The sequence below is a fragment of the Peromyscus leucopus genome, chromosome 10 (assembly GCF_004664715.2).
Source record: "Peromyscus leucopus breed LL Stock chromosome 10, UCI_PerLeu_2.1, whole genome shotgun sequence".
Taxonomy (NCBI): Eukaryota; Metazoa; Chordata; class Mammalia; order Rodentia; family Cricetidae; genus Peromyscus; species Peromyscus leucopus.
Genome location: NC_051071.1, coordinates 22,118,371 through 22,372,646, shown reverse-complemented (window position 1 = coordinate 22,372,646; position 254,276 = coordinate 22,118,371). Strand labels below are relative to the sequence as shown.

The 254,276-nt window shown below is 42.8% G+C and overlaps 1 protein-coding gene, 2 long non-coding RNA genes and 2 pseudogenes across 8 annotated transcripts in view; 3 read left to right on the top strand and 2 right to left on the bottom strand.

Moving 5' to 3' along the window:
• Positions 1-16,986: 16,986 nt before the first annotated feature.
• Grb10 (growth factor receptor bound protein 10) lies at positions 16,987-121,029 on the bottom strand. 4 transcript variants are annotated; one of them, XM_028882958.2, is made up of 17 exons: positions 120,830-121,029; positions 70,769-70,847; positions 57,670-57,910; positions 54,049-54,132; positions 53,078-53,252; positions 35,736-35,892; positions 30,983-31,098; positions 30,505-30,573; positions 30,037-30,174; positions 29,751-29,861; positions 28,749-28,847; positions 23,031-23,108; positions 22,337-22,453; positions 21,536-21,602; positions 21,270-21,357; positions 20,457-20,550; positions 16,987-20,201 (listed from the first exon to the last, which is right to left on the bottom strand). In XM_028882958.2, exons 3-17 carry the CDS (start codon positions 57,882-57,884, stop codon positions 20,055-20,057), a joined length of 1,755 nt encoding a protein of 584 aa, XP_028738791.1. In that variant the 5' UTR covers positions 57,885-57,910; positions 70,769-70,847; positions 120,830-121,029; the 3' UTR covers positions 16,987-20,054. The 4 variants fall into 4 exon arrangements, with proteins under 4 accessions (XP_028738791.1, XP_028738789.2, XP_028738790.2 ...); XM_028882956.2 differs by lacking the exon at positions 120,830-121,029 and adding an exon at positions 109,711-109,951; XM_028882957.2 differs by lacking the exon at positions 120,830-121,029 and adding an exon at positions 109,711-109,951 and having other exon boundaries at positions 54,049-54,111.
• Positions 121,030-123,822: 2,793 nt separating this feature from the next.
• Positions 123,823-166,847, top strand: LOC119088637. 3 transcript variants are annotated; one of them, XR_005092318.1, is made up of 14 exons: positions 123,823-123,935; positions 126,291-126,421; positions 128,109-128,160; positions 128,622-128,751; positions 129,060-129,253; positions 130,512-130,639; positions 137,281-137,379; positions 139,376-139,563; positions 140,102-140,282; positions 142,064-142,214; positions 148,606-148,728; positions 149,337-149,398; positions 160,741-160,866; positions 166,001-166,847. It is a non-coding gene; the product is annotated as an uncharacterized LOC119088637 (long non-coding RNA). The 3 variants fall into 3 exon arrangements; XR_005092317.1 differs by having other exon boundaries at positions 137,281-139,563; XR_005092319.1 differs by lacking the exons at positions 148,606-148,728; positions 149,337-149,398; positions 160,741-160,866; positions 166,001-166,847 and adding an exon at positions 143,732-144,587 and having other exon boundaries at positions 137,281-139,563.
• LOC114702521 lies at positions 135,710-135,864 on the bottom strand (annotated as a pseudogene).
• Positions 166,848-198,875: 32,028 nt separating the features above from the next.
• On the top strand, positions 198,876-199,325 carry LOC119088607 (annotated as a pseudogene).
• A 49,071-nt stretch (positions 199,326-248,396) lies between these two features.
• The window catches only part of LOC119088636, a 6,896-nt gene continuing 1,016 nt past the window's right edge, over positions 248,397-254,276 (top strand). The window contains exons 1-2 of the long non-coding RNA XR_005092316.1: positions 248,397-249,686; positions 249,777-249,897. This is a non-coding gene — a long non-coding RNA (uncharacterized LOC119088636). The remainder of the gene's footprint in view (positions 249,687-249,776; positions 249,898-254,276) is intronic.

The following is a 254,276-nucleotide window of genomic DNA, read 5'->3' as shown; positions in this document are numbered from 1 at the left end:
ACACAACTTAGTTTCCCCTCAAAATAATAATCTCAGCACCCGCGTAAGCTGGGTGCTGGCACATCCCTGTATGACCTCAGTTCTGAGGGTGCTGGAAACAGGAGATCATGGGGGCAGTCTGAGGGTGGAGGTTCCAGAATCAGGAGCTCCGACGTCAAGCTAAAGCAGAGAGAGAAACGTTGCCCTCTTTTCTCACTTCCTGCCATCAATATTGTGGGTTATGTGGCACCTTGGTGAGGATGGACGCTCCTTTTATTAATACATTGTGTTTATTTCACAATTTCACATATGTACCCTATGCATGTGGTTTCCTCTCCCAGTTAACTTCAACTTCCCTCCTACCCTCACAAGCCTCCCTCTTTCCTACAAATTTCTTTGCCCCATTTAGATATTTCCGTTTAGTGTAGTGTTCCATGGGTTTAATTGGGAGCCATTTATGTGATCCGGAGTTTGGAGCTAACCATCACAGCCTGGCCTCCCCAGTGGTATACAACTAGATACGATGTCTCCCTCTCTTAGAATCTTGCCAATAGATAGGCAGGATCTGTGGCAGGGCCCCAGGAGTTTTTCCCTCTCCATACTGACTGCTAGAGAGCCCAACTTCTGTGGACCCATTTCTAATTATACACAGCTGCTGTGAGGTCATGGCTGTTAGGGCTGTGTCATGCTTAGAAGGTGGTATTTTGCAGCCTCTCTCCGCTTCCTCTGGGCTCTTACAGTCTTTCTGTCTCTTTTCCTGCACTGTTCCCGAAACCTTAAAGGAGTGGTGTAAATGTCACATCTATGGCTGAGCCCTCAACTACCCTTTATTCTCAGTGTCTTGTACAGCCATGGGTCTTTGCATTTACCTCTGTTCTCTGCAAAGAAAGGCTTCTCCATTTAAGGCTGAGAGAATCAATCATGTCTCTGTGTGTATAAACAGATACTATGCCAATTAAGCTAAGCAGCCATCTTCGGTTACCATCCCACAAGGTCTAAGACCTCTTTAGTCACGGGTTTTGGACCAGGTTTACAGCATTAGGCATGGATTCTCTCATCTATAGCAAACCTCCGATCCACTCAGGGAATGGTGGTTGTTACATCCATAACAGTCATGCCACAATTGAAATGATGGGCATATCTTGCCTGGAAGGTTGGTATTATAATTTGTTGAGTTCTCAGCTGGCTTCAACTGTTGGTGCTTTTACTGGCACGGTAGTAGCCTTGCGTAGCACCATCTGGAGCCATGAGAGCCAACCAGAATCGAGGATTCTTCTAGCCCAGTTCCAACTTGATTTCTCTACACCTTGCATCTGACGTGTATGCTGTCTCTAGTAGGAAGGTCTCATAAAATAGTTCTGGTGGCAAAGTAAGTATGAATTGCAAAAGCCTCTATTGTTTTGAGGGCTTTTGGGGCAACTCTCTGACCGGTAACTCCTCTGGAGGTGTCTCACACTTGGCCTCAGGGCTTTTGTTTAATGGCCCATTTCTTCTAGCACCTGTGTTGTCTAGTCCTGCTGGGTATCTGTCTTCATACTCGCTCTTGTGTTTTCAGACTGGCTTATCACATAGTAAGTTACTGGGTGGTTTTCTTGCACTCCCATTATCCTGTTTGACCCCTTTCTGTTCTCTTATTTCTTTCATCCCTCACTACTCTATGTGTTTGAACCTTCCTATCCCCAATATATTCCCTCTCTGTCCTTATTTGGTACTGTCTCTCCTTCCAACCCTTTTCTGCTTTCTTGGATTTTCAAGGTGAAAAGTCTATGTAGTCAAATGTCAATTCCTTCTAGACATGCCCTCACAGATACACTCCAGACATAATGCTGTACCAGTTATCTGAACATTGCTTTTCCCATCATACTGACAAACAAAAATACCATGTCAGCACCATTGACAGGATGGAGAGTATGGAGGGAGCTGTCTTGGCATTGTAGGGTATTCAGTCACATCTGGACTTTGTTCACTGGGTACCACTCACCCTCATTGTGACAACCATAAGTGTCTCCATGCATTGCTCATGTTTTCTGGTGGCAACATGATGATGGCTGAGAACTGTTGATGTAATGTGACCTTGCGGTGACCCAGGGAAGCAGAAGATAGCACAAGCTGCTGTGGTGAATGCTATTCCTGAGATGGGGTGACTGGGCTTCATGCCATCAGTGATAGCACTGGGTGTGTGGCAGGGGCAAGGCTGTGAGTACAGACTTTACTGGGAGAGATGGTTTCAGGGTGAAAAGATGGGCCGCCCTTAGTACCAACACTGGCTGAGTACACAGAGGAGGAACGCCCAGGGAATCACCATTTCCTAGAAAAGCAACCCTAATGAGGACCTGATAGGAATACGAACTTAGTTGTTCCTGCCAAGAAAATTAAACATTGTAATGTATTTATTCTACCTCTGCATATGTGGTGAGTGCAGGTGTGCATGGACCACGGCAATTGTGTGGTCAGAAGACAACCTTGGATGTCAGTCCTTGCCCTCCATCTTCAGACAAGCTGATATGCATGCCATGCTCTCTGGCCTCTGAGCTTCCAGCAGGGATTCTCCTGTCTCTACCTCCCATCTTACAGTTGAATACAGGGGTTACAGATGCCAATTACAGTGCCTGGCAAATGCTGCCTCGCTGAACTATCTCCCCAGTCCTTGCAGAGAAAAGTTGAATTTTAATGAAGTCTATCTTACCTTTTTTTTTTTTTTCCTTCTCCCTTGGATTTGCTTTTGGATTTTCTTCTAGGAGTTTTACAATTTTGTATTTGGAATTTACGTCTGTGATGCATTTGGAATTAATTTTGAAAAGAGTGTGAGGTCTCAGATCTATGTCCCCGCTACTTGGTTGATTGCATGTGGCTGCGCATTTGTCCTAGCCCTGCTTACTGAAAAGGCTGCTGCTCCCCTCGCTACATTATCTTGGCTCCTTTGTCCAGGACCAGCTGGCTATGTTTGTATGGGTACATTTCTGGGCTGCACATTCTATTTCATTCAGTGTTTTACAAATTGCTGGCCTTATCATTAATTGTGAAGGTCTGAAGATCAGCCTTTTTTTTTTTTGTTTGTTTGTTTTTGTTTTAAAGAACAGAATTGAATAGAAAAGAAGGAATATTGCACCCAATAGTGAGAATATTATTTTCTGAAACTTAGTTTCTGAAACATATATGTATGTACATCCTATGTCACAATATATACCATCTTTCCAACGGTAATGAAAACACCCCTCTAAGGAGGTGACACCACCCCCTCTTACTCTCTGTCTCATGCAGTCTAGGCCGGCCTGAACTAACTGTAGACCTACAGTACTTCTGTTCTTCCTATCTCTGCTTCTGAGGTGCTAGGATTCCAGGTGTGAGTCTCCACGCACAGCTACGAAGTGGTGATCTCCTTCTATTGAAGTAGAGGAGACCACGTTTTGTCCAATATGAAAATTAGGATTAAACAGTAACTACCGAACACGAGAGAAGGCAATTTCCATAGGCAGCCAGTTACTTTTATGATTATCATTTTTTTTTTTGTTTGTTTTTTTCGAGACAGGGTTTCTCTGTGTAGCTTTGAGCCTTTCCTGGAGCTCACTTGGTAGCCCAGGCTGGTCTCGAACTCACAGAGATCCGCCTGCCTCTGCCTCCCGAGTGCTGGGATTAAAGGCGTGTGCCACCACCGCCTGGCTGATTATCATTTTTTTTTACATTTATGAAAATTTCATATGCGAGTCACACTGTATTTACATCATTTCTATCCCTCCTCCTACCAATTCCAAGTCCTTCCCTTCTGCCCTCACCACTCCTTGTCAAATTCATGACCTTGCCTATAATTATCATTGAAATAGATAGACAGACAGATAGACCAACGTGTTACCCATATGTACGTGTGTTTGGGGTTGGTTGCGAAGGCCTGAGAAACCTACCAGGGGTTCGTTCCTAGAGAGAACTAGTCATCCTCTCCTCAGGAGCAGCCACTGATGACCTGCAGCCCTTCATCTATGGGTGGGGCGTTGTGAAAATCCCCCTGTACATGCTGGCATGTTGACCTGTGTGCTCTTGTGCAGATCTTGTGCCGGTGACCGCATTGTTGAGAGGTCACTCACTCTCTTTCAGTAGTCATTCAGTCCCCTGGCTCCTACCATCTTTCCTCCCTCTGTCTCATGAATCTGAGGTATAGGGTAGATGTCCCAGTTGGGGCTAATTCCCCCCAGGTCACTTATTCTCTGCATTTTGACCAGTGGTAGATCTCTACAAAAGCCTCTGTCTTCTGCAAAAAGAAGCTGCTTTGATGAAGGATGAGAGTTGTACTTAGATATGGACGTAAGTGTACGTGTTTAGAAAGCAATTGTAACTATAATAATTTAGCAAAATGGTAGGGTCTATGACCACACCAGCTGTGGATTCTTGGTTAGGTTTAGGGTACCAGGCATGTGTACACTCCTATTGAGCAGGTGGAAGAATTCGTAGCCACTCCCCCAGCTACATGATCCCACATGTGCTGTTCAGTAGCCAGGCAAGATGCTTAGTCATCCTAGGACCTTACGTCCTACATAATCTGTGTGCTGTGTGATATGTAATCTGCAAGCAGTGTGGTCACATAATCTATGTGCATAAGTGGCGAAGCTGTGTAAGCCCATATGAATGTGCATGGATTGAGGGTGACTGGGTGGAATGAGGGGGTAGGGGACCTATCTGCCTATTCCTCCCCCCTCTTCCTGCACGGTCATTCCATAGGCCTATACACACCCCTTCTGTTCCCTTCCTTTAATAAACTCTTATAGTGGGTGTTGTTGTACCTCGTGGCTTTCCTCGGTAAACAGCACCAATTAAAGAATAACGTTGCGCCGCTTAATAAGTAGCAGCAGGCCTTTGGTTCAGTTAGATGTCATTGGTAAAGGTGAATGTGTACGTACCACTCGCACACTGTTGGAACCATCTTGCCAGCCTGGTCATTGTTGCTGGGTTGCCCTGTTGGCAACTCTTGCTGCCAGCACTTATCTTCTGACATGAGGAGTGCCAGTCTAGTCCCTAGGGAAGGGGCTTCCAGGTTGATACTAGCTTGATTTTCTTTCAAGTCCTGTTTCGCATCTTCAGTAATAGAGACTTACCTTTAAGTTTTGGGAGACAACTGTGTTGATTTGTTAACTTGACACAAACTAAAGTCATCTGAGAAGAAAAAAAAAATCTCAGTTGAGAAAATGCCTTCATAAGATTGGCCTGTAGGCAAGCCTGTAGGCAAGCACTTTTCTCTTTTGGATTGGCAGTTGAGGTGGGAGGGCCCAGCCCACTATGGGTGGTTCCACACTGGGTTAAGTAGGAGTAAGCCCTTCTACACGGCCTCTGTTTCATTTCCTGCCTTGAGGTTTCTACCTGAGTTCCCTTCCATGATGGGACTATAAACTGTGAGCTGAGATAAATAACCCTTTCCTCCCCAAACACCTGTGATCATAGTGTTTATCACAGCACTAGGAAGCGCACTGAGTAGTGACCAAGTGCATTAGCCATAGCCTATATTGTTTAGGAGGGTCTCTTGGACTCCCACATCATACCACTCCAAGGGAGGTGTCCCTTACCTTGTCCTGGGGTTTTTGTTACATAGTCTATGGTTCCTGGGGAAAGCACTACTCCTCAGTTCGGGATGATTTCATTTATGCACAGACTTATATATGTATTTATCATATATTAATTTTTAGGTGAGTTTATAAAATAATAGATTTTTCTATGGCTTTTTCAAATTTCCTTAGTCTGCCTCCCTCTGTCATACACACACACACACACACACACACACACACACACACACACAGCTAATTAAGTAAGTCCTTGTTACCCCACTGCTCCTTGTCACAGCACCCTTGACCTACTCCTCTGCTCTCTAGAGTGCCTGCCTCCCCCCATGGCTCACTTCTGAATTCGAGGGGCTCAGTAAAGAAACTGAAACAGCAGCTCTGTGCGTGGAAAAGGGAAAAGTTTATTCCACACTTCCAAGGCTGTCTACCAGAGAGAACGGAGAGGGGGATAATCTCCAGGGTCACAAGGGAATGGGTACCTGGTGGAGAAAGGAGTCTCTGAGCTGGAGTGGGGTCTTTGAAGTATATAACAAGTACTTGTGAGTACTTTGAAGGACATAGCAAGCCCACCAAGAGAGCTTGGGAGCTGGCACACACCTTGATTTGTTGAGAGGCGCCACAGGCATATGTTAATGGAGAGCCACACTTCCCCTTAGCTATCGATAAGGAGAATGACTCCTTTTGGCAAGTGAGAACTAGTTTCACAAGTACCTGAGGCATGCTGGCTTTTGTCTACCCACCAGAATTTAGGGAAAATGGAGTTTCCTTCAGACCTGACAATTTCTGCTCTCCCGGTTTCTGCAGCAACTGCAAGTTTCCAAAGTCAAGCCCAAAGCTTTAGAGCGGGGAGCCACAGAGAAGAAATAACATGTGGCATTTGACTTTCTGGGCTTGGGTTACCTCACTTAATATGTTTTCCAGTTCCATCCATTTATTTCCAGATTTCATGGTTTCAGTTTTCATTCGAGCTGAATTCCATTGTGTGGATGTACTACATTTTCCTTATCCATTCATCATCTGAGGACATCTAAGCTGCTTCTGTTTACGAGCGATGGTGAACAGAGTGGCGACGAGCGTGGATGAGAAAGTATCACTGCAGTAGGATTTTGAGTCCTTGAGGCATATGGCAAGGAGTTACATAGATGGATCAGATGGTGCATCTATGTTTGGCATTTTGAGACTACTTCCCAGTGCTTTCCATAGTGGCCACACTAGTTTGTAATCCCATCAATAGTGAAATAGAGTTCCCCTCCCCCACTTCCTCAATGGCATTTATTGTCCGTTCCTCCCTCCTCCCCCTCCCTTCCTTTTTTTTTTTTTTTTTTTTTTCCTAGGGTTTCTCTGTGTAGCCCTGGCTGATCAATTGCTTTCATAATCTTGGTCATTCTGACTGGGGGAAGATGAAATAGCAGTCATTTTCATTTGCATCTCCCTGATTGCTAATGACGTTGAACACTGTTTAAGATATTTCTTAGCTATTTTTATTTTCCCATTTGAAAACTATTCTATCTGTGGTCCATTTTTTTTTTTAATTGGCTCATTTTTTAATTCTTTGCTTTTTTTTTCTTTCTTTTTTTAATGTGTGTGTTCTGGATATTAATTTTCCATTGGTTGTGTAACTAGTAGATTCCCTCCCACTCTGTGGGATTCCTCTTCACTTGATTTGACTGTTTTATTTGCTGTACAGAACTTTTCTTTTTGTGAGGCCCCACCTGTCAACTGGTGTGGTTAATTCTGAAGCGAATGGAGTCCTATCCAGAAGTCCTTTTCTGTGTCTCTATCCTATAGGGTACTCACTATGTTTTTTTTTTTTCTTTCTTTTTTTTTTCCAGCCGTTTCATAGTTTTAGATTTTTACACTAAGACCTTTGACCTATTTGAAGGTGATTTTTTGGTACAGGGTGAGAGCTAAGGGTCTAAGTTTGTTCTTCTGCATGTGGACATTGAGTTTTCTGAGTACCATATGTTGAAGACTCTGTCTTTCTTCCAGTGTATATATTTGGTATCTTTGTTCAATATTGGGGCTGTAATTGTGTTTGGGTCATCCCTTCTGTCCCATTGATTTACATGTCTGTTTTTGTGCCAACGCCATGCTGTTTTTATTGTTACGGCTCTGTAACATAACTTGAAATCTGGTATAGTAATCCCTCTTTGTGCTCAGGATTGTTTTGGCTACACAGGGTCTTTTGTGACTCCGTATGAACTTCAGGATTTGTTTTTTTCCTCTCCTTGAAGAATATAATGGAATTTTTATTAGAATTGCATTGACTCTATAAATTGCTTCTGGTAAAATGATCATTTTCACAATGTTAGTTCTACTAATCCACAAACATGAGAGGTTTTTCAATTTCTATTTCTTTATTCAAAGACTTTAAGTTTTCATTGAAAAAGCCTTTCACTTCTTAGGTTTATTCCTAGATATTTATTTTTAAAAGATTTATTTTAATTTTAATCATGGAGTGGGGAGCATGTGTGTGGGTGTATGTATGTGAGTACAGGTGCCCATGGAGACTGGAGTCATCGGATCCCTTGGGGATGGAGTTATGGGCACTCATGAGCCGCCTGACATGGGTCCTGGGAATCAAGGTTGGATCCTCTGTAAGAAGAAAACCTCTTAACTGCCGAGCCATCTCTTTAATCCCTGGTGTTTTTCTCCTCTTCCTCTTTTCCTTCTCTTTTTGGAGGCTATTGGGAATGGGAGTGTTTCCATGACCTCTTTCTCGGAGAGTTTGCTGTTCACTTACAGAAAGGCTACTGATTTTTATAAGTTGATTTTGTATCCTGCCACTTTTCTGAAACTTTTAGATATTTGCTGGTGTAATCTTTGAGATCTCTTATGTATCCTATCAGATCATCTGCAAATAGAGATGATTTGGCTTTTTTTCCCCCCTGATTTTATCTGTAAGAAAAATGAGGCAGAGAAGCAAATAAACTCAATCTCAACAGACCAAGGCTGCTTTATCAGAACAGTAAGAGGCTGCAACTATTCTGTGGAATGAAGGTTGAGTGCATTTAGAAGGGCTGAGAGGACGTGTATGCATAACTACCAGGAAGATGTGGCTAATGTTCTGTGGTTTGGCTGGGAGCAGGGTGAGTTGTTTTTGTATCTCTCAAACTAGAAAGAGTCTGGTGAGGTAAATTGGCCTATCTTCCTTAACTAACAAACTGAAACACCACTATGCTCTCTCTGCCCAAATAACTTTTGAGTCATGTAGAATGAAATTTGCTTTAACTTAATTAATTAATTATCGATGAATGTCATTCTTCCTTTGAGCCATACCCTGGATAATGATCCCTATTTCAAATGCAGTCGCCAAGGCAAGGCAAAGCCATCTTTTGAGAAGTTCTGCCAAGCAACGTTCTTCTCTCACTCCTGCAGTTGTATCCACTGGCTTTGTACAGGCCAGTGCGTTCTATATTGAGACAATCCAGTCTGCAGAGAGACCCCATTGATGGCAATGCAGGGGGGCGTGGTGCCTTCTTTTAGAAATATAAAATTTACATTTTGATTTCTGGCTCCCACTTGCTTCTTGACAGGTTGACATTTAGTTAAGAAGCATGTGTTGTTTTGTTTTGTTTTGTTTTGTTTTGCTCCTCAGAGGCCACTGGGTAGGAGATCAGGCTCCAATGGTTGAATTTTACATGCAACATACACCTATGTGAATTGTTGACATTCAGTTATTAGCAGAGAGTAAAAAGACCCACCTGAACACAGACAGTAGGCTGTACATTATAATGTAAATTAATCTGACCGGCGGCCGTGCACCTTCCCTGTAGGATGTGATCAGTTAGTGAAGAGTCCTTACCCTCAAATCTAGAGTCAAGTTTTGCTGAAACAGACTAACGACCGAACAGGGCATGGTGGGGACAGATTCTCAAATGGACTACTGGTCACTTTAACCCATCATCACCACTTCTGTTCTTCAGTCTCTCACACTCGTGCCTTTTACTTGACCCTTTTATGGTGATAAATATACTCTCTCTGTAATCTCTGCAAGAGCCACTATCTACTTATTGCTACTCAGAACTTAAAATATAGCTGGGGGATCCCTGAGGCTAACACTTTCCTCTTACATATTTCAGTTATTTTTGGACAGGGCACAGAGTATTTCTTGGCCTTGATCTCATAATCTTTTGTCTTAGAGCCATGAATGAGCACAGGGGTGTACTACTATGATGGCTTTAATAATTAATTATGTGTGTGTATTATGGTGTGCATGGATGTATGGATCTATAGTGTGTGTGTGTGTGTGTGTGTGTGTGTGTGTGTGTGTGTGTGTGTGTGTGGATATCCATGGCGCATGAGTAGACATCAGAGGAAAACTGGCAGGGGTTGGGTTTCACCTCCCAGCTTGTTTTGAGGCAGAGTCTCTCCTGTTTTTCTTGTCTTCTGCCTTGTTCGGAGGCCTCGGTTTCCCTCTGGTTCTCACCTTGCCCTTGTTTTTGGAGCAGAGTGTCTCTTGTTCCAGCCTTCCAACTTATTTTCAGGCAGTCTTTCTCATTGTTCTTACCTTCTGCCTCGTTTTGGAGGCAGAGTGTCATTTGTTCTGGATTTACACCTTGTTTTCAAACAGCCTTTCCCATTGTCTTCACCTGGTTTCCAGGCTAGCTGGCTCACAGGCTTCAAGTGCTACTTCGGTCTCCACCTTCCAGCTCACCATAGAAGTGTTGAGACTGTAGATGGGTACTGGGTACTGGGTACTCCCACATACATTTTTTTTAAACAGTGGTTCTAAAGAACAGAACTGAACTCATCAGACTTGTGCAGCAAGTGCTTTGATTCATGGTGCCATCTCTATGGTCCCCTTTTATTGTCTCATTAATGGAAGTGAATTTAAAGTTCTATGGACTAGTGGTGTCATTGGACAGAACACACAAGGTCTAAGACCACCTGTGGTCACCTTCATCTTCACAGTTTTATCACACACCTTCCAGATGAATCTCCCCTCTGACCTAGTGCTTACCTTTGAACTTCCCCTAACATTCTAGGCTGCACCCCTCACAGTATATATGTGAGAAAGCACACAGTACTGTTCCTGTTTGTTTATGGGGGATAGACTACAATATGTTCTATAGACTAAAAAAAAAAAATCTGTACGTACCCAAATCTGCAAATTCTCAGGCCCTATATAGCAAATGTTACCATATCTGCATATAACCTAAATATATCCTCTTTTAAACTTTGTATTGTCGATTGAATACTTACACAATAGAAAGTACCTAATACAATATGAAGATTGTGTAATAATGATTGTACATGCTGTTTAGGGAATAAGGGAAAGGGAGGCTGCAAATATTCAATATCTATGTAACCTCGTGAACCTAACTAGAGAGTGCACATTGGCAACAATGCAACAATTTCAGTCCAGGCTTAGTTAAATCTACAGAGACCAGTGGATTCAAAGGTCTGGCTGTAACTCCAACAAAGATTTTGTTACTAAGAGAATTGGCCATAACTTTCATTTCAAACAACAAGCCTCCCAAATGACATCTGATTAATTTGCAATGGAAAATCCAAGTAAAAAATGTTTTTGGGTTGTAAAATTTATTGGACAGCATTTCAGGAGAGCCATCTGGAAGGTGTGTGTCCCCATGTGGGAGGGGGGAATTAATGAGGTGATCAGTTATGATGGCCTGTGTGCCTGGCCCTTGAACTTTCCACACAGCCCTTTGTCTCAGGGCTTGCTGATTTATTTTGTGTATCAGTATCAAGAAGCAGTTGGGAGGGCAGCGAAGAGCTGAATGGGCATGAGTGCCAAAGGGCTTGGGAAAGGCAGATGCTGTAAGCAGAAGGTAAAAGTGATCCAACATATGAACAATTGTGCTCTTCACAACCAAACTAAGGGGCTGGGGATATAGTTCATTTGCAGGGTGCTTGGCTAGCACTCAGGAAGTCCTAAGTTCAATCCCTAGTACCACTTAAAAAAATAAAAATAAAACCAAACTAAAAAGAACAGTTATATATGAACTAGCCCAAGGGATCAAACCTATAGTTTGAAGGTGTACATGATATTCTAGAAAAAAAAATATGACTCCAATCTATCAGAAAAGGGCACCTGTATCTACTGTCTTTTCTGCAGATGGTCCTTCATGGCTCCTCAAAGCATGTCATTTATCTTGAAGATGCTTTCTGGGGCTGGGTTGAGATGGGTGGCATGGCTGTCACTCTTACAGCTCCTGGACCTCCAGGGCCCTGATAACAGCCTCACCTCTGTGGTGGGGGTGGGGGTGGGGAATGACACATAAAACCTGGGTTGGTTAAGTTGTTTTTTTTTTTTTTTTTTTTTCCACCAGCTACAGAGAAGGAACCTCAGTGGAGAAAATACCTCCTTTAGATTGACTTGGAGACAAGCCTGTGGGGCTTTTCTGGACTGATGATCGATGTGGCACTGTGGGTGGTGCCATCGTAGGCTATGTGGTTATTTAAGAAAGCAAACAAAGTAAGCCAAGATGAGCAAGCTAATAATCAGTGTTCCTCCATGGTCTCTGCTTCAGTTCCTGTCCAGACTTCGCTTCGTGATGGACTGTAAACTATAAACTGATATAATCCCTTTTCTTCCCACATTGCTTTTGATCATGCAAGGTGTTTTTTATTTATTTATTTATTTATTTATTTGTTTGTTTGTTTGTTTTGTTTTGTTTTGAGACAGGGTTTCTCTTTGCAACAGCCCTAGATGTCCTGGCACTTGCTTTGTAGACCAGGCTAGTCTTGAAGTCCAGAGACCTGCCTGCCTTGCCACCTGAGTGCTGGGATTAAAGGAGTGCACTACTGTGCCCAGCAGTGCACGGTGTTTCATCACACTGACAGACACCAGGATCGTGGACTACTGCTGTGACAGAACTGACCATGTTTTTCTTTTGTTTTGTTTTGTTTTGTTTGGTGGGGCGGGGTGTGTGTGTGTGTGTGTATTGTGGAAATGTTCCGAACTTTGGCCTGGAAAAGCCATTGAGTTCTCTGAGCTTACTGTGTTGTGGAAGCTTAGAAGACGATGCTCTCTACAAGGTCAGTGGAGGGAAGCCTGACTTGTGAAGCTTCTGAAGGAAGTGTGAGAGATGCTCGCAGGGCAGTTCATGCCATAGATCTAACGTGAGAACCTGTGGTTTCTGGTCAGCAGGAGCTGAAAAGTCACCACGATCGACAGGAGACCAGCCCCGCTGAAGCTCAACCTTCGCTTTACTGCCGTGGTTTGGGGTTCTCAACCTTCCTAATGCTGCAACCCTTAATACAGTTCCTCATATCGTGGTGACCCCCCAACCATAAAATGATTTGGGTTGCTATTTCATAACTGTCATTTTGCTGTTATGAATTGGAATGTAAACATCTGATATGCAAGATACCTGATAGGTGACCCCTGTGAAAGGGTCATTTGTCCCCAAAGGGGTCACAACCCACAGCTTGAGAACCACTGCTTTGCTGGGACTATTGGTGCTGGTCAGCTGGAGCTGAGAAACCAGCTGTGGTTAAGAGGAGACCGGCGTCATTGAAGTGAAATCTCCTGGGCTTATTTCCTCAGGGTTCACACACAGACGCTGTGGTCCAGGAGTACCCAGGCTGCGTCTCATGTTGGCAGCCGAACTTGGCCATGTGTAGGAGTCACTCAGGTGCTACCGATTTTGAAGGCATGACGGGCCACGGAGAACAGCTGAGGCTCGGCACTGTGAGAGGCCAGGAGAGGTCAATGGGAAGGTGTGTCCCAGATGCGGGGACTTTGCGCTACGGGATTTAATTTACATTGTTGAATTTTGGTTTTGCTTTGATTGTGACTGTGGTCTGGTTCTTTCTTTTTGGAATAAGAGTGTGTAACTTATTTTTTATTTTACAGGAACCCACAGTTGAGAATTGGGACTTTTTAAAGAGACTTTTTAAAAAAGAGAACTTTGACTTTTAAAATGTTGAAATCTTTATAAAGTTATGCTTTGTTTTCTGTTGTGATATATTTTCATGGACTCCTGGGGACAAAGAAGAAGGGAAAGTTTATGGTGTCATAGTAATGTGGAGTGTGCCAAGGTGACAAGGAGTCAATTGTGTTAATATTTTGTGACACCAAGTCATCTGAGAAGAGGGAACCTTAACTGAGAAAAATGCATCCATCAGACTGGCCTGTAGGAAAGTTGGTGGGGCATTTTCTTGACTGATGTGGGGATACCATCCATGGGTAAGGGGTTCTGGAGTGTGTAAGAAAGCAAACTGAGTAAGCTAGGTGGAGCAAGACAGTAAGCAGGCTCCTCTGTGGCTCTTGATTCGGTTCCTGCCTTGGTTTCCCTTTATAGTAGACTACAGCTGCAAAATGAAAGAATCCCTTTCCTCCCCAAGTTGCTTTGGCTTATAGTATTTTATCACAGTGATAGAAAGCAAACCAAGACAAAGTCCAATGTGGTGATATATTGTGTACCCTAATAAACTTGCCTGGGGATCAGAGGGCAGAGCTAGCCACTAGATTAGACATATAGGTCAGGCAGTAGTGGCACACACCCTTAATCCTATTACTAGGGAGGCAGAAATCTGTCTGGGTCTCTGTGAGTTCAAGGCCACATTGGAAACAGAGCCAGGCAGTGGTGGCACACACCTTGAATCCCAGTACTGGGAGGCACACATGCCTTTAACCCCAGGAAGTGAAGTCTGGGTAGAGAAAGGTATATAAGGCATGAGGAAACAGGAACTCACTCTCTTTAGGCTGAAGATTTCATGGAGGTAAGAACTAATGGCTGGCTGTTTTGCTTCTCTGATCTTTCAGTTTTCACCCTGATTATCTGGCTCTGTGTTTTTTTTTTTTTTTGTTTTTTTGTTTTTAATTAAAAGACTATCTAAGATTCGAACAACAGTCCAGTGCTGTCAATGATGCATTTTCCATTGTTGTTCCCAATCTTTATTAAGAGTGAAGTCTAAGCACCAAGGTGCAAAGTGGTCCAAACGAGTTTTCTACTTTAAAAAGCAAATATTGTTTTACATTTAACAAGCATTCCTTTGTCATTAAATATATGTATCTGTCTTAGTGTTGTTGTTTTTTTGATTTTTGGTTTTTCAAGACAGGGTTTCTCTGTGTAGCCCTGACTGCCCTGGAACTCACTCTGTAGACCAGACTGGCCTCAAACTCAGAGATCTGCTTGCCTCTGCCTCCCAAGTGTGGGGATTAAAGGCCTGGGTCACCACCGCCCAGCTCCTTAGTGTTTTGGTTTTTTAAAAATATTTATTTATTAAATGTATGTCTGCATGAGTGTGTCAGATCCTCTGGAAGTAGAATTACAGACAGTTGTTTGTTAACTGCCATGTGGGTGCTGGGAATTGAACCTGGGTCCTCTGGAAGAGCAGTCAGTGCTCGTAACCTCTGTGCCATCTCTCCAGCCCCCAGCTCCTTAGTGTTTTAATGGTCATTGAAAACATATTTTTTGGCCAGGAAGTGGTGGTATACTTGGGAGGCAGAGGCAGGAGGGTCTCAGTGAGTTTTGAGGTCAGCCGGGTCTACAAAACGAGTTCCATACAGGACAGCCAGGGCTGCTACACAGAGAAAAACAGTCTCATATAGTCCAAGCTGGCCTCTGGCCTCTACATCACTGTTGTTAGGCTAGCCTTGACACTTCTGATCTTCCTGCCTCTGCCTCTCAATTGTTGGTATTATAGGTATGTGTACCTGTGTCTGGCACAGATGTGTTTTAAGCACTTATAAAGTAGTGAAATCAAGGTTCAGGTTGTGCTCTGAGCATTTTTTTTTTCTTCCCATGTGTGCTTTGTTTGGCTTTTGTCATCCTATTTGGAGTGACCAAAGTACATTTGAAACGCTGGCCTGGTGGTCCTCACCCACCTTGGCTCTCATTATTGGAGACCTGTGAAGGGCCACAGGGCTGTATCATGAGGAGGAGAGGCGTGTTGCCTGTTTTTTTTTTTTTTTTTGTGAGGGACGCTGTCGCAACCACAGATTCACGTGTATGGTGTGCACGTCAAGGGCCCGAAGCAGACATTGGTTGTCTTGCTTGATCGCTCCCTTCTGAATTTACCGACACAGTGTCTCCCACAGAACCCAGGGCCCCCCAATTCTGGCTAGTCTGGCTAGCCAGCTTGTCCAAGTGATTCTGTGGCTGCCTTCCGAATGAGATTACAGAGCTGCCACACCTTCCGAATGGAGCTGCCACACCGGCCTGGCTTCAAGGTGGGCTCTGGATGGTTCCTCCAAGTGCTTTGCACCAGGTCATCCGCATAGCCCCAGGGACTTGTGTTCTCAAAGCAGATGACAAGGGTTACCAACGCTGCAGGTGACGACATGCCCTGGTAAGCGGGTGACTGGGGTAGGTGTTGGAGGAGATGAAGACAGCACATGAAACTCTAGCGCACGTGGACGGGCACCCTCAGAGCCCTCACACGAGGACCTAGGGCAGCAGAGGCAGAGTGCACCACTCTCTTCATGGGTCAGTGTCTTTTAAAAAAATACTCTTTTTTATGTGTGTGAATGTTCTGCCCGCATGTGTGTCTGCGCATCATGTGCACGCCTGGTGCTTGAGGTCAGAAAAGGGCACCAGCTTCCCTGGAAGTAGAGTTAACAGGCAGTGGCGAGCTGTCGTGTGAATGTTGGGAACCAGACTGGAAGAGCAGTCAGTGCGCTCAATTGCTGGGCAATCTTTACAGCCCTCTCAATGTCTGACTTGCCAACCTGGGTCCTTGATGTTTTAACGACTTTGTCCAAGTGTTAGAAAAAATAAATGTCTTTATTTGGAGGTGTTTGTTAAACCTTTGTGGGTAACTGACTCTCTGAAACCTTCGAAGGTCTGTGATTCCTTGTGTGTATGTTCATAGTCCTGGGTATATAGGTGTCCAGGAACTTTTGTGCTCCTTTGAATACGGAAGCCAGAGTTTAACTTTGGGTGTTATTCTTCCGGTGCCATCTGCTTTATTTTTATTTTTTAATTTTTTTTTTTTTTTGAGACAGGGTTTCTCTGTGTAGTTTTGGTGCCTGTCCTGGGTTTCACTCTGTAGACCAGGCTGGCCTTGAACTCAGAGATCCGCCTGGCTCTGCCTCCCAAGTGCTGGGATTAAAGGCGTGCGCCACTGCCGCCTGTCTCCATCTACTTTATGAGACAAATTCTTTGATTTGATCCAGAACTCACCAATTAGGGTACGCTGACTGGCCAGCAAGCCCCAGGGATCTGGCTTTACCTCCCCAGCACTGGGATGACAAGTGTGTGCCACTACTGGCTTTTCTGTGGGTTCTCAGGATGGAACCTCTATATCTTGTGTGGCAGGCCCTTCACAAGCCTGTGATTTTTTTTTTCTTGTGGGAGGAGGGACAGGAAGAGGCTAGCAGGGATGTCCTGGCAGAGGCGAGCTGGCCCCGAATCTCGCCTGACTGTTACGCAGGTACCGGGTTCTAAAATCTGGTTCTCTTGCGTTCACAGCAAGCACTCTCACCCAGTGATCTACCCGACCCCAACCCCCACCCCGGTTTTTAGATACGGCGTAAATAAACACACAGGAGGAAATGAAGAACACTTTATTAATGTTTATTTCTAATAACAAGAAACAGAACATCAGTCCCTTATGTGTACAAAAATACCTGAAAGTTTACAAGTAGGTTCACGAGCCAAAGAGCTATGTAGCGCCGAGTGAAGCAAAGCACGCGGGAAAAGGGTTTTGTCTATGAATGAACACCCTCCGCATCCCCTGAAAACGGTTACATGTCAGGTCAATTTTTCCGTCCGCAGTTTGCACTATGACATCACAAATCTACGATGAGCTAGCTGCGCTCCCGGAGGCGCAGTGATCGGACAGACTGTCAGGTATTTAAGTGCAGAAGGGAGGAGACAAAACACCTAAGCTGAGGCACATATTTCTTCAAAGTTTAAGCAAACAAAAACACGTCCAGAAACTCTTAACACCTATTGATATAACAGAGCCTACCTATTAAAAAAAAAAAACGCTAAAAACCCAAAGCATTTGGCATTTTCCTTCTCAATTTAGTCCAGGTGGTGGGTGGCTACACGGAGTTTTCATTTGGAAAAGAAAATCACAGGCAGAGATTGCAAAGTCAAACAGGCTCCAAAACAACCCTGAGCTGTCCCCTTTACATTCATGTCAATTAAATAGAAAAATAAAAGTCAAATGTCCTTCTGTCGCTGGCTAGGGGGAGCTGGGTACCCACTAGCCCAGGGATTAGCTGTTGTTCAGGTGGAATTCCCAGCTGCCTGTGCAAAGGCTGGTGAGCTCGGGGCAACTGAAGTCTGCGATACTCAAGGCGGGTTGCAGCCTTCAACAATTCACTTCGGCTAGGGATGTACAAAATACTACGTCAAACCAGCTACGTACAAAATTGTGAACCAGAGTCAAGCCTATACTTCCTTTTAAATAAAATGCGTACTTATAAATATGAGATGCATGCCCTAGCTGTCTACTGTAGAGCCAAAAGAGAAAACGGTTATGCACTGTGGGGACTGGTCTGTGTAAACTGGAGAAAGAAACCTTAGAGTTGTCTGCTGTCTGTTTCATAAAGTTCTGACCTTAAGTCAGAAAAGCGAAATGAGTATGGTAAAACTGAAATGTCCGTTATCTGTCCCTAAGGGGAAGACCAGTGGAAGCCTGCTGCCAGGCATGAACTTGAGGATTATCTCATTGTCAACTGAATGATTAACTAGCTGCGAAAGAAAAGAGAAATGCAATTGAGCACTTAACGCTTACGAAAAAAATGTTTTACTAAAAAATAAAGAAAAAAAAAGATAAAAAGATAAAAAGGTAAAATGATAAAATGATAAAATGATAAAATGATAAAAAGGAAAAAAAAATTCTTCATTTGTTGTAATCAACATCTCGTGGAAACACGGTTGCGTGGTCTGTGAACTACAGTGTTTCTATACTGTGGACCAGCTCGCAGCTGACCTGTTTACAAAGCGCTGTTACATCATCTATCTTCCACTGCGCGCATCCGCAACGCAGGGCAATCAAACGTGCTCCCTGGGGAGCACCTCAATAAATCAGGACTGGCAATCCGGTGGCTAGCTCAGGTTCAAAGGGCCAGTCAGGTGTGGTGTCAGGAAAAGAAACCTGTTCACCACGGTTGTCTGTGTGTTTCTCAAGCGAGTCCCGTCTGCTAAATCATTAAGGGGACAACAGAGGGTCCCTCCATGGGGCTCAGGGGACTCAACAACAACTCCAGCCACCTTTTGACTCCTCTCTTGGAGGAGGAAGCAAGCAAGCATCATGCTGCTCAAAACTGTCCAATGTTCACAACCACTGTGAGGTACTTCTCACCCTAAGCTAGCAAAGGCATCGCCTCTGCACACCCTGCATCTGCTGGCTTAGGGGGTTATCAGTAGGGTGCAGAGGTCATCAAGCAAAGACTCAAAGCCAGCCTATGCTGCGGCCTCTGCAGTGTTATCTTTATCACCAAAAAGCTCAGAGTGACAGAGCACAAGGCCAACAAGCTGACATTTTCTCTTGAGATCATCTAACCCCACCACCCCACCCCACCACCCCTGTGGGAGAACTGAAATGACCAAGGCTACTGCAGAGGGCAAAGGCAGCAATTACTCTACAACAGTGGGTGGCTGTGAAAATGTGAGGCACGGGGCACCCCAGATGGACTATGTGGCATCCACAATGAATACCAATGTGTTCCAAGAAGGCTTGCTGACATCAGTCGAAAGCTGAGGTCATGCAGCTGTGCTGTGCTGGGGACCAGTGAGTTTTCCAAAGTGATGAGGTCTCCTGCACGGTGGGGGACGACACTGCACACTGATAATAATAGATGACCAGACGTCTCAAGGTCTGCACACTGATAATAGATGACCAGACGTCAGCACAACAACAACAACAATGACCAGACTTGTGGTAGCGGGACTGAGCCACAAAACATGCTTGGTGTCAACCACAACTGACACCTTGTATTTTGTTAGTTTATTTTTTAAAAACCAAAAGCTTTTCAAGTATAATGGGAAAGACTGGGGTCTCTAAATGTAGGAGGAGCCAAATCTACACTGTGGCAACCTGCGGCAAGCAGGATGCCCTCAAGAAAACTTTGGGGAACCATTTTTTTTCAGGCTGAAGTCTGCTAATTCAAAAACTCTCTGTCTCATCTGGGTTGCAAAGCCACATCCTCTCTCTCTCCTACCATAGGCTGAGTACAACATTAACAACGAAGAAGGAGTGCAAAAGAGTGATCAATACAAAAAAGTAAACATTGCGGTTTGAAATGTCAAGATTATTCCAGGGCAAGAGTTCATTTCCAATCACTTCTCTGCGGTTTTTCACCCTCACATGGCCTAATCAAAATTGTCATTCCAGTTTCTTCCCACACTTGCACTGGATCTCTTCCCTCCCCCTCCCCCCCATTTAAATGGCTGACGCAAGGGGGAGGTGGTCCTGCTTGATCCGCAGCGGTAAATCTTGGTGAAGTCCAATAACTAATTGATGTTGGTCGGTTGGTACCGATCAAAAAAGCTTTGTGTTTTCTGAGTCCGTGGGTGGGAGTAGGTGTGTGTTTTCACCCTCATGCAGGCCTCTCTTCTCCGTTCCAGTGTTGCTGCCTCCAGCCTCTGTGATAGGGCAAGGAGGTCATAAGGCCACGCGGATGCAGTGGTGCTTCAGCTTGCAGGGCAGAACACCTTTGTTGAGCTGGTAGAAGTCGACCAGCTGGATCAGGTCGGAGAACTTGGTGTTCCCATCATCCAGAGTGAAGAAGGTCTGCCCATCATCCTCGCACTGCAGAGACACAGAAAACACCTGCCATGTTAGGGGATGTGACCTTGGGGGACAGACAACCTGTGGTCAGGAGCAAATCTGTCTGCTCATGGTTCTGTTCCTGAGAGCCACACACAAAGTTGGCAAGGTAGGTCAGAAAACACGGTGGGTAGGGAGCCAGTATCAGAATTACAGAGGAACTCACTGGGTGCTCTGACTTTACTGTAGGATACTGGGAAAGGGACAAAGGAAGGTACTGAAGGTATTGGTACTTACGGGCAGGATCTGGAAGTTCTTAATCTTCTGGTGGTGGCACAGAGTCAGCACAAATGCCTTCGGATTGCTCTGGCTGTCACGCAGGAGGAACAGCCTGTGGAGTGGGAAACCAGCAATTTATTATTGACTCTTTTTAAAATCCAAAATGAACTTCCCATGTATGAGCACACACGTATGCATATACACACCAGCTTGACCTGCCTGATCAAAATGGGCTTATAGCCATGACACGGGGACAAGAGCAGCCGTGAGATGGCGTGCACCCTGAGGTCCAGACTCTTGCTGGCCCTGCTGACCCTGTGACAGGTACGATGTGAATGCTTGTAGGTCAACCTGCTATGAACACGTTACTTCCAGTCACTCTGGCCAATGGCTGCCATCATCCACTCTACACATGAGTGAAGCCATCCGTCCTCTGTTGTCCTGCCCCACTTAGTGAGACAATCTACTTGAGAAGTCCTGACTGTGAGAAACAAGCCTCGTGTGGGCTAAGTCAATGACAACCTGGTCTTTGTAAAAGGCAGTTTTCTAAAGTGTGTAAGTAAAAAGGTATTGGTGATTGCTTTTTTTTTTTCCCTGTTCATTCACTACCTCATCTTTTCTATTTAAATTTCATTTAAGGGGTAAAGGGCACATCTGGATACATCCAGGACAGGACGGTTCAGAATCATCTCTGTCCTTAACGTGGCCTGGCCAGCATATTTTGCCTCTGAGCTGGTTTCTGCAGGGAATGGTGAGTAGTGGGGCAGAGATGTGTGCTTATCACAGTGTGCGCTCGACAGATCATAGCTTCCAAGAGTAGAGTTTCCTTACCCATCCACAAGTCCTTGTTGCTTGATGATACGGTGAGACTCCTCGCGGGAGATACGTCCATGAAACCAATGCTGAGTCCTGTGAATCACTGTGGGAAAGATGGAGGAAAAGAGAGGGTAAGACCTGGCTCCTCTGCAGAGAGACCGCCAAGAGTCCATGACAAACTTGGACCTCAGTTCTAGTAGCACCTCACACAGCTCAGAGAGGTTCAGAGTGGGGATCCTCTTTGCCTTTACATACAATACAGAGCCATTAGCTGCGCTCACCTGAATTCAGAGTAGAAGTATGAAGAGGGCTTTGGCTGCTCAGAACGTTTATCCTAGTGCTTCGCTTCTGCAAAAGAAATACCCACATTAGCAAAGATGAGAGACCAAGGTACCAAGTCACCTACTGTCTAGGGTAGGGTGGCTCAGTAGTGTCCCCAATCCCTTAGACTCTGATGACACCACCTGACTATGAAGAATAAAGAGTTTCTTGGCCAAAATGGTAAAGAAAATAAAGCAAATGCATTTTGGTTCTTTCTAGTCAAACTAGCACTGAGGCAGTAGCATGTTTCTTGTCCAGACTACCTATGATGTAAATTCTGGAGACTCTCAGCAAAGCAGCACAGGCTACCTCTTTAAATTCTGGCAGTTCTCAGAACATTTTTCTCCAGAGTCCCTGTGCTGAAGACTTTTGCCCTTTTCCCACACTATGGCTACAGGACTGGGAATGTCTTCTAAGCAGAGCCCTGGGCAGGTGTTCTGCACATGGTCTTTAAATTTCAGGGAAACCTGAGCTGGGAGATAATCTTCCCATCTGCAGATTCAGCACTTGAGCTTAGTGAGAGAACTGTTCCCCGTGGAGTCCTCATGCGGATGTCTGGCCCTGTGCCCTCTACAAACAGCCACTAGTAATTTATCAGCAGGAACAGCTCAGGACAGAGTGGTGTGGAAGGCCGACAGCATGGAGGGCCCCGGGGTCCGACTGCTTCCTACAGTTACTCCCAAACCCCCTCTCACCAACACCAGGAGAGTTTGGGTGTTTGTGTATAACCAGTTCCAACCAGTCTGGGGCTAGTGACTTACGCGCCAAGCATGGCCCTCTTCCAGGGCAGCACTCTGGGCCTCAGCCGGATTATCGATCACTCTTCCAATTTGTCCAGAAAAATCCATTGCCACCAGAGAACTCTCAGAGACACTGCGCTGTAAAGCAAAAGGCCACAGAGTCTAAGATGTAGAGAAAGCAGCCAGGGTAGCATGCTGGAGACCACCCCACGAAACAATCATAAAGACTTCTGCGAAGGGGCTACAGAGCTCCCTGTTGCAGGGTTTTCAATGGAACCACACTAAAAATGGCAAACATGGCTTTGGACTTGGTTTAAAAAGAAAGCAAGGAGGGAAGGAAGGGAGACTGGGTGATCCGTCCCCAACTCCTCACCACAGACCATGCTTTGGGGCATCAGTTCAGGGAAGCAAACACTACACTCTTCTATGACTTGGCTTGCTTGTTCTCTCCCAGGAACAGGGATCTTTAAGATCACACTGGTAATATAGCGCATTTCTGTGCTTTTAGGGAGCAGGCTATATATATATTCTCGATATCCTCACCAGGGAGTGACTTCCGCATCCACGGGGCCCATGACTTAAAGGAACAAGAGCCAAAGATAACAAAAATGGCTCCTGGAGAGCTCCAAGTGGTGGCTGATATTTTTTTGGAATAGGTAAGGCAGGCTGCAATGAGGTTCCCACAGTACTTAACTGTTGAGGGTCCTCTACTTACCATAGGTGTGTTGAAAGGAGAGAGCAAAGCCTTCCTCTGCTGAGGGATGCGGTAGTTTTGGTACAGGAGCATTCCATACTGAAGAGGAAAGACTAGGGTCAGTACCTGCACCCGAGAGCGCATAAACATGTACAACATGACAAAACTATTCTCCACGAGTGTAAGCGCACAGGCCAGGACAAGTGTCTGAAGTAAAAAAGCACCAAGAATTCCCCCACACTGTTGAGAAGACACCAAACTAAGGAGTCAAGAATGCATAGATCAGACACATCATGAGGAAACTGCGAACTAAAAACAAAACAAAACCAGAGACAAAGAGAAAACCTCAAAACAAGACCAGATAGTCAACATTTTTACATAAATGAAGAAATTCAAAGGACAGACAGTGGAATGGCGAGGAGGCAGTAGTAACTGCTGCTAGTGGACTGTTCCTTCAAGAACGTAGGCAAGACTAAGAGTTTCTTGGGTCCACACTGCAAGGATTGTTAAGAGCTGAGTTCTTCTAGTCCCCCAGAGAGGAATGCATGTTTGGGAAAAATTATAGTGCAAGTAAGTGGACGATTGAAATAAAATTTGAGTCTATGAAGCACAGCATCCGTGCACTTGAGGGGGTTTTAGTATACAGAGAGTGATTATTCCCAACAAGAACATTTCAGATAGGTGGCGAGGGCAATGAAGAAAGCTCTTTGTCAGCCTGACTGTGGTGAAAGGACTAAATTACATGGCTTTTTAATAAGTTAAAAAGATGCACGCTGTGGTGCTGTGGTAGCCCCTGGAAGACAGAAAGTCAGTGTCTGAGAAGCAGACACCCAGGGAAGATGTAAAGGAAAACACACAGCAAGCACTTTACCTACTGGGCCTTCCCCCCAGTTCTCACACAGAACTTTATTAAAAGAGCATTTCTCATCTGTTTTGCTTGGTTCTGAGAATGTGGAGTCTGTGGTTAGGCAAGGCTGGCTGCATACATCCAAGTATATGCGTGTGTGTGGTCTCTCTGTGTGTACGTCCATGTGTGGGGAAGTCAGAAGTCAGTGCTGGGTGGTGTCTTCCTCAGTCATGTTTTGAGATAGGGTTTCCCACTGACTAACCGGGAGCCCCAGGGGCCTTCCCTTTTCTCCTCGCAGCACTGGGGTTACAGAAATGTACTGCCACACCTGGCTGTTCCGGGTGACGGGGATTTGAATTCAGGTCCTTATGTTTTCATGGCAAGGACTTTACAACTAAGCCATCTTGCCAGTCAAGCAAATATGGTTGCTGGGTGTAGAGATAAATGGAGAGATGGAAATGAGGGGTTATGCTTGCCTCAGCTTCTGAGAGATGACCTCTGAGTTATTAAAATGGCCTGCCTGATATAAGTGTTTAGCTGGAGGCCTTGGGCCAGACCACAGAGCCTATGTTAAGCATGTGATTCATGCTGGGCCTAGGGCCATGCTAGGGACTAAGGCCAGCCACATAAGTGATAGGTCCATATGGCCAACAATGCATGGAAACTGGGGTCCACACTAAGGCTTGGGTGAGCTTCCCCAGCCAGTAATGCTCTGGGTGTGTTACCATATTTTTTTTTTTTTTTTTTTTTTTTTTTTGTTAGCAGATTCAACTACCCTGTACCTGACTCCATTCTTCGGGATTCCTTTCAGGCCTCACTCACACCTATCCCTTTCACTATAACATTTGCTGAGTCTGTGGCCCTAGTTCATTAATGAGGAAGAGGGAGATATAGAGTGTCTCCCAAGCTTGCCTGCACATCTCTCCCCATAACACATAGCGACAATCTAAACTCTACAGTGTCCTAAACCAAGTCTTTTGAGCAATGATATAGGCGTTCAAGTAGAAAAATCCAACATTTGATTTTGTGTGGTAGGTCACAGTTAAAACCCAGGCAAGTGTATAAACTTATTTCAGGCCATGTGTAAAATATATGTATGAGACAAACATATTTCGTGTTTAGACACAAGTCCTATCTGCATGACATCTCCTTATGTTTATGCAAATATTCCTTGTCATAAAATGCCCAAATCCACAGTACTTCTGAGAAGGGTCACTCAATCTGGAATGGCACAAATTTGGGAGTATATTGCCCTTATATATGTTTGTCCCTTTCAGTACTTTTGCTCTTTATCTGGCTTAACTTGCTTGCCTTTTTAGAATGCCTTCAAGAAGACCACTGACTTTAAGCTTTACTTCAAAAAAAAAAAAAAGTATTTAACATTAAAGATTTGCCTCTGAAGTTCTGCTGGAATGGTAACGTACGATACTTTTATAATTACTCAACTGATATATCTTGATTTTCTTTTGCATTCTATCCTTGATCTATAAATTAATTTAAATAGATCTCTTTAAGTAGGCATCATGTAGAAAATTAGACTTCATTTGCATATTTTTAAATAGGATTTAAAAAAAATCTCAGTTACTAAGGAAGTAGACTGTTTTCATATTTATTGTTTGTAGTTTAAAGATTACAAATTCACACTGTTTCGACTTAAAAATATGAAGGCCTACATGGTGGTTCTTGTATTCCCACAAAGTCTTGAAATTGCTAAGCCATTAGCCATTCAAGTACCAGCTGCCTGCAGAGGTACTTTCTTTCCTTTTCCCTTTTATTTTAGTTGACTGGGCTTTACAGATACATGTATAGACCAATTCATGTTATTTCCTTTGTAATTCCTTCTATTGCTTCAGGAAAAGAAAGTATGACCTAACAATGTTGCCTGCTTCACTGCAGTGTACTCTGGCTTCCTATTCACATCAAATTAAATGTGACTCTCCTAAACAGTAAAGGATTAAGGTAGCAGTGGACTGTTTTGTTTCTTTGTGTAAAGAGACAACAGCCACGTCTCCACATTCAGAGCTTGCCATGAAAAAAAATGTCCTTCTGGGCTAGCGAGATGCCTCAGTGAGTGAAGGTGCTTGTCACTAAGCTGGAATTTGGTCCCCAGAACCCACATGGTGGAAGGAGAGAACTGACTCCCCCAAGTTGTCCTCTGACCTCCACACACATGCCCACACACATTCCCCTAAGGAAACTAATTAATAAATTAACATAATAAAGAACCATAAGCACATCAATAAAGTTCACAGGAGTTTAACATCACAAATGGGTTTGAGTTGGGGATCTAATGAAAGGAAGCCATTTGCTTTGTGAACCCATTGTGCGCGGACAGAGTCCCTTTATTACCTAGTTTTCATTCTGGCCATTAACCCTGGAAGACCCAACACGTTGAATAAAAGGACAGATCTTTCTCTAGTAACTGAGTGGGACGTGGAAGTTCTTAAGTGAGGTGGTAGCAAGTTTACTGTTTCATGCAAAGGGAACAAAAAGGTTTCGAGTCCGGGCCGAAGAATGCTTCAAAGACTGCAGCTCAGCTCTGGGCATGCAAGACAAACTTACAGAGGTGCCTGTTAATGGGGGGTGGGCTGGAATCGCATTGGGAGCGCACCCTATTTAGCACAGATGTTAATGGAAAGGAATCTATTAAGTTCAACTAGGCTCAGCCTTCCAGCAGCCCTGTGATTTGATGGCCCATGTCCCTGGTTCAGAGGTGACAAAGGCCAGTACAGGCTGGAGCTTCTAACTGGGGAGTGACAATACCCTCCCGAGGCCATGGGAACCCAGGCTGAGGCTACTCTTGGCTGTTACAAGCTACTGAGACTGGGGGATGCCTGTTAATCCATAATACTCTAATCTACCGCATTTAAAAGAAAAAAAAAAAACTCAGGCCTTTTTTTCTGTCTATCATATTGGGGAGTTACAGATTTCCAGTGAAATGGGAAGAATTCTGCTTGAAAATCTTTGAGAACCACTTGATGAGTTCTTTAGGGAAAGAATGCAAGGAGTCTAAATCCACAATGCTTACATTTTAGACATGACAAAGAAACAAATTTGGGGGAGAGAAAAAAAAAAGCTCCGAGTGCTTAAGGTTTATCAACTGATTTATCAAATTAGATAATCAACAACCTATACACAAAAATTTAACCAAAGCTTTCACTTGGTCTCAATAATATTTTTTGAAACAAAGGATATTCTAACGTCATTCGGTAAGGTGGTCATAATCTCAGACTGAAGGATTACAAATGGATGCACTCTCACTATGAACCACAGCCCGCTGCAGGTCAAACGTGTCCCACTGGTCTTATGTGCTTCATTTTCGCCATGAGCGGGAAATGCCTCCTCCCCCCAGTAACTGAGGACTAGCTGTGTGGAACTGTAGGTCTAAGTCTTGGCATCTAAAGTAGAACCTGGAGGGAGTATTTGCACATAGGGACGTCGGTAGAGGGAAGGCTGAGGACAGGGGGCCACCCAAGCCCTTCTGTGATTCCTAGCCTGTCGCCCTTCCTGGCATGCCTAGGCTCCAGGGGCGAGGCTTCTCTGACCTCATTCCATGGAGTGCGGTCTTTTGTTTTGTATATACCCTTCTCACTGCTGAGAAGGCTTTGATGCCCGCATTTAGCTGCCTCACAGCACTGCAGTGAATTTCTTCTTTGTTTCCAATATGCTGGTCCTACTGTCGGAGAGCGTTTGCAGAGGAGGCTCCCCGTGCCTCTTGGTGGTCTGCTGTCTTGCTGAACATGAACCTAATTGCCTTTTCAGGGCGGGGTAATTTAAAACCAAAGCAACCACAATGACAGGCTCTTGTGCTGACACAGCAAGACATTTTGTGGAGGGGATTTTTACATCAGTTTAAGAAACTTTTAGAAGAGGAGGGAGAATAGGAGAAGTAGGTAACCGTTACAACTTTCTACCACGTTGGCACAGTCCTGTGGCCAAGAAATGACTCAATGATGTACTAGGAAAGGATGAAGAACGCAATCTGACCCTACGTCCTGCACTGGCCACTAAGAAATCTGTAACGCTGAGCACAGCAATGCCTCTTTTTCCCCCTTTTTTTTTAATATATATTTATGCAAGCACTTAAAGATGTAAGATGGTCCTTGGTTAATTTTAAATAACAAAGTTATCCTTCCCCGAAGCTCCAGGATCACAACGTGATATAAATTACTGTTTCAACACTGCTGGCGCCAAGTCCATGTCCACTAATCAAAAATGGTAATGAGGCAGGGTTAGGGATGGTGGGAGAGGACTTGACACGATGATTTAGGAGTCTATGTTCACAAATGTAATAAAGCAAGGAAACCTCCGTGTTGAATTCACTTTTTCCAGATTTTTAAAAAAAACCAGCCCCTTTCTAGCAGGCCAGAGTGTCTGAAAGGATCAAGTTCAAGGACCCGACCTGCACCCTGATCCTGAGGAAACACAACCTGACAGCTTGTTATCTGGGCTGCTGTGAGCCCATTCAGTGCCTTTTCCCAGCAGCCCGAGGGAGACTTGGGCATTACCATGACACACAGGAGGGGGCAGGGCTTCAGGAAACAAGAGAGAGTGCACACGGGTGGAAGGCAGGAGGACCAGTCAAGTCCTGCCTGAGTTACAGAGAGAGTTGAAGGCCAGCCTGGGCCATCTACTGCAACTCTGCCTAAAGATGTATAAAAAGAGGCCTGGGGATAGACAGATTGAAGGAATGAACAGACAGGCAAACCCACACACAGAGCCAGAAACACAAGTGTAATCCTGAGACCTTTGGCATGTGTGGATCACTGGATCAACTGATAACTGCAGAGTAGCTGGGACACTAGAACTCAATGCAGAATCAACTCTTCTCCAAATACTAGGAAGGCTGAGGCAGGAAGATTTTGAGTCTGAGGCCAGCTTGAGGCACATACCTTGAGCAGTCTGAAGGCAGTCATCCAGCAAGAACGAATCTGATCATCCTCGGCACAGAGCAGACGCAGCTCCTTCATCTCAACTTTCGCTTTGTTTGGCTAGAGGAGAAATGAAAACCCCACCAGTGCAACGGTGAGCAAGTGGATGCCCAGGGTTAGAGAAGGCTGCCCCAAACCAGAGGCAGTCTGCTGGATGGCACCTGAGCAGAGAGCAGCAGAGCAAGGGCCACACATGCCCCTGGTCCAGTTTAGCCACCACCTGCTTGACAAAGCCCTTATTAAGGACTACTAGTCACAGACTAGCCCTGAGCTAGCTGCGGCTACAAGTCAGCCCCTCAGCTGAAGCAGAGTCCCCCTCTTGACTAGCAATTTTGGGAGTTGTACAGCAAAACTAACCCCCCACGAGGCTGTGAACACAGCAAGCGCAATGGGACAAGGAGGAGAAGGTGTAGTGTGTGGAGGGACACTGGTGTTCGTAACTGCCTGCTGAGTTATGGAGAAGGACCTTCAAAAGGTGAAGGTTCGTCCCTTCACCTTTTGAAGTGTCCAGAGGTCTTGAGGATAATTACCAGCGGAAATCCAGGTGAATATCAGTGATACCACTGAGCAGGGGTGCTGAGGTGGAGCTAAGAGCCCAAGGGAGGTAGGGGTATGCCTCCATCCCTATAGTCACCAAGGACAGACAGGGCCATGTGGCAAAGTGATGATGATCATCGGGTGTCAGGTCAGGAGTCCCCTCCTCTTAACCAGCTTCTACCTCTTCTTACTGTGACCAGGTAAAAGCTGTACCCAGTGCAGGAGGCCAACAGCTACCTGGCCTTAAGTCACTGAGGCCACTGAGTACTTCAGAGGGCATGTGTTTACTTTCTTCAAGCACCTGGACTGTTCAAAAATCACCCGATCCTAAGCACACAGTAGAGCCAGTGTAAGAACTATTTCTGTGCAAAGGAAGAGGCTCTGCAGCCAAACACTGGGTGGGCGGCATCCTGCGGGGTGGAGTACCTTGATGCACATCCCATGGTCGTTGGGAGCGTTGTACTGCTTCTTCCCAGCAATCACGTAAAAGATGCTGGTCTCCTCCAGATCAGCCAGCAGCTGCAGGTGTCTCGGTTCCTGCAAAACAGCAGCCAGGCAGAGCGTGGGGTCACATCGCGTATAGCCATTATAAAAGCTGCTCATTAATAAGTTCACACTAGCATAAGAGAGGTTTGGGTGCATTTAAAAATTAAGCCCACGTTCACAGCAAGCACACCTAGCATACGGAGGAGTAAAATGTTTTCAAATGTACCTTTGAAGTCCCCTTGGTGGAGTAATAAAGGCCAGATCTGCGCAGGCACACATACAGCTTCTTCCAAGACTTTTTCCCAACTTCCTTCACCTGCAGGAACCCTTGGATCTCAGGGCAGCTGCTGGTGTTCAGAAAATTCTACGGAGGGACAAATTTTTAAAATTAGGCAATATGCATATAAAAAATGAAAGCAGTTATGTGATGACATATAGCTGATATTTCCTGAATTATTAAAAATACTTAGGGGTGGGTGTTGAGCAAAATTTTCTTCCTTCAAACTCCTTAAAACCCCAGCAAAACGGATATTGCATCGAACACAGTGAGTATTGAAACGGAGAGAAGCAAATGGCTGCCACAGGAGGGTGGGCATGATGCTGTGAGTTTCCTGAGAAGCAGTTGGGGCGTCTGCTCTGTATTTCAGACCCTCAGCAGGCCTATCTCAGTAGGGACTCAGGTCTCTCTCCTTACCTGCAGAAACTGAGCATGACTGCCATTGGGCTGCTGGCACCAATTGACCATCTGATCCGGGAAGAAGTTCTGAGACAGAGAGGGAAAGAAGAAACAAGCGCATTACAGACCGTACAGCCTGTCAGCATTAAACACTCTCCGGGTATGATCGTGGTCATCTGTATTTTAAACAACAGCATTCTCATCTTTCATCAAAACCTATACCACCCCAGTACCAAAAGAAAACCACAACCACAGAATAAATAACAACAAGGTGACCGCAGTTGGAGACGGTCTCTGTCACCAGTGTCAACGACATCGAGTTATGATGGCGTCGTGTGTGAGGTCTGCGTCATTAAATGGCGACACAGCTTCTTAAGCCCATGTACCCACACGTCCACAAGTCTCAGCTCGTCATCTGATAATCAGGTTCTATTCAACCCCAGTACAAACGCCAAGATTTTAAGAGTCCCAACGTGAACCCCAAAAGGAGACTTACCACTGGGTTCTTAAAGAACTCATACTTGGCATAATTCTTTCTGAACAGAAATTTACTCTCATTTGGCATGGTGCTCTCCACCTGGACCACAATCTCATGGTCCTCCAGGCACCTCTCTGTAGGGAGAAACATCACATGTGAGATGAGGCAGAAACTTCAGCACAACCTTCCAAGGTCAAAACCTGTTTTTTAAGCCCCGAGAATGAAGAGTATGTCAGGAATGACACTAAATTTAAGTCTTGTCTTTAACAAGCTGATGGATATCTAAAAGAGGTCTTAAAATTTAATAAAATGCAAAATTCAAGTCAGTACTGACAAGCACTTGGAGTCAACACTACATTAATGAGAGGGGAACAAATGATTTTGCCCTTATACTATAAAATTTCAGTTCTTGCATCGAATAAACCATCACATCTGGAAAACACTCCAGAGCAAAGGCAAGACAGAGACCCCAGGCAAGGAGGAATTGTAAGAGGCAGGATGGAAAAGCAGAGGGCGAATAGGCGCTAAGACCAGGGGAGCTGTGGGCAAGATACCATAAGCAATGGGATGTACAAAGCATTCACCCTTCACACCTAGCTAGTTAACACTGGCCATGTCATGGAATGTATGCATCGGCTGCATTATGTGTGAAGGCAAAGAAAAGAACATGCTCCACACAGAGTATTCACTGTGCAGGGTGTACAGGTAGGCACATGCATGTGCGTGCGTACACCTTATGTAAGGATTTGGAAACGCTGGCTAGCTCCCTCTCTGAACCTCTCCTTCTTGTGGAGCACAGAGAACTCGGCCTGCTCCTCGCTGATAGATACAACACGCTCAGAGGAGCTGTGCTTTTCTGCTGTGGAATGGAGAGCATAGCTCCTCCCACAGAGCTCCTGAAAAGCCATGATGGAGGTGGTAGTGACAGAGAACTAACCACATCAGACAAAGGAATAAACTGTCTGAGTCGGTCCACCCCAGGCTCAGTGTGTGACCTGACGCCAGGCAGGCATACACAGATTAAGTGGACACAGGGACGGTATCCTAAATCCCTATCGTGTCTCATGCTGTCAGAGCTGAGTCTCATCTGGGAAGGAAGGGAGATGCTGAGCAAAAGCCACTTTAAGTTAAAAGGGTCTCAGAATTGGGAGAAAGAATTTCTGTCCACAGAGGAGAACTGTGACCACGGCCACTTCTCTATGAGAACCACCTCTGTTATCAAGAAGAGCACATTCTGGGCTGACACATCCTTGGCCTTAATTTTGATGCTGTAGGAAGGGGACATCTTGGTAGAAACATATTTAAAACCAAAATTTGTCCCCATGGCAAATGCAAAGCTCACAGAACATGAAAAGCCATGCTTGACGCAAACCTAGAATAGTTTCCATTTACCTCTATCTGGGAGAATTCTCCCTTTAACACATGAGCGCTTATGTTTACACAAGGGTTATATTTCCTCAAGACATAGGTGAACAACCACATACAACTTAAGCATTGACTAAAACTGTGATGCATGGTTTGAAAAAACAGCCAGGCTTAAGTTCATTCATTTTAAACAGACTTTCTCGTCTAAAAACAGATCAGTGAATTCCATTAGGAGTTTTACTCAGAGAAAATATTCTAAACAAACTTGAAAACAGAACTCAACCACCCCATAATCTGTGGGTGGTTGTTTTACAGAATAAATTACTTTTCCATTTAAAATACAGAGTAGGAAAGGGAGGTAGCTGTTGCCTAAGTAAGGATGCAGTGGTGAGCTCTAAATCAAAAAGTGTTCTGCTTTCCCAAGAGCTCCGAGGAGCACAAAGGACCCTGTGGAGAGCTTCCCAGCTAAGACCAGTGCTACGGTCTATACAGCTCTGGCCTGCAATAGTGGCTGTCTGGGAGGGTTGCACACAGACTGCACGTACACACGGGGGGTGGGGGTGGGATGGAGCCTGGGGAAGGAGCAGGGGAAACAGGGCCCCACTGTGGTTTCAGGTAACCAGTGACTACCAAGCTGGCCTGCACAGCTCTAAAGGATCGTGCTTTCCCCCGCTGCCAGTCTGGTGACCCCAGAGGAGCCTCGCTGTGGCTCTTCATGCAAACCAGCTGTAGCGTCAACTCCCGTTTCCTTCCTCAGTGAGCTGGTGAACAGTGGAGAAACCCTGCTAAACCCTTCCTCGGGCCGCTATGGGATGCCGAGACACGGCCGTGGCCTACAACTTGGTACCCTCAAGTATCTGCCTGTGAACTAACTTCCTGCTGTTCGAGGGCTAAAACTGGACCAAGGCTGCGTGTGCTTTAGGATGTTCCTAAGCTACTCTGTGTTCATGTGGAAGACGTGGAGACTCCTCAAAGGCCAGTTGTTATTTTTCAACTATTTGAAACTATATTCAGCATCTGTATCAACATCTCACTCTGTAACAGAAGGGCTTGAGCATCGGACCAGTCAAAGAGGAGACCGTACTTCTTTGCTTTTAAAGTACATAGCTACTCAGAGCCTCAGCAGAAACTTGTCCAGCCCAGGTGGCATGGAGATCATCATGCAGGACAGAGCACAGAACAAGGCTCAGTGCAGCCTTTCAGTTGGCTCAACCCCCTGGTAGAAGGTCTCAGGCCTCCAGGTTGACTGCTGGGAATCGTGGCACCAGGCAAGGAAGCGTGTCTAAGACACCTTGATGCCAAGCCAGCCAGCCTGCCAGCCAGCTTTCTTTCTATCCGCATATTTTAATGAGGAAAATACACCACTTGGCATTTTCAAATTAACAGTCAGGGAGCTATGGACGGAACACCAGCTCGTGGTAGGCTCCTTTTGGGCACGGAGGACTGAAGGAGACTCTGTAGTGTCCACGGCACTATGGCGTCTGACTGGAACACAGAGCTGTAAACAGCCCCCAGAAAGGCACTGCTCTTTCCTGGGGTGCCTGTCTAATTCACATAAGCCACAGTGCTCACTCCTCAGTCGCTGAACCAGGCAGGATCTGTGGGGCCCTGTCCTCGTATGCCTGCTGCCCTCGCTCCCCAGCCCTGGACTCTTCCTGGTTGATGCCTGTAAAGTGTCAAGGCCTGGATGTGAGAGCCCTGGTACCAAGTGACCCTGTGCTGCCATCCCACTTTCAAGGGCCGGGGAGGGAGCACCAAAATGCTGTTTTGTCAAGTGTATTTTGCAAAATTTCTTTAAAAAGTCATCTGTTTGTCTGCCATGCCTGCGGGCTGACTATGTTCCGTCGCTGTGTGTGTGGGGAACTTTCCCGATGGAAGGGGAGATTCTGGAGGTTTGCAGCCCACACACTTGCACAGATGGGACTTCCCCATTCACCCTATGCTAGCACACTAGCTGGACTTAATCACTGACTATCCCCACACACCAAGGCTGAAGGATTCCCAGTAGGGAGGCCTTAGAGCAAATGCTCATCAGGAAGTGTCCAGTATTTCAGCGGCTAAGACCAGCACAGTATAAACTGAAAATATCAGAATGCTCTCCTTAGGGCCCCAACTGTAACAGTTCTGCGTTAGTCTGTTTTAGAATCTGACCCAAAGACTTGCATATACAGTCTCCCCTTTGTGTGTCCTCTTCCCTAATAAGAAGACTCAGTATAGAATTGCCTAAGAGAGCTGTTTCCATGGAGACAGCGATACCTAGGAATGTTGGGCAGGGTGGTTCCCCACCAAGCATAGGTGAGGCCCCACTCTTTAGGCCGGGACCCAAAAAACACACCCTAGAGCAACATCCATTACAAAGAGCCTCCCACAAGTCTGTGGTTCACTCATCCACAGCAGGGCAGCTTAATGCTAAGATGTGAACAGGGCTTTCTGAGAGGAACCACACAGCACTACATCTTTTCACCAGTGGGACCCCGACAAGAGACTGCTGTGGAGCTGCGGCAGAAACAGGATTTCCTTTTAAAGAGCTACATAGCCGTGTTCTTTCTTTCTTTCTCTTTCTTTCGATGAAATGGTAGGTTTGAATAAAACAAAACACACACACCCTCGGAGATAAGTGAGAGAACTAGAAGGCAGAAATGGAGCTTGTGCTGGGGTTGCTCACTTAAAGATGGTGAATCTTAAAAACTTTAAGAACTCACACAATCCTCTCTAAAACCTAGCCCAGTTGGAAAACGTGTTTCACTTTTCCTAAAAAGGGAGGGACTGGTGTGGAAAAGACACCTTTAATAAAAGTCTGACAGGCTTCTTTACCTGAGATGAACCAATTGAGGAAAAAAAAAAAAATAACAAATGCACCCCAGCAAGTTTGGGAGCTAGTTTCAAATATTCTATGGTATAAAATATGCTCTTGTCCCACAAGCAACATGACTGTTTACACACGCACACGCAGTGTAGACATCACCTCAGAAAGAAGCCATGCAGGCACTTAATTCCTATGAGAGTCCTTTGGAATGTATCCTGACTCCCTGTCCCTACCGCAAGGGAACTATGGCTCTCTTCTTCCTATGAATAGGCTGAGCTGCTTTGAGATGGGTAGCTGTGGGCCGCTGGGCTCCAAGCCCTGCGAGGCTCTGGAAGAAGAAGCAAGTCCTAGAGACCCTACCACCTAGGCTGAGCCTTTGGGAAGTTACTGCTTCTCAGAGTATCAGAGGGAGAGGACTGGGGAGGAAGAAGAGCAATGTTTAGGAGAAAGCAAGGGCCAGAGGGAGTGCTGACCACCTATTAACTGCCTGCCCGGCTGGCGGGAGATGGTGACATGTTTACATTTGGCTGTGGCATACCCATGTCATCACACACTGAGGTCCCCAGGTGCTGCGTGCAAGCCAGGTGACCAGTCCCCTACCTAATCCAAGTTGGGGGTGGTGCTCCACCAGAGTCCAGCTGTTGTCATCCACACAGTGACTTCTGTAAACCAGCAGCTGGCACAGGTCCCTGGCAGTCATGTCAGTCAGAATCTCCACCACCCTGCTTGTCCCGTCTTCACTAAAGACTTTGACATCCTGCAACACACAAAGGGACAAGTACAGATGAAACAACTTGGCATTTACAAGAAAAACAGATGAGATAAAACACAAGTAAAAACATTAGTGTCTCCACACATAGACAAGTGGTTCCTCGGGCTCCACAGAGGCAGGTCCAGGGCTATGGGACTCCCTTTCCTCTCTTTGGAGGGACCAGGGAGCCTCACAGGCACAGATGGCACACAGGCAAGCCACCAGCCTGGCTTAGGGAGTCACAGCACCTACTCAAACACTATAGCCGTTCCAGGTTGGACCGTTTACGCTTGTACAAGTGCAGCGCATGTCTGGGCTGATCCTCCTCCCCTAAACTGTAGCACCCCCTTTTTCTCCATTCCCAGAGTCCACAGGACCCGCAGCTCCTGTTCCCTCTATATCCTTCAAGTTCCTGAGGCACAGGAGGAAGTTGAGATAAACATCTAGACCGATGGAAAGGGGTACAGGAGAATACAGTCATGAAGTTCTTTGGCCCTTCTCCTAGAGCTATCCAAATCTACGGAAACCAAATAGTTCCTCGGGAAAAAGCATAGTAGACATTTCAGAGATTAAAAATGCTACCCGCTCCAGTGGATGGGGATGCAGTCTTTGTGGAACAGTGAGATTTAAACAAACAAAAAACAACAGCTACAACGAAAACCCTCAATAACAAAATTCTACTGAGAATCTTACCTCAACAGCATGGGAACAGCAGTTAGAAGGACATGGTGGCATTTTAAATTGTGATTGCCTACTGCCTGGTACTTTCTTCTGGTGCTTCCCTACCTTCCCTGGGAGGCCGGGCTCACTGTCCAGCAAGGGCTGCAGTCCTGGGCAGCTTTGCCCTCATCAAGGCTGCTTTTGTTCGCTGCCTGCCATCTTACTGGTCCCCAAGGTAGGAATGCAACCACTCCAGCAACCCAACTGTGCCCTTCGGAGAACGGATGTAGCCTCCCCAGGGGCTTTTAAGGCTGATGACAATGGTTGACAACATCAACAACACACAACATGATCTGCTGCAAAAATCCCGGGGCAATGAAACAAACACCAACAGATCACTTAGGCTGGAGCACGTGTGTGCGTCCTCTGGGTTTAGACCAACCTCCCGCTAATCTTCGTCTCCAACTGCTGCCATCAGCCTCAACTGACCGTTAGCTTGTTCTGAAAGACTATCTCCAGTGGCCCAGTTCTCTGCCCTTTCTCCAGTTCATGTGCTTAGAAGGACGGCTCTATGGAGGGAGTCGATGCTAGCACTTGGGAGGGTCCTGTGGCCCTGGGGGCAGGAGCTATATCCACCTCTTCTTTGAGAGAAGGCTCCCTGAGGCTGGGGAGAGAGAGCTCATATTCCTCTGGCTTTGAACTCCCAGATGGGAGTGGGGATGCTTCGGGGGTATCAGGAAAGCTGGGGGAACCCAAAGGGCCTCTCTACCCCTGCCACTCCCTGACTCAAAAATATCAGGGTTTGCTTTCAAACCCACTTTCACTCTTAAAGAAAAATAGCCCTCCCTCTTCTGGAATTTATGCCTCACTCAGGGAAAGTTTGCCTCTATCAGCAAAGCACATGCCTACACACGGCTCACATGACCGACTCAGTCTAGGAACTAACACTTAATTCAAATCAAGAAAATATGTCTGTGGTCTCTGGGCAAGAACATTCTTTCTAAAACGCTTTAACATAAAAGCAACAGAAATTTGGAAAGTATAAATGCATTTGATATTCTGGTTTGCAGTACGCAGGGCCTCCTGAGTCTGTGAAGCTTTCCACTCCCCAGATCAGTCTCCTAATGCTCTTCCTTTCCTAAGCTTCGAAGCATTTATGTGGTTACGGCAAACACTGTCTCCTCCAGGAAAGTTATGTGGCGGTGAAGTATGCGTTTCATGTCTCCCCAAGTCCATTCGCCACTCTTCCTGCCCAGATCAGCCGTGGCTCCACGTTTCAAAGTCTGCTTTCAGCCCACTGCATTTTTCTTTAAACGCTCTCTTTTTCCCTCAGATGCTCCACAGCCCTCCTGCCCCCCCCATCTATATATAGTCTGGGCAGTACAAGCTAACACGTACTCTGTCACAGGTTTATCTTCACTTCTTTGAGATTCTCACAAAAAAAAAAAAAAATAAAATAAAATAAAAAAAAAATGCCAGGTTGGCAGGACAGGGCAGTACGTGATGGCTGAGGCCTTCCCCCCTCCCCCTGGACCCCAAAGCCTGTGAGAGAGAACAGACAGAAAAGTACACACCTCCCGTTATAGACTCTAACTGACACACCATTCTTTGGCTATTTCCCCAAACTCCACAGGGCCTGCTGCCCGCAAGCCAAACAACCTCCAAGACAGAACTCTGGAAAAACCATTACACATACCAGCAGTGTTGATCTGGGTAAATGTTGGAAAGTACAGAAGGGACATTTTGTAGCAAATATATAAGGCACAAAGCGAATGCTGTGTGCAGCTCCAACGTCCTTCCACAGAATCTTTCAAAGGAGGGTTCTAGATGGAGCATTTGGTGCCACACTGCCATCCGCCCCCCCCCCCCCCAGCAGACCTCTGAGCTGCGCTGGCACTCATTAAGGAATCAAGTAAGGGTTGTATATTTCATAGGTCTGTGCAAGAACCCGGGCCAAGAGCGCCTGGGAGCAGCCAGGGCCTCTGAGGCACACTGAATGCTCTCATTTCTTAACCAGGGTGGACAAAGAAGGTTCTCTCAGGCAGATCAAGGTTCTGGGCCCCCAGCAACTCACATTTCAGCAGGGTAAGAGCCATAACACTGGCAGTTATTTTCCATGGGCTAACTGTCCAGGGCACATAGGAATCTGTGCAATACTGGAAAGGGGTAGGGAAGCAGGAGACCCACGGTTCCATCCTGACACAGTAAGGTTCATTTTCCTCATCTGAACTGTAGGACACTGTTTTGTCAATGAGTGGAATACACAAAGACCGATGCTCCATGGATGCCACTTTGGCACTGGCTTGAAGTTTTGGTATGGCAGTTAGGGCTGGTTCTAAGTGGCAACTCTGGAGTCAGAGGGAGCCACAACTCCCTTCCTGATTTACCTAACTTTTCTGAGCCTCAGTTTCTCCATATGTGAAGTGGGAACCCATGAGTGACACTGGCCTCTCAGTGTTAAGATGGCTCTTGGAAAAGCTTACAGCCGTCTTTGTCCACAGACCCGGGATAGGTTGGGGTGGGCTAGCTGAAAGCCTGGAGGCGACTTAGCAGGCAGAAGGGGAGGGTTCTAAGGCCTGTGCGCCGGCACTCCCAGTTCTTAGAAAGCAGACCTCAACTGGTTAAGATGCAATGCGGAAAGCATCACCAACCAACCAACCAAACAGTTAATTGCTTTAAAAATAAAACAGTAATATGAAAGAGAACAGGCACAATTACGTCAACATGAAACTCTCTGTCAGAGGGGTGGGGGAGGGGGTGCTTTTTTTGCTGGACTGGCCCACTACACACTCTGCTGTAAGGGCCCCGAGGAGGCAATAAAACGTCCCATTGTTCCCAGACTTTCTGTTGTCATTTCCTATACATTCACCATATAGAGGGAGGAACAAAAGCCCCTTTCTTTGCAGAAGAAGAGGGAAGGTGTTTGAGAACGAGCAGGGCTGAGCACATCTGCTCTGTGGCCCCAAGCTACAATCTGGGACGCCTGGCTTTTTGTCCTCATGGTCCCAGGCAGGTGGACAGTACGGGGTCTTTGGGCCTCCCTGCTCCCAGCTTTGGCACACAATCTCACCGCAGCTTCCTGTAGCAGTCAGACCTTGCTGCTGCTGGCTGGGGCCTAAGGAATCTTGTTACTGAATTCAAAAGATCTTCTGACTTTGGCAGTGAAACTGTGCCAGAGGCTCACCTTATAAAAATAGAAAACAGGACACTCGAAGCTCTGTGCCTCCCTGGCCCCCCTCACCAGCTGTCTGCAGGCAAAGATTTCCCCATGTCGACGGCCTGGTCCCCGGGGTGCGCAGGCTGATGGCCCAGCATCACTAAGGGCTGCTCTTCCCAGACACCGCATAGAAACTGCGACAGTGGTGGACATCTGAAAGCATCCCTGGGACCCTGAGTTGTCCTCATTCTTCATCTCTGGCTAAACAACTCCTTAAATCAAAGGATCTTGTAGGGTGAAGGCTAGAGTTTTTGCCATTCTAGAGGCCTTACTTCAGGAGAGGCTGGCTGCAATCAGAGGGCGAGAGTCGGCATGCTCTCAGAAAAGGAATGCACGGGATACTGAGGGAATCCTACACTGAGTGTCTCGGCAGGGACTGTTTTATTCTGAAGCAGGTATCAAATCAGCCTCATCAGAATGATGTCTGGAGGCAGTAGGGATTTCCCAGTGACAAGAACAGTCAGTCCTGGGGCGAGGGTTTGAACCCAGGGCTCTCTGACCTAACTGGCCTTTTTTTCCTCTACCAACCAGCTGCCCCTCAGCACCTTGTATCTAGCCTTCCTGCCACAGAGGAATATTTTTGAGTTGAGATGTCCTTAACACCCACAAATAGAGAAATGGAGAGGTGCGTGATGCCTAGGAGTTTGGGTGAATAAGATGGGCTAAATTAATTTTTGTAAAAAAGAATGAAATTTCCCCGAGTCTTCCTGAGGTTTGTCCTGAGTTATGGCACTGCTTTGTCTCTGAGGATCGACACTGAAGCACAGGACTCAACTCTGTGAGCGTGGCTTTCCAGCCACAGGAACGCACAACCCTGCTCTCAACCGCTACCTTCTACCTACTCTGAAAAAAACAAAACAAAACAAAAAAAAACTCTATGCAATTCATACAACCTCATCAACTTCACATTTCAGTAGATTTATAAATACTTGGAGTCCTTGAAAACTCCTTACAAATAAGACAGTTCTATTACTAAAAATAGTTCTCAAAACTTGAACGGGGCTTTTGGAGTCACGGCTAAGACTTCTCTACAGTGAAAGGGTCTCACCAGCCAAGACTGCCCCAAACCAGTTCTATTTCAAAAGAAAGGCTCATCTGATGAGTGGATTTTTGTTCTACTTATCTGTGTATGAATGCTCAGCTCATCTGAGATGCATCAAGTCTACTATTTTGACAAAACTGATTTTTATAAATTGGCACCCCATTATATCAAATAAAATTTGAAAGCTTCTCAAGAAAAATCTGTTAGTGAATCAAAGAGGAGTTACAAAAACAAAGCCTCCTTACTCTCAGTGGGGATTTGTTCAAGGGCCCCAGAGCTGCCTGGAACAAAGGACAGTACTATAAGCTACAAGTGTGTTTCTAGACTTGTGTACTTATGATGATGAAGTTTTGCTACAGACACTGCCGAAATTTCCAGCTCGTAATAACAAACAATAGCAGGTCATAAACGGAGAAAAACAATTCCGGGGATGTACTGTGGTAAAAGTTATTCAAATCAGGCATTGCTTTCAAAATACTTGATTTCCTCTTACCTTTTCAGTTAAAGAAAAGTTTTACAGCTTCTCTTCATCATTTCCAAGTGGCCATCATCACTATTATTGGGCTTTAGAGCTGTTATTAAGTATCAAGCGTTGCTTGAAGTCAAGCATCGTGATACCACAATACACAATCACATGTATGAACATGTACATAGTAACATACCTATGCAGTACCAATATGTACACATATATCCAAATACATACATATGTATGAAGATGAGATATTAAGACACATACGTTAGCTTTATATAGATGACGTGATTCTCTATCAAACTGGAAAAATACAGTAATGAACAAAGGGGAAATAAACTGCTAATCACTGACAGTTCACAGACTCACTGTGACGGCATTCTTCTGCACAGATATTTATAAATAGAAACCCTGACAGAATTGTAATCATACTGCACACACACTTTTAAGCTGGGCTGTGCAGCTTCACATTACATCATAAACACCTCGCCATGTCATCAGGCCTCTTCGTTGCTTTAGAGCTTACAAGGCCTCAAAGATGAAGAATTCTCCCACGCTGCCCAACGTGCGCTCCCCACCCCCTCACTTTTCTTCATTCTTATTATAGAATTATTTAAGATTATCTTCAAATATGTCTTAGTGTATATGTTTATTTTCTTAAGATGAATTGCTAGATATCATGCCTTGTTAAAATATCTCTCTACTAGGTTTTAAACATTTCCCAAGTCTGCCAGACATTTTGGGTGAAACACTCAAGTTGTCGAGGAACAAGTAAAATGGTGGACAAATCCATCTGCCATCTCCAGATTTTCAGTTTCCCCAATTTTCTGGGTAGATACCTCCCCAGTGCCTACTCCTTACACCCACAACGCTAGACAGAAATTGTGGTATAGCATACCACAATTGTGATGTGAGGCCAGTGGTAGGGATCTAAAACCAGACTGCAACAAATCACAGAGCCAGGCTAGGGGCCAGTCCCACCAAACCACATGCCTTCAAATTTCATTCCAAGGGACAGACTGTATATGACACTATTTATAAAATGACTTTATATATATATATATATATGTATATATATGTATGTATGTATACTCATAAAACCATAAATCGTTCAGCCCAGCCATGACACTGTTAGGAATCTATCCACCCCATCTGTTAAGTGACCAAAGACGTATGTAAAAGAAGTCACTTCAGTTTTGTTTATTACAGTAATAAGGATGGAATTACAAACAGTGAAAATGTTAATCAGCAGGGCATTTAGTTAAAAATGAATCCTGAAACCTCTGTGTGACAGAACACATGAAAATGTGTATTAGTCTATGTGGGTCCGCTCCACACTGCTCACCTCTGGAAATGACTACACTTAGGAATTTACTGAGAGAATAATCTCATTTTTAACAATTGCGATAAAATACCTAGGAAAGCAACTTAAGGGAGTAAGGGCTTATGTTAGCTCACAGTTCCAGATTACAAGCAGGAGCGTGAGGGAGTTGGTCACACTACATCCATTATCAGGAACAGGGAGCAATGATGAATGGAACTAGTGCTTAGCTCTCACATACCCGTTACTTCACACAGCACAGCATTCCTTGCCCAGTGGATGGGTTTTTCTACCTCAATTAACAGTCAAGATAAGATAATCCCCCAGAGGCCCATCTCCTAGGTGATTCTAGACATTGTCAAGCTGACAAATAACACTAGCCATTATAACCATAACCATACACTTCCCCCTTCCTTTTAAGAAAAGGTCTCATGTAGCCCAGGCTGACCTTAAACTCACTATGTAGCCAAGGATGACTGTGAACTTTCTGATTCTCCCATTTCTACCTCCTGAGTGTTGAATTACCACACACATGGGTTTTATGTAATGCCAGAGATCAAACCCGGGGGGGGGGGGGGGCTTCAAGCATGCTAGGCAAGCATTCTGCCAATTGAGCTCAGGCCCAGCCCCATGTACTTTCTGGTTGTGTTTATAAAATGTCTGCTGTATTGTTGCTGCCTTTTTTTTTTTTGGTCTTCTGGCTGGACACAGATGGAAGCTCTGTAAAAAGACTAGACTCTAGCGGATTCCTTTTATCTGAGATTCTTTCCCCGGGAGTAGGTGGCTCTTAAAAGACCCATAGATCATTCCTAAGTGTCATGTACAAAGCCTTATCACGCCGGGGCTGCCGTGGGTTCCATTCCCACCCTTCCAGGGCAGAGAGGGGAGGGGTGCTTTGGCAGAAGCAGTGCCTGGCTCTTTCACTGGGCCTGACCAATGTCAGCAGCACAGACATCTCTACAGAGGTGACAGGGAGGGGCATGGGGTGAATCTGTCCATGAATGGAAGACAGCTCTTTGCAATGAATAGTACAATTCTAGTACAGCTGCCTTTATTAAGAATCTCAGCAAAACAGAATGAGTAAGAAATCATTTAACAACTTTCAACTGCGAGACTGAAACTTTGCTTGAACTTGGGGCAGCCATGATACTTTTATAACTTAGGAATCTCATGAAAGGAACCAGCAATACACAACTATGAGCAGGATTCATAATTTTTTGTTTTAAAAAAGGGGGTATTTTTTATTGTAGATATCAGACTTACTACGAAACAAACCTAAAATGTAATTTATAATTTTATAAAAAGTTTGACTTGAGTTGGGCTGGGTGAAACTTTCCAAGTTATTTCAGGTTCATTTGAACGGGATGAGGTGAGAAGTACACTCTAAAAGCTATCCCCTCCGCTGAAACTCCCCAAGGACCTATTTAGTGCTGGGCATGGAGGTTCTAGGGATCTAGCCCCTCAAACAAATGTGTTTGGAGTTATGGAGCTCCTTCCTGAAGTTGGGGGAGAGAGACAACTAGCACAGAGGCAAAAGTCAGAGGCGTCAGATACTGGAAGCTGAAAGAGATGAATTCAGGATGGGGCGGGTGAAGGAAGCGTTCACCCTAAAATGTGAAATCACTATGGAAAAGGTGTCACTTGAGTCCTGGGTGGGGACCTGTGTTGCGAGGGCAGCAGAAGGCAGAAACCAGCTGAGCCTGAGGTTTTGATACTGCCCCAGGCAAGGAAAACAACTTAGTCCTGAGTCCTGGAAGAAAATACAGAGACTATCTAGTTCTTGTGTGGAACACCAAAAATTCAAAGATGTGGTCCTTGTAGATAGGGAGAACTTTGGTGGCCTGCTCTGGTGACTTCTGTCCCTCGGTCACCTTGTGTGTACAGAGGGCGGGCGTGCTTTTGGTTTTAAACAGAGGGCTTTTTGTTGTTCTTGGTCTAGCATGTTATTTTGTAATAATTTCACACTTGCACAAACTTCTTAAGTAGTGCAGATTTTCTGTATGTTCCTCATCAGGGCTCCCCAAATAGCAACGTCTGGCCCCATTTGCTTGCTCATATTTCCACTCTCTTCTCCGTCTGCTTGGGTTTGCTAGACAGACTGTGTGACTTTTTTTCTAACAACTGAGAATGTTCTTACATAACTGTAGTTCAATGACCAGAAGCAGGAAATTAACAGTGGTCCACGCCACCATCTCATTAAAGACCCTACTCGGACTGAGGCCCCCCCCTCCCCCTGCCCCCCAGGGCTTCACTCCCTAAAGGGTGGATTATATTCTCTGAAGAGCTCTGGCTGTTCAGTAGAACATGTCCTCCAGGCCCTAGTTCAGGGGAGGAGGACCACCAAGGAGAAGCCAAAACCCTTTTTGGGTCACCGGGTTGGAAGAGCCAATATGCTGTTTCTGTTTCCCACTTCTGGAGATATCTACTGGGACCACTTGCTCAAGGCTTCCTGCCCCTCACTCCAGTTACCATTTGTTCTCTGCTCTTCACGCTGTGCCCAGGCCCTTGTCACCTTTACTCTGTAGTCCTTTTATTGTGGGGCATGTTTAGAAAGCTGAGAGAGGAAGGACTGACTGTCTTACTGTTCACAGTTGGCTTCTCTGTGCCTCGGGTGCTACCTCCTGAGGTGAAGACTTTGCTCTGCTACACACTTCTGCCATGATCTACCCCTCCTGCCAGCAGCACCTCCACCCCAAGGGGGCCACTTGATCTTGGGCTGGAACCTCTATAACTCTCAGTCAAAATAATCTTTTTCTCTTTACAGGTTGGCGCCTCAGGTATATTTTGCTGTAATGATGGCAAGCTAACACATTTATTGTTGCTACACTACTGTTTTGCGATCACCCAATGGTCAGGACTCAGATCCCAGTCATATTTATATTCCAAAGTTAAATGAAGAAGGAAATAATGTTGCGTCCCTTTTCTTCTTCAAGTATTTATGATATTCCTGCCACTGATCTGGTTCCTTTCCAGGGCTCCGTGGAGAAACTGGGGACGGTGTGAACAGAAACACTTCCAGGGAACAAAAGCTGAGGAATGCACTACTCATATAAATGAATCCAAGATGCCAGGACACCATAAAATCGTTAGGACCTGCCGCTTTGATTCAGCACAGAATGTCTGCTGATGAAATTACAAGAAGGAAACTACTTTGAGGTAAGGTGAAAGATAAACAACCAGTCATTTGCATGTAGTTCTCTAGAGAACCAGAAGACATGTAATTATTAACCTTTCTAAACGAGGTCAACATCTGTGTTCTCTTTCCTAGAAATGTGGAGACTTGGCACCCATGGCCACGGGAGGATGTTTACCACATTCCCCCTGCTGAAGGCACTCAAAACACCCTTGCTTGCTTCCCTCCAGGGATTCTCTAACGTTTTTACATTTGTTATGACTCCACTCAGGCTGGTTAAGAGACTGAGGTGAAAGTCTGGGGGATGAGTACAAAGGAGAGGAGGAGGAGGTAGGTGCTATGCGGGACACATGCAGTCTGCTGGGCAGCTGCATCTAGGCGTGACCAAAAAAAAAAAAAAAAAAAAAGGCTCACAGGATAGGCACATAGATGAAGAAGGAAGACTCTCAGCCCAGCAATGCAGTTTTATATGTAGATTAGTGTCCCCCACAAGAGTGAAAAGGCTGAGATTTAAGCTTGGTAATGGTGGTGAACACTTCCTCATGTGTCTCAGCTAAGACAAAGAGCTCTGAGACGTTTCTCCTTTGTAATTTCATGAGACACCTTTGTTCTAAACCAGGAGGGGCCACCAGAGGTGCAGACTCTCGGTTGCTCATAGACCAAGTGTGGCCCACCTGAAAGGTTTGGGATTTCGAGTTACTTCAGTTGGGGGGGATATTTACATATACACGATGAGGTCACCTGGGGAGGAGACCCAAGTCTAAATGTAAAATTTAGGTTTCATGAGTGGACTAGTCCTTAGACTGGAGGTTACTTTATATAATAAAACAGTAATTTTAATATTAATAGTAGCATAGATGAAATCTGCCACTTGTGGCATCATGCTGCAATCTGGAGCATTTCAGATTTCACTGCTGGATGAGAGACACTTTGCCTGCATCTCTGAAGAGCAGACATTCACATGTTGTGGGAGTAAGAAGCTGCTCCTCCACAGGGGGAATTGTGGGTTCTAATACGAACACATGGAAGACGGCAAGCCACGCCATCATAGGAGGTATGCTAGCTTGTTTTCAGATGCTGTGATAAAACACTGACCAAAAGCAACTTGGTGGGGAAAGTGCTATTGGATTTATAACTTCCAGATCCCAGTCTATCACCGGGTGTGTGTGGGGGGGTGTGTTACGGCAAGAGCTCAATATAGGAACAATGCAGCTCGCTTTCCTTATACAGCTCAGACTCATTTGCCTAGGGACAGAGCTGCCCAGCAATGGGCTGGGCCCTTCTACATCAATCATCAGTCAGGACAATCTCTCACAGACATGGCCACAGGCCAATCTGATCTGGGCAGTCTCTGAATTGAAACCTCCCTTCACATGACTCTGGGCTGTGTCAAGTTGACAGCTGAAGCTAACTAGGACAGAAGCTAATCAGGTAAGAAGTTCACTAGCTGGCGGCTTTCCCATTTGCTAATGAAATTTAAAGTCGAAACATCAAGTAAGAATTCGCAAATCAATTTTCCCAGGAACATGATTTCTGGCTCCTAGCAGACCAAGAGGCTCTTTTTGGAATCACCAATGTTCTTTCCTCTTGCTGGACCCTGATTCTGCAAAAGGATCTTATCATGTTGGTCCACATGCAGGCAAGGCACAGACTCACTCCCGAGGCTAAAGTATGGAGGTTCTTTCCACAAAAAAAGATAAAATTTAAAGGCTTATGTTTGCAGTACTCTTTCAAGATAAGAGAGATCTGAGGCTGTGGTAATCAGCCAGGCTTCTCAAATTTATAGAATTTATATAAGATATTTATAGTGTAGAGAAACACTAGGCTGGGATTTCACATGAGATTCCTGGGATGATTTCCTGTCTCATTTTTAGCCAAGCACATAGTCTGCTCCAGGTCACGACTCCCTGCTGTGATTGCATCATTTGTTCAGAGGCGAACAGAGACATGAAGGTACCGTCACGTCGTCCAAGCAGTAGGGATTATTCTCTGGCTCCAGGGGCTATAATGCTCAGGGCTCCAAGGACTTAGCAACACCACCAATCAACTGTGACAGTCGGGGCAGCCCTCACCATTTTATCTTGGGCATTTCAGCACCATATCCAGAATAAGCTCAGTGGGAACTGTTTTTATGTAAGTATTTTTAAAATATAGAATATTTAATAAATATTTAAAATACGTAGAATTTTTTTTTTTTTTTTTAAACATCAAAAAAGCTCTCGATTAACTTGAATTTTCCCTGCTAACTTTTTCAGGTCCTTTAAAACCAGGCAGGAAATGTGAATTCACAAGAATGTGGGAGAAAATACACAATTTCCCTAACTACGGAGCTACATGTTTTCCAACCCAGAGCCCCGCACTTATTAGACAAATGCTGTGTACCACAAAGCTAAATCCCCAGCCTAAGATGGCGGTTGTTGCTTGGCTGCTTTTGGTAAGCTCACACAGATACTCCTAGCCAAACGCTATGCGAACGTTCAGTTTGCTCAGAGGTGTTTTTGCTGTGTGGGACTCGCGGTGGCACCTTGCTTGCACCAAGGCTTACATGTGAACGGTCTTAGATATGAACTCTATTCTTTGACATTTTAGTTCCTGACCACGCCTTGCCCTTTCTGGACCTCAGCTGACATTTGAGCACGTCTCTGGTGGTCTGTTCTAGTCCACGAGGGGAGACGAGGATGAAGTAAGCAACCAAAGTGGCAGCTGTGGCATTAGGCGTTTATTAAATATAGGAAGCAGCAGCTGCACTGTGCCTACATTTTCCTATGTGCTGAATTAATGTCACAACTGGTCTGAGAGCCTAGGGTCAATGACATCGGATCCCTTGGACAGTCAGGGAACTGAGGCTGCTGCTCAGAGGGGGCCACCAGCCCTGTCCTAATGCCTGGGCTAGGGCTCACCCTCCACACACTGGGCCTGCCTCTTAGTACAGAGAAGACAGGCCACCAGGCAGGCAGGGCCTCCCTGGAGAGATGTGAGGGAGCAGTAGGTCAAAGGAAAAAGGGATGGGTGTGCCAAACGGAGGATTTTATCTTTTAACATGGGGCGAGCTGATGTATGTCTTATGCTAGGCTGTCATGAGATGCTGGCATTGTCTCTGTCTCACTGGGGATGGGCATCCCTGTCTCTGTTCCAAACCAGCTACAGCCCAGGGACTGACTTCTTTAAAACAGTCACAATCTGCCTCAGGCAGGGGTTCCGAACTAAATAAAGTTAAACTTCAGCGAAATCTAGGTCCTGATAACTTCTGATCTCAGAAGGTACCAGAGAAGATGACAGGACAAACCTTGGGGTGTAAGAGCAGGAGGACTAGTGAACGTGTGGTTGGGGCCCACTCTTCACATGGTGGCCAGGGTTAGACTGTCCCACTATACAGGGTTCTCCTATAGCAGCTCATTCACTGAAGGGCAGTTAAAGCCTCGGAAGACCCCACTCTGGTCATTAGTAAATGCAGGAGTGGAATCCTATGTAAGGCCATTAATTTAGTTCCAGAAAATTAATTTTTAAACTTAAGCAAAGAGAAAAGAACTGATTGGAGTTGAGACAATATTTATGCCCCATTAATGATGAGGCACAATATGAGACTAATTGTGTTTAAACAGCAAATGGAAAAACATGCTCTAATGAGTCATTGTGTGGCCACAGGAAATTCTATTGGCTGAAAGAAAGAGAAGCCTGCCATTGCTGAGCTTGTTATGAATTCAAAAAAGGCCCTGTCTACAGCACTACCTAGCATGAATCAGACCCCCTCTTCTGAGCTCCCTGGGTCCCCCACTGCCGTCTTTCTCAGAAGCCGTGCACTTGAATGGTACAAGCCAGCTTCAACTCTATTCATCATGTCCTGTTCTCCGGGGCACCCCATAGAGTACCTCAGTTTCCCCTTTCACCATTACAGGTGTCCAAGCACCTGGCTCACTGCCTGTGGTGGAAAGGTTGCTGCTGAATGACAGTCCCAACTTTGGTCACTCCAGCTCCAGCTGCGGAGACTGAGTGTAAGTCCCACAACGCGGAACAAGGCCAGGGCAGCCTCGGCTTTCTGCCCCAGATATCCTAGCCCATGAAAGTTAAGTGTCCTCATGAAGGAAGCCAGCCAGGTTTGGTTCTCTGCAGCTAAATATATCCCGCCAGTGGCTGAGACAGCTTGGAAATCCACAAATCCAGCACCCGGGTTACCACCACTGTTGTCTGTGACTACGGCAGTGCTCAGTGATACGGGGTCTCTCTCATGCCCCTCCCAACCAGGAGCTGGCTCACAAGGCTGCTGAGCCCACAGCACCCTAGACAAGCTGGACTCAGGACAGTGGTTGTCTGGGGATGGCCATGAGTTGGGTTTAGACCACCCTACCCTATCATCATAGCTCCCATGCAGGATGAGGAACAGAGCCTGGGAACCCTGAAGCTGTCAAGCCCTAGTTGGTGAAGGAACAAGTACCCTTGGCAGGTTTGGGTTTCAACATGGTAATCTCCAATTGGAAGCTTCCACTCTTGGACATTTTCAATGTCCCCAAGTCAAAGGATTAGGGGTACTTATGGGAAGTTCAGTTATAGCTGCCAGCCATGAGGATGACCTCGGTGAACTGAGGGCTACTATGGCATAGCGTCTGCCAGGAAGCCAGCCACAGCACAGCCACCAACCTGGTGGCTGATGTGCCCTCTGGGGTCCCCCAAAAGTGTGCAGAGTAGCTACGGAAGACTTCCCCATCCTTCCAGGTGGAGTGAAGACTTCTCTCTGCACACCACCATGTTCTTCTATCAGCTGCTGTTCCTTTGTGCCTTTGCCTTGGGTAGCGTCTGGCTCTTAGCGCCGACACTCTAAGCTCAGCAGCCAGCTTCTAGCTGCAGGGTCTGCCAAGGAGCTGGCACAGGCTAAGGGCTTGGGATGATAGCCTCATCAGACAGGTTGGAGGTAGATGGCACCAAAACTGCTGCTGGCATTACTGGGGCTGGGGCTCTTTCCTGTCCCCTGCAGAGTCCCTCTCCTGCGCTTCCCTGAGTCTTGAGGCCTCTAGCCAGCACCTGCAGGTTACTGAGTTACATGTGCCCATCCTGCACTCTACAGTGCTCAAGGTCTTTGGTGTTTAGCACGTGGTCACTGTGCCTGACTCAAGGGATTGTCTCATGGTAGGGGTTGGTGGGTGGTGGTGGTCCACCCACACCCTCATCTTCCTAAGAATGGGCGCTTAGGGAGCTTGCTATCTGTGATAAGCAACAAGTCTAAGCCCAGCAGTCTTTCTCCAGAGTTGGGGGTCCAGACATCTAGGCCACTCTTGCCCCATTAAACAGCCACTGAAAAAACCCGTGGAGAGGAAACTGAAGGAAGTGGAGGAAGGCCTCCAACTCCCAACGCAGGACTGAAGCAGAAGGAAAGCATGCTGCTTTCTTCAGTGGCGTAGCCACTGGTAAGCTGTCCGTGCTCAGTGCCAGCCTTGACGCTTACTAGAACTCAATGGGTGGAATACAAACAAGAAGGCTGGAGAGACGGCTCCACAGGATCTGTGGGACAGGGCTCGAACCACGGAATCTACACAAGAGAATCAAGGCCTTCACGTTGCCCTCTGATGCCCACACTCGCTGTGTGTAGTACATGTGTCCCCCCACCCCACTAACTCCATAAATGTATTTTAAAAATTAAAAGCAGTGTAAGTAGGATGGGGCTTTGGGGGAAGGAGAGTGGGGAGGGATCAATGGGGGATAACGATCAAAACACACAATTTACACGCACGAGATTATCAAAGAATAAATACAAAATAAAAACAGCCACGAAGAGCAACAGCCCTCCACAAGTGAGAAACCCCCTCCCTGCTCTCCCTGGTCCCAGTCGGCTTGAGGAATCTGACGGCAAACACGCCAGTGCGCTGTTCTCATGAGGAGCCAACTCTGATCCCAAGAAAAACACAAGCAGGCAAAATTCCCGGGTTTCCTTATTCTTACAAATTTGGACAATCGGTGGGGAGGAGGCTCATTCTCTTGCCAGCCAAGGCGAGGGCCAGACAGTACTTTTGTGGTCTACTTCAGGACAGGAAACTTGTAAACAACCTCGGGGACAAACCATACACGCTCATCAGGATCCTTACTCAAGGCAGAAGGTCACCAGGGAGGTAGACAGCCCAGATGCACTTCAGCATGTGACCGTGTGCGGAAGCCAGGACAGTGCTGGCTCCCGGACAAGGAACACTGACCTCACCTTCTAAGTCTGACAGTGCTGTAATGTGGGCGGCTCGAGAGGCGCTCGGGGGAGCAGTGTTCCAAAGCCAGCGAGTCCTAGACAAGGGCCTGGGGCTGCATGCCCCCCGACTGCGGAGAGGGCGGCTTGCTGGCTCCCAGGGTCAGAGAACAGCGGAGGTGTGTGAGCGGGAAAGCACAGACTCCTCTCAGCTGCGTGTGTTTGAAAGCAGGTCAGGCACAGCTCTACGCTGACCATGGCCTCGCTCTCCTCCCTCGTAGGAGACGGGTGGCACTTGAACCGAATTCGCAGGGCCGACCTGAGCAGTAAGTGAGCAGAGCAGTACATGTGCCGCTCAGAACGGAGCCTCTCGGTGTGGGCTGCGTCTGTTATATTCAATCCCGAGCCATACTTCAGTAAGATGGGGTGCCCTGCTCCCTATCCACTGCTCAGGGCGTCTGACGTGTCAAGACTCCCCTGCCAGGGTCTCTGATGAGCCGAGTGGCTGTCCCTGGGCAGTTTCTCACATGGGGGCAGTGACTAGAGCTCTCCTTCACAGTACCACTTCAAAAGAGAAACTTAAGTTTTAAAAGGGCGGTCATTATCTCGGGGGTCAAGTGGCCATTCTTTGGCCGTGAGCAGGCCCCATTCAAAGTGAAGACCTCCAGAAGGAAACTCTGACTGTATCCCGTACTGAAGAGTAGGTGCTCAGGACGGCCCAGGGGTGCTGTAGCAGGGCTGGCAGACCAGGATGACCTGGCAGCACCATTTCTTTAAAAGAGCTAAAATTCATCTGCAAGTATCAAAGCATTAATTAAAAAGCAAACCAAAACACACAGGTAGGACTCTTTAAAACACAGCGATGCATTCCTCAGCCTGGTGAGAGGCTAAAGACACTTGGATACCAAGCCCGAGGACCTGAGGTTGATCTTCCAGGACCCACACAGTGGCAGGATCGAACTGTGACCTCACACACGTACCACAGCACACATGCTGCCCCCATAAATAAATGAAATTTTATAAACTACGCCCACACATTCCTAACTTATTAAGTTGAATTTAGACCAATCAATTTAAAGGACTCATGAGACAGAAGTCCAGAATCCACCCCAAGGAGTGATCTAAGAACCTCCCACCTTTTTCCACAAGGAAATGCATCGCTGTGCTGCAGCTACGGACCACTCACCTGCTTGGTGGGTGGCTTGCTCGGAGGCGGCGGCACGTTGCTCGGAGGAGCAGCGGCCGCGGCAGCAGCACCGGCCACGGCAGGGCTTCCAGGGCCACCAGAGAGCTCCGGGAACGGATTGGGGATGGCCGGCAGAGAAGAAGTTCTCAGCTGCTGGTCTTCCTCCTGAGCGCGCCTGCAGGAGGCAAAAACCGGTTAACGTGGGCCATCCTACCGCATCACAGCACAGCTGCGGTGGCATCTATGCCGCGGAGAACAGAACGCGGGATTTCTGGAGATGCTCGCACACCTGTGTTCATGACAGCATTATTCACGGTGGACAAAACTGGGGAGTAACCCACCTGTCCAACTGTGAATGGATAGGATAGCGGAATGTGGTGTGTCCTTGTGATGGAATATCATGCAGCCTTAAAAAGAGAATTATCTAAAAAACGAAGGAAGGATATTCTGACATATACTATAAAATGAGTGAGCCTTAAGGAAATTATGCTGAGAGAAATAATCCAGTAACAGGATACATACTGGAAGATTCCACTTGTGTAGGGCATACAAGTTAGTAGAATTCAGAAAATAGAATGGGTAGTTGCCAGGGGTAGAGGAGACAGGGGGAGCTGCTTGTTAGTGAGTACAGTTTCTGTTCTATAAGATGAGAATATGACAGAGAGCGGCCATCAATTCTGAGCGTTCAGACACTTTAAAAGTGGCCACTACACTACCTATCTTTTGCTGCCCGGCACACGATGTTCTGTTGGCCATCTGTTCACCGTGTACCCCCCCCCCCCCGTATGTAAAAAGGTTCTGTGAAAAAGGCAGCTTCATTCAAGTCTCTGAAATGCACACATATCTAATCCTAGAGGGGGTTTCACATTTCCCCACCTGAATGGCGGGAATGCTCAGGTTGTACAGAAGGGTGGTTAGTACTACACTGGGAGTCACAGGTTCAGGGAGCTGTCTTCTCGGAGTGTCCTTACCGATTCATTATCTCCTCCGAGCTCCTGGGCACTTCCGCAGCTTCACCTCTCCTTCCTTTCCTCCTTTGAAAAATCCAAAGCTCACTTGTCACACCATTAGGCAATGGATGATGAATTGGATATAATCATGAAAATAGCATAAGAACCAAGTTCAAAGTCAAAGCTACAAACGATGCAAAATGCCCAGTGCTTTTCTTTGCACGGTCCTGCTAGTGACCTCCTGACCACATTTCCTAGAGTTTCCTGGAGACATTTCATTCCACCCACCCGCCCACATAACCCTACCCACTCATGCACCCACATACCCACCCACCAGCAAGGGGCCATGACCAGTGTGTAGAGCCTTCCTTTTAGGAGAAGCAGTCTGGTCTACTCATGGTCTGCTCAACTTTCATTTTCAGCATACCTTGGGACTACCTTTTGTATATTATCTTCAAATAATTGTTTGAATATCTTTACAATCTGGTAAGTTCATTTATCTATGAGCCTTCCTGGGAGAATTGCTACTTGAAAATTCACTATGTGACCACTGGCCTTACCGACCAACCTCTAACCTCAAAGGAAGATCTGTCTTGCCACTTTGTGTGGACTGGGAAATGATGCACTGACTTTTAAGATAACAGATCTTCCAAGGCAGGAAGGACATCTGTGTTGTGAAACATGGGAAAGTCGTTCCTGTACCAGCTTGATGATGTGGCCGAAAGCTTATTTTTATTGTTAACAAATCCTTCTCTTGTAACAGCTTCAGCCTCAGCATCTTTGATCTACAGAACCAGAGAGGACTGTTTCTGATGTCCCACCAGCTTTTTTATTAGGGCGTTTTGAAAATTTATAATTTCAATTTTTAACATCATTAATTTTTTTTTTAAGCTATAACATTTCACAGATACTGCGCAGAAGCATAATTAAGGGGCACTACGCAAAGATGACAGCAATTCCTGTTACAGAGGCCCACATTAAAAGATTGTCCCTGAGGCTACAAAACTAAAGTGTCTGTGGAGAGGGACTGAGATCCAGGGATATCAAGGTGGCCAGGACCTGGGAGGTGGAGGTGGCCATGCTTCCAAAACCTTGCCTGGCTCATCTGCCTGAGAAGTCTCCCTCGCCTGAGCCCTCCTCCTGCTCCATTAGCCTGTGGGAACCACTGGGAACCCACCCATAGTATGTACCCAGCACCTATCATGAAACTCTATGGCAGCAATTTTCAACGTATCAGACATCCTTACATCAGTTATTTACATTACGATTCATAACAGTAGCAAAACTACAGTTATGAAGTAGCAACAAGGTAATTTTATGGTTGGGGTCACCACACCATGAGGAACTGTATTAAAGGGTCACAGCATTAGGAAGGTCGAGAACCACTACTCTAGGGCTTTCTTATGTAGGCTGGAGAGCAACCTCTTGAGCCTAGGCTTTTCGAGTGATCCAAAGCAACAACCACATAGGACTTGGGTGAGAATGACTCCAGATAATAAATGAGAAAATTTTATGGAGCCTGTTGCTCATTGCTCAACAGGTGTGTCACTTTGTAGAGCATGTCAATTCTGTTCTAACCATTTAAAACAAGTCTCACTTGACGGTAAGAGACAAGAGACCCTTACGCACCCAAGAGAAGAGCCAATGGCAGGCAAGGATGCCTGTCACCTTGCAATAGCCAGTGCTGTTGTCCTACTGATCAGAGGCACCAATGATATCACACAAATGACAAGTTCAGCTAGCATCTGAAGCTGAAATGTCCTGGGCAACACATGAACTCTCATCAGAAGCCAGGTTCTCTGGTGTTACCCTCCTCCTGACACCCTTGGGCCCTTTCTCCTCTGGGTTTTAGGAAGGCTCCTTCATGCTGGGGTACCCTCAAGGCAGCTTTGGATGGGCAGCTAGTAGACCCTTGAACCTTGGAAAAACTCATAAAGAAATGAGTTTCTCTTCCAGACACAACAGAAGCCAGAAATGGGTGAGAGGGTCAATTCACCCCATGACTATAACAAAAAACAGAAAGCCTGAAAGGCAGCTAACCAAGAGTCCAACACCCTTCACCACCTCCTAGGAAAGAGGACACACTTAGGGGAAGCTAGTCACTGAGGCTAAAGAAGACTTAAAATGTCAGACCAGAAAGAACCCTTTTAGAAGTTTCTGGAAGCATGGGGGAGTAGAACATTCCAGAATAGGCAGTGCGGAGAAAGTACAGCCACTACAACTCCAGCTGGACAGAGGCTGGGCAATAATCCCAAGCACAGTCCACTACACACACATCTGTGAATTCCCAGAGGGGCAGGAGCAGGCTTGTATTAAGAGCTCATCATCCTTGCTCGGTCATGCATGCCTGAAACTCATGGGGGACCTGAGACTGGGTCAGGCAAAGGCAGTGTGCTCCTCAAGAGCTGCCTTCCTCAACTTGGTTGGTTTCATAAACCAGAGATGACTGCGGGCCTCTCTATCGTCTGAACACTCTAATTACCTTCCTTGCGTTGGCTCAACACAAAGCCAGCCACTCTCCCACGCCTGCCTGTTTTCTAAGTCCATCCACAAGTCCCATGCACCCTGCTCAGCAGTACCCTCAACTGCACCCTTCTCCATATGGTGACCCCATCACCTACAGGCCTCTGGCCTCCTCTGACAGCTTTCACATCAGTGCATTCTCTACAGCCATGGTGACCTCTTCCTCCTGCCCCACAACCCTTAAGGCCATAACTACACTGCCTAAACCAAAACATATCCTCTCTTCCATGTTCTAAGCCTTCCTCTGCCCAGTCAGTTGCTGGGAAAGCTCCAGTAGCCCTTGAGAGCCTGTGCTTTGCATCCACTTCCCAGCCTTCCATTTTCTTATTAGCTCGGATTCAGCTCGGAGACCTGCCACCTCCCAGGAAGTTCCCTCAAGGTCCCAGTGCTCTCTTCTCACCAGGACAGATATGCTTTCCTGTGCAGTCCCCTAGGGCTAAGGCCAGAACAGAACCACGGCTGAAGTGTGGAACTGTACATTTTTGACTAGGCCCCGGAGGACACTGCAGCTGGTCTACGGATCCTACTCTGGAGAACAAAAACCTGGAGCATGGTCGTGGTTTCAGCTGTGAAGCTGGAGCTGCGGAGAATGTACAGGCAGCGAGTTCACACCAAACACTGCAGTGTTGCTTAGTATACCCAGGGCCACTGAGAGCCGCACTTTCAGTTGAGGTCAGCTGGCACAGGCGTGATTTGAAAATCCTGATGGCAATCCCACAGACTGTCGAAAGGAGCCTGGCACAGTGTGACACCAGTCTGCTCCACTTGCTTCCTTCTACCTTATCACACTGTGTCGTCTCACTGTCACGAGGGGAGGACCCACTCATGTGACTTCCATTATTGTTACAATCGTTCTGTTTTGCTATTAATTATTGTTGTGCATCTTATGGTGTCTAATTTCCAAGCCAGAGTTCACCACTGGTAGGTATGTGTAGGGAAAACTACCATAAACAGGGGGCTCAGGACTGTGCTTTGGCTTTAGGGCTGAGCTCAGTTTCCCCAAGGTTATAGGATGACAACTGTACTTGCTATTGAGAGAAACCCATTTAACTTGATTCTATAGTCATTTCCCACCCCCATTTGAACCCCAAAGAATAAAAAAAACGGGCTATACAGTACCTTCGCTGGGCCCACCTGATGGGGAGAATATGAACAGGCTGGGACCGCTGCACTTTTTGCTTGGGCGATGCCTGAGCCTGCTGGCCTCGAGAGCCCGAGGCGGCCGGCTGGTTGCCGGCGTGCTGGCCGTTCTGAAGGAGCGGCGCGGTGTCAGTGTCAGACTGCATGTTGCAAGCTGAGTTAAGGCTTTCCACGGATGAGTTAATATCACTCATTAGCAGTTGAAGGCCAAAACTATGTTCTGTGTAGAAAAAAAAAAAAAAAAAAAAAAGCAAGAGAAGAAAGAAACGTCAGTGAGAGAGGGTAGAGTTGCACCAAGATGCTCATCGCTGGGTGGTTGGGCCCTCAAACCAAATACTATTTCAAAATACTATGAAGTCGTATCATTACTTATTAATTACATAAATACATATAAACCCATGCTGTATACATATACAATATATACTATCGGGACTGACAGTGCTCCTTGCAAGAGCTAGAGACTATGTAACAAAAACCCCAGCACCAGGAAGGAGAGACCCTCTTTTGAGTTGTTGGTCAGGGGAGTTCAGGATACCCTCAAAACAATACAGGCTATTGCAGTTGCTCTTGGTTGCATTCTGGAGGTTGAAGGTAAGTCCCTATTGCTAAAGATACCATGTAGTTTAGACATAAGACCTGGAGTCGCCAAGCTGGATCTGACTTGAAAATCTCCTCCCTGAGGATTAATTAGCTTTTGTCATACCAAGAGGTGCTATAAAAGCTACTGTGGAAGAAGTAACCGTCAGTCCTACCCAGCTGTAACACTTAGGAATGTAACAGCAACGGCCAGCATGGCAAGATATAACAGTGCAATAGTGGCACCCATATATGGGTGGCAACCAACGATTTCTCTGTTTTCACTTAAGGCCTGCTCAACAGGATCAAATCATGCCTAATACTAGGAATCTACCCAATTTCCCAGAGCTAGTGAGGTCACGGATCTTAGAGGAGAACTTTTTATCACTTTACTAAAAAAGCATAATTTCTTTCTTTCTTTTTCTTTTCTTTTCTTTTGGTTTTTCGAGACAGGGTTTCTCTGTGTAGCTTTGTGCCTCTTCTGGAACTCACTCTATAGTCCAGACTGGCCTCGAACTCACAGAGATCTGCCTGCCTCTGCCTCCCGAATGCTGGGATTAAAGGCGTGCACCACACCGCCTGGCTAAAACAGCATAATTTCTAATTGCATTCTACTAGTCCTTGTATCCACAGATAAACTGTAGCTCTCACATCTTTGCAAGAGATGGAGACAATTACAAAAAGTCTACCTAGTAAAAATACAGAGAACTGATCAGGTGGTACCCAGATTCTATGGGTATATCTATACTATAACTCCTGTTCTTAAGGGAACATAGAGGAAGAAGGGGTGGAGAGATGCTAAGAGCCAGAATATTAGGAAATCTCCCATGAAACAGTGTTTTCTAAAGTTGTCAATTTTTAACAACAGGGGAAACAGTGACCTAGGATGACGGCATTATAGCACTTTATAAGCCATAAGATATGGTCTGGAGTTACCCCCAACCCCACATATGGGCTCCAAGTCACAAACTGTAAGATGCTCACCTCACAGGTCATGACTCCTAAGCATTAGAAGGAACAGAGAAAGCATTTGTGAGCCTGTTTATTATGTTCCACTTATTCTTACACTCTCCAGGCCCAGGACAACAGACTGGAGTCTTCTGTTCTTAGCCTCTTCAAGTCTAACACAGAGTTAGCAATATAGCCATCCCCTTGGGGGTGTGAGAATAAAGTCAGGTATAATGTGTTTTATAATAGAGTCTGATATAGAAGAAGCAGCTCCATTTCATTTGTTTTTTTTTTTTTTTTTTTTTTTTTCCATAAAAATAACACAAAGTGGGCAACTGGTCTACTAGTTGAGGAAACAGGTTTGAGGAATGAAGTCACTTGTTTTTTTTCTAGATCACATAAGTAGCAGAAAGCATTTCAGATTTTAAAATAATTTTAGATTGTTTGACCAGGAATATGAACAATACATGGCTTAAAGGTCTTTCTAGAATACCAGGTCGTCCCTACCCCTCTAATCCTCACACTCATATGGCAGGCTAGACAAGTAGTTCTGTGGTAGAGTGCTTCTCTAGAACACATGTGCACCAGGATTTTGTTCTTCAGCACTACAATGTCTTAGATGGCCTTTCTTGGGTACCCCTTGTTTCTCAAGACTAAAGGATGTGACCACAAAAGATAGTAAAGGTTACCAGAGGATACGTGGCATGATGTAGGGAATGGGAAGAAACTGTGCATTATAGGAATTAGTACCTTTCTGGGGGCGGTGAGGAGACAGGACACAATTATGGGAATATATGGGCAGAAGCAGAACCTTGAATCCCCCTGGCTCGAAGCTGCAAGACAGACCCTGATGGGAACTGGATAGCGTAAATGACATATGGTGTATCTAGGTAGTTCATATTCCAAGGCCATCAGGAGACACAAGACAGCAGGCTGCTGAAAATAGTGGTAATGAGCCCTTGCTGTCTGACTGGTATAGTCACTACTGGAATAAGAACAGAGGTCCTGTGTAAGAGATGCTGACAAGGAGGGGACAGTGGGCTGTGGACACGAGAGAAGCACTGAGGTGGATACAAGGACTCAGATTGTCAGTGAAATCTAGGAACTATACACAGGGAGAAGGGGAGGAGGATGCTGATATAGCACAGGTTTTGGATGGTTAGACAGTAACCCTATTGCTAGAGAGTAAATGGATAAAAAGTGCTGAACTGGTAATAACAACTGTAAAACTAAGATATCACAAAGGAGATTTCACTTGCCTAGCTAGGGTTTGACTGGCTAACAAAGACTTCAGTGGGAGTAAAAGTCACACTAGGGTTCACAAGTCTAGGACTTCAGGAGAGTTCTAAAATACATGCTTCCTGAGACATCTATACTCAGGTTTAGTTGACATACTAACAGTGAGTTAACCTAAGCTCTCCAAACAATTAGGTATTCATGTTTCCACCCACAACTGAGCATTTCTGCCTTGATGGATCTTTAAGAATTAACACTGGGTGAAACAAAGTTTACTATACTAATAGGGATGTGGCGGGGGCAGGCTAGCTCAAATTCACTGAAGGAATTCCTACGTGAACCGAATCTTGCTATACACAGAGCTATTTCCTAAGTGTTTTGATAGAGGAGCGCTTGTAAGACACTGAGCCTCATTTCTACTGCTCTGGTCCTACTGAAACGCAACGACAACATGATTCCTGATCCAACAGGGCCCCCAGCCTCTGAGAAAATGAAATGGCTTGGATCGTGCTGGCAGATTTTCATTTGTAGCTATTTTTCCCCCAGCTTGCCGTAGCCTTTGGCTGTGCCGACCCCTGGTGGCAGGCCCTGGTGTCTCCTGGTTTTTTTCTTTCTTTTCTTTCTTTCTTTTTTTTTTTTTGTCAACAGGTAAATTCCTGGCTTGGTTTTCTACACTAAAGCCAAGGCCAAAGCAATTCTGATATCACACAAATATTATTCATATAAAGCACGTAGATGCTAGGAGAGACAATACATGTCCAGATTACTATCTTTTCCTCTAAAGTAGCAACTTCTTTAACTGAATACACTTTATTGGGTGGTCTCTGAAAGAATACCAGGCTAATCAGATAGCATCTAGTTACCAGGTTACAATCTTCACCAATCAAATACAGCTATTATATCCTGATTTTTCAAACCTACTGGCTTTCCACAGCCACAAAATGAAAATAAAACTTGAAAGCTCAAAAATGGTTTACTCTACAACCAACTTTAATACGTCCTATGAGAACAATGACTAACTTATTTATATGTTTAGATTTAAAAAAAAATACTGTGAAAGGACTTTATTTGAACTTCCTTAAATTCTAATGTAGACTAAAAATTGAATCTTCTAAACCATTTTTTAAGTAGCTGAGTCTTCAGGGTCTACGCCAGTCTTATTTTTTAAGTAATAGAATAAGATATACTGAAATCATGTTAGTTCTTTGTCTTTCCCCACTGACCTGTCTCACATTCAGTTCTTGCAAATATTATATAAGCTTATCATTTTCTCAGTGAGGACCTGTGTGTCTTTTCTGTCCACATGGCCACTTGTTAAACTGTTTTGTAGTCCTGTGAACCTGAGTGAATCTCCAATAAACTGTCTGTGAACAGAAGTGGGAGAATGAGGCAAACTGATGTTTCTAGAAATGAATGTTCAGATTGTCTATTCAAAGCTAGCCTGATGAAACACAATTTTCCACAAGGGTATTCCTTCAGAAAGAATAGTAGGAAAGAAAAGAAATGACTTTATATATACAATTTCACCTCAGATGAATTTGTAAGAAGGTGTTGTCCTGAACAAACATGGCTGCCAATCAAACCCTTCGTAGTAGCTGTCTCCCTTCCCTAAGAGCCTAGTCTCAACTGGGCATGGACTTTGCCCCAAATATTTGAGGTCATCTGATCTCAAATTCACATCTCTTCTTGCTTCACTGTTATTAGCAAACTCAACGCTAGTTTTGTTTGGAAATACATATAAATTCAGTTAAATAAATTCTCATTTGGTTCCTAAGCCATGACTGGCAAATGTCTCTCACAAGCCAGGTAAGGTGTGCTGATCCGGGAAGGGCAAGGAGAGGGGAGCAGTGTTAGCCGAGCAGGGTTTCACTCCCGGGCGCACCTTAGCACCTTACCACACTTCTTGGTTCACAGCACCATCTAGTGTCTTTTTTACGCGAACTGGAGATTAACGGTGGTTCCCGATTTTCTTCACTAAATTACTCTCTCTCTTTAAAGGCATTTGCAGTACGCATATACAATGTATCTGTTATGGTGGTCCCTTCTTCAGAGACCCCCTCCAGTGAGTGAAAACACTCAGGGTCTGCCTTGCTTGCTCTTGATTTTACATGGAAAGTACATCTGTTAGGAAACGGAGAGTTGTAGGCAAGCTTGTGTGTCTGAATGAGAATGACTGAGTGTCTGGGAAGAAAAAATTAAACAGTATTCTATCTAAGAAGTTCTGACTCTTCATTTTGGACCATGTCATTGTTGCCATTTCCCCAGGCTTGAGATATTTATTGGAAAAGTCATTTAAGTCCCCTCAGGCCGGGTCAGAGACACAGCATATATTTGGTCTGTACTTGGTTAACTACACATACTACTCCATGTCATCCCAATTAAAGGATCATGTTTTTCTAAGCACCTTCTGTTTCTAGTAAAGTTTTTTTTTTTTTTAAATTCAGTCAAAAATCAGTACATATGCTACTTTATTTGTGTTTTCTGATTTGTTACTTTACGGCAATTGCTTAAAAAGCTTGAAGACAGAAATGAATAAACACTCTTTCAAAATACACTTGAATCTAAAAAAAAATGACCTAAGGAACATGATTTCATTGTAAAAAAAATAGTTTATGGCATTAAGCAACTATCACAGTTCATCCTCCAGTCTGAGGTGGCAGAAATCAAGCAATTAAATACGGTACAGATGTTACAACAGAAAGCTGGAAGTTCACTAATATTTTAGTAAGTATCTTCAGTAACTAGACGAAAGATGTTAAAATCCACTCTAGCTTTCCTATGTTTCATTTTTTAAAAAGTAGATGAAGGTACTGTTAGCCTTCTCTAAGGTTTCATATATCCATGGATTCAAAAAAACATACCGCAAAATTATTTACGGTAACAAAATCTATGCATCTACATTGAATATGTACAGATGATTTTTGCATTCCTTTAAAACAACACAGTACATAGCCTATATTATTTATGTAGAATTAGGTGTTGTAAACAATCAAGTAGTAATATACATGGGGAAATGTTCCCATTTTATATGCAAACCCAACACCATTTTGCACACGGAACTCAAACATCTGTGGCTTTTAGTTTCTTTGGGATCTTGAAGTCTATTTGCACAAATGGGAAGACCCTCACATGTCAAAAAAGTGAAGGGAGGGTTGAAGAGCACATTACTATAAGAAACTCAGATACTCCTCGGTGGATGGATGGATAAAGAAACTGTAGGCTATCTACACAAAAGAGTACTATTCATCCTCAAAGGAAGGGAATTGTACACCATGAAAACAGTTACACACATAAAAAAAAGAGTTAATGATTGTACTCCATGAGGGACCTAGAGTAGACACAGCCATAGAGAGTGCGGTGAGGTGGCAAGTAAATCGTGAGGATGTGCAGGGTGCCCAAGACTGGCTTTGTGGGGACCTCGCCGGGTTGTACTGAGAGCACAGGGAAACACTGTCTATTTCTTAGGTGAGTTGCAGTAAACATGGGGCTCCTCTACTTAAGAACATGAATTGTCAGTACAAATTTCATGTGTATTCACTACTCAAGATGGTGGCAGGAAGCAGCTGTTCAACGTGGTCACATATTTCAATGGTGTGTGCAAAGCTCTCCTGCCAATGGAGCCTCAATAAACAGAACTAAGATAAACAGAAAGTGTGTCTACTCTTATAGACAGTTGAAGTCCACAATAACCCAGGGGCAACTAGTGCCATAGGCTAAAGTCTAGGGCAAATCACAAAGTTGACAGCAGATAACTTGATGGTTGGGCAAGGACACACCATCTCCACCCTCTAAAAACAACAACAAACATCAGTAAGAAAATGATTAATTGCTTTTTTACTTTGATTCTAGTGAGATTTATTTTTAAAACTATGTTGCAGGGAACTGTACAGTAAGTAATTCCATTTAAAAAAATAAGGAAAGCCACTCATTTTACTCAATGATTCCATTCATTAAAACTAAAGAGCTGGCACCCAGTGTTCAATGACCGACCCATAGCAAAGTGTGTAGTGTCCTTCCTCAGATTTTACAGTATCCTCCCACTATGTGCAAGGAAGCACCTGGGCATTACTAAGTCTCTTCCCAGTTCTTTAAAATGACTTGGATTCTACACCAAAGATTCATACAACACAGAAAAGGAATTTTCCACTACCAAAATGTTTCAGCCTGCCAAATGAGAACCAAAGACCTGAGCTGCAAATTACATTCTAAAAGCACAGATTCAGCCATGCAATTTCTATTTTTATTTTTAGAAGATACCTTGTATATGTGCATGGTCTACAAAGTAACACTCAAAAAGGACACAAGATAAATTATGTCTTTCTTAAATCTTCCTTAGCAATCTGATCTGTTTCTTTTCAACCTTCTAATTTCAATTCCTACTTTTTTTCTATTACATCATAAATCAGGCAGAAGCCTGGGTACAAGAAACTATATAAATAACTTGTCACTTTAGAAGGTTCCCATTTTCCATCAACCCTAAAAATATTAGTCTAGGAACACTGGACTCGAAAAAGGAAAATCAAGGTGATGGTCCAAAAGTCTGTCACTCATGGGTAGTGAGCTCTCAAAGAGTCAATGTTTTAAAACTAAATGAGACATTGGGGAATCTTTATCATCATATTAAACAGAAACACCATACATTCATGAACTTAACTCTATGAATTCAAAATCTATTCACCTATTCAACACTGTCTCTTTCAACATATATCTGAATACAAACTACCTATCCAACATTATTTAAGGTACTAGAATACAGATGTTGATAAAATAGACTTCCACACTATTCATAAAGCACCCCATATTTTTAAAATGTTTACTGCAAAGGGTAATTATTTGAGAAGGATATGTTTACCCTTACTTGAAATTATATAATGTATATATGTACTAAAGCACCACATGGCGCCTATAAATGTGTAATACTTATGTCAGTAAAAAATATTCGTGCCACCAAATATAATGAAGACTTATGCAACAAGCTTTGGAAAAGGGTCATGATGCTAAATATAAAGTAGTAGGGAAGGATATGAAACTTTCTTTTACAACTTCTGGAAAAGTAATTCCTTCTATGAAGTTAAACCTGCTCCAGTTTAAGTGGCACCGAACCGGGAGTAGTATGTCCTGTAGGAATGTGAGTGTGGGCTCCCAACTGAGAGGGGTCATCTCAAGAAGGGATGGTTTTTGGCTCCAGCTTAGGGGGAAGTGGGAAGGTACAGCAGGCTTGTGTCCTCAGATGAAGGGATTCTTGGCAGAGTGAAGTTCCTGGTCTATAAACACACTCCAGAGGCCAGCGCTCCTCCCAGCATGGGTCTGCTCAGTGCTTAAGAGAGAGCAGTTGACGCCACCTCTGTTTACAGACAAGGCAGTCGTAGAAAGGGCACTCGGCTCTCAGAAGAACCTCAGCCTTAAGGCATCAGAGGCAGAAAGCCATCCCAGAAGAACCCAGAGTCAAAAATCCCAGGAGACAGAAGCTAGCTTCTAGGACAGAGACGAGGCTGCAGCTTCACCAGGACAGCACACTCAGACCAAGGCTGGATGAGTAGACCATCTAGAGTCATCTCCTACTGTGCCCACAATGCAGGACTCCTCGGGGTTCTGTGGTGAATATATGTTCTTGGAGTGCACCTGGAGGTATGAATCCCGGTCTCTAGGGCTGGATTCAGGGAATAGTAGAAATGAGTTCCTAAATATTTGAATGTCTTGAAACTCCAGGTGCTGGAACCAACTTCCATGTTGTTGGTGGATGGTACCTCTGGTGCGTGATTAGATCAGAAGGGCTATGTGCTGAGAATGGGTTAGGCTCATTTGTCTCTCCTACCAGCAGCAAACACAGTCAGAAGGTAGCAAGGAGGAAGACACTGCGCCTTGTAGAACTATGATATCAAAGATGTCCAGAGTCAAACAAACCCAAACTGAATCTGCAGTCAAACAGGCACAAGTGACCAGTCATGCCCATTCTAAGTGGTAGAGCAGAAAGTGAGGCAATTGGATGCTGGGCTCCCACCCCTACTGATTGGTGGGATCTGCAAACAGTTTCTAACGCTACTGAAACATCTTCTCTGTGGAGGTTCACTGCAGCCCAGCATACATCAGTGTCTTAGAGAAAGGGTTCACAGTGCAACAAATATTAGCCATGCCAACAGAAGTGACTTTGGAGCCCCCCCTAAAGTGTTTCTGAACGGCAGGGGGCTCTTTACATTTGGAAAACCTCTAAGTCCTGACTTTCAGATAGAATGTTTATAGGAAAAACAACCTATCCCCAAATCATTCTCTTTACCTGAACAAGGAGAGAGAGTTTTAATACTGGTTAATTGTAGTAGTTTTGTTTTTTTTTTCTTCTTCTGTCTCTCTCACTTTTGTTAAGATCTGAGAACAATGTAATGGAAAATAATACTGGATTTTCAGAGAGCACATGCTCTTATATTCTACCTAGGAGAAATTTGAAGATTTTCTTTCACCACTGATCATAATTAAGTGAAAGAATTATTTATTTTTAAATTGTTCCCTGCTCAATTTGAAAGGGACTTTATTGGACAAAACGACCCACACTGCATGACTGATAAGTTAGACCAGTGTGAAGCCTACTGCTGCACCCCCTGGGAGCAGCCCCCGCCCGGTGTTTCCCATGGTCTTGGTAAGCAATAGACGCTTGTATGATGCAGGAAGGGATGAATGAATTAAGCCACAGGAGAACTACCCAGCAAGCAAGCAGAATGAAAGCAAACCTGCCACAGCAACAGGAAGATTGCTGGGCTAAAGCCCTTTACTGAACCTCGAGTATCCTGACAGCGAGAGGAGACATGAAACATTAATGGAGCCCAATTATCTGCTCAAAGGGACCAGACAAAAGAGTGGCGTGAACTGGCAGAGCATCAGCAAAGCAAGGCCCAGAATAGCTGAAACTTGAAAGATGGCAAAGGATGACAATGGCTTTTTCAATTTTGCTCCAAGTAAGGACCAGGAGGAAGAGGTCGGCTGCTTGCTTGACACTAGCCAAAGACAGAGAATGCAAGCTCCTCAATGCCTTTTTGTTCCCATCTTCCTTATGAAGATAAATGATCTTCAAAGTGGGAAGGAGGGAAGAAACACAATTAATGGGAAGCCAGTGTTCACTGTGCAGAGGAGACAGGAGGGATAGATCTTCTCAGCTGCTCCCAAACCCATGGTCACAATCTCAGTGTGAGCCACAGAAAAACCCAAGAATGAAAAATGAAGGAAAATGGCGGATAAGGACCAAGTTCCAACATGCAGGCCATAAAGAACAGAGGGACAAAAGGCTCAACAGATGGAATCCACCAGCCTGGGTTCAAGTCTAGCCCCGGCCCTCAAAAGGGTGGGGTCTAGACATTGCTCCTACCTCAGGCCTCTCTGTCCTTCCTATAAATATGGCCCTGGTAACAATTTCTATCACGTAGGCTAGTGAGATGGATTTGATGAACTAAAATATGAATCCAAAGTTCTCACTATTTCTAGAACCTATTTTTAGAACACAGAAGTCACATAAACACATAAGTAGAAGACCGAGCCAAGGAATCATGTCAAATTTAACAGTTTATAACTCCTCATGCTATCTGATACCATGGAACAACCATCGTGACTTATAAGTATCATTATCTAGTATGGCAAGAGCTGTTTCATTTTCCATAGTGCAGAAGGAATGCAGACATTAGAGATTTTGTGGGGAAAGAACTAGAGATGGTTCTCCTACTTTTTAACATCCCAACTCTAACAAGGGTGCTTAGGCATTTGGATGGAAGTAAGGGAAATTCTGGCAATTCCACCCCTAAGTATAAACCCACGAGACTTGAAGTCTAGAGATTTGGACACTTGCATGTTAATGGCAACAAGAGCCCTACAAATGGTGACAAGGTAGAGGCAAATCAAAGAAATGTCCATCCAGAGACAAATGGAAGTCAACATAGCAAGAGTATTATTTAGTAATACAAGATATGGGGCAATAATACAAGCTAACATGGACAAACCTTGAAATTCAGAAAGACAGCACGTAGACTAGCGATTATAAGAGGTAGGAGGATTTATTGTTTAATTGGCTCAGAGTTTCTGTGGAGTGCTAAGTAAATTTTGGAAATAGATAATGACGATGGTTGTACAACACTTTGAATAAAATCGAATTATACACTTCTGATGGTTAGAACAATAAATTTATTTTACATGTTTTTCCACAATGAAGAAGTGTTTCTTAGAAATTGTTGAGTGTACTTTTAAGTATTAGAAAATGAGCCATTTTCAAAGGAAAGTGTGGCCCTTCCTGTTGGTACTGCTGAGAAATACATGGAGTGCTTTTAGCAACTGCCACATAAAAAATAAGCAGCTTATGTTAGGAATGAGATAATCAAACAGGAACGACAAATCCTCTTTGCCAGAGAGAAGTAAGAGGTCAAGGAAAGGCACAGCTAATCTTCTATTCTATACATTAGGTCCTCTGTAAGGAATTGGCAGCTCTGGGTCCCACATATGTGCAATCCTAAAATGTGTATCAGAAATTAGGAAGCAAGAAGGATCAGCATAGTATCTTGGTCCTATTCAGCCAAATTGTCCAAGAGGGCTTCTTAAAATTAACCTCACACATTGAACTTGGTTCTGGGCATAGGATGGGAGGAGAAGAGGGTGGTTTGGGGGAAAGCGCTGGGAAGGCCTCCTGCATGCTCCTGTGGGGCTCCATGCTTGCCTGGAGACAAGCTGATCCACTCTCTCCCAGGAAGGGAACGGCCTTTGTACTGCACTGCCGGAGAGCTGCACACCCCAGGCCTGCTCACCACAGACTCCCAAGTGCTGTGTGTGTGCCAAGAGGGAAGATGAACATTGCACTTGGACACACTTGAAAGAGGGACTGTGCCCTTGTGTTCCCCGAAACCTCCCTTAGAGCATCGGCTTCCTTGATTTCCACTCAGTTGGTTTCCTTAGTTTTCATGTGAAATGAGTGTCCACAATCAGAAGGAAGACAGCATGCTTTATGTTTCTGCAAATTGCCTGTCCAGGCTCGATGCTACCTTTGCTATTTGACATTGTCTTTTTTATGACAATGATATCTCAACTTCAGTGAGATCATTTGTCAGTGGTATGGTGTATTGAGTTATAATTGTCCTATACTTCAAACTAGTCCTAACAAACAAGCACTTTCACTTATATTATCTCACTGGAAAATTTTCTAAAGTGTGAACCTGAGTTTGTTTGTTATAGACAATCCTGGCTCGTTTATGAGCTGCCTAATGCTTGAGAAAATACTTATTTGATTACATGGTACACTTCAGTGTTTATTTTTTGTTAAATGTCATCCTCATTTTCATTAGACAATTTAGAAAAAAAAATCTGATTACTCGAATTACCAGCTCAAAAACATATGATTTCTTGGACTTACACTTAACTTACCAGCAGCCCAACAATGGGCTATGTGCATCCTGGTTCCATGTCAGGATCAGAGTCTTCAGTCTTGATCAATTTCCATTTCTTAGATCTAACTTACCATATTACTTTCATATACATTTAGAGACCTTTCCCTCTTCCCCACAGTGACACTCTCAGAAATTTAACAATATAGAAAGAATAAGAAAAGGGACAAGAAGAAGAGAAAAGAAAAGGGAAGAGAGATGCCAAGAGGACATACATGCAAAACTAGCATACATAAAAATACAAACATGCCCAAATATAAAGGATTCTGCCGTGGAGTTACACAACACAAAATTCAGCAGTTCCCAGGGTGGAAGGACCCTTAAAAGGTCAAAGAGAAGATCTACCCCCTGTGGAGGTACCTCAACAGGCAATGGCCAGTTGCCTTCATGTAGAATTCAAAGCCCTAGCAAGGTAAGAGGTGAATCCCAGATAATTCACACAAAATCGAATTTAACTTTTGACTCACTAAAGTTTGCCCATTGAAAGGAAATATATAATGATGTATGTGTTAGATCTTACTGGCCTTAAGAGAAAATGAAGATGCTAGAATCTTATTTTATTGATGGCAAGAACATTCTAGAATATGTAGTTGGATTTCCATACCCCCAGGGTTCACATTTATGGGTTGAACCAAGCACAGATCAAAATTACTGGGAAATACTGTATTAAACAGATGCCTATGTTTCCCCTGTGTCATTGTGCCCTTAAACAACACAGTGTGACAAGTGTTTCAACAGTGTCATACCACATCACTGTGCATGAGGGGATGAGCACAGGTTCCAGGTTTAGGACATTTTATACTAATGACTCAGTCACCTTCACATTATCCTCAGGGGATCGTAGAACCTCATGGATACCAAGGACCACTATGAAGTTCTCATGTAGTTATACAGTTATAGTCGGTTCTTACCTGGCTGCCTTCTTGATTGAGAAGTATAGCCAGTCCTGGCCGGGTTTTGTGGTTTAGAAGATGACTGCCCCACTTTGTCCTAGAAAAGAAGACAACGGAGTGAAAGGAGGCACCGCAACCCACCACCACTTCCTCTCTCGCTCAGTTCCTTCTTTCCATTCTATTTATTTATTCCCTTTTTTATAGTTTTAAATGACAGTTGAAACTGTGCTGTGGAAGGGAAACCAATCATGGCAAATGGTAATCCGTTGTCAAGGGAGTTAGAAGGTGCTCCTCCTGTTTTTGATTTCCCCCGAATAGTAATTTAAAAAGGACAACTGCTGACTGCTCATCTCGGGCAGTGAATGTCAATAATCAACACTCTATGGAACACATGGCACTTTCGAGAATTGCGAGGTAAGCAGTCTTGGACTTCCTGGGTCGGAAAATCCCAGAGAGGGGCCATAAAGAGCTCTTTGCAAACAAAGGACGAGGAGCTCAGTGGCACGTCGATGGAGATCCAAAATTCTAGAAAAAAAAAACCTTCATAGAAGCACCTCAAGCCAATGAAAGAAACATTAAAATATGGGTAGAAATATGCCACCTTTATATCCATATGCTTACAAAAAAGAGCAGTGATTAATTCTTGGTAGTAAGATGTTAACAACTTCTTATAAATCTGTAAAATCTGTGAACATTTTTGAAAACACATACAGCACTTCTGTAATTAGAAAGGTTTTGAACTGTGCCAGAAGTACAGTGTGTTCATTTAAGTCTATTCATTAATATCTAGTCACAAGCAGAGCGCAGATTCCCTTTTACAGTGGGATCAGACCCCAATAAATTCATCATAAACGCGCAATATCCGAGGTAAAAAGTGCACTGAACACATTCGAACGGCTCCACTTTGTACTCGGGACACGGCGCACTATGGAGTATTTCTTGGTTCTCTTATGACCTCGAGGCTCAACCTAGCAGGAACTGTGACTCACAGTCACTACCCTGCATAGCAAGACAGCATCATACTACACAACACTAGTCCAGGAAAAGACCCAAGTTTAAAATTCAAAATGCCTGTGCTGAATACATATTGCTTTTACACAATCATAATGTCAACTGGACTTTTGGAGTTGTTTGAGAAGATGGTTTTTCCCAAGCCTCAAACTAAGCAGATTCATGCACTCAACAAACCATATTCCCTGAGAAGTCTCAGAAATCACAAGTAAACTGGGCTATACAGACATACCTTCTTAAAAGACAAGTAGCTTACGAAAAGAACCAAGGCAAATAGTCTAAAGTAGAACTAGAAGTTCACGTGTTTGTAAAATCCCCAGATGAAAAAAAAAAGAAAAGAAAGTCACCTTTTAAAATCAAACAGGTTAGAAGTTCAGGTAAGAATTCTGTTTCTGTGAGAAGACGTAGACTTGAATGAAGAAGAGTGGCCCTTAGCTGAAATGCCTGGGACCAACAGTTTTTCATTTCTCCTTTTTGGAGAATGTGTGCATGGATATCTCGATAGCTAGATCTTAGGGATGAAATTCAGGTCTAAACATGAATTTAGCTATGTTCCATACACACCTTTTTCTCACAGTAACCTTATGCAGTTCTTTTATTAATTGTATGCAGGGTCAGGAAGCAGATTTTCCTATTGAAGTCTTTTTTTTTTTTTTTTTTTTTTTTTTTGAGACAGGGTTTCTCTGTAGTTTTTGTTGCCTGTCTTGGATCTCGCTCTGTAGACCAGGCTGGCCTCGAGCTCACAGAGATCTGCCTAGTTCTGCCTCCCGAGTGCTGGGATTAAAGGCGTGCACCACCCGGCATTTTTTTTTTTTTTTTTTTTTTTTTTTGCCTAAAGTTTTTAATTTTAGAGTAGTTCAGATTTCAGGACTTTCAATTAGAAACAGTTAACCTGTGTACTAAAAATTAAGACAGCAGAGTAAAGTCACCTACTGACTGGGGCATTGACACCCAGAAGGTCAAGAGCAAACGTCTGCCCGCCATTCTGAGGCAAACAATGTCATGCTGCCAGGAGCAAGGGAATGAAGGGCAAGGCCAGACTAAAGGTTTCCTCTTCAGGTTAGTTTCTGTTTATCTGTGTGTCTGCTTCCTAGCTTCCTGGCCTCCACGAAGATAGAACTGGGCAGGGGAGAGAGAGAGGGTGGCCTTGTGGTCACAGCCTCCCTCATAAGCAGGAGGCCCAGGGCTTGAGAGGAAAGCTGGGTTTCTTCTTTGAAGGACAGGCTAACAGCAAATACTTTTTAGACGATGGTTCTTAATTACTATGCTGTCTGCCTCCAGAAAAAGGTGGGATGGGAGGGTTGGGAATGTGTTCCAAAAGTTCTTTACCTGAAGCCATACAGGGCTCTTTCTTAGTTAATGCTGGACCTTCTCAGATCCGTGTGGTTTTTGGAAGTACTTGCTGAAGTCCAAGCCTGACCTGCCAAGCAGATCGGAGTAGAAACATGCCTTTGTGAAAATGGGACAGGAAAAGCCCACCCTCTCTTGGGTGGCCCAACTTGGGCCACTGCACTAAATGGTAGAATGGGACTCACCCAAACCCTGAAATCGGTGAAAAGGGACAGTGAAGATGGCCAGCTACTTTTTGTCTCTGCATTAAGACAGCAAGGCTACCTGGTCTACACTATCAGATCCCTGGACCTTTCACTTCAAGAAATGGCGGCCAATGGAGCAAGGTAAGCCAGGGAGGGACAAGGGCTGGGTGGGGCTCAGTTGTCTTGATTGACTCTAGGATTCATAAGCCATGTATCCGTTATGACTATGTAAAGGCAAAGGGAGAGCAAAGACTTGAGTCAATCAAGCATAAAGCCCAGGCCAGAACAGTTTCCAGGAGCCCAAAGGAGAAAAGAAGAGCTCAGCATGCCAGCTGTCTCTATCAAGGAGCAAGACTTTTCATCTGTAGTGGTGTCAATTACACTTTTTGCTTATGATTCTATTTATATAAGCTGCTGAGTCTAACATGAAAATGTTTGGGCAGTTTCTGGCCAGACTTCAAAAAACTTGTCTCATATGTGCGTATGTATATGTGTGTATGATAGAAAGGTGGGCATGTACACGCACGCACGCATGCGCGCTCAAATTTTCACTTAAATCTTACTACTAACCTAAATACTATAACTTCTTAAAAGGCACAGAAAAGCCCTAGTATTCCACATTCGGCATTTCTAGAACATAACTACCTCCAAAGCAAGCTATTTTTGACATCAGCAAAAGCAACTTTGAATTGCTTAACTTTAACACCCCTTCTGCTATGTTATACATACACACACACAGACTGAGTTATTCATGGTAGTTTGTCAATGTTTCATATTTTAAAACACCTACACTGAGATGTTGCATAGCATACACTTCCTCTGTTGGATGTGTAAATCCAGTGAGTGCTGGTATCAAGACAGAGCGTACAACCCTCACCATGTTCTAATTATAGAATATTTCCATCACCCTCCAAAGAAATCTCGTGTCCGGGGCCTGTCAATCTTGACAAATGGTTTTCCCAAAATAAAATGCCTTTGCCAAGTCAGTTTTATTCCCGGTTTTAGATCCGGCATTCCCATATCAAGGAGGCAGCTTGGCCTTAAGGCGAAGGACACTGGCTCTAGAATTTCTGCAGATGAGCAGCTACGTGACCTTGGGGAAGACTCCACAACCTTAAGGGCTGTTGTGTGATCTTGCCCATAAAACTCCTCAAAGTAGATCTCAGCTGATGCTTCCACTACAACCACTGTTGGACCGCTTCTCCTACCTCTTGCTTCTCCACCACCGCCTCTCCTATGAAACCTCTATCACCATTTCAGTCCACTTCTTCCTCCATCTTCTCTATGGCCACCACCTTCACCATCACCTCCCCTATGTGACCTCCCAAGTTTATTACCAGATCACCCTTTCCTTTTCCATTATCTCCTCCACTTCTATCATGCTTCTACCTCCTTCCTGTCATCTACTAGCACAACTACAGTCTACCTCCTCAGCTTCCAGCCTGCCTTCCAATGAACTCTAGGACCACCTCTCCTCTACTAGTTTAATCCCCTTCAACCCAAGATTGCTATGATTTTTCTCTCTACCCAACACCACCTCTTACATCCTCAACTTTAACAAACCCCTTTCCTTATGAAAAGACAACTGAAGGCTACTTTGTAAGAACTGTCACCAGGGAGAACCTTAATCTACTGTGAGCGCTACACTAACTTCAGGCAGCACCTAGAAGCTCTACCTGGAAAATCCCTACCCACATCCCATAAATATCCAATCAGTGAGACTAACAACTCCAGCCTTTAAAGTATATAAGACTATCAGTCAAGGCACAAATTGGGGGCATCAATATAATTGAAGAACAAACCATTTCTAAACTGAATAAAAAATATTTTGATTCTGATCTCAAGAAATTCTGGCCCCATGACTTAAAAGTTTTGGAAAAGGGGGAAATTCCAGGTTTTCCTCTCTGAATATTTTCCCCTATCACTTTCCTCTCCTCTGTCATAGAAAATTATTACATATAATGAGTTCCAGGGATCCTCAAAGAACCAGGATAAAAGGTCACAAAGAAGTTCATCCCTTTGGAACTCAAGAATCACCCAGCAACATACACACTCACCAACCTCCAAATAAAAAGGAGCATGCGCTAGTTAATAAGGCAATGTGGCATGCTAGCAAGTAAGAGTTCAAACTTGGAAAGGCAACACTGGACATTCTGGTCTGCTAGTTTTAGGGACAATCCCTAAGCATCTCAGAGCTTCAGCTGCCTTGTCTAAAAATAGGAGTCACTACAAAGGCACTGCCATCAAAATGAACCTAGATTCTTCAGTTCCATGCTTTGTATGTTCTCTCTTGGTTCCATTAACTCCTGTAACATCACACATTAAGAATAATTAACTGGATGGAGTTGCCTTCAGAGTAGAGTACCAAGCCCACAGCAGGCATACAATATGCCTATACTCTGTCCCTAGTTTAGCAGAAGGAAGGCATGCACTCCTTCCTTGAACTTGCTCAACAATAATCTCAGAACTTGGAAAGGGCCCTCACTGTCCTGGCTGACCGGGAAAAGGCCTCAGGGTTGAGTGTGATGTAATCCTTGGTAGTGGTTCTTCCTCATCTCTAAGTCCCTGTAGAGGGCAGAGGGCCAAGGGTAAATGGCAGCTCATGGCCAAGAACCCAGAGGCAGAATGAGATTGGCCCAGAGCTCCTAGATCCCCACAGCATATCTAGACTAGGTATGAATGCTCTTCAGGACAGGTGTGAGATGGGTGATGGTTCAAGGTGATACTTCCTTAAGATCTGTTGTGATTTGAATATGAACCATCTCATCCTATCCCTAGACTCATGGCTCTCTTTAGGAAGGTTATGGAGCCTTTAGGAAAATGGAGCCTTGATGGAGGAATGTGTCACTTGATGGAGGAAGTTATGGAGGCAGGCTTTGAGGTTCAAAAGCCAGTAGCACTTCCTATTTTTTTTTCCTCTCTCTGCTTCCTGACTGCCTGGTAGACTGGTGCCCCTGCTGCCATGCCTTCCTGCTCTGAAGGACTGTGCCCCTTTGAACTGTAAACCAAACCTTGCTCTCATAAACTCTTTTGTCAGGGGATTTTATCAAAGCAACAGAAAGGAACTGATATAAACTCTCTTTTGTCTTTGAATAGAGCATGAGGCTAATATAAAAAGGAACATATGGGCCAAATCGGGATACAACAAACTTAGCCCTGCATAGGAGGAAGGATGGTTGGGACACAAGACATTCATCTCCATCCTTATCATGACAGGAATCAAGTATTTATGAACTACCAGTGTGGCAAACTAAATAATATAAGTTAACACTTCACTGTATGGGCCATTTCCTCTTCCTGGAAAACAGGACCAGCAAATTCCCTAATAGAATCAGTAAATTCCTTTCAGGTCTAAGACCAGACTTGACCATTTTATAAAAATATTTGAGACTCTATTCCTAGAACCATGGTAAAAAATAGTATTATGAGATGGGTACCATAGTGCATGCCTATAATTCCAATAATTAAGAGGCTCAGGCAGGATCTCTAGAGTTCAAAGCCGGCCTGGGACATATAGATGGATCCTGTCTCTAACAGAGTCCTAGGAAGGTGAAAACAATGACCTGAACCCTACCAGTTACCATTGCATTGTCTGTAGAGATTTTTTCAAGCTGCAGTGGCCCATTAGAGGAAAGTTTGTGGAAATCAGTCCCAAGCAAAAGTCCCACCCTGCCCTCTTGCTATCTGGTATGATTTGAAAGAAGCTAAGTGTTGCCTTTATTGTCTTCTTCAGCACCTTGAAGAGTGGGACTATCAAACCACACCAACCCAGATTGAGTAAGAAGTTGACATCTTCATGTTTCCAACTACTTGTCCTGGCTCAGTGAGTCCTGAAAAGTCTACAAAACTTAGTTTTATTTGTTGACACAAATTCAGACAGTAACACTAATAATTGTGCCTATTCCAAAGGGTTTGTTGGGAAGGCAGTGAGGTGACAGAAAAACAGTTCAGTCACAAAATACAGGCCAGTTTTTCTGGCCATCCTGGAGGAGATGGCCTCCAACTTTATCATAGCCTACTATGAGCTGGGAAAGAGGTGGTAGTGGGCGAGGGGCCAAAGGGAAAAACATGGAGGCCTTTACTGTTCTTTTTAATAAGCCGTGTACATACTCTTCCATGCCTGAATAGTGGTTATAAATGGCAACAGCCTGGCTATTCATAGGGCCACTCCAGCTTCAACAGACAGCAAGGAGGAAGAGCCAGCTGGCCTCCATCACAGAAGCCCAGCTGCTACGCTGTGCACTTCTAATACTGTCAACAAATGGAATGATACTTGCAAGAGAAGATGGAGGACTGTGAGGGTGAGTGTATGTACACATAGATATGGTGTGTGTGTGTGTGTGTGTTGCACATAAACTAATCACAGATACAAGTTATCTCTAGCTATTATAAGTCCTTGCCTTTTCCACTATTACAAAGATGCAATCTCATTGTAAATCAAAAGTATCTGTACTTTCTGTCAGTCTTCAGCGAGACTCATGCATGCAGCAAGTATTTACCAAGCGCCTGTCCTACATTCAGCATAGCAGTGATGAAAGGAGAGACTTACCTTCATGAAGCTTCTCTTTTAGCTGGAGACAATAAATAACAACAAACATACTATGCAATTTGCTCATTTAGATTTTAAGAAAGTGATACTACAGAATAAGACAGGTCAGTGTAGCATAGAAACATGGTGGAGGTTTAGAAGAGAGACCTGGGGAGCCAAGACAGCCTTCAGGAAACAGAAGGAGGGCAGTGGTGCTCACAATGACCATCTAGGAAGAGGCCACAGTCATGGCAAGTGGCCTAACGTGGTACCCACAGACATTAAAAAATAACGTCAATATTCATTCATTGCAGAGTAACTTCAAAATGTTGTTTCTTCCTTGTTAACAAAATACAAAGGAAGAAACACGGGTGTGGAGGGAAGGATGGAGGGGAAAGCACTAGCTACTTCTTCAGGATCAGCACACAAATGTTTAACGTGTTCTAGGGAAACTGTCAATGTGTATACTGACAAACATATGGCTATAAAGCACAAGCGGACCCTTTGATAGAGTGTAGGGCTCATCACTAGAGGCAAAAGCTGTGTAGAGGCCTTGCTGAAGCCATATGCCACACCCTAGACAGGAAGCCCAGCAAGAGCACTACTTGTTCAGGGAGAAAAAAAAAATACAGTAAGCATAAAGAGATCCACACATGCAGTTAAAAAGCTTCATGTGACTGTGGTAGAGGAACATACAAATGGAACTGAAGCAGTTACTAACTTAAAAGCCAAGCACTTAAATAGGAAATTAAATAAATTGTTTAAATTATTCTTCTGCTTTAGTAAAAGGAGTAATTTATGGTCCCTCTTAAAATGTATCATTTTAAAATAATCAGTTGCCAACTGCCTAATTTTTTGTCAATCGATATATAATTATTGCTTATTTAAAACATATCATTTTTCTTTGTCTAGTTATCCAAAACACTGAGAGTAATTATCCAGGCATTTCCCCCATTTCTGCATCTGAGTGAGTGAGGATGTTTTATGGCACCAGAACCCAGGCAGTGAGATTGTCAAAATAAACCAAAATAAACACATGCTTCATCCAGGTGCCAGAGAAAGGATGCCCCAATTCACCGAAGTGTCACAAAATGTTAACACAGATGCCATGTGTATTGCTTGCCACACTTGAAGAATTACAGCACAGTAAAGGTACCCAACCAGCAATCTATTTTAAACTTTCTCGGAATACAAAAATCACTGCAGGCCTCTGTGTACAGCCTGCTCCGCCCATTGCCAAGAGCCAGCCAGGACCCACCTTCCTGAGCGGGGAACAGGCCCAGGCTAGGGCCCCCACAGTGCAAAGCCCAGGCTGGTTGCAAGCAGGGCTCAGGGTGTACGTGCAGGAGGAGGAACTGGCCAGTACTCCTGTCCACGTCCTCAATAGGTTATTTTTAATTCCTCTTTACCCATCTGAGGTAAAGACAGATCCCAGAGGATTAAGTTGTTTCTCTAGATTCTCTGACATTCACCATGACACAGGCTAAAAGGCTACGTTCCGACTCTGTGAAGGCGGAAAAATATACGTATCCCTCAGATATCAAGAGCCTGACCCAAAGACTAATGGAAAGATGATTGGTATGCTGGCAGTAAAGAACATTCATACAAGATTTACTTTTCTTCCAGCAAAGTTCTAAAGAGATAAGATAAATGATAACCTATAAGCACACTGAACTAGAAAAATACCAAACCAACTTCTTTTCTCTGATAAGAGTAAAGTCGTGGTGAACCAACAGCGTCTTTGTTAACAATGGCCCCAAACTTCATTTCTCTACCCAAAGGCAACTTGGGTCTTTCCTTCTCATCACACCCTGGGGAGGACATTGAACACTGTGTGTCACCTCACTCATCAGGGCTTTTAGAAGTAAGTTTCTCTTGCTCTGTAATACCTATACTTTCTTGAGCCTTAAGCTATGTTGCATGCATACTGATATTTTCAGAATGGGCAATCACTATGAAAACTTTTTAATCAATCTCTCACTGCCCAAAGAACACCAAAAACAAATGTTCCAGCCAGGGCTGGGGGCGCACGCCTTTAATCCCAGCACTTGGGAAGCAGAGGCAGGAGAATCTCTGGGTTAAAGGCCAGCCTGATCTACAAAGGTAATTCCAGGCCAGCCAGAGTTACATAGTGAGGCTCTGTCTTAAAAAAAAAAATGCAGAAAGCTGAGAAGAAGGGAAGGGGGAAGAATGTTTTCACATAGTTTGGAAAACCTTCAAACTAAAGTGGGTTTAAGATGAGGTCTGGAAATGCAGTAGTGCTTCCTTGTCCACAAATCCCCAGTCAACAATGAACAGAAAATATTACATAAAAACTTTCAGAGTGATGAAACCTAGCATGTCCCTTTGTCCAGTGGGGCCTCACAATCATTAGACACTTGATAGCCTTCTGCATTGTCAAATCAATCATCATGGCTTTACAGTGTTTGTGTCATGATCCCCCACTTTCTGAATCAAATAATGGCTCCAAAGCATGAGGATCCCACACCCAGGAGGACTAAGAAAGGATGGGGCTGGGATTCACTGGAATTAGAAGCAGTGTCAGCCTGGCTGCTGGGTAAGGCCACTTCCTAAAGACCACATGGCCACCATGACATGCACAAACACTTGTTGGGAAGTGTCAGGACTTAAACACTGCAACAGGAGAGAGTGCTGCAGAAAGACATCCTGAGCTAAAGTGATGGGAGCCTAGACAGACAGATAGCCACCTCCAGCTGTGGTCAGAGAACAAGGAAGTTCCAGAAAAAACATAACAAAGGAAGGAGGTGTCAAGAAGCTACAGGACCTGGTAAAGTAATAGATGTGACTTCAAATTTACTCTTGTGTTACTAAAAGGGCCAGAGTGGACCATGAATGAGTGTACGGCAAGCCCATTTTTTACTAACCACAAATGGACAGGCTATCTCTACAAGTCATCAAATGATGACCCTATGCAAAGAAACAGTTGGCAGAAGACCTCATGTTTCATCAAGGTAAATATGATGCCTCTCTAACTCTTAAGTACCTGTGGGAGAGCAGCTGTGTAAGGAGCTACATTTGCACAAGAAGTCACACCTGCTTCCCTCTGCCCACCCAGCTAACTCCTACTGGCCTGCCTGCTATCCACCTGCCTGCCTGCCTCCTCATATACTGCCCACCTGCCTGCAGTCACATGGGGCAGGGAGGACCTTGCACCAGTAGATGGTTTGGTTTCTATAGGGACCTGTAGAACTGAAGAAGCAACCATGTGGTTTCAAGAAGGGGTTGTGGGGGCGGTTGACAAGACTTGGTGAATATACAATGGTCCCTACAACTCAATTACTACCTCTACCACTCAAGCAAAAAGCAGGGTCATTGGATGCATGCAACAAGTCTGGAGCTTCTGTATGTATAAAAAATTCACCTATCAGTGATTCATTGACTGAATTATATATCTGATCCAAGCCACAGCTATTAGTGAACACAGCTAGAATTAGAAAATTATTTGTATATTGAAGATTTTAAGAAGATTTTTTTCTCTATAAAACCCTGGAGATTTATCTAATTGCTGTAATTGCAGATTGCTCAAGACTGGAACCCACTGTAAATCATCCTGTTTTCTGAGAAATTCTGGAACTGTCATCTAATTTTCCAGGAACACTGAATACATACTGCCAAGTCTTGCTGCTGGATTTTTATAGGAGTAGACAGTGCCTTCAAAAGCCACTGAACAGCATTGAGCATGTCCTTAAAGTATGACAGAGGAGAGCAGAGAATAGCCAGCAGTGGTGCGTTCCTGGTGTCCTGGCTCCTGGGGAAGCAGCCTTGGGCACAGCAGCATCAAGGACAAACACCCAGCAAGTCTACAAAGTAAGGCATTGATTGGAGTCTGTGCTGCTGCCATTTCTGTATGTACCAGCAGGAAATGGAAAACGCCAGGGGGAGGTGATTGAAAAGTAAGAGAGTCTTTGTGTCCTTACCCTTCCTTCCCTGGGCCATTATTTGGCCCTCAACATCTATCCTGTACCCAGCTGACATTGACACTAGTAAAATAACTGGGAGAGCTTCTCCCTTGGGATGCCATCCTCTGAGCTCCCTGCTCTGTTCTCTCGGGATGAGACGTTGAAGGGCCACACAGCATGCAGAGGGAAGGGCTACAGTATGAGCCTAAACGAGTCAAAGCTAACTGGCCACATGACAATCAGGCCTGTGACCCATGGATGTAGCACAGAACTTCAATCAGCCACAGCCTCTTTAAGAACAAGGAGACCAGTATGTATGAGGTGGAGGGAACTGGATTTCTGCATAAGAGCTCACCGCTCAATAGATGCGTAGGTTGCCGCCAACCTTCACAGTTGGCTACAGTTTTCATCTCTTTTCCTGGCATGTAACTGATTTTGGCTTGACATCAGATTCAATGATTAGAATGAATGGTATTCCTAATCTTCAACTTTCTCTATAGATTTGCTCCACTTGGAGAGCAAAAAAAAAGAATGAAAAAGATTTTACTCTGTAGCCACGGCACTGTAGGCAAATTCTTATCACTGTAACTACAAAGAGACTTCACAGACTAAGGGAGAAGAAACACATTCAAATAAGTATAGAAATCTGTTCAAGGCCAGTACATATGAAAGAATTTCAAAACCAAGGACTCCAGCAGGTAGAAGGATGAAGGCCCAAGAGAGCTGGTGCAAGTACTTCAAGTGATGTGAGTCCTAAGAAGCATGAACAAGAGTCACTGCTCAAGTCTAAAGAGCTAAGGACCAACCCTCAAGACTCTATCCCCCCACGAAGTAAAGCAAAAGTTGAAACTGAAATCTGTTTCAGAAGCTGAAGGATACTGGAAGCTCAGGGAGAGACCTCAAGAAATGGAAGGAACAGAGATGAACTTTTCTCCTAAAACTCTACCTTAGGCCTCTTATTTATTTATTTATTAATTAATTCTTTATTTTTATGCTGCATTATATCCTTCCCAAATTCACAAGCCCTAATCTGTACTACCTTAGAATGTGACTTTACACGAAGAAAGGTTTTTTTTTAAACAAAAACTAAGAAGAAATGAGGTCACTCAACACACATGCAGACACATACAAACACACACACACACACACACACACACACAATCAAAAGCATCCAACCTGAAAAGTATGAACTAAATTTTGTTCTATTCAGAGATGAAATTCTTTTTTTTGAAACTGTCTCGTATGTTGGAAAAACTAAAGACTACATATCCAAAACAAAACAGCAGACATGGCAGTGCATGTCTTTATCAAAGGTTTAAGATGAATAAAAAAATATTCAATTGTATTTGTAACTTAGAACAGGTGATTAAAAATAATTAAAAAATATTCAATTTACAGAATAAGAAAATACTCAGGAATAAATTTAACCAAGGAGGTAAATGACCTGGGGTAACTGAAAACTATAAAATGTTATAAAAGAATATAAATTAGACATATGTAATCAAAGATATACCATGTTCATGGATTGAAAGACTTAATATTGTTACTATAAAATACTATCAAAATCAATCTACAAGATCAATACAGTCTACTAGCAAAATCCTACTGGTAGTCCTTTTTTTTCTGAAAATAATTCTAAAATATAGGAGTTCTCAAGGGACTATGAATAGCCAAAACAATTTTGAAAAAGAACAACAAAGTCTGAGTGTTCTCACTTTCTGTATTTAAAACCTACTACAAAGCTATAGTAACTAAAACTGTAGTACTAGAAAAGGTCATAGACCAGAGGAACAAAATAGTTCAGGAAAAAAAATCTCTTGAGGGTATAGTCAATTTTCAAGAGTGCCCAACAGTTCCTTTGGGACTAGACAGTTTTTCTAATAAATAGTTCTGGGAACATGTTAACATGTTAACATGTTAAAGAAATAGATCCTACAGTATACCATGTACAAAATAATGTGGATGAAAGACCTAACACAGGGCTAAAGCTAACTCACAGAATTCATAGATGAAACAAGAGAAAATCTTCATAACTTTCTATTTGACAGTGATTTCTATGCTATAAAAATTAGTGAATTTTATAAAAATCAATGGAACAAATAACAAAAGAGAAAAAAAACATCACAAAGCTTGTATGTGCAAATACACGAACAGAATGAAAGAACCCAGAGATTGGGCAAAATAACCGCAAGTTCTTTATGTGGGAGGCATTACGAGCCAAAACACATGAAGGACTCCTACATGGCAGCAAGGAAAAGTACAGACTCATACTTTGCTTAAGAAGACATGCATGAAAGTATGTTCAATATAACTAGTCATTAGGGAACTAGAAATCAGAACTATACTGAGATACTAAAGCACATACATATGCGTATGAGAGAGAAAGAGAAGAGAGAGACAGATAGATAGACACACACACACACACAGAATAACAAGTGAGGATGTGGACAAATTGGAGCCCTTCTGCACTGTGGCTATAAATGTAAAATATTGTGGTTGCTGTTGACTGTAACCCCATAAAAAATCAAAACACTGAATTAATATATATCATACCATGCTCATAAACACTGAGGAAATGTTTTCTAAGCCAGCAGGTTCACAGCAAATTAGTTTCTTTAATGACATTAGGCTCTCTCGTTAATAGCTGTAGAATGACTATAGAAGTGTGCCAATAACTGAGGCCCACTTGTCTTCCTTGATTTGAGGGCCTATTGACCAATTTGTCTTGCTGTCTTGATTTCATGTGTCCACTTAATGTTAAACCCTTCTTTGCAGACTGTCATTATAAATAATGTATGTATGACAGTCTGTTGATCTATGCTGAGTGGTGACCTTATAAGTACTTAAATAATCATCATTATAAAGTTTATTCTTCTTTATTAAAACTATAGCTCTGAAGTACAGTCAAGACAAAGTCAAGAGTTGGATGATACTAAAGTCAATATTTTTTCTTTGAAAAGTCAACATTTATACTTCTGGATCCCACAAATGAACTTGAATATGCCTTTGTTCTTCTGGTATTATGCTTTGTTTTACTTTTCTCTTTTAAGGGTCATTCATACCAATTAAATTATTTTCATAAGCTTTAACAATGTTGTACCCAGGAACACTTTATATGAAAAGTATGTTGGGCATTCCTCACTGACCTCTGGACACTGGCACAATGCAGGTAACATTTAAGCCCTATCTATCACAGCTAACTGAAAATCCTGTTCATGATGGACGTGAACCATAGAGTGTACATACTCCCACCCTACCGTTGGTCAAGCTGACAAACCAAATGCAAAACAAACAAGCAGATGATTAAATATCACTCTGTGATGAAGCCAGATTTACCTCAGTTGTCTTTCAAAATAGGTATTGTATGACCTCGTGGCAGTATGCTCAGTGCATGGTAAAAATCGGTGTGATCAAGGCTCAAGTTTTCTATTTTAGAAGCTTTTCATGACCTACTATCTTAATTTGACAGTATGGTTGAGGGGTCTAGCCCATAACCTGTAAATAGGGTCCTGGTGGAGTTTGACTTTGTGATAGTGATACTTGTCCCTCCCTTCCACATCCACCAAGCCAAAGACTGGCCCCTGAACACCCAGGCTGTATCTAGCACCCAAGGATGGCAGATCTACTGTCCTTGCTATCCTTTCTCCTCTCTTGGTTGGCTTGGGCCCCCAGCCTGCTCCATGCCAACACAGTGGTCATCATGACTCCTCTTCCTCTGACCTCCTCTTTTAGAAAATGTGACACATCTGCTTAAGCACAACTAGCAAGGGAGTCATAAAAAAATACACAGTTTGGATATATCACAATGGTATTTAACACACTGTGTTCTAACTTAAAAAGTTCTTTAAAATGTAAATAAAAAAACAGCTGCTTACATGAGAAAAAGAAGAAAGTGATCATATGTGCATGGAGGCAGGATCAGAAGAGACCTGTTATGACCTTCTTCTTCATGCCCTCAATGTCACATAGTAATGGGGTCTCAAGATAATTTGCTAACTAATAGCTGTGGTTTGTTTGCGTCTTTTGGTTGTTGCTTTCTTTTAAGATGGTTTCTAGTAGCCTGTGATGGAGCCACTGATGATCAGAATCAACTTTTGATTCTCCTGCCTACACTCCCAAAGTGCTAGGATTACAGGCTTATGCCAGTATACCCAGCTTTAAATAGCTGAATAATTGTTGAAGCTTAAGCAATACAATTTAACTTAAAAATTAAAATTGAAAAGTTTAAGTCTTAAATTATTACCACAAAAAGATTGTACCTTCCATAAAAGCTAGGAAATTCTATTCTTTATGAAGAGAATTGAGCAATGTTCATGATCTATTAAGATAATCACATTCAGAACAAACAACAGAACATTTGCATTCTCAATCTTAATGAAAGGATAAAACGAAATGAATACTTTACACATCAAAGGGAAAACAGAGAACAGACAAATGAAGAAACATTTAAAGCAGAGACAATTTATGATAGAAGATAGATGGCTTGTGGCAATGAATGTCAACTGCCCAATTATCTCGTATTCAAGACATTATTCACAAATATTCTAACATTGAAAAAAATATTTGAGGCAAACTGAAACAGAAAAGTTTTAAAGAGACAGAACAGATACTTACAAAAACCAAGTGGGAATGTAGAATAATTTAGTAAGAAATAGGGAAAGGCCAAGAAAAACTAATTCAAATTTTAAAATGATAAACCAATAATGGCTAATACCTTAACTTATAAGGAAAGATAAATTAGGCCTTTATCCTTACAAAGTTCAAAACTCAGTACTGGAGAGATGGCTTAGAGGTTAAGAACACTGGCTACTCTCACAGGCGACGGTATTAGTTTTTAGCACGCACCTGGAAGCTTCTAACCATTTGTAACTTCAGTCCCAGGGCATTCCAGCTTCCTCTTCTGGCTTCTGTGGGCATTGAATGCATACAGTGCACATACATACATGTAGACAAACCATTCATAATAAAATAAAAAATAAATAAATCTTTAAGTTTTAAGAATGAGGTTGTGGCATGTGCCTTTATTCCCAGCACTCAGAAGGTAGAAACAGGAGGATCTCTGTGAGTTTGAGGCCAGCCTGCTCTACATAGCAAGTTATAGGCCAGCTCAGACTACTTACAGAGATTATATGTGGTTGGGAACTTAATCATCTTGTAGGGGAGTGGAAGTGCAAGAACCAGTAAATATTAGTTTCTTTAGCCTGAACTTTTGTTTATGACAATGAATTCAAATCTTTTTATCTTCCCACCTTGCAAATTCTCTACGCAAGTGTTTTAACCCCGACCATCATGCAGTAAAACCTTTGCGTACACAAGTGTCTTGCTGTATTCTCAGAAGTTAAGTGGCCAACCCCTTCATTTTCCTTCCACTGATTCTTTCAAAATCTGTGAAGGACTGTGAGGTCAGATACCACCCAATGAGGAAAAGACACAGTTACAATCTGCTGTAAAATAAAACTTAAGTGCACGTCCCATCCTGGTGTGCTTACTCTTCCACTTCTGAGGAGCTCACCCTTTTGAGTGATTTTGTCACAACCCCAAACTTATTTCTAACAGAAGGAATAAATCCGAGTTGAGGTTAAAAGAATTCATGATTGTATGCTAAGAAGGAGTTGCTGGATACTTATGAAAAACAGGCATTTATGAATATTGACAAACGTGAGATGATTTAAAAAGACTAAGTCACAAAGAACAGCAATGCATTTTACAAAAAAAAAAAAAAAAAAAAAAAAAGCAAAGATCTTTGAAGCTGAAGAATGTGGTCCTGGGAAGAACCTCTTCCAAGTTCTAGAAGCTCAACCTGCATTCCATGGGGCCCAAATACTGACATTGGGACTTGTAGGCAATGTGGCCAGAGGCTCCACACCACAGCCAAATACAACAGATCCAGAAATGAATAATAAAACTCAGAAAACTTTAAAATTAAAAACAAGCTCTGGCCTAAATAACTGGTCCAAGGGGGAAATTAAGATACAATAATAGTCCCTAGACAATTAGAACAATACAGACCATCATGTGTCAAGACAAATATATGAGGCAAGAGAAACAAGCAAGGAAAACTAGTACGATGACACTTGGATCTTTTATAGAAGTCAAATAACAATGTCGCTCCCCAAACACAGCAGAAGGAAGGAAATAGTCACAAACAAACCAGAGAGGAAAACAATTTACCAAACCCAAGGACAGTAATCAAATACAACTCTCTTCAAAACATAACCTAAGAAACAATAAAAGATGGCCAAAAGAAAGATAATGGTTTCTAATAAGAGAAACTGTATGAATGCTGGGAAATATATTTGAAAGTTTCAACATTTTTTTTTCTTAAAAACATATACTAAAAGTAAGAAAAATCTAAAACTCATAAACTAGAAAATAGTGAAGATGATATTGAGTATAACCTATCTCTATTCCCATTATATAAAAAGTCATGGGATTGGATAATTTTCCTAATTAACTATTGTAAATTTTCAAGAAAGTATTATGCCCAAGTGGTGTATATGCATGTGTGTGTTCAATTACTTGTGGATTTCTGTTCTCTGAGCACAACCTCTATCACCATCTTAAATGGAGAAGCTATGATTACCTGAGAGAGAGCCTCAAGATCAAGCCTGTTTCTTTTCCTTTGTGATACTAGCCCAAACCAGGGCATATTTTTTTCCTGATATTGTAGACTTTCTCACTCATTCTCTAAAGTTTTCTCTACCACCTTAACCCCCACACAGCTATCTGTCTATCATGTGGCTGCTTGCTACCCCCACCGCAGAACATGGCGGCCTAACTCAAATGCTATTTCTTTCTTCCTTCTTTCCAATTCTCACTTCCTGGCTACTTCCGAGATGCACAGCTTGTCTGTCTTTGAGCTTCCTTTCAAGACCACTTCCAAATTCCTTTATTAACACGACTAAGAACTCAAAAGAGGGAAGCCCAGTTTTACTGGTTACACCAATGCAAAGTATGAAGTTTCATTTATCTCTTGGAAAATCACATCTTCATTACCATTTTACAATCACTTTTCTTCCCAAACTACACTTTTCCAGTCTTATGTCTTACTTTTGTTCCTGATTTTCAATGTAAACCTGGCTAAAAGCAGAGAGCAATAACCACGCCACAGCCCGAATGTTGGACTACCTTGAAATTTCCTCTGCTAGATTAGTCTATCACCTTTATTAATGTCACCTCTCACAAAGTTTCAGGGTATGGACAAATTTAACCATGTTCTTTGCCAGAAAATAACATCAATGGCCTCTAGTCCAGTTCCTAGGAGTCCATGTTTCCACATGAAATCCACCCACATGAACACAGTAGTTACTGTCTATATCACTATTAGTATTCTAATCTCCCACTGGAATTGCCCATTAAACTTTGCTTACAACATTCCTGGGCTTATCTAACCACATTCCCAATCATTTCTACCTCTCTCAAGTCATTTCTGAAAGCAAAGATCCCACTTCTCTAGTCCAAGTTTTCTATATTAAGACTTTTTTTGTTGCTGTGACCAAGCAACTGAGAAAAATCACTTCAGGGAAGATGTCCTTGAGCTAGTGGTTTCAGATGTGCCAGGTCATCATGTCAGGAGGAGTGTTATAGTACATTACCTTATATCATGGTGGCCAAGAGGCAGACAAGAAGAATGCCACCATTACTGGCTTTCTTTTTTCCCTTTTATTCCACTCAAGTCAATGGGATGATGCTACCCACATTCATTTTTGTATTACCCATGGTTGTTCTCATGCTACAGCGACAATTACATAGTCACCTACACTATGGCCTGCAAAACCAAAAGATTTTTTCTACACAGCTCTTAGCAGAACACATGTACTGGCTCTGCTCCAGTCATTCACTCTATATGTTATATCTCCAGCTCTGAGACAATGTAAGGACTCATTCTTTCTTGCTCTGAACTTCTCCACGTCTGATCATTCCTCACCACTTTCTCTACCCTTGGATCTTGAATAATTTTGTACATTTCCCCTATCAGGAAGGCTATGTGAAGTCTTTGTGTCTTTCCAGTGACACAACTCATTGTAATGCATGAGGCTCAGCACCCTACATCAACAGAGTCTCTTCAAGACTGTAACACCTGCAGTGGAGTTCTTTCCCAACTTCTTCATAACTTGCATGGCAACTCTCTTTTCACACTCTCTGTAGTGTTTCCACCTACCACTGCCTGGCAGACAAGCTCCTAGGTTCATACCTACAAATTTTAAATGTGGTCTTCTTCAAGGTTTCATGTGTGGGATTCTACACTGGAAAGATTAGAACTGTGATAAACAGAGACTTTGTTTTAAAATAGTTACAATGTGTACAGTAAGTCAGGGAGAGATTCCAAAGCATTTAGAGATTTTAGTGGTCTTGTCTCTCTAGGTCACTGGTGGTGGGTGAGGTTGGGGAAAGGTGAGGAATCCTCTTCAAGCCAGAAATAGCAGGTACAGAATTTAAACCCCAAAGTTGGCTGGGGTACATGCTCTTGGTGAAGAAAAAAGCAGAGCTCAGCAGAAGTCTGGAGAAAGTTCCCACATTCTTTCCAAATCCACAAAACAGACAAGGCTTTATAGTAAAATAAGTTTGGGTTTTATACAAAGCCAAATGCTTGGCTTTCCGCTAATATGTCTTCAAGCCTTTAATCTAGTAAGGCAGTTCTCTAAAGCAAGGTGAAAGGAAGCACTTTTTCCATGATTTAACTGACTTCCCTCCCATGCTTTTTGCTTTCTTTCCCTCCTTCTCTCAACCCTGGCCCTCCACCCTCTCTCTCTCTTCATACCTGTCCCCATACAGAAAGAAGAGCTAGCTGGGTTAGGGTGGTGGAGAACCTATTGTAAGGACTCTGCCCATCCAGACTCACCACAAATATGTGAGCTGGGAAATCAGTGGGGTAAGACAAGGTGGATACCTGCTAAGGCAACCTACAGGAATGAATGAGGTGTAACTGACTTAAGAGATGCTACTGTGGTACACCCAGCAGAGCTGGATGGTGGAGCTACCTAGCCCTCTGGATGATTCTGTCAAGATCCAGATGCTAGCTCTGAAGCTGCCGAGGTCTTTGCCTTATTGGTCTTGCTTTGCTCTGATCTCTGCTTGCTATCCCCCATTCCTTCCTATTAAATTAGAAATGTTTACTTTGTACCATTGTATAGTGGAAGTATGTGATTTGTTTTATTTATTTTTTTTTTGGGGGGGGAGACACTCAAGACCCTGCATCGAGTAGATTCTTCAAGGTAGTTTGCTTCTGAAAGTCACCATGAGCATCATGGCTGTGAAACCTGTTGTTACAGGTTTGTATGCATGAAACACAGAGTTGGGATTGTGGGAGTTTTTGTCTGTATTTTTTTTGACAACTGAGAAATACAGAAGCTTGTCTTATATATGTTTCTGCTTAAAGATACTTTATCTGACAACAACCAGGCCATAGTACAAACATTGGTTTCCAGTATAGAATCCTTGTCTGACCTCCACCAGAATACATGTTTCTTATTCCTGCATGTGTATCTGTGACTGACCACAAAGGTCTCCAAAATAATAGATCTGGGAGCTTCAACAAGTAGTCAAATTTACAAACATGGAAACCTCAAATATTAAGTATCAAGAGTGTCTAGCTTCTGAATGTCTTGGTGCTGCTACCTCTCTGCTGTGGTGAAGGATACTTATTGACATGTGTCAATGCATGGGTGATCAAACAGACCAGTACCTTGCACATACAAAGTACAGCACACTTGAACTGGTGTGCTGTTGCTAAGCTTATTAACCTTATCTGGTCTCTGTACCCATAACAACTGCTACTCTCCTCTTTGTCTGACACGTACTTCATGTTGTTATCTACTTCCCAACACACCACTCCCAACATCTGTACATGTTCCAAGGACCAGACCACACTGTATGACATCAGAAGCTACAGAGATTGTGCCTGAACTGAGACTGCTAGATTTTGATCTCTGTAAATTATCTTAAATGCCACATTAACTGCTTCTTGACTTGCACTATACTCTGTCCTACTGCAATATTGGCCTCATCACTGCTTAAAAACATTAAGAGTAAGCCTTATCTCTAATGACCCAACACTCTACAGTGCCAGAAATGTATCAATAACCACTAATACTTCAATATGATTTCGTTCTCAAGAAATTCTTGGTTTACAGACCCACTGGCACTGACCACAATTAAAGCACCACGATTTCATGATTAGCAATCAGATCTTTCTTTAGTTCTGAGAGGTGTAATAATAGTGTTTCTGAAACCCCCCAAAAAGAGATGGGTCAGCAACTCAAGAAGAAACAGAAGATGGATAAGCCATCAGACTTTCAAAGATCACTGAGCTATGGTCTTTCCAATTCAGGAAAGTGCTGTGGTTTTTTTAGACTTGACTTCTAGAAGGTACTGTGAGAATTCTGACAATTATTTTCAATTTCTGACTGAACCTCCTAAGGGCCAAATGACAACTCCCTAAACATCGACCTAAAATGCACCAGCCATGTGGGGATGAAAATGTTTAAGTAGGAAACTAAAAACCAAAGTAGGACTGGTTATAGCGGTGGTGCGTGCCTGAAATTCCAGCAGTAGGGAGGCGAAGTAGGAAGGCCATGAGTTTGAGGCCAATCTGGGCAGCACAGCAAAACCCATCGGAAAAAACGGGAAAAAGCCAAAGTAGAAGTCTCTAGTTCTGCCAAGATGGTGCACTGCCATTCCCCTCAGGCTTTCCTACTCTTACTACCAAGAGAATCAGGGCTTTTTAACAGCACCCTCTAGCCAAGCACTAACGGAAAAAGATAGTCCTACCGCTAATTTTAGGGAGACATCAGGAGCTAGCGTCCCACTCCCTCCCAGACTCTGAAGTGGCTCAAGCAGCAGCACACCAACCCCCAGGATTGTGTATGCTGACAAGTGGGAACTAAGACACTTCTCATTTGGCGATAGGAGATTCTCCCATAGCGGGCAAAGCCAATAAGGGCTAATGGGAGCCAACTCCCTCTACCCCATTATCAGTGAGGGGAACAGGGGAAGATCTGGGGCTAGATGTATCTATTTCTCCTCGTGGGGAAAGCAGTGACAGATCTATGGGACCCACAGGCAGCTCTACTACTCTGCAATGGTGAGACAATGCACGTGGCCTCTTTCCTTCCTCACTGCTTGGGTACATAGCATCCACTGCACTCTACAGCTCAGTAGCGAAACTGCTCCCTAAGAGGAACTTTAATCAGGATTCAGAGACACAGGATACAATGCCTAAACTACAATGCGAGAACACCTGGTCAGATGAAGAATGAGGAAAATGGCAGCTTAATTAAGGAAAGACAACAGATACCGACATCAAGACTACACTTGGGAGATTTAAAAGAAGCTACTGTAGAAATGTTTCTATAAGAATTGCAAACACTCTTGAAACAAAATGTTGGCGCTGTGATTGTGCAAAGTGTCTGTGCTGTGATTCACAAGTAGAGTGACAAATTATCTTGTTGGCTGATGAGGGATGGCAAGGCAAAGGACAAGTGATCCGGTGTGATCTGAGAGACAAGGTACAACACAGAAAACCACCAAGTCAGGACGAGCTGAGTGAAAATGGTGAGGCAAAATGAAGTAGCAAGGGAATTCCACAGGAGAATACAAGTCTCCCTCAAAAAGTAAGAATGTTGCTTTTGGCTTGTGCTATCAGTTCATGTTTTACTGCCTCTATTCTACTGGACCTCGGAGAACATCATGGTAGCAAGAGCATGTGGCAGAGGAGGCTTGCTTCCCAGTGTCTGGGGCATCCTTTCAGTGACCTGTTTCATCTAAGGCAAACCCCACTTGTTTTGAGTATCATGAACTCATCAAGGGAATCATCCATCAATTCAGTTAGAGCCCTCAGAATGCAATCACTTCCCCAAAGCCTGTCACCTGACAGCCAAGTCTCCAACACATGAGCCTTCAGAGGACATCTCAGTTCAAACCACAAGCTTTGCCCACACCAGACCTGGATGCCCTGGTCTGACACCGCAAAGCCATTCCTGGCTGACAACAATCTGCCACTGCCACAAACCCTGATTCTATTTTGTATCATCCTCCTGAAATGCCAAGGGACTGGGCTTCAATCAAAGCATAACTTCTGAGCAGAATCTTTCCATTCAAAGTATTCCCTAAATAAGAGTGCCCTGTACCAAGTGTGTGCCCACTACAAACATGTGGAATGAATAAAAAAAAGTTATCAAAGTGAGAACAAATCCACTAACAGTTTCAAATGCACTCAAGGCTTACCTAATCCAATCAGTTTAGTTTAAGGTCAGATTACCCCTTAACAAATGGTCCCAGGGATATTGAGGAACCCTGTTGGTATCCCTGGTGGGCTGGCACTGTCTTAGATATATATTCTGGAGCAGAGAGTCCAGACTACACTACCATCTTCTACTATAGCCATTTCCCCATCACATGGTCTTAGGAACTGTCTGGTCAAGATTTAAGATGAAACGTAGAACCAGGAAGCAAAGGTGTACCACCATTAACTGGCTTTCCTGAAGTCTATGCCTGTCTTTGCCTATGGAGTAAGTTCAGGACCAGTGTGGGCTCAACAGATGGTCAAAACTAAACAACTCCCCCTATTCCCCCCCCAAATCCTTACAACTAAAAAAGCCTGGAGATCACTTCCTTGGAGCAATGTTTGGTGGGCCACACCCTATTCACTACCCACTGACACCTGTGAGGACTCAAAGCTGTCAACCAGAGCAATAAGGTTTAGGGAGTGTCACTGGTAAAATGCTTGCTTAGTATATGTGAGGTCCACGGTTCAATCCCCAACACCAGAAAAACCAACTAAAATAAACACAGCAATGGATATCTGCAGACCCAGCTCTTGGAGTCCAGATGAAAGGTGGGGCCTGCCACCGCACCAGGCCTTTCCTGCCAGGAGGCCCTATTACTTAAGCTGCTATTGATAACCACATTTCAAGCCAGAAAGGCCAACTGTGAAATGAGTCTTCATTTCCATGCCTGTCCACATCAAGCAGTCCTGATCAGGCTATTGGAATGCAGAGGCTTTGAGGAAGAGCTCCATTTGAATGATGTAACCAGAAAAGAAAAACACAGGAGATGCAGCTTGGTCAGATGATCCCAGTGGGGCCAGGAGTGGTTAGAGATGGCCTTCTGCCTATTTCAGATGTGTCTCTTCAACCCCGCAGAGGCATGCCAGAAACAAAAATAGACCTACACCTCAAGGAACCTCAGTGTTGCTCACAATAAATTCTTGTTGTGGAGAAAGACTCTCTGGTAATACTAAGGGACAGAGAGATCCAAGGGGGCTTTTACTGGTGGATGTCAGAGCACTGGTTTTGGCCCACCAACTTGGGGTCATCCTCCCTAGGTGTACACCAGCTTGGAACTGTAGGCACTACAAGCACCATCTATAATGAGCAATGGAGAGCTAAGACATTCACTTTGTAACTGTTCCCTGGGGGGTCTCAGACAACAAAGCAGTAACACCCATACTCATCTGTGCCATGAGGAAGAGAGTAAGGGTCTCGTCAGAACACTCTATCAAGGGCTGTGGACATCAGTAAAGACAAGTGATGGGAGTCCAGTTCCCTAGCCCCACATGAGCCCCTTAATCTGGCTTCTATCTGTAATGGGCCAACCTGTGCTCCTAGAACATTCATATGTTGAAGTCTTAACCCCAATACTTAAAAGTGTAACTGTATTTGGAGATGGGTCATGAAGGGGTAACTAAGTTAAACTGAGGTCATGAGGGTGGCCCTGGTCCAATATGACTCATGTCACGCCTTTAGAAGAGGAGGTTAAAACAGACATACACAGAAGAATAAGCATGTGAAGACAGAGAGAAGACTACACTGGCAAGCCAAGGGGAGGAAGAAGCCAACCTACCAACTCCTTCACCATAGATTTCCAGGATTGTGATACAAAAAAAAAAAAATCTGTTCTTGGGTTTCACCATCTGTGGTTCATTTCAGCAGCTGGAGTGAACACTCTGACAGCCATCTTCCCTCAAAATAGAGGCTCCTGCCTTAGCCCTCTTCTACCTTCTCTGCCTGCATCTCCTGCTTATACCTCAGATTGGCTAAAAGCCTTGCAAGAATCTATCCCAAGGGCCAACCAGCATCAAGAAGAGGTCCTCGAGGCTTTAGAAGAGCTAATACAAGAGCAGTTAAACACTCAGCATATTGAAGAATCAACCAGCCCTTGGAATTCTCCTGTATTAGTTATTAAAAAGAAATCTGGTAAATGAAGAATGGTAACATATCTAAGAGCAACTGACAAAGTAATTCAGCCAATGGGCTCTCTACAGTCTGGAATTCCTTTGTCTACTCTGTTACCTAAAGGATGGCCTCTTATAGTTATCAATTTAAAAGACTGTTTCTTTTTAATATCCTTACAAGAAAAGAACAGAGAAAGATTTGCCTCCACGGTGCCTACTTATAATAATTCTCAACCAGTTAAGAGATATCAATAGAGGGTTCTTCCACAGGGAATGTTGAATAGCCCAACCCTGTGTCAATATTTTGTACAACAACCATTGGAAGTGATATGAAAAAATTTCCTAAATCTATAATTTATCATTATATGGACGATACTTTATTAGCTTATTCAAATGCAGATACTTTAGAAAGAATGTTTGAAGAAGTAAAGAAAATTTTGTCTTGTTGGGGATTACAAATTGCTCCTGAAAAGATACAAAGAGGAGATTCTATTAATTATTCAGGATATAAAATAGGTCTACAAAAAATTAGACCCAAAAGGTGCAAATTAGGAGAGATTGATTATGAACTCTTAATGATTTTCAAAGATTATCTGGAGACATTTCCTATCTACGAACTGTTGTTGGAGTAAAAAATGATGAACTGAGTAATTTGTTCAAAACCTTAGAAGGTGACAAGGACTTAAATAGTCCAAGAGAATTATCACCTGAAGCTGAGAAGGAATTGGCCTTGGTGGAAAAGAAAAGTATAGAAGAAATTCAGCTATACTTGGTTATAGTTCTTGGGAACTCTTGGCTCAGAGGACATTCTGAGTGGTAGATGAGCTTTCTTAGAGGAGGGATACAGAGCAGGAAGGCCTGTAGTCTGATTTCTAGACCTCATGATTTGCTCTGATTTACATTCAAGTCTTGTGTGCCAAATAGCCCAAGGTCTTGTTCTGAGCATGGGAAGGTAAGGACAAACCCTTGCCCTGCAGGAGATGGACAATCCATCCCTCTCCTGGACCATGAGTCCTCTGCATGGTACTGGGTTGATACAAGCCCATTTCACTGTGCATCTATATCAACTGTGCTAGGATGCCACTGGATTTCAATATTTCTACATGATACAAACAATAATGAACTTGGTAGAGTGGTTGGCATGGAGCACGGGTTTAAACAGATACTCACTCATGGCTGCTGCATTTCCACTGGTCTATCTATGATGTGGGGGTAAACTCAATGAAGGATACATCAACAGACTTTTCCTAATTGTTAAGGGTGAAAATAAGACCCTTGTTACCTGTTACCTGCCAGTTGGTCCTGGCATGTGGTTGAGAATCCAGGCATAGACTCACAGAGCCCTGGTTTGTCTCCTGATATTACCCTGACTCAGCAGGCTACATCTGGGCAATTATTTGCCTCACTGAGCTCCAGTGTCCCTAGTTACAAAACAAATATAAAGTAATGTAAAAATCTCCCTTATAGGATTTTTGTGAGGATTAATGTACATAAAGACTGAGGACAAGCTCTAACCATACAGTAAACATTAAATAAATACCGGCTGTCACCATCTGTGACATAGCAAATGGTCCCATTATCAGATGAAAAATCGTTAGCTTTGAAGTGGTCCTGGAAAACAGATTTAAAGCTGCCAGAAAGACAGCTAATGGAGCCTATCTAATTCCCATATTTAGAGATTTCCACCTCTATTGGATATAATCTTTTCCTGGATTCCCGCAGAATGCCTCTGCCACACATGTGTCTTCAGATTTAGAGACTTGCTTTAAAAATGTGTGAGGGTACAATAAGTCAATCTCTAAGGTGAAATTTAAAAATTTAGAGAAGCTCAACACATCAACCATTTTTGTCTAGTTTCAAGAAAATAGATGTTAAACTTTGTAGTTGGAAAAATAAACAAAACACCTTTTAAGTCTTACAAAATGAACTGAGTAATATACAACCCACCACAATGACCTCAGGGTTGATCCATAGCCACAGAGCCTGTACAAACACCTCTCCTGGACATTGCTTACCATGACCCCACACAGCACCTACAGCAGCAGGCTCTGGTAATGTTCCAAAGCAGACCAACATGTCATGGTCATAGGATGACCTTGACCATCCTGTGGGAGACAGGCACCTACTGAGTCCAGATGAAACTCCTTTGTCTGTCTTCCTTTTAATCAAGAAAATATGTCTCATGCAGCTGTATAGTTAGACACGGAAAAAAACTTAAGATCTTATTAAAGGAGATATAACCTGGAGAAAACAGATGTCTTTGCTTCTTACTCCAAGATTTTCAAGAAACAAGGTACCTCTTGATTCTTGTTTGGTATCTTTGGTATCTTCCAAAAATTCCTGAGCTAACATAAAGTGTTCCTTCTGTCTAGCTTTCACACACTAAATATTTAGAGTAATAACAGTGACTATTTAGACACGCAACAAATTCCAACTTTTCACAACAAAGATATTCAACCTAGTTGGCCACCGGGAAGCCTAGGCCTTCTTGAAAGGGGGCAGAATAAATTTTAAAAAGCAAATTCTATATTGGAAAGATACCAGAGACTACTGTGTTTTCACAAAGTAAGATGCTTAATGGGATAAATTAAGAAATATATGAGTAAATAGGAATGGAAGAAAAGGTAAATTTCTAAAAAGCAATCATAAAATTTCAAAATGCTATGGGTAGAATATATGGGCAGCTTCAAAGTGAATCAAAAAATTAAATACAGGAGATGCAGTATAGCTCAGTGGCAGTGCAGTTATCCAGCCTGTATGGGGCTCTGGATTTGAAAACTAGCATCTTGAAAATTGAAAATAAAGAGAGAAGTGGTCTGAGCAGAAAACTCCATTGGTAAAATCCCTGCTGTGCAAGCATAAGGATCTGGTTTGGGTCCCTGGAACCCATGTAAAGGGTCAGGCATGGGAGCCACAAATTCGGTGAGAGATTCTGCCTCAAAAAATACAAAGGTGAAGTACATGTATGTATGTGTGTGGTAATATGAACAAGTATGTGTCCATGTGTGTCCGTGTGTGTCTGTGTGTGTATACATATGTGCATATAAAAAACAGAGGTCAGTGTCAGACGTCTTTATCAATTGCTCTCTATCTTACTTTTGGAGGCAGGGTCTCTTAGTGTGGTGGTATAAATAAAAATTGTCCCCCATAGGCTCATGTACATTTGGTGCTTAACTGATATTCCTGTTTCAGAGGTTATGGAGCTTTTAGGATGCAAAGCTTTGATGGAGGAAGAATGCCATGGAGGAAAGGGGGCTTAAGAGCTTATAGCCTTGTTCCACTTCACTCTCCTGGCTTCCTATGTGAGAAAGTATGCTCAGCTAGCTTCCTGCTTCGGCCATCTGCTTCAATGTCTTCCTTACCACCATTATGGACACTCCCTCTGGAACCATATGCCAAAATAAACTCTTCCTTTTGTTTTTGGCTATGATATTTTATCACATAATGGAAAAGTAACTGATAAACACTCACTGAACCTGGAACTCACCAGCTCATCTAGTCTGGTTGGCCAGCAAGCATCGGGGATAATCCTGTCTCTGTCTCCCTAACACTGGAATTACACATGTGTATGGCCATGCTTGCTTTTTCACATGAATAAGGTCCTACCCATTCTTGCAGAGCAAGCATTTGACTGACTGAGTCATATCCACAGCCTTATTATTATTATTAAAAAATATGGTTAAAAGAGAAAGCCTAAAATCCAAAGCACAGTTGGCAAGAGGAAAAATAATCTCCTGTTTGCTTAAGGATTTGTGATAAAGTATGAAACAATAAACACCCTTAACCTTATACATGGTATATGCTAGAAACTTCTAGCAGACAAGTAGTACACACACAGAATGTGTACACACAAAAAAAGGGATGGGGGAGGAACAAAACAAGGCCATTTCTATTACATCAAAGGTAAAATGCCCACATATAATGAAACCTAACTATCCCAGGGGCCAAAGACCAAATGGGGAAATAATAAAGAGTAATGCAAAGGGAATACTGAATAGGAAAACGGATTTTGAAAAAAATCATTGTTATTTACAGATGAAATGAAGGACAATTAATTGGAACCAAGGTGAACACTCAATAAGGTTGCGATCTGGGAGCAGGTTGCAACCATTCTCTATCTCTCATCATCAACAGGGTAATTAGAAAATCTGATGGTAAAAAATTATTTCATTCATAAAAGCACTAAAATAATACACTTCAGACAGAAATGGACAGGAGATTCTTTGAAGAGAATGGAAGACCTTTATGGAGAAACCTGAAAGAGCAAATGTAGAAACACACTCCCTTCACTGGAGGGAAATACTTCTATTACCATTCTTATGGGACAGGGCAACACAGATCAATTTACACCCAGTCTTCAGGGAGTTCCCTTGTTGAGCTGACCCTTGCTGAAGAGACATTCATGTCCATAGAACTCACAGAAAACTTTGGACAACTGAAACTGACCTGCTGAAATCCTCACTTCCCTTAATTCTGTTCACCTATTGGGCACACACCAAAGCTTGTCAAGAGCCCTCCTCCATTCTCACATGCCTTTCACCTAATCCACCAGCCTAAAAAACTTGGGCTATAAAAGCACTGAGAGCTACCCACTTCTTCCTCTACTGCTACCAGCAGCTACCCTCTTTTCTTCAGACATAGAAACTTGTTTCATCCCTCAGCATCCTCATTACCCACCCATCCCCCAACACTGCAGATCCCATGAGCTAAGCATCAGCCACATGCCATCCTTACCCATCTTCTGCTGAGATATCAAAATATCTGAGCCTAGATAATTTATAAATAGAAGTTTATTTGCTCATGGTTCTAAATACTGCCAAGTCCAAGTGCATGGCCCTGGCATCTGCTTAGCATCTGGCAAGGGCCTTCTTGGTTCATCAGAACATGGTGGAAGCACCACATGGTGAAACTCAACAAATAGGCTAGCCTGTATCTAACCTCTTCTGTTCTTTAGGCTCTTCGGTCATTTTTAAGGATCAATGGGTCTCGGGATCTACAACTTATAAAAAAAATATTCCACACACAATGTCCTTTGCCTCCATGGCCCCTAAACCTCAAGTAGCTCCCCTGGTAACCAAGACCTCACCTATCACCCAGGAATTCAATGCACACCCTAGGGCAGTCTGAAGGAAGTCAAGACACCACCCTTGAACTCAACCCTCCAAGTCAGCACTGACAGAAGAGTTGCTGGAATAAGACCACTTTCAAGATAGCTTCTTCAAGCACACCAGGCTTCATAAATTTTCACTTGAGACCCAGCCATAAATATGAATGTCCCTGGCCAGGACAGTTCCTTCCATTCTGCTCTCTGTCAGGGGATCCCCTGAGGTCAGCACCTTGAAAAGTGGCTCAGCTATGCTCCCTGAACCCCAGCTGTCATGCTGATTCTGGCGGGATGTACAGCCCCATCATGGAGAACGTTCTCTAACTGCCTTCTTGACAAGTCACACACACTGGGAGAGACAGAAGGAAAATGTCACACTTCCAGTCTTTCCAGTTTCCAAGAAAAATTCTAGCCCTGCCTCCAGGTGAAATGCAGCCCAGATGACAGACAGCCTCTTTGGGGGTGGCTAACACCCAGAAGTAGCCAGAGCTCGTCCATCTTCCCTTTGTCTATGTGAACTCAGAGGCAGAACCCCAAATCAGATCTTCCTAGCTACAGAGGAGCAACACTGCCCAGCTTATACTGAGAGACACTATCTGTGTCTATCTGCTCCAAATGGGTGACGTTAAGAGGCCAGAATTGGCTGCCTAGGAGGAATGAACTGTGAGGCTCCAGTGAACAGCTGTGCACCCTGGGCCTCCCAACGGGTAGGAACATCCAACCACGTTCCGTCTGTGGTCAGGTCACCACATCCAGGACTGAGCAAAGCTCTTCAAGGATCTATTTCTGACCTGGGAACATGAGGCACTTTCCAAATGGGGCAAGGGCCTTATCACACCTCTTACTTCACCTGAGGGCTTGGTATAGTACAGTGTAGAATAGTCTCCCCTGAAAAGCCAAAGTTGGCCCTGGGAGAGTGTTACAAACTCAGTCTACCTTCAATGTCGTATGGGTATACTGATCTGACAGTCAACTGAGAGTGGTCAAGAGACTTGATGGTGGTGTGCATCTTCAGACAGTCTTACTCGCTACCCTCACTAGCTCTATGGCCTCAGAAACGAAAGCATGAATAGAGTAAGGAATGTTGCAAACCATGGCACATGTGTTCCAAATGGCCAGTGAACACCCAACAAAACACCTTACAGGGAACCATAGGACTATCAACCAATATGGATTCTTCCTCGAAAACTATCCCAGGGGGAAGGGAATTGAATATCTTCTACCTAATATTGTTTTAGTACTGTGAAAAGCCCATGAGTGATGTAACACTCAATAGTGGAGTAGTGAAAGCATGTCCCCCAAGACAGAGAACAAGACATGCCTTCCCCTTTGCTACTTTTATGTAGCACAGTTTAGTTTGAAAGTCCTAGTCAGGACAAGCAAGAGAAAAAGCAGTGACAATAACAATAAAAGGCACCTAACTGGAAAAACATCCCCATGATGGGATTTGATAATGGGTCCCTCAGATAGGCCGCCAGAAGCAGAGCTAGTGAAAGGTTAAACCAAGTTTAACTTCATTAAGAAAGAGGGACTTGGGAATAGAGTTCAGTGGTAGAGCTCTTGCCTGGCATGCGTGAGGCTCTAAGAACACAGTCACAACAGGGTGAAACTGGAAAAAGGTGGACTCTCCTATAATGCTTTGGCCCCTGGGGAAAGTTTGGCAATTCTTCAAAATGCTAAACACAAATCTACTAAATGGCCAAACACTTCCAAGCCTGGATATAGACATCACAATCTAGTGGCTGGAAAAAATCTAACGTGAAAGCAACCAGTACTTCTGCTGTCCGTACTGCTCCTGGCTTCCAAGATGGCACCTCAGTGCTCTGCCGTCCACAGGGACAAGCATCTCTCCACGCACTAAGAGCAGAAGAGAGTAGATCTGCTCACTCAATCCTTTTTCTTAAACTCCTAATCCCATTCAGAAGGTCTTTGACTTCATGACTTACCTGTCTCCTAAGGGCTACAGCTTTTAATGCTATTGTACTAATAAGTAAGATGTAACACAAGAATTTGGGGGCATACATTCAGACCACAGTAGTGCACTTGTCTACAGATATACTAACTGGAATTAAGTTGAAGACTTTAAATGGGTAAATTTCATGGTGTGTAAATTATGCCTCAGTCAGCCTGACTGTGTCAATGAGAAGGGACGAGAACACTACAAAAGGCTACTGTCAGGAAGTAATAGGCAAAACGGGGAGTTCTGTGTCCCCTACCTTGAAGCCACTGAAATCACTCCTCCCCTCAGAGTGTCACAGTACATTGAAGCACAGTGACTTTTCTGGAAAGCACTGCCACCAAGAGCCTGCATTAGCCCACTGTTTCTAAGCTTCCTGGGCCATGAACCTTCAGGAAAGCACTAAGTTGCCCAATATCTCAACATGACCAGGATGATTCTTGATAAAAAGGTGACAAGGAATGGGGCCCAAAGTCCAATGGGCTCTATTAATACATTCATTGAGCAACTAGAATAGGCATGAATACAAGAATTTAGTAGTGCTTTTATTATCCAGGGAGGTGTTCTGGTGTAAGAATTTTTTTTTTAAGGTAGCACTCAAAAGTGGTGGAGTGGATTAATAAATACAGAATGTAGGGTCACATGTACAAGTAAGATTAAAGTTAATGTTATGTCATCTCCGCTAACAGGGTTAATAATGAGACAGTTTAGACCTACCTACCTTTCAGGACACAGCAAACTTCAAGCTGACAGAAGACAGGGCAAGAGTGCAGTCAGCAGCCTCACTAGGACATCTTTGTTGTCTCAGATGACACTGAGAAAGGCCCTTCCTAGTCCTTACCTGATCGTAGGAGGTGAAGGTACGGGCCCCTGGAGAAGCAAGGTGTTAAATATACAAGTGCAAAGCGAGCCACGCAGTGGTAGAGTGCTTGGGTACCATGCCCAAGGCTTGTGTTCAATCCCTAGCACGGCGAGGAAGGCAGAGAAACCCACCAGCTGCACGTCGAAGAAGACAGGGAAACCACCAGCTCAGAGAAAGGCAAGTAGTTTCCTAAGCCATTCAAGATTCAAAAGGTTTATGACTTTTCCAAGAGTTGTGCTGTTCTAAATGAAGGCAGAGCTACTACATAAAACTTACAGTAATTCAAATGTCCAACAGGACATTCCTAATATTTATAACCGAAAAACTGACTTATAATCGAGCACATTTAAGAGTATTACTTATGGCGATACAGAGCTAATCACAGCAAAATTTTTGGCAAATATTCCCGGGCTAATAGCACTATTAGTGATAGTTCTCAAAGAATGAAGTATCTATAACAAAAAATTTCTAGAGGGGAAAAAAAAAGCATTGGAGGGAACCACACTAAGGCCTTACTGCACAAAGCCTGGTCACTTTGGAAGTGCATGAACATCAAGCAATGCTGGTCAGAAAAATCAGACCTGGGCCCCACACCACACCTACTGTGGCAGATTTTAACAGGGCTCTGAGAGGCTTATGCATGCTAACCTTAAGGAGTACTACTTTCAGACTGTGAAACAGTGTTAAATATTAACAGTTAACAGTATTAACATTTAACTTGTCAGAACTGAAACTTGCTAGCTCCCTTTAAAACAATAAATAAATATTAATAGCAAGCCTCTCTCCTTTCCTATAGCCTTAATTTCTGTGGTTCCAGTTACCTGTGGTCAACCAACATCTGACATCAAATGGAAAAATTCCAGAAATAAGTAAACTGTGCCTAATTTATAAATAAAAGCCTATTATAGATATGAATAGTACTGCCATAGTTTAGGTCTAAATGTCTTTCAAAGAACCACATGTTAAAAGAGTTGGTCTCTACCTTAGAGCTACAGAAGATGGCTGCCACCTTTAAGACGTGGGGCCTATGGGGAGATTTTAGCCTTTGAAGGGGCCTCCAAAATGTCTGCCATAGGTCCAAAAGAATGGAGACAAGACGACTATGGAAGGAGATCTCTGAACCCATACGCTAAATAAAATAAGGCTTGACTCTCTTTAACTGACTGACTCAGCTACCATCTGCAATCCTCCGGGGGTCTTGGGGTGCACTCCTGTGGATGAGAGGGGCTCCTGGACTCCCGTGTTCTGTTGAGTTATCCTGACTACCCCTGCACTATCCCGTTTCATCATTTCATTTATTTTTCCCTACCCCATCAGTTACATTTCTCTTACATTGGTTACAGTTGCTGTGACAAAATGTCCGCCAGAGCAACTCAGCAGAGGAAGGACTCATTCTTGGCCTGCAGCTTGAGAGGAAGACCGGCTCCACGCTGCAAGAGCGTGAGGCGGCTGGGGACATTACATCAAGAAGCAGAGAAAGCTCCAGTGGGAACAGTCCTACACACTGACCTATAAGGCCTACAGGCTACCACTAACCTATTTCCTGAAGGTTCCACAATCTCCCAACGCAATGGCACCAGCCGGGGACCAGGTGCTCAAACACATGAGCCAATCTGTAGCCATTAGTTTCAACCTAGGTTGGGGAGAAGAGACCAAGCAAGGAGACTGATGCCTCAAACATCTGTTGAATGTGAAGAGAAGACCTGTCAAAAGCCATCAAGGCTCTCCTTGCAATTCTCACCCCCACTTAAGTGCTAAGCAACTGCTTGGGCTTGTATTAGCCATCATGGCTATGGCTAGCAAAGGCAAATAGCTCCTGGACCAGCACCAAAGTGGAGAGAAATCATGTGTAGGTGACTTAAAGTCCCATTTATACCCTCAGGATTTTCTTTCCTCCCTGATATCAGGTTTCAGCCTGAAGCATCCTGAGCTCACCCCAGTGCTTCCTGATGCCTGTAAGCAGCTCTTCACAGACTAGGAATGTTCCTAAAGAAGTCCCTTGCCTAAAGAAGCAGGAAGGCAGATCCCCCCCAAAAGTCAGTTAGCCACCTCCCAACTCAAACTCATCCTTTTCTTACGATTTAACTCCCACCAGTCTCAAGGGGAACAAAGCCCATTTACTTGGAAACAAGGAAGGAGAATACTCTATTGAAAAAAAATTCAAACCTCCATAGGAAGGGTTCATGCACTGATGGCTTCAGGAAGAAGGCAAGCCATTGTGTCATTTCCACCTGCACACAATATTCCTGACTTAGAACGGCTTGTAAGTTTAAAATATGAGCAGCATAGAACACACCCACTCTACAGAGCATCACTGCAATTCAGTACACTGTAGAATGCTAGCCTTAGGACTAGGAGCCATGCTTGTTGTCTTAGCCCAGAAACAGAGGAGAACATTATAGCACATCACAAACCCAGAAAACAATCAAAATTCAAAGTAGGGCTTCTACTGAATGTATACTGTTTAAATATCATCATAAAGCTGAAAATATACCTGAGGGTATAAATGGGATTTTAAGTCTGGGTTAGGATTGATAAATACAGTACTCACTTATAAAACTCTCAAAAAATTTAAATTAAAAAAATTGAGCCAAACTACCATGCCATGTATCCTCTGTAATGCATTCTATGGATTACAAGCAAATGCAGGTTATCAGAACAAATTTGGAGGTGAGGCGTGGCTGCAGCAACTGTTGGATTTGCCTTTCAGTGTCCTGCACTGGTTGAAGCTGGGTCCTGGGGCCTCGGCCAACTCCTTTTTTTAAATATGATGAAATAGAGAACAAGATGGCTCACACAAAGGCCTCTTATGACACACTCACCCAGACCTCCCAGAGTCCAAAGGGCTCAGACTGCTTCCACACCATCCCTCATTCTGCTGTTGTCCCTCTGGTTACGCAGTAACTCCACCAGATGAAGGCTGCCAACCCCAAAGCCCATGTGTTTAACAAGGCTCAGACATGGCATCTCTTCTCCAGCTTCACGGCCTTTAAGAACCCACCATGGGGGCTGGTGAGATGATTCATCAAATAAAGGCACTTGCCACCAAACACAGCAACCTGGGTTCAATCCCCAGGTCCCACACAGTCAAAGAAGAGGACTTACATTGCCCTGTGACCACCACACATGGTCTGTGCTTGAGTGCCCCACCCTCATAAATAAAATTGAAATTTAAAATCAGTTTTAAAAGATTCTGCAATGGGTCTCACAGTGATGGTGGACTCCATTTCTCAGATCCAGCAAGACCCAAGTGGCGTCTAAAAAATATGCACTGAGCAGTGTGTGCTCCAACGTCAGACCCTGCCCTCCCCCCCAGATTCTGTCATCTTGAATATCATTAGACCTCAGTCTCTCAAGTCTAAGATGGAGTGGGCAACTGTGCTGGTCTAAGAAAGCTTCCTAAGACATTCCTCCTAAGTCACAAAACTGTCTGGTTTTTGTGGGGCCACAAGGGTTGAAAGTCAGTGAATTCAGACTGTCACCTAAATGTCACCTAATTCTAAAAGTCAAAAGATGCACTGTTCTCTGAAATTGTAGAAGCCCAGTTCTGGGTGGTAATTACATGACTGTGAGAAGAGTGACTGGTGATGGAAATCCTTAAGAGTGGGTTTAGGAACAAAAATAACCCACATTTTAATTCTACCAATCTGGCACTTCTCCCACCCCTTCAAACTGTAGTGAGATTGCCATTATCTCCATCTGCTGCCTTCTAACCGTTAGTGCACAATTCTCAATCCTGCCAGGAAAGGATCCATAATCCCTGCTTTCTAGTCCAGACACAGGGAGGGGCAAGAAGCACAACAGGAATTCAGCCTTAGGTCTACACAGGGACCTCACACCTACCCCACAATTAAGTACATAGTTGTGTGGAACCCTAAATGGGAAGTGTCACTTACCATCTTCTTCTCAGGAATGATGGAAAGGAAAATCCCAATAATCTCATCCCCCAGCCTACCATCACCCCCCCCCCATCCTCACCCCATTTGCTAAATACAAAGAGCCTGGGCTAAAAGGGAATGTATAGGGCCATTACCAAAACCAACCAACCAAACAAACAAGACCCAGCCCAGCCAACACTGCTAGAAGCAAAAACAGGAACATGCAGGAAATAAAGGCCCAGCCTGAGGGCTCTGGCTACCAACAGGTCAAAATCCCTGCAGTCATTCACTGCGTTCCAGATTCAGACAGAACAAAAATGAAAAACACTCACTTTTTACCCACTGGTCCAGGAATGAAAGTATTTGCTAATACAGACAGCAATGTCCCCAGCCAGTAGCTGCCCGGATGAATGCTCGGTCCAGGCCTCTTATCAATACACTGGCAGTGGCTCCCGCCATCAACAGAAAGATGGCAGCTGATGAGAAAGGCAGTCAAAATGTAAACAGGTGATCTGACTGTTTCTCTGAAGATCTACGTCAAGAGGCAACAAATAGCTGCCACGGTCATGTGGACAATTTGTTGAACTCAATCAAAAAACATAAAACCGATGACAAAAATCTCTATCACTCAATTTTAATTAATTGCTATTTTCTTTCAGAAAAATAAGAGATTTTTATGGATAAAGATACACAGTGAGAATGTGTATTTATCCCAGGCTCCTATACTAGATTACTCTCCATCTAGGTTTAAAAGAGGACCAGGCTGACCTTAGATCCTATTTTTAACAGAAAAAAAAAGGTCCAGTTACCCCAGATGCCCGTGTCTGCTCACAGACCAAGCTGGTACGTACAACCACTGCCCACCACTTGGCTGAGAGCAGATGCTACGTCTCCACGTTCCAGTTACAGGTTTACGTGGGTACAGTTACTACTTGTTACATAATATTTAAAAAAACCGAGATTAAAAATGGTTACATAAGACTATCCTACAGCTACGGTCCACCCAAGCTCGCGCGATCCCGGACCGTAGGCGAGCCGGCAAGCGAGCCGGCAAGCGAGCCAGCAGCTAGCAGCGCAACAGCGCGCCGAGCCCGCGGCCATTCGTGCTCGCGAGCTCGCCGGTGCTGCTCACCACTTGGATCTTTGCAGATCTCGGGAGGCGAACCCTTTCCAAACGACCACCGTGACTTCAGCACGTCTCCTCTTTCCCCCAGACCCCTGGAACGTCGCGGATGACGGAGCCCACCTGCGTACCTGGAGAGCCGGCTACCACAGACTTCACCGCACGGGGTCGCTGCGTGCGCGCTACCGGCTGGCGGACAGCTCCCGAACCCGGCAGTGCCCAGCGCGCGAACAGCGCTCCGCATGGACAGCGCTCGGCCGCGCGGCTCGCTCGGGTTCGCCACGGCTCCGCCCCAGCTAAGGGCCTACAGCGTGGGAGGAGGACTCTGGGGCCTGAGAAGCGCAGAGGCCAGCCAGGCACGCGCTGACACGCGGCAACGCGGCAACACGCGCCGATACACGGAAACACGCAACACGCGCTGACACACGAGCTACATGCGCCAACATAAACCAACACAGCCGACAAGCGCCTATGCGAACCGACAGGGCCGGCAAGCTCAGAAACGAATGAACGCGACCGGCACGCGCCAACATGCGCCGGCACGCGCCAACCCAAGTCGGCACGCGCCAACATGCGCCGGCACGCGCCACACAGGCCGGCACGCGCCAACATGCGCCGGCACGCGCCAACACAAGCCGGCACGCGCCAACTGCGCCGGCACGCGCCAACCCAAGTCGGCACGCGCCAGCACGCGCCGGCACGCGCCGGCACGCGCCAATACGGCTGCCACGCGCCCACACGCACAGACACACACAGACACGCGCCGACACGGGCCAACACGCTAAGCGAAGCTACGTAGCCTCCCAGGAGGCCATCCCGGCAAGGGTGCCGTACCTCCCCGCCCCCGGAACATGCCCACCTGGACCCACCCCCATCTGTGCACAGGTGCTGGGAGGCCTGTTTAAGCTGCGCCGATCCCTGGAACTCCACCGCTCTCCTCGGCTTCCAGGGGACTGACTGGGCACCCCTGACGACCAGGAGGACGAGGGACGCGGCTGGTCCTTGCGCACTACGGGAACCCCAGGACCAAACCCATGTGACGCAGCCACGCCCCGAGGCCCAGCGGGGGCCCTCTGCTGCCCAATCCCTGGATCCCTGGTTCTCATGGCAACCCTGAAGAACCTCTTGCTCCCAGCTTCTCGTCCTCCCCTCCCCCACACCCACTTCGCTCTGATGGGCAAGAACAGGAACAGCGCCTGCAGATCTCATGACGCCAAAAGGCCACCATGTCCACCGATTAAACCACATACAGAGCTCAGAAATGGGTGGTGAGCCCACCAAAAGTCAGGAATGCCACCGGCAACACCATTATCTTGACCTGCGAGAGGAGGGGAGTTCTAAGTGACTATGGCCAGCCAACCTCGGTACCCAGAATCATTTTCATCTCAAATCCTTCCTCAAAATGTCAAAGCAAAAACACGAGAAAGGGAGAGGCTCCGTTTTGAAACAACAAACACACCATTATTATATCTTGGTGAGAAAGTGTGGTTCCATATATAGAGTTAGTTAAGAAAATAATAATAACAAGTATCTGTTATGCACTAGTCTCTCCCTCTCCCTCCCTCCCTCTCTCTCTCTCTCTCTCTCTCTCTCTCTCTCTCACACACACACACACACACACACACAGCTACAACAAAGGAAGCAATGGTAAGATTAGGAAATACTTAGCGTTTCACACATGCACACACACACAGCTTTTTAGTATCCCCAGGAGAATGGTTCTAGAACCCTACAGGTATCAAAATCCACAGATGCTCAATATCCCCTCTATATAGCCTATGAACACCCTCCCCCATGCACTTTAAATCACCCCTAGATTTATAATGTCTGATACAATATAAATGCCTATAGTTGCTATAGTAATATTATTTATACCTAATGACAGGAAAAAATTCTGAGCATGTTCAACAGAGAAGCATTTTTTCTGAGTATTTTTGACTCTGTTGACTCAATTTGTGGATGCAGAACCCAAATACAGAGCAACACACACACACACACACTCCACAGGCTCACAATAAAGCAAAAGAGAAGGTTGAGAGAGATTATGACTCTTATCAAGGTACAGAGCTAGGAAGCAGTAAATTCTCTAAGAGAGAACATGGATAGAAGGAAACTGCAGAAGGCAACAAAAACAGCGGCATTCAACAGATTTGGAAACTGAGGTATACTATATAGTCTTGACATCTGCAAAAGGAGTAGGAAGCTCTGAACACCCCCCCCCCCAATCTAGGCACTTTCTGAGGCAAAACAGAACAGTTGCACCAAGGCAAAGCAGCCTTGCAGGTCAGCTCAGGTCCCTAAGTATACACAAAGAGTGTGGGGAAACGGAAGATGCTCCCTAGGAGGCAGAGACTTCAAGGTAATCATGCTACAGAATTCTTTGACTGTCAAGTCAACCAAACAAAAGCAGGTTTGAGGCAGTTCTGCGTGTGGCCACCAGCAGTGCTAAGCCCAAATCAAAGACAACAAGTCCTTTAGCCCGGCCCGCTCTAGAAAGTGTGCTATTTCACACGGGCTGTGGCCTGAAAACTTAACTTGGACTAGGTGGTACTTTACAGGGATGCTGAGCAAAGCAACCACCAGAGGCACAGAATGCCAGAGGCCAACCTTGACATTGCAGACGCCAAGCTCAAGTGCAGGGAGATCAAAGAAAACACTTAAGCTCATGTCTAAGCTTAGAGCACAGTCCAGGGAGAGAAAAATCTGGGTTCCAGGATTATGTTCAGTCTGGACCGTTAACTCACATAGGTGGCTTAGGTGTCTCTGGGCCTCTCTGCTTGGATGCTCGAAGCCAGGGTGGTGGGCGGGTGGGGTAGGGGGACACTCCTTTGCCTGAACATGATACCTCCTGCCTAGAAGGGCAGGTCACATAGGACGAAGAGCTCAACCCCATTCTTCTCTATTAAGTAGAAAAAAGATTAAAAAAGAAAAAAAAAAAGAAAAAAAAAGATAAAGGGGAAATGGTCTAATAATGAGTGAGGAGGAATCCAGGGGAGCTAGGTCTGTGCCTTCTAACCTCCTGGACACCTGTTTTTGCTCAGTTATGACATCAAAACCAGTGGACTGGAGGTAACTGACTTATCAAATGCTTAAATCTGAAGCTTAGAGGTGAAATCTAACTGGAAAACAGCAGTGAAATTTGATGTACTCAGTGAAAGTCCACAAAGTCTCAGAGGTTAGCACCATTACTTCAGCAAACAGAGAAAAGGCAGATTCCAAAGCAAGACACACTAACAGTCTTAAGGAAGTTAGATTCAAGAGCTCTCACCCCCTCCTCAACAGACTACCAGAGCAGCAGGGCAAGCCATTGGACAAGAGTCAGCAGGCTTAGGGAAGCCTTTGGTTGCAGACTAGAAACAATGGATCTAGTGAAAGTCCCAAAGCGCCATTCCCTACAGAGCTATGGAGAACTCTGGAGATATGGGCATCATGGGTGCCCCACATTCTGGGACAGAGGCTCAGTAAAGCCATCATTCACACTGGGGTCCACGGGCTTCTCAGCCAACATGCTTCTTCTCAAGTGGGAGAACAGAAAGGGCCTCAGAAGTCCATACAATGCCTCTATGATGGGAAAGGGGACCCTTCAGCAGGGGCATAAGCCACTCCAGCTTTCCAGGGGTGAGCTACGAGCCTCAGCCTCCCTGGGACCTTGTCCACCATTTTGCCCAACCATTACTACTGCTCCAGAACTTCTTCCTTCAGGCCCTGCAGCATGCATGGGGACCACTGCCCTGTCTACTCAGTCCCTATAGGCATCAATGGAGCACTAGCCAGCCAACAGCAAAAGGTACCCATGAGAGAGACAACCTTGGACCAGCTTTCCCAGCTCCACATTCAGTCCAAGTCAGTGGGACACTGCTGCTGCCCTCAGCTCCACTCAGGTGAATGGTGGCTCATTAGGCCCTCTATCTCTCCAGGTTCATACTACTTCCCATGAAAAGTCAGACACAAAGAAGCCAAAAATAAATAAATAAATAAATAAATAAATAAATAAATAAATAAATAAATAAATAAAATTTAAATTAGAAGAAACTATGCAGAAAAGGTCTTAAAAATATTAATTCTAGGGCTGGAGAGATGGTTCAGAGGTTAAGAGCATCGACTGCTCTTCCAGAGGTCCTGAGTTCAATTCCCAGCAACCACATGGTGGCTCACAACCATCTGTAATGAGATCTGGTGCCCTCTTCTGTATACATAATAAATAAATCTTTAAAAAAATATTATTTCTAAATGAGATAAGATATTGGGGCTGGAGAGATGGCTCAGAGATTAAGAGCACTGACTGCTCTTCCAGAGGTCCTGAGTTCAATTCCCAGCAACCACATGGTGGCTCACAACCATCTGTAATGAGATCTGGCACCCTCCTCTGTATACATAATAAATAAAAAAAAATTTAAAAAAAAGAGATAAGATATTGCATGATGACACTAGAATGCTATGCTTTTTTAAAAGAACACTTGCTGGCTCTGGGTATCATGGTGCCAACACAGGTGAACCAGCTAAAACAAATCTATCACTCTGCTGTGGGATGTGGCACCATAGCAGATGCTGGGGAGAGGGGCCAGCATGACAGATCACGTAGAGCCACGTCTACTGCCTTCAAGTATACTTGAACGTAAGACTGTTGTTATAAACAGTACTGTAAAACACAACTGGAGAGGGCTGGGGGTATGGCTATTGTCCAGAATGTACTAAGTCCTGAATTCAATTCCCAACACAACAACAAATACAGAGGCCCTTCAAAGTTTTAAAAATGAAAATACAACAAAAGCTAATAGAAAAGTTAAAGGTAAAATTAAGGGTTTCATCCCAAACCTAAAGCCATACAATAGATAGTTGGAAATCAAAACTTTAATAAGAGAGTACTTACCTCTCATGAGTGAAGCCCTGGGTTCAGTCACCAGAGAGCAAGTCCAGAAGGCTAAAAAAAACCAAGTAAATGCCACTCTTGGAAATTAAGGGAAAGAAATTGAATTGATTCAGTTGTCCAAGACTTGGAAAAAAAAATGTTGCTTCCAGCTTCAAAGAGTCCTCAACTTACCCCACCAGACATATGCAGATTTTACCAGGTTAAATCTCCAAAGAAATTCAGCAAACACAAAGAGAATCCCTAAAAGTTTCCAGACACAACAAGCACAAAGCCAAACCACCACCATCCCCCAAAACAAACACTTTGGTATTCTTTCATCCAAAAAAAGAAAAAAAAAAAAAAAAAAAAAAGAATCAAATGAGCTTCATTCTCAGCTTCTGGCTGCCCTAAAACAGTAGCAGGGTTCAACTCTTGGAGGGAAAACTAACTAACATTGAGAAATTTGTTCAACAGTCGGGGCAAGACTAAGGACATTTCATGCATAAAAGGTACCTTGTTTGAGAAAAGCTGATATAGACTTTATATATTTTATTTATTAAATAAATTTATTAGATTTAATAAACCAAGAAATTTAAAAAAAAAAAAAACTTGTGAGATCCAGGAGAAAAACAAAGGCCATGTTAAGGATGCTGCAGAAGGAAGATACAGAACTGGCAATGTGCAGTATGCAGGGAATCTCCAGTGGCAGTAGGCATGGGCAAGCATCACCTACAAGATTGCTTATAAAAGAGAACTGAGAGCTTACCTCCTGCAACTGAAGCCAAGGATTTGTAACATTTGGGGGACATTGAGGTGATAAAGATATAAAAACACCTAGGCAAAAAAAAAACTGCAGCAAAAAAGTAAAATGCCTATGAGTTTATAAGAAAGTTTCCACTGTAGACTACACTGGCAGATATGTGAGTGGCACTTAAGGGGCTATTCCCACTCTGCCTACTCTTTATCTGGTCAAAAGAAACAATGAGGAAACCAGAGTACTCAGGACAGTACAAGGCAAAATCCTCACCTTTCTACAGCAAAGGAAACTGGGAAAACTTGAGCTCCAGGAGGGAGACAGAAGATGGGGGGGGTTGGCTGCAAGGGATTTCTATGTATTATTTATTTAGCCTCTGTTTATGAAGGTAAATGTGAGAGACTGCAGCTAGACTTAGTTATTATTAATTAATTTTAATTATAATTAAATTATATAATTATTAAAATTAATTATAATTAATAAATATTAAATTATTTCTGAATAATAATTTACTGCTTTCCTTAAACTACTATTAGCTTCTCTAGCATTCTGATTTAAAAAAAAAAAAACCACACACATACACAGAAAGACACCCTCAATGATCTGATAACTAAGGAATGGAGCCTGTGTCCCTCCACCCAGTAATCTAGGGCGCCAGGGACACTAACCCAGCCTGAGTCCACTTGTAGCCCCCAGGCTACAAAGTGTAGAGAAGGGACAGGCACAACCTGATATCTAAGGATGATCCAGCAGGGAAGGGAGGGGCTCCTTTGACCACCTTCACCCCCCTCCTGTGCTAAATCACCACAATAAGGAGGTGCATAGCACAGAGCACAGTGTTCCCATCTCTCTAGGAACATCCTGGAGTGGTTTCTGTAAGACCCACACAATTTTCATCGAAAGAGAGCAAGCAGCTCCCTAGAACTGGCAACCAATAGGCTCTCAGGGAAAAGCGCACCACAGCCTGTGCTGGCTCCTTAGATGCCAGGGTGGAAAGATGGGCACTGCAGGCTTTGGGTGAAGCCAGCCCACAGAGACACTTAGAAGGCTCCAGACTCACCTGGCTCCACCTCCTACCCAACACCCTTATACAAAGACCTCCTTGGTAGCAGTACTTCTAAGCAGGCCCTAGATTTGGTGCAGGGCACTGTCCTCAGTCAAGAGGCTACTGTGCAGGTATCTAAATTTAAAAGTTGCTCAACTCATAGCAGCCTTTGGTTATTATAAGTTTCCTGGAGCAGGAGATCCTAAAACTACTGCTACAGATTTTAAATTTGGTAGGCAGGGGATTATTTATTTGTTTATTTGGCTTTAGATTTTAGTATATTTATACACAGATTAGCTGTGAGATATCTTAGGGATGAGACACAAGCCTACACATGAAATGAATTTGCTTATTATATACTGCATACACATGGCCTGAAGATAATTTTATACAACACTTTTGCTAATGCCATGCCTAAAATAAATTTCATATGGTAGGAATGAATGTCCATTTGTTACAGTATTAAGTTGCCACTCAAAAACTTTCAGATTTGTGATTTCTGATTTTTAGATTATTGATGATCAACCAACATTACATTAAAAAAAACTTATATTGAAGAACATCTTAGCTGGAAACTTGCTTATGAACTCACAGGGGTGCTAATTTAAAAATATTAAAGTAAGGAAAAAATAATTAAAGCACTTGCTTAACACATACAAGGTTCTGAGTTTGAGCCCCAGCACTTGGAGGGGAACAAAAAAAACAAGCCAGCCAAAGTCCCTACAAATCACCAAAGTGAAGGCAGTTTGAGGCAAGTTGCCTTTCCCGGTCAAGTTTCCAATGTGGCTATGGGACAGCGGGGAGGGGGGGGGGGAGGGCAGGAAGGGCCTGCAGGTATCCAGCATGCTTTTCCCATTGTCTGTCAGAGGCTTAGGCAGAGCCACCCGGAGAGCTTACCTGATTGAACTGGACCAGCCAGAGAGCCGTTTACTCTGCAGCTCTACCTGCTCTGGAAGAGCAAGTGAGAATCCCAGGCCTCCAACTGAGCATTAGCTGCGGTGGTGACAATGATGGTGGGGTGATAAGGACCAACAGAGCTCTTTCTGTGCCATGTGCTTTAGGAGCGCCTTGTTAATGGCAGTTACCCAGGCCTAATTACTTGGCTCAAAACCCTGCAAGGAAGTCAGTGAGGGGTGGGGCTGCCCACCAGCACAGCCCTGGAATGGGGCAGCAGCCACTCCCCAGGGGACGTGGTCAGCATGTCCAGGATAAGCGTACGTGCTCATTTCAGACCCGGCTGGGATAAAAGCCTCTATGGAGTCCAGACGCAAATCTTTAGAGTCTGGAGGCAAATGTCGCAGGCTTCCTGTGCCTGCCAACCAGAGACTCCTTTTTACACCAACTTTCAGCCCGTCTGAGCTCGTACCTCGTGAGTTTAAGCGATTCCACAAACTTCCATTCTACAAATGGTGTTAACTTGTTCAGACTCACAAAGGTAGCAAATTGTAGCCCCAGGAGACACAAAGGAATTGCCGGTCAAGCAAATCATAAAGGGCTACAGTGAGAAAGGCAAATTCCTCTCAGTACATATTCCTATTGCCCCCGTAGATGTGACCAACAAGAAGTCCTATTTTGCAGAGCTCAGATCAAATAACAAGCACCTCTAATTTAGGATCTGAACAATCAAGGAAAAGTCTTTCCAACATCTACTGAGAAGTAAATGGCTAAAAATACAGAATATTCTAGCACAGGGGAGGGGGAAAAAAAAGGAAACCTCCTAATTGTCCACCTCCAGAGCAGAAAACAGAGGCACCCGTTTCTAGCTCTGAGAGATGCTTTCTGATAACTCTAGAAAATGGTTTTTGTGGTTGATATCTCAAAGGGCAATCATGCCATTTTCAGTCCATTTTTATAAATGAGCTATCAATCTGCCTTTTCATTAGTGTACAAACCCTGAAGAATACATCCCAAATCCCAAAGCACCTCTTTGCCAAGCCCTACCAGGTAACTTGACTGCCTCAATTTCCCCTCATAATCTCCCATCTTTCTGAAGTGGATTTAAAAAAAAAATAATGACTACAATATCAAACTTTGTGGGATGCAGCCAAAACAGTGCTTACAGGGAAACGCCTAGCTTTAAGTTTTTGTATTAAAAAAATGAGGTCTAAAATCTGTGCTCTAGGATTTTTATATAGCAAAAACTTTTTTAAAAAATGAAGAATTTCTACAGCTTTAGGAAGAAACTGAAGGCACAACAGATGTCTTTGTTGAAGCGGAGTTCAGTTTCTGAACACTGTAACGTCTGTGACTTCGATGGAACATCGAAATCCAAAAGCCAAAAAAAGAGGAGAAAAATAAACTTCTCCAGGCAAGTGAAAAATAAAACTATGGGTAAACCACCCCCATCAAGAAAAAAAGAAGAAAAAAGAAAAAAGAAAAAAAAAGAAAAAGAAAAAAAAAGACCCCCCCCCAAAAAAAAATCAAGAGCAGTTTCACTAACGGAAAAGATTTGTTTAAATTTGAACATGTGACCAACTATCTAAATGAAAAGCAAGTCAGATTTTTCTCCTCCCCAACAGCTCCATATTGATGTAGGTTTTTGTGAGGGGAATTTCTGCAGGGAGGAGGATTTGGTGCTCGAGTTAAAGCCAAGGCCTCCATGATGGCTCTCCACTGAGCTGCTTCGCCTGCCTGTCCTCCATGTTGTTTTAACGGACTGAGAAACAGACACTGGATTATGTACAAGCTTCCCTCCCATGAAGGAGCCAGGACTGAAATCTCCGGCAGTTAGGGCTAAGTCTTCATAGATGGACAATCTCACCCCGCGTGCTCATAGTTGAGAAAACACACTACTATCCTGTAGTTTCTCACAATTACATGCTGAACAAATTTTAAGCAAATAGGTTCTCTAAATTATGCCATATATAAAATATTAGTTTTTTTAAGAAAGATATACCAATCAAGAATTTGTACAGCTCTTAAATGAGCTAAAGGCACATGGCGTCTTGGTTCAAGCAAAGTTTGCCTTCCAAACACTGCCAAGTCTGACCCAGCGGGTTCAGTAATGTCCCAAGTTTTGAGCTGGATCTTTGGTTCTGACTTTGTTCTTGTTGCCTAGTGGGGGCCAACTGGACAGGGACAGCTGCTCTGGCTTCCAACCATAGCAGTAACCGCCATACAAAGTCCTAGACAATTAGCCACCAAAAATCTGCCCTGCTTTCTGGTTTCCTGGTCCACCAACAAAATCCACTTTGACCAACCCAATACAGTCTCAAAAGCAATACAGGCCATAAGCAATGTGCAATAAGTGAGTTAGGTGGTACACAACTTTTTTTAAAAAAAAATTTTAATTATAATGAACAGTTACCATATCAAACTCATCATTTCATGAACATTGAAGTTTCTTCTCAAAATAAATGAGTATGCAAATGTAAAAAATAAAGAGTGATAATTGCTTGGTCTACGTGGCATTAATCTTGGAAGGCTTGAAACAACTGGACTAAGAAACTAGGCCCCAGCCTCCATTTGCTGAGCTGTGTGGCGGGCGGGCGCGCGCGGGCGCGCAGGCGGGCGCGCGTGCGTGCGTCCCTCCTCCACACCATTTCTTCCAGAGTGGACGTGCTTTTGCAGACGTGTAAAGCTCAGGAGGTCTCCCAGAGCTTTGTCCTTTGTTAGCTGGCATGGCCTCAGGCATACCAGTTAACCTCCTGAGCCTTGGTTTCCAGACCTGTAAAATGGGGACCGTGGGGGCTACGAAGTGGATAAAAAGCAACAGGGCTTTTCAAAGTGCCTTGTAAACTGCGAAATGCTACCTAAGTATCAGTGGCTACACTTCTCAGTTACTGCAATGCCTGCTGGGCTGTAACTCTGTCTGTCCTCAAATTCCCTCTTTGTAATGTGGGGACTAGCCTGGGCAGCACGTTTTCAAAAGTTCCTAGTAAACCTCAAAAAAAAGTATGTTCAGTAATCCTAAAGTTTTGATTTTTTTTAAACACAAAAAATTTGGTAGTTAAGAGTCATTCCTGGGAGCACATTTGATAGAAGCGCTCCTGGTGGGAGAGGGAAAAAAAAACCCTCAGGACTCTTTATCCATCGCCTTACACAATTCCCTCTGCTGCAGAAATCCAGAACTTGAGGTCCACTTCTGTAAAAAAAAAAAAGAACCTCACTAAAGTGTAGTCCTAGTCTGTGCCACTGGGGAGCTAGCGACTGGAGTTCTGGTAAGGCAGAGCGGAACATTAAACTGAGCACCATTTCTAAAACTCAGGGGCTCCAAATGGCTGAATCAGCATTTTCTGAAACAAAGTCTTTTGGGCCTGGCCTTTTAAACGGCCGCAAAGAGAAAGTTGTGCAATAACACATATTTACTCACGAATGCTACTTGTTTTGGACTTTTTCTTTGCATCTCTTGAATGAAACAGTTACAAGAAAAGAGTTTTTCAAAAACATCCTAAAGAAAGAGGGCCTTGTAAAAATCACCTGTGGCTCTCCAGTTTCGGTCAAAGAACACGAAAAAGAAGTTCGCGGGTGTTCTTCCAATTTCCAGAAAAGACAAATACAACTTAAAAAGTAAAGAATACCCTAATTTCCATAACGCACATGCTGCAGGCCGTCGCCAGGCAGGCGTTTGGAGAGGCAATCAGCAAAGGCGGAGAGTTGCATCAGAAATTTCCTTCTGCAAACGGTACCGCTCTTATCACGTTTCCACCGCTGGCGGGCTGCTAGTTCGCGAGCCCTCAAACTTGGTGTTAGGCCCCAGCGACGGGTAGCGGGGCCACTAACAGAACCAAAGAAAGAAAGGTGGGGGGGGGGGGGAGGGAAAGATCCTCGGTCCGCGGCGCGGCCGCGCTCGCTTGGGACTTGGGAGTGTCTGGCACCGCTGCCCGGCCCGCCTGGCGCGCGCGGCGAGGCCCGAGGCGCAGCAGGAGCACCCGCAGCTCCAGCGGCGCCTGGGCGCCCACCCTCCAGGGCGGTGGCCCCCGGGAGCGGGCGGCCCTCGAAGCGCGGCCTTGACCGCAGCCCCCGCCCCAGCCCCCCGAGTCACCGCCGTCTGACAAGACGGTTCAAGAATGCGCTACTGGGGCCCCGCACCTCCCCCTAGGGTCTGGAGCGCAGGGGAGCGCCCCGTGGGGCGCCCCAACCATGCACCCGCCGTCCCGTCCCGTCCCGCCATCCCACGCCGCCTCGCCGCGGGCCTGGGGCGCCGCAGCCCCCAGCCCCGAGGCGACGCCCTTCCGCCCGCCCGCACGGCCGCCCGCGCCTCGCGGGGCCCCCCGCGTCCCGGCCGCGGCCGGCCCGAGCGCAGACAATGACGGCGCGCGCGGGGACCCGCCCGGCCGCCGGGCCCCGCGAGGCGCGGACCACAAAGTAACTTGCGGCCGCTCCCCGCCCAACTCCTACCTGCTGAGTTGAGCCTCGTTGCCTCCGCGTGGCCGCCGGCCACACTCAGCACGATCCTCTACAGGTACCCGAGGGCAAAGACGGACACTGGACGGTCCCGGTCGCTGTGCGCGTGAGGGTGCGAGGAAACTTCGTGCTCCCGTGGGTGTCGGAACGCGAATCCCCCCCGCCACTAGACGCAGCTCCCTTCCCTTCCTGCCGCCTACCGGCCTCCCCACCCCCTCGATGGGCTTTAAACTCTTCGGGCCCCGCCCGCCCTCCCCGCCTCCGCCGCCGCCTCCGCCTCCGCCTCCTCCCCCGGCCGCTTTTCCTGCTCCTCCTCCCGCCGCCGCCCGGACCGCTCGGCGGCCGCCAGCGCGGGAGGAGCCGCGGCCTGGGCGCAGGGCGTGGCGCGGGGGGCGCGGGCCCAGCGACCGCGAGGCTGGCGTGGCACGATGCTCCCGCCCTGGCCAGCGCGCGCCCACCATGCTCCCGGGCCGCGGGACCCCCCGGCGCCACGCCACCGCCCCGGTGCGCGGCCGCGCCGGCGGAAGACCAACCGGACCTGTCCCGAAGGGCCATTCGTAAGCGAATTGTTCGAAACTCAGAAAGTACTCCCCAACCGCACAGTTCCAATTCTTCCTGGGCTGCGGCCGCCCGACACCGTCGTGGGCAGTCCCGGTCCCGGACAAGGAAACTCGGGCTTGCTCACGGCGGGTCGGGTCCGAGCCTCACCTTTCTCAGCCTCAGTTTCGCCAGCTGCGTGTGAGTAGTCGAAGGAGGGAAGCCTGAGAGGCCCTTCATTGTTTTCTTGAGGCCGCCGAGCCAGCCTCGTGTCCTTTACCTCTAAAGTGGGGGCCCGCCTGAAAGTAATGCCTAGACGGCCATACCCGGTTTCTAAAGTGACCGCTGAAAAGGCATCGGGGTTAATGTGAATCAGCCCCTTCGAAATAATTCTTAATGTGTGTGTTATGTCGCTTTTTTAGTACAGATAGGGTACCAATAATTACACCTTTTTCTTGGGTCTTGGCGTTGTAAAAGCAGCTCCAACCGTAAATCACCGTCGTTGAGAAGACACGTGGTGTGAAACATTCATGAGTTCTCCTACTTCTCTCCCTCACTCCGGCCTCTGAGGTTGTTCCTGAAACAACTGTAGAGAATAAAGAGACTAAATCTCTAAGAAGTTAACTTCCAGAAAGAAAGTTGAGGCGTTGGGAGTGAGCACGGGGCAAGGATTTGAAAGTTGTGTGCATTGTCCCAAGCTCTTTTTGAGCACCGTGTTCGGTGTTTGTACCTCCGGCTTCTAACAGTGGTTTTTCCGACCTCAGACTGATGTAATCAATGAAAAGTTTTTCCTTTCCTATAACTGAACACTCAGTCTTGTTTCTGGCCCTTGGTCCAAACTCAAAAACCCACAACATCCAGAGAAAACAATGTGAATAAATCTTAGATTCCTGGGGAAAGGAACACAAGAACTCTTTTGTAGACAAAGGATTCAAAAGCAAACCGAAGCAGAGGAAACCGGGCTAACTTCTCCCGAGTTGATTTGCCTCAAACTTTGCAGTTTTCCTGCGGGCTCTCATAAGTGATCCATACTGCACCAGACACAAAGCCTGCGGTCATAGAACTTTTACAGATGTTTGAAAGTTTCTACATGCTTTCGCAATACTTTTTTTTTTTTCCTGAATCGATTTGTTGGAAAGTTCCAAACACCATGAACCCTTCAGCCCTCTGTACATTGATGTAGCCTTCCCAAGAATCGAGATTTTTGTCTTATATAACCACCATACTTTTCTGAAATTCAGAGATTTATATTGATAAGAAACATGTAGCTAATCTAGGCTCATATTCTAGTTTTGTCCGTTTTTCTGGTAACTTAGAGCATTCTTTTTTCCTTACAAGACCAGTGCAATGATCTAGGCAAAAAGTTGAATTTCTTTGTCCCTAAACATGTGTGTTTTCAGGCATTACCACTCACTAGAACGGTATGTCGATAAATATCAAGCATTTTCTTGTTGGTGTCGGAGCCTGGACAGGCCCTCATTCCCACATTTCCTGGCTCCCCGTAGACCTCAGCAGGCAGGACACACAAAGCACCTTTCTGAACCACGGTTATGGCCTTACTGTGCTCCTGGGGCTAGAGTTAAGCCCCCCGTGGGGGAAGTCCTGGCCAATTCTGTAGGCAGACTACATTAGTACCTTCTCATCTCCAGACTCCTAATATTCCCTGCCCACATTTTCCCTCACAGAATGATGGCAGACGCACATGTTGTGAGGCTATGCAGTCTCCAAATGAGCCTGGAGAACCCAGCCTCCTGGGGCAGGACAGGGTGGCTTTGTGGCTCACAAACCTCCCAAAGGGGTAATATGTGAACTAGACTTGGGTGTCGAGGCAGGAAACAGGATTCCCTGGTAGTGAGGAATTCTGTTATCCAAACATGAGCTTCAGGAGGCTCATTCAGCTGAAAGTAGAGAATCTGATAGACTCTAATTTTAAATTAGTAATGAATTGATTAACATCTGTCTCCCTTGCTGATTGTAGGAATAGTGTCAGTGGTAACTATGTACCTTTTGCTAGTGTTCTGCCGGCACGAGGTGTGTGTGTGTGTGTGTGGGGGGGGGTGCCCTGGCCCAAAGAGGGCACTAAGTGGAACAAGTCATTGGGAAAATAAGAGGCAAATGAATGTCTCCATAGTGTAAATGAATGGAGTAACGGAGTGATCTCTCAGCCCCAGGCATCGTCTCAAATGTTGCCAGTAGCTTTGGCAGAGGGAAAGTGTGGAGGGCAAATGGCATCCTGACAGATGCTAGTCATGCCGCTCCGTCCCCACTGCACATGGTGCATTCTGGCATAGCTTAGAAGGCAGAGCTGGAAACCAGAGACCAGCCAGTCTGAGGACAGTCCAACAGAACACCCTGGTGGGTCAGCGAGTGATCTGCAGTCGGAATGAAATCACAGTATGTTATGATTTGTATATGAAATGCCACTCACAGTCTTCTCCTTCTTGTAGGTGCCGATACTGAGCACGGATCTTCAACAGTGGTGCCCTTTCAGAAGGTGGTGGACACCCAGGAGGTAGAACCTGGATGAATTCACAAGTAGGTCTCTTGAAAGAGGACTTTAAAGGTAATATCAGCTTCTCACTCCGTCCTTTTTTTTTTTTTTCCGCTTCTGACCACCATGATAGGAGCTTGTATGCCTTCCCTGTCGTAACGGATAGAATCTTTTGAAGCCATGAACCCAAAACCAAAAAACCAAACCAGAACAACATTTTTTTTGAAAAAAAAAATCCTTCCATTGCTTTTCTAAAGTGCTAAAAAACGCAGGCTCACAAATTCTCACATAAAGCCTGCCCCAGGACCTAGGAAACTGTTTACAAGACTGGTTCCTACATCCATCCAGGTGGCACAGCAGTAACCTTCATGGGTTGGTCCTTTTTCAGGATCCTCCTGTGGAGTGCTGAGGTTACAGACATGAATCTCAAGGCTCAGCCTGATCTGCATTTTTAGCCTACCATGTATACTTGCACATGAGTAGTCCAAACATGTCAGCTCTCTGAAGCATTTAAGCCAGAGTTAAAGCTTTCCCCAGCGTCTACAGAAGAATGATCTGGTGGCATTCAGAGTTTTTCTGGCTGTGGCAGTGACCCCATAGAGTCCTAGAATCTCAAACATGGAAGGTGAGGTAAAGAGGAAACCGAAAAGGTCTTTTGGGTCCAGGGAGAAGCATGTCTCCCTGCCGAGAGAAATCTTAGCTTCTTGGAGGAGAAGGACTCAATAGTTACATTTGGTCGGAGAATGTGGGAGCTGCAGCTGGAGGGTGGGAGGGTGAGGCTGAGTCAGGAGAATTGAGGCTGGAGGGGTCAGGAATACCTTACTCATCAGGTTCAGGCATTTGCCTTTAACCCAAGGACACTAGAAGATAATGTGTGTTATGGACTTTGCCCAGCAATCCTGGTTTTCTTGATCTCCGGCAGATCAGGATAACGCCTGGACCAAGGGGTCCATTTCCTAGGCAGCTTAGCCAGCAGGCAGAGTGATGAGCTAAACAATCAGGTGCTCCACCTGGGATTATGAATTAGAAGCATTGATAGGGGTCAGGACAAAGGACACCGAGTGAGGACCACAGAGTAGGGCTCGGTAGACCCAAATAGAGCCTGTAATTCTCGTCTTCTAGGCTTGGGATAGTATGATGTTCTTTGGACTGCCTTTATAATTTTGTTTTCTAATATCTTAATATAAGCTTTCCTTTTTTTGAATAGCTAGAATAAGAAGTACTTTTCAAAGCAAAATGGCCTCACTAAAAAAAAAAATATTTCTTGGGAGTTTCACCTATTGAAACAGTTTGCTAACAGGAAAATTTACTCTTTGTAAAGAAAAAAAAAGTACGTGTTGTTGAGTTTAGAATGGTACACAGTTGTGTAACCAGTAAAGATACTGGGCAGTATTGACCCCGAAAGGTTGCTTCATATCCGACCCTTGCAGTCAACCCCCACCTTACCCCACCCCCTGGGCCCCACATCAGTCAACCACCCACCTGCTTTCTGACCTTGTGGTTGTGCTGTTGGAATGTATGGAACAGCACGGAAGGTAACAGTGTACCTCACCTGTGTCGTTTCCCAGATTTCTACCTCGTTCCTTGTCAGTGCGGATTAGGCTTCCACGGTCTGGGTGTACGTCCATTTGGTCACTCCTTGTTGGTGAGGAGAAATTTGGGTCGGCCTCAGTTTTAGACAGTTATGGATAAAACGGCTAGACTTCCTTGTGAGACGCTCTTTGTGGGAACACAAGTTTCCACAAAACTTTCATAAAGTTTCCCTTGGGTAAACGACTAGGTAAAGCCGTGGTATGCTTTATCAGAAACTGCCAAATTATGTTCAGAGTAATCACACCATTTGCATTTGCACCCAAAGTCCTGACCATCCCAGTTACTCCAGACGTGCCCGGCAGTGTCCTCAGTTGTAGTCATCCATATTAGTGCGCAGTGGTGTATCTTTCCTGATTTAAATTTGCATTTTCCTCATAGTTAATAAGTTAAGCACTTTCTCCTGTGCTTACTTGCTGTCTGTCTATTATTTTGTGAAGCTTCTGTTCAAATCATGTTTCTTTTGGGTTGTTTTCATATTACTAAGTTTTAAAGTTTCTTTAATATGAGTGCATGCTTTGCTTATTCTCTCTCTCTCTCTCTCTCTCTCTCTGGACTCCCCCACCATTTCAAGCATCAAAGCGAAGTTTTTGGAAGATAAGCCATCAGTTTATTGTTCATGGCTTGTGGCGTTTTGAGTCCTGTTTAAGAAATTCTGGCTTCACTTGATACCAAAACCGGTATTCTTCTATGTTTCTTTTTTGAAGTTCTGTAGTTTCAGCTCTTACATTTACATTATTATCCGATTTGACTTTGCTTTTTGATGATTGTCTTGAAGGGGTTAGATGACGCCAGGTGTTTTTTTTTTTTTTTTTTTTTTTTTTTTTTTTTTTTTAGAAAACTCCATCGACTTCTCTACAGATCAAGAAGAATAGCTGAGACACTGATCGGTAAGGACAACGGTGTACTATGAAAGGGATAGACAGCATTCTCACATGGCAACAGTGGTCTGGAGCGTGGTGGCTGAGGTAAGTTCACTCACACATCAAGTCACAGAGGAGCATGCATATACACACCAACCTGCTTTAAGGAAGAGCTTGGAACCTTTCAGCTGGAGGTCAGTGGCCCTGCCACAGGGGCCAGGCAGCAAGCAGGACCTAGGCTCGGTCAGCTGGGACGCAGGCTGTGTGTCTTTGGGGCAAGGTTCTAAGGATGCCACTGAGGGATCCCATCGAGTTCTGTGTTTTTTGAGGTTGATTTTTCCATGTAAAAATGGAGATCACAGATATGTGTCCCTTTGAGTCTTCACGGCATGGTAGATGTCACAGAGACCACGGGGCAGCCAGTGCAAGACTGGATGCAGATGGGGAAAGAGTACAAGGAGAGTTCATGGGCCAGGCCACTGTAGGAAGATCTCACTCTGGAACAATGGTAGAGTCTGGGGTAGGGCTGGTGCCCCACGAGACATCTCCAGCCAAGCTGGAAAACTGAGCATCCGTTTGCACAATTTGGACCACAAGGCTTCCCAGTCCAAATCCCAGGCACTTCCAGTTTTGCCTGATCAACTTCAGGGTGCTGACTTCTCCTTAATACTTGTCCCCAGTAATACAGACATGGCTCCAGAAAGTCAGTTACTCTAGTGACTGTGTCCAAGGGACCAAGGGGACATTTCTCCTCTGCTCATGCTGGAAGCCTCTAGGAAATTTCATCTTACATCTTGTCTGGAACAAGGTCCTAGCCTATATCCCTGCATGTAGGAAGGTAAGTTGAGAGCATACGGCATTTTACACTTTGATACAGCAGGAAAGAAGGCTCAGAGACAAGCAGAAGGATCCAAACAAACATGTATGGCTCTTACAGCCATAAAAATCCAGGGCCCCATCTTCATTAAAGGTAATGTTCTAATGAAATTATACATGGGGTTAGAATGTGAAGGCTAGCATGCAATTATAAACTCTGGGTTCTGCTTAGATGTGCCTCTAAAATGTGAGGTCCTTTTTAGCCTCAAAAGAAAAACCCAGCCCCTTATTTCAATTACAAGTTAATTAACCACTAATGTCATACAAACTTTGCTTAATGAAATATATTTCCATCCAGTGCATTTCATGGTTTTAATAACATAAGTTTCAGGGCTAATAGAAGGACCCGAAATAAGGGTAAAATTACATAAGTGGTAAAAGTTATGCAGAGCTACAAGGGATATAATATCAGCATACCTTCCACAGTGTGCAAGGCAGTGAGGGAGAGTATGTTTTTAAAGTGAGACCTTACAATCAGTGTCAAAATTCTTAACACTGGAAACTCCTTCTGTTAGACAGTGTAGACTCGTGAAGAGGGTTCATATATCTGCAAAATAGAGACGCTAGCCCTCGGGAACGTGCTTGATAAAAGGTAGCATAGTTGGACTAGACACATGAGCTGTCCTCTCAGGTGGAGAGCAGTGCTCTGAGGGTCTGTATCCTTTGGGGACCTTGTGCCCTCTATTGGCCAAGGAACACGTCAGTTGCACAGCAAGTTATGCTTTACGGTCATGGGTATGTTCTTTCTCCTTCATTCATGTGTAGATGTAACCCGGGGTCCTTAGGATTGACAGCCTATCTGAATCAAAGTTGCATTGAGTGTATATTGAAGATTTTTGTAGGGAAAGTTGTGTTTTCTCATCTTCTATTTTTTTAAAATTTCATCGTCTCCTTTTTCCTCTTCTTTATTCCCCAGACAAGCATCTTTTAAGCATCTGCCTCATCATACTCATGGACATATGTTTCATGTATGTACACGCTGATTCTATATGCATGTCTCAGTTAATACTTACAGTACACTGTGAGGTAAATGCTACAGTTTTAGCTCTGAGAAATGAGATGTCTCAAGACCACTTAACTCCGAGCTTCCGTGACCCATTCGACGATCTCTGCGCCTTCCCGTCTTTTTTCTCTACTCGGAGCTGCCCCTCTTGTCACTTCCTTGCTATTTTATTATTTTTATTGTATAATCAGTTCTTTCAACACATAACCTCATGAGGTATCGTTTGTGCCTAATTCTGTGATTAGATTTTAGTAGAGTTAATACCTTCTCTCTTTAGGAAAGATGTTCTTGTTTACTTTCGGGTGCTACAGTGTGTCCTAGATCCAAGGTAGGAAAAAGGGACAGTCATGGAAAGAAGATATTAAGTCCATTATTGAGCAGAGCTTTAACTTGTCTCTCCCTCTCTCTTGATTTTTTTGCTTTTAGAGAACTTGAGGGTTTGACTATGAACGCCGTGTTGGGAATTGTCAGAGCTCAGAGATACCCACAGGTTGAGGACAGGACCTTGTTAGGAAGCTTGAAGAGCCATCCAAAACACTATGGAAGGAAGAGGGCAGTGAGTATGCAACTAAACAGTGCATTCAAAAGGTCCAAAGGAGGGAAGTGTCCTACAGATGGGCCTTGAGACGCCGGGTGTCATTCAAAACTATAACGTAGGTCAAGTGGATGCAGGCAGATAGAAGGGGAGCAATTTCTGGACTGACATTTAGATCCTGGATTCAAGCCCTAGACAAAAAGAAGACAGGGAGGGCCTTTATCTAGCTGGAGGACATGGGGCTAGGAGATCAGTATTCATTTACAGAAAAGATAGGTACCAATCACTGAGATGTGACTGACATCCAGAACACAAATGGTCTCCTTCAGTTTACCCTTAGATCAAGCTGAATCCCCACATCATAGAGGTCCTTGATGGAGGTGAGAGATGGCCAAGTGGGAAGAAAGTGGAACCAAAAAGAATGCCTTCACTACACAGCATCAATGGCCTTGGAATTGACAGCTTCAGTTGCCAAGCATGGATGAGATGCTGACTTCGAGGAGCAAGCTTCTTGTATAGACAGGTAAGATGCAGGTATTTACACTGCTCTCAAGACCTCAGGGGTGTTGCAGCCAGATTCTGGGTAGGCGACTGTGATGTCCAGAACAAAGGTGCTCCTGGAGTCCTCTCACAGGGAGAACTGCATGGACCCTCTGGACCACCAAGGGACCCCAAGCATTTGAGTAGTCTGGAGTTCAAGGAGACTGTGGGCTCTGTAGAGCATTAAGCACAGACAGCAATTATCAGGTGCTTTCTCTTAAGAACTATCATCTCTGTGTGTCCATAAACTGCTTGGAGTCGTTAGGACCTTCTGCAACAGGGCCATCACTCTTGAAGGAAACCCATCTGGGCACCATGGAGACGATCCTGTTGGGGCTCCATGATTTGTCCTGGCACAGGGAGGCCTTGTGCTTTGGTGTGAGACAGAAATAGGTCCAAAATCAGAGTTTGCTTCATAGGAATTGAGCTTGAACAAAGTCTACAGACTCACGGATGGAATCTTGTCAGGACAATTCTTACCTAATGGGATTGTTTTGAAGGGTTTATACATTGTATGTGGTTGTGGCCCTAATTATTCAATAATATTATATAGTGGATCAGTAATTCAGACAGAGCGGCAAGCATGGCTACTGACCTCTTACTTAGATTAGTTATTTTTCTCTTTGGTTTGACAACATTTCTGACATAGCAGCTTAATGAAGAAGGGATTTGTTTTGGCTTGTGGTGTCAGGAGGACATTGTGCTTCTTTGGGGAGAACGTATGGTAGAGCGGCTCCGGCTGTGGGTAAAGTAGCTGTTGCTTTTTCCCATCATGGCAGATCAGAATGCAGCGAATGAGAACAGAAGCAGCATGGGAGAAACTCTCCATGACCCATCTCCATTAACTAGACCTCACGATCTTCCCAAACAGCCCTATTGACTGGGAATCATGAGTTTCAAGCTGTACCACACCCCACGGTGTGAGTCCATTAATGGAGGCTGGGTAATTTTATAGAGAGAAGTTTATAAGCTCACAGTTCTGTAGGATGATGGGCGTAGTGTGGCATCAGCTCAGCCTAGGGAGGACCTCAAGCAACAGTGTCAGAATAAAACTTTGAGTGACTGTAAGGGGGAGAGCTCTGGCCTGGGGAAATAGCAATTCCAACTTCCCTTTCAGGCAGTATCTCAGGCTTCATGGAGTGTGGGTCTGTGTGATTCTCAGTGTGCCTACCTACCCTCCATCAGTAAATGGTGGGGACTAGTATGATCTGGTCTCACAGAAGTCATGTTGAAACTTACAGATGGAAGACAAGCCAGCAGACCATCAGTATCCCCGTTCTCCACCACCTGGACTGTCAGGATATGAGCTTTTCTGCTCTGCCACACATTGCCCGCCATGAGGACCGAACCTACTGAAGCCATGAATGAGGTAAGTCTTTTCTCACTTAAATTGTTTCTGTTAGGCATTTCTCAGTACAATGAACAAAAGGAGTAATATAAATGGGGGCAGATTAGTTTAAGAAGAGTGGGCTACCAAAAAAAAAAAAAAAGCGAGCTTCTCCTCCTCAGGCTCTCTCACTTCCTCTCTCTCATGTGATCTCTTCCCCTCTCACCTTTCTCTCCTGTCAGATACCATCTGATGTGTGTTGCAACCAGGGGCCCTCACCAAACATTGCCCCATGCTGTTTGGACATTCTAGTCATCAGAATCGGGGGTCAGGGTCTCTCTTCTTCACACATTACCCAGGATAAGATGTTTTGTTAGGGCAATGACAAATTCCAGGACCATTATTGTTTGCGATCACCTTTCCAGGAAGGGAGCTTGACCTTTGAGGCTCTTGGTTGCTTTCTTGCTGGGGAATAGGAGAGTCAGCAACAACCTAGCTCGTCAGATGACAATGTCCAAAGAATGCATACCTGGATCCCCTGCCTGGAGCGGGACACCCTGTCCCCATCCCCACCCTGTTCCATTGGCGGTTGCTTTGAAGGGCCAAGTGGGTGGCCCGCAAGGTGAGCTTTGAGCTGGGCTGCCTGATCCCCTCTTTATCTCAGAAGCATTCTCCACACCCATCCTGGGGGCGAACAGCCAGCCCTGCTGACATACATTAAAGTTCAGCAGCAAGCGGGTAAACTCCGTGGTGGCTTTGTTCCAAAGAAAGAAAGTAGAAAGCAGCGCCGTGTGGCTCAAAGCATCTCCTTTTATAACCATCCGTGGAAAGATAAATTTCCCTCATAGTCACAAGTTGACAGGAAGAGTTAAAAAATACTTGAAATGTCAACTATTTATATAACCTTTGGCCTTTTCCCAATACTGCGATGTGCATGCTTCCATCTCAACACAAGAGGAGTGAATTTCCTGTTTTGTTTTGGTTTCGGCTGCCTCCAGGCACCCCTTTCTATGAATTGGCACCCTCCGCATGCTTGTCTGTTGGGCATTTGGCCAGTTTCCAGTTTTTGGCTGGTATGAATAGCATTTCAATAAACACCCATGGGCAAGCTGTGTATTTTTTTCTCTTCTAAAAAACATATCCTCCCCACCCAAAACACTGATAGTTTATTTTCCTCCTTTTAGTAGAGTCAAGAAAGAATGATTCTCCCAAGTTACCTTGGAGTCTAACTTTGTATCTGAGGCTTAGACATAAAGGGCTCATCCTGGAGCATCTGCCTGTGGCATAAGGCAGAGCTTGGTGTTCCTGGTGGGCCACATGCTGCTGCCGACTCTTGGCTTCTCTTCACCCCTTCTCCCGTTGGCTGGTCCTGCTCACATGTGTGAGATGTTCCTTCGATCTGTCATTCCCGAGGACATGTCTCCTTCCATACTGACCACTCAATTTCCCCACAGTTTCAGTGTCCATTTCCAGCCGGCTCCATGTTTACATGCCAGAGTTAATCTTCGTAAACAAGGCTATCTCTTTAGGCTAACCCAGATTTCACACAAGGTTAGGTTGTAAGATAGAGCCTCTGATGAGACAGTGGGGCTGTATCCTGAATGGAAGTGAATTTAGTTTACTCTTAGTTCCTAATGGAATCTCGTAAACCACTCTCAAATCCTAGTGACTATTATAGTTTAAATATGAAATGCCCTTTACGGGCTCATGTCTTGACTGTCTGTAGCTTGTAGTACTATGTTGCAGGCTTTGGGTCTTGAGAACCTCTGGCAGTAGGCAGCTAGGGATGTGCTTTTGAAGATTATACCTGCGCCTGGTTCTGGTCTCATGAGCTCTATTGTGCTTCTTCCTAAGTCCATTATGGTATGAAGAGACTCTTCTACACCTGCCCTCCCTCCACCATGAACTCTACTCTGTCTTACCTGTCTTGATGGGCTGTGTCCTCTAAGACCATGATTCAAAATAAATCCTTCCTATCCTAAGTCGTTTCTTTCCAGGATTATGGTCATAGCTACTTAAATGTAATTAACACAGTGACTTAGAGCCAGCGCCCTGCTCTTGGCAAGTCCTAATGGATCAGTGATTGTTATCAGCCTCACCTGGGTTCCTCCGTGCTGTGGACAAAGAGCAGAGTGGGCTGGGGATGGCTGGAGATGGCTGCTTTTGCACTGAACACTGCATGAACATTGAAAATCGACCACAAACTCTGTAACTCCACATTAGCGTTTTCTCATGTCGTGTCCTAGTCACTATACAGATGAAAGTGACACAGATCTTGCCCAGCTTCTTCAACCCATGTATCACAGATGTGACAGTAGGTCAGCCTGGAAGCAAGATATTGTGTAGGGGAAGCGGTTAGTGTGAAAGGCATTCACTTGGGATACCTGTGAAAGGGAAGGGAGGAAGCCAGATTGATGGGAGAGAAGTTGAAAGGTAAGGAAGCCAAGAAGGGCACAGTTAATCCTACAGGTGGCTCTGGCCCTAACACCGCTCTTTTCTCTTTTCCATTGGCTGGACTTTGAACAACGTTGCTTCCAGTAGGGGCCTGGGCATAGGGTCGGTCTTGAAGTTCCAGTGAGTGCTTTCTGTCACCTACATGTGCGACAGTTGGGAGAACTAGCCATGCTAGGGTAACAAAAAAGGTGGGGAGTGTACCAGGTTATCTGGCATTGCATGCTGTGACAAAATACTTGAACCTTGAACCCAGGTATTTTGTAAAGAACGAGTTGATCTTATAGCTTTGGATACTTAAAGTTCAGAATTAGACAACCCCACATTTAGTCTGTGGTAAGAGCCTCCTTGGGTATATCAAATGATAGCAAATGTCATCTTGGGGTGTGTGAGTGTGTGTGTGTGTGTGTGTGTGTGTGTGTGTGTGTGTGTGTGTGTAGGGGATTGATCACACAGTGAGACAGGAAGCCAGACAACAGGAGGAAGAGACCACTCTCATAAGAACTCACCTGTTCCATGAGCCTGTGAAGGATAAACAGCATTCATCCTTTCTAAGGACAATGCCACCGGTTACCCAATTACCTCCCACTAGGCCCTGCCCCTTAAGGATCCACCACCTCTTAAGATTTCCACAGTAGGAACCAGACTTCCAACATAAACCTTTGGGGGACACACTGGCACCGCATCCAATCCATAGCCCACTTTAAGCAGCTGTCACTCAGCCTGCACTCGTATATGAACTTGAAGGCACTTACATAACCGTTGGATGCTCAGCCAACACGCTCAGCAGTGTCCCTAGAAGAAGCATGCCGTTAGAAGGCATGCTGAGGGTTGTCTAATCCAATACTACTAACTGGTGAGAACTGAGCACCGGTTCTCTGTGGGACTCTCCCATTTTCTATGAATATTGAATTATTCTTCTAGAGCAAGCATTTGTCTGTAAATTTCATGCTGTTTCTCTATCTGCTGCAGTGTCTTTGATAGATGGCCTCACAGGCACCCCAACTTTAGGGCAGGCTGACCACTTCCACAATTCATAAACCACTTCTCAGTCTAGGACTTCCTGTTATAGGTCATTCATGTCAGTGACATAAAGCCTCAGAGTTCATTCTTGAAATGGGAGTCCATACACAGGTATAACTGATGAGCCCCTCGCTGCCACCTGTCTCTCCCCAAGTCTCTTAAGCTTAATAAACTCATATAGCCTAATAAAATCCCACAGATTGGGTGGCTTACATAAAGGGTATTTATTTTCTTACAATGAAGGAGGCTAAAAATGTTAGTCAAGGTGCCAGGCAGTGCTGGCTCCTCCTGTGGCTTTTCCCCCGTGGCTTGGAAATGACCATCTACTGAGAGCATCTCTACAGGATCTTCCTTCCTTATAGGTCAGTGTCCTAATCTCCTCTTATGATGACACTAATCTTATTGGACAAGGTCTGACTCCTGGCACCATCAGCTGTCTTCATCTGTTTTGGAGGACCTCTCCAAATTTGTCACATTTTAATTAGAGCTTTGAGATGTGGAATTGAGTGATAGAATTTAGCCATGGACACCCCCCAGACCAGTGCTTCCATGCATATCCCCTTCCAGGGGTGGGCTTCAGATGTGGCAATAGGCCACCTTTTTCTTTTCCTTAGCACATGACTCCTTTTTTTGTTGCTGTTGAGAATTTCAGACATGGACTGTCTCACTCTCAGCCCCTCCAATGTTCTCCATGCTCCCTTTCAAATTCATGACCTCTTCTTTTTTGAATGTATGTGTATGATATGTTTGTATGTGCATGTGCACGCACATGCATGTGTGTATAAATGGCAATTGGTTCATTTAATGTTGCCTATATATATAACTAGATATAGTGTTGTGTTAGGGCTGATCATTTGGGATTGGGTATCCTCTCAGAGGGCTTGTCCCTGGAGAAGACTGGTTCTTCTCTTAGCAAACATTACTTGCCAGCAGCTCGTTCATTTAGGGGTGGAGCCTCGTGAGGTTTTCCCCACCATCCATGATGACATGTTGACTGATAGGGTCTTGTGTGGCTATTGTTTAGGCAACCATGTTGTGGGTGCAACATTCCTATCATGTCTAGGATACTCTCCATAGCTGTCTTAGTCTTCTGGCTCTTAGCATCTTTCCTTCTCTTTCATGTTATTCCCTGGGTTTTAGGTGTTGGAATGATGTTTTAGATGTCCCATTTGAAGCTGGACACCTTGGTCACTTATTCTCTGCATTTTAACTACTTGTAGATCTCTATAGGAGCCCCTGTATTCTGCAAAAAGAAGCTTCTCTGATGTGGGTCATAAAGATAGGTATTTAGAATGCAGTTGGGAATTATATCATATACGAGTGCAGAGAGAGAGAGAGAGAGAGATCTTTATCCTACAACTCCTCTGGAGCCACATCACTTCCATCTCTACTGACAACTACCATCAGCACATTCCCTGAACTCCAGACTTTGATTCTCAACCATCAGACAATGGTGCCAATCTGCCCTGCATCTATTTCAAATTCATCTTCATGAGTTGGAGGGCCCACCCTGCTTCTTTCTTCTTATTTCCCATGTAGAATCCAGGGCAGAGAACACACTGTTCCAAGCCATGGAGTAGAGAAAGGTTTATCAGCGTGTGCTCTACGGACTGGCAGCATCCACATATCTTTTTGGTGGTAGAGCATAAATACTCTCTACTACCACAAATTATGCAGTTGACTTTCCTGCTTTTGGAGAAATCATGGGTTAGCATACCTGTAGTGCAATGGATGAGCCTCACCTTAGGAAAATCACCCTCATGATCATGAGATCTCCCTTGCCAGGTAAGTATGTATCCACACCTCTAGTAAGCTTGCTAGAAATGCATACTCTCAGGAACCACCCAGGTATACAGAATCAGTCACTCTAGGGCTTGCAGCTGTAATCTGCTTGAATGGGTCCTGACATGCTGGTCTGAGAAACACTGACTGAAAAATAACACTCAGGATTCAACCTAGACACTACTGAGCCTGCTTGGCCACATCGTGTCCAGGACATATATTTGTGCCATTAACAGTGCAGTGAATCCTGTTTAGTGTCTACCTTCTCCTCTGAGCTCTGGGGACCTTGATTCAATCGTATTTACTTTACAAACTAACCCGTGCACTGTGTCTGACATTGAGCGGAGGCTCAAATGCTTTTGAACTGCTATCATGAAGTTGGTTCAAATGATTAACTTAGGGCCAGAGATGTCCCTACCTGTGCAACAAATGAGCCCCTACCTTGAGTGGACTCCACAGCAGCAAGTGAGGGAAGGCATAGTTAACGCACACTGCACCTTTTCAAGAGAACAGCTCCGGGGAGGATGATCACCACCTGAACAATCCAAGTGTAATCCCTGACAGCAGAATCTCATTGTCCTTGGTATGTAAGCCAGGATTTTACTCATGTTTAAACATAAGGTGTACAATTCATCCTGGTCCCCAGGAAGATAGCTTTTTTGTGTGGAAGCAACCCCTCCTGAAGGAATGACATTGATCCCTCCACGTTGGGATCTTTCCCTGGAAGCCTTTGACATACTGAACTCAATAAAACATCAGACAGCAGGTTGCAGCCACACAATGGCTTAGAGAAAGTAGATACTACCCAGCTAGAACAAGATACACGTGGAATCTTTCAACTTTTTTCTTATTTCATTTAAAGTCATAATAACCTATGAAACAAAGTTATTGCTCACCTATTTTGCTATGGTTTATATAGGAGACCTCCTTTCTGTAGCTGATTGGGCTGTTGGAGTCACATTACCCAAGAGAGGAATTGTCAATGCTAATGGGAGCACAACAGAAGACTAAGGGAACAGTTTCTCAGCATGAGCATCTCTTGCTTAGAGCATCCATTTGGGGAGTATGGAGATGCCAGCCTCATTCACAGTAAAAGTGCCGGGAAAATTAAAACCAGAAACTCACTTGCGAATGAGCAGTGGGAACTTGAACACCCGAGGGAAGCAAATGTGCTGAGTGGTACAAGATCCACAGAGAAGCATCGCCATGAGAGACAGGAAGGACTGGCTGCTGAAACACCCACGGGTAGCTTTCCGGGCTCATTCATAAAGTTTTCCTTTTCTTAAGGTGCATGTGAGTGGTCCTCTAAGTCTCCAACCCTCAGGAAACTGGGCTGAGTGTAGTCTAGAAATTTAGATTCATTGTCAGAAGTGTTTTGGGAGTGACAAGCATTTTATTGTGATCAAGCCATTATCTGTCATTTGTAGGAGGAGCAACAGCATGGCATAAAGCCAGCCATGATCCCAGGAGTCAGACAGCCTCGGCTCAAACATGACTTCTCGTTTCCGCGGATTCATCTAGCCTAGGTAGGTTAACTCTTCTGAACCAATGTTTGCCTAGTGCCTGGAATAAAAACTGCTCAGTAAATATGAGCTACTCACAATCCACACTCTTTCCACTGTCTCACAGTAGTCTGAATATTAGTCATAGTGATATTGAAATCCAGTTCAAACATAAAATGTTTAGTTCCTTGGTGAGATGGAGTGCATGGGAAGACTTTGTAAATTGTAAAGGACAGCTATTAAAATTATTCTAGATATACTGAAAGTATAGAGGATGCAGTGTGCCGATCATGTGCATCTTTAGATGACTCTAGTACCCTCAGTTTTGGTACAGTCAGGGGAGCTCAAAATCCCCTGTAGATTCTGAGGGATAGCCGCACTTCAGTCAGTTGTTTTCAAATGACAGTCCCTCAAACATCAGGGCCAGCATTTGAGAATACCTTAGAGAAACACGTTCCTCAGGTGACTGGCTCAGAAATTTAGGCAGGCAGTTGACCTTAGGCAATTATTATAAACAAAGAATCCGCCCCCAACACCACCCCTGCAGACAAGCGAGTTCTAGCCAGAGGCCCCAGGAGAGCACACAAATAAAGATCCGGCCCCAAAGAGTCAACTTCCAGTAAGTGACCAAGGCCAAATCACTTGTTTGTACAGCCCATGGCCCAGACCCCACATTCTCAGAAATTCTTAGCCCCTGGCTTTGATCCATTGCAATGTCTGACTATTGCTTTCCTCAGCCTACCTGAATACCTTTAACATGAGAAAGGAACGGCACCTTGGAGTGTCCTACACTGACAAACAACAGACAAACATAAAACAAGCCTTGGTTGTGGCCTCACTATACCTCATCTCCAAGCGGCAGCACTTCTGAGGCTGACCCCAGTCTCCCCAGATGAGAGAAGCAGCTGGTACATCTTTCACTCAGGAGTTGCAGGAAGTCATCTTACCCACACTGTAGTTTCCCGCCCAGTGAAGGCGCTACTGCCGTTCCTGCTTCATTTTCTTGGTCTTCCCCGAGCTTAGAAGGACTTGCACTCACCTGGCCTCCTTCACAGCAAATTTCAGGCTGAAATGTCTCTCAGTGAAATAACCTGCAGCAGCGAGGAGCTAACTTCTTCTGACTCTAACGATTTGGGCATGTCATTGACTGAAATCTCTTTTTATGCAAGAGTTTTAATATCTGAAAGGCACATAACCACTGGTTGAGATTTCTGATGTGTTAGAAAATTGGAGCAAAATAGAAACTTTTTAATGTTAAATAACATGTTTACATAAATCCTGATGCCTTATAGTTTTATCAAAAATATAAAGCTAAAAATAAAATGAAACTATTTCAATATGGTAATTATAAAACAATGATAAAGAAGAAACAGTTTCTTTTTTCTTGGCTCTTATGAAATACTTCATATTAACATTGCATTTAGTATTTTGGTTTTTTGTTCTTTGGTGTTGTTTTAAAGTGCCTGCTCAGGCCAGGTATGGTGGCCTTCTCCTATAATCCCAGCATTTTGGAGGATCCTTGACCACATTTTGAGTAACAATGTAAAGAAAGTTGCTTTTCCTAGTTGTTGTAATTTTAATGTGATGGCCAAATTAATGAATTAATGTTTGGAGGTGAGACCTTTGATAGGCATATCTGGCAGAGAAGAAAAAAATATATATCTAGAGAGAACTGTACTTCTTAAATTAGTTGTATTCAAAGTGATAGTCCCCCAAACAGTAGGGCCAGCATTTGAGAACACTTAGAAAAATAAGTTCCTCAGGTGACTGGCTCTGAAAGGCATAACACACACACACACACACACACACACACACACACACACACACACAATTTATATATGTGTGTCTGTCAAAAGAGGGAAAGCGGACTTGTTAGACTGGCTTACACTAGAGGTCTGGGTGGTCTAACAATTGTGTACATGCTGAGGGGCTGAGAATCCAGCAGGCAATCAGCCCTGGGAACTAACTGAATGCCTTTGCACTCCTAACACAACTAACTGAATCCTAACTGGCGCTGAAGTCCTTGAAAACTGCTGGAGGATCCTTGGTCTCCTTCAGTCCGTTCTGGAAAGTCAAAGGAGCTGGAATCTGATGTTATCAGAGAATGGCATGACAGCAACAGAAAGGTGCTCTGGCTCCGGAAGAAGTTGAGGCAGGCGTGCAGGCAGTGCTGGTTTTCCTTGGACCCCAGAAGCCACAAATTGAAAGGTATCATTCACTCTCAAGGAGGGTCTTTCCCTCTCGGTTATCTAATCCTCTCCGGAAATCTCACTGACATGCCCACATGTGCGTTTCCTGGTGGATTCTGGCTCCACTCAATTTGACAATCAAGATGAGCCACCACAATAGGTGTGATGATTAGCATTAATTGTCGACTTGGTAGGATCTGGAATTATCTGGGAAATGGGCTTCTGGTCGGGCCTGTGGGAGATTATCTTGATTATGTAAATTGATGTGGGAAGACTTATCTAAATTGCTGGTGGGACAGTTCCCTGGTCAGGGAATCCTAGGCTGTGTGAAATGGAGAGAGCAAGCAGCAGAACACTCACCTGCTTACCTTCATGGATCACTCTCTGTTTCCTCCTGGTGGCTGTGATGTGACCGGCTGCTTTCCTGCTGCCATGGCTTCCCTGCTGTGATAGTTTGCACCTTAAACCGTGAGTTAAAATAAGCCGTCTTCCCCTTAAGTTGCTTTTCTCAGAGTGTTGGTTTTTTTTGTTGTTTTGTTTTGTTTTGTTTTCAATAGAATGAAATTGCTTTGTGGCAGAAACAACATTCACCAGGAAGGAACCCGAGTGCTCATCCATTCAAAGAACAAACTTGCCAAGTCCGAGAGCCAGTTACCCACCTCCCGCGGCTTCCAGAACAGACGAGGAGGAGAGGCGGGCACTAACAAATTCAGGCTTTTGAAGGCTGGCAGAGTTCCGGTAAAGTACAATTTTCAAAGTTGTCGTGATTACGGTGGATTGATAGGGAGTCCTAAGACACGGCTTCCAGTGAGGAATTAATTTTTCTGGGTGGAAATCTGGGAGGGATTGGAGGATTGCTGCCTGTGACTGTTATATTCTGTAATCTCAGGGTGTTTTATCACAGCAACAGAAAAGGAACTAAGACAGTAGGCAATTAGGATCAGTTGAAAGTGGGGAATCTCGTGATGCCATCGGGGACCTTATAAGAGGAAAAAGCCTCAGCAAGCACATACACTCTCTCTTACTGTGTGACACCTTCTGTTCTATTATGATGCTAAAAGAAGGCCATGTCAAGATCCCAGCATCCTGCTTTTAAGACTTCTATGGACCCTTGAGACAGATAAACTTCTGTTCTTTGTAAGTAACTAGACTTACATTTTGTTATAGTGCAAAAAACAAACAAGCAAACCCCCAAAACCTAAGAGACAAATTCATAGATGAATAAAATTTGGTTCAGAGATGTGAAGCCGTTTTTCCCTCAGACCCTCAGAACAACACAGGGTATCACGGGTTCAGGCTGGTTCCGCTTCCTGGAAGCAGATGTGCGAGACTGTGGAGTACTGTCCCACTCTGTGCAGGTAACGGAGACTTTGCAGCCATGAACTTTCTCCCTCCTGGCCTTTGCTCTGTTGTCACACTCTTACTTTTAAATACATTTTAACCTGTGTAACATCCTTATTTGTTCAGAAATGGACAATCAATTAGCTTTCAGTGTGTTTTCAGGGAAAAAAAAAAAGAAAAGAAAAACTCTTAGAGTTTGCCCACATCCGTTAATGGACCTGAAGCGCCTCGTCTCTCCGTGTGGACACAGGTTTCCTCTGTGCCGTGGCTGCTGTTGATCCCCGCCTTGACGATTTAATGTCAGAACGAAAAATGTTGATTCGGTTAAATTATTTCCCTTAAACATGCGATTCTCTGGAGAGTTCTGTCTTGGTTTCAGTGCTTCTGGATTGTGTGTTTCTGACACAAAGGTGGCAGTGGCAGCTGATGCTCCTCCTTCCAAACCTGTCTACCGTTCCAGTTGTTAGGGGGGAGGGGGGAGCATGGACTGAAGCCAGTGTTTCCATCTGAAGGAGAAACTGACAACCTCTCCTCCCTGGAGGAGCCATGGCCAGCCAGTGTCAACCACTGATGCTCAAGTTGGCATCTTCTCTCAGGTCCTTGCTGGGGTATTAGAGCACCAACTAGGTCATAGAGAGGCAGGAGAGATGTGTGAGAGCCCTTTGCTGTTACTCACGTGTGGGGGACGTTCAGCTCTTCTTGGCATATTGTTTATCGTGGTTTAAATATGAGATGCCCTGCAGAAGCCCTGTTTGGACTCTTAGTTCCCAGTTAGTGACATTGGGAAATTCACCGGACCATTAGGGTGTTGCTTTGCAGGAAGAAGTACATCCCCGGGCTTTGGCATTTTATATCTACCACTACTTTATATTCTCTAATCTCTGCTTCCCGTGTGTGGATGAATGTGATCACTCTGCTTCCTGGCTGCCAATCCAGCCTCACGCTCCTGCTGGCATGCCTTCCCTGCTATGATGGACTATACCCTGTCTGGAACTTGGAGCCAAAGTAAACTCTTTTTCCAATAGACTTCCTTTGTCATGGTATTCTTTCACAGCATCAGGAAAGTAACTAATGTGCTGCCCCTGCCCTACCCTCCTGGACTGCACACTCACTCAGCATACCAGTAGTGGAGGTTTGTGTGTAGCAGGGAACTAACTCTTCCTCATGTCCTTCTTTAGCCTTGCTGCAGCCATTTAGACAGACAGCGAACGACGCCCAACTTCCTCATCCATGTGAAGCAGATGATCAATATCATGAATTCATGAGGCTTGGAACAGGCAAGGAGCAGCCGTTAACTCCATGAAACCGTTAACTCCATGAAAGCAGTAGGTACTGTTTGACACTTAAATCGCATTTGAACATGTCTAACTGTGTCAGGCTTTGCTTCAGAATGTCTAAACAAATCTCTGAGTTAGAAATAGGAGCTAGATTGGTGTCAAGTTTCCGCTTATGGGCCACCAACCTGTTCAAGGTGTGGCACATTCAAATTCTTACACAGTTATACCACTTACACAGTCATACCTCAATAAATGTTTCAGCCACCTGATGTAGTACACCATCTCTCACTACTAGACCTCAGCGAGGGAAGTAAGTTGATCTTAAGTACAAATCAGGGGACACATTCTGTTGTCCTTGGAAGCAAACATGGTCTCTGCGTGATTGCTGTTTGGTCTGCACTGTGCTTGGAAATGCCCATGCAGTCTGCAGCTGAGCTATGCCCTTTGAAAACAGACAGCTCACTGGCCCCCTCGCCTCTGCCCATCGATCTCCAGAACTTCTAAAGACAAGGCATGTGACACTGGCCATACAAACAGAGACTGCTTTGATGATAGGAAAGGGACTTTCTGCTCATGTTCTCCAGAAGGAAATTTGTATTTTCGCGTTGTTAATTTACTGGACAGTTTAGAGTTTGATGGCTTCTCCTGTCTCGTAGGTACCATAATACAGCCCTCTCTGGAGGGCTCAGCTTCTGTAATCTCGCACATCCCCACACTAGATCAGCCCCACTGCTCCTCCCCCTCTTTTTGAGACAGGATTTCACTCTGTAGCTCACATTTAGACCTGAAATTCACTATGTAGCCAAGACTTATCTCTGGATTCTTACTCCTCCCTTACCACCCTTGTTTTGATTTTATGTGCATTTTATATGGTTCCTTGATTTTTTTTAATGAATAGAGAGCGATAGCTTCAAGTCTTATACTTCTGATGGGGTTCTGTTTGTCCATATGATAGTCTCTCTGGCAGTTGCTTTATAAATTTGATGCTGTAGTATTTGATGCGTATGTATCCATCATAGAGAGATCTTATTCTGTAGTGTATCCTTTATCACCAGAAAGCAACCTTCCTCATATCATGTAGCATTTCCTGGTGACATTTTTGTATGTTTGAAAAACTTTAAGATGAAAATAATTGTTGAAAGAAACAAAATAAAAATAATTGTTGAGATCAGTTGAAAGCCATTTAGATATTAATTGTTGTATTCTTTCAGCTTCTCCAAAGACCTAGAAAATGTCAAACTGAAAAGCTAGGATGTGTTAGGACAGCAGTGTGAAAACCACTTCGAGTTTCTATTCAGATGTGGTTGTGGTTTGCAAGATAGAAAGTGAACAATTTCAATCTCTGAAGACAGATTTGAATCTAGGACCAAGGGCTAGAAAGATGTGTCAGCAGTCAAGTGTACACAATGCTCTTGCACTGGATTTTATTTCCTAGTACCAGCCATGAGTGGCTCACAGCCACCTGTAACTGTGGTTCCAAGGGACCTGGTGCTCTCTTTTGGCTTCTACACACACACGCTCCACCTATACACACACTTAAAAATAGTAAAATAAAATACAGTCTTTAAGTCTGAAATGGACCCGGAGCCTTCAGTTCCCTGTCGTGAAATAGGAGCAAACAAACTCGAAAGACCATTGCGGTCCTCACAACGACACGTGTGAAGATGGAAGCCAAGCAGGGAAGTGCTCAGCCTAAGTTGCCTTCGCATCTTAAGATGCTGCCATAAAAGTTCAACCAGCATCTTTATACTCAAGAGTTCTGATTCTGAAGCCAAGCTCTTAAGACTTACTAGACCACCTCAGGCAAATCACTTGATTTGCTGGGTCTGTTGTTTTTTGTTTTTTAATTTGTAAAATAATCCTGAAAATTGTTATAATCACATGAAGTGATTAAGAGTGTATTTTTAATGTACAATCTCACTCTCATTACAAATGCCAGTGTTATGTATTTATCACTTACTGAAAGCCAAATATTATTCTAAGTACTTTTCAAATATTAAATAAATTAATTCTCCTAACAATCTTAGAGATCCCTACAATCTTATGAGATCTCTACAACTAGAGGTCTCAGTTTAACTTGTGAGGAAATACACACAAAGAGAGAATTACTTTGCCCAGAGTAGCACAGTTGGTATGTAGGAGAGGTTGGATCCAACTCCAGACAATCTGCCTCCAAAATCCTTACTTTGATCTGTAATGTCATCTCAATATAAATATTAAAAAGACAGTATTCTATTATTGGGGGGTTGCTAATTTGATTGACTAGGATCATTTTGACATAATCTAAAAGTATATATTAGATTTTTCAGAATATTCCATCTGTGATTTAGCTTTCTAGAAGTTTTACTGAGTAAATAAGTTGAGTAAATAAACCTGGCCTCAAATAAAACACAACACAAATAAATAGCATCAATAAAACCTGCCTGGTAGGTGAAAATCTATATACAATGCAGCTAAACATTGTCATCCTAAAATTTTAGTTGAGTGGAAAGTTTCAGGTGGTAAGGACCTTAACAGATTCATCTGTCAGCATGTTGGAATGAGTCTTTGATAGGCTGGAAAGAGGCTTTTTATAGACTCAAGCAAAAGAATCTTCTCTATGATTCAGCTCCGTGGTCTCAGGTGAAGTGTGTCACACAGAAAGGAGTCATTGCCATGGTTGCTCTCCTTTGAGGAGAAAAGATACCATATGTTCAGAAGTGTTGGTGCACACATGCTGATAGACTATCAACCTATTGCTATGGCTTGAATATGTCTCCCAGTGCAATGTGTTAGAAGCCTCATCTTCAGTTTTATACATTCATGTGTTTGAAAATGGGGCCCTTGGGAGGCAGTGAGCCTCAGGTGTCATGAGGGTGCAGTTTCCATGATGTCCTTAGTTGCTTTATAAAAATGAGTAAGAGAGACCCAAGGTAGCACCCTCACTCTGTCTTTCTATGACATGTCCTCTGTTACATTATGATGCAGCAGGAAGGCCCTCGCCAGCAGCGGAGCAAATCCCAGGGCCATGCTTTTGTGTTTCCTAACCTCTAGAACCATGAAGCAAAAGCAGTGGTTCCCTGTTCTTTATAAATCACCCAGTATCAGATCCCAAAGATTATGAAAGAAGGGGATTGGCTGTAACCCTGAACAGTAAAAGGCCTTTGAAGATGCAAAGGATGAGTCATCTGGGGTTACCAGCATCATGTCACGTCCAGCTAGATGGGAAAACCACTTTGGCTGCTCACACATACACTGTCGTTTTAAAAGGTGACAGACTATTTGACCAACAAACACTAAAAAGAGATTTTGAGCTTCTGCGAAGTTAGTATGAGGTCACTCACTGTTAAAATATAATAGGGCCGCTTAGATAATGCCTTCACTGACAGGCGCACAAATGACCAGTATCACATATCACCTTTATTTGCAGACAGGCCTGTCCCTTATCCTGTTCTGGCCAATGTCTGATGTTAGCATTGGGATCAGCTTTAGAAAGACCTGGACTGAGGAGAAGATTCATTGGTTCAACTATTGAAAGGAAGACAAAAAGATTCAGAGTCTGTAATTTTCCCACCCACATTAAGTTATTTGGATAAAACTCTGCTGTCATAATGGGACTGAACTCACTAAAAATAAAATATGTCTGAGAATACTTTCGCAGGTTTGACTACTCTGTGAGAAAGAACAGAGAAATTTGGGGGCCTCTGCAAAATACAGCCCTGTATCAGAAAGTGTTGGCTTTTGTTGAAATTTATTGCTGGAGATTTATCGACTTGTGAGATAAATATTGACCAAGTCAAAGTCAAGGTTATTACTTATCTTCAGGAATAATAAATCTTAGTGTTTTCAGTGACACAAAGTCAATATGTACTTTGCTGCATAAAGTCCAAATGAAGAGTTTCATCGAAACATCTGTAAATCTCTCCATCATGACCACAATGGTAGCTTTACAAATTTTATTATTAAAGAAAGAATGGTATAGAGGCCTGGTGGGAAGATCCGCTGTTCACTGCTATGCAGGTAGCCAGGTAGCCCCATTTCCAGTGTGAGGGAACACTGGCTGGCTTCATGGTTGTTAGTTGGTTCCTGTTGCCACCGATTCCAAGTCACAAGAATCAAAATTTTCTCACCCTACATAGGAGGTAGAGTGAACAATAGATTCCTGACCACTGGTGCATTTCAGGACGAAATATTGTAACTTTTTAATACATGCAATAAATGGATTCCAGCAAAGTTGATGGAACAAATTAAATGAAAACAGTCTTGGCTCTTTGGCAAGTCTGTTTCTAGCAGATAGTCACCTTTTTCAGTTTACTCCACCCACATCCCTCAGCAGTCATAGGGCAGTTAGCTCTACACAAGTCCTGTAAACATAGTTGTGGGTGCAGAAAGAAGGGAAAACCACTAATTCTTCCTTTGGGAAGTTCTTCTGCAGGGAGAGCCTTATATTGGATGACTAGCTGAAGGGTGTCTGTTATGTCAGGGATTGCAATTACAATAGACTGCCTTCACCTGAGTCCTCCAGGCATGTAGGTGGGTCCAACTGTGTGGCTGTTGCTTATGGCATGCTTGGCTGCCACTGCAGGTGCTCAGCCTCAAAATGGGAGTCCAGCTCCCTGGCGCTGCTTGCGGCCACCTCTCTTCTGCAGTACCGCATTCCCCCCAAATGGCTGTTCTTTGGTTCCTGTTTATTTGTGCATTTTCAGGGAGAGTGATCAAGCTCATAGCCCTTGTGCATATGAGGCAAAGATCTTACCACTGAGCTACACTGCTAGCTCTGCAGTCAACTTTCAACCTAGTAGCCACAGCTTCTTCCACAGTTTCAGCCAGATACACTTCTGTTTAAACCCTTGAGGATGACTTACATGTGTTAGTTTCTTAGGGGCTAAGACAATAAATTATAGTATGCTTTTTGTATCTGAAGATTCCATGCCTACAGATTCAACTACTATGGCTTAGAAATATTTTGAAACTAATTTTAGAAATTTTCCTTGATTGATTGATTGATTGATTGAGAGAGAGAGAGAGAGAGAGAGAGAGAGTGTGTGTGTGTGTGTGTGTGTGTGTGTGTGTGTGTGTGTGTGTGTGTGTACATGCCAGGGTGCATGTGTGGAGATCAGAGGACAGTTTGTGGAAGCCGTTTCTCCCCTCCTACCATGTATGGTCCAGGGATTTGAACTCAGGTCATCAGGCTTGGTTGTAAATGCCTGTATGCAAACAAAACCATTTTGTTGGCCCAAATGGCAGAAGGTTTCAAAAGTCAAAATTTAAGTTTACTGTCTATAGAGCATCCTGGTGAAAGGCAGAACATGCTGTATTGTCTACCATGTTTGCATTTATACTGGACATAGACAGACTTATTTGTTATTATTCCTCAAAGAAGATAAGAGCTATTTATGTATTGTACACACTGTATTAAGTTTTGTGAATAATTTAGAGACAGCTTGAAGTTCACAGGAGGATGTGGATGTGTTGTGTGGAAATAGCATCCCATTTTGTAGGAAGGGTTGAGCACCTTTAAGTTCTGGAATCTACAGGGGTCCTGGAACAGATGCCTCACAGACGGCAAGAAACAGCCTGGGGTCTGGAAACAGCAGCATTATTTGTTTTTGAGGTGTCAGGTGTGTGAGTCTCAGGTTAAGGAGTCTTCATGGCCATGCTCCTGTGCAGATCCTTCCCTGTCTCTCCTGGTGGTTCTGCAAACCCTTGGCATTCTGTGGTGTGTCGCTGTATCACTCTTCTCAGCTCCTTCTGTAGTCTCATAGCACTCCTCCCTGTGAGAATCTGTTGCATACTCTCTTCTTTCAAGGATGCCAGCCACTGGATTAGGGCCCATCATATTGTAATAGGCCTTCATCTCAGCTTAATGATCCTCTTAAAAGCTCCCCTCACCCCCCATGACACCTGGTGTGGTGGCACAGGTCTTTAATCCCAGAACTCCAGAGGCAGGTGAATCTCTGTGAGTTCAAGGCCAGCCTGGTCTACAAAGTGAGTTCTAGAACAGCCAGGGCTGTTACACAGAGAAACCATCTCTAAAAGGCAAAAGACCCTGGAAGATCCCTCCACCCCAACAAGCTCACATTCAAAGGCACTGAATGTTAGGCCTCAGTCTATTTTTTGGGAGACATTGTCCCACCTACCACCTCTTTCCAAGAATGAAACTGGATCAGTGGACTTTTAATCTCAAAGGTCTCACCTCCTCTGGCTTCTTCCTTCTGCTCCAAACTGGCTCTAGCACTCTCTTATCTCTTCTGTTTCTCAGACACTCCTGAATCTATACTGAGTCTTTACCCATCAGTCTTCCCTCTGCTTGGAATCTGTTCCTTTGAAGTAGACTTCCTTTCCTTCAAAGCTCTACTCAGAGAGCCTTCTTTGGTCACTCAGTGCAAGTCTACTAATCTTTGCCATGTTTTGTGTTCACCTCACAGACTCGTCACCAATTGTAATTGATTTTCTACTTACAGCTTCTCTCCTGCATGATGATGTATGTGGCTGAAGAGCAGCCACCTTGCAGGTCTTGTTTGTGCCTTGAGAGCACTTGCTGGGACAGAGTGGACCCTTACCTGAGATTTGTTGATGAATGAATAGTAAGTTTCCTCTGACACAGCTCTGCAGAAGGTTGGTCTGGAGTCATTTGTTATCTGGAGATTCATCTCTAACTCTTGGTGACATTTCCTTGTTTTTTTTTTTTTTTTTTTTTTTTTTTTTTAAATCTGCCACACACCTAGCCTGTGTCTACCACAGTAAATAGGTTCAACCGTCTCCTGAGTGTTCTTACTTGCAGGCTTTAAGGAAACTGGGAAGAACTTTATGCACATGTATTTTGACATTAAGTTTGTGTTTTTATATTGAATAGAAAATGTGGCTTTAACTTACCTTTTACTTTTGACAGTTTGAGAGTTTATTTCGCTTAATGCTTCTATGAGCCCTGTGCCTTCCTGGAGTTTTCATGCTTCCAATTGTACTATAAAAAGACCCAGGATCTACAGCAACCCAGTAAAACAAAAAAGGCTTTCCTGAATCTCATTTCTTCGGGAGATCTCGCTTATCCTAGAGGGTAGGCTTAGCAGAGCAATTGGGGTTTGAAGGATACACCATTAGAAGAATAGGAGCAATATATTCTCACTGTCAATTATCATAAGTACAAAGAATGACCTCCAACTGTCAATGATATCTATCTGCCTCTTCTTCCCAGAAGCAGGAGTGCAGACACTCATAGGAGCAGCTTGGTCAACAGTCTCTTTTGGATCCTTGTAAGTAAGTGAAAATTTCAGTCTCTCTGGGCCTTGTGATCCTTGTTCATACCTGGGGTGCTATGATTGGGGCTATGGTTGGTCTCCTGTGAGTCTATTGATGGTATTTGGTTGGATTCTCCTTTAGGAAATGATTAGCTCATTAGTAGGGATCAGTGCTTTCTCACTGGTGTGTTATTTTGTGACAATAGATTGCAGCAAAGCAAGGCTGCTTCTTGTGTTATCGCAGCCTCCTGCACCCATTGGCTCTTTTAACATCTGCACACCGTGAAGCAGCAGAAAACCATCACCAGATATAAGTCTTGATCTTGAAATTCATGACTTCAGAACTGTGATCCCAAATAAACTTCTTTCTTTCCTTTAAAAATTACTGACTTGGGTAACCTGCTATAGTGATGGGAAATGGGCTAAGACAAGGGGTAGGCTCCACTTCTATGTAAAAATCTAGGTATTATATTTTCAGCTTTTCAAACTATACAGACACAGTCGCCAGAGTGAAATAAGCTGGAGATCACATGCAAGTAAATGGGCAAAGCCATCTTCCAATAAAACTTTATGGATACCAAAATTAGAATTAGGCCTAATTTTCATATGTCACAGTATTCTTTGTTTTATATTCTAAACCATTTAAGAATATAATGATAGTTCTTAGCTCATGTGCCATATAAAAACAGGTATTGGGCAAGTTTGGCCTGTGAGCTTGCTCTGTGGGAGGTATAAAGGCACAAGTCCCAGAGTCATTGTAAGAATTAGTGGGCATATGCTTCAGCTAATGCACCAGGCTTAACTCCATGGTGCTTATTCAACAGTGGTGTTCATGTATCCGTATCCCAAAGGGAAACAGACATGTCTATCATATAAAGCAGGACTTGGTGGCTGAGTAACCACTTACATATAATTGGAGATCTGCTGCTTCAACACTCAATCTCCCATCAGGGCTCTTAGCAGCTTTTTCTCAGCCATTGATTGAATATGCTGAGGACATGACATCTACAGTCATTTTATCTCTTCTCCAGCTTTTGTTTCATGTTCTCCTGCCCTCCCCCAGTTCTGCCTTTTCTAAGACACCTGCATTTCTCCTCTGTAAACTGGAAGATTTTGAGAGCTAGGTAACCAGGAGTAAGATGAAATGGTCAGAAAGCCTTATTCTCAGAATGACTTCTGCAAGGGAACGTGTAGAAGAGAAGTCTATGGTGTAGAGACAAGAACAGGCAGAAGTCATTCTGAGAGAGTACATGGGGAGGAGGTAGTATTCAAATGACATGGAGATAATATTCCCTCCATGAAAGTCCATCATGCTGAGTTAAAGGCACAGACGCAGGCTCTGGAGTCAGTTCTAAGAGTACCAAAGTTCTCCTCACCTCTTGCACCTGATGGTCATGGTGCAAAGCTCATAATAGTGTGCACATCGCAATGCTGTTAAAGTTTCTAAAAGTGTCTTAAGTACTATATGCACAGCTCTTAGGTACATACCTAGTATGAAACATTTGATGAATGTTAGCTTCTCTCTCTAGCCCCATGATAGATCTAGAACCCAGGACCTACTGCATAGAGGCAAGTATTCTAAAACTGAGCCACACCAACATCTACAAATGACATAACTTCATTCTTTATGGCTGAAAAATGTTGCATTGTGTATATACACTGCATTCTCCTTATCCACTTCTCTGATTGTGAACACAGGTGTGTTCTATAATGTCACTATTGTAAGTAGTGCTGCAATGGACAGTTGTGTGCGAGTATCTGATATGTTGAGTTAGTGTCCTCCTGGTAAATATCAGGGGTGTTATTGCAGGATCTGGTAGTTCTGTTTGTAGGTTTTTGTTGTTTGTTTGTAGAAACTTCCATACTGATTCCTACCAGCAATGATAAACTCATCAAGTACTTGACTTGTGTGAAAAGCCCAGGAAGAGAAGCAGACCCTCTTCCAATCTCTCCCGTCATAGAATTACACTCTATATACTTTCTTCAATTAATACTAAATCTCAGTGCTCACACCTACCTTCCTGCGGGCACAAACATTCTGCTGAATATTGAATAAGAGTTTCAGTGTATTTCAAAGTCTGCTTTCCAAAATCTAGTATTTACCTTTTAGTTATGCTTTAGGCAAATATTTTTTAGTTCATTAGTTCTGTTTAAAAGGATACTTTCTAATGACTCTTTGTACTAAGGTAAGGACCACTATATTCCTTTAATAATACTATCAATACTTGTGAACATGTGGTAGAGCATGTACATTTATATACTACAGGTAACAGAGTGAAGGTTCTCAGATCAACAGCCATAAAAGTGATGGGCAATTTAATCCATTAATATAATTTGGCGATATAATACGAGGAACTAATCCAAAACAGATAAAATCATAAGCATAGAAAAGATCATTGGAGAGATGATTAACATTTCATTATAGAGACTTGGAAAAATAATTAAAATTTAAATCTGAAACATTATGCAAAATATTTGAAATTATATGTACAAAAATACCCAGATAAGATAAAAATATTTGTTATGGAGGCTTCTCTAGTCAGGGGAGATTAAATAATTAGGCCTTAGAAACAGGGAAGAGACACCAGAAGTCAGTGACCATGCAAAGGTGAGCCCAGACCCAATCCCAGAAACAAATCATGTCTCTTCAATCCCAGCTCCCACAAATGTGAGTATAAATTTCTGTTGTCTAAGGCACATAGACTATGACACTTTGTTATGGAAGCCTGAGCAGACTAATTCAGGGGCAGAGAGAAATGAGTTCAGCATGTGTTTTGAAATAAAGAATTGACAAACAGCAGTGATATCTACTTACAGAGAATGAAATGAAACCCCCGGAGAAATAGAGTAGCAGGATGTCTGTCTACTACACTAATCATCATTTCCACTTCTCTGTTTGAAGCTTTTATGCTGTTCTTTAAAAATTGTTTTATATAATATATTGAACTATAATTAATGTACTGCCTGAGTAACTCATTATTGCTGTTACAAAATACCTGAGAAAATAAACTTGAGAAAGGAACATTCATTTTGTTCCAGGGCATATAGTGCATAATGTCACAGGAGGCAGAGCAGCCGGGCCAGGAAGGAGCTCCACAGTGTGTCCACACTCAGGAATCACGGGCAGATGAATGCTTGCGGTCAACTTGGCTTCTCTTTTTTATTCAGTTTGGGTACCCCAGCCCGTGGAATGGTACTGCTCACATCTAGGATGGATCTTCCCACCTCAATCAGCCTAACCTAGATGATCCCTTACAGGCATGCCCAGAAATTTGTTTCCATGGGGATTCTAAATGCCATCAAGATTAGCCATCATCTCTACCCTTTGTCAACCTGATACCCAAATACATCACGTTTAACACATAAATTTCTATCCTTGTCCCCATAGGCTCGTGGCAATCTCAAATGCATTCAACCAGACTTCAAAAATTCCACAGTCTTTTAAACAATTCCAATATTATTTAAAAGGCCAAAAATCCAAGTCTTATATGAAACTCAAGGTAGTCTCTTAACTGTGTGCTCCTATGAAATAAAAAAAGTTACATATGTTCAGCATATGATGACTCAGAGTAAATATTCTCATTCCAAAGACTAAAATAATCATTTCATTCGAAGACCAAACTCCATCAGGGAAACACCAAGCCCTACAGTTCCGTGTCCATTTTGGGGGCTTGCGATGAAAGCAATGGGGTCTAAAGGGCTTAGGTGTGCCTCCTTTCCACTCCTGCTGCCTGCAGTACACATAGCCCCTCTCGGGCCAGCTCCCTTCCATGTCAGCAGTTTTGTCTCATAGTCCTGACATCTCCTAAATCTCAAGTCTCCATTGCAATGTAGACTTTCCTTTCGAAGCTCTATAAAGTGGTCTCAGAGGTCTTCTTTGTAGAGACACCAACCATGCCATACATTGCCTGGCTTCAGTCCTCTTTGGAAAAATGGTGTGAGACTTTATGACTACAAACCAGTACTATGTGGACAATGTTCTGCTGTCAGCTTGAGATGGAGCCAACCACAGTTGGTTATTACAGGATGGGGCATCTCTTTCAAAGAAACCTGTATTAGCAGGTGTTCTTCATTCTTGCAGCCCATAGAAACTTCTCATGTACTGTTGCTCTCTATGGCTTTGACTACTCTGGATATATTGTATAAATGGAATTGTAGAACTCTGTAGCTTTGTCGAAGTTTCAGTGGCTAGTGGCTGAGATTCTTCCTCATTGCCAGTTCCTGGAGGATCTGTTAAAGCTGCGGGGGCAATGTCAGGGCTCATCTGGGTTGTTTCTTAACTTTTGGTGACCACTGACTTCCACTGAGTGGTGTCCAGTATGTTGAAAATTGATCTTCCTTAAATTTTGTTATCATTGCCTCTTAATCTCTCTCTCTCTCTCTCTCTCTCTCTCTCTCTCTCTCTCTCTCTCTCTCTCTCTCTCTCTCTCGTGCGCGCGCACGTGTGTGTGTGTGTGTGTGTGTGTGTGTGTGTGTGTGTGTGGTGTTTCACATGAGAGTTTGAAGATCATGCTCTGTAGATGAATAGGAAAGATTGCTCAGAGATGATAGGAAGAGAATAAGCAGAGAAAAGACCTAGAGTTCAGTGAATAAAGTCTTTGCCAGAGAGCAAAGGTAAAGCTCAGAACACCAATCCCTCTTCAAACTGTTTTACTTTAGAAGCGTTTCCTATGTGGACTCTTTCTCAGAATTCCTCTTAGACATTCTTCAACCTTCATACCACCATTTCATTCTACCTTAATATATGATGGTTATTTATTATCACTTATATTGTAATCATTTTTAGCCTCATCTTTCTCATGAAAACACAATGAGGCCAGAAGAACCTGTTGCAACCTTGTTCTGCAGACTTATAATACCTAGCTCATAAGTGTTTTATAAATATTTGTTGCAATAAATTGATTTTTCTAAATATCTTAATTTACAAAGTCCACAATATTAGTAGACTATCTTCTTTCTTTCAGTAGAGACAAAAAGGAAAGATGAAATATACCAAATCTTTTGCCAGAGGCTTGTGATGAAGACATTTGAAGCAGGCATTGGGACACAGAGTTCAGCCTTGCATCTGTCTGCTTTTTGGTTTGCTTCCTTTGAACAGTACTGAGTCATAGAAACTTCTGTGATGATGAAATATTCCCTATCAGAGCTGTTCAGTGTGGTTGCTACTAGTCATATGTGGACAATGAGCACTTGACCACAAGACAGGGGTGTCTAATATTTGATAGAAACCAATTCATATGTAAAGGCAAATTGACACCTGTGACCATTGGCTGCCATATCGGACCACATAGCTCTAGATTATTAGAGACAGAGTTCTTTTATCTTTCGAACTCTGAACTGTACATGCTCAGTAGAGACTGAAGAGGGTTTTATAATTGTCTTCTGAAGAGTGAAAGAATTATGAATTGTAAAGAAATGTTTCGGCCAAAAATGTTTCTCTTGCCAAAAAAGAAAAAGGAAACTGTCTAAAATAAAAATCCAAGTCTGAAATGAAAGGAAAAAGTAAAGGAACGATACCATATGCCAACAATATGGCTGCCTAAACAAGACCTTAACAATGACAACACAGTAGACATGGTGGCAGGGAAGGGGAGAATAGGCAACTAATGACCACTCAGTGAGGAAGGATTAGTCTTCCTCAAGGATGAGCCCCCTACTCGGTTATCCAAAACAAAGTAGTCTGCCCCCAAATCATATGTATATACAAACAACACTAAACAGACTCAGATGGTTGTGTTTATATATCTCTGTATGTATGTATATGTACGTGTGTGTATGTATGTATGTAACAATAATAAAGACAAAAAGGCAATTAATTTAAGAAGAAGTAAAGTGGGGTCATGGAAAGGGTTGGAGGGAGGAAAGAGAAGCAGGGGAAATATTACAATTATATATTAATTAGATAAAAATCTAGTTATAAAAAGAGCAACAATAAGCGGGGTGGGGGCAGCTTTAACAGACTGAAGAAATTCTGAGTTCAAGTGGCTACAAGTGATTCAGAAGAAGAAGGGTTTCTAAAAAAAAAAAAAAAAAAAAAAAAAAAAAAAAAAACAATAAAAAAGTGAAAACTATTGCTTCAGAAGAAGAGGGTTTCTTTAAAACAATCACTTGTTTGTGTACTTAATGAGGAATAGTTTGACCAAAGTTTTGTATTTCTCTGTGTCTTAGTAAATGTATACAAACAATTATCCTCACTCTCTCTTATGTTTGTTTTTATGTAAAGAGAACATATACATACATAATTGTGCTATTCAAACTTTTTAAGACTCAACTTTATTCTGCAAGGAGGAAAAGCTACCAGTTCAGCAACCATTCCCGTCATTGGTGAGCTTGAACTCTGTGACAGTGACCCAGTCATTCTACCCTCTTTCAATGTTAAGGTCACTTGAAAGATCTCCTTTGTCCTGCCCAGCTGGTCTCACCATTTTTTCATAAAGTCAAGTGTGTTAGTTCCTTGGGGGCTGCTGTCAGCAGCGACCAGAGGCTGGGAAACTTGAGCAACAGGACTTATATCTTACAGGGACAGGAACTCTAAACTCAAGGGGACAGCAGCATTAGTTCCTTCTGGAGGCTGTGGAGGAGCTGTTATGAAGTTTCTTGTCGGGTATCTGTCAAAAGGAGAGGAGAATAGGGACAGTCCCTAAGCATTTGGGGGTGTCCATGTGATCCACATTTTTCCCCATGCAAAGATGGGCTCTGTATATATGACACCTGTCCTCTGTGCCAGTCTGACTTCTTGGAGGCGTAGATTGAGGTGCTTGCAGTAAGCACTTAGAAAAGATAGATATGCTGGTTAGTTTTCCATCAACTTGACACAATCTGGCATCATCTGGGAAGGGGAACCTCAGCTGAGGAAATTCCTGAGCATGTGGTGCTTGCTAAGAAAGCCATGGTGAGCAAGCCAGTAAGCAGCCTTCCTTCATGGTCTGTGCTTCAGGTCCTGCCTCCAGGTTCCTGCTTTGAGTATTTGCCCTGACTTACCCCAATGATGGCATGTGATCTAGAGTTGTACAATGAAATAAACCCTTTCTTTCCCACATGGCTTTGGTCATGTTGCTTACCACAAAAATGGAAGGCAAAATAAATGAAACAGAATAGGGCCTCTCCATCTGTGAGCTAGATGGTGAGGCAGAGCTATCTTGTATGGTCTTGTTTGGGTGCAGAGTGACAGGAATCTCACTTACCCATCCTGCTCTCCATTTCCCAGGTCAACTTCTACCTTAAGTTTACTTTGTGTCTTTTCTTGAAGATGCTGAGCTCCCTCAGCAAAGCATCCTACCCTTAATGCCATTTTTCCTGACCAAAGTCATATAAGAAGAGTTGACATCTAACAACTGTCGTCTTGACTGAGACTCAGAAGATGACTGGGAGTCAAGGGAAAGATAGGTTGTGAGTGAGGTGCACCATATGTAGTGAGCACCTGCTCAGAGCTAGGGATCACACGGACACCATGAGAAGGCCCCTTCATTCTTGTAGCCCCTAAAAGCAGAAGGTGCTGCCCAAAGAGCAGGTATTGCTACACAACTCCCACAGGCCAGCTCCAATGAGTAAGACAGGCTTTGTTTACCATCGCCTCCCCACCCAAACCACACTCAAATAAGCAGCGAAAACCTCCAGACCTTAGTCATCAGGCGAGGTAAATTACAAACTTCTAAGAGTGTGGCTTCTCCAAGATACCACATTTTCCTCGTATAATGAGCCTGCAGTTTGTGGCAAGGAATGACTTAAGAACAAGTGAACTCACTGTCTAAAAAGAGAGTTTTTATCACTATCAATTGCTCTCTGACTGACAGGACTGTTATTTCTTTCAGTAGGAGAAAGGGCTAAAATACAGAGAGAAAACCTAGAAATAAACACAGCCTGCATAATGGCAAGGTTTTGTGTTGCCAACGTCAAAAGAGCAAGTTCCTGGGTAAGAGACCTCGCTTACTCCTGTTACAGTGACTTTGTAGCTTCTGAGTCCCTTAAAGCAGCTGCTACCGCCACTTTGCCATCAGTTTTGGGGCTGGGAAGCAGCCCTGGCAGAAGCAACATCCTTGTAAACCAGGAGCTCAGTTGAGCAGGAGGAGGCTGGCGAATGAGGCAGTAGGAATCCACATGCAAGGTCTTCAGGTGAAAATACGATGCCAGCGTACATAGAAGGCTCCCGTGGATTTATGCTTTGGGGGCGTGTCACTGAAGGTTTCCCAGAAATGACAGTTGAGGTAGATGTGGTATGGTGTGTAGGAATAACCACACAGAGGAGAGGAAAGTTGTTCTTCTCAGCAGTAACATGGAGGTAAGTTCATCCAGTGACCAAGAACTTGACTTGGCTGGAATGTAGAGCCCAGCAGGGAGGCAAAAGGAAGGCCAAGACGGACTCGCCGAGTGTGCCGATGCATGACGGCTAGAGAGGAAATGCCTTGCAAGGGTGCTTCACAGAGGCCGATGTAGCCAGATCTAGGATTTAGTTAGTCACTGGCAGAGTGTCCAAGGTGTGTGAGGTATGCAGGATACTGTGTCATCCAGCAGCGGGTTATTCTGGGAATCTAGGTGAAGTATCTTGACATGACATTGAGGCGCGGTCTGAGTTTCAGGAACTTCAGCAACTTCCCTTTTATAATGTTGCCCAACTGTTAATTTTGTATTGTTACTAGAAAATTTCTTAGAGGCAGCAGCAGAAGGCACATTGCAGATGGCAGAAATATTTTTCACAGCTTTTATGGTGGATAACAATATACTTGACATTTTTCTCATTAAATGTGAGCTTTGCTGTATGATTAAACTCGCTAGGCATCTGTGATCTAAAATTACAAATGTGAAAAGCAACAGCTCAAATGTTTCAGTCAATAAATACACAGGAGACAGTCAACATGTAACAACTCCATCATATGCTCTCTTCAAGGAGCTGCTCGGCTGACACTGACAATGTTTTTGGCAATGGCCTCACCTTCACACCAACAAGAATAAGGAAACCAAAGTCCCAGACTGCTAATTACAGCCTGGGAGTCCAATAGGAGCGAGTGGTTTCCATTAGGAAATCTCAAGGCTGAAGGCAGACAGAGCTGGGAGAAAAGAGAGGCTTTATTGAGGCAATTAGGGAATTACCAAGAGGGTCGCCAGGGGAATAGAACCACACTGAGCAATCCATCATAATGTAAAAGCATGGAAGATCAGTGGACCAGTCCAGTGAATAGCAGACGGTATACACATGGATCTGCTGAGGTAACTCTTCGTGTGCATGTGTGTGTGTGTGTGTGTGTGTGTGTAAACACGCACACATGCCTGTGTATTTCACCCTTTGCTAAAGGAAAGGTGCTTCTGAGAACTATTCTCATATACAAATTAGCTACCTAGCCAGGGTCCCCGGGTCCCCAGGGACATCTGCCACGTGTGGAGAATCACAAATCGAGTGTGGCTGCTGTCATGACCATGATACAGAAAGAAAACTGGCACACACGAATCCTAACAGGCCCAAGGGAATGCACACATGGGAATGGCAGTTAAGTGAATGACCCAGCGAAAACCAGGATTGATGAGGAAGGATGTATTCCAGTGGGCACGTCGTCTGCATGTTCTAGAGACAAAGAATGGCATGTACGATGTGTCAGAATGAGGGGACCAGGTGTTCCACAGAGAGGATGAAGGAGACAGAGGAATGTGACAAGGTGGTAGAGAAGGGCAGCTGGACCAATGGAAACAATTAGCAAGAATGTTGGCCACCAGAACAGAATTAGATCAAAGAATTTACAACCTGTCCACGGTACGGCCCCCTTCCTGAGTTATGTTGATAGCAGAGTTTGTCTATTTGGGGCATTAGAGCTAGGCTGATGCTTAGAAGCTCAGCTTCTCCGGTGCCATTGTTAAGGTATCTGTGTGTGGTGCTCAGGTTTCCATAACAAAACACCTCACCTGGGAAGCTTGCACACTGCCATTGATTTTTCTCATGGACTAAGAGGCTGTGCACACAAGACCTGGGTGCAGGTGGGGTGGGCTTTTCCTAAAACCTGCCTCCACTCTGCTCTCACCTGTGCTTTCCATTGTCTGTGTTCTAATCACTTCTTAAAGACGTTAGTCGTATTAGAGGCCCCCCCCCCCCATGACCTCAGTTTAATTTAACAAGCTCTTGAATGACCTTGTTTCCGAATGCAGTTACAGTCTGAGATACCAGGAGTTAAAATGTTAACGTATGCATTAGTGGAGCACAATTTAGGTCTTAATCAGTGACACAATGGTACACACCTGTAATCTCAGCGCTAAGGGGATTGAGGCAGAATCATGGATTTAAAGCCAGTCTGGACTGTATAATGAGAGCCTGGTAGAGTGTAAGAGATGGGGGAGGGGTGGAGAAGGCAAGAAAGAGAGAAATTGGGGTTGGAAGTTTTTGGTTGGGGATGTAGCTTGGTGTTTGCCCACATATTCAGACCTTGGGTTTGGATCCTGGTACCATACTGGAAATAAAAAAGACCCCAGTAACCTCAGCTTCCACATTCCATTGTTTTATTCAAGATGCTCCAGTCATCCTTTCCTTTGTTACTCTTTAATCTAGAAATCAGAACTGAAAACCGAGAGTTCTGAAAGCGTCTCCATTTTCTTAAGGGCTATCAGGATGTGGTTGATCAAGACTTTGGGCAATCAGCAAGTAGGGGAGAAATATGTTGCTAAAGCTACAGGAGGAGAGAGAGTGGAAATGGTCCAAATATCCTTTTTTTTTTCTTATAATATATATGGAATGTTGAAAAGGAGTGAAATCTAGATATGCTGAGAGTTGAAAGTGACAAAGATATATTCTTCCCACCAGACCTCACCCATGCTACCTACCCTCAAGTAATCCATCAAAAGCAAAGTCTGGCTCCTCTTCCTGCCTTTTCTCATGCCTCCTAAGTAGGAAAAGAAGAATAATGATGAGACATGCACATCCTTTCAGGCATGTTTTCATTGGGTTAGAGTTTCTTATGAGTGGCCCCACCTTTATCTTGTGGTTAGCTCACCGAGGTAGGGTTTAATTTAGCTTGTGACCAAATGAGTAATCGTGGGTTTTTCAGCTCCTGAAGACTTCAGCTGGAGTCTCAGCCAAGAAGCACCGTTATGCCCTCTAGGCGGGTGTTCAAGGGAGCCCAGGATTTTTTTCCTAATATATGGAATACTTTATTGCATGTTGTCTCAGCTAAGTGAGATCCTAGGATGGGAAGAGGTGTCAGGGATGTAATGTGTAGATCAACCATCTATCACTGATTTGCCAGTCATTCTGCTGTGAGCCTTTCATATGTTATGGTGACAGGACAGTTAAATCGGATAACATGTCAAGTATGAGTATTATGAACTTACCCATTAGCAGAAAGCAGATGTTTAAATGTCATTTCCTTTCCCATCCATGGACAGCTTGCTTCAATGGATCTTTCTCACAGCTTTCCTTGGGAAGAGAGAGGTCCAGCAGCAGCAAGTTCAAGCTCAAAGGGAAAAAAAAAGGACTTGGCCATGCTCTGGGCATCTGTGATAGAAGACCAGGTAAAAGGACATGGGGACTAAAGAGGTGGGCTATTCTTGTTAATGTTTGTTCTACTCACATTCAGAGTGGGCTGTCAAGATAGTAAGTTTAGCATGTTCTTATCCGTTGACACTTCTCTGATGACCTCTGTTTAAACTGTACTGACACCAAAAGGTCTTTACAACAGCCATGAGTCTCTCCCTCTAACATGCCCTTGATCTCTGATTCTGCCTTCACTTCTCTCCATGTTGCTCTGAGTATGCCACGCGAGATCCCACAGCTTGCCTTCCACATTGGCTCCTTCCTCAACCCCAGAGATGATGCCTGCTAAATCTCTTACTACTCGTGGGTCCTCATTTAGGTGCTATCTCTTCAGTACCTCTTCCCATCTCCCTTTCTTATTTTACATGCTTATCATCAACTAATATAGTCTATATTTTTTCATAGAATTTGCTTTTTTTGTCTTCTGTAATTTCTTGTCTTTCTTCCTCCCCTTTCATGATCTTCTTTCTAGTTTAATGGCACATATACAAATGGGCATATCACATGGATATATAAATACACGTACGTAATTTAAAATTTTATCTCTACATACAAGAGAAAACATGATTTATTTATTTTTTTTGAGTCTGCCTGATTCCACTTAACAAAATGATTTCCAGCTCATTTTTTGCATGTTTCAGTAACTTCTTATGACTTGAAAATAAACTCTATGATGGTAGGGATTTTTGACATTTTTGAATATTTTTTTTTTACTTATTCCCTGGTATTTCTGTTATTTAAGTAGCAACCACAGCTAGAGTGAGTTGAATGTTTGAATGTTCTGAGATGGAAGAGGCCATCAGTCCTGATCTGCCCGTGCTGGTTCAACTGCAGACAGTGAACACTTGAAGTTGAACTGCAGCAAAACTAGTTGAATTATAGTCTTAATACTGTTATCTAACTCCCATACCTCTGCTAAATTGCCTCAGTTCCAGCAAAAATCAACTGTAGGCAAAAGTAAGAAGAGCTGATTCCTGGACATGGTAGTGGGAGTCATTGTTCTGTGAAGGTTTTAGGAGCTAACTATTTGATGTGTTCTTATGGACATGGGTTGGGAACAAATGAAAGGATAATAGGTCCAGCCAAAGATTCCTGAGTGCATGTTTAAGGCAAAGAAATCTGTGAGATTAAAAATGGCAGTATAGAAACAAGACTTTGTCGAAAATACAAAAGTGATTTAGCTGTCTGTGGGACAGCTGAGAACTTTGGTCATCAACGAGAATAGAGAAGATGGAGCTTGTTGGTAGAGATCTGGTGGAGGGAGAAGTACAGCATTTCTCTCTTTTCTTCATATCTGGTGCCAGGGCCAGTCCCTCAGAATGGCATGTGTAACCCATGTGAATGTGTGTGAGAGGAAAATTTGGCAGTGACTTAACTAGTGCCTAGGAGAGATGGATCCATTAAGGCAATGACCAAATCTGCCTTTTGATGGCTATATTCCCATTTCTGGCTCAAAGCCTGGCATGTCATAGATGTTTAACCCATGCCTCCAGAATGAATTCATGCTGAAAAATCAGACCTTGGTGCCATTGTTTCTTTTCTAAGCTTTTTTTTCCCTCTAAAGCCTCTAATGTGGAGGCTTGAGGCTTATTACTAGACATTAGGTGACAATCTAAAATACATTTGTGTGAGCACACGTAAGAGTCTGCAGGGGGTTGTGGCCTATTTTTCCAAGTATCTGTGTTTCTGGTTTGCTTGGTAGCATTTTGCCTTACATGACTACTTTTTGTCAGTGAGAAAAAGAATGGCCCTCGTGCCTTTGGAAATAAGATGCCTATATTCATATTTCAGCTCGGTCTTCCTTCCATGTGATCTCACAAAAGTTACTACATTGTCCTGAGCCTCAGTTTCCCCATTTGTGAAGGAGTAATTATGGTTATACTATCATAGAATTGAGTTTAGAATTAAGAGAGATAATCCAAGGAAAGTCCTTAATGGTGTGCTGCCTATGGGAGGTATGTTATGAGGAGCTGATTCTTCTTATTCTCTGTGCATAGAGTGAAAGGGTATGGGAAATGAATCCTTCACCTCCTCCATGGGGGCAGGAAAGAAAATAAAGAGAAACACCAGGTCTTGTCTTGTTAGGTTGAAGCTGGAGTTGGTCAGGCTTGGTCTTATTTGGGAGCAGGAAGAAGGTATGAAGTTATTCCTAAGGACTCTACGTGCTAAAGAAATGAGCTGTGAGAATCTACAGAATCCCAGTTCCAAACATGAAAGGTATGTCCAAAAGGTCCAGGCACACCTCCTAAGAGCTAGGTGAAGAGCTCAAAGTTCAGGAGCGAATAAAGGCAAGGGAAAGACTAGGACCAAAAAAGGTAGAAGAAGAAAGGGCTGGCCCTGCGATACTGCTTAGAATGTTGTCACCTACAGACTCCTTGCTGGCTTGCCTTGAGTCAGAATTACTTAAAAGGTCAGAGACAGGGCATGCAATGAGAGAAAGCAGCAAGGCTGTCCCCAGGAACTCTCTGGTGAGCTCAGATTTAAATGGCACATGAATAAAACATAGAAAAAAATGGCATGGCATAATATTCTATGGGGAATATGAGGGAAGTGTGAGTTTGCAACACAGCTTTAGGAATACTAAAGACTGATATGCCCCAAGGACACAGACTTTCCAAATGCTACCAAAGGGGCTCAGACAAAGAGCAAGGTGTGGTTGTGGTGCCGGCCTGATCCCGGCACAGTCATACTGATGGCAGAAAAGCAGATGAAACTCAAGAGCAGGAACAGCAGCAGCAACAACAAAAAACAGCTCTTGGGCCCTAAGTCAAGAAGCCAGTAATAAGTATACTAACATGGGCAAAACTGAAGCAACATTTTTGTTTTGGGGCGAGGATCATGGAGACAGTCCCAATCCATGTCATTGATGGATGGAACCTCAAATTTAATGTATAAACCCCAAATTTAGAAATCTACATATTTCTTTCTAAAAAAACCTTCTATTTTCTCAAACTATTAAATGGTTTGATATTGTTGGATGCTTAGCACAGGGTCATGAAATCTGAGGTGCTGCTGACTTTGGTTGGGAATCTTTAGTTTCCCATATTTTCCCTCCCTCCCCTGTCCACTACTTGGCTCCTATAGACATTTGAGTTTGTGACCCCTTATGTAAGAGCTGGAAGTCCGTCCAAGTCCCTGGCTAAGATCCCAGGGGCCCATGAGACCTTGTAAACACTGAACCTCTGTGGGTGATCTTAAAGGAATCCTAGAAAACTGAATTGATGTTATGAAATAAAAATGGGTGGCATCACTGCAATGTTCAAAAAAGCAACAGAAAGTGAAAAGGTCCCTGGGTAAACTGGGAGATGCACTGAGAAGAAGTATAATTTTTATTTTTCATAAGCACCAGAGAATAATCTAGAGTGGTATCTCTAGAACGTGTCAGAGACCCCATCTTCACACTTGTCCAGTGATTTGGATGAAAATAAGGGACAGCTATCACGTCATGCATATAACACAAAGCTGGGAAGGATATTCTAGCCACTCTTAATGGAAACCTCATTACAACACTGTAGACCCCACCCCACTGACTGCAGAACAGCACAGTGAGAGGAAAGTAAGGTTGGGTTTTGATCAGAGTAGGTCAGTAGGACTTAAGAATTGGCTGCCAAGGATGCCAATCTGATCTCTGACTTCTAGACTAAAATGGAAATACCTAGGAAAAGGAAAAAAAAGTTCCAGCCTACTGCAGATGTCTTTCAAACCTGGCATACATGTACAATTCAGACACTTCTAAGACCTAACGATGTAGCTGGGTTCTAGAGCATTTGCCTAGTGTGTGCAAAGCCCTAAGTTCCAACTCCAGCACTCTAACTGTTAGATCAGGTTGATGGAGGTCAAGTGGAAACAAAGGAGAGCAGACAAGCATCTCCAGAAACAGAATGTAATTGTTCTTTTAATCAGAACACCTGAAGGACCGTAGTCTTTCTATAAGAGGGGAGATTGTGGCATGAGGGTCTTGGGGTTTTAGAGGACGGAAAAGGAGGAGTCTGGCATTGTGGAATATTACTTTAAGAAAAGATATGTTACATTTGTTTTATTTGTTTGTTTCAAGACAGGGTTTTTCTGTAGCTTTGGAACACGTCCTGGAACTCACTCTGTAGACCAGGCTGGCCTCAAACTCACATAGATTTGCCTACCTCTGCCTCCTGTGTGCTGGGATTAAAGGTGTGCACCACTACTGCCCAGCTATTGCTACATGTTTTTCCGAGATATTTGAAAAGAGGTTGCAGGCATCAGAGCACTCATACCTGCATCTTCTAAGAAGAAGGATGACCTCTAAAGAACCACTATTCTACCAATACATAGAAGAAAGTGGACAATGATTCCTAAGCACCAATAATATCTAGCCCTTATGTTATGAGTAAGTCAGAAAGCCTTAACATCCGGTGAGAAAGCATTCTCCTGCCTCCTTCCATTCCCTATTGCTTTTAGGGAAAAAAAATCTTTTCTAACATTGATAACATTTCTCTCTCCACTCCACCCCTCTCATCTTTTAAAAATTAAATCTTTGAGAGTTTTAGACAATGAATTTTGACCACATTCATTCTTTTCTCCAAACCCCTCCCAAATCCACCCCTTTCTCTACCCACCCTAATTTGTAAGCTGGGAGTTTCATCCTATGAGCTAGCTTTCACAGCATTGGAAGGTGCTATGCATGCTACCGAAGGAGAAAAGTAATCATCAGTCTCACCTAGCTGTGAACCCTTTGAGCTACAATAATGAGTGGCCTAGCAAGACCTCTCTACTGCTGCAATAGTGGTTTGAACCACTTTCTGATTGGATTTCAGTCTCACTCCATAAAATGAAGCCCATACCTGGTGTCAATGTTGCACCAACAAAACAAAACAAAAAGTCCCAATATCTAGGCAGATCATAGGCTCTAGGGTAGAACCTATTATGCTTACTTTGCTAAATGGGCACACCATTAAACTGACTCCTAATGAGTTCTTTTTACACCCACAATGCATCTCTCGACTGTTATCAGAGAAGCTTCAACTTTTAGTAGACGATGATTGACACAGGGACCTACAACTGATCAAGGTGTGGAGAATTAAAGACTGGAATGTTTAGCCTTAAAATAGAGCATTTATACTTCCCTCTTTCCTACAGAGGCTCGGGAATCATTGTGGAAGAGCAGATGGAAAGAGTATAAGAACCAGAGATGGTGGGTGACTGCAAGGAAATAATAGTGCCTTCTAGGCACAGCAGGACAGCTACACATACGAAGTCACAGTGGTTGTGACAGCATACATACTCCCTGTGAGCCTCAAGCCAGACTAAATCCCAGTATGGACAGGGGAGATGTAAGTGAAGTCCCACCTTTCACTGAGGAGGTATAAGCAATTGGCACCTGCTGGGAAAGGGAGCATCTGTTTCTTTGAAGTGACGCCATTGACAGGTGAATCATGTTCTAGTAGAAGAGCGCACAGTCATGAACATATGGGCAGCACAAATTGGTCTTGATGGGTGAAAAAAAAAAGACTACACAATAGTTGGTATTCGAAAGGTTTTACTCTTGTCTTGAAGTGTTTTGTGTTTTCCCCCCAGTATTTTTGTAGTTTGAGGTTTTACATTTTTGATCCATACTGAGTTGATTTTTTCAATACATACATATGTAGAGATATCCAATTTTCCATATATCACCTGTTGGCAAGTCTATTATTTCTCCAGTGCCATTTTTTGGGTTCTTTGTTAAAGACCAATTGGCTCTAGATGTGCGAATTTATTTCTGAAGTTTCAATTCTGTTCTATTGGTCTTTGTGCCTGGTTTTATGCTACAGTCATATTGTGCTGTTTTGGTCACTATAGCTTTGCAGTATGTTTTGAGGTAAGATATTGTAATATTCTAGCTTTGTTCTTTTGCTTGAGTTTGCTTTAGCTCCTTTGTCTTGTAGTAGGTAGCTGTTCCAGCTTTGACCTGGAAGTAATAACCCCATTGAGGCTTCTGGTAACTGTCACACCTACAAGGTGGGCAGAGAGGAGTCATTAAGACCCAAGATCTGGATATGCCAGCTCTCTTGGTTTCTGGATCCTGGACACTGGAAGTAGACTGAGCAGAGTTCTTCAGAGAACACCGCTGGACTGCACTACACCTTTCCTGTACCCTGTAACCTATCCCTTTACTTATAAGTTATCCACAAAATAAACCTCCCTTTTAACTACATAGAGTTGACTTAATACTTCCACCAATATTGCCTATTTATGTATCCTTGTTTTTTCTTCCTGTATCCTCATGAGTTTTAGGATTGTTATTTCTGTTTCTGTGAAAAATGGTATTGATATTTTGATGGGAATTACAGTGAATCATTAAATCACACTGTGTAAAACAAACATTTTAATAATATAAATCTTTTCAGTTAGTGATCATAGGCTGTCTTTCTATTTTTTAGTGCCCTTGTCTATGTCTTAATGTTACATCATTTTTTTTCTTGTGAAAATAAACAACTTCCTTGTTAAGTTTACTCTTAGATTGATGTATGTGCATGTGTGCATGCATGTGTATTATGAATGGAAGGTTTAAAAACATCTTTTGTAGTAAGTTTTCAAATGGGATTTAAAAATAGTAGTTATCGTTACATGTTGGTTGTGCATTCTGTAACTTCACTATATTTGTCAGTTCTAGCAGATTTTTAATGATATGTTTAGGTTTGCCTTTATATAAAATCATGCTGTCTGTAAACACCTGCAATCTGTCTCCTTTCCCTTTTCTATGAGGAATAAGTTGAAGGAAGTGGATAGGTATTCTTGTCTTGATCCTAATTTTTACAGGAAATTTTCAGTGTTTCCCAAAGACATTGGCTGTGAGTCTAACAGGTAGCCTATACTATTTTTGGGTACTTAAATTCTATTTTAAATTTTATCCAGTGGTTTTTCTATATTTATTGAGATGATCCCCCTTTTAATATCTGCTGATCTCACGTATTTTGTTTCTATGCTTTGGTTGAATAATTTTGCCTTCTTAGGATGATCATAGGGTATAATTTTTCAGTGGTCTGTTAGGTTTTGTTCACTAGTATTTTGCTGAGAATTTTTGCATCTATATTCATCAGGGATGTTTTTTTTTTCTTGTTGCATTATCTTCTCTGATTTTGATGTATTAGTGGTACTAAACTAGAAAGAGTTTGAAAGGATCCCTTGTTTTTCAATATTTGGCAGTAGATTGAGAATAATTGGGGTAGGTTTTGTGGTGGTAATCTAATTGTACTGAAATGTGATTTTGATTGTATGTTAATAAATAAAGTTGCCCGGGGGTCAGAGCTATTAGAGCCATAGCAAGAGTGTGGCGGTGGTGGCACACGCCTTTAATCCCATAGATCTCTGTGTGTTCAGGGATACAGCCAGCATTGGAGACATATGCCTTTAAGACCTAGGGGGCTGTACATTCAGACAGTGATGAGGCAGTCACGTGTTTGGGTTTACAACCAATGAGAAGGCAGAACAAAATACTATAAATAGAAGAACAGACAGGAAATAGGTCTCTTTCGGGAAGCTGGGACACCGCAGGCGGAAGGGTGAGATTTTAGCTCTGAGCTCTGACCTCTCGGCTTTCTCCTTTACATTGTTTCTGTGTTTCTTATTTAATAAGACGGTTAGTTACTTCTATAAGGTTTTCTTTCACAATGTGGTCAAATTCATCAATTAGGCCGTCTTGTCCTAGGCTGTGGTAGTTTAATGTAATCCCCCCCCCATAATTTCATAAGGAGTGGCACTATTGGGAGGTGTGGCTGTGTTGGAGTGGGTGTGGCCTTGTTGGAGGAAGTGTGTCACTGTGGGGGTGGGCTTTGAGGTTTCCTATGCTCAGGATACTGCCCAGTGTCTCAGTTAACTTCCTGTTGCCTGCAAGATGTTGGACTCTCAGTGACTTATCTACCACCACATCTGCCTGCACACCACCATGCTCCCTGCCATGATGATAATGGACTGAACCTCTGAACTGTAAGTGAGCCCCCTCAATTAAATGTTTTCCTCATAAATGTTGCAGTGGTCATGGTGTCTCTTCACAGCAATAGAAAACCATAACTAAGACAGAAGTTGGTACCAGGAGTGGGATATTGCTGTGATAGGTCTGACCATGATTTTGTTTAGAGGAATTTAGACTTTGGTCCTTTGGGTTATGACAGTAGTGAGATGCTTTAAGTACTGCTTAATGGGCATACTAGGATGAAGTTGGAAAACAGAGGTACTAAGAGTTATTTCAAACTGTTGGGGGCTAACTCAAGAGGTTTCAGAGGAGAAGAATTTTAGAATGTTGCCTAGAGATTGTTTTTGTGATATTTTGGTGAATAAGATGGCTGCCCTTTGCCCTTGTCCAAAGCATCTCCCTGAGGCTAAAGTGAAGAGTTTTGTATTAATTCCATTGGCAGAAGAAATCTCAAGACAGCCTAGTACAGACTCTGTTATGTGGTTATTAGTGGTAACTGTAATGAAGATTTATAATGAAAAGGAGCAAGCAAAGCAGGGTAAATTAAAAATTGTAAATTTTGAAGAGAAAAAGAACACCAGAAAGTGGAATGGAGCTAAATCCTGTGCTCAAGGAGATATAGGGATTAAAAAAATTGAGTAAAGGGAGTAGTGACCTCAGGGCAAACTCCCACTCAGCTAATTTTCCAACTTGTGAAAGGAATTAAAGAAACACTTAGAGCTGGGTGTGGTGGGGCACACCTTTAATACTAGAACTCAGAAGGCAGAGGCTGGCAGATCTCTGAGTTTGAGGCCAGCCTGATCTACAGAGCAAGTTTCAGTATAGCCAAACTTAGGCAATGAAAGACAGAAAGCTGGTGAAGATATAAATGAATGTTTCAGCCCCAGCAAGCAGCAGAACTTGGCATCTTCAGTCACGTGGTTCTAATTTTAGAGTTAGGGATAGAAGAAAGGAGTTATGGAATAAATCCACTGAGGCCAGGCATGTGTCAAGGGTGTCCCTGAATGGAGGACTAGTAGAGAGGCCATTGCATGAAGCTATGAAGTTGAAGCCTGGATTGCCTTGGAGAACCCAAGATGTTAGAGATGCCAGAGTCCTGGGATACCTGCCTAGAAGAGCTGCTAACAGGGAGTGGAAACAGCCCAAGAGAAATTGTGTTGCAGTCAACAAAGCTGAACAGAGTTGGAGATCTGATGAGTGTTTCCAAATCAGACACAAAGATGCAGAGTTTGGAGTTTGCCTAGCTGTTTTTTGGTCTTGTTTTGATCTAGTATTTCCTTGCTATGCTCCCTTCTCTGTATTTTTGAATGGTAATGTATATCCTGTGTCATTATATGTTGGAAGTATGTGATCTGCTTTTTGATTTTGGTTTTTACAGGTGATTATAGTTAAGAGATTGCATGAATCTCAGAAGAGACTTTGAACTTTGGATTTTAAACCATTGTTGAGACTGTGATAGACTATGGTGACTTTTGAAGCTGGACTAAATGAATTTTGACTTATGATTCCAGGGAGTGGAATGAGGTAGTTTGAATGTTATTGGCCCCTATAATCTCATAGGGAGTGGCAATATTAGGAGGGGTGGCTTTGTTAGAGTGGGTAAAACCTTGTTGGAAGAAGTGTGTCACTGAGGGGGCAGTCTTTGAAGTTTTCTATGCTCAGAATACCGCCCAGTGTCTCAGTCAACTTTCTGTTGCCAGCAAGATGTTGGACTCTCAGAGACTCGTCCAGTACCTCATCTGCCTGCATGCCATCATGCTCCCTGCCATGATGATAATGGATTGAAGCTCTGAAACTATAAGTGAGCCCCCTCAATTAAATGTTTTCCTCATAAGAGTTGCGGTGGTCATGTTGTCTCTGTACAGCAATAGAAACCCTAACTAAGATATGGGCTTTCCTTTGTTGGGAGATTTGGGTTTTGCTACTGATTTCATTTTGTTATTTATTGATCAATTCAGATTTTCCATGCCTTCATGGTTAATCTTTTTGTTGATTATATTATCTAGAAAATTGTGTACTTATTTTAGGTTTTCCAATTTGTTAGTGTATTTGTTTATATTAGTCCCTGATGATTTTTAATTCCATGATATCAGTCATAATAGCTCTTTTTCACTTGGGGTTTAATCTATTTGAATCTTTTCCTTTTATTTGCTGAATTAGTAAGTGGCTTGTTGAATTTCTTTATCCTTTCAAGAAATACTTGTTTCATTGTTATTTTGTAACTTTTTAGTATCTCATTTTTTTCTGTTCTACTCTTTGCTATTTCTGTCCTACTAATGTTGAGTTTTGTTTGTTCTTGCTTTTTTTTCCTTTAAATTGTGCCCTTAGTTGCTCATATGAAGCCCCCCACTCCATCATTATTATAAACTGGCCTCTTCATACTACTTTTACTGTATCCTGTAGATTTTGGTATATTGTGTTTCAGTTTTCATTTGTTTCTAGACATTTTAAATATCTATTTTGATTTCCCATTGATCAATTTAGACGATGTATTTGTATTTTTAAAGTTTGTTGATTCTAGTTAAATTTGATTTGTGTAAAAGAGATACTGAATTCTATTTTGAAAAAAAATTGTTGACAAGCATTTTGGGCTCTAAAATATCTAACTTGGAAAATGCTGTTGTCCACTGATGAGAGGAATGTGGATTCTACTGCAGCTGGACCAAGTGTTCTGTAAATGCCTGGTGGATCTATTTAGTATACAGCATTGTTTAGCTCTGAATTTTTTTCATCTGGCTGATCTGTACGTTGATGAAAGGGTGTGCTGAAGTCCCCTGAAAGCACAGATTATTAATATTTATACCAACAAGTATAATGAGACATTGTACAATAAGTGAGTATGAATAAAATGAATAAGAAGAGGTTACAGTGTGATGCAATCCACTGAGAATTTAATTTAAGGGACTCCTGACTGTGGGTGGATCTTGTCCCTCAAAAGTGCTTTTGTTTTGTTTTGCTCGAGACAGGGTCTCACTATGTTGCTCAGGCTGGCTTCAAACTTATGGCTTGAAGTGATATTCTTTTCAAGACCTCTCAAGTAGTTGGGAACGGCAGGCATGCACCACCATGCCAGCTTCCCCAACAGCATTTTGATAAAAGCATAGTTTGGTATACGTGCAAAGCAACAGAACTTTTTATGTTTTAACTCAGCTGAAAAATAGAGCATGAAAGAAAAAGGAAAAGAAAAAGCACCCCACACTTACAATTCTTCCCAATAATCACAGGCTTTATTTCCTGGCCGTTTTGCTTCATAGTTGTCTTTGTGGTTAATAAATGTCTCTTAAGACCTAAAACACCACAGAACCAAAGAAAATGGCTCACAATCCTTTGTCCTCAAAAGTCATTTTCAAATTCTTTCCTTTGTTATATTAAGCAAGTTAAGTCTAATTTTGTAAGAAAGCACAGCTTACTTCCGGGCATCCTATACCATGCAGAGTTTTTATTTTATTTTTATTTTTGTCTGTAATTCTGAAGAAAGAGCAGGGAAGGGCAAAATAGCAAAGCTGTATTTTCTCATACCGACCCAAGAGGAGGTTAATCTCTGTGGCCTTCAATGAATGCTTCAAGTGTGGGCTTTTATAATAATGTTAATATAAAAATCTAACTTAGCCAGAGTTGCTAAGATTCTCAAGGTTTTGTCAACTGGAAGCTTTAAAAAGTACATTCTCTTTTCTATTTTGTTTGAACTAGGAGCTACTTGTAAAACCTGGTTTTGCTTCTCGAGAACTTTCTCCTAGACATTCTGGCCAACAAAGGGGACACTTTCCTTGAGAAACGAGGAAATTCCATGAGGTGCTTTCCTGCCACCTCCTTCCTGCCCTCCAGTGAGTGGGAGCTGTCTGGTAAGCAAACACAGACAGTCCTCCTGTAAACCAGCCAGAGGTTTCCCTTAGCAGTGGAGGATGGGGAACATTGCAGAAGGAGATGTTAATCATGGGGTTGACTCTTTCTGGTCTGGGTCTGTGGCTCGATCTGCAACCACCCAATCTTGACCCAGGGAGTAGGTGGAGTGGAAAGTCTGATTACAGCTTCCAGTCCCTGGTCATGACTCCCACTGCTTCTTCCAAGGTGTCAGGTTCACCAACTCCAGTGAATTGAACGACACTAAAACTAAGCCATTAAAAAGCACACGGCCCATGAGACATTACCTGGAAAATACCCATTCATCTCTACTTATTGGAAAGCATTAGTCTCTCTATCCTGTGTACTACTTGTGTGAAGAAGAGTGCAGTGAACTGGAGCTGAGGAGAAAGGAGGCTAGGCGGGAGAGCTTCGTAGAGAAAGCATTATGTCACTAGGGTATAGTAGAATGGTGATCTGTCTAAAGTGCATTAGTGAAGTAAAGAAGACACTGAGCACTTTAGTAGCTGTGGTCGGGGAAAGCCTCAGGGAGGAGGTGATATATAAACTGGGATAGACACTTTATAAGTAGCACGTGGGAAAAAGAATCTTGATAGAATTTTTCAAGTCTGAGGGCAGCAGAACAAAATCAAAATCAAAACCAAACCAAACAAAACATATCCTGTGTTGGGATAGTGAACTACACCTTCCATGAATAGTTGGGAGAAAGACTGTACAGGCAGATGTGTCCCACACTGTCATGTGTCAATGTATGTGCAAGTGTGTGTGTGTGTGTGTGTGTGTGTGTGTGTGTGTGTGTGTGTGTTATGGTATACTTAACATTCCCCTTAGGTTCATCTGGTGGGAATTTCCAATAGGAAATTGATCTTCATCAGAGGTGACAGACAGGCTATATCTTCCAAATGCAATTTTGCAGATAACTGAACCCCTCTACACAACTGTGTTGGATTGTTTCTTGTACATAGGGTTAAGCTGAGAATTTTCCAGAATCGCTTTCCTTGAGTAGTTCTGGGCTAGGTTTGGTCAAAGACAAGTTGGAAGAGGTCTGAAAGCAGGAGTGAAATGATACCATGGCACTGAGGCTGCCTTGCTTGGGTACGGGACAGAGAAGCGTCCATGTCCCATGCCTCCTCACTCTGTGCTGCACCCACCTTTCCATTTGGGCTACAGCAGGTGTTGGCCATGAGTGGCCTGAGCCTCAATAACAGAGACCTATGTGGATCAGGGCATTTCTAGCAAAGGCACCAATTTCTCAGATGCCTTCATGAGCCCCCTTTGTGATCCTGGATTATTGCCTGGACATGTTCACCTTTCAATTTCCCTACAAGATCCCACCTGCTACTCACTTTATTCTTAGGAAGCTGGTAGTGGAAGAAAGCCTGTCAAACTTTTACTTCCAGCTTCTTACATACTGGGTAGGTCCTAAATCCAGTATCAACTACCATGTTCCCATCATGCTCATGGCTGTTTCCTGGCCCCGCTGGGTTGTAAGTGGGAGGCTTACACCTCTGGGTCAGAGAGTCAGGCCTGCCTCCATCCACTGGTCTGGGTTTAATAACAATCTCTGGTCTAGACATTCTAGCCTATAGGAAATCCTTCTGGCTTGGCAAAGCTGCCACATCCTCCTAAGTTTCTTTCAAGGTCCTGATGCAGAGGGTTTCTGGGAGGGGACATGGGATCTGAATTTTGTAACCAACTGTTTTGGCTAACCTTGGTCTTCAACTTGGCTACATCTGAAACCACCTAAAACGAAGGCTGCTGGGTGTTCCTGAGTGATTGTCTTGATAGATTACTTGAAGCAGGACGCCTTATCCTAAATGTGGGAGGTGCCTTCTGCCGGCAGCCCTGATGAAAAGACATAGAAGAAGGAAACTTCCCTTTTAGCCTGCTTGCCTTCACTCTTGCTGGCAAATCCATCTGTCTTTTTGCTGTGGCACTCCTTCGCTGATATTAGAACCAACTTCTTTGGGCTTCTCATTTAGAGTGAAAACTCAAACCTTTCCAGGAATCCTTCAGGCCTTTAGCACCAGACTGGAACAGCTGAGGCATGCTGCTGCATGGACTGAACAACCACCAGGCTCTCTCCCCCTCCTGTGTGAGACAGCCATTGTCAAAGTGTCCAGATCACATCATGTAAGCCAACCTAAACTCTCAGTCTCTCTCTCTCCTCTTTTCCCTCCTCACTCCTCTCCTCTTTCTCTCCTCCTCTCTCTTTCTCTGTCTTTCTCTCTTTCTCTTTTCCTTTCTTTCATTCTTCCTTCCTTCCTCCCTCCCTCTCTTCCTTCCTTCCTCTCTCTCTCTCTCTCTCTCTCTCTCTCTCTCTTTCTTTCTTTCTTTCTCTCTTTCTCTTTCTTTCTTTCTTTCTTTTTCTTTCTCTGTGCTCTATTCTTTTGGAGAACCCTAATACACCAGGTTCTTTATCTTTTCAGATGATTCTGCCACAATATTCTGGTGTGTTCTAGATTGCCCTGAGGTCCTTACTTCATTTCCTTCTTTACAGACAAGGGTGCCATGCAACATCCTCTTGTTCTTGTGTCTGTATTGAGTCGTGTTTACTTCTTGTTAGTCTCTTTTTGTGATAAACTTATTGTGTCATCATCATCATTATTTTTGTTGTTGTTGTTGTTTAGGTATTTTGAGACGTGCTTACTATGTAGCCTTGCTGATCTGGAGCTTTGATCTGCTTGCCTTTGTGATTTAAATAAAGGCATTTCACCTCTATAACCTTAGAGTATCATTGTTGATATATTCAAGCTGCTGCATGATCAAGACAAAAAAGACAGTGAAGAAGGAATGAAGGGCACGTATAGGGTAGGTTCTACCTTAGGGTGGGCCTGTAAGAAGAAGGATGGAGGGAAAGAGGGCAGGCCTGGGGCTTGGACACTTGCCTGAGGTCAGCATCAGTTACAGAAGGACTCAGCTGCCTTTTCCATCTGCAATTTAGGAAGTATGCCTTTATCTCTGTAGGAAGAAAGAATTTTCAGCTGCTTCTGTTACTTACCAATCCCAGGAGCTGGAGCCCTCTGGGCATCCAACTGGGACTGGTGGAGCCTACATCAGGGCAGCCTGCCCTAGGACATTCACAGACTCTGGAGCAAGCAGATGTAGGGTCACCTTCTGCCACTCATCTTAGACAAATAGTAAAGCTGATATTATTGTACCACCTATCTGACAAGGGTGTTGGGAGGGTTTGAAAGGGATGACAGAGCCCAAGCACAATGTCTGGTACATGGCAGGTTCTCCACGTTCAGCACATATGTCTATAAACCCTCCAGTTCTGGTCAAGACTACCTCTTGAGCTGCATGGCTGCACACATTTGAAACTTATTTCATGTGCACCTTGGAGCTCAGCTAGCCTCCTGCTTGGGGCCATCTGGATGTTGTTCCTGTCTTTCATATGGAGTAGAACAGGTAGGTAGTGGACTGTGGCTCAAAAGAGTTTCCAGGTGGGGGAAAAAACCAGGGTCAGTGGTATCAGAAGGACCTGTTTGGCTGTGTGAGTTATTCACACTGATCAGACCTTCCCAGAGGTGACTTAGAAATGATTAATAATATCTGAATTCGAGCATTCTTTTCTGAAGGTTGTGAGCTTGCAAAGAAGCTCAGTGATAGAGCATTTGCCTGGTTTGTGCAAGGCCCTGGGTTTGATCCCAATTCTTCAAAACCAAAACCAAATAACCTACATAAATAGTCATCACAGAGTTTTTAGACCAACATTGTGCCCTCTGAACAGATACTCCTTCTCTCCACATACTCCTGCTGATGGTGAAATAAAGTTGGCACATTCTTGAAAGACACAGCAGCCCACCCTGCACAAGTTTCTGAGTATTCTTCTTATCTGGGCACCTGAGGGAAAGAGCCATGATCAGAAGAATCAGAATCCCCTTCAAGCTCCATAAGACAGTGGCTATCTGATAAAGCCCAGGTGGCCTCTAGGAGTGGACAGCTGGCAGAAACAATGATTGCTATAGCCCCTAGCTGTCCTCAGGGCTTCTTTGTCTTTTTTTTTTCATCTCCACTTTCAGTCCCTGAGATATTATCCAGCTTCAGTCTGCAGAAGCATTATCTCTCTGCAGTAGGGCATGCAGCTCTGCACAGCAATGTACTTGCTCCTGCAGGCTCTGGGGACTGACCCAAGCCTCTTTAGTGCTCAGCTCCATTCTTTCCCAGGAGGAGAGATTCTCATTTGCCTGCTCACAGCTGTGTAGACTCCCCACCTTGCATCTCCAGCTTTTTCTTCCAGGGCCTGAGTTGGATTATGAGGACTCATCAGGACAGCAGCTGTTGGCAGCGGCCATGCCATTATTGTGGGCTGGGGCTCCCATGTAGAAGACAGGTGCTGTTCAGGTGAGCTTCTGTGCACATTTTAGCTTGGAGGTGGGATCTAGGGCAGGGAGGCTATGAAAACCTTGGGATTCTGTTTATATTGAAGCATTTGAGGGCATGCCAAGTTGTATCATAGCACCATGGATTAAATATAAAGCTACAAGAGTGGCCGCCTGTGGAACTGAATCCCAACCTAACACGCACTGAGGTCCAATTTTATTTCACAGATGCAGCCATTACCACAGTCAAGTTTGTTGTGGCTGTGAATATATAAATAAGCCTTAACCCAAGAACTCTTACCATTTCACAGAAATGAGGTAGGTCTTTTTTGACATACAACCTTGCATTGTTTTGGATCTGTCTAGAGGGTTTACCTATATTTCCAAATGAATTCTAGTTGTAGAAGTCGAGATGGAGCTAGTTCTAAGTAGCTTTGGAGAACTACAGACCCAGATACATGTGGGCAAATCAGGATCTATGTCTTTCTAGCTTCTCTTACTCTCTCAGTGGATTCGGACTAAGCTGGTTGAATTTGGGTGGGTTTCTACAGACTCCTGCAGTCTCCAAGGCTGTCCAGTCTGAATCTTCCAAACAGCAATGACTCCATGTGAGTGAGAGATAAGATAATATCTCAGGGACCAAAAGTGGAGATGAAAAAAAAAAAAAAAAAAAAAAAAAAAAAAAGACAAGCCCTGAGGACAGCTAGGGGCTATAGCAATCACTGTTTCTTCCAGCTGTCCACTCCTAGAGGCCACCTGGGCTTTATCAGATAGCCACTGTCTTATGGAGCTTGAAGGGGATTCTGATTCTTCTGATCATGGCTCTTTCCCTCAGGTGCCCAGATAAGAAGAATACTCAGAAACTTGTGCAGGGTGGGCTGCTGTGTCTTTCAAGAATGTGCCAACTTTATTTCACCATCAGCAGGAGTATGTGGAGAGAAGGAGTATCTGTTCAGAGGGCACAATGTCAGTCTAAAAACTCTGTTACCCTTCCTGATTCCTTAGAATTCCAGACGTCCTGTCTCTTCTGGAAATCACAAGAGTGTTGTCACCTGCTCATGCTCAGCAGCCAGGAAGTATGTCTTAAATGCAGGTCGAGTTCCCAAATCAGGCACTTCATATTCCAAATTCACTGTGGCCACATACGAATACCCAGAACTTTCAGAAACAACCAGGGAGAGTCTTTTTAAATGCAACTTTAGAGCCTGGTGGTGGTGGGGCACACCTTTAATCCCAGCACTTAGGAGGCAGAGTCAGGCAGATCTCTGTGAGTTCGAGGCCAGCCTGGTCTACAGAGTGAGATCCAGGAAAGGCACAAAGCTACACAGAGAAACCCTGTCTCGAAAAATCAAAAAAAAAAAAAAAATGCAACCTTAGTTGTCATGGATCAGAGAAGAGATCTTAGTTCCATTTGCTCTTGGTTTTTAGTTGAGGGCATAATGTAATCACTTCATTGTGCTTATGAGTTCATGGATCAGGAATAAGACAGGGCCCAGGGCAGACTCATTGCTCTTTACGGTGACAGATCTTTGCTAGAAAGACAGGAATTACATGACTGGAAAATCCCTTCCCAGATGGCCTCCTCCTGCACTGTCTGCTAACTGGGCCAGGATGGCTAAAGTGAGGCTCACCTGGGACCAGAGCATTCATGGAGTGTTATGATTTGAATCTGAAATGTCTCCCACAGGCTCGTATTTTATCTGTTACTATTTTGGGGCATGATGGGACCTCTAAGAGGAGCAGACTAGCTGGCAGAAGTAGGCCACTAGGAACAGGCTCTTGAGAGTTAAAAGCCTGGTTCCTGATTCCTGGTCTGCCACAACGTGAACAGCCACTATCACAAGCTTTGACTGTTGTTTATGCATTCCCGACAACGAAGGTTCGAGGCACCCTGAGATCCTGAGCCCAAAAAAGCCTTCATTTACTTGTTTCTTTCAGGTATTATGGTCACAACAATACAGAATTAATCAATGTGTGTGTGGCTTAAGCATGTAGCTTGGGCTTCTCAGAGCATGTTAGCTCGGCCATGCGTGAGAATGTCCAGAGGGCACTCTAGGAAAAAGCTATGTTAACTATTCTGCCACAGCAACAAACATCTTTAGAAGCAAAGGAAAGGACACAGACCTAACTGAGATGCCCAAGTCATATACACTGTAGGGAAGCATTGGTGTGACAAGTATTTTCATGCTATCTTTGGAAAATATAAACCCCATGTATTCTGGATCTAACAATTCTTTCTGACCTCTAGACTGCAGTGTTCAGTCCAACCGAAGGGAGTACAAGGAGTAGCAGTTGTACAGTAGAGATGATGTCCCATCTTCTTCAGCGCAAAGGATGGCCCAGCTGCTTTCTGGTTTTCCATTCGGTGGTGGTTTTAATGAGATGTCCTCCAAAGCCTTGAGTCTTTAAAAACTTGCTCCCCAGTTGGTGGCACTGTTTTGGGTGAGATTATGAAGTGTGGCCTTGCTGGAAGAAGCATGTCACCAGGGAGTGGGCTTTGATGTTTAAAAGCTTCACACCCTTTTGAGTTCACTTTGTTTTGTGCTTTAGGATGACAATGTGAAAGCTCAGTTTCTGTCCCTGCCACCATGTGTTCAAGCCACCATCATGGACTCTACTCCTCTGGAACAGTAAGTCCAAGTAAACTCTTTCTTCTGTAAATTGCTTTGGTCATGATGTTTTGTAACAGCAAGAAAAAAGTAACTAATATATATTCCAGTCTCTTTTTCACACAGATATAAGGTTTACAGTCACACCATGTTACATTGGAGCATGCAGAGACTGACAAGGGCTAAGGATTTTAAAGACTAGTATGATAGTAATGTTGATTATCAAACTTGACGGGATCTAGATTCACCTTCAAGAGAGGTCTCTGGGTTTATATAAAAATTAGGCGCTAATATCTGGCTGTGCCTGTGAGGGATTAACTTGATAAGGTAAATTGAGGTAGAAGAATCCACTTTGTTAGTGGATGGCACTATTCCCTGGGGTTGGCTTCTGGAGAAAAGGAAGACAGCTGGGCTGAGCACCTGGAATCGTAGTCTTCTAATTTCTAACTGTAGATAAAACAAAACCAGCCTTTGCCACCCAAACTACCCCTCCATGATAGACTGTCCTATTGAACTTTGAGCCAAAACAAACCCTTGCATTTGGGGATTTGCTTAGTGAGGGCTGTGGAGAAATGGAAGCTCAACCTTGAGGTGATTATTGCAGAGCTGTGCCTTATTTCATAGCTCCCAGCAGTCCCTGTCAGAACTGGGATGCAGGATGGGTGCCCAAGGTCCACCTAAATTCCAATGAGAAACTTTAGGGCGTTATCAGTTGACAAACAGAGCCTGGAAGTAGTTGGGGACTTTGGCTTCTGGGAAGACACAAGGAGGCATTGTGTGCAGAGCCAAAGGTGGATGTTTGTCTTAGAGAAATTAAGGATGCCATAAGCTTCTGATTCTCTAGATGCACCCAAGTCCAGTCCACCCTGTGTTGTGTGCTGCAAGAGGCCAAACAGTTTGACTCACACTAGCAGTCTTCCTTTCCCGTGGGACCATATTTGTCTGACTTCTATAGAAAACGGGAGGAAGGCGAGAGAAACCAGACACTTATTTCTTAGGAGCCCCCTTGACGTCATCCTCTTTCCCATGTGTGTGTGCATGCACTCATCTGGGAGTCCACAAGTGTGGAAGCTGGATGTCAATACCAGGTGTCTCATGTTAATTCCTCTTCACCATAGCTTTTGAGACAGGATCTCTCTCTGAACCCGGAGCTCACCGTTTCAGCTAAACTGGCTAGACAGGGAACCCCTAGGATCCTCCTGTCTCTGTCTGCTTCCCAAAACTTGGGGTTACAGATGTTCACTGCCATTCTTGGCTTTTATGTGGGTGATGGATATCCAAAAGGTCCTCATAATTGTGCAACAGGCATTTTTCCTGCTGAGCCATCTCCTAGGTCCCAAGTTTACCTTCTTCCTATGAGACTAGGCTCTCTATCCTTTGGGGGTCATCTAAGATACTAATGTTGTCCACCAGGAAAGAAGTAAGACAGCATAAATCTACCAGTTGCTGTTGCTCATTAGTCAAGGGTTGTCTCATGTTCTGAGACCGATTGTGAAATTTAGGAGATTTGTATTTGAGAATTCCATATATTATATTTGTTTTGTATCCACCCACACATACTCCTTCACCTGGCTAGGTTCACATCACCTCCTTCCTCTCTACAAATTCATGTACTCCTGCTTGTTTTGGGCTTAAATAGCTCACTGGGCCTACTTTGTGCTACTTGTAACATTTGTGCCACTATTGAGCCCATGGACATCATCTAGTCCCACTGGTCAGTATTGAAGTTCATGAGGTTCACAGCTAGTTGAGATGGTTGATGATCTTTTCTCCCCAGAAGCCTGCCTAGTACTTTCTGGTACTATGAAAGCTAGACAGCATGGAGGAAGCTTCCTATGACCAAAGTGTGTGGTATTTTCAGCCACAGGGTCTTATTGCAAAGTTCTGCTGGGCAACCAAGAATAATAGAAACAACATATATTCTCCTGGGGCAGGGATCTTTAGGGGAGGTATCCCACATCTGGCATTGGACCTTTTATTTGGCAATGTATGTTTTCTGGGAAGAGCATTTTCCCTGTGTAGGTTAACTCCAATTAAACGTATCATGTGAAAATATAGGTATTGAGGAAGCTTATAGCATAGTAAGTTTGCATATGGCATTTTCAGCCATCATTGGTATTAATTTTCCCCCCTACAGCTTTGCTGCCTACTTTCTCGTCCTTCTTCCAACTTACACCTCCACCCTCATTATTCTCCCTTCCCCCTTCGTCTCACCTGTGTTCTGATATGCCCTTTCAGTTGGGATATTTTTCCAATACTGGTTCCACTTCATTGGTTGTTATGGACTCTTAAAAATTACTAACCTCATCTTATTTAACTGTAGTATGTCATGTACACCTAGGAATTTATCCATTCCTTTAGATTTTCCAGTTTCATTAAATATAAACAGTTAAAGTAGGTCTTATGATTCAAATTTCCTCATATTATAACAATATCTACCTTTAATCTCTACTTTTGTTAATTTAAATCCTTTCTTTCCCTCTCTGTTAATTTGACTACAGTTTTGTCAAACTTGTTAATCATTTCATAGAATCAAGCCATCAATTAATAGATGTTTTAATTACTTTTTTGTTTGTTTGTTTTTATTTCACTCAATCTTGATTTTGATGATCTCTTCCTGTCTACTGTTTTTGGATGTTGTTTTTACAAGGCTTTCTTGTGCAATACTAGGTTTTTTTGTCATAGTGTATTATCTTTTTCAATATTATTTCTTTTATTTTTCATATAATTACATCATTTCTTCCTCCAAACCCTCTCATATATCCATCTTTGCTCATTTTCAAATTTATAGCATCTTTTTCCATTAATTATATATATTCTTAAGTACATAAATACAACATACTCAGTCTGAATAATTTAAATAATATGTATATATTTTCAGGACTGACTATTTGGTATATTCATCCCTAAGGAAGACTATTTCTTCTATTCTCAGCATTTCTCAGTTGTCTTTGGTTCTTAGTGTAGAGTTGAGGCTTCCTGAGGTTCCCCATTCCTCTAAACATATCTATTAGAATCATCCTTGTCCACCTCAATTTGAACTTTTTAACTTGAGATCTTTCAATTTTTTTGATGTATTAGTGCTATAAACTTTCTTCTTAGGAAGAGTTAAAGTATCCTTATTTGCAGATGGTTGGTTCTATACATACTGAGAAAGAAGTCAGGAAAACAATCTCCTTTATTATAACCTCAAAAATATTTCAGAATAATCTAACCAAGAAAATAAAAGTCTTATATAATGAGAAGTTTAAGACACTAAAGAATGAAATTGAAGATACCAGATGTAAAGACCTCTTACACTCATTGATTGGTAGGATTAATGTTGTGAAAATGGCCATCATATCCAAAGCAATCTACAGATTCAATACATTTCACATCAAAATTCTAACACTATTCTTCACAGAAGCTGAAAATGGAATCTCAAAATTCATATGGAAGTACAAAAATATCCCCAGAGTCGCTCAAATAACTCAAAACTTGAAATGGACAACTCAGGAAATTAAACAAAAGCTTATAAGAAAGCCATACCAACAAACTGGATCAAATGGAAGAGAGAATACTATGTCTTGAAGAGAAGGTAGAGAACTTGAATCACATAGCCAAAGAAAATATTAAGTGTCTACAAACCCCCAAAGAGAAATTTCAAGAACTGTTGAACAGATAAAAAGACAAAACTCCCAAATCATATGTATAGAATAAAACTAAGAAATCCAGGTCAAAGGCAGAGAAAATATTTTCAACAAAAAATCATAGAAGAAAAATTTCTAAAGCTAAGGAGATTCCTATTGAGGTATAAGAGGTATACAGAACACCAAGTAGACAGAAGCAGAAAAGAAACTACCCATATCACATAGTAATCAAACTCTTACATATACAGAACATAAAAAGAATATCAAAAGCTGTAAGGCAGAAAGACAAAGTTAACTATAAAGGCAGATTCATCAGAATAACACCCAATGTTTAAAACAGACTTAGAAAGACAGAAGGTCTTGGTGTCTTCACAGTAATAGAAAACCCTAACTAAGACAGTTGCCAATGCAAACTATCATACCCAGCAAACCTACATAATAAAAGCAAAGGAGAAATAAACACTTTTCATGATATAAACAGAGTAAAAGAATTTACAACTTCTAAGCCAGCTCTACAGAGCAGACTAGAAGGAATGCTTAAATCTGAAGAGAGAGATAAACACACTGAAGAGGTCACAGGGAACAACCAAGCAACACCAGGACAGATTATCAAAAGATAACTAGGAAACACGAGGAAACCAGCAAAACAATAGGAATTAATATACATATTAATATACATATCAATTAATTAATCAATTAATATACATATCAATAATAGTTTAGGATATTAGTAGTCCCCATATAATTGCCCATAAAAGACACAGACTAACAGACTGGATTGGATAATGGGATCTACTTTTTTTTTTTTTTTGCCTTTAAGAAACACATTTCACTATCAATTATAGCTAACACTTTAAGAAGAGTATGTTGAAAAGGTATTATCTCAAGTAAATGAAGCTGAAAAAAATCAAGCATAGATATTTTACTATTAAAAAAGCAAAACAAAATAGTGAGGAGAGATAAGGAGGGCCACTTCCCCAAAAAATTCCAAAAATTAGAAAAAAAATAGACCTTAAATTTCATTTGGAAACAAAAAGCAACAGACACACTAATCAATGCAGTTGAATTGGGGACCCAGATATAGGAGCAATACTCCTATAGCTAGCTGATTTTTGACAGAGACCAACAATACACACCAGAGATAAGACAGTAATTTCTGCAATGGTAAAACTGTATAGCTACATGCAGAAGAATGAAGCTAGTTCCTTGTCTCTCACCCTGCACAAAACTCTCTGCTTCCAAAGGACAAAACTTTTATCAGAGGAAAAGGAGAGGGGATGATAGAAAGCCATTTGAACAACATTATATTTCAGGTACCATCTTACAAATACCCTCTTCCCCCCCCCCCAAAAAAAAAACTCAACTTCAAATGTGTCAAGAGAAGAATTGTATTTGTTCTTTGTGTCAGCTTCCTGTCACATGACTACTAAAATACTTGGATCTTCCTAAGTAATAGGGGTATCTTGTTATTCATCATGAGCCCCTTTGAGGTCTGAGCATTTTCTCTTGTGGTGACTTTGGGTGGGACCCTTAGATAACTTTCAGATAGGACCAATACCAGGGAGCCCATATATTTGGAGACATTGTGTGTGGTTTCCAGGCCCAATTTCAGTATCTAGGAAAGAGGTAGCAGGGCTCTTTGAAAACCTTTCTGCAAGGAGGTCTAGTGATCTTCCAGGTTGGTGAACATAATCATGCATTGGGAGGATGGCTGTACACTCGAAATCCCTTGAAACAGAACTCCTTTGCTTAAGATTTTCTGGACCTATGTATGTGACTTTCTCCATCTGGCTATTCTTCGGTTTCCTGTGTAACATTCCTTATATCCAGCCAGTGAGTGTCCTGGAAAAGTTGCTGAGTGTGAGCAGGGTAATCACACAGAATCCAAATGATACTGGTTGGTTCGAAGTACAGGTTTCCACTGCAGAATGGCCATCTTAAGTGGGCACAGTGTAGTAGACTAAGTCTTGAATTTATGGAGTCTGATGCTACCTCAGGTAGAAGTGAATCAGTGTCAGAGGTGAATCAATTGCAGATCAACTATTTTGAGGTCAATTGGAGGATTGCTTAGTATGTATGTGGGATAGAACCCATGCTTTTGCTGAAAAGATGGTCTATGCTATGAGGATAGGAGAAAGCACTATGTCTTTCTGAGAGGCTGATATTGCAGATACCAGGTAGCTTAGACAATAATTATTTTCTCCATCGTTCTGGATTCTCGGAGAAGTACAACTGAGGAGGGGAGGTACTCCCTGAGTGGGCAGCACAATTTCATGGATTGGGGTCCCAGACTGAATAAAAAGGAGAAAGCAATCAAGTACCAGCATCGTAAGTGCTTCCTGATTGTGGATGCAATATGCGACAAGCTGCCTCCCTCTCCTCCTGGTCATGCTTTCCCCACCGTGATGGACAGACAGACCTTCACTGTGAGCCAGAATAGATGCTTTCTTCCTTTAGTTGCTTTTGTTAAATCTGTTTTCAGAGCAACAAGAAAAGTAACTAATGAAAGCCCCTATTTCCAAACACAATAACAACAGAGGCTAGAGATGCCACTTATCGATGGGCACACAACTCATTCTATATAAATAGGCTATGAGAATGTTTCAGTCCCCAAATTATAACACATGAGGCATGTGTGTGTGTGTGTGTGTGTGTGTGTGTGTGTGTGTGTGTGTGTGTGTGGTTGTACTCATTTCTTAGGGATATCAAAATTAGATAGTAGTTTTATTTCAAAGTTTGTAGGTGACCTGCAGCAGCATGGATTTCACTGTAGTCCTTCCAAGATGCCATGCCATTTTACTGTATCCCATTTACTCTCTTGAATTGGGGCTCCCTCCTCTGCCATTGCCTATAACTTCATACTGCCCAAAGAAGTGAGTCTTGTAAATAAACATCATATCTCTCATATGTCAGGATGAATAGAAGCCTGAGAATTGTTGATTTAGGGTATCATAAGTGCTGAGTGGGGGTGGAAACAGGTGGAAATCTGAGATAGCACGGAGGCACATGAGCAAGTGTCTGTTTTTGCCTAAGTTGAGTAAGCTACTTGGAAACTCTTGGGTTTGGGCAGTGCATTTCTCACAGAATGCTAATTGTCATTATTATTTTTGTCAATGTTTTGTTGGTTAAGGAAACAACAAGGAAGCAAATGCTGAAATTGGACACAGGGTTGGTAAACGTACTGTGCATATTGGCAGGTGCACTACTGAGACTTTCCAAGGGCTCTTTTCCACAGGCACACTTGCCAACAAAACCTCCGCATAGAATGTATCCTGAGGGAATGTTTCCAGTTCCACAGAGAGTAGTCCTGGTAGATCTAGTGCATGAGAACCTGATTCCACCCTTTAAGACAGTTGTTTTGAATTAGACCTAAGCTAACATGCCAACAAGATACTAATAACCATGATTTCTCTGTATTTCTGTTGCTATTTTATTTCCAGAAACCAAATCCAAATCTTTTTAGTTGTTTAGTTTTCCACTGCAATTTACTGATCTTGTATGCTAGCCAAATTGCTTTTTGGTTAGGTTACAGTGACTAACTTCCTAGCCCTCAAGAGCATTGCTCTTATTGCAAAAACCTATAGAATGGAGGCCTTCGGTTCCTGTGGGGGAAATGTAAGGCAGGAAACGTGACCTTTCCTGGTGACACTGGCTTCATGTGTGTCAGGCACTGTTGTGCTCACTCGGGTCATGTATGTGTTTATTAATTCAAGGACTAGTCACTGCCTGGCTTCACAACCAACCCTTTGTCATCTGTTGTCTTTGCCACCACTCATTCTGTAAGGGACATAAGCCACAGTGGTTTTTTAAAATTCTTTATAGTGGAAGATCTCTTTTATTGTTATTTTTGACCCATTTCTGAATAATGTTCTCATAAGCTACAATAGAAATGAATTGCCAAAGAAATGGAATAAGGCATACAAATGATATACCTCAACTTTTCATTATTAGATTCAACAGACATAAAATTACATTTGAATAAGTATAATAAGAACAAATATAACATGATTGCACTGAAAGATTCTGAACACTCTCAGTAGTCATTTCAATTGTAGCTTGGAAGCAAACAATTCCTGGACCATGGTCTGCCTAGCCCTGGGGCTGAGATCTTTCTATGGACTTTCCATCCTAGGAAAAGCTCTCTGTGATCTGACCAAAATTCATGCTGTCAGTTTTGTCAAATTTGTGTTTTTTTTCCCTAGGTGGTCCTCAATTGAAATTAGGGAAGAAGTGAGAGAGCTGTTCAGTTATTGATCGAGTCCTGGCTGTTTGGGGCTGTTTGTTGCACTGGTTATGCTTGGTTTCCTTGACTGATTGCTCACAAGAGTAGGTTGGCCTCCAGTGTTTTTGCTGTGTCAGAATATTATGGTATCTATGCTCTGTCCCACTGTCTGTGCATTTAGCATCTCAACAGGTATGAGAGTGGGGACCAAGAAAGGCCATAGATTTGAGCCTCAGCATTACCAAAAGTAAAAATAAAATAAAATCTCACATAGAGGTAGTACGGATGAACAAATGAGAGCAGATGTGGAAAGATTCCAGGAGCAGAGAGTTGTCCAAGCTGCTAGAGCACCGTTGGCAAGATGAGGCTACCAAGATCAATGACTCTAAAAAGTGTCTGTTTCTAATGACATGATCTAGACAGAGAGTCCTGATCTCTGAGCACCTGTGGATGGCAGCAAGGTGGGGCAGTGGTCATCAGGTCCTGGCCTGTGTTCTGGTAGGGAACTGAGGCAGAAGGTGCAGGGAGGCAGCCAGGCTGAATTGATGAGCAGCACGGAAGTGCATACTGTCTTGGGCAAGACTTCTGTCTCTTTGATGTTGATACTCCTTTCATAAGACACAGGGTTTCATGATGCGAGTCAAAGTTCTGTCTTTCCTTCCCTATGGGAAAAAAGTACTCATTGACTACTGAGTTACATACTTTGGAAACCAGTAACAAATGTGTTACAGTATCACCTCAGTTATTCTGGACTTTCCAAGTGGATAGGGAATTTTAGCCAAAATCTTCTAGACATGATATTGCCCAGAGACTTGACAGGATCACCGAGATGAGGCAGAATGAGATAGCTAGCCTGTACAGGAGTGGGAACAAGGGTTCAAGGGCACAGAACAGCATTGGGACTTGACGGAACTACAAAATGTTCTATGTGACTGGAAGGAGAAATGGGAATGCTAAAGCCGTAGTCTAAAATGAGGCCCAGCATTGCATTATAAAAGGTAGAGTATGAAAATTGGGATTATTCCAGGATGGGATGGTGACTCTGTAAGACCTCACTGACACTTCTGGGAAATGGTGAAGACATTACCAGGTCCCTGCATGGGAGAGGAATACATCTGATCTGGCTTACAATGCTGTGAGTCAAGGAGGGAGCAAGATGCCAAGGAAAATGATGGGAATGTCCTACTTCCATAAAGAAGTAGAGGGGCCAACAAAGGCTTCAAGGCATCATCTCAGATTAACCCTTTCAGTAGAAAAAGAAAGGGGAGATAATTACTATATCTACACAGCCTACGTAGATCTAGCACAGCATATGCAACCTGGTGGAGAAACAAAACTCTTTGTAAATACCCCAAACAAAGAACAACCCTGAAAATTAATTTTATCTATCTAAAAAAGCTTTGAAAATCAAGCTCAATACTTTAATAAAGAATAAAATTGCTGCATATAGAGAAATAGTGTTTTTTATTTCTTTTATACTTTCTATACATCAGCCTTAGCTTTAATTTGATAGTGCTTAATCAGAATCGACTGAAGAACAGAGGCTGTACACTCTCATTTACCTGGATGTCAAAGTAGCCAGCCTCAGGAAGCCTCCAGTGTCCCCTCCTGACAATGAGAAAAATAACAGGACTCAGTGCTTAGGGCTCTTGTGAGGGTCACATGAGGTAATGTGCGTTGTGTACCTTACATGCCCAGCACATTTTAGCTTTTACTATTATGGAGAATAAACCACAAAGCAGAGTTTATACCCTGTAGGACATTTGGTGGCTTCTGAGGACCAAGTTTTGATCTTGCTAATATCTCTTTGACCACTTATAAAAAGAGGTGTGTCTAAATCTGGGTGTCATCATTATGAAAACATGGCTCACAGTGGATCATGTGGGTGGTAGCCAGACACTGCGTCTTTGTTTGGTCATTTGGTGATGTAACCCTTGAAAAATCCTCTCTCAGATAATTCTGTTGGGAACAGTTTCCAAGCCATTAAAATGTTATTCTTGCAAGTCCTCCTGCGTGGGTAACAGGAGTGGAGACAAAATGCTATGTCATTTGGGCTTTGCCTAAAATTAATTGAACCCTCTCTAGTGTGTGAAATTGATAATAAATTTTCTGAAATCAGAGCAGTGGCTGGCTGGTGTGAATGTCAAGGGTGCAGGTAGAGGAAGAGCTCATTAGCACAATCTTCATGGATTTGGAATTGCAAATAATTTTCACAGTGGTCTGGAAGAGATTACTGATTCAGGGACCAGGCCTGGAGTTAGGGTTCCCTAAGAAATCAGTACCTATTGATAGAGATAGTTCATAAGATACATTTACCTTGGAGCATGAAGCATTTGCAGGATATCCATTTACATGGAAGTAATTGCTAATTATTTACAAATAATTCTTATCTGTTTCTCAGAGCAGTTTCTCTAGGGAGAAATCGTGAATGGATTATAAAAGGTTATTCTATGCATAAGATGGAGTTTTGCAGCCAGAAGAATAAATTAAACCAACTTTCTAATTTTTTAGGCAGTAGGCGTCAGGAAAGTGGGGGCTAGCCTGGCAGCCTTGCTGCAGTGCTGACAGACAGAAGCCTGGAACAGGAAGAGAGTAGAGGCTTCTCTTCTGACCCTGATAAATGTATTAGAAGTTGTTTCCCAGATGACTGTGAGAAAAGGACCCTGACATCACCCAGGAGCATGTGGGTCTTAGTCCCTGCAGTACTAAATACCTCTAGCCCCATGTTAAACTTATTTCCAATTTTAAATCCTGGAAGATCATACTTATGAGCTATTTTTCTATCTTTATCCTCCTAAGAGAGGGCATTTGTGCACCACTATCTAAATGATTGTGTTGACCAATTTGGCACACGGAGTTTATTTTGGCTCATGGCTTCAGGGGATAGATACAGTCATCACAGAGAGGAGTTCTGTCAAAAATCTCAGCTCCGGTGCTGGAGAGATGGCTCAGAGGTTAAGAGCACTGGCTGCTCCTCCAGAGATTCTGAGTTCAATTCCCAGCAACCACATGGTGGCTCACAACCATCTAGAGTGGGACCTGATACCTTCTTCTGTCATAAAGGCTTGCATGAAGATAGAGCACTCATAAACAAACAAACAAATAAATAAATAAATCTTTAAAAAGAAACCTCAGCTCCACATTTATTATATACCAACTCTGACGTGTTGCAGCTACAAAGTCACAGTCAAATATAATTATATCTTCTCAGAGCTTCAATTTTATCGATGGTAAATTATTTATAAGACCCACCTTCTGTTATTAGAACTGAAGCCTTGGGTTTGATCTCCAGCACTACATAAACTGAGCATGGTAGCACATGCCTGTCATCCCAGTGCTTAGGGGCTAGAGGTGGGAAGATCAGAAGTTCAAGATCATGTTTAGCTACGTAATGAGTTCAAGGTCAGTTTGGGATACAAGAGACCATGTGCCAAAATAACAAACAACAGCAAAACAGGAATACACACGAAGACACATACACACAATGTTCAGAGATTAGTGTTACTGGTGCATAGAATCCTGGTTTGACTTGTGGGGATGAATATTTATCATTCTGTGTCTTCTGTTCCTCTGCACTGGATTAAAGTACATCAGCCGATCTGTAATCGCCCAGATATGAAAACAGAAGAACAAGCGAGACAGTTGAGCACTGTTTGCTTAGAGTGCTCTTCTCCCTCTGGGGATTTGGTTATATGAATTCAAATCTTCAAAAGGAACATTCCGTTTGTTGACCCGAAGCTACAGCATTGAACATTGACACTGCAAACAGCAGAAAAGAATGGAAGATGGGTCTGTCCACTGCTAATTATAAAAAAACATTTGCACAAAATCAACTAAATTCTACACTTTTCTCTAAGCAAGAATGCCTGTGGTGTACAATGGTAGTCAAGAATAGACTGTACAAAATCCTTTGAGACCTACTTGTATAGATCTTGGAACCCACAACAGAAAGGTCGTCAAGGGAATGCTTGCTTAATTTTATTGAAATGATACCTTTTCCTGACTGGAAGTGTGAGTGATTTTACCCAGCTCAGAGCTCTCTTACTAGCAACCAATGACATTACTGAGTGTGGTGGTGGCTGCGTTACTTGTCTTATTGCTGTAACAAAAACTCCCCACAAAAGCGTCTTAAGAAGGAATGACTGATTTAGGTTCACAGTTCCACAGTATAGTCCAGTATGGCAGTCAAGTCATGGGAGCAGGTGTTGGCCAGTCATATTATGTCTACAATTAAGCACAGAGAGATGAATGGGAACATTCGGCCACCTTTTTCCTTTATATGAAGCCCAGGACACCAGTCCAAAGAATGTGCTTCCCACATTTAGGGTGGGGCTGCCCATCTCATTTAACCTAGTGTAGATAATCTCTCATAGGCATTCCCAGAGACTTGTCTGCTGGGTAATTTCCAGGTCTTGCCAAACTGATAATCAATATTAAGTAATCGTATGGATTTTACAAAGAACACAAGACCAAAGGTGTTGGTGAAATTCAAGTGAAGTAAACTGTCTTCTTGCAATGTTCTTAAGGATCTGGGGGAGATCCTTAAACACTGAGATATAGTTCAGAGAGCCTATCAGTCTTCAGAAAATTGAATTTATTCCTTATCTAGCTTCAAGAGGACTCCACATGGTGTTAATGAGCTCAAAGGGAGTATTATTGCTTTAGGATATCACAGGAAGGTTGGGTTATCAGACTTTGTGCTGTTGATTTTTTATGTTAACTTGAGAATATCTAGAATCATGTTGGAGACAAATCTTGGGACATCTTTGAAGGATTTTCCATATTGAGTTAATTGAGATGGAAAAACCCATCAAAACTGCTGGGCTCAAAAAAAAAAAAAAAAAAAAAGAGAGGGCAGGCTGAGCATTCATTCTTCTTTACTTCCTTACTGTGGACAAAATGTGATCAGGTCCCTCAATTTCCTGCTGCTGTGACATCTTCCACAATGATCAATTGCACCCTTGAACTCCTTAATTGCCTTTGTCACAGCAATGAGATAAGTAACAAATACAGAGAATTGATAGCTAGAAATCGATTGTTGCTGACTATGGGGTATCTAGCCCTCCGAATTGTTTTGTAGGAAGAAGGTAAAAGAGTTTGGAACTGGGGATACAAAAGCCCTAGAATACCACAAATAGAGTCTTTCTGGTTGGACTATGGAAGATAACAATGTTGAGATTGACATGTAGACAGTAGAGGTCTGGCTCCTGATGTTTTAGTGGGAGAAGGACTCTATTAGAAATTGGGCTAGGGTCTAAGTGGGTCATACCCTGGCAAAGAATCTGGCTACATTCTGCATGTGTTCTGAGAGTTTGAATAAGGTTGAATTTAAGGCTTAATCTTGTGAAAATGAAATTTATTTGGGAGGAGAGTCTAAACGGAGAGTGCCACGGAAAGGGTTCTCTGACCCTCAGAAGTGATTCCACAAGGAAGCGTTAACCCAGGCTCGCCACACAGAGCCTGCTGTAACTGTGGTCCAAGGATGCCAGGTGTCATCTAGAGCTGGCAGGAGAATTTGGTAGCGTTGTCCATGTGGTACTGATTTTGCAGGCTTGAAGTTGTTTTGAGCTAGGACTGTCCTAAATATCCCCAACTTCAAGTCTCATCCCTTGACTATGAGAGGTATAAGACTTTATCCACACCATGACTAAAAGAAGAAACTGAAAACAAGACTTAAAAACTTAGGCTAATAGGGGCTCAGGATCCATCTCGTTTGGTATAGTGCTCTCCTGTCATTCACAAAATCCCAGGTTTGCTTTCCAGGACTTCATAAACTAGGTATGGTGATGCCCACCTACAATCTCAGCACTCAGGAGATGGTGGCATAAGGCTCAAGATGTCAATGTCATCTTTGGCTAAATAGTAAGACAGAGGCCATGGGATGCAGGAGATACTGACTGAATACAAACTAAGCAAAATTTATTATTAAGCTGGTGAATACACACTCCTTTCCCAACAACCAATCCCAAAAGAAAAGATATACTTAAGTACTCCAGACCAAATTATTTTCTTCCTTCATTTTTCTTTTTGGTTTTTCAAGACAGCATTTCTTTTGGTAGCCCTGACTGTCCTAGAACTTGATCTGTAGACCAGGCTGGCCTCAAACTCACAGAGATCTACCTACCTCTATCTCCCTGAGTGCTGGTATTAAAGGTGTGTGCCACCACTGCCCACCTCAAAATTATTCTTTAAAAAATACTTGATATATATTCCCTTGGTCACTCCCAGACTCCTGCTGGGACCATTAGCAACTCTGACTGACCCAGACTGAGGTCAGTGATGTTCAGCCTAGTTCCATATCCCTTCAACCATCTCCAGACTCCTGCTGGGACCCTTAGGGACTCTGACTGACCCAGTGTGAGATCAGAAACCTGCCAAGAGTTACCCTGTGCCTGTGTCCAACTACATACTCTTGCTCAAACCCAAGGGGCTCTCTGATGTCTACTGGGAGTTTAGGGACCCATGAACTGTGACCCTTTTCCTCACACATCTCCATTCTCTGCTGGAAGTACAAGGATTCTGATTGACCCAGAGAGAGATCAGATGAGTTCAATGATTTATACCTCTATTTCCTCTACCAGTTCCAGGCTTCTGCCAGGACCTATATGCATAGTCTTATGTGAGGCCAAAGATATATAACATGAGATCTCAGACCTCAGCCTATTGACACGTTGAATCCTATCTCTAGAGATCAATGACTTTGCAATATGGTTCTAATAACAGCATATCCTGTGGGCCCCTTTTGAGAGATCAGAGAATGTAGGGATGGCCTCAGTTACTCATCTGTGAATCAGCATTAAGTATCTCCATGACTGAACTCCAAGCCAAATCAAGACCAAGTAAACTGAGGGAATACAAGGCACCAATCCAACTGGTATACTAGAAAGGCTCAGCCAATAAACTAACTCCAGACGTACAAACCCCAGCACAATAACACTACTAACAGCTACCTGACCAGAGACCACAGCATTATCAGAGAGGCTTCCTCTGGCAGCTGATAAGAGCAGAAACAGAGACCCACAGTCAAACATTAGGTGGAGAGAGTGCCCAAATTAGAGCTTGGGTCACCCCACAGAAGAGGGAGAAGAAGAATTATAGGTGCCAGAGGGGTCAAGGACACCAAGAGAACGTGACTTACAGAATGAACTAAGCAGGCAGGGTTCATAGGGGTTCACAGAGACTGAAGCAGCTATTGCAGAGTCTAAATGGGTCTGTGCTAGTTCCTCTGCAAATATGTTATGGTTGTTAGCTTAGTGTTTTTGTGGGACTCCTAACAGTGGGAAAGGGGGCTGTCTCTGACTCTTTTGCCTGCTCTTGGGACCCCTTTTCTCCTACTGGGTTATCTTGCCCAGCCCTGATGCGAGGTTTTGTGTCTAATGTTATTGTAATTTGTTAGGTCATGTTCAAATGATATCCCTAGGAGGCCTGCTTTTTTACTGAAGGGATAAGGAGAAGGAGTAGATCTGGGGGAGGTTGGGAGAGGGGGTGCTGGGAGCAGTGGAGGGAGGGGAAACTGGTCAGGATGTATTGTATGAGAGAAGAATAAAAAACAAAACAAAACAAAGAAAAAGACATAACTAACAGGAAAATGAAATTAATGTCTCCTCCAAAAATCTGTTGACCTGATAGTGATAGTGATGGTCTTTGAGGAAAGACACTTAGATGAAATTTTATATGAAGAATAATTATAAATATGTTCATAGGATTCAAAGTGGACATGAATAAACACTAAAATGAATTTAAATAGGTCAAGCATACACTCCTGAATAAATTCCAAGAGAACATAAGCAAAGAACTAAATGAAATTAGAAAATCAATTCAGGACATAAAAAATAGAAAACTTGCCAGTAGAATGGATCATGTGGAAGATGGAGTACCAGAGTTTGAGGACAAAGTAAAGGAACTGGAGCATTCAAGTGAAGAAAAATGGCACATTTAAAAAATATCAATGGAACGTACCAAAACTTTGAGATACCATGAAAAGACTAAACCTTTGAACTGTGGACATAGAAGAAGGAGCAAAAGAGAAGAATCACAGACCAAAGGCATAGACAACATTTTCAATAAAATCATAGAAGAAGAATTTGCAAATGTAGGAAAAGAGATGACCATCCAGGAATAATAATCAAAATTATATAAGTAGAAAACAAGTTCCCCACTTCAGATTATAGTCAAACTCTGAATAAATAGAACAAACAACATATATTATAAGCTGCAAGGGAAAAGGGCAGGGTCACACACAAAGGAAGTCTCATGAGAATAACAACTGATTTCCTCCTTGAGCAGGATTCCCTGAGCTTGGCCTAATGTTTGACTGTGGGTCTCTGCATCTCTTTCCATCAGTTACTGGGTGAAGACTCTCTGGCAACAATTGGCATAGTCACCAATGTATGAGTTTAGCAAGATATCATTAGGCATTATTACATTGACTTTTTTTTCTCCAGTCATGTTTGATTCTATACTAGGTCTCTGGACCATCCAGCCTCTGGGTCCTGGCACTCCAGGCAGTGTCAGGGGTAGGCTCACTCTTGTGGTGGCATGGGTTTCAGGCTGGACCACTCATCATTGGTTGGCTACTCCCACAATCTCTGCACCATCCTTACTCCAGCACATCCTATAGACAGGACAGACTGTAAGTCAAAGGTTGTGTGGATGGGTTGGTGTCCCAATCCCTCCACTGGAAATCTTGCCTTGTCACAGGAGATGACCAGTTCAGGCTATGTTTCCACCATTGCTAGGAGTCTTAGCTGGGGTCATCCTTGTAGATGCATGGGAGTTTCCCTTGTACCATATTTCTACCTGACCCCGAAATGCCCCCCTTTTCTAGTCATTCTCTCTGTATGCTCCCCTTCCATTGCCCCCACTCAATCCCTCATATTCCCATCCTTGCCTGCCCCCAGTCCACCCACAAGACTTCTTCTGTTTCTCCTTCCCAAGGAGATCCATGTTCCCCACTTGGACCCTTCTTGTTACTAAGCTCTCTGGGTCTATGGATTGTAGCATGGTTTTCCTTTACTTTACAGCTAATACCCACTTATAAGTGAGTACATACCATGTTTGTCTTTCTGGGTGTGGGATATCTCACTCAGGATGATTTTTTTTTCCTAGTTTCATACATTTGCCTGCAAATTTCATGATGTCATTCTTTTCTTTTTTTCTTCTTTTTGTTTTCCAAGACAGGGTTTCTCTATGTTACAGCTCTTGCTGTCCTGAAGCTCACTTTGTTGACCAGACTGGTCTTAAACTCACTGAGATACACCTGCTTCTGCCTGTCAAGTGCTGAGATTAAAGGCATGCACCACCACCACCTGGCTGATGTCAATGAGTAATATTCCATAGTGTAAATGTACCACATTTCCCCCCATTCTTCAGTTGAGGGACATCTAGGTTGTTTCCACTTTCTGGCTATTACAAATAGAGCTGCTATGAACATAGTTGAGCAAGTGTCCTTGTTGTGTGATTGAGCATCCTTTGAGAATATGCCCAAGAGTGGTAGAGCTGGTTCTTGAGGTAGATTAATTCCCAAATTTCTAAGAAACAACAACACTGACTTCCATAGTGGCTGTACAAGTTTGCACTCCCACCAGCAATAGAGGGGTGTTCCCCTTGCTCCTCTCCAGCATCAGCTGTCATTTGTGTTTTTTTTTTTATAAAAATAAAATAGCTAAGGTAAACTTAGCTATTCTTACAGGTATAAGATGGAATCTCAGAGACATTTTGATTTGCATTTCCCTGATAGCTAAGGATGTTGAACAGTTCTTGAAGTGTTTCTCAGCCACTTGAGATTCTTCTGTTGAGAATTCTCTGTTTAGATCTGTACCCCAGTTTTTAATTGGACTATTAGGTTTTTTGTTGGCTGGTTTCTTGAGATCATTGTATATTTTGGAAATCAGCCCTCTGTGAGATGTGGGGTTGGTAAAGATCTTTTCCCATTAAGTAGGCTGCCATTTTGTCCTTTTGACCATGTCTTTTGCCTTACAGAAGCTTTTCAGTTTCATGAGGTCCCATTTATTAATTATCAGTCTTAGTGTTTGTGCTACTGGCGTTCTATTCAGGAAATTGTCTCCTGTGCCAATGTGTTTAAGGCTATTTCCCACTTTATCTTCTATCAGGTTCAGTGTAACTAGATTTATGTTGAGGTCTTTGATCCACTTGGACTTGAGTTTTTGTACAGGGTGATAGATATAGATCTATTTGCATTATTTTGCACGCTCACATCCTGTTATGCCAGCACCATTTGTTAAAAATGCTTTCTTTTTTCCATTGTATAATTTTGGCTTCTTTGTCAAAAATCAGGTGTTCATAGGTGTGTGGATTGATATCTGGATCTTTGATTCGATTCCATTGGTCCATCTGTCAGGATCTCTTTTGTTTGTTAGTTTGTTTGTTATTTGGTTATTGCAAGAAACACAGCTGACAATCAAAGACACAAGTTTATGGTGAAAAGATGGCAAAGATATTCTAAACAAAGGGAACCTGGGAACAAACAATCATTATGATCCTAATATCAACAAAATAGACTTCATATTATAAATATACAAAAAAGATAACAAGACCACTTCATACTAATCAAGAGCATAGCCCCTCAAGAGGATATTATAATTATAGGTGCTCCCGATTTCATTAAAGAAAAAAAAAAAACTACTGGATATAAAGTCACATGTAAATCCCAATTCAGTATAGTGGGTGACTATAATATCCCACTCTTTTTTTTTTTTTTTTGTTTTTTGTTTTTGTTTCTGTTTTCCGAGACAGGGTCTTTCTGTGTAGCTTTGCGCCTTTCCTGGAGCTCACTTGGTAGCCCAGGCTGGCCTCGAACTCACAGAGATCCGCCTGGCTCTGCCTCCCGAGTGCTGGGATTAAAGGCGTGCGCCACCACCGCCCGGCTCTAATTACCAATAAACAGGTAATCTAGACAAAAATAAACAAAGAAACATTTGAATTAATGACTGCATAGATCAAATGGATCTAACAGATATTTGCAGAATATTTAATCTAAGTAGTGCAGAATATACATTCTTCTCAACAGTCCATGAAAGTTATTACAAAGTAGATAAAATGCTAGGAAACAAGATAAATCTCAACAAATAAGAGAAAATTGACATTATTTTTTCTATTCTATATGACCACAATAGAACAAAACTAGAAACCAGCAAAAGAGATATTAGTGAAAATATGCAAACTCATGGAAATTAAACAACATGTTTATGAATGATGAGTGGGGTCATTGAAGAAATAAATAAGGAAATCTAGAATTGAATGAAAATGAACACACAATATAACAAAACCTACGGAATAAAATGAAAGCAGTCCTAAGAGGGAAATTTATGGCTCTTAAGTACATGAATTTAAAAAATCAGATATCAGGTCGAGGGATTCTGGCTCTGAATTCCAGATCCAACCTTTCCAGGCTCGGGATGGCTCTTGCAAGGAAGGGTGGTGAGACAAAGAAAGGCTGTTCTGCTATCAACAAGGTGGTAAACTGAGAATACACCATCAACATTCACAAGCACATCCATGCGGGCTTCAAGAAGTGTGCTCCTCGGGCACTCAAAGAAATCTGGAATTTGCCATGAAAGAGATGGGGACTCCAGACATGCTCAGTTATACCAGGCTCAAAAAAGCCATCTGGGCCAAAGGAATAAGGAATGTTCTATACCCTGTCTGTGTACGTTTGTCCAGAAAAACATAATGAGGATGAGAACTCACCAAACAAGTTCTACACATTGGTAGCTTATGAGCCTGTTATCACATTTAAAAATCTATGGTCAATGTGGATGAGAACTAACCTGCTGAATTTCAAAGTTGCAGAACTGTCTTCAAAAACAGAACAAAACAAAAAGCCATATATCAGAAAAATAACTTGATGATGCATCTCAAGTCCTTAAAAAACAAAAAAATAACCCCAAAGGCATAAGCATAAAGAACATTCAAGATCAGGGTGTGAATCAATGAACTGGAAAGAAAGAAAATCATAAACAGAATCAATGAAATGAAGAGTTGGCTCTTTGAAAGGATAAAGAAGATTGATAAATGCTTAGCTAAATCAACCCAAAGAGGAAAAAGGCCCAAGTCAGTCAGATTAGAGATGACAAGAGAATTAACACACACATAGCAATGAAATTCACATCGTCAGGACATAGCTTAAAACCTACGTTCTACTAAATTAGAAAATTCGAGAGAAACGAATTTCTAAAGGCATACAACATACCAAAGTTAAGACAAGATGCCACAATTTTTTAAACAACTAAACATAAGAAAGTAAAATAAGATGAAACAAAAGCCACCATTTCTAAGCAAACCAACCAAAGGAAAAGAGCCCAAAAGAAAGTATAAGAACCAGAGACCCATTCATTTACATTCACATATTCAGGAGTCCCATCAAAATACTAAACTGAAAGCTATTATATACACACATACGTATGTATGTATGTATGTATGTATGTATGTATGTATGTATGTATATACAGAGGACCTGGTGCAGATCCCTGGAGGCCCTGTGCTTACTGTTTCAGACTCTGAGTTCATAGGAGCTTTTGCTCAGTTGACTTAGAAGGCCTTGTTCTCCTGGTATCCTCTATCCCTCTGGCTCTTAGATGTTCCATCTTCTCTGAGCTCTGAGGGGGAGAGATTTGATGGAGACATTCCATTTAGAGCTGTATGTCCCAAGGTTGGTCCCAAGGTTGGTCAGTTGGTTTCTCTCTCTCTCTCTCTCTCTCTCTCTCTCTCTCTCTCTCTCTCTCTCTCTCTCTCTCTCTCTGTGTGTGTGTGTGTGTGTGTCTGTCTGTCTGTCTATGTGTAATATCTGGCTGTGGGTCTTTGTATTTGTTTCCATGTGCTTCAGGAGGAAACATCTCTGATGATGGCTGAGCAAGGCACTGATCTATGAGTACAGCAGAAAATCATTAGAAGTCATTTTATCATTATTTTTTTTAAGGCCAGTAGTATTTGGTTTTACTCTAGGTTTCTGTGCTATTTAGGCTCTGGTTCTCAGTCACCTGAGCAGTGTTGGGCATGGGTTCCATCTTGTGGCATGGGCCTTAAGTCAAATCAGACATTGGTTGGTTATTCTCACAAGCTTTGTGCCACCGTTGCCCTGGCATATTTTTTTGCTGGCAGGGCAGCATTGTAGATCAAAGGTTTTGTAGCTGGGTTTGTGTTTACCCCTCTATTTTGGTAACCTACAAAGTACCTTCTTGTAGACACTAAAATGTAGAGGTGAAGGTTCTTTGTAGGCACCAGCTCAACCTGTCCATGTTGAATGAGTTGTGTGGGTGTTTTCTTCAGCAATGGTGCCTTGCTGTCAGTTTGTAGAGAGCAACCTATTGTCTTGGCAACAGCCTGCATGGTTAGGGATTTCCATGGGACCCCTTTGGCCAACAACCCAATTAGATATAATCTATTCCCAGTACTAGAAGCATCCTTTGGTGACAAGAGATGGCCAGTTTGGGCTCTATCTTTCTCCTTATTTGGAGACTTCATTAGGATTATGTTAATATATTATAGGAAGTTTCCACAGCACTAGTTTTCCAAATTGTCCCTCAAATACCCCTCAAATCCAGCTATTTCTTCCTGCATTCCCTCCCTCAACTCCATTTCCCTCCCCCTCCCTAATATCCTCCTGTTCCTGCCCACCCCACCCCTAGTCCACCTATAAAACAATTTAAACACACATACAACAATGATTTGAAGCAATAGTAATTAAAATAACAACAGAAACAATAAACCCTTGTGTCTAAAAGGATCCCAGGCCTAAATGGATTTGCTACAGAATTCTGGCAAGTACTTAAAGAACTAAAAACAATGATTCCCAAATCATTTCATAAAGTGTAAAAGCAAAGAATGCATCCAAGCTCTTTCATGAGGTCAGAATTATGCTGGTACCAAACCCAGATAAACAACATACCATAGACAAATCGGTCATGAATAAAGATGGAAATATTCTTTATAAAATACTTGAAAACTGAATTCAAGAACACATCAAAAAGACCATCCATTATATTCAACTTGTTTTCATTCCAGAGATATGGGGATGATTTAACACATGCAAATCAATAGCTCTATTTTTCATATAAATGGCCTCAAGGATGGAAATCATATAATCATATCAATAGATGCAGAAAAGCATTTGACAAATCCAACAACCCTTCATCATAAAAACTTCATAACAATTAGGATGAGCTTTCTCTCAGTACAATGAAGGCTGTATATTACAAATCTATAGCATCATGCTAAATGGGAAAAAAAAAATCGAGATCTTCCCATAAAGTCAGGAACAAGACAAGAGTGTCCATGTTCTCCATCATTCTTTTTTTTTCTTTTTCTTTCCTTTTTTTTTTGGTTTTTCAAGACAGGGTTTTTCTGCTTAGCTTTGCACCTTTCCTGGAACTCGATTTGGAGACCAGGCTGGCCTCGAACTCACAGATATCCACCTGCCTCTGCCTCCCGAGTGCTGGGATTAAAGGTGTGCGCCACCACCGCCCGGCGTTTTTTTTCTTTATTAAGAAATTTTCTACTCCTTGAGTTATCCACAGACCCCGTCCTCCCTCCCACCCCCCAGCCCTCTTTCCCAAACCACCCCACATTCCCACATCACCAAACCGAGGTCTCCCATGGGGAGTCAGTAGAGCCCAGCACACTGAGCATAGGCAGGTCCAAGCCCCTTCCCACTGTACCAAGGCTGTGCAAGGCGTCACACCACAGGCACGGGATTCCCAGATGCCTGCCCATGTACCCGGGACAGATCCTGATCCCCCCTGCCTGGGTGCCCCCCAATATCCATCATTCTTTAGTATAGTATTTGATATGGAGAGAAGAGCTTCAAAGTGTCATCTTCTAAGTATAACACTGCTATGATAATCATGAATTAAGAGAAGTTGTGCCTCCTGGCACTGGACCTGTATAATCTGGGCCCTCCCAAGTCAGCTATGGGAGGGAATGGCCTCACAGGATCCTGCCACTTATTGATGACCTATTGGCAGGAGATTCTTGGAGAGGGGTTGTCATTGTATCCAGTTGTGTATCTACTAGTTAGCCCACCAGGCTCTAATGGATAGTTCCAAACCTCATGGTGAATATGTCAGGCTCCAGAGTATGATCCCTCCTCCTTAAACTTTTGTGAGCATTGCACACGCAAACGCACACAGACAGACAGACAGGCACAAAGAGAGACAGAGAATAGAGAGAAGATAGAGATAGGCAGGCAGACATGGGATAGGAGCAGTGCCAGTTTGGAAGAAAGCAGTCAGTTACATTGGGAAGGGACAGGAGAGGGTAATGCAGGGTGACTATGATCAGGATACATTCTACACATGTATGTAATTGTTAAAAATGAAATAATTTTAAAGAGAGGATAAAGCTACATGACAGCAAAAGATAAGACATGATAATCCCAAATTGAATCCTTGGCCCAAAGTAGATTTTACTTTTATTATTGGAAACATGATCACAGTAACTGGTGAAATTTGGAACTACCCATAGACACAGACAATAAAATAACTTGTTCTTCATATATGACATTTTAATATTAAGCTCAAAGAGAAAAATAAACAAACGAGCAAGAAACAAATTGAAATAGCTTACAAAATGGTGCACACCCATCCTCTTCATGAAGGCAGAAGGTGGACCAGCATAGGGTGTCTCCAGGCCATAGCATCCTTCTTTATTCCAGCTTGAGCTTCAGATCCTGTAACTCACAGTTCAGATAATTTCCCTCATTTCTTTCTTTCCCTTCTTCATCTGTACCTCTTCCTCCACCCCCCCCTTTTGTCTTCCACAGAGATCTTGAAATTATACACTCACATAAAACGTGACCAGTTTCAAGGTCTGTTACTCCAAGGGTTGCTTCAGGCACAGCACATAGCTCTCTTGTTATCAGGAATTTTAGGACAGGCAAAAATATGAAAGAGTCACAGGAGATCTTTCTAGTTTCATTGTAAACTGTCCTACATTCCTTGTGATTCTGCTTTTGCTTCATGGTTTTTTAAAAGTGGCATTCTTTTCAATTTTACAATCTACCTGGCGCCTTGTACAGCCCATAATTTCTGGTTCATCAAAGCAAGGAGTCAGACTTATTTGGTCCTCACACCATCCTGTATGTCTTTGTTAACACTCCATTTGTGAAATATTCAATGGGCTCAGAGTGAAGCTCTAAATTAAGCAGAGGCTGAAAACGTGAGTGTCTACCAGATGCTTCAGAATAGGTTTATCATATTCTGGGACATTGTCACTGCACAAGTTGCCGTTCTTAAAAACAACCAAACAATTTCATCAATTCCTTTAGGGTCTCTTTTTTTTTTCATTCAGATTCTCATCTTCAGTCTTGGTATTTATTCAGTTCCTCCAGAATTTCTTCTTTTCCCCCCTCTCAGTTTTTATTAGTTCTTTAAGAATTCCGTACAATATATTTCGGTCATATTCACCCCCTTCCCCAACTCCTCCCAGATCCATCCCTCCTTCCAAGCCTACTGAACTGTGTCCTTATTTAATTTCAAACCCATCAAATTCAATTTGTGCTGCCCATATACTCTTGGATGTGTGACCTTCACTGAAGCATGATCAACCCACCAGGGGCTCCACCCTTAAAGAAAACTGACTCTCCTGCTGCCAGAAGCTATTAATTCTCAATAGCTCCTTAGACGGGGTGAGACTGCTTTCCCACCTCCCCTCCTCCATGCTGGGAGTTTTTCTGGATGCAGCTTGTGGAGGTCTTGTGTATACTGTCACAACGACCGTGAGTTCATGTGTGCCAGTACCATGCCGTGTCCAGAAAACACTGATTCCTCATGGTCATCTTGTACCTCTGGGTCTTACAATCTTTTTGCTCCCTCTTCTGTGATGATTTCTGAGCCTCGGGAGGAGGGAGTGTGATACAGATGAGTATTCAGTGGTGAGCATTCTGCGGTCTCTTATTCTCTGCACTGTGACCGTTTGTTGGTTTCTATGTTAATTTGCCATCTACAACAACAACAACAAAAGCCTCTTTGATAAGGGTTGAGAGATGTATCAATCTATGGGTATAATGACAAACCATTAGGAGTCACTTTAATATGATGTCTGTTTAGCAGAGTAATAGTAGAGTTCTCCTTTAGGGTCCATGACACATCTAGCCACAGGTTCTTGGACCCTATGACAGTGCCAACTACAGGATTCAACTTGTGGAGTGGGCCTTAAATCTAATCAGAAAGTGGGTGGTTACTCCCGCGAAATTTGTGCCACTATTTTACTAGTGGCCAAGTCTTACTAGACCAGTCATTATTGTGGATCACGTAATTTACAGTCGGATAAGATTGCTGATTCCTGTTTTTCCTCTGATAGCATGTACAGCACCTTCCAGAACTTTGAAAACTAGCCAGTAGGAATGAAAGCTGGCCAGTGAGGACCAGCTTGATGCCCCATATTCTGTGACTTAAGTTTGTGATGTCTTCAGCAATAGCATCATACCATCCAGTTCTGGATGGTAACCAATATCATTGGCAATAGCTTATAATATTGGGGTGTGGGTGGGTGTCTCTGGGACCTGACTGACTAGCCATGAACTCCAAAAACTTCGCTCCTCTAATTTCCATTCACAGTCTTCTATCGGTTAATATCTTGCATTAATGATCTCAAATCACTTGTCTGATGGAGATAGAATTAGAATAATGTACAGCCTTTCAAGATTATGAACTTCCCCACAAAATCTGGCTCCTGTTTGGCCATTGAACTTGAATATGTATGAAGGCTATTTACTGACATTTAACTACCTGGTACAAGAGTTTTGTGCATCTCGTCGGTGTTTTTATGAGACCATCAAACTTTTCTTGAAGGGCTGGGAGAACCTGATGATTTTTGCATGATCTAAATGTCCAGTTGGTACACTGTGATTTTTCTTCATTATTATTTATTTATTTTTTTTGGTTTTTCGAGACAGGGTTTCTCTGTGTAGCTTTGCGCCTTTCCTGGAGCTCACTTGGTAGCCCAGGCTGGCCTCGAACTCACAGAGATCCGCCTGGCTCTGCCTCCCGAGTGCTGGGATTAAAGGCGTGCGCCACCAACGCCCGGCTTCATTATTTTTTAAACCATTCATAATCTTGATCAAATTAAAACTGTCCTTCCCTGTCAGCATCTGCCATCTTGTAAGAATTTTCTGTGGCTAGTACAGGATCCAGGAATCCAGAGTTGCACAGGCAGTGGTGCAGGGTCACAGTGGCCCTGGAAAGAGGTGATGACTGCATAGCAATAGGTACCAAACAAGACCCGAGAGCTCACCCCTGATGCTCGTGTACAGATCTTCCCATTTTAACCATTGTATTGCAGGTACATAGATTATCCATCTGTTGGTAGTGGTTTTAGGAAACGCACTATAGCATTTAGGGAAAGCAAGTGTGTATTCTCAAATGGTTCAAAACTAGAAAGCAATATGGCAATATAATAAAATATTAACAATAGGCATATATATATATATATATATATATATTCTGTTACAGTTTGAATGTGGAATGTTCCTGTAGTTTTGTCTACTTTTTTTGTATACTTGGTCCCCAGTTGGTTGCACTGTCTGGGGGATGTTTTAGAGATACAGCCTTGCTGGAAAAATCCCGTCACTGGGGGCTGGAATTTATAGTCTTGCCTCAGTCCCAGTTCTTTTTCTCTGCTTCTGGCATGTGTTTGAATTTGTGGTCTCTCAGCTTCCTACTACGGGTCACTACTGCCATCCCTCCCCTGCTGGTATGGACTTTCCTTCTAGAAACAAGCCAAACTAAACTCCTCATTCTGTGAGTTGTTTGTGGTCTTTGTGCTTTATCACAGCAGTAGAAAAGTGACTAATGCAGCTGTTGTGGGGACTCTCTCTGCTGTTGTACACGTCTTGTAAATTTGAAATGATTTCAGATGGAAAATGTTTTAAATGTCCGAAAATGAAAGCTATCCCCAAGCTAACACACAGTAGGAGATCGTATTTCCAGTGTGTATAGCTGACAAAGGGTGATAGATAGGCCATATCTAGAAAGCATAAGCAACTCTTTCACTTCAAAAGTCAAGACAGGGCAGGGGTTACAGCTCAGTGGTCGAGTACCTGCTTAAAATGTCTGACTTCCTGAGTTCAGTCATTAGGACATCTGTGAGCATGTGCACAGTAGCACAGACAGACAGACAGACACCATAGTATTAAAGAACTGGACAAGAATACAAGAAAATTTAAGGTATTTCATAAAATTGGATGCTCAAGCAGCCAGTAAATAAATGGAAAAATAAAATCATCTCACTAACAATGTTAGAAATGAAAATTGGAATCATTATGAGATGACACCATTCACCCACAAAATGGCCCTAATTTTAAGTTCTGGAAAAAAACAAGTATTGGTGAAAATGAAGAGCAATGAGAATTCACAGATATTGTTAGTGGACGTTTCCATAGTGACCTCTATAAAACTGACAATGGCTGTGAAAACTCAACCCATAACTACTTTGTGACTCCAAACTTCTCATTACATACCTTGTAGAACTGCATTCACACATGTACCGAAATGTCTATGTCTTTCACAGACAACAGTATATATTAAGGAATATGTAATCAATCCATCAACTCAGTATGCAATAATATCTGTATTAAGGAATATGTAATAGCACCATATAAAATACAAATAAGCAGACCATAATTTAAGCACACCTCATGTTCTAGTTTGCTTTCTGCTGCTGTGATAAACATCTTGACCAAAACCAACTTAAGGAATAATCTATTTGAGCTAATGGTTCCAGAGCAAGTGTCTGCTATGACAGAAGAGGGATGGCGGCAAGTGACTGAAGCAGAGGACTGAGAGAGCATATCTTCAATCACAAACACAGAGCAGAAAGCACATTTATAAACTCTCAAAGTCATCACACCCCCCAGTGATGTGCTTCCTGCCACAAGTCTGTACATCTTAAGGTTTCTACAGCATCCCCAAAACAGAACCAATAACTGGGGACCACATGTTCAAATATCTCAATCTATGGGGGAAATTTCTTACTTCACCACACCTCACAATGATAAGAAGTTTAAAAAGACATAATTACATATGCATTTCTTGCCTTCCTTCCTTCCTTCCTTCCTTCCTTCCTTCCTTCCTTCCTTCCTTCCTTCCTTCCTCCCTCCCTCCCTCCCTCCCTCCCTCCCTCCTTCCCTCCCTCCCTTTCTTCCTTCCTTCCTTCCTTCCTCCCTCCTTCCCTCCCTCCCTTTCTTCCTCCTCCTTCTCCTCCTCCTCCTCCTCCTCCTCCTTCTTCTCTCTCTCTCTCTCTCTCTCTCTCTCTCTCATTTATAGTACTAGACACATTTTGAAACCTTTGGTGAAGAATGGTGAGTCATAACAGGTTTTGGGGGGGCTTTGATATCTTAATTGTTGACTGAGTAGTGGCTATACAGTTATGTTCACTTTATGATGGTAAATTGAGTTGATATTTTATCATCATTCCCTTTTTCTATACATATAACACACAGTAAATATTAATATAGAGTGGAGATGGTGAGCATGGTGTTAATTGGCACTAAGGATGTTTGAAAAAAATGTGGAAATATTTTTTGGAGACAGGGTTTTATTGTATAGCCCTGGAATTCACTATGTAGACTAGGCTAGACTTCAACTCACAGATATCTGCCTGCCTCTGTCCCTTAAAGTGCCAAAGTACCTGGCAAAACCTATTTTTAATGCATATCTTATGTATTACAAGCTACATATTATATAATTTTATAAAATTATATATATATTCATATAAATAATTTAATTGGGGTTATCCTACACAAGGATAGTGTTCCTCTTAGAAATCATAGGTTACCAAACAAAAATCCTAATGCCAGATGTGGAATACATCACTGCAAGTTATTGGTGAAGGGTGTCCCAGAGACACCTAAACAATACAGGCTACTGCCATTGCTCTTCATTGACTACTGGATCTGATGGTAAGAACCCATTGTTGATAACACCACATACTTTTGTCATAGGACATGGAAAAAGTAGGTTGCTGAGGCCCAGGATACTTCCTTCCTGATAGTTACCATAACAGTACCAGAAAGTTCTATGTAAGTTGTTTTGAGTAAAGTCATCAACAGTCTTACTTGGCTATGAACCCTGTAGACTACAGTAATGATCCGTGTGGCGAAATATGACCATGGGTTCAATAGTAGCATGACTGTTATGAGGTGTGGTGGTAACCAACTACTTTTTGATTGGATATGAGGCCAAATCTACAGGAAGAAACATATACAAGGTATTACAAATCTGGTCAAGAACCCATGTGGTGAACATACTGTTTTTATACTGCTAAATGGACATAGTTTTAAACTGCCCTCTGAATTTGTCTCTATATTCATAGATCAGTGCAATGCCTAGGCCTCATCAGAGAAATTTCTTTGTGCAGTGGATAGTGGTTAACACAGAAATTCACAGGTAGTTACAGGACAGAGAATAAGTGTCAGCAGAATTCTCAGTCACAAATGGGACATCTATATCACCCCTCCAAGGCCCAGAGACCATCATAGAAGAGGTGGTAGAAAGATATGAGTCAGGGACTTCTGCCATAACCACTGAACTCATGAACACACAACAACTGTGTTTGTCTGCAAAAGACCTTCACAGTATCAAGCCAGCCCTCATTCTAATTGATCACTCCGCCTCTAACGAGTTTTCTTTTAGGGTGTGTCCCATGGTGGATCAACACATACTGTAGTTGATGGGCATATGCATATGAATGTATGGACAGCAGATGTTTTACCCTGGTTATTAAAAAATTTAAAAAAGATAGAGGATATGAGGCTGGGAGGTAAGGAGTGGATCTGGGAAGTGTTAGGGGGAGGAGTGGGAGATGAATATGAACAAAATACATTGTATGAAAGTCTCATTGAATTAATAAACAACATAATGAAAATATTAAGAAATATGGAAGTAAATGAAACATAACAATAAAAATAGTGAAACAATTTAAAAATGATTCGGTTATAGAAGTATGAGTAGCTAAAATTAGTCACACTTACAGTCTATTTAGTAACATTGATAGCTGCATCATGTTGCAGATATACTCTCAATGGGTTCACCTGCTTCTTATCTGTGTTTCAAATCATTCCATTTGATTAGGGCTTATTTTTGGTACCAGAGAAAATACCACATTAACAATGATGTTTACTGGGCAGATGTAGTTAAATTCCACATTGTGTGTTACATGGGTTCGATTTGGTAACATGCTTCTATATAAATTTTTCAGCAGAATCTGTTATGTATTCAGTGCTTAGTTTTTGCCTCATCAAGGAGGGGAGATATTCTGAACCTCATTTGTCATAATAACTTGCGTTGTAATACTTTAGACCACAGAATAGTCATTTTTCACAGCCAGTGGTGAATTAATGTAATGATCTATCTCTGTGCTCACCAATGCTTTTGTATCTCATTTTCCCCACTGTGGATTTTCTTTTTCTCCTAAAGAGAAGAGTTTCCTAATTTGTTCTTTCAAAGACCTGTAAGTGGTAAATTCTTCATCTTTGAACTTCAGAGATGGCTTTATTTGTTGTTCACATCTAAAACTTGTGTTCAAAGTTCAAGATTGGCAATCATTTGACAGTTTGGGAATGATTGATAATGCCGATTGGAAGATTACCACCAAAGTGCTATTCTTTTTTTGGTCATCTATATTCTTCATGGGTTAATTGAACACATGTTCTTGATGTTTTGATATTTCATAAATGTGTATTGGTTTTCATTAACTCTTTTAAAACCAAGAATCAATTTTTTGAGTGATCAGATTATTTCTACAAATTTAGAAATTCTCAGCTATTATTTCATAAAATATATTTCCTGTTACTCACTATCATTTTAATGATACTCCTAAAATATATTATAGTCTCTAAACCTATCTTGTGTGTCTCTTTTTTAAAAATTATTTTTTATTTATGTTTATATGTGTGTGTGCCTGCATGAGTTGATGTATACTACGAACATGCAAATGCCCACAGAGGTCAGAGAGCATTGACTCCTACGGAATTGGAGTTATAGGTGGTTGTGAGCCCCTGATGTGTGTGCTTGGAACCAGAGTCCTTCGTAAGAATAGCAAGTGCTCTCCACCATCCAGCAATCTCTCCAGCCCTGACTTCTTTCTTTCTTTTATGTCTCTTTAGTCTGAGTTCTGGATAAGTCATCCATTGCTAGCTTCCAGCTCCCTAGTCTCTTTTGGCAAACACTTTAGAATTTATTCAACAAAAGTTCATTGAATTTTAAATGTGTATACTTTTTTCCTTCAAAGATCTTGCGTTTGTTTTTAATGTACCATTAGTTGTCTTTTTTTGTTTTTTCTTCAGTTTACTGAAGTATAGTTTATATAAGTAATTTCAGTTTATGGTTTGATACGCTTTTGGCAATTCTGAAGTCTTCTGACCACCACCACAACCAAAATACCCCTTTGCAGTCATTTCATTTCCCAGACTCAGCCTGCGAAATAACAGCTGGAATTTCCATTACTGAAGTTTTTCCCATTTAAGGACTGAAGATAGAAGAAATCATACAGTATAGACCATTTTTTGCCTTTAATTTCCTTCTCTTTGAAAAATGTTCTCATTATTTATTGATGTTTTTGCATGTACCAATCTTTTTTATAATTTAAATTTGAATGTTTTTGAAATTCTCATACAGGAGTACTGTTTTTATAACATCTCTTTCTCACCATCCAACTTCTTCATGTCCCCCCACTCCCTCTAAAATGCATATATTCATCTTTAATTATCAGTGTTACACGTGTGTGTGTGTGTGTGTGTGTGTGTGTGTGTGTACAACCTACTGAGTCTTTTTAGTGTACATATATATATATATGCATTTATTATAAGTGCATAACCTATTGAGTCCGTTTTGCGTTGTCATACTTACATGTGTTTAGGGTTGCCTACTTGAGCCTGGATAGCCTTTCAGGGGGTTCATCCCTGGAGAAAACTGATCCTCCCTCTCTCAAAAGTCACTGATTGCCTATAGCTCTTCATCTAAGGGTGGGACTTCTGAAATCCCCCTCATCCATGTTGGCATGTCAGCTGTTGGCATGCCAATATGCAGGCCAGTCTTAGGCAACCAACTTGTTGATATTTCATGCTTGTAACTTCCCTCTCATGTCTAGAAGCTATGCATGTATGATTATCAGGGATGCTGATCTGTAGTTTCCTTTGTTGTTGTCTTTAACTGGTTTGGGTATGAGAGTGATACTGGCTTTATAGAAGGGCTTTGGGAGTGAGTGCTTCTTCTGTTTGTTCTCCCCCTCCCCTTTGGGTAATTTAAGAAGTGCTACTTGTAGATACCCTTTGAAAGCCTAGTAGAATTCTACTGAGAATCACCTGGGCTCTTTTTGTTATTGTTGTTGTCAGAAGGCTTTTCATTTCTGTCTTGATCGTCTTATTCATTATGGGTTTATTTAAATTGTTCATCTTTTCTTGGTTTAACTTTGGTGGTTTGGATCTTGTCCATTTCTTTAAAATCTTCTAATTTAATAGAGGATAGACATTCAGATTATTCCCTTATAATATTATGTTCGTTTGTTTGCTATTAATTTTAATGTTTGCCTCTTTCATTTCTGGTTCTGTTAATTTGAGTCATTCTTTTGGTTAATTGGGCCAGTGTTCTATTTATTTTAATCTTTTTTTCTTCAAATTTTGAGATTGTAATAGAATTACATCATTTTCCTTCCCTTTCCTCTTACCAAACCCTCCATACACTCCTTCCTTGCTCTTTTTCAAATTAATGTCTTTAAAAAGAACCAGTTCTTAGATTCACTGATCCTTTTTATGGTTTCTTTTGTTTCTGTTTCATTAGTTTCTGCTTGATTTTTATAATTTATTTCTCTCTACTGGATTTGGGTTTTGTCTGTTCTTGAGCTATATGATTAAGTCATTTATTTGTGCTCTTTCTAATTTTTTAATGTAGGTGCTTAGAGCTATATATTTTCCTCTTAGGGTGGTTTTTAGTGTGTTCCAGAGGTTTTGTTGTGTAGTGTTATAATTTTCATTTAATAGGAGGACTTTTAATTTTCTTGATTTTCCTTTTAACTCATTCATCATTTAGTATTGTGTTGTTTAATCTCCATAACTTTGGTAATTATTGGAGATTTGCTTGTTGTTAATTTAAAGCTTTGTTGCATTGTGGTCAGATAGGACACACAGATTCATTCAGTTTCCAGAATTGGTTCATATTTATTTTGTGTCCCAGGATGTAGTCTGTTTTAGGGAAGCTTCCATAGGCAGCTGAGTAGAATGTATTGCCCTTTGGTGTTTTGGTGGCATATTTTGAAAGTCTATTAGGTTCATTTGATGAATGGCATCATTTCATTCTAACATTTCTCTGTTCGGTTTTTGTTCACATGTCCTGTCTATTGGAGAAAATGAGATATTGAAATCACCTATTATTGCTGAGTTGGAGTCTGTCTGTATCTTTATGTTCCATAGTATGTTTTTTATGAAACTGTGGATGCCAGCGTTGGGTGCATGTATATTGAGGGTTAGATGTCTTCTTTGCTACTTCTTTCCTTGATTGGACGAAGTATCCTTATCACTTCTGATTTGTTTTAGTTTGAAGTCTATTTTGTAAGATAGTAGGAGAGTGGCACTGCTTACTTCCTGGTCCTGTTTACTTGGAATATCTTTTTCCATCTTTCACTTTAAGGACGTCTTTGAAAGCATGATGAGCTTTTTTTCCCCTTTCTTAATCCATTCAACTAACTTGTGACTTTTGATTAGGGAGTTGAGGCCATTAAAAGGTATATACTGATTGTTGCCCTTTTTTGATATTTTGTGTTTCATTGAACTATAGCTGCATTTGTATTCTTTCCATGATTTCTTAGCTATGCTAATACCTTTCTTCAGTCTGAAGAACTGTTTCCAGTATTCCCAGTAGGGCTGGTTTGGTGGGCATAAATTCTTTTAGTCTATTTATATCATAAAAAGTTTTTCTTTCTCTTTCAACTACTGCAGATAATTTTTCCAGGTACAATAGTCTAGGCTGCCATTAAAAGCATGCATAACTATATCCCACTAATCCCTTGTATTCTATGTGATCACAATGGAATAAAAGAATTCTTAAAAGTTGGAATACAAATGTCTGAGAAACATTTATTAAAATGTTCAACATCCTTTGTGATTAGGGAAATGTGAATTTAAAGTACTTTGAGATCTCAGCTGATCCCAATCAGAATGGCTAAGAGCAAAACAAACCTAAAGATGTCAAAGGCTAGCATGGATGTAGAGAAAGGGGAACATTCATTCACTGCTGTGGGAGTACAAGCTGGCAGAGTCAGTCTCTATGGAAATCAGTGTGTAGGTTCCACAAAAAAACTGAAAATAGATCTACCTTATGATCAATCTGTACCATTCATAGGCCACTCTGTATCCTACCACAGAGATACCTCCTCATCCATGTTCATTGTTGTCTATTCACAACAGCCAGAAAATGAAACAGCTTAGATGTCATCAACTGATGAAGGAATAGTGAAAATATGGTATATTCAGACAATGGAATATTACTCAGTTATTAAGAAAAGTGAAATTATGAAATTCACAGGTAAATGGATGGAGCTGGAAATTATTCTGAGTGAGGTAACCAAAGAAGAACAGCACATGCTTTCTTTCATTTGTGGATGTTAGTCTTGAATTTTTAAATATATTTGTTTCATTTGGAATATCCACAGAAATCAGGAAATTACTAAGAGCTCTTGGAGGAGAGTTTTCAAGGGAGAGGAGATAGAAAACCCTGGTACAAATGGTTTAAAGGGAATTATGGTACAGGAAGACTTAAATTGGGTTGTTATAGGGGAAAGCAGCATAAAATAAGGTTAACTTGGAGGGATAGATAATGCTAAAGACTTTTCAAAACGTTCCTGTGGAAACCTACTGCTGTAGAAGCTTCCTAAAACGCATCTATATATACACAAAAAAAAAAAGAGTTAAAATGGATTCTCCTATAATAGGAAGCATTGTCCCTAATAAACACCAGAGGCTGGTAAATAAAAAGCCCAGGACCAGGAATGGCTGCTCCTTTTCAAGTTTTGGCCAGTGGGGTTCCAAAGGCCCCTAGACACAGGCTATTGAAAGCCTTCTGATTATCCTCCAGAACTGGACAGTAAGGCCCTCTTGTTGCAGACATCACATACATGAGTCACAGAACGTAGAAAAATCAAGCTAGTACAGACCTGGAAACTTCATACATACCGGCTACCTTTCATAGTGCTGGAAGTTGCTGAATATGCTACCAGAGGAGAAAGGTTAGGACCAGTCATACTCAGAGGGACACTTTGCAAGCCACATTAATGACTTGCTTGTCAAGACATGCCCACCTGTGCAATAGTAGCATAAACATCATGGGAGTAAACAATACTTGATGATTGGATTTAAGACCCATTCCCCAAGATGGAAGCTGTACCTGGCATCATTATTGGGCTGAGAACCTGTGGTCATAGGAGAGAATCTATTGCTATTATTCTGCTAAATGGACACAATATTTTATCAGTATACCAATAAATTAAGGCATCTCTCAACCCTTACCAGAGAAGCTTCTGTTTGTAGTAGATGATGATCTACAATTGACCAAGGTGCAGAGAATAAAAAGAAAGTTCACCCTAAAGGGAACATAGGCACCATCCCTAGTTTTCCAGATGCTCAGGAAACATTGAGGAAGAGGGGATTGACAGCGTCTAAGAGCCAGAGGTGCTGGTGACCACAGGCAAAGTATTCTAGACACAGCAGGACAGCTGCACATATGAACTCACAGTAGTTGTGACAGTATGTCCAAGAGCTAGGCAAGCCCAACCCAGATCGAATTTCAGAACAGAGGGAGGAGATAAGCCTGAAGTTCTAACCGAGGAGATACTGGTGACTTTAGAGAGGGGTAAGGTTTGTTTGTTTGTTTGTTTTAGAATGTAGCCCCTGATATTTCAACCACACCCCAAGTGGAAAGCCATGCACCCATTGGTGTATAGGCAGCACAAATTGATCTTGATGGGGGAAAAAGACACAAAGTTGGGTGAGAAGAGAAGGGGATGGGCTTTTGGAAGGAGTATAGAGATGATCGGAACTCATTATATGAAATTCTCAAAGAACTAATAAAATGATAAATAAGTAATTTTGAAAGACTGCAAGTCAATAGCAAGAAAAACCTTAGAGCATGTACAATCTCATGATGCTTGAACAACATACTATTGATGATGAGTCTGAAAAAAAATGAATCAATCAATTCATTTCTAAAGTTGAATGAAAATGAAAACACAACATACAAAACTTATGGAATAAAGCTGGGTGCTCCTAAGAGGGATGTCCTCAGTTCTAAATGCCTATGTAAGAAAACAGAGATCTCAAAGAAATAACTTCATGATATAACCCAAAGCTCTGGAGAAAGAAGAACAAGCCAAACCTTAAGTCAGTTCAGGGAAAGAAATCATTAAGATCACAGTAGAAACGAATGAAATTGAAACAAACATAAAAGACAGTACAAAGGATAAAAGAGTTGGTTATCTGAAAAAAATAAAGAGAATGACAAACATTTAGCTGAAGTACCCCAAAGGGAGATAAGACCCAAATTAGTAAAATTAGAGATGAAAAGAGAACCATAACGACAGATACCAATGAAATTTAAAAATCATCAGTTCTTATCTGGAAAATATATTCCACTAAATGGGAAAAAATCGAAAAGAAATAAATGAATTTACATACGTATGACTTACCAAAATTCAGCCACAATGAGATAAGACATTTAAATACATATATAATAATAGTAAAATTGAAACTAATTAAAAATCTTCCAACTAACAAAGGTGTAGGTTGAATTTTCCAGACTTGCAGGAGGAACTAATGCCAGTGCTGTAAAAGAAAGGAGTAAAGGAAGGGAGGAATGATGTAATTATAATCCCAAAAGAAAAAACCCAAAAACTAATGCTGCCAACCTCTTTTTATGGAATGAGTATTACCCTAATACCAAAGTGCATAACACAACAAAAAGGAACAGTATAGCTTCTATGATGAACATAGGTTCAGAAAGTCTCAGTGAAATACTTGCAAACTGAATCAAAAAATACAACAAAATATCACTCATCATGATCAAGTTGAATTTATTCTGGAGATTCAGGGATGGTTCAATGTATATAAATCAATATAGGTTACAAATTACATGCATGAACTCATGGATGGAAATCACATGGTCATCTCAATTGGCGCAGAACTATTTCTGAGAAAATCCATTATCCTTTCATATTAAAAGCTTGTAAGAAATTCAGAATATATCTCAACATAATAAAGGCTATATATGACAGTTCTACCACCAACATCTTATTAACTGGGGAAAACTGAACATTTCCACTAAAATCAGAAATAAGGCAAGGGTGCTCACTATCACCACCCTCATTTAATATAGTACTGCAAGTGTTAGCTCATGCAGTAAGACAAAAGGAAAGAGATAAAGTGGATACAAATAGGAAAGGAAGAAATAAAAGTATCTCTATTTGCAGATGATATGGTTCTATATATAAAAGACCCTAAAGAATATAATGAAACATTTAGAACCCTGACGAAAGATATTGAGTATGATACTAGAAGCTAGAAAGAATTCCAATGCCCATGGGTTGGAAGAGCCAATGTTGTAAAAATGGCTTTTAAGAATTCTAAAAGATTTATTTTTTTATTTTATACATCTGGGTGTTTTGCCTGCATGTGTGTCTGCACTCCACATGCATGCAGTGCCTCTGGACCCCAGCAGATCTGCTGAACTGGAATTACAGATAGTTGTGAGCCACTCTGTGGGTTCTGGGAACTGAATCTTTACAAGAGAATAAAGTGCTGTTAACTATTGAGCTATGTCTCCAACTAGAAAATGACTAAGAGCAATCTACATATCCCAGGCAACCCTAATCAAAACACCAGGGTCTTTCTACACATAGTAAAAAACAATCTTAAAATTCATATGGAAACACAAGAGACCCCAGACAGCCAAAGTAACTCTGAGGAAGAGGAGGCACACTACAAGTATCCCCACATCCGATTTCACATTACACTACAGAGACATAGTAATAAAAGCAGCATGGTACTAGCAGAAAATAGCTCATGTCAGTGGAATAGGATGGAGGACCCAGTAACAAAACCATACAACCACAGTCATCTGCATTTTGATGCAGATGTCAAAAACACACCAGAGGAAAATAATCTTTAACAACTGCTGCTGGGAAAACTGGATATTGATATGTAGAAGAATAAAACTGAAACCATATCTCTCACCCTACACAGAAAGTTAATTCCAAATGAAGCAAGGGCTTCACCCTAAGTCCTGAAACTTGGTAACCGCTACCAAAAAAATTAAGAGTATGCTTCAAGTTATAGTCGCAGATAAGGACTTTCTGAATAAGACTCTGATTGCTTATGAGATAAGGCACATAATAAATGGAACCTCATGAAATGAAACATCATCAGTTTACTGAAGGAAACTGTCACAATGTGAAGAGACATTTTCAAATCTGACAGGTAATTAGAACCTAGCATATCCAAGGAACCCAAGAATCTAAACATCAAACCCCCAAACACCCTAACTTAAAAGACAAGCCATATATCTGAACAGAAAGTTTTCAAAATAAAAAGTGCAAATGGGTACTGTGAGGGTTCGAGTGTTCCCCAGAGCGTCTAGGATCTGAACACTTGGTCTCCAGTTGGTCATGCTGTTTGGTAGGAGGTAGTGTGGCCTTGTAGGAGAAAGAGTGTCATTGCGGGGTGGGCTTTGGGGATACTATAGCCTCACCCTACTTCCTGCTCACCCTTTCTGCATAGTGCTTGTGGTTAAAGATGTGTTCCCTTAGCTCCCTGCTTGCTGCTTTTGCCTGTTTGTTAACGTGTCTCCCACTGTGATGGACTCTTACGCCTCTGGAACCATAAGCCCAGATAAACTCTTTCGTCTCCATTGACTTTGACCCTCTTATTTTACCACACCAACAGAAACATAACTAACACAGATAATAAACATTTTAAAAAGAATTCAGCATCATTGGCCATTAGGGAAATGCAAATTAAACCTACTTTGTGATTCCATCTTGCCCTAGTCAGAATGGTGATGTTCAGCAGATGGCTTCTGGAGAAGGTAGTTTTCTTCTAACATTCTGATAGGATGCCCAAACCCAACTGGTCAGTCTTATACCCAAGTGCATATAGGCAACACTAACTGGACCCCCTATGTATAGATGTAGATAGATGTATTATATATGTCTATATGGTACATAAAATTTATATCAAATTATATTTATTGAGGAAGAGGGTATAAATTTGTGTGTGTAAACATGGGAGAAGTTGGAGAGGGAAGGAGGAGTGGAAATGATGAAAATTCATTGCACTCATGTATGGAATTCTCTGGAAAAGTAAAAGAACAAGTGGCAACAAATACTGGGAAGTATGTGGGGGAGGAGCGGGGAGGAAGGCTTATCCACTGTCACTGGGAATATAAATTGGTGCAGCCAATGAGGAAGCTTCTCGAAAACTAGAAATAGATCTACCCTATGATCTGGCTATACCACTCCAGGGCATTGCAGCTTTAGTCATAGGAGCCAGGAAATGGAGTCAGACTAGAAGACCATCACAGATGAGTGGATAAGGAAAATGTGGTATATACACAGAATGGGATTTTAGTTATCTGTCAAGAAAACTGAAATTTGCAGGAAAATATTACACTAAGTGAGGTGACCTAGTCCCACAAAGACAAAATTTGCATGTTTTCTGTCATATATGTACAAGCTTTCATTTTTGTTTCATGTGTTTAATTGAGACTATCTGTAGATGCCAGGAAGCTAGAAAGAGGAGGGGAGGAGGTAAGGGACAAGAGGATAGAAAACACATGATATGCAAGTAGAGGACACAAATACTCAGGATTGAAGGTTTAATCAGGGATGGGGCAGGGAAAGGGGAGAGGAGACAGTAGGGGTTAACCAAAAACTTAAGGATGTGTGAAGATCTCTTGTGGAAACCCACTACTTCTCTTTATATAATTATAAAGAGAAGGAATTTAAACACAAGTACACTTGTATGTTGACAATGATTCCCCAGAAGACATGGGTTGTCACATGATAATCTTAGTGTCAGATGTGGGATAAATCTTTATGAATTACTGGTCAAGGAGGTACTGGTGGCTCCCAAAACAATGTATGTTATTCCCATTATATGTTTCTACATACATTATTCCCATCCACTGTTCTTGGTTGCCCATCAGAATGACATGGAAAGATCCTGAAGAAACTCCATACTTTGGCTAGAGGACATAGAGAATTCTATCTCAAATCTACTGGGAAAGCTTCCTCCCTGATGGCTAGCTTTCATAGATGAACACATAAACTCATAGTGGCTGTGATTGCATGAGTAGAACCTGAATAAGATCAGCCAGCAAAAATCCCAGTATGGAAAGAGGTAAAGACTGATAAACTTCCACTTCTATCTGAGGAACTATGGGCAATTGATAGCTGCTGGAGGGACAGTCAGTTTCTTTAAGGATGCAAGTCATTGGGCTACCCATGTTGCAATAAAGGATCCTGCATTCATGCACACATAGAAAGCATTAAATAGGCTCAGTGGCTTTTTTTTTTTTTTTAAAAAAAGAGATAATATGAATTTAGGAGGGAAATATGGTAGAGGAAGAGGGGAGGAATTAGAAGGGGATGGAGTAGACTTGATCAAAATACATTATATATGCATGCATGAAATCTCAAAAAAAAAAAAAACAAAATAAAAGACAAAGTAGAAGGTTAGTTAGGAAGAAGAAAGGGGTTATCAGGAAGGGGGACCAAAATAGAGGTTAATGGGGGATAAATATTATTGAAATACTTTGTGTCCATGTTATAATGAAACCCATCATTATATTTTTTTGATTTTGCTAATAAATTATTAAAAATGAGAAAAAGATGTTTTAACCCAACACTGAAAATGATAGATGTTTAATGTTTTTAAGAGGACAGGTACATACTCTTATTTGACTGTTTAGAGTATGTCCACACCTCAGCCCTGCCTCACTCATCACCCACCACACATTGCAATTGGCCTCTCCTCCACACAACATCAGTAGCTGAGATACAGAAGTTCCTGACCCTTTCTTTCATCTTTCCTGTCAATTAGTTTCCATAGTAAAAACCAATATAGCCAATTGCATACTATTATTTTAAAAATATCATCAAGGCTTATATAACACCTCAAAGGAATCCCCCTCCAAAAAATGAAAAATTGCAAGTGAAGGAAGGTTGTTTACTGAAAAGTGGATGGATTGCTATTTTTTTTATTTTTTTTTGCAATGGAACTCTGTTTAATTTGCAGGCAATTTGTGCAGACTTTTCAAAATCTATCATTTGAAAAAAACATTATATACAGAAACATGCCTCCAGTTCCTTTATATATCAAGAATTTTTTTAAATGTAACAACTCAGATTATATTATAAAAGCCTGTTATGTGGCAGCATACTTAATAGCCCCCCCCCCAATCCAAATCATTTAGTAATGGTGAATTTATTGAGCAATGTATGGAGAGGGTAGAAGATATGGTATGCCCTGGGGGGGATGGGATATTTTATATTGTTTTGAGACAGGCTCTTACTATGTATCACTTAAATACGTGTACCCACTATGTATCAGGCAGGTCTTAAACTCCTGATCTTTCTGCCCCATTCTCCCAAGTGTTGGGATTGATGGTGTGTGCCACCATGCCTGATGTGATAAAATCTATTTTTAGAACAGTTTGGACTTCGAAGCAAAAGTGAGTGTAAAGCACACAGAATTCCTATGTATTCCTTGTCTTCCACATGCATATCCTTCCCAACTATCAACATATTTCATCAGGGTGGTTTATGTGTAATAAAAGGTAAGCTGCTTGAGACTTCATTCTCAACCAAGATTCCACAGTTTGTATTAGATATAGCTCTTGGTATTGTATATTTGGTTAGTTTGGATACTTTTTTAATGGTGTGTGCACATCATGATCCTATAGACTAGTCACACCCCTAGGAAGCCATTACATTCTGCTTACTCTTTTTTGACTGGGTCTTTGTTTTTGCCAGAACACCACTTGATTAGAATCATATAGATTGGTGTCTTTTCAGATTGGCCCTTTCCACTCAGTAATAAACATATTCATTTCTCCTCCTCTTTTCATGGCTTGGTAGCTCAGCTCTTTCTAGTGGTAAGTGCTGTTCCATTTCCCAGCTTTGCCAGCTTGTTTATCTATTATTAAAAGAGATCTTCGTGGCTTTTAAGTTTTGACAGTTGCAAATAAAGCGACTCTAATGATCATGTGCAGGTTTGTGGATGGACATGAAATTTCAGTTCATCTGGTTAATTACAAAGGAGCACAAATGCTAGCTCAGATGGTGAGAGCATACACTCTTCTAAGAATGAACAGACTGTCTTTCAAAGTGGCCGCTCAACAACAGCAAGCCTGACTTTCTGGTGCTTCTCTTTATCAGTAGTCTATGCTGTCAGTCTTGGGTTGTGACATTCTGGCAGAGGTATAGTAGCATGGGGCTTTGTTTAATTACAGTCCCCCAGTCATAGTGGTGTTCAGCATCTGTTCATGTGCTTACTCATTTTTAAAAAGTGGGAGACTTGTTCTTCCTAATTTCTTTCGTATATATGCACATACACTCATATATGTGGCTGTGCAGGTGTGCCTACATACCATTGCACAGATATGTGGAGGCCAAAGGGCAAACTTGGGTGTCATTCACCAGGCCCCATCCACTTAAGTTATTTTTTCTAGACTCTCAGGGTTACTCCAATGACCTACAAGTTTGTTCTTATACAGGTATAACATTATCTTTTTAAAATACCTTTTATTTATTCTTTGACAATTTTACACATGTGAACAATGCATCTTAATCATATCCATCCCCAACTCCTCTGTCCCACTTCCCTAAAGCAACCCTAACGTGTCACCTTTCTCATTTAATGGCCTCTTCTTTTATTCCGTAACATTCTGAGTCCAATTAGTGCTTCTTGTTGGAACATGTACTGATCTTGGTGACTTGTGGTCCCGTGAAGGTCTTGTGCAGGTAATCATAGTTGCAGTGAGTTCATGGGTTTGCTCTCCATGCTATGTTTAGAAGGCAGCATTTCATAAAGCTCTCTCTACTCTCTACCTCTTAAATTCTTTTTGCCCCTCACTTTACTATGTTCCTTGAGTCTTGGGGAGGAGGATGTTGGTGTAGGTGTCCTATTTATGGCTGAGCACTCAGTAGACACTTATTCACAGACCTTGTATCAATTTATGAGTCTCTGCATTAACTGCTGAGCACTGAAGAGAGGCGCTTCTTTGGCCGAGGTTGAGTGTATCATTGATCTTTGGGATACAAACATAAATATTATAAGGGAGGTGGACAACGTGTCCATTTAGCAAGACCACAGTCGTAGACTCCACATTAAGGATTGGAGCCTCCTGAGCCATGGGCTTTGACCAAATTTATACTGCCAGGGTTAAATATCCTCTTGTGGAGCAAGCCTCAAAACCAAACCAAAAGTGGTTGGTTACCCACATAACCTTTATACCATATTTGCACACGTGGGTACATCTTGTTTGGTAGCTTGGTATTGTAGCAATACATTGTTTGTTGCTTGGCAATACCTTTGATGTCTTCCCACCCCAGTAGCCTTTCTGGCACTTTGCAGCACCATGAAAGCTAGCCAGTGGGGAGGAGGTTTCCCAGTTTGTTTGAGATTGATTTCTCTATGTCCTACAACCAAAATGTGCAATTTTTCAGCAACATGGTATTCTGTGTTACTGTAGTGTGCAACCAAGAGCAATGGCAGTAGCCTATGTAGAACACATTTTGTTGTCAGTTGTCAGCGCACTCCAGGTCAGAGCATAAACTTACCTACCCCCTTCATTTTTGTGTTTTGTTTCATTTTCAATTTTATTATTCATTTATCTATTTAGTATATGAGAGTACTTGTACTTGTGGAGCTCAGAGGACAACCTGTAGGAGTTGGTGCTCTTTTAACATGTGTAGGTTCAAGGGATCAGTCTCAGGTTATCCAGCTTGGCAGCAAGTGCCTTTACCGGCTGAGCCGTCTCACCAGCCCCATTTACTTATTTTAAACATAACTGGCTCCCCAGATAAACTGTGCTAAATATATTTCTGACCGTCAGTCTTGGCATTGGTATTTTTGATATATTTTTCCATGTCTTTTTCCTTTAGGAGAAAAGCACACCGGCATGGCTCTGTGGATTCCATTCTTGGCTTTACTTCTTATCTGCTGCGTGGATTTGTGAAAATGGTCAGTGTTTTTGACCCCCCAGGTTCCTTTTCTGCAGTGTGGCTATCACAATAATAGTTGACTGCCTGCTGCTACTAGGTCAATAGTCAAACCGAAGGATCACAAATGTTCAATAACCTCTGAAAACAGTGAGGGTCGAGAAAAATACCACATGTTCACATAGCAAAATACTATTATTTAAGCTTTATAACTTAGAAATTGATATTCACAGAGGCCTATCACTGAGGTAAGTGAGTCTGAGCCCAATTAAAAGGCAGTGGTCCACTCTCGGCACTTCTCTGTCTCTCTGATCAGAAAGGCAGGTTTCCCTATTGGCGTTCTTGGCTCAGCTCTGAGACCTCTGTTTATGCTGCATGTCACTCGGGACAGTCTCAAAGACACAGTATCATGGGAACTGAACTGAATCACTGGCAGATGTGATGGTAGGAAACTAGGCAAGCATATTTTTTTTTTTTTACCAGTTTTATTTGCCCCACTTTTACCCCTTAGATTAAGTGAGTCAGAAATTAGTAAATGTGAAGTTCATTTTTGGATCACGTGGTTTATTTTGAAATAGCATTATCTCAAATAACATCACACATCTCTTATGCATAACATTTAAAAGCATTGCTTTTGTCTCTTCTGAGGTGAAGGCCAAGGGAAGTGTTGCCACATCAGTAGGCGTGGCATTTCCAGATAAGAGCCAGCCACATCTCCGAGCTTCTTTTCAATGAGACTGAAAAACAACAGCGCTAATGTTTCTATATTTTTTTCTCTTATTCTCTTGGCACTTTACATTTCAAGCTGTTTAAGACAATTTCTTCGGTTTGTTGCACTTCATTTCTCTGGCGACAGGCACACTTAGCAAAACACATGGCCCGGCTCATCTTCAGGTTTAATCTATGTAGTAATTCTTACCTATACCACCCCACCGTGACATTTCTGGAGACATGGCCTCTGTTTATCATGTTTTCCTTATGTGTACAATGCTCCATCTCTAAAGTAGAAATGAATGGAAAGCTGACGGGGAAAGAATTTGCAACCACTGTACTGAAGCCTCGGAGAAAACAGTGGGAGAGTCCTCATAAATATTCATTGTGTGCACTGAGAAGGCAGTATGCTGAATAGGATGACAGATGAGACTTCCCATCTTAAATGGATAATAAGCAGTTCTACAAAACGACTTTCAACCATTCCTTACTTGGTAGAAATGCTGAACACTGTCCCAGGAATTCTAATGAGATGTGTGTCCGTATTTTTTTGTTCAAAAAAACAGGTGATATGCTGCATTAGAGACATTCTTACCTGTGTGTATGGTCGCCATCAAAATGTTCAGAGCTTTTCTGATGCTAAGAATCAGAATTTTTGATTCCAGATTTTTGGTTCTTATCTGGGACTTGGACATTTGATATGGGAGTACCCTTAAGTATTTTCTATTGCTCTCAGCACTGATAATTTTATCAGTCAGTTTTCTGTGGCTAATTCCACAAAGAAGAGACCCAGTAACTTATAAAGAAAAGTTGCTTAAGATGCCCCGTGACTCTGGAGGTCCAAAGCCTCAGGGCTGCTTTTTGGTGGTAATGCTCTTGCGGGTGGGGTCCTAAGGCTGAGGGAGAAGGAACACCAAATCTGCAGGTTACTTCCTTATTCAGTCCTTATTCAGTCACAGAGACTGTACCCTGATAAACTGATATAATTTTGATTGTTTTCCCAAAGTCCCACTCTAAGAACATGACCAGGCCAGGTTTCCACCCTCTTTTTGGTTTTTCGAGACAGGGTTTCTCTGCGTAGCTTTGCGCCTTTCCTGGAGCTCACTTGGTAGCCCAAGCTGGCCTCGAACTCACAGAGATCTGCCTGGCTCTGCCTCCCGAGTGCTGGGATTAAAGGCGTGCGCCACCACCGCCCGGCGGTTTCCACCCTCTTAATGCCTCACAATGAGGATTAAATGTCATCCTGTGTTTTCAAAGGGAATATAACCATATTCAAGCCATAGTGCCCACCAAGTGGTACTTCTCAGGTTTCGCAGGGAACAGCACAGTGTTCAGGTGCAGCCCATGTGGGTTCTAGTACTATCAGCTCCTGGGCATCATTATTGGAGTCACACGTACTTCCTGGAAATGATCTGTACTGGTATTCTTGTGTTCTTTTTCTTGTTTATAAGGATGGGATGAGATGCTGGCTGTGAGGTGCTTAGTGGGCCCAGCACAGAGATGGCATGATCCTTCTCTGTCATTCTCAGTGAACAGCATCACGTCTCAGTTCTATTGACGACAGTTTCCTGACAAAAGCATACTCTTTGAGCATTTTGTGCCTGTGTCTTCAGTTTCCTGTGTGGGAGAGCTATGATGCCTTGTCCCCATTTTCACGGACCTCTTCCAGCTTCGTTCCTAAAGCCACTCACATCACTTCCAGCTTGTAGCCTTTTTCCATTTCTGCTTCCCAAAGTGGGGGCTAACTCTGTAAATACTCTTGTGCCTAGGATAAGTTATATGGACATGTGTATACTGGCATTTCTTAGACAGTTTGTTTATTTTTTCCCTGTCCCAAATTGGATAGACCTTTCTGAAGTCATTCTCTGTCTACTTTTCTGAATCTCCCACTAAACCTGGAATTGCTTATTCAGCAAGGCTGACTAGTGGGCGAGCATAAGGGATCTGTCTGTCCCTGCCTCCCCAGTGCTGGGACTGTAGACAGACACACCACCACACTTAGATTTTCACACGGGCTATGAGGATCCCAAACTGAGATCTTCAAGCCTGTATGACAAACACTCCCCCAACTGAGCCATGTCCCTAGCCCTGGAGGAACTTCGTATGTAGTCACTTAACATTTTAGATTGAGCAGGTGGTCTTCTTGATCCAGTTCCCACAGACTAGAAACAGTTACACGAGAGACTCCCCTGGCCCCTCTTGATCTAGTTTCCTAATCTTCCCTAATCTGAAGTTTCAGTTTCTATGATTTCAACTACCCATAAGCAACCATAATGTGAAAATAGCTAAATGGGAAATAATAATAAAAGAACACAAACAATTCCTAGGTTTTAAGTTTCATATAGTCCTAAGTATCTCAATGAAATCACACAGCATGTGCTGCTTCTAGTCCAGGATACAATCATCAGTCGCTCGGGGTATCCATACAGTATATGCTACCAGTTCATTTGTTACTTAGTGGCTTAGTTGACTGTGTAACAGACTAGTGTGATGTCACAGTGCTTTTGTTCAAGGAACCCATATTTTACTTAATAGTAACCCCCAAGTGAAAGAACTAAAAAGCGCTGGTAATTTAGATATTCCCACATGAGTCACTAATATTCTTCCTTTCAATGAAGAGGCAGAAAGGGAAAAAAAAGACAGCACGTAAAGGGTTGACTCCTAGAGAAGGTTTAATACATCTGGGAGAGGTCTTAGAACAGCTGCCCATCCATGGGGTGGTGGTGGGGCTAATGTAATTTAGTGTCATTATTTAAAAGAAGCCTTTAAGATGTGTCTGAGGAGCAGGATGCCTGGAGGTGTTGCATGGTATTTGGAACTACTCACCTAGGAATATATGACATCATAAACAACCAGAACGGTAGGGCCACCAGCCACCAGAGGAAGTCTTTCTAACTGTAATACTCCTAAAGGTGATCCACATGCTGTACGAGGTATTGACCCTACCCAGAATTTGCCTTTTGGACTGGCTGCAAGTAACATCACATTTACCAGGGTGGCACTGTCCTGACCTGTTTCTGCACAGATGTGTCCCAGGGTCTCTTTTAAATCTCCCGGACTCCATGAGCCAGAGGTGATGTCAAAAATAACTGCAGGTACTGAATTCTGAGCACTTGCCTTGACTTGATATGGCCTTTGGGTGCTTTACACAACCATGCTTCTACTTTTATAGTCACATCATTAACCGGTTGTTCTGCTTTGTAATTGAGAAAGCTGAGGCTGCAGGTGGTCAGTAAATGACCTCAGGCACCACAGTGGACAGCAGCTCTCAGCTCTGCCTCATCAGCTCTTGACCTCCCCATACATTCACATTGTTTGGGGAGATGCTTTGTAGAGTTCTGCTTGATACCTGAAGCCTTGATCTCAGTGGGTGGGGGTGAGGCAGAGATATGAAACTGGTATTTGATCTGGACTGAGAGGTGCTGTCTTCCTGTGCCCTTCCCTGCTCACTGTGGCTGCTGTTGGCATTGTTGCACATTGCTTATCCCCTTGGGGGTAGCTGCATCTAACACCGAGCTCTAGGAGAGGGTAAGCCCCCTTTCATCATAGCTCTTAGGTAAGCCAAGGAAAGCCAGGTAGCAGGAACTGAGGTAGTTGGAAGGAAGAAAGCCATCACCCACTTTTCTAAGACACCTTCATGCCAGTTGCCAGTGCTCTTATGGTTTTTTTTTTTTTCAGATTTTTCCCTTTCTGTATTTTACAAGATAATTGACCTTTCTCTAACCTATTTGCAGTTCACCCTTCATTATACATTCAAGCTTTATCTTTTCAGAACGTAGCTTACTATTTCATGAAACAACACAAGCCTCATTTTTCATTAAATATTAATATCAGTGTAATAAAACTGAAACATCAGAGTTTTTAATCATCCCACTTTCAATCATTAAATCTCATGTGAGTTATTGATGATGCCAATACAGTGCATATGTAGTGTACATTGCTAAAGTTTTAGCACCACAAAAAATTACGTTCTGCTATGGTTGCATCTTGTGAGTTCTTCATGTTTACCTATGACATAGAAAAATAGATCAGAATATAGATTTTTATACAAGATGCTATTATGAGAATGTGCATAAATCTATATTTGCAGACCATTGCCAGTTAAAAGACAAAATATGTATGTGTCTAGTGGAAGCAAGTGTTCACATACTTCTCAGCACTCAGGGTAACTGTGTCAGTTTTCCATTGCTATGACAAAGTATGTGCAATAAACATGATGTGAGGAAGAAAGGTTTGTGTGTGCTTGTGGTTTCAGGGGTTTTGGCGCACAGTCCCTTTGCTCTGTCACATTTGGGTGTTTGATGAGGTACAACGTGAGGACAGAACAGAGCTGCTCACCTATGGCTGGGGAGTGAGAGAGAAAGGGATTTACATCCCCAAACCCACTCCAAGGACATGCCCCAGTGACTTAGTTCCCTTCCACTGAGCCACATACCCCAAAGGTTCCAGCACCTCCATGGTTCCATGGACGAGAAGCAAGCCTTCAATAAGTGGGTTAGTGTTGTGGGATGTTCTGTATGGCAAATGTGTTGCTCTGATTGGTCAATAAATAAAACACCGATTGGCCAGTGGCTAGGCAGGAAGTATAGGCGGGACTAACAGAGAGGAGAAAAGAAAGAACAGGAAGGCAGAAGGAGTCACTGCCAGCCGCTGCCAGGATAAGCAGCATGTGAAGATGCTGGTAAGCCATGAGCCACGTGGCAAGGTATAGATTTATGGAAATGGATTAATTTAAGCTACAAGAACAGCTAGCAAGAAGCCTACCATGGCCATACAGTTTGTAAGCAATATAAGTCTCTGTGTTTACTTGTTTGGGTCTGAGCAGCTGTCGGACTGGTGGGTGACAAAGATTTGTCCTGACTGTGGGCAAGGCAGGAAAACTAGCTACAGGTTAGTCCAAGGCCTGCATGTAGCAGTAGCTTTCCATTGTGACTGTTCCTGAATTGGGAACTCCCGAGGCCTTCATACTGGGAAGTACATGAGAAGGAACCAAAGTAAAGAAGAGAGGAAAGACAAACATTCTGTGGTTAAAATGAAAACACAGATCACACAACTCAGTGCTGGGGAAACTTGTGGAAATCTCAACAGCAGTCCTGCTCACAGATCATTCTTAGCTGTAGTGTCCCCCAGTCGTAGATGGCTCTCTGTTCAGGTTCTATTCATGCTGTACAAGGGCCTTTGTGTTTCCACGGTGCAAACCAGAATGGCTGCAGTTTTACAGATGGCTCAGACAGTAAATCACAGCCCAAAGTTCTAATCATCAAATGACATTAAACTCCAGCTGCAACACTAAGTGGATGCAGTGGGTTTTTTTGAATTTTTTTTAAGAAGGAAGAAGAGGAGGAAGCAGAGGAGAAGAATGGATAGGAAGAAGAAAATGGAGGAAGAAAGACTCAGAACTGGGAGGGGCCATGTTGGGGGATTCCAGGGAGAGTTGGAGGGAGAAAAATGGGGAATGAATATAATCATAACACATTGTGTGCATGTATGAAATTCCCAAAGGATAAATATAAAGTATTTTTTAAGATGACAAAAAACCCAAACAAACCCAAACCTCCAGCTGCCTTGGCCACCCAGCTGCCTGGCCACCCAGCAGCCTGGCTGTGAGGTGAGATAGAGAGCTGCAGTTTATACACTGCAGAGTGTGAGGATTTGAAGGGATAAAAATGTTTAAATGCCTTAACTGATGAGATGCAAATACCAGGTGCCCTGGCTGGGCTATTTCCAGATATTTTCTATGGATAATTCAGGGCTTCAAATGCCTTCAAAGCCAAAGTGCTTCTCTGGGGATTAAAACAGGAGTAAAGCAAAGTAAATCCAGGATGGCAATCCTATGACAAATTGATGCCAGCCTTTAAACTTGATAAAGATCCACCTGCCAAAGGATAAGAAAAATGAATTTGTTATTTACTCTGTAAATGATTTTAAACTTTATCACGGCTGGAAATGTTCATTGAGTGCCAACTCTATTCTGGGCACTAAGTAACACATGAAAGTTAAAATGCTGAATTAGGTAAGATGGTGTCTGCTTCTTATCACTCATACTGGGCAGGTAGACATAGGTCAAAACTAAGAATTTAGGACACTTGAGTTCTATTTTTGATGATTGTTTGGAACTAACTTAGTTCCTTGACCAAGCTGGGCTTAGAGATAGAAATTTCTGATCTCTCGTGGAGGGTCATTGTTTGCCCAAATGCAAAGAAAATGATTGGTGCCAAAGCTAGCATAGCTGTTTGTCAGTGGAACAAGACTTACCAGAATTTTCTCCCCTCCTGTGGGTTAAGTACAGTGCTGTGCAGAGGAGCAGAAGGGAATGCCAGAGAGCCAGTGATCATAGAGGTCAGTTTAACATTACCATTAGAAGATGGAGGTTCTGCGGTGGCATGTTTTTGTACATGAACCTACATGCTTGGTAGTTGTTTTATGTGGGTCTCTGTGCCCGACTGAAATTTTTAAAAGTTATAACCAGCTATGTCTACCTAGTGTGGAGACTGGAATTAGCTTTGAGCTAATCTCCTCTGGGGCCCAACTTTTAATTACAGACATGAAAGAAGGCTCATCCATTCTTGAGAGAGAACAGAGCACAATCAAATCACATGAACAGCAGTCTCATGATGGCCAACTGTGAGATTTAAAGACAAATTGTGGACATTTAAAGAGTTTTTAATAATTGCTTTTAATTGTACAAATTTATGGGATATGTGGTGATAACGATAAACTTCTTAGATGTGCAGTGATAAACCAGAGCAGCCAATGTTGCCATCCTCTTAAACATTTTGAAAAATTTTTATCACATAATTCCTCATTTATGAAGCTGAATGTGATATTCATGGTAATTAGCATTTCCATATTCTTACCACTTCCTTTGAGTTCCTCTCCTCTCATAAAATATATGATAGGTTATTATGAGTTATAGTTCCCCCATTTTGTAGAACACTAGAACCTAGTACTTCAGTCTATACTTATTTTTAGTTTTGTGGGCCTTTTAAATTATTCCCTTGGGATTGTTTATTCGAAAACAGCACTTTACAAAGTGAAGTGCTGATTTAACTGAGCATACAGTGAGTGAGGAAGAGAAAGTTTGCTCTCTGTTAATGGCTACAGTCAGCCCTTCCCATCTGGAACTGGAATCCTCAGGTTCAACCAACCTCAAGGTGAAAGTATACCAAAAAACAAGTATCCTTTTCCCTTGTCATTATTTCCTAAAGAGCTAAGATTACTCTTGCAGACTTTATGATTTACTAGATGAATGATCAAGATAGTACTTAAAACATATGAGAGATTATGTGCACTGTTTGTTATGCACAACTACTCACATATGGGATTTGTGTGACCAAAAAGATCCTGGTTGCCATTTCATATAGAAGCTGAGAGTTGATTGAGCATAAGTTGAGGCTCAGGGCTTTCAGGACTGTATGCTTCCTCGGCCTCAGTTACAGTAGGGGGGCGTGGTGTGTGTGTGTGTGTGTGTGTTTGTGTGAATAAAATACAGTCATTTCCCTTGAATTGAAACCAGCTCTTGGGTTCCCTTGTGATTTGATATTTAGAACACAGTTGGAGTGTATTTAGATGACAATGAGAAACCTGGCTCCCATATCCCACTGTCTACTATCACTAAATCCTAGAATATACAGAAATAATTCAGAACTGCTGACCAACAGTAAGCTCCCTACCTAGAGTTCAGTATTTATGTACACTTCTATCTTTAGCCTTAGGGCATATAGGCACAAAAGCTTGGTCTCAGGACACCCTTCTCCACTGTACCCAGATCTGCAGAAGCTCATGACGCTTACGTGAATCTGCAGTGTTTGTATGGCACCTGTGCACAGCTTGTATATTCTGAGTAATCCCCCCCCCCCCGGAAGAAATGCCTTTTAAATTCTTTATCCATTCTTTTCATGGTGGACCTACATTTCTAAGTGGTAGTCATATGCTTCCAGCCTGGGGCATTATTTATTAACTATTATCTATTAACACCCCACTACATGAGATAATACAACACCTAAAACACAGTAAGTGTTATACAAGCAGTTGTGCTGCATTGTTTAGGGACCATGACAAGAAAAGATCTGTTTGTCATCAATCTAGACACTTTTTTAAACTAAAAAATAAGTTGAAATTATAATAAATCACAGTTTTCCCCTTCCCTTTCCTCACACTATCCTTCTCACGCACCCATTCCTCTCTCCTAAATTCATGGCCTCGTGTGTGTGTGTGTGTGTGTGTGTGTGTGTGTGTGTGTGTGTTTGGATTTATATAATTATATTTCCTAAATATGTGAAATCAATGTTCTCAGTCTGTATAATGTTACTTACATGCATATGATTTCAAGATTGACCACTTTGTATTGTATAATCAATTTGGGGGTTCTTCCTTAGGGAGGACTATTCTTCCCCTTCTCATCTCAGCATTCTTTAGTTGCCTGCAATCCTTTATCTAGGGTTGAGACCCCATGAGATTTCCCCTTTCCATTCGGCATGTCTATTGGTATCTTCATTGTTCATGCCTTCTTTAGTCAGCCATTTGATAGGGCTTCGTGGGTCTCGCTCGCTGACATTTCTAGCAGGCAGAATCTCACAGCAAACCTCCTACTCTGCTGTTTCTCATAGTCTTTATGGTCCTTCTGCATCTATGATCCCTGAGCTCTAGATTCAGGAGTTGTGTTGAAGGTGTATTAGTTAGGGCTGGACACCACATGGCCACTGTTCTCAGCATTTGATGAGTTGTGGCTTTCTGTAATGATCTCCATATGTTACAAGAAGAAGTTTCTTTAATGAGGGTAAGACCTATACTTATCTGTGTGTATAAGGATAAATATTTAGAGTGTAGTTAGGAATTATGCTGGTTTAGTAAAGTGGTGGTTGTAGGTTCTCCTTCAAGACCTATGACTTCACTAGCCTTGGGAAGTGGGCTAGGTTTCCAGTACCAGGCATGGTTTCCCTTTTGTTGAGTGGGTCTCAGTACAATTAGAGAGCTGTTGGTTACCACCAATGTATGCTTGCCACTAATGTCTCCTTAGGATTACTGAGCCATGTGGATCATTGTTGTGATTCCTAGGCATCATTTCTGGGTGGGACTATTGGTTGCTCCCCTCCTTTGGAAGCTTGCATGGCACCTTCTCATACCATGAAAACTAGTCTTCAGAGGGGAGGCATTCAACTTGGTTCTAGCTCAGGGGCCTCTGGGACCTGTATCTGAAGTGCATGGTGTCTTCAGCAATAGGGGCTTACCTTCCACCTTTGGAGTCAACCAAGGGCAATAGCAAAAGGCTGTATGTTTTGGGACTCTATCAGACAGCCTTGACCAACAGCTCAAAAGAGGGCTTCTCAGGTCTGGTATTGGGGTTTTGTTAGGTGACCTTTGCCTCTTGGAGGGAGCACTGTCAGCCCAAATGGGAAAATTCATTAAAATTATATATGCATATTTATGCATGGAATTATGTATATTTTATTTTTTAAAATAAATAGTTAATAGTATGTTTTCTTATGACTTTTTTCAGACATCACTATTGTTATTTTGCCTCCTCCCTCCTTCTTCTATATTTATCTCCCACTTCCCTATAGATCCCCCATTTCCACATTTTCCTGATCAGATTGTTTGTACCCCGCTAATCTCCCTTTTGTTGCTCCCCAGCACCCCTATGCCCCATAAATGGTTCCCTTTTACCTTCCTGGTTTTTGTAGTTGCTCCAGGACATGTACTCCCATCTGAAGATGTGGAGCTAGACGTTTCTGACAAGAGAGACCATGTGATGTTTGTCTTTCTGAGTCTGGGTTACCCCACTCAATATGATCTTTTCTAATTCTGTCCATTTTCCTGCAAAGTTCATGGTTTCATTTTTCTTTATAGCTGAATAGTATTCCACAGTGTGTACGGACCACAGTTTCAATATCCATCTGTCAGTTGTAGGACATTTAGGTTGTTTCTATTTCCTAGTTATTATGAATAGAGAAGCAGTGAAAGTGGCTGAGGAAGTTTCTGTGGAGTGTGATGCCAAAGAGTTGTATAGCTGGGTCATATTGTGGATTAATCGGTTAGCTTTTTTAAAATTCTTCATATTGATTTCCATAGTAGCTCCAGTTTGCAATTCTACCAACCATGAATGAGGGTTCTGTTTTCTCCCACATCCCCTCCAGCATCTGTGGCCAGTTGTTTTGGTAATCTTTGCCGTTCTGACTGGGTTGAGATAAAATCCCAAAAGTTGTTTTGACTTGCATTTCTCTAATTGCTATGGATGATGATCATATTTTTTGGGGTATTTCTTGGCCAATTTTCTTCTTCTTTTGAGAACTCTCTGTTTAGTTCAAAACATTTATTTTTATTTCTGTGTATTTATGTATATTGTATATGGTGTGTGCCTCATATGTGGGTGTCCAGAGACCAGAAATGGGCATTGGTTCAGCTGGAGCTAGAGTTCCAGGTGGTTGTGAGCCACCTGATGTGGATGCTGGCAACTGAACCTGAATCCTCTAGAAGAACAGCAGGCTGTCTGAACCGCTGAGCTGCCTTTACACCTCCCAGTCTGTCTTTTGCTTGGGGGAATTGAAACCATTAATATTCAAGGTTATCATAGAAAAGTGTATGTCAATTTGTTTTGTTGATTGTATAGTGTTTGTTGTTTTTCTGTTTCTTGGTTGCTCAGCTAATGGTTTAGCATGGTTTATTCTTTCCTGTAGCCTCATGGATATGTTTATCGTTTTCTTCAGTGCTATGAAATTCTTTAAATATCTTTGTATATACATACACATATGTAACAATAATTAAAGAATTAGAGGCCATGAATTTGAGAGAGAAAGAGAGTAAGGGACTATGGGAAGTATTGGAAGGAGGAAGTGAGGGAGTAGAAAAAATAATTATATTAGTGTAGTTTCAAAAAATTAAAAAAAATTATTATAAAGAACGTGCAAATAAAAACATCACATAGTGAAAAATATTTCTATAATTTAGATTATTGGTCATGAATTAATTTAGTTTGTATTTATTACAAAATCTTTCCCTTTTCCATTAATTACCACAAACAAGTCGAAGGGCATAGTAACCTGGGTTACCAGTTAATGTCTTTCAGATTTAGAGTATAGACTGCCGTACTCTTTAGAATTGGAGGTTTTATGTTGAAAAAAGATGATATAATTCAGGTGGATTGGTCTTTATATGTAACTTGGTGCTTCCTTCTTGAAGTGTGTAGTATTTTTCTTGTTCTCTGTGCTTCATGTGTTGACTATTATATGGTGTATGAAGGTTCTCTTCTTGTTTTATTTGTCTGATGTTCTAAATACCTTCTGAGCCTGGATGGCCATCTCTTTTCTTAGATCTGGGAAATGTTTTTATACCTTTAGCTTAAAGTTGTTCTTCTGTTGCCCAGATTTATAAGTTTGGTCTTTTAGTACTGTCTCATAGATCTTGTATGTTACAGTTACAACAACTTGTTATTTAATTTTTGTAGATGTCTAAATGTTCTAATTAATCTGTTTTGTCTTCAGTCTCTTCCTGAGGCTTTCTACTATATTTTTACTTGGATTAATGACATTTTTATTTCTAAATTTATAATTTTGTATTTCTTCAATATTTTTAATCTCCTTCTTGAATTTCTGTCATATCCTGTGTTGACCCTCTTACTACATTCAGCTCTAATGTGTATTTTCTTTGAATTCATTTGGGAGTTTAATTGCATTATGTTTGATTTAACTCAACAATCTTATAAGTATTTTTTGAACTCTTTGTCTGGGATTTCATGTAATTCATTCACATTGGAATACATTACTGTGGAATTTATTTTTTTGGAGGGCTTATAAAACCTTGATTTTTCTTCTTTCTTACATTTATGCATTCCTACTTGCACTTTGGCCTTCTTCTAATGGTTTTAAAATGAGTTATAATCTTCCAGGGGAAGCACTTGCAATGTCCAAGTGGGACTGGGTTGTAGTAGGAGCAACGCTATAGCTAGTAGCTAAATTCATACTCCACATGCTGAAGGTTCAGGGTCTGAGCCCCTGTACAGTTTTGAGAATATGACATTAATTACAGAAGCAACCACAACCACCGAATAGACCCACTATGCAATATTAGAGCTGGTTAAATACAGTCACCCCTTTAACCTTATAACTATTGAGATAAGGGGAGGGTGATATAATTTGGACTAAGATATTAGTTACTAAGGCAGGAAAGAAAGGGAAGTAGCCTGAGTAAGGTTAGAGATTAGTGTTAGATCAACTGAGAAAAATATTGAGGAGGGAAAAGTAGGAAAAGGTAGAAATGAATTCGGAAAGACATAAGTCATGTGCAGGAAAAGCAGGGTATAAACAATAGAGTGGGTACAGAAATATGAAGACTATTACTGAACAATATAAAAAGTCGAGCCAGGTCATTTATTAAGAGCTGTTTATGAAAGAGTGATTAAAAAGAGCAGTAATGGGTCTTTTCTGTGTCTATTGAGATGAACATGTGATTTCTGTCCTTAAGTCTATCGGCTGCATTGCATTTGTTGATTTGGATGTATTGAACCATCCTTTCATCCTTGGAATAAAATTACCTTGTAATGGTTTAAGGCAGAATCTTTATTTTAATACACCATTGAAATATTTATTAATGGCCTATACTTGCATTTTTTACTTACCAGTATCGCCAGATGAATATCAGTTACATTTTTTTTTAAAAAATTCTTTACTTTCTCAGTACCCATTCTTAGCCATGTTGGATCCTAGGACTTTCTTTCAGCTTACTATGCTCCTATTAGTCTTGAGGCAGACATCAGACCGGTGGTTTTCAATATGGCTTCTTAGAGTCTCTTTCTTTTCTTTGTGTTCTAGGACTACCAGTATACCATTAAAAAAACAACATGGATGGTGTAATGTAGGGGAAATACAAATAAGTCTTGTAGACTCCCCTCTCTTCACTTGTCCTTAGTTAACCTCCAAGCGTGTTAGCTGGTAGAAATCCACAGACTCTATCCCCAGGGAGGTGCATTAGAGACTGGAGTCTTCTGTGTCCTCTAATAATGTCTCCTTTATAAAACATGTCCTTTTGGTGATTGGCATGCCATTCAGTGAGAAAAACTAGCTGGTTTAGTAACAGCAATATCCTACATGTTGTGAAACATCATTCTAAATACACTTTCTAATTTTCTCTTTGACTTCTTTTTAAACAGTGAATTATGAGGAGTATTGCTTAACCACAGGCATCTGGGGATTTCCCTGGTTATTGTTCCTTTTTCAGAATTTTCTACCTTATTTCTAAAGTAGTCAGAGAAGCAGTTCCAGAGGTATCTTAGAATTCCTAATTATACCATTACTCTGTCATTATTTGCTTTATTATAGTTTAGGTGCTATTTGATGATATTGTCTTAAGTGTCCTTTTTTATTCTTTGTTAAGGTTGGTTTTTATTTTTAATTTTGTACATGTACGTGTATCTGTGTGGATATGTGCACGCAAGTGCTGTTCCCTGTGGAGACCTCAGATCCCCTGGAGCTGGAGTTACAGACCTTTGTGAGTCACCTGATGTGAGAGCGTGTGTACTCACCACAAAACCATCTCTCCAGCCCCTTCTCTTTGACTATTAAGCGTAGATGGATTGGAGTCTACACAGTATGAAGTTGCTACTGTCACAGTACCTTTCCTTGACTTGTGTTTCTTCAATGTACCCGTTTATCATTTTCCTGTGAACTTTTGGTATCTTTATAATCGAAATGTCTCCAAATACCGTAAGTGTTAAAATTTCATTTTGATAGCTTATTATTTAAACTGGTAATACTTGTTATGCTTAAATTTACTGTATATATAACACATTAGTATCAGCAATTAGTAATCTATCTGCCTCTTGGGACTTAGTATTTCTGTTGTACCCCTACTTCCCACCTTTCATTCTCTTTCTTTCTTTTGGATTAATTGTGTTATTTGCTTTTCTCCTAGTTATCTTGAATATCTCATTGAATCCTGTTACTCTTCATTTGTGGTTTTTATGGCTCTTAGATACAGGTGATTTTTTTTTAAAAACATCATAATATGTATATTGGGTTCTACTTTAAGATCTCTAAACCAGAGGTGATGATGCAGGTTTGTGGCCTCAGCACTTGGGAGGTGGAGGCAGGAGGATCAGGAGTTCAAGTTCAGCCCTGGACACACAACAAGCCTGACACCAACCTAGGCTATATAAGACCCTGTGTTAAGAACAAACAAAACAGGACAAGAAATCTCGAGGAATTACTTAAACCCAGCTATCCTTTTATCTGTATTTGATGTTGATATTTCAGAGTTAAAATGTTCCTTGTATTACTGAATAATTCCAGAGTCATTTCTACTTGCTAGATTGTATCCCACTCACATGGTGTTTTCTTCCTGTATTCCCATGCTGCCATGGAGATCAATTTCTGTCTGTGTTTCTGTATTTCCTGGAGGGCACATTGTCTCATGTTGGATCATTGGTAGGAAGTTTTTTCCAGTGGTTCTTTTTTTTTTTTTTTTAAAAAAAAAACCAACTTCCTTATCTCCTAGTTTCCATAGTTTCTCCTCTGGCTGCTTAGATGGTTTGTCTGCCACCGTAACAGTGGTTTTGTCTTAGGGAGATTTTTCTCTTTAACTATGATGCATGCATGCACATGTGCGTGTGTGCGTGCGTGCGTGTGTGTCTTGGTGTTTATGCTGGTTGGAATTTTGCAATTTTTTTTCATTATGTGGCTTGATTTTCTCTGCCAGTTTTGGAAAGCTATTGCTGGTAGATCTTTAGGTCTTCTGACCTTATCTTTGTTTTGTTTCCTACAGGATTTCAGGTATACATACATTAAATGTATTTCTTATGTGCCTTATATCTTCTTGCATGTGTTTTGAACTCACTGTTTTTCCCATTTCAACCTGAAAGCCATTTACTGACCTGTCTTGAGTTCCAAGAATGTTTCCATCTTTCATTTATGTGATATCTAATTACTGAAATATAAATAATTTTCATTTTATTGATCTTCATAGTTTTTCTATTAAGAACTTCATAGTTCCATCTATATTTGTAATTACAGTTGTTATTTTTAATTCCATGTGCTTGTCTCAAAATGGTTGCTTACAGTTTTGATCAAATATTAGACATTGTTTACAAAAGGTTGTTGAGAAGCCAGGTGTGGTGTGGTTCACATCTGTAATCACCAGATTTGAGAGGCTGAGGCAGGAGGATTGTGAATTATATCCAGTCTGGGTTACATAATGAGACCCTGCCTAATAACAATACAAATAGGAACAGCAATAGTAAGGACATAGAGTTGCTGAGGCTCTGAAAGCAGTTAACTTCAGTAAGGGAAAGCGTAGTGTTTGCTACCTCACAGATAATGTATCACTTTGAAATTGTCTGCCTTTCTCTATATTGACCTGAACGTACTAGTTAACGGACTAGGTTAACTGTCCTTGGGTTTTATGGAAATACTAGAAATATAAGAGCAGTGTCCCTTTTCCTTGGTGAGTCTTAGAATCTGATTTTTCTCCTTGGCACCCCAGGGCCTCCAAATTTCTTGCATAGGACAAGTAGCCATGGTCTGGTATCATCTGCCTCTCAGAGTTCATAGCCTAGAAGTTAGCAAATGTCTTTGATGGAAATTATATTTAGAATGTCAGATTCAGACTTAAAAATAAAGGAATGACTCTTACTGACATTCTACTATGTTCATAGATCTCTCTCTTTCTCAGCCATCATCAGAGAAGATTCCTCCTGCAGTAGATGGGGAAAAAGACAGAGAGCCACAGATGAACAAGGTGCAGAGGGTGAAAGACTTTGGAACACTTAGCCCTAAATGGGAGGTCCCCATCAAATCTCTCTCCTCAGGGCTCAGGATGCTCTGCAGAGGAGGAGACAAAGATTGTAAGAGCCAGTGGGGACAGAAGACACCAAGAAAACAAGCCCTTCTAGGCAAAGCAGGACAGCTCCACATATGAACTCGCAGAGACTGCTGAAGCACGCACAGAGCCTACACAAGTCTGACTCAGATGAGATTCCAGCACTGAGAGGGGAGGTGGACACGAGCCCATCCCTAACCTAGAAACTATCTCAGCTGATAACTCTCAGAAAAGAAAAATAAGTTTTCTCCAAGGGAGTCTCACTGGGTATACAAACCACACTTGAGCACAGGGCTCATGCCCAGCAGTAGATGGCCAACACAAAACAAACTCAGTGGTACTCTTGGAGGGTTTTGTGGTTTCATAATGCTTTGACTGGGCATTGTTTTTCTTTTTCTTTCTTTTTTAACCCTAAAGGTCTTTTGTTTATATATTATGGTTTCCAGCTTTGTGTTCTTATGGGATTCCTCTCTCTCCCTCTCTCCCTCCCTCCCTCCCTCCCTCTCTCCCTCCCTCCCTCCCTCCCTCCCTCCGTCCCTCCCTTCCTCTCTCTCTCTCTCTCTCTCTCTCTCTCTCTCTCTCTCTCTCTCTCTCCCCTTCTCTCTCTCGGTCTCTCTGTCTCTCACTTTCTCTGTATGTGAGACTGTGGTGTGTGTGTGTGTGTGTGTGTGTGAGAGAGAGAGAGAGAGAGAGAGAGAGAGAGAGAGAGAGAGAGAAAGAGAGAGAGAGAGAGAAAGAAAGAGAGAGAGAGAGAAAGAAAGACAGACAGACAGAGAATATGTATGTCTCTGTGTCTGTGTGTGTTTCTTGTGCTTTTTCTTTGGCTCTTTTTTTCTGTTTGTTTTGTACTATTTTGGTTTGTTTTTTATTTTATCATCATCATCATCATCATCATCATCATCATCATCACATGATTGTTTGTATCCTGATGAGAGAAAGGGTGTGAATTTGGGTGGGTGGGGATGTAGGGAGAATCTGAGAAGAGTTGGGAGAGGGGGAACTGTAATTAAAATATATGAAAATCCATTCTCAATACAAAATTCCCCTAGTCTGTCAACTTGCTCCCTAGAGTTCAGTGGGCACAGGGCAAGCCCTAGGACACATTTATTTGTTTGTTTGTGCTTTTGTTTGCTTGAGACAGGCACTTGCTCTCTAGCCTAGGCAGGCCTTTAACTCAGCTCCTGCCCCAGCTTCCTAAATGAGTGCTGGGCTCTCAGAGGTATGCCATCATGCTTGGTTTAGGACACATTGTTGTTAATGTGTTTTGAAAATTAATTTACCCATTGACAATTTCCTATGTGCATATAATACAGGCTGGTCACCTTCATCCCTCCACCTCCATTTACCCTCCTTCCAGTCCCACCAAACCCCCCTTCCAATTTCATGTCTTTTTGTCTTTGTTTTGTGACCCATAGGGATTAAACAGGGCCACCCCCGTGGGCAGGAGTTGAAACTATCTACTGGAGCATGAATAACTCACCAGTGGCCACATCACTGAAGACAATGACTTCCTCTCTCCCGCAGCCCTCCACTGCCATTAGCTCCAGTGGGTGGAAAGGGACCCCATGAATCCATCCCCTTCTATGCAGGTAACCCAGCTGCTGTGGATTTGAGTACCATGGTCATCTATGATGCTGGGTTTTTTTGTTGCTGTTGATAAGACATTTCTCTGAACTGAAAGGGAACTGCTGTGTCAAATGAGGCTCACATCAATATTTTTTTCTTGTTACAAAGATTCTGCTTTTTCAAATCTCTTTTGTTTTTCTCCACAACTATCGCTGCTCTCTGACAGTGGTGTACATGGTGGGTAGTGGGCTTTACTCCAGATGTACAGATAGAGACGTACTTCAAATCAATTTCCCGCATCAAGTCTCTGCTGCTGCTAAGAAAGTCAATGTCATTTTGTTTATTTTTTTAATGAACACATTTTTGAACTTAGAGCATTTCCAAGGTTTTTTTTCTGTTTAATAATATAATGGTTTTGACAGTTTGGGGAGAGAAAAATGATAAAATCTCCAACTATGGTTGTAGATGTGTCTGTGTGGTCCCTTCAGTGGTGTCATGAATTTAAAACCCCTTTTTAGGTGCATATATATCGAAGATGCCTCTTTCTTTGCGATGAATTGATCCCTTATCATCATGCCCTGCTTGCCTCACCCTAGTACCTAATTTTAAAATTCACAGTATGGATATAGTCACTCCTAGGTTTCTTATGACTAAAACCTGTGTGGCATAGGCTTCCCTATCATTTTTACTTTTAAGATACCTGGATTTCCATCCTCAAAATATGTTTCATATAGTTAATATTTACCTACATCCTTTCTTCATGACTTAACCCTGTAATTCGAGGGTTTGATATATAAGTGCGTTGTAAGGTGATTAGCTGAAGTAATATAACATTAAGATTTTGTTTTTTTTTGTTCTTATATCCCAACCAAAGTTTTCTCTCTCTTTCCTCTTCTCAATTCCTCTCCCCCTACCTCCCCTCTACTGCCCTCCCCACCCACTCCTCCTTCACTGTTTCTCTTCAGATACAGGTGGACCTCTCATGGATATCAATCAGCCATGGTAGATCAAGTTGCAGTGAGACTAGGCACCTCCTCTTCTGTTAAGGCCAGATGAGGTGCAATCAGTAGGGGAAATAGGTCCTAAAAGCAGGCAGCAGAGACAGAGACAGCCCTGCTCCCACTGTCAAGGGTCCCTCAAGAAGACCACATCATGAAACTATAACATATGTGGTGCTGTCCAGATCGTCTTCTCGTTCACCTCTGTCTATATGCTTCTGCTTTCCTGATTAGTCCTAAGTTTTCAGTTTGGGTTTGTTTTGCTGGATGAATTTACTGTAATGATTTGGGGTCTATGATCTCTAGGGCCTGAGACCCCATGGCTGGAACTCTTAGGCAAGGGCTGACCTTATTCACAGGGAACTTCTTCCCCAGGGAGCCTCTGTTCTGCTCTTCCTGCCTCTGATAGATTTGATCAGACCTACTCAGCCCACCCAGGGTTGTTCCTTCCTAAGCATTAACTGACACACACACACACACACACACACACACACACACACACACACACACCACTGATAATTAAAGCCATTATGATACCATATCTTTACATTTCTTTCTCGGTCTTTCCTTTAGTCAGACTTCATATCCTCCAGCTTGTGTGTGTGTGTGTGTGGGGGGGGGTTTCTGGTCTACTGACTAGGTCTTGTGCATGTTTCTTTACTGCTTCATCTGTCTACTGATTTCATTTGGTTCTAGATAAAGGAATTTCAGCATGATGTGCAGTGTGAACCTTTAAGGGCCACCCCTCAATGTCTGTGAACACAGCCAGGCCACCCTCCTCCTGTCGGCAGAACAGGGGTGATGTGTGGGCTCTGAGAGTGGCTTGACTGGCTGCTTCCTCGTCCTTCCGTGTGGTTATCCGGGCCTGGCCTCATGTATGTCACCTGGTGCATCTGACTAGTGTCTGCATGGAGGGGTGCACACCTGCACGGGCCTTCCTCAAGTCTCTGTCTACCTTCCCTCTTTCTGACACTCTGCCCTACACATTCTAGCGGAGTTGACTGAGCTTAGTTCTTTCTTCTGCCCAGCAAGACATCTGGGCTCTGAATAATAACACTGGAGTCTAAAAATTCCCTTCACACAGGGAAGCAGAATTACCCTGGATTTCCCTACTTTCTGCCCCTCCTTCATGGGTCTGCGCCACTTAGGTCTGAGTCCCTTAAAGAATGTTTCATACTTTTTTTCCACTTGTACATTTATAGCGGGAGGGTGATCAGACAGTCTTACTTGTGGTGACATGGAAATCATGCAATGCTTTTGTTGACATTAGTATGCTAACTTGTGTCACTCTGTTTTTTTTAAAAAAAAAGTCTAGCATTGCTGTATTTCCAGCCAGCTTCTGAGGGAGATCTGCACAAAGCGTCTAGATTGAAATTCCCTTAGAGTCCTTGGTTTAGTCCTTCTAAGAAACTGTTCTGAGTGTCACTTTGACTGCAGGCTCAGGGCACACATCTCTACCTTTTATTAATATCAGTTAGTTTCGCATCACTGTGACCAGAATACCTGACACAAAATACTTATGAGACAAAAGATTTCTTTTGGTTCCATTGGAGAGAATTGTGGTCCATTATGGCACAAAAGGCATGCCCACAACAGTGAGAGCACATGACAGAGACTCCCTGTGTGGTGACTAAGAAGCAGAGAAGGTGCTGGAACAAGGGGTCAAACTGTAACCTCAGAAGGACGTCCCTAGTGGCCTACTTCTACCAGCCGGCCCCACTGCCCCAACTTCTTGCCTCCCCAAACAGGGCAGCTGGCTGGGAGTAAGTGTTCCAAGCATGAGCCTATATGGAATACTTTGGGTTAGATCATAGCACCCCCAAAGCCACTAGTGCCCATGGGATTGCCTTGCTTTGAAAGGCCCATGGCTGACCCAGCTCTTCTTCCCACATCCATTTTAGAGGGCATGGAGTGAGAGCAGACAAGAGAGGAACTCAAGAGAAAAAGAAACACAATGTTATTTGAAGAGGAGGACAGGCGGGGACTGAAACCACATGCATCCCTGCCTGTGATGAAGGGAGTCCAGACAGTCCAGGCCTCCTTGTGGTGCAAAATATTTTGAGCAATATGGTGCTTTCTGGATTCTCTATCTCTTCAGTGTTCCTTTGAAAGTTTTCTTTTGGACCCATCTTAGGGCTGTCTTTTGTGTCCTTGAGATTAAGACATGATCCCTAAGATGCTTTATGTGCCTTAGAGAAAATGATCGTTCTTGCCACCCTGGGTCTCCTTTCCCCTTGTGTCTCTAGGCACTGCTCCTGAAAGCCTTGTTGGGGGCCTTCTGAGGTACAGGTGTTTCCCGTGTAGGCACTTGCATTTACTTCTGTATCCAGACAATCTCTCCTCCACTTCTATCTGTCCACCAAGGGTCAGCTGCAGGTTAAATGACATCTTCCTAGGAAGCTTGCTTGACAGCCCAGACGTGGCTGAGACATACCCCTCTTAGGCTCCATGAGGGATGGAATTCCTATGCTTCATTCACAAATGTAACTGGGACCTGTCAGTGTTCATTATACACACAGCTGGGATGCTTGGAGAATAGCTAACCTCTGAACTCATTGCTAAACTAGACAAATTCCAGTACAGTTCAAAAGCTAAGTACACAGACTACATGCCCATCAGCAGAGCAAGTTCAGAGCTGTACAACATGGCTGACCTATGTGAGCCTTTATGCCTCGGTTTTCCCATTGAAAAGAAGCAGGAGAAGAATACCTGTGCAGAGAGGTACCCTGCATGCCATGAAGCATCTAATGGCTGAGCAGAGCATCTGCTTCCCATGTCCTCTGATCATCTGGGTTTGGCCATGATGGGTAGGTGTACACAGTGGACAGTGGGAGCTGGCAGGAGCCTGTGGCTTCTGACATCACATGGTTCTTGTCTTATATTTCAGGCACACACTGGGCTTTGGTAAGATACATGAAGAGCATGTCCCTAACAGTAGGTTGGTGTCAAGAAATAGAATGTCTGTCAGTTCTTCTGCCTCCACTCTCACATGTGTGACTCTCAGCAGGTGCTGCAGAGGGTGTGAGCATGCCCTTCGCCTCAGGTTCAGTTGGCAAAATGGAAAGGACTTGGAATCTCCTTCTTCAGGTCAGGAAAACTTCTTCAGGTCAGGAGAATGAGTATCCTTGGGGCCCTTAGCATTTACTGGCCTTCAGTTCTGAAAAATGAAACCTCATAGTTTCAAATATTAAAATTGCTTGAAGTTAGAGCCTTTTGTCAAAGTGCTAAATAACAAGAGTATGATTAGATATTGTCCTGCTATGTGCACTTTTAAAATTTTGATGGTTGGGCCTCTTGGTCACAATCAGTTACCTAAAGCATTTCAGCTTTCTCATCTCCTTTTCCTAATGATTAGGGAACAATCTCATCATCAGGACTTCACATGTCTGTCTTTCTTTAAACCAGGAACTGCCCAAAGCTCCTAGTTCTGATTTGATTGTGTCCTTTGAGGGCAGTTTTGATAACTCATTCTCTTTCACTGGCTTTCAGACTTGCAGCACAGCTTGGCCCTGTTTGGGGGGTGATAGCTAATAGACACTCGCTTTGCAGATCCATGAGAGTATAAATTAGATCGTTAGGGACCAATCTGATTTTGGACTCATTCTTATACTAGTATAAATAATGAAGGATGCTAAGATGCTTCCATATATTTAGTTGGATATAATTAAAACCCCAAAGGTTGTGGTTTTTAAAAGCTACATTTGCCTGTTGTCTGCTGGGAGTTCGAGGTCCTGGAAAACGAGAGCGTTTCTGTCTTATTCTTTTCTTTGCCTTCCCTATTTCTGCTCTCCTTCTCTCTTCTGTTGCTCTTGCCTTCCAGCCCTCCGATTAAAGGCACAGTCCATGAACTTTAGTGTCAAGAAGGGTGATGGGGGATGACTCCTGTTTCCAAGGAGCAGAGTTTAAGAACAGCCAGGTGAGAGAACCAACTGAATAAGATGAGGTAAGTGATGGATGAGGCAGGATCAGGGTATTTAGCCCTACTGGGTAAGATCAGGAGTCAGAAAGGCATTCTGGGAGAGGTTCCATCTCAGTTCATGGGAGGTCATCACCCTTTGGGGAATTTTCTTTGAAGATAATGTCTCTGTTTCTATCTCTGTCTCTCTGTCTCTCTCTCTCATTTATTATGTGAATCCAACAATATTGCTCACTGTTCTTGTTCATACTAAATGTCACTTTGCTTCTGTCTCTCCATGATCTCAAATATCCATATACTCTTCCTCTAGATCTCCACCAACACTGGGGACTAGAAACAGCTCATGCTCATGTGTAAATGACTGCTAGGACTTGGTCATTCTTTAGTGAACTTTTACAGGTGAGAAGAACCCTTAAACTATACGAAAGTGTCTTTTTTTATGTGAAGGCTGTATCAAAAGCTAGGACATATCCCTACAGCTGAAGAGAATGGGATACCAGGAGAGCCATGTCCACCATCGTCATAAACTGTTAGGGCCCTGGCACCTCTGCATAGGTATCAGAATACTGTACCATTAAAAATTGATTTGAGGAAAGCTCAAATCAAGAACATCAAAACAATCGAGGACAGCTTATGGTCCAAAGTTGAGGTTTCTTTGAATCTTGTAGGGAGGGGTCTACTATGAAAAGGGATGATTTTATCAGAAGTGGCTCATGTTGGCCAAGCCTGAAAAAAGGCAGGCTAACTATAATAACTGTAGTTTTAGACCAAGTTTATTCCAAATATTCTTTACCTTATATCTCTTTATTTTTTCCAGCCACCTAATGCAAAGACACATCTGACTTTACTGAGCACTAGTAACCTAGCTAGCATCTTTGGCTTTTTCTTTTAAACTGTTGGGCAAATACTATGATTTACAAACAAAACTCAATAGAAATGCTCACCAAGAAATGAGCCCCCAGAAGCTAATTTTTATTCTAAATGTTGGGGTTTCATTCTTCTTCAAGTTCTCTGGTATTGAGGATTTTTTCTTTTTGTTTTAAAGGAAACAGTCACCTACTCCATTTCAGAAGGCAAGCCAACAATCCTTTGTTCATAAATTCTGGAAAGAGAATGGCAAGTCTGAGGATGGAGGAGAACAGAGCTACACTCTTGATGACACCTCTGAGGACCAGGAAAGATGGAGTTTCCCACAGGGACCTCTTGGGTAGTATGAAATAAAACATAGTATTGTTTTGTATGATAACCTCTCTGAAATTAAAAGAAACAACACTTTGAGCTTCAGCAGTTATGAAGAGCAAGTATCTCACTTCTCTGACCTCCCATGGTGACAGCCCCTATCTTAGAAACTTGCTCCTCAGCATCAGCTCACAGCCACCATACCAGTGGTGTCCCTGCCTGAGAGTATCAGGGACAGTCCTCAGAGTGGGGAGGCTGAATCCTTCCCTTGAAATGCTCTCATTCATGTTGTAAAAACTAGGTGCTTCTCAGTGTCAATGTTTATGTACAACTGAAAATAATCTCCCCAGCCATCAATCTATTGCATCCTGCAGACCAGATGTTTTCTCTCCACAGAACTGGAATGTGATTCTGAGTAGGGACATTTTATCTGGCTGCTAACAACTGCAGAGTATCACTAAGCCATGTCTGGACTCTTTTGTTTGTTTGTCAAGACATAGGTTCTCTGTGTAGCCCTGGAACTTGCTCCATAGGCCAGGCTAGCCTTGAACTCAGAGATCTGTCTGCCTCTGCCTCCCAAGTGCTGGAATTAAAGGCATGTGTCACCACACCTGGCTCATGTCTTGAATATTGCAGTGGTCAAGGCCAATGGCAGACCTTGTTTAGAAGTCTGGGAGGAAGATGGCTGGCCCAGGAACCTGTGTGAGAAAGTCTTCTGTCAACCTCTGCTCTACTATGGAGATCCTGGGGTAACAGAGGGTGAGGACTCATAGCACCAAAAGATGCTCTCCAATTCAAATGTGTTATCTATGCATTTGAGTTTCACCATGACCATCTGTAACAATTACATCAAAGTAGTTAGTATTTTCATCACTTCACACATCATTTCTACATCTGGGGAACCTTAAGACTTCTCTGATTATGTGCAATGTGTACAATAACCATAGACTAGCATAGATTGTAGTCACCTGCGCTGCAGAGCTTTAGAAGCAACTCTTCTTACCTGTGTGTACTTTGGTCTGAATTTGCCTGTCTGTTGCTCTAGGTACAATATACGATGGATATGGTGGTACCCAGGAAACTGATGCAATAAGAACCTAGTGGAAGTTAAAGTTCCAGACTCCCCTGCACTCCTGGCTGTGTGTTAGATGGATGTCCATGTGTTAGATTTGCAAAGATAGCAATGGCTTTTATAAGGCTCTGACCCATCCCCCACACCTATCCCACAGTTTGCTTGTGGTTGGGTGCACACAGGAGACATGAGCACAGGTGTGGCAAGGAGTCAGTTCAGTTTTCTGTGGCTCAGCAGTGTGCTGGCTATTGTGAAGGAGGGGAAGACACATCCAACTCTTCTGGCTTCAGCTGGGTTCTCTGCTGAGGAATCCAGGAGTCCTGCCCACTTTCTTCCAGGATTCTTTGGCTTCTTTTCCTTTGTTTTAGGGACAGCATGCCTCAGGACTGGTGACAATGTCAGGGAGTCCAGCTCCCTCTCCTGACAAAGAGAAGCCTCCCAGGCACTGCAGTGAAGCAGGGGAGGAAGAGTCCTCAGTGGTTACTGTGTCTTTGGATTAAGGAGTGTGACCACGTGTTCAGGAGCTCTGGACAGGCAAGGGGAGGCAAGAGCCTTGTTTTACACGATTCCTTCTTTCTGTCTTCAAGTACGGGGTATTGGAAAGGCAAGCATATGGCAGGGCCATCTGGCTCCCTTGGGGCAAACCGAGGTTCTGCAAAGTCACCAAGCTCTTTGCTCCAGGTGTGATCACGGGCTTCTGTGTCCCTGTTTCTGGATTCATGAGGACAAGACCATTTCAGGCCCCAGAAGAAGAAGGAGCTGGGTATGAGGCTTGCAGCATTCACTCATGATCCCTTTTTCTCCCTATATATGGATGTGATAGAGGGTTCAAGCCCTCTTACTCTTGTTTCAGGAAAGAAGACAGATGGCTGGTGAAATTTTCACAGTGGACAGCACACTGCTGCACAGCGGTGCCTGAGCCATGAAGACGATGGGAGCAGCTTGAATCTGCAGTGGCAGTCCCACCTTCTGTGGTAAGCGCATTGTGATGCCGTGGTAGATAGTACGTGTGTGCAGACACTTGGCTCCATCAACTGGCAGGTGTAAGTGCCAATTGCTGTTGGCTCATATCCACTTATGTACTCACTGGGTGTTACAAAGCGCTTATTTTGGGTCAGGTACCAGGAACATAGCAATGGAAAAGACAAAGTCTTAGCTCTACAGAGGAAAATGGAAGATAAACAACAGACCAGAGAAACATTTCAGGTAGTAGCGAGAGCTATGATAACCATAACACAGGATGATGGATGACCATCACTGCACTGGGGAGCAGGAACACTAGGAGATTTTAGGGGTGTGTGTGTCACGGGAAGTGGTTCTGCTTGGCTCACTGGAAGAATGATGAATTTATGGACAGCCCTTGAGACCAAGGAGATAGAGACCACCAAACCTTAGCAACTCTGAACTCCTTTTGATATCAACAACTTCCAGTTCTTCCAGGTCCTGCGGGACAGCTCTGCCTACTTCTTCCTCCTGTCTACCTTCTGCTCAGCCCTCAATTGTTGCAATTCACACCGGTTCACTGCAGAGATTCTATAGCTGGCTAAGATTTAATTAACCAATGAGGGTGAAGAAAAAAAAAAGAATTTCAAACACTTGCTTCTTCTGACTCCTCTGTAAGAGACTAGGGTGGCAAGGCCACACTACAGCCTCGGGTAGCTTTGAATTCGTAGTCCTCCTGCCTTGGCGTCCTAATGCTGTTATTACACATTTGTGCCACAAGGCCTGGCCCATGAGAGAAAATTTTGAGCCTTAACACGGGGAGCGGGGGGGGGGGGGAGATTGTTAAATTTTACAGTGCTAGCCAGAGTGTGGTCATGTGGCCAGAGACCAGCCATTGGTTTCTGTTGCTGGAATTTGAATGCTAAAAAAGAGATGCAAAGACCAAGGACCAAATAGGAAATTATATTGAAAGGGATAAGAGTACTGAGCCATGCCTTCCAGGTTCCTCAAATACATAATACAACTGAATTCACAGCTTTGGTCCAAGGTAGCTATATTGGGAACTCACTAGTTCTGTCTCTGTCTCTGTCTGTCTGTCTGTTTGTCTCTCTCATTTGTAATCTTGCTTGATATTGATGGCTAAAGAGTTATTAAGAGATTATTCTTAGGAAGGAAAAGGTATAACAAAAATATGGTTACTAAAATCTTAGTTAATTTGATGGTACTGGAGCTAATCAAGCAGGGAAAGGGGAAGTAAATTCTGAAATAATGATCTTTGGTTATTTATCAGTGTTGAACAGAGAATTTGGTCTTGGGGTTGTTAAAATATAACAAATAATCATGGAACAATAGTCAAGCGTCACAAATTTGATTGGAAAATGATCTAATCACATTTCTTCTATAAAACAAATACCTAAATTAAATAACACAAAAAAGTTGAAAATAGAAATGAAAAAGATAATTTTTTAAAATGAAATTCAGCTACATGGCTAAAATCATCCTGCCCAAAGTGTACAGATAGCGTAGTGGTTAAGAGCCTGGTTGCTTTCTCAGAAGACCTGGGTTGGATCTCAACCCCCACAGCTGCAGGTAACTCGAGTCCCAGGGAATCCAATATCCTCTCCTGGCCTCTGCAGGCCCTGCATGAACATGTACATAGACACATAAAATAAAAATGAAGTTCTTATAAAAGAGTATTACATGGATCAAAGTATCTCTTCTTGATGAAAATGACATTCTACCAAATACACACCAATTTAACCACCAAGCACAGAAGCACTGATGTCTCTATTACTCAAAACAGACAAAACATGCTTCTATAAAATATGATGTATCATACCTACACCATCTATATTTTTATAATACAAAAGGAAAAGACTATACCTATGGAATATTTATCAAGTGTAGCATGTCATAGGATACAAAGAAAAACTCAATACAATTTCCCAGTGACAGAACTCATAAGTCATATTCTGTGACCACAAGGCAGTGAACGAAGAAGCTAAGAAACAAAATTAACTGAGCAAAATCTATCCATTTGGAATATTCTACAGCAGTATTCTTAAAATTCTTAGAATAAAAAGGAATCAAAGTGGCATTCTAGACCATTCAGTAACACGCAGTCGTGAGGTACTCTGTGTGCCAGTCTGACAACCCAAGGAGAGAAAGGGAAAATGCACAGCCATATGCATTTAAAAGTCTGAAAGAATGGAAAGAATTTAGATAATGTCTTAATAATTAAACTATACTTATGAGCCACGAAACCAGGTCAGAAGTAGGTGCTATATTAGTCAGATCCATGTTTCCCTAACAAAATACCTTAGAGCAATTAACTTGCAAAGGAAAAACAGCCTGGCTATTCTGAATAGAAGTTGCAGAGGTTCTAGCTCAAGACTTGTGGCTTCTTGTGAGGGCAGCATATCATGGCAAGGACACCCGATGAACAAGCCACAGCCCTAATGACCCGAGGAGCAGAGAAGGGAAATTTAGAGATCAGAGTCCCACAGTTCCCTTCAAGGGCATCTTTCCATGACCTGAGCACGGCTCATCCCACCTTTTAAAGGCTCTGCCACTTTGCTGTTATATCACCTTGAGTCTTTGCAGACATTTTCTCTCCAAACTACACCAAATGTGTGATGTGATAGAACAGAAATACCATAGGCTTGAGAAGGAAGGCCCTCTGTGGCTTCTCTAAAAGGATAATGCAGAAAAACCATACATTAAAAAAAAACTCTGAATATAGGAAGGAGAGAAAAAGAGAGAGAAAGAAAACAAAAACCAATGACTGTGAGGTACAGAAAAGGAATTTTAGGTCAGAGGACTGCAAACTTGTTCTAGAAGAAACCAGACAGTAAGTATGTCAGGCTTTGTGAACCACAGGCAGTCTCCGTGACAAGCAGTCACCATTTATCTTGGCTCCAAAGCTGCCAGAGACAAGAGTAAATGAATGCATAAGCCATAGCTGACGAAAGCTTTATTTACTGAGGACAAGGTCTGCTCATTGCGCTGTGAGCCGTGTTCACTGGTTATTTAAGGGATCGTAGGTGCGTCCATTCATGGTGGCCCAGTGAGTACACAGTTTTGACAGGAAGCATTATGGCCCAAATGTATAGTACTGGTAGATGAGACACAGAAATGGAAACTGAGATATCTAAATTTAAATGAAGATACAGATTTTATGAATTATATAAATGAAACAACAACAAAAATCCCTAGACAAACATGCAAAGCAGTGTAGGGCTGAAATGGGGGGAGGGACATTTCCTGTCTGAGTTCTAGAGCAAATGGACACACCTGAGGTGGGTGACTGGATAGGGATCTCAGGTGAGTGGTCTCCTTATTACAAGGGCATGGGAACTCCTCCCCATAGTAGATCATTACTTTCTTAGAGAGCTTGGTGACTCTTGGTGGGCCTTTTTGGGAAATTGAGTCTGCTCAGATTTGCCATTTTTTTTTTTTTGGCCTGAGGACCCTTATGGTCTGTACAGAAATGGGTGGTGATCGGCTGCTCATAGGTCAGTCCCACACAATGCAAAAGTGAAGTGTTCTGAAAGTCACAGAGGACGACAGTCATTATTCCTGTAAATTAATGTACTTTAGAATCTCATTATATGGAACAGGTTTTATAGGGTCTGATATAAGAATTCATCAATATTGGAGAAGATTGTTCTGAAAAGAGACATTTATAAGGAAAATATAGTATGAGTTATTTTTTAAAGAATGGCTTAAAACACCACTGCTATTTCCCCTTACACTCTATGGGACAGGAGTCCAGGCTCACTTGTCCGGGTCTTCACGAACTTATCACTGGGCACCAGTCTGCCTGTGTTCTGGTCTAGAGCCTGTGATTCTCTTCTCAGCTCATGTAAGTGTAGGTAAAAAGTCCATCTTTCTGCACCTGCATGACTGAGTCTTCCTGCTGGCTCCAAGCCAGGAGCTGCTGACGCTTCTCAGAGGCTACGTATGTGTCCATGCTTGCTTGCAGTGTGGCTGTTTGCTTCTTCAAGCCGTGAATCAAATTTTAGACACAATTCCATTCTCTAATTTCCTTTTGAATAAGGAGTGTGCTCTCTAGGAGTACACGTGCACTCCCCTTTGTTCCTGTGCCAGGATGTTTCATTGCCGAGGATGTGGTCTGAATCACCGTTCCCCTAAGGATTGACTCACCTGTGAGAGCATCATGAGTCCCCTTCATTTTCACTGTCATCACCTCTAGGTTGTCGTGATGTGGTCTCCCTGCTCCAATAGGTTCACTACATTCCTTTCTCATTCTACACAAATAACAGGTTTTCTGCTCTCTCTTACCTTGTCAATTATTAATGTTCTGTGTCCATTATTCCTCTCTTTCCTTTCCCTTTATTTCTATTTATAATTTTTCTACCTCTCAGACATTTCGACGTTCCCATTCTCT

Bases quoted from the DNA above. Each gene is read 5' to 3' on its own strand.
- Grb10 (XM_028882956.2), bottom strand. From the start codon at position 109,947: ATGAGAACCAGGGATCCAGGGATTGGGCAGCAGAGGGCCCCCGCTGGG. The intron at 53,253-54,048 runs GTAAGGACACTC...TGCCTCCTGCAG, and splicing joins TCGGAGGAGATAATGAATCG to GCGCGCTCAGGAGGAAGACC. The intron at 30,175-30,504 runs GTAAGGAGAGAG...GTCCCTCCGTAG, and splicing joins GTCATGCTCAGTTTCTGCAG to AATTTTCTGAACACCAGCAG.